Below are 235,490 nucleotides of genomic sequence, written 5' to 3' on the forward strand. Positions count from 1 at the left end.
AAAATTTCTCATTCCCACTGCCGTTTGATGCTGCTGGACCACTGCCTTGCGGGGGTAGGGGCTGCCAGCGAGCTAGTGTTTTCACCATGGTAACCGTCGCCTTCCCGTGCCCACAGATTACTGCTTCGGGTGCCAGGGCGCCATCCGGGCCTCTCCCGGAGCCGGGGTCGTGCCAGGTCATTGGGTCCAATCCCTTGCCTCCGTCCTCAGCAGGGACTCTCTTCACCCAATTTAGCCCCACAGGGGAGGGCCTCTCTAAAAATAGGGAGGGAGCGAAAGTCGCCCTCCATCTCCGCTTTTGTTTCTCCAGAGCCCTGGCACTGTAGTGTCTTATTCTGGGCTCGCCCCCTCCCTGAGTGGCAAGGGGAGTAGGGATTATCCCCGCCCCAATTTTGCAGAGAAGAAAATGGAGGCCCAGAGAGGGTAGGGGGCTTTCCAAGGACACGCAGTATGGCAGTAACACCAGCCCCCGCTGTCAGGGCTGCCAAACTCTGAGAATTATTTTTACTATAGTTCACTGTGATTCTGGTCAGCCATTCCCCTATGAACACCCCCCAAAAAACACAGATACACACTCCCCAGTGCTGGCTTTCCACCATTTTTGATCCATCAGAAACAGAGATTGAAAATCAGTTAGTTGGATCCTTACCGTTCGTAAAAATCATGCTCTGCAGTTGGCAACACTGCCAAATCTCCAGCTTCAACCAGAAAAGGGTGGGGCTGGGAGGCTGCAAGGCTGGTGGGGAGCAGGGGCTGTGGGGCTGGAAGGCCACAGGGCTGGCGGGCTGGGAGATAGTGGGGCTGAACCTCTTTCCAGCACCAGCTATGGCTCTTCTGGCCTGGGCAGCCCCGCCTTCCCTTCCTCCCTCCCCACAACTAACCACTCTTTCCTTTATATTTCCCAGATGTTAACACACTCCTAAGAACCTGAGACTGGTGGCTGGGAAGTTCCCAGTTTTCAGTACTGCCACCCACACCCCCAAAATCCAGTTTCCTTATTCCAAATATCCCCCCTCTAGACTGCCAGCTCATTATGGTTGTCTGGTAATTCCACTGTATTGTACTCTCCCAAGCGATTAGTACAGTGTTCTGCATATAGTAAGTACTCGATATATACCAGTAATTGATTGATCCAAACCGCAAGCTCCAGAATGCAGTGGGCACCTACCCTGAGTGTGGATTGAGCCCGCTCCAGGCAGCCATACTACAAGTCCTGGAATGCCATGGGTCTAAAGTATGGATTGAGCATCCTCCAGCACATGGAAATATGGATATTGAAGAGAATTGTACTGTGAGCCTACTGTGTGCAGAGTGCTGTACTGGACATTTGCTATGGCTGAGGTGGAAGCAAGACCTCCCCCCCGAATATGTTGTTGCTCATATTTCTGGGGGGGGAGGGGGAGTTCAAGGAGCAGGTTTTCCTTGATTAACTCTGTGAGTGAGCCCCTCCCTCAGTCCCGAATAATAATAATAATAATAATGATGATGGTGTTGGTATATGTTAAGTGCTTACAATGTGCCAAGCACTGTCTAAATGCCGGGGTAGATACAAAGTAATCAGGTTGTCCCACATGGAGCTCACAGTCTTAATCCCCATTTTACAGATGAGGTAACTGAGGCACAGAGAAGTTAAGTGACTTGCCCAGAGTAACACAGTTGATAAGTGGCGGAGCCGGGATTAGAACCCGTGACCTCTGACTCCCAAGCCCAAGCTCTTTCCATTAAGCCACGCTGCTGAAGTAGAGGCAGATGAGCGTGGAGCAGAATGAATAATTCAAGTTGTAGCCTCTGTATCCGTTTCATTCATAAATGTTTCAGGCGTTCATTGGAAACCGTGAACGGGGATGCTTGGCCCTGAGGCGGGGCCTTCTCGGGCCCAGCCTAGCAACTGTTGGGTGAAATGCTGCCTGCCCCAAAGTGCACCCACTCCAGGCCCTGAGTGTGAGAGGGGTAGCTGCAATGGAGAGCCCCCCGCCGCACCCCACCTCCTACCAAGGAGAACTAAAATAAACCTTACAGGGGCACAGCAAGCTGAACCCTTTGCAAAGAGCAGCATGCCCTAGAGGATAGAGTAATAATAATGTTGGTATTTGTTAAGCGCTTACTATGTGCAAAGCACTGTTCTAAGCGCTGGGGGTATACAAGGTGATCAGGTTGTCCCACATGGGGCTCACAGTCTTCATCCCCATTTTACAGATAAGGGAACCGAGGCCCAGAGAAGTGAAGTGACTTGCCCAAAGTCACACAGCTGACAAGCGGCGGAGACAGGATTAGAACCCATGACCTCTGACTTCCAAGCCCGTGCTCTTTCCACTGAGCCACGCTGCTTCTCTGACCAGACCTGTGATTCAGAAGGATCTGGAATCTAAACCCAGCTCTGTCACTTGTCTGCTGTGTGACCTTGGGCAAGTCACTTCACTTCTCTGGACTTCAGTTACCTCATCTGTAAAATGGGGATTGAGACTGTGAGACCCAAGCGGGACAGGGATTGGGTCCAACCCGATTTGCTTGTATCCACCCCTGCACTTAGTAAAATGCCTGGCACCTACTAAACACTTAACAAATACCGTAATTATTATTATTACTGGTGGCTGGGCAGGCTGGTGGGGCGGGGGGGGGGGGGTAGTAAAAAGACCTAGGCTTTGCTGAGGGATAATAGTGAATGGTACGTGTTAAGCACTTACTACAGGCCACACGCTGTTCTAAGCACTGAGGTAGACACAAGTTTATCATATTGGACCCAGTCCCTGTCCCCCATGGGACTCACATTCTTCATCCCCATTTTCCAGATGAGATATTCCAGCGAAGTGACTTGTCCAAGGTCACCCAGCAGACGTGTGACAAAGCCCGGACTAGTACCCTGGTCCTTCCGACTCCCGGGCCCGTGCTCTATCCCCCAGGCCACGCTACTTTCCTTCATCCAAGTGGGGCTTGGGCCATGCTGGAGAGCTGGCAGAGGGCCGGCCGGGGTCCAAACAGTGGTTAGGGAAGGGAATCCCCGAGCCCCCAAAGGCGGGCACCTGTGGGATGGAGATTGGGCTAGGTTGGGGAACCAGAAGGCTCATTGATCAATGATTGGTGGCGTCCCAGTCCCTGAATTACTGACATATGGCGGCACCTAGTGGCCAGAGTGTTTCAGTCCCGGCCGTCGGTCGGGGGATAGATAATTTAAGGCTGCTGGCGATGACCTGAAAAACAGCCCAGTTTCGGTCTTACGCTCAGACAGAACAGGGACTAAGGTGGGGAAAAGAGGTAGGAGAGAAACTAGTGGGAGGGAAGAAAGAATTCTGCTATAGGAAAAAGCAGGGGTTAAGGAGGAAGCCCCAGATCTGAGAAGCGGAGGGTTGCTGACAAATGTGCTAATAATAATAATAGTGTTTGGTAAGCACTTACTAAGGGCAAACCACTGTACTAAGGATTGGGGTTGATTCAACAGAGGCAGATCGGACACAGTCCCTGGCCCACAGGGGGCTCACAGTCTAAGAAGGACAGAATAGGTTTTGAATCCCCATTTTACAAACGAGGTAACTGAGGCACGGAGATGTGAAGTGACTTGCCCAAGGTCATACAGCGGTAAGTGGCAGAGTCAGGATTAGAGCTCAGACCCTCTGACTCCAGAGCTCTATCCACCAGGCAGCTGTGCTGCTTCCCTCGGGTGGGCTGACTCTGCCCTGAGTCCTCCCCTCTCCACTCTTCCCTCCCCCGGTCCATCTCGCGCCAGCTCTGCCCATCACGGCCTCACTCGTTGGTGGGAATCCAGTCCTGGGTCTACTTCTCCCCGCCCTGCCCTAACTCCATCTCAGCCGTGGCCAGCTTCACTCCCGCACCTCCCCACCAGCACCCACGTCCACGGCCCTCGGCCACCGCTCCGGGCCGCCAACTCTCTCCCAACGTCGCAGCCCCTCACGGTTGTCCTTACCCACGCTGACCAGTCCCAGGCCACCATGGCTAAAGGTGTCCAGTAGAGGGAGAGAAGTGGTCTGTGGTGGAGAAAAAACTTCCTCAAGTTGCACTGTTGGTCTCATTGATACACTGGGTGCCAGTCCTCTAGCCCCCGTACCCTCCTCCCCCTTGGCTTGCGAGAGGCCACACCTCTATCCTCAGAATCAAACTGCTCTTGCATGTTAACACTTGTTCACATTTGTACCACTCACCTTGATCACCCGTGTTTGAATGCTTACTGTCCGCAGGGCACTGTTCTAAATTCTTGGGAGAGTACCATACAACATAAAGGACATTCCCTGCCCACAACGAGCTTACAGTCTAGAGGGAGAGACATTAATAAAGACAAACAAATAACGGATATGGACATAAGGGTTGTGAGGCTGGGAGGGGAATGAATAAAAGGAGCAAATCAGGGTGATGCAGAGGGAGTGGAAGAAAAGGAAAAGAGGGCTTAGGGAAGGTCTCTTGGAGATGTGCCTTCAATAACGTTTTGAAGAGGGGAGCCTGGGGAAAGAGTAATTGTCTGCAGGTATGAAGAGGGAGGGTGTTCCGGGCCAGATTGAGGATGTGGGAGAGAGGACAGTGGTGAGATAAATAAAATCGAGATAGAGAAGGTTGGCATTGGAGGAGAGAAGTGTGTGGGCTGAGCTGTAGTAGGAGAGAGCGTGGCAAGGGAGGAGGGAGCAAGGTGATTAAGTGCTTTAAGGCCAATGGTCAGGAATTTCTGGTTAATGTGGAGGTGGATGGGCAACCCCTGCAGATGCTTGTGGGGGGGGGGGGGGGGCCACAAGAGGGTCTGAACAGTTTTTGTAGAAAGTGATCCAGGCAGCAAAGTATCAACTGAAGTGGGGAGAGTCAGGAGACATGGAGTCAGCAAGGAGGCTGACTAATCAAGGCAGGATACAGTAGATTAGACTAATCCCTGATTAAATTAACACAGGAGCAACTTGGATAGAGAGAAAAAAGGGTGGATTTTAGTTATGGTGTAAAGGTTGAGTAGAGAGGATTTAGCAATATATTGAATATGGGGGTTTATTCATTCAATTGTATTTATTCAGCACTTACTGTGTGCAGAGCACTGTACTAAGATCTTGGAAAGTACAATTCGGCACCAGATAGAAACAATCCCTACTCAAAAATGGGCTCTCAGTCTAGAAGGGGGAGACATAAAACAAAACAGGTAGACAGGCATTAGGTTTAAATGAGAGAACAGATTCAAGGTAAAGGGCTTTTGCGACAGGAAGATCATGGTGTCATCGATGATGATGGGAAAGTCATGGGGGGGGGGACAAGGTTGGGGTGGGAAGATAAGTTCTGTTTAAAACACGTTATGTTTGGGAGGACATTCAAGTAATGATGTCTTTGAAGGCAGAAGGAAATGCAAGACAGCAGAAAAGAAAGATGATAGGGCTAGAGCTGTAGCTTTGGGTATAATCTGCATAGAAGTGGTAGTTGAAGCTATGGGAGCAAATGAGTTCTCCAAAGGAGAGGGAGTAGATGGAGAATGGAAGGGGACCCAGAGAGGAAAATTAACTGGAGCTGTAAGGAATGTCTACTTTATTCCGCAAATAAAATCCAACATGCACAGTGCTCAGTCCATTGTAGTTACTGAGGGCACAGCCTCCGAGTTTCCCCACAGGTGGGTTAATAGAGCTGATGGTTGCCCTTCAGGAGTTTACCTGAAAGGGGCACCGGACAATGCCACTTTCTTGAGCACAGACTGTTTGCTTACCCCACCACCCAGATTTTAGGGTCTCACCACCCCCTACTCTGCTCCTCCAGGAGGGACCACAAGCTCTTTACACACAACCCCCAAGGCTGCCCTGCTCTTAACCCTGATCCTCCACCCAGCAGGTCCCCCCAATTCAGCTAAGAGGGGCTGGAACTCAAGGTCTGGGGAGAGGCAGGGGTCTCTGCAGGTCAGAGCATAGAAGGGTGCTTGGCCTGACTATAGAATTAAGGGCCCCAGGCCTTGCTCCCGTCATATGGTCTGATCAGCCAGAAGCAGAGACCCTGCTCACAGCCCCAGGCCCGAGTTCCAGGACCAGGCTCCTTGCTGAAAGAGAGGGGGCCCCCTCCACATATTTTTCTGCCACACCTCCCCACACACACACACTCTCTCTCTCTCTCTCCTGGAGGAGTTCCTTAGTTCCTGTCCAGCAACAATGTTTGGGGTCAGAGAAGGGGCATTGTCCGGGTAGGGTGTGGGCAGTGTGGTAGTGGGGCCCACCCTGAGAATGAGGCTGCCAGCCTCTTGGTCTTGGAGGGGGGAAGCAGTCAGCAAGCAATCAGGCTTCACGTCCCTTTCTCTTCAGGGGCTTCTGCTTCTCCTGTGATCCGGGCTGCAGCTTTCTCTGGAGCCTCCCAGGGGTCAGAAACACGGTGGACCCAAGGTGGTGGCTGCACCTTTCTGGCCGAATCTCCACAAGGTTACTCTGTCCCCATTGGCCTGAACCCAAGGTCCAGCTCCATCGGACTGTAGAGAGAGGGAAAGCATGGGAGGAAGTGGGGCTGACCGGAGTCCCTCCTCCTGGGCTCTCACCAACGTGGCAGAGCCAGAACCATCTGGGGATCGCTGCCACCCCGAGGACCAAGGCTGCCCCCATCCCAGGGGGGCAGCACTTACCGGTGCCTGCCGAAGCTCTGGGGAAGGGGCAGAGGAGAATCCAACATCTGTCCTCAGATGACATCTGGGGTGTGGACCTGGCCCCTCCCCCGCAAGATTTGGATGAGTGGCCCTGTGCCACCATCCAGGTCCCTGTCTAGGCCACACCTGCACTCACCACACCCTGATCGGGTTGTGGCCACCAGCAGGGGAGGCTAGGGTTGGTCCAGTTTCCTGCTCCCACTGCCCCTTGACCTGAGCGTGTGGTCATCAGCCCTTGAGACCCCTCCCCAGGGCTGACCAGAGCCCAAGCCTCCTGCAGGGCCACTCACCAGAGCACAGGGAGAGGAAGGGGAGAGGTGAAGCCCAGGTGCAGGAAGGATTGGGGAAAGCGGAGGCCAGCCACCACTCACCACCCCTGCAGGAGGCCTGGACCCGGGGCAGTTTTGTCATTGCATGGGCAGCCCAGGATTGGTCTAGGCTCGTGTAGCTAACTCCCACTTCCATCCCATGGTCCCACAGTTCTCCAGAGCGACTCACCTCCCAACGGGATTCTCACGGAACAGCCTGTCCTTGTGTCACGCTGGCACCTGGGTTCTGGCCTGGACCCAACCCCTGCAGAGGCCATTAAGAACTCCCCCCACCCCACCTTCCCCAACACACTCACCTTGAGCAGCTCGGAGCTGAGTTTACTTGTTGGCAGGATCCCTCAGTCCCTCCTCACACAGGTCCAAGGCTGAGGGTGTGGGGATGAAGCCTAAACCAGCACCCTGAGCTCTGTCACGGCTGCTCCGGATGCCTCAATGGGCAGCTCTGGTCCCTGTGACCGCACTGGCTCAGGAGCCTCGGCCCTGCCCTTGGGAATGTCAGTCTTCAGTGTGGCGGCAGGGGGACCAGGAGGCTCAAGGCTCACATCTGAGTTTGAACACATAAGCCAAGCTAATAGGGTGATTAGAGTAGAAAGGATCCATGCAGCAAGTGTTCATTGCTCACGGTCTCAGGAGGATGTTGGGGCAGGGTGGGCAAGGGCTCCCTTGCCCAGTTGCCCATGTGACCTGTGAGGGGGCAAGGCCTTGAGACATTAGTCAGAATCAGGAGGGGCCTGTATCCCCACCAATTGTTGGAAGTGAGGGGCAGCTCCAAGTGGCAAGGGCAAAAATCACACCCATGATAGACAGTGTTTGGCCCCAGCCTGGTGACTGCTAGACAAGCAGGGCATAGTGAGTTCATGATCAAATTTACTGGACTCAATAATCCATCACTCAAGCACACCCGATGCCAAGGGTGCCCGCTCAAACTCTGAGGGAGCACACTGTTTGACAGACACAGGCCGTGGCCGGGGTCAGGGAAGAGAGGGTGGGGCTCACACTCCCAGGCAAACAAATGGACAGGCCATTAGCCCTGGGGATCATACTGTCTGTGATGGATGAGGCATTAGCCCAGACCCTGGGGAGAGTTCACAATATTGGATACATGGCCTCAGCCTAAGCAGGTTCACATGGTCCAACAGACATGGCCCTGGCCCCAGGGGGCTCCCAGTGTCCAGACACCCATATACCGATGCGGCCCTGGCCTCGGCCCCAGGCGAAGGACTCACACTCAGAGACACATGGGTGTAGCCCTGATCCTGGGGGTGGCTCACACTATGGATCAAAAACATGGTCGTGGTCCTGGCCCCAGGAGCTCACCCTATCAGAGATAGAGCCCTGGGGGCTCACACTGTAGTACAGACACACAGATTTGGTGTTGGCCCTGGCCCCAGGGGCTCACAATGTTAGACACGCAGTTGCAGCCACAGTGGGCACTGTCCGGCTGACACAACGGATGGGATGTTGGCTCTAACCCCAGGGTACTCACACTCTCAAAGACAGTATTGGAGCCGGCACCGGGGGGGCGGGCACGCTATCCAACAGAAATTCGGCTGCGGGCCCTACGGGCTCACACACAATAATAATAACTGGTATTTGTTAAAAGTGCTTACTATGTGCCAGGCACCAAGTCCTGAGGTAGATACACAACAGTTGGGTTGGACACAGTCCCTGTCCCACATAGGGCTCACCATCTTAGTCCCCATTTTACTGATGAGGGAATTGAGGCCCAGAGAAGCAAAGTGACTTGCCCACGGTCACAAGAGCAGACAAACGGCAGAGCCAGGAGTAGAACCCATTACCTTCGGACTCCCAGGCCCCTGCTCTATCCAGTAGGCCATGTTGCTTCACTACACCATGAGGTAGGAGCAGGCAAGGTGACAGAACACTTTGAAGCCGGCAATCAAGGAGCTAGTTAAACACGGAGATGGGCCTAAAAGAACTCACTAACGGATAGACACAGACACGGTGCCAGCCCCGCGAAGACCACGCTGCCCGCCAGGCCCGCAGATGCAGCTACTTACGGGACTGACAGCTAGATGCACACTCGATTCCTCTGAGCAAGTGAAGACTAGTCAGTCAATCCTATTTACTGAGCGTTAACTGTATGCAGAGCACTGAACTAAGCACTTGGGAGAATACAGTATAATAATATAACAGACATGTTCCCTGCCCACAACGAGCTTACAGTATAGAGAGGGAGACACATTAAGACAAATAAATACCATAGGGACAGAAGCGCTGTGGGGTTGGGAGTGAAGGGGGGAAATGAATAAAGGAAGCCAGTCAGGGCAACACAGAAGGGAGCAGGAGACCAGGAAAAGAGGGCTTAGTCAAGCAAGTCAGTCAATTGTATTTATTGAGCATTTACTGGATGCCGAGGGTGGTACTAAAGGCTTGAGAGAGTACAACGATATGAGACAATCCCTGCCCACAAGGAGCTTACAATCTGGAGGAAGGCTTCTTGGAGATGTGCCTTCAACAAGTCTTTGAAGGGTCGGCGGGGGTTGGGGGGAGAGTAATTGTCTGTCGGATACGAGGAGGGAGGGACGTCCAGGCCAGAGGCCAAACTCTCAGTCTGCTCCTACTGCTCCCTCCTCCTCCTCACAGCCAGGCCGCCCCCGCAGCAGCCCCGCCCTGCCATCCCCAGCCTGGACCAGGCTCCAGAGGGGAGAAGGGGGGCAGACAGACGAGAGACCCCCACCCTCAGCGAACAAGCAACCCAGTCGTTTGAGCTAGGCCCGCCCCCCAGGGCTCCTGCTGCCGAGCCCCTCTGGGGAGGCGGGGGTCACACTTGGTAACATTAGCTGAAGCACACTCTAAGCACAGGTGAGGTTTCAGGGCAACGGAGGCGAGAGTCAACCGGATTTGAGCGATTACTGTGTTCATAGCACTGTAATAATACTAATCATCATGGTACTTGTTAAGCATATATTATGTGACCAACCCTGTTCTAAGCACTGAGGAAGATACAGGGAAGTCAGGTTGGATACAGTCCCTGTCCCACGTAGGGCTCACACTCTTAATTCTCATTTTACTGATGAGGTAACAGGCACAGAGAAGTGAAGTGATTTGCCCAACGTCATACAGCAGACCTGTGGCGGAGCCAGTATTAGAACCCACGAGCTTCTTACTCCCACAACTGTGCTTTACCAAATAAGCCACACTGTATTAAGCTTTTGGTAGACTACATTACACCTTCCCTGTCTGCAATGAGCTTACAGGTTATGGTATTTGTTAGGTGCTTACTATGTTCCAGTCACTGTTTTAAACACTGAGGTAAGTATAAGGTAGTTGAGTTGGACACAGTCCCTGCCCCAAATAGGGGTCACAGTGTTAATAGACATTTTACAGATGAGGGAACTGAGGCACAGAGAAGCAAAGTGACTTACCCAAGGTCACACGGCAGACCAGTGGCAGAGTCAGAATTAGAACCCACATCCTTGCTCTGTCCACTAGGCCACTAGAAGCTCCAAAGGCACAGGGAGCAAGAGCCCAGCTCAGACTCCTGGAGGGGTGGCGGGATCCGGGAGCTGCTGTGCTCCTCTGGGAGCCAGAAGGCAGAGGCAGCCCCGAGAGACTCCCGTATAAGACTCTGCTGGATGCTTCTGCGTGCACCTAGAGTGGACACAGTTACAGTTTGTAGCCATGCAACACATTTGGACCTGTGGGTCCAGCCTGCTAAGAAACACATTGGCAAAGGGGAGCAAGACAATAATAATGGCGATGGTATTTGGTAAGCACTTAGTATGTTTTGAGCACTGTTCTAGGCATTGAGGTAGATATAAGCTAAACAGCCCAAGCTCACGTGGGGCCAGAGCTGCCACCTGAGGCCTATCAGCATGGACTCCACAGTCCAGGGTGCTGGGACCCAGGGGCTACTTCGAGGCATCTGATTTTAAGAGGGACAGGCAACGTTAAGTGGTGTTAAGTGGTCACACGGGGGAGATTAGCAGTTTGAAGGCTTTACGTGGGGAGGGAGGAAGCGCCAGGCACAACGTGCATACTTGTGTACCCACGGAGAACGCGACTTCCCTCCCACTCTCCCTCCCCACCCCCTGCTGGGATCTCTGATTTCAGATCCAGCTATCACCTGTAAACCAATAATAGATAACAAAAATGATGCTAAGAGTTGGAGTAGATACAAGCTAATCGGGTTGGACACATGGATCTCACCGGTTTTTAATCCCTATTTTACAGATATCGGAACTCAGGTCCTCTGCCTTGCAGGTCTGTGCTCCAGCCACTGGACCATGCTGTTAGTGATATTCATTCATTCAGTAGTATTTATTGAGCGCTATGTGCAGAGCACTGTACTAAGCGCTTGGAAAGTACAGTTTGGCAACAGAGAGACAATCCCTGCCCAATGACGGGTTCACAGTCTAAAATCGATACAGCCAAGTTCATCCACCCCCACAGGCTCACCCGCTTTTTCTGCGGCCCCCTCCGCCCCCCTCGGAAGGCAGCCGGACAGTTCACATTCAATCGTATTGATTAAGAGCTTACTGTGTGCCGAGCGCTGTATTAAGCGCTTAAGAAAATACAATAATATAAAGTGACAATCCACAATGAGCTCACAGGCTCTGGAGCCCGGGCATTTAACGGGATCTACAGCCCCAGGAAACTCAACAGCGTCAACACCGTCACACACTTTGGCATCACAAGCCTCGCACCAACCTGCCTCGGGGCAGACCCCAAAACCTCACCCACAGTTAAGCCATCCGCCCCACCCAGCACAGCCCCAAATCCCAGACACCTCCACCACCACCACAGCCCCTCTTCCAAGGTCCAGTCACCCCGCTCCCCCACCCCGGCTTTGGGGCAGACTCACCCACTTCTAGCCCAGAGTCAAAAAGACAGCCCCGAGTCCTCCCCACACCCCTCAAGCAACCGCATTTCAGCACAACTAAAACGCCTCGGACTCGATGACAACACGGTCCACACCCCTAGCATCACCCCTGCGCCAACCTTACCCCCAAAGAAAAGAAACGGGGGGGCGGGGGGAAGGAGCCATAACAGAAGGCCGTAACCCCCCACCCCTTACTCACCAAGACCCCAGGGACCACGCTCCATCTCCTTCCAGGGGGTTGAGAAGTGGAAGATGGCTCCCACCCCTCTCAACAGCTTTATAAACCGGCAGTGCAGGGCGGGACTTAGGCTATTTAGCGGCACCTGGGGGAGAGCAGGGGTTTCCGGGGGAGGAGCTGCACCTGCCCCACAGGAAGGGGGATTGGGGAGACCAAACCCTAGCGCCTCCGCCCCGCCGTCTCTGAAAGTCCTCACACCCAAAACTCGCGACCCCTCACCTCACGGGCCCCTCTATCCCGCTTTTAGCGCTCACGAGTATACCGCCAGGCGCCTTCCCTTCAATCAATAGTATTTACTGAATGCTTTCTCTCAGCAGATCACTGTACTAAGCGCTTAGGAGAGTACTGTAAGAAAATTTAAGAGAAGCAGCATGACCTTGTGAGTCATGACGGGCTTGGGAGTCAGAGGTCGTGGGTTCTTAACCCGTCTCCTCCACTAATCTGTGGTGTGCCCTTGGGCAAATCATTTCACTTCTCTGGGTCTCAGTTCCCTCATTTGTAAAATGGGGATTGAGACTGTGAGCCCCATGAGGGACAGGGGCTGTGTCCAACTTGATTACCTTGCATCTATCCCAGCGCTTAGAACAGGGCTTGGCACATAGTAAGCGCTTAAATACCCTTATTACAGTACAACAGAATTAGCAAAGACGTTCCCTTCCCATAATGAGTTTACAGTCTAGAGGGGAAGAGTCTTAATATGAATAAATAATTTATAATATGTAATTTAACGATACATACATAAGTGCTGTGGGGTTGGGGTTGGTTTCAAGTGTCCAGAGGTCACAAATTGAAGTGTGTAGATGACCAAGAAGGGGGGGAGGGAGGGCTTAATGGGGAAGGCACCTTGGAGGAGATGTAACCTTAGAAATTCTTTGAGGGTGGAGAGAGTTCCAGGCTAGGGGAGGAAGTGGGAAAGGGGTCCCCAGCGAGATAAACGAGATTGGGGTACAGTGATTAAACTGGAGCCGTTGGCAGTGGGATTTGTTTCTGTCTCTCTCCTCGAAGCCTGCTGTTTGATCTCCTCCGGCTGTTTGCCCTCTGGGGCTGCTTCTTAGGCTCAACTGTTTTCACCTGCTTGCGGGGATGGAGAAGGCCCCACCGGACCCAGCTCGGAGAGGTCACGGTTCCCCGCTCGTTAGCCCTGCCCCGGGGGCCAGAGGGAGGGAGGGTCTCCAGGTCTCTTCCTCAGGGCTCAGTCCGGCCTCCCCCGCGGCGCCGTTACTCCGCGGGCAGGGGCATAATAATTATGGTATTTGTTAAGCGCTTACTATGTGTCAATCACTGTTCTGAGCGCTGGAGTAGATACAAAGAAATCAGATGTCCCACGTGGGGCTCACAGTCTTAATCCCCACTTTACAGATGAGGGAACAGAGGCACAGAGAAGTTAAGTGACTTGCCCAAAGTCACACAGCAGACAAGTAGAGGAGCCGGAATTAGAACCCATGACCTCTGACTCCCAAGACCGTGGCGGAGTGGGGATTAGAACCCACATCCACTGACGCCCAGAGGCGCCAGCAGCCGGACCAGGACACCAGTGGCCTCAGCTTGCAAGGCGTGGAGCTCCCAGACTGGGCCAGACTGGGCCGGACTGGACTGGGCTGGGTCGAGTGGCTCATTCCCGCATGGGGCAGGGTCAGTGTCTGAAGTGATTACATTCTATCTACTCCGACCCTTCGCACAGTGTTCGGCACATCATTAGTATTTAAAAAATACCACAGCTAAAAATGATGGTATATGTTAAGCGGTTACTATGTGCCAGGCACTGCACTAAACGCTGGGCACTCTACTAAGCACTCACCTATTGTTATTAGTAATAATAATAATAATGGTATTTGTTAAGCACTGACTATGGGCCAGGCACTCTACTAGACCCTTGAATAATAACTACTCCGGTGCCATTGGAAGCCGGTTGGGCCTGCAGCCTTCGGCCCATACCCCGCCAAACCAGCCCCCACAGATCGTGGCTGCTCTCCGGCTCCTCCTTCGGTTCCTGTCCCCGGGGGCCTTGGGCTGGGCTTGATATAGTAACACCTATGGTATTTGTTAAGCGCTGTTTACCAATCACCGTTCTTCATCCTGCCTTCAGCTTCTCTCAAGATCCAGAATTTATTTTACTGGGTTTTTAAAAAATGTTTTTTAAGTACTTACATGTTCCAGACACTGTACTAAGCGCTGGGGTAGAGACAAGATCATCAGGTTAGATACAGAACCTGTCCCACATAAGGCTCATAATTTTAATCCCAATTTTACAGAGGAGGGAACTGAGGCCCGGAGAAGTTAAGTGACTGGCCCAAGGTAACACAGCAGACAAGTGGCAGAACCAGGCTAGAACCCAGATCCTTCTGACTCCCAGACCCGTGCTCTCTTCACTGTCTTCTCCCCTCTAGACCTTAAGCTCCCGGTGGGCAGGGAACGTGTCTACCAACTCTGACGTACTCTCCCAAGCCCTTACTACAGTGCTCTCTGCACCCAGTAAGCATTCAATAAATACCACTGATCGACTGGGGGCTGACTTCGGGGGTGGGGGGAAGGGGGTGCAACTCTCTCCTCTCTTAGGCTTGCTGGGAATGGGCAGGACTCCTGGACCCCAGCTCTCTGGCCCCCCCGCTGCCACACACAGAACCAGGCTGGAGTTCACATTTTTTAATAACATGGCACAATGTACATTACACAAGTCTTCGCTGGGGCGCATGCTGAAGGTTCAGTCATTTCACTTTTCTTTTTACAGAGGGCCTAGAAAGGACTTTATTACATACATGACGAACAGCAAAAAGGGGGAGGATGGAAGGGGGATGTAGAACAGCCTCTTTACAATACTGACAGCTACCACTACGCTCCTGTGAACGTCTTCTCCGGATAATTTCCTTTTCTTAGTCTTAAAAAAAATCACTGCACAACACCTGGAGTTCACAAAGTCTGAAGCTCACAACTAAACCTTCAGTTTACTACTAAAATAGATCTCTCTGCTCATTAGAAACGACGGCTTGGGGATTGGACTTTTTTTTTCAAAAACAGGTTAACCACTTCAGATAGCACTTCAATACACTCAGAAGAACAATGGAACTAATTTATTTCGAACGTACACTTCCAGTCCAGGAGGCGCGAGAGGGTGATTTCTCGGCTAGTAAAGTCATAGTCTCTCCAGGTACGCGGACGAGAAGATTCGGGGCTGTAAAACACAGGGGTGAAGAGACAAGAGACCGATGCAAACTTTAACGTAACTATTTTTTTTTTTGGTTGGGGGGGCTGCATTTTGAGGGGCACAACCTTTCACGGTGGCTCAGGTCAGCCGGGAGACCGGTGCCGACCGAGTCGCCCAGGCGATACCAGGCATCCCTGGAGGGCATCGCGTGCCCATTCCGCCCAACCCCCGAACTGGAAGACCACTAGCGGGTGGTGCTGACTGATTTGCGGAGCCTGCTAGGTGGTGGCGCTGATTGATTTTGGGGGGAAACCGCTAGGGCGTGTTGCTGAGTGGCTGGATGACCGCTACGGAGCGGCGTTGATTGGCTGGGTTACCTCTAGAGTACTGAGAGGCCACCAGGGAAAAGGCCGATGAGCCCCCGGGGGCTCGACCGGTCCTGCGCGCCGCGATGCCCGTCCGTGGCCCGGGAGAGGCGACGGCTCCAAACTAAGCAAGGAAAAAGGTGTCGCGTGGCGCAAGGGCGGGCGACGGAACCGGCTCAGGGAAAACGTGATCTTCCGGGTTTGGAAATGGGTTGGAAAAGGCTCCTTTGATCCAGGCTTCGGCGTAAGGCCCGGCATTCATTGCATAGTTGAAGGGGGCTAGCTGCCCGCCACTGGGTGGGGACGCGGGGTTCCCGGAGTGGGAGGGGGATGCAGAGCTCGGTCGCTGTTGGAGAAGTAGCACTGTATGTAGTCTGTAATGTCATTTCCCTTATTTACAGTTGTACAAAGTAAAGCTTTCATGTTGCCCTTTTTGCATATTTGAACCGTTAACCCAGGGAGCAAACCTTTATACACAGCTATGTACACGGCCCCCGGCAGCTCGCCCGCTGGCTGCCCCCTCCCGGGCCGGCTCGAGGCATTGGTCGCTGGACTGCGGGGCCCGGCCAAGAACTGGGACGTACAAAACGCTTGGAAGTCACGGCCCTCGCGGGCTGTACATTTTTACACGGGGGCCGGGGCGGGTCCGGTCGACCCCCACCCCCAACTGCCCAGAGACCGAGGCCTGCCGGGGGCCGGGCCCCCCGCCCCTCACCGAGCTTCAATGTCCTTGAGAGCGTGAGAGGGCGGCCGCTCGCGCACGTCTGTGGCCAGGGGCGTAGTCCTGCGTGGGGAGAGGGCACGTGCCCCCAGGGCAGGGACGAGAGGCGGGGGTGCACTGAGAGCCGTGGACGGGGGCGCCTTGTGGAGGAGGCTGTTGGCGTGCGCGGCCGTGGGGCTGACCCGGGGGTAGTGCAGGCCGGCCAGTCCCGGTGCCAGGAGTCCTGGGTGGGCCAGGTGCCCGTCCAGGGCAGCGGTGGCCGCGTGGTGCAGGATGTGCAGACGCCCCCCGTGCTCCAAGTCCTCACGCAGCAGCCGCTCCCGCTCGTCTAGGGAGCCCGGCCCGGCACGCTCTGGGTCCCGCCGGGGGTCCCCGGGCAGCGGCGGGTGGTGCGGTGGCGGATGTGGATGTGGCAGGGGGACGTGGTGGCTGTAGTCGTGTGGCTCGCGGTCGCGGAACGAGCGCTCGGCCTCGTAGAGCCGCGGCGCCGCCAGCCGCTGCAGGAAATCCAGGCCCAGGGGGTCGGCCCGACCCAGGGGTTCGGCCCGGCGGTGCGCGTCCAGCTCCCGGAATGGATCGCGGACAGGGTCCCAGGAGAGGGGTGGGTAAGGGAACCGCTCGGCCCCCGGGATGGGGCTGATCCCCACAAAAGGGGGGACCATGCGCGTCCGGTCCAGCCCACCAAGGCCACCCACCGCGTGGAGGCCCGCCACGCCCATGGCCAGGGGCATGGCCCCCAGGGGGCCCGAGGCTACGCCCGCCGCAGACAAGGGTGGTGGTGGCGGCGGGGCTTCGGCCGTCCGTTGGGCCGGGCCACCGGGCTCACCCGGACCTTCGTTCTCCTCCTTGCGCTCCTCCTTGACCCGGATCTCGGGGCCTTTCTTGGGGTGTTCGGGGCCCAGCTCTCCCTTGCACTCGGGCCGGCCGTAGGGCGATGGGATCCGCACCGCCTGCTTGGCCTCGTCGGACCCCTCGGCCTCCTTCCCCTTGGGGTCGCCTGCGTCTTTACGGGGCTCCGGCGGCTCCCGCGCTCGGTCCTTCTCGCGCAGTTCGGCACCCAGATGGCTTCTCAGCGGATCGGCCGAGCCGCGGCCAGGACCCAGGGCGGCGCCCAGGGTGGGTGCGGGTACCGGCGACTTGTGGCCAGGGTGGCGCTTCTCCAGCCCCTCCCTGCAAGAGAAGGAAGTGGGGAGGGGGTGAGCCGAGGGGCGGAGGGAGCACGGGACCCGCATGGAAGGGAGGCGGGAGAGGGGGTGGGGCGTAGGGTGAACCTGGGCCGGAGCTTGTATTTGAGTGTGTGGGGTTGTGCCCCTGTATGTGAGGAGCTATGTGAAGCCTCATTATCTTGGGGGGCATCCACATGGACAGAAGCATCGGTGGATGCGTGAAACCATGGGTATATGTACCGTGTGCAAGAGGATGCATTTGTGCGCAGGTGCTCACCAGGGCTATATCAATTCCCCGAACCACCCCCCCACCCCTCCCCCAATCTTACTCTCGTGCCCAATTCTCCCCCTGCCCCAGTGGGAGAGAGGTCCAGGCTGGGAGTAGGAGGGGGGAGAAGGGGAGAGCTGGTTCACTGAGACTCCGGGAGGTGGGGGCCGGGTCCCACAGATGAGAGTCCCAGGGCGACGCAGACCCCGAGTCGGTCACCCACTTAGCGATAAGTTGAGGCAACATTATAGAGACCTTCTTCGCTTCCCTCCAGCTTCTCCCCTGGAAGATAGGAAGACAAGGTCCCGGGCTCCAGCCCCTCCCTGCCGGGCCCAGGCTGGGGCCCCAATGACACCACCTGGTAGCAGCAGTGACCAGTCAGCTGGGATGGCAAGCTTTGGGGAAGGGGCTGGGAGCGGGCGATGCCCCAGGAGCAACTGCCAGGCTGAGGGGCAGCTGTGGACAGGGCAGGCAGGGTCAGCAGGGAGGTGAGGAAAGTTGGGCGAGCATTCAACCTTCTTTGGGGAAGAGCATACCCCAGTGGAAAGAACACGGGCCTGAGTTTTAATCCCGGTTCCACCACTTGCCTGCTGTGACTTGGGCAAGTCACTTGACTTCTCGTTGCCTCAGTTTCCTCATCTGTAAAATGGGGATGACATTTCAGCTTTTTCTGTCCCCTTGAGAATGCATATCCATTATGGGTCCAGGACTGTGTTAGCCCTGTTAGTTTTTTATTGCTGAATTGTACTTTCCAAGCACTTAGTACAGTGCCCTACACATAGTAAATGCTCAATAAATATGATCGATTAATTGATTTGTCTTCCCCATCTACCCCTACTCCTTTGGAGAACTCATTTGCTCCCATAGCTTCAACTACCATTTATAAGTGGACGATTCCCATATCTACAAGTCCAGCCCTGGGTCTCTCTCCTCCTCTGCAATCTCACACTTCCTTCCATCTCTAGGTCAATGGGACACCAATTTAACATGTGCAAAACAAAACTCCTTATCTTCCCACCCAAAACCCCGTCCCTCCCCGACTTTCCCAACACTGTAGACGACACCACCGTCGTTCCCGTCTCTAGCCCGTAACCTTGGCGTTATCCTTGACTCTCCTCTCTCATTCAACCCACATATTCAAACCATCACTAAATCCTGTCGGTTCTACCTTCGCAACATGGCCAAAATCAGGCCTTTCCTTTCCATCCAAACTGCTACCACAAGCGTGGCTCAGTGGAAAAAGCACAGGCTTGGGAGTCAGAGGTCATGGGTCCGAATCCCGGCTCTGCCACTTGTCAGCTGTGTGACTGTGGGCAAGTCACTTAACTTCTCTGTGCCTCAGTTACCTCATCTGGAATATGGGGATTAAGACTGAGCCTCACGTGGGACAACCTGATGACCCTGTATCTACCCCAGCACTTAGAACAGTACTCTGCACATAGTAAGCGCTTAACAGATACCAACATTATTATTATTGTTAATCCGAGGTCTTATCCTGTCCTGCCTGGATTATCCCGGCTCTGCCACTTGTCAGCTGTGTGACTGTGGGCAAGTCACTTCACTTCTCTGTGCCTCTGTTCCCTCATCTGTAAAATGGGGATGAAGACTGTGAGCCTCACGTGGGACAACCTCATTCCCCTGTATGTACCCCAGCGCTTAGAACATTGCTCTGCACAAAGTAAGCGCTTAACAAATACCAACATTATTATTATTATTACTGCATCAGCCTCCTTGCTGACCTCCCTGCCTCCTGTCTCTCCCTACTCCGGTCCATACTGCATTCTACTGCCCAGATCATTTTTCTACAAAAATGTTCAGGCCATGTTTCCCCACTCTTCAAGAACCTCCAGTGATTGCCCATCCACCTCTGCAACAAACAGAAACTCTTCACCATCGACCTCAAAGCACTCGATCACCTTGTCCCCTCCTACCTCACCTCCCTGATTTCCTAATACAACCCAGCCCACACGCTTAACTCTTCTAATGCCAACCTATTCACTGTGCCTCAATCTCATCTTTCGCACCGCTGACCTCTCGCCCATATCCTCCCTCTGGCCTGGAACACCCTCCCCATTTAAATTTCGACAGGCCACCACTCTCGCCTCCTTTCAAAGCTTTACTCAAGGCACATCTCCTCCAAGAGGCCTTCCCAGACTAGGCCCTCATTTCCTTTTCTCCTTCTCTCCTTAGTTGTCACCCTGGCACTTGGATTTGTACCCTTTATTCACCCCCCTCCCTCGGCCCCACAGCATTCAAGTACCTCAAGTATATCCGTAATTTATTTAGATTAATGGCTGTAACTCCTTCTAGACTGTAAGCTCATTGTGGGCAGGGTATAGGTCTACCAACTCTGTTACACTGTACTCTCCCGAACACTTACTATAGTGGTCTGGACACAGTAAGCCCTCAATAAATACCACTGATAGATTGTATGGACCTCAGTGCTTAGTAGGGTACTGACACATGGAAAATGCATAACAAATACCACCATTATTACTTTGTAAGTGGAGGTAAGGAGTTGCAGGGTTGGAAAACCTGGAGTAGGAGCTTAGCCCTAAGGAGGCTCCGCCTCCCAGCAGGGAAAGGAGGCTATCCGCTCTCAACAGGAATGGGAATTAGGGACTCCACTTGCCACAAGGCATGTCCTGGCACTTGTTGCCTCCCTGTGGGTCCTGAGGAGGGTCTCCCCTTTAGGCTGCTCTATTTGTAACTGGTGGAGGGAGAGGGGAGGCATCCCCGCTCCTATGTCTCCTTGGTCCCTAGTGGGTTTAACCCGGGTTAAACCTGGGGGGGTTGGGTGGTCCCGCTCCCTTGACCCCCAATCCTCGGCCTCTTGCAGACTCCCAGCACGAGACTTGGAAAACTTGGATGCTGCCAACGTTGCCGCTGTCGGGCCTTGGTCCGGGCGACCTTTGACCCAGCCCTTCTCTCTTCCAGGTTGGAACACATGGGAGGGGAACCCCGGGTGGGTCTCACCCATGGCCCGATGGAGATCCGGGCCCGCTGGTAGCCACTGGAGGCTGGGACACAGAGACCCAGACACACACCTACACAAAGGCAAGGGACCCTGGTCCACCAATGCCCCTTTCAGACCTAAATGAACCAGTGAGCGACAGCCTCAGGATGAGTTAATGAAACGGGGAGGGAGATGGGGTGTCTGTTCCATGCTGTGGAGCTGTTTATGCGTGTCCGTGGATATGAGTTTACATTTGCGGTGCGGCCCTGGCTCCGAGCTCCCGGACGCAGGGTGGGGTCCAGGAGGGAGAGGTGAGCTGGGCCATGAGGGCAGGGGGATAGGCTGGCGGGGGGCAGGGGAGGGGGAGGGGGCGAGGGGGCATCTGGTAGTCCCTCTGTCTGCACGCCGTCTCTGCCCGGGGTGGCTTTGCGTACCTTTCTTTGTCCCCTTTACTAAGGGAGGAAGAGGAGGAGGAGGAGGTGGAGGTGGAAGTGGAGGTGGAGGTGGAGGAGTCTTGCTTATCTACATCTCTATCTCTGCCGAGGGCGGCCCCGGCGGGCCACGGGGGCGGGGTCGGGAACGACGGAGGCGTGCGGTGCAGGCGGCTGCAGGGCTCGGGAGAGCGGCTAAAGCTGAGGAGCGCGGCGGGGCCGGAGCCGGGGCCGAGGCCAGGGCCACCGGGGCCTCCGGGGCCGGAGCCGGGGCCGGGGCCGGGGCCGTCCTTGGGCCCGAACGTGGCGGGGCTGGGTGCTGGAATGGCGAAGTGGAGAACAGAGAAGCGTTGTTCAGAGGGGCTGCGGCCGGCCGCTGGCCCGGGGAGGTACTTACCGCGCCCCTGCCCAGCGCTCCCACAGTTAAAATGAATACATATTATTGGGAGCTGGAAAAGGAAAGCAGACAGACGGACGGGCCGGTTAGAGGGCCGGGGGCGCGTGCCGGGCCGGCCCGGGCCGAACCCCCCCTCCCACCCTCCGGCCCACCGCTCGCTCCCGACCCTTCGCCGGTCCCAGGGATTGGCAGGGTCCATGGAGGTAGATGACCCCCGCCCCCCAGGTCCCCAGCAGGGAGAGAAGTTTCACCCATGGGCAAGAGGGTGTAGGGCTCGGTTCTCCGGGCCTGATCCTCAGTCAAGGGGTCTCGGGTTCGGGGGGCTGGGTGCGGTGGAGGGGTGGATCTAGGGAGGGGTCTCGGCTCTCTGCCGCCTAACTATGGCTCACTTTGGATGGAAAGGTATGCTCAACTTCACCACCCTCCCCAGTTCGGCCCACAGGGCTCAACTTGCTAGGGAGGGCAGTGGAAACAGTCCTGAGCTTGGAGTAGGAGCGAGTACTCGGGAACCCACCCCCTGCACAGGACACCTTGGGTTTTTCTGACACCCTCCCCACCCCCTCCGCTCTCCTGCTCCCGTGGACATCTTCCTGAAACGCCAGCTGGGCCAAAAGGCTTCCCAGAGCGTTGCTCATCTCCATCTCTGCGGATAGTTTGATCCAGCAGATGTGGAGGTTCCTGCCTCTGTCCTCCTGCTTGCTCTGGCCACCTGTACTTCTCTGCGCCTGCCTGTTTTCCCCACTAGCGGCGAGAGCAGGCAAAGGCCGGGGCCTCACCTCTCACCTCCTCTCCCGGGCACCCACAGCGATGCTCTGTGCACCGTAGGGACTGCCTAGCTCTGACTCGGGCCCCGCTAGGGGTGGGGCACCTGGCCAAAGCCTCAGCCCCCGGGAGGCAAGGGGAGGGCCCGGGACCCACAGAGGAGAGGCTATTACTCACTGACTGTCGGGTTGCCGAGTCCCCCGAAGGCATTGCCGCCGACGGCCGCAAGACCGGAGAACGTTGTTGGCCTGCTGAAGGGCTCTGGGGACAGACCCGGGGGAAACAGTTACTGGGACCTTGGGCTCCCACACAGCCCGTCACCCCGGGGACCCACCCGCCTCGGATGGTGGCAAAGACCCGAAGGCTACCTCCCCTGCCAGCCCCCAGGATCTGACACCACATCAGACCCACCCCCTGTTCCCCCTCCCTGTGTACCTCCCCACCACCCTGTCTGTTCACATCTGTCCCCGTCCCACTCTGTCACTCCAGCCCTGTCCCTGTCCCCTAATCTCCGTCCCCTAACTCCCAGCAAGGCAGCTGGGGTCTCTTACCCAGGTGGGCTGCAGGGTTGAGGAAGTTGCTGTGATGCGGCGGGGGTCCGAATGGGGTCCCAGCTGGGTGGGCGGCACCTGCCAAGCCCCACAGACTGTGAGATTCCCAGGCTCGGACCCATGGCCTCCAATCATGCCCACTGGTCCCCTTGCCTCGACCCCAGGCCAGAAAGGGGGTGCGGGGCATTGGATGGGGCGGGGGGCCACAGTGGGCCATTGGCTGGGGGTACAAGACTGCCCCCCCTCCCCGGGCCGAATCAGGCTGCACCAGCCTGGTCCGGCATCTCTGTCCACCCCCTGTGAATCTCCATGCTGAGGGGCTGGGAGGTGGGTGCCGAGGCTAGCTACCATGGGGACCTAGCTGCCAAGGCCCGACAGTCTACAGGACAACCTCCAGGACTCCAGCTGGCCTGGGATGGCCTCCAGCGGAGAAGGAATGGGTGACACCCACAGTCTCACAGATGTGCTTGTAGCTGGGTGATAAATAATTATGGAGGGAGAGCCATCGCTGATAGTGTCTGTGCTGGGTCACTTATTGGGGAAGGGTCAGGGTGATGAGGGGAGTTGGGTGGTTGGTGGTCATCACTGGAGGATCAAGGGTGGCAGATGGTCTTCGCTGGGTCACTCAGGGAGAGTCAGGGGTGTTTTGGTGGCCTATGATGGGTCACTGGGGGAAAGTCAGGGATGTTGGGAGGTGTGCGCTGGGTCACTGGGGGAGAGTCAGAGATAGAGACGGGAGGGTCAGGGACGGAGGTGGCAGGAGTCAGGGAGGTGGCAGGAGTCAGGGATGTGGGGTGCATGCTGGGTTACAGAGGGAGAGTTGGGGGCGGAGAGGGGGAGAGTCAGTTGTGTCGGAAGGTCCATCCTGGGGGGAGTCAGGGGTGTGGGGTGGTCTGTGCTGGGTCACTAGGGGTGAGATAGGGATAGAAAAGGGAGAATCAGGGGTGTGGAATGGTTCGGGCTGGGTCACTGGGGGAGAGTCAGGAGTGGAGGGGGGTCCATGTTCGGTCACCGAGAGAGTGGGATGACCCATTACTGACCACGAGGGCGGGGATGATAAGGTGGACAAGAACCCCAAGGTTCCTGAGGAGACCAAGCCCTACACTGCACAGGCACACAGAGAATTGCTCATGGCTTTTACCGCCATCCACACGTACCACTGCTGGGAAGGACAACCTCCCAGTTCGTATTGCCTTTCCTCAGGCCCTCCAAAGCCAGGGAGCGTGTCTGCGTGACGTCACTCAGGGCTCTTCCTGGCCCAGCGGCTAACGTGGCCACATCTGTATAAACAGTAACGACTTCTCACCATCTTCTCCCCTCCCTCTGGTAACTGTCTTCCCCCAACTTTTCGACCCACTTGCGGGTCCTTCCCCATCTCCCACATTGCCGGTAACCGGTCCTTCACCCCCATGCAGTCCCGCAGCTGTCCGGGCCGGGGCAACAGCTTGAGCGGCTGGCTGTGTCGGCACCCCCAGGGGGCTTGGGCCAGGATGATGGGACGGTGTCTCCCCGGGGTCGGTCGGGCATGCAGCAGGTGGGTTTGTCCTGGGGCTCACCAGCGGCAGAAAAGAGGGTGGAGGGTCGAGCGAGGTCGTGGGGGTGATGGATAGCGCCAAAGAGACTGGGTCCTGGTGGACGGCTCAGGAACTCTGGCTTCAGACCAAAGTCCAGCTTGTGCGGATCCGACTGCAGCTGCTTCTGCAATGGGAAGGTTGGTGGGGCAGGGGGAGGGGGATCAGTAAATGGGGCATTTGAGGGCTGTGACCCCCTCCCTCCCTCTGTGCCCCATCACAAATCCTCCAGATCCCTGCTCTCCCCACCTTCATAACCCTCTGAGATTTCCACCCCCCTGCCCCAAATACTGTTAACATCCCCAAGTCCCACCTCCCGACTCCTCCTTGGTTCTCCCTGGCTCACGGCCCCCCTGGGGGCACTTGGGCACTCAGCAGTAGTCGGGCTCTAAATGGCCTCCAGTATCCATCTCTCTGGTTTCTGCCCTCCTATTGACTGACTATTCTTTGTGCATCTTCTTTGCCAGACCACAAGCTCACTTGTGGAGGGCAGGGAAGCGGTCTTCCCCTTCTATTCTACTCTTCTAGCACTCTGCGGCCGGAGATGCCCACTCCAATGCCCACTCCGATCCTCGATTCCCAGACAACCTTCTGTACAGTGCTCTACACACAGCCAGTGCCCATTCCGGTGCCATGCCCACAGCCAGAGCCTGGCATGACATCTGGCCTGCAGAAGGCCCCCACTAGGCCTACAGGGATGGAACTGAGGCTGGGAACTAACCTTGACCTTTTGTTGGTGGTGGTAGATCTGCCAGGCGATGTGGACGTGCATTGCGCACCACTTGCCTGGTTTCTGGAGGAGAAGAGGGATGGACGAGACAGACAGATGGACAAACAGCCTGAGCTCACAGGGCAGGTCTGCTGGAAAGCCCAGTTCCCACCTGCCTGGGGGGTGAGGGAACTGACTGCACTTCTGCCTTCTTCCTTTGGTAGCCAGCAATGCCAATCATCGTGTGTGTGTGTGTGTGTGTGTGTGTGTGTGCTGTGAGCCTTGAGTCACCCAGCAGGCCAGGGCAGAGCTGGGGCAGCACCAGGTCTCTTCACTCTAGGCAACACAGCCATCCCAGTTGGCCTCGATCATGGAGGGGCGGGGTGAGTGGAAACAGGCCCGGTGATGGAAGGGCCACTGGTCCAAATAGGTTCTCTGCTAGCCCTGGAGGGGGTGGGGTCACCCCGAAGCTCCCAGACCTTTTTTGAACCTCTTCTACCAGTCGGTCTCCCTGAGCCAGGGCAAAGGGTGGTGAGATGGTGGAGGGTTTGGTCCATCGAGGGTACGGGCTGGGCACCCTTGCTGAAGCCAGTCAAGAGGGAGGGTCTCGCCCAAGACGTCCGGCCCCTGGTGCTGTGGGTGCTGAGGGCCTGAATGGAGATGGGTTCTCAGCCCTGGCACCATGCCCGCCCCCGGGGCCCCGGCCTGGATCCATTGGGAATCTGCCTCATCCCCCGCCCCCTTCCCCACCCCTACCCTCGGCCGACCCCAGTCCCAGGGCTGGGGCTGGGATAAGCATGTTCCCTTACCCTCAGGAGTGGCCGGAACGGGTCTGTCAGCTGCAAAGAGAAGACAAGCTTGGTGACCGCCCGCCACTCAGACCAGCCGATCATTAATGCGATCGTGCTGCTTCGTCAGGGGAGACGGAAACGTTAGAATCCAACTTAACCATGAGAACCCAGCTTCCCAGCAGCGGCTCTCTCTCCATCACCCCAATGAGTCTGGAATCCCCGCGGCAGTTTCCCCATCCAACATCCCACAAAGTCACCAGACCCCTACTCTCTCCATCTCTGAAGCCTCCTGAAATCCCACCTCCTCCAGGAGGCCTTCCCCGATTCATTCCCGACAACCCGGTCCCAGGAGCCGAGAGCCTCCCCGGCATCCCGTCTTCCCAGCCAACTTCAGCGCCGAGGTACTACTACTAATAATGATGATGGTACTAATGTATACTCCGTCGGACTATCAATCACGTTCTCTGCTGGCCCACCCTGACCTGACACCATGTCATTGATCACCGTCCTACTTCCACAGTTTCTAAACAACCTGGGTTTGCCTGTCTCCTATCTTAGAGTGTAACCCCTATGTGAGCAGGGAACCAGGTGTCTTTATTCTGTTCTCTCCCAAACACTTGGCACAGTGCCCCACACACAGTAGGCATCCAGGAAATGCCAGTGATTGACTGACTTGACCGATCAATTAGTAGATTGATTTGGTTGAGTGACTGAACCTCTGACCAACTGACTTCTTACCAGAGTGCTTGACTGACTGACAGATGGCACATCAACACCGGCATGTGGTACAGGCGCCGTGGCTTCGCCAGGGTCCGGTGCCGCTTGGCCTGGGGACGGGGCCGACGCTCCTTCCTGGCCTCTGACACCCCTCCCATCAGGGGGTCGTGGTCACCCTTCTGCTCCCACAGTTTGTAACCAACTGCCCTCCCCAACGGAGTGGTGGGAGGCAATGACTCTCCCCCACTTCAAAGCCTTATTGAAGGCACATCTTCTCCAAGAGGCCTTTCCTGACTAAGCCCTCCTTTCTTCTTCTCCCTCTCCCTTCTGTGTCACTGTGACTCACTCCCTTTATTCAATAGTATTTATTCAATAGTATTTATTGAGCGCTTACTATGTGCAGAGCACTGTACTAAGCGCTTGGGATGAACAAGTCGGCAACAGATAGAGACAGTCCCTGCCGTTTGACGGGCTTACAGTATTCATTCCCCCTCCCAGCCCCACAGCACTTATGTTCACATCCCCAATTTATTTATATTAATGTCTGTCTCCTCCTCTAAATTGAAGCTCAGTGTGGGCAAGGAATGCGTCTGTTAATCGTTCTATTGAACTCTCCCAAGCGCTTAGTACAGTGCTCTGCACACAGTAAGCACTCAATAAATATGATTGAATGAATGAGTAGGGATCCAGTGAGAGGGTTCATTGGGTCCACCTCCTCCCCCCGGAATAGCTGCCGTGAACAAAATTCAGATTTGGAATCCAGCAATTCCTTGTTCACCTTCATCCACACCCTTCTGGATTCTCTAAGCTTGCAGACTCCCAACCCTATCTCCCTATCCTTGGCCAGAAGCTCTGTCCATCGGTCTATCTGTCCTTCCCTTCCTCCCTTCGGGCCATTCCGGTTGTCCTGCTACATCTTTCCTCAAATGCAACCCGCTGCATCCATGGATGTCTGTTATCTCTCTACTGGCATTAGGGCAGGTCCCCAGAGCCAGGGAAGCCACCCTTTTCTTCTCCTGCCTGTCTGCCTCTCAAGTCACTACCCCCATGCTCTGCACATAGAGGGCTCCCAGCACAGCACTGTCCAGTTAATGCCATGAAGAATGGTGGCAGGGAGCTAGGACTTACCCTTGGGTCCTTCTGCAGGAGGGTGTGTGGGACAGTGCCAGGCCGGGCAGCCACGTCAATGGGGCTGGACGTCTGAAAAGAAGGCAGGACTGGCCATGAGACTTGTCCAGAGGGACCCTCACCCAACCTGCCCCTCCTCACTGCCCACCTATGCCCCCTCCTCCCACCTGATTGACCAGACACCCAGCCAGCGCTGGGAGCGACCCCTTAGTTGTCCTGGTCAGGAGCCACCCAGGGCCATGGTCCTGCCGTAGCAGAGGAGACCAGGCTCTCGAAGTGATTTGGCTGCCAACCCCAGTGGGGGGACTGAGGCACCTCCTGGGGCCTCAGGGGTGGTAACTCTCAGAGGACCCTCTACCAGCCAAATTCTGGGGAAATTGGAGCAATCCTGGTCAGTCTGGAGACCAGCAGGACAGGCAGGTGGGACTCCAGCTGCCCCAGAGGCAGGGGGCTGTACCGGGTGACCACTTGAGGTTTCTCCGGGCCCTAGGATTTGAGGAGGATTCACTTGACCCTTCCAGGGTTCTGACCCTGGTAACGTTAGGTCACTCAATTACTTCTTCAGCTATTTTGCCCCACCATCTGTCTCTAGATCCTGTGATGGCAGGGGCCGGCAACCTTTGACGCAGGAGAGTCAATCAAAATGAAACTTCCAACAGTTGGTGTGCAAACTGACCCAAGCATCAAGGCGGTCTTCCCCATCTCCCTGCAGAGTTACCGCCACTCCGTGTGGGAGTGAATCTCTGTCAGCAGCCGTGGACAAGGCGATAAGCTCATGTGGACTGGCTCTGGGGACAGCTTCTGCCCTCGGAACCCACAGGAGCAGGTGGTTTCCTCTCTGGCCAGCTCGGCATTGCTGCTCGGCGAGAAGGCAAGAGCCACCCTGCCGCCCAGTGAGGGTGGGGGATGGGAGGAAACCGCTGCCTCCCTGTCCAGCCTTCAGAGGGCAGGAGTGGAGCTGCCATCTTAGCTCCTGCTCGGCCCTCTTCAGGTTCAAAGAAAGAAGACCTGCTGGGCCAACTACTTATTTCCTGACTCCAAAGGCTGGGCCGAACCACCTCCTTTTTACCCCCCCCCCCCGAGAAGCAGGACAAGTCAGCTACTTTCTGCCCCCAAAAAGCAGGGTGGGCAAGCTCCTCCCCAAACTTAAGGGGAGGGGTGGGCTGGGCCAGATACTTCCTCCTGCCCAGAAAGCTCTCAGGGGAAAGTTCTCACCTTACTGGTCTGACTGACCAGGGCCCATTGCTCCTGTGCCTGGGGACCACAACTGGCATTTAGAACAGGCGAATGCAGCTGGCCAGCTATGGGTTCCCGGCCCCTGAGCTGAGACCTGGCCTTTTCTCCTGCTCCTCTCTGTCAACAGTTCAGTCTGCCTGCCTTACTCCTTCTCCCCATTAGCTTGTAAGCTTCCTGAAGGCGGGGGACGGGTGTCATGTTTCCAGTATACTCTCCCACAGCCGATGCGCAGCACAGCACTCTGCCCACAGTGGGCAGCTGGCACAGCTCCCTTCACATAATAGGCACCCAGGACAGTGGTCTGCCCATACCAGTGCCAGAGACAGGGTTCCATCTACAACAGGTGGCCAGTACAGTGCTCTGGTCACAACCAATCCCTAACGTAGCACCCAACCCAGAGCCAGCGACTGGTACAGTGCTCTGCACACAGCCAATGCCCACTACAAGAGCCCAGTCCGGGGCTCTGCAAATACTACAGCCTAACCCCCCGCACACCGACTGTCTATCAGATTGACCGCATGCAAAGTCACGGTGGCCAGGGAAGTCTCCATCCCCATGGTGGGAGGGGGGAGGGCAGGGAGGAGAACCCATTTCGGAGGCTGTGCCAGCCTGTCTCGGCGCAGACCCATCCCGCCAGAAAACATCCGAAATCAGCTGCAGAATGGGGAACAATTAAGCTGCAGAGTTGTTAACAGCCTGATTAGCATATACATATGAAGAACGCCACTAATGAGCCGCAATCTGCATTTCAATCAAGCGGCTGGCCAGGAAGGGCTATTTCAGGACCCCAGACACGGGGGTTGGCTGGGAGCAGGCGAGGGCGGGGTGGTGGGGGCTGCGGAAAACCGGCGGGGGAGGGGAGTGCTGGGGCCATCAGCACTGGGTAATGGCCAGAGCAGGGACACTGACGGTAAAAATCAAAGCAAGCGATTAAAAAAGGAGTGACAAATAGACTCAGACTATGTGAGGATGCATTCCTCATAGTCAATGCGTCACCAACAAGGAGCTCACGCTGAATTGACTTCTCGGGCACTTTTCACGTTTCTATCTGCCCCCTATTCCTCTTCCCCTCGGACAGCAGATGGTCCAGGATGTTGCTAGGCACCCAGGCGATGCTCAGGAATAATAATAATGATGATGATGATGATAATCGCTGTGGTATTCGTTTAGCACTATGTGCCACGCACTGTGCTAAACCCCGGGGTAGAAACAAGATAATCAGGTTGCACACAGTCCCACCTGGGGCTTTCAATCTAGAAGGGAAGCTAAACCGGGATCGAATCCCCACCTTATAGGTGGAAAAACTGAGGCCCAGAAAAGTGAGGTGACTTTCCCATGGTCACAAGTTGCAGGCCAAGTGGCAGGGACAGGATGAGAACCCAGATCCCCCGGTCCGGGTTCCTTCTCCTGGGCCACTGCTCTGTACAGAGACGGCACCCAGGAGGGGATCTACATACAAGAGGTGCTTAATGGTAAATACCATTGATTGGTTCATTTCTCCATTGGGGCAGAGCTCCACATCTCAATCTTAACTCCTCCCCAGATGCCCAGCCTCCTGCTCCAGGTGTTCTGTTCATGTCACTCCAGAGCCAGTCAAGGTGCCCGAGGGCCGCCGGTCATCCCCCCCCAGCCAGCAGCCCCCAACCTGAGGGCAGGTTGGTCCGGAGAAGATTAGACCCCGAGGCAGACTGGTCCGGGCAACCTGACCCTTGGCGTCTTCACTCCACCGTATGTGGGGCTGTGAGCATGCCCAGGCCCGTGCGTGTGCATGCCCAGGTCCGTACACATGCATGACTATGCCCTCACCTTGGGTTGAAAAGCTCCTTGCAGCGAGCCGAAGGGTCCGGTGGGTGGAACCATTGGGCCCATCCCCGACACAGCTGGAGGGTAGCAGTGGAACAGCTGTTACCAACAAAGACAGAGGCAATACTTGAGCGCCATTCCCAGAATCCCCCGCTCCCGCCGCCGGTCTGGATAGTGAAGCCTGAAAGCCTCCTCCTGGGCTCCCTGGTTCTCCTGCTCCTGGACTGGCATCCTCACAGTGGTCCACTCTGGAAGTTCAGGGAAGCTTAGGGACCCGCGGGAGATGACCATAGTAAGCGCTCGGTAAATTCGATGGAATGAATGAATGAGCAGCACTCCACAGGGCCTCGGCCGACCCTCGGTCGACTGGAGAGAGGTCCACTGCTCAAGGGCTTCAGTGCACAGAGGGGTGGGAGTTCTTTAGCCAGAGCTCTTGCTTTCAGCCCAGGAAAACTAACTTATCCGAGGCGACCTTCAGTTGCCGCAGTACCAGAGTGTTAACAGGGTCACAATTCTTGACTTTGCCAGATTTCTCCGGGGGAGGATCTACAGAGAGGCTAGACCTCCTGTTGTGGAGAGAGAACCCCACACTGTGACTGGCACTGGCCCTGGCAGGAGGCTCCCACGAGGGGCAAATCTCCCGACTGGTCCTGTTGGACCAGCTGGGAAGGGTTGGGGGGGGGTGGGGGCAGGGGCAGAGGGGAGCTGGTCTCTTGGGGCAGGACCAGGCTGCGCCATTGTTCCTGAGCAACCTCGAAACTGGCCATTGAAGACTGAGGAACAGAAGACCTCTTGTTTCCACCTCTCCTGTGGGCCAGTGTGTGTGGCAGTGGGGAGAGGGTGGGAGAAGAGGGTCTCTTCCCCCTCTTGTTATCCGGCCCCTGAGGGCACGACTGGAAGGTTCCTGCGGGAAGGAGCCATGTCTTCTACCTAATGATGCTAATTTTGGCACTTTTTAAGTGCTTACTCTATGCCAAACATTTTACTGAGCACTGGGAAAGATACAGGATAATCAGACCCCAAGTGAGGCTCACAGCATAAGTTAGAAAGGAAAACAGGTACCTCTACTAAACTCTCCCAAAAGCCTGGCACAACACTCAGCACACCCCTAGCAGCCAGTCCAGCTCTCTGCACACAACAGGCTCCCAGTAAAGCACTCTGCACACAGCTGGCAGCCAGCACAGTGCTCTGCACTAGCTGGTGCCCAGTATGGCTTTTACATATTGTGGTGGGCAGGCTAGGGCTATGGTGTGGATTCTGTGAGGTCCCCCAACCTGTGCTCCAGGACTAGGGCGCATGCCTGACTGATGGACTAGGTGCCAAGCTTCTCCTTCCCCCACCGAGTCTCTCCTCTGAGGACCCCCATCCCTGTTCCTGCCAGCTCCTCCCTCCTGAGGCCTCAGACCCCTCCGGCCCCTCCCCCAAGAGCTGTACACTCTACCGGCCCCTCCCCGCAAAATCGTGAGCCCCGCACTCAACCCAGCACGACACTCACGCTGTGGCTGTGCCGATAGAAGGGATCGACTTTCGTTGGGTATTTATCAAACTGTCAAAAGACCAAAGCAAAATCAGTTACTTGGTGTTGCTGTGTCTGAGCTCACCGCCCCCATCCTCTCCTCCTAGACCCCCTCCCTACCTGCACGCTCACACACAGCCTCTTCCCCCCTACCCAGAGGCAAGACATAGGCCAGCAGGCCTACACCTTTGGCCTGTTTGCTGGGCCCCACAGGCCCCAGCCCCAGACCACGCTGGAAGGGCCAACCAGATGGCAGGAGCAACGGGGCTTCCTCGGTTCCTCTTCAAGTCCAGGCACGGGCTAACTGGCGTCATCCCCCTCTAGCCTCGAGACCTGGGTCTCCACAGTCAGCGGGCAGGGGGCATGACTGTGGGCTGGAGGCCGGGAGGGGTGCAGGGGATGCCTTGGCCTTGTACCCTGGCACGGACTGACCCTCACCTGATCCCACACCACTCGGTCTGAGCTCAGACTAGGAACCCTCAGGACCATCGCTCCTGAGAGTGCCAGAACCTGGTTGGCTCCAGTTCACCCCTGCCCACTTCAGTCACCCTCTAAGTCAGCCCGAGACAGCCCCCGGTCCACCCTGCTGGCGGGCCCGATTTCATCCTCCTGCCCGGCTCTGGTCCACTGTGACCAATCCTCCAGCCGGCCCCAGTCTCCGCCAGTCCAACTGCCCGGCTGGCCTCAATCACCCCACATCTAGCCCCGGTCAGCCCCCAGCCCACCCCCCGGCTGGCCTCAGGTCATCTTGTTTGCCGGTTTGAGTCCACCATGACCCAGCCCCAGTCAGCCCCCAGACCACCCAACCTGATCCATCCCTGGCCAGCCTCAGTTACCCCCTGGCTGGTTCCGGTCAGCCCCCAGTCCCTCCCATTCTCAGCCAGCCTCAGTTACCCCCAGCCGGCCCCAGTCAGTCCCAGTCCACCTCCCCGACCAGCCTCAGTCACGCTCTCGGCTCCAACCCTGGCCAGCCTTAATTACCCCATCTGGCCCCAGTCCCCCGATCTAGCCCTGGCTGGCTCGGCGACAACTCGGGGCAAACCAGTGAGTGATGGAGGGGAGTGGATCTTTGGTGGGTGGGGGTGTGGTTTCCCCACATTTCACACGAGAGTGGAGCTGGATGAAGGTCAGAGCTGTGAGCTCCTCCTGGACCGGCCCAGCCCCGACTCCCAGCCGGGGGCCGGGGTGATGCCCACATGCCAGTCACGCGGAGGAACACATTCCTCCTGGTCCCCACCTCCAGAATCCAAGATCAAACCTGAACCAGCAGGCTGGAGAGGGGTTTTGAGCCACATACAAAGGGGTGAATTAGGGTCACGAGAAGGCAACTGGGGTTTGGGGTTGAAGGCTGGGTTGGCATTGGAGGTTGGGTTAGAGTAGGGTTAAGGTTTAGAGGTTGGAAGATGGAGTGAGGATTGGAAATTGGGGTCAGGATTAGGATTTGGAGCCGGGTTAAAGTTTAGGGATCGGAGGTTGGGACTCTAGGGGTTGGTGGTTGGAGTTGAGATTGGAAGGTGGAGTTGGGATACGGTTAAGATTAAGGTGTTGGAGGTTGGGGGCGGATTAGTTTTGGTATTTGGGGTTTAAGGGTTGGAGGCTGGGGTTAGGAGTGGAGGTTGGGTTAGGGTTAAGAGTTGGAGCTGGGTTTAGTTTAAGGTTGGGCCGTAGCCTCATCTCCCACGATCTGCACCCCGGGGACCGTCAGGCCCAGGACTCTGATGGGGCAAGGCTGCTGACCGCTCCCCCCGCCCCCCCCTCCCCGCCCCGCACCCCCCCCCCCAATTGAGGCCAGTTTGCCAGATTCTGCCCCCAGTGGCTCCATCTGCTGCCTCTGGTGGGAGCTGGATAGATGAGCAGGGGAGGGGGAGCATGGGGTGGTGCCCGCAGATGGGCAGAGTACAATTCCCGGGTTCGGCCTCCGCAAGCCGCCGGGCGGTGGTTCAGGGCAGCAGAAAGGGCCCCGGGGAGACAGGCTGGGCGAGGGGACAGCGGGTCGGGGGGGAGCACAGAGCGCCCCGCTCCCGCCAAGCCCCGTCCCTCGGCCCTCCCGCCCGGAGGGGCCCCGGGCTCAGTGCCACCCGGCCCCGCCCGGCCCACGGGAACGCACGTTCCGGGCCCGGGTACGCACCGTGGGCGGTGCCGGCGCGGGCAGGAGGGCGGAGGGCGGGATGGCGTGGGGGAAGGGGGTGAAGGTGTGCTGGTGGGTGTGCTGGTGCTGGTGCTGGTGGGTGTGCTGGTGCTGGTGCTGGTGCTGGTGCTGGTGGAACTCCGTCCGCAGGTAGGGCGGGGGCCCCAGGGAGGCCCCGCGGTCCGTGCTCTGGGATGCCAGGAAGCGAGTGTTCAGCTCCTGGCGCAAGAGGTCTTGCTCTGGAGGAAAGCGGAAACGGAGGCGGTCGGGGCTGGGTGGGGCTGGTGGGGCAGGAGGAGGGCTGGGACCCGACCGCCGGACCTCTCACGCGGGGGTCCTTCTCTCTCCTGGGGGCGGGGGAGTCCAGTGCCGCCGCCCCACTTCACGGGTGGGGAAACTGAGCCACACCACCCCATCTCTGCTGTCTCTGGGGCTCCAAAAGTGGGCCTTTCATCCCTCCCTCCCTCTCTTGCTGACTCTCTCTCCGTCCCTCAGCTGTCTGTCCACTTGTCCGTCTGTCTGCCCCGTCCCCCCCCCTTCTCGCGGCCAGCCTCCCACCCGCCGGCCCTCACCTGAATAGGAGGCTCCCGCAGGGTGCCCGGCGACCTGCAGGGGCCCGGAGGTGAGCGGGGGCGGCGGGGGCAGGGCGGTGGACGGGGCAAACATGGTGGGGTGGTGGGTGGGAGGCTGGAGGGCGGGGGCCAGGCTGTGCAGGGCGAGGGGGAAGGGGGAGGCGGGCGCGTGGTGAGCGAGGTGTGGCGGCGGCTGGGCCTTGGCCGGGGGGCTGTTTCTGCTCCGGCTGCTGCTGCTGCTACACAGCGGGGACCAAGAGAAACGCGGGTTGTCACACGGCCACCCGCCCCGGTCCCCCTCCCTCTATCCAGGCCCAGTGCGGACCGGTTCGGATCAGACCAGACCAGGCCAGAGGTGACGAGAGAGGAATAAGAACAAGATCAGGAGGAGGGGGAAGCAAGGGACATGCAAGAGGAGAAACCTTGGCCTCCCTCTCCCTCCCTCCCTCTCTCTGTCCCCTTCCCTCCCTTCGATCAGCCCTTCCTCCTGCAGCCTCTCGAAATTCCACCCCCAGCTTCGCCCCAACTCCCACAATGGAGAGTTGCTGCCCTGTCTGTGCCTGTCCTGCCCTTTTGAGACTGTAAGCTCTTCAGGACAGGGAACCTGCCTCATTTCTTCCTTTGGACTCTCCCAAGTACCTAATACAATGCCCTGTAGACAATAGGCAGCTAGCACAGCGATCTGCATATAACAGGCCCCCAGCAAAGCACTGCTCACAGTAGACACCCAGTACAGAATGCTGCTCGTGGGAGGGGCCCAATTCATTCATTAATTTGATGGTATTTGTTGAGCGCTTTCTGTGTGCAGAACACTGTACTAAGCGCTTGGGAGAGAACAATATACTACTAAACAGACACATTCCCTGCCCACAATGTCCCGTGACTAACGGTGCGGATGGAGATTGTGCCTTGTCCCCGACCCGTGAGGGTCTCCCCCAGCAACACATTAGTTTCAGCTGCCACGTCCTACGCCTGCCCCACTCCCGTCCGTGTGCCTTTCTGTGTATTTGTGTGCTCCTATATGCAAGGGGATTCACATGTGTATACATGCTTGAGCATGAGTGCAGACACTTGAGCATAAGTGCCAATACGTGCATATGAGGGGCACGTGACTATGTGTGGCACATGTACAGTGCTCTGCACATAGTAAGCGCTCAATAAACACTACTGAATGAATATGTGTATGTGTGCGTGCAGACACCTCTCTCTCTTTCCCTCCCAGGAATCCCAATCCGGCCCAGGGGGAGCCAATCCCACAGGAATGAGGCCGACTCTCTAGACCTCACCCGCCCCAGCAGCCCCTGGGTGGGAGGACCGGGGCCTCGGCTTCCTCCCTGCCTCCGGCCCCGAGCCAGTGATCCGGACGGATGGACAGATGGATGGACGGACTCACTCACCTTAAGCTGCTGAGGCTGCTGCTGTTGTAGGCCGTCAGTGGCTGGGGGAGGGCTTGGGGGGCTGGGGGCGGTGGGGGGGCCGGGGGCAGGCTCGGGGGGCCTGCCTGGATGAGGGGAGGCTGAGGCTGGGGCCTCGGGGGCTGCGGTTCCAGGAGGGGGCTCTGGGGCACTGCTGGAGGGGCCTCTAGGCGCAGCGGTACCGGAACGGGGCTGGGGGCAGGGGTCTCGGGCGGGGGCTGGGGCAGCGGGGGAGGTGCGGCGGGGGGGCGGGGGTCTCGGGGGGCAGCGGGCTCCAAGATCAGCTCCTGGTCCTGACTTTTTTCCTGGCTCCTGGCTAGGCCCGACACCTTCGGGACTCCCGCCCCCCTGACGTCCAGGCGCTCATTGCCGGAGGGCGGGCCGGGGCCAGGCTCTCGATCTGTAGGGGGAGAGGAGATGTGAGAGGACAGTAGTGTGGGGAAGGGGTGCGGGGGCGCCCCGCCCCGGAGTTGGCAGCGCTGCCCAGGGGCACGGTGGCTGCTGACCCATCGCCAACACCCCAATCTGCCCCCGGAAATCGCTGCGGTCCAGCCGGGTCCCCTCCAGACTAGGAGGTTCTTGAGGGCAGGGGCTCGGGTTCGGGATCACTCTCAGGTACCCAGAACAGGGAGAGGGAGGCCAACAGGCAACCGCTGCCTGCCGCCCCTGCGGAGTCCCGCTCCCCAAAGGCCCCGCGGGTGCTCGCCCGTGAGGATGCTGCAGCTCACTCTCCCCATGGGGTTTCAGAACTTCAGGAATCTTTGGCTGGCACTGGGCTCTCACTGGCTGGGACGGCGGAGTTCTGAAGCCCGTCGTGTCCCCCTTTTGCCACAGGTCTGGTTGGACTCTGAGCGTCTGTACTGTTTTGCACTTGCAATATTTCACCTTTCAGAAGCAGCGTGACCTAGTGGAATAAACCCGGGCCCGGAATCTCCCCACTCCTCAAAAATCTCCCTTTGAGCACAAACTTCTCACCACCGGCTTAAAGGCTCCTCAATCAGCCCTCTCCTTCCTTCCCATCCTCACTCCTCTCCCACCACACCCCAGCTCGCACCCTTCGCTCCTCTAACACCAATGCATTCACTGTGCCTAACTCTCATCTGTCTCGCCATTGACCCCTTGTTCACTCGTCCCCTTCCTCAGATGTCCAGTCCCTGCTCTCCCCATCTTTGAATCCCTCCTTCTCTGGGAGGCTAAGAACTGGGATTCACGTTTCATCTCCCCATGTGGTACCCGCCCAACCCACCTCAGCACATCCACCCCCACGACCTCCCCGCCACACTTTCGTACCATACTGATTTCCACAGCCTTCACTCTTCTTCCTCCTGATGCTGAGTGTGAAAGTATGTGTGTTTGTGCATGTCTTCCCTTTGGAAGACAGGCAGGGTGTGTGTTTTCTCTCTCTGCTCCCAAGTGCTGAGTAGGTGCTCAATCAATTCCGATTAATTGATTGAGACAAACTCCTGGCAAAAAATGCATTTCTTTGATGGGGCTCGGCAGGGAGAGAATTCTCAGGTAGACAGGGAGACAGACACGGTGGCTTCACTGCTGCCCTTGCTCTGCTGCGTGTCTGCGTGTATGTGTGTGGGTGTCTGCATGTATGAGCGTGAGCTCCACTGCCAAAATACAATAAATCGAATCAGCTCACACACATGACACACGCTCTTCCCTAACTCATACTAATTGCCTGGCTAATTGATGTTTGTTGAACTTTCTCCATTTCGTTGAATGATTAGTACAAAGCTAACAGTTGACATCTGTGGGTGCTTAACTGGCATCTGTAATTACTGTTAATGTTAAATAATCGTCAGTTAATTGGAGTGGTGACTGGCTGCGTGGAATCCCGATCGGGAGCCAGAGAGCACCCGCCACGGGCAGGGTGTGATGCCCGAGGGCCGGGCACCGGCTCCCATCGGGCAAACGGTCCTGTCCCCGTGGCCCACCAGTGGGGTCTCCTTTCTCCCTTTCTCCCAAGCCTCGGAGGGTGGGGGAAACAGTCGGCTGGACTTTCGGAGGACCCAGCTGGGGGTCCGGTGGTTTGGCCGGGGTGCCTCCGTCCCTGTTATATTCATTCCAACGTATTTATTGAGCGCTTACTGTTTGCAGATCACTGAATTAAGCGCTTGGAAAGTACAATTGAGTAACATCTCCTTGGGTGGGGAAATTAAGGCTCAGAGACTTTGCTCCCTTCCCCGGGCTGGTCCGGGGCCCCCGGCCCGACTCAGCCCCATGTGGGTCCGGATAGTTGTCCAGCTGCCAGCAGGCAGGGCCGTCATCTGTGCCTGCCGAGGCCCGGGGGCAGGGAGGGGGGTGGAAGTATATCATAAATAAACGACACATCTCTGACCACAAAGAGCTTACACTTGAAACTCCTCATCACCAGCTTTGAGGCCCTCAATCAGATCTCTCCCCCGCCGTTCCCATCTTCACTACGTTTCCACAACCAAACCCTTACACCTCACCCCTCTAACGCCAACCAGATCCCTGTAGTTCACTCTTGTCTCTCACTGGCGGCCCTTGGTTCACATCTTCCTTCCTACCTGGAACTCCCTCCCCTTTCACATCCAACAGACCATCTCACTCCCCACCCCCATCTTTGAAGTGTGGTGTAGTAGGAAGAGCATGGGCCTGGGAGTTGGAAGACTTGGGTTTTAATCCTGACTCCACCACTTGTCTGTTGCATGACTTTGGACAAGTCAGTTTCTTCTTTTAATGGTATGTGTTCAACACTGTATACCATACATTGTACCTAGTGGTGGGGTAGACACAAGATTATCAGGTTGGACACGGTCCCTGACCTACATGAGGCTCACAGTCTGAATCCCCAATATACAGATGGGGTGACTGAGGTATGAAGATGTTCAGTGGACTTACCCTAGATCACAAGAAGAAGTGGAGCCACTTAGCTTCTCTGAGCCTCAGTTACCTCATCTGTAAAATGGGGATTCAATACCTGTCCTCCCTCCTATGTAGACTGTGACCCCTGTATGGGACAGGGACTGTATCTGACCTGACTATGCTGTACTTTCTCTAGCACTGCTTGATACGTAGTAAGCACTTAACAAATACCACAATTACTATTATTATTATCTTCAAAGTTGCATTAAAATCACAACTCCTCCAGGGAGTCTCCCCCGATTAATCTCCCACATCCACATCGTATCTCCCCGACCTGCCACTTCGGGTACTGAGAACTTGGGTAACAGTAATAATAATTATGGTATTTGTTAAGCACTTACTGGTTCCAAGCACTGATCTAAACACTGTGGTAAATACAAGGTAAACAGGTTGTCCCATGTGGGGCTCACAGTTTTAAACCCCATTTTACAGATGAGGTAGCTGAGGCCCAGAGAAGTGAAGTGGCTTGCCCAAGGTGACACAGCTGACAGGTGGCGGAGCCGGGATTAGAACCCACGACTTCTGACTCCCCAGCTCTTGCTCTTTCCACTAAGCCAAGCTGTTTCTCTAGATGATGGCATTTGTTAAGTGCTTACTATGTGCCAAGCACTGTTCTAAGCACTGGGCCAGATGCAAGGTAATCAGGTTGTCCCACGTACCACCTCTTACATCCCTGTAGCACTTTGTAGCTGTATCTTTAAACATCATTTCTCTTACCTGAAATTTTTTAATGACTGCCTTCCCCGCTAGGTCGGGAGCCTCCAGAGGGCAGGGATCATGTCTGTCGACTCCACTGAACTGTCCCCAGTGCTCAGCTTGCCCAGAGTAGGTACCCACTACATTCCCAACGGGCCGACCATTCTGCGTGATGCCCACAGCCATCACCGTCTCCCCACGCGTTCACGGTCGCAGCCGCTGGAAGACGGCCTCGGGCATTCTGAGACTAGTTTTTGCCACCGTTCAGAGCAGAGGTGGACGGCCAGCAAGAACCCCCAAATGTTGGCATTTAAATTCACATCCCCGCCCTCTGGGGATCCCGCCAGCCGTGCAGGTTTGACCTAGTCTTCTGACTGGCCCGGGCCCGAGCCAACGGCCGGGCCGGCCGTCCGGGCCCTTCCCCGGCTCCTCAGGGTGGGCGGCCGGCCGGGCCCGAGGGGGCGGCTGAACTTGAGCGGAGTGATCGAGCCCTACCTTTGCTTATGGCGGTGCTGAACAGCCTCTCGGAGCCAGCATCCGATGCCTGCAAGACAAGGGAAGGGAGCAGAGGTTACTGTGCAGTCCCATGCCCCGTCCAGCCCCGCAACTGTCCAAGCAACTGCCGTCTCGGCCCAGGAAGCCGCAGTACCTCCCGCCGCCACCAGAGGGGGCCTCCGCAATCCGGGAGGCTGCAGCGCCCGAGGCCGCCACCAGACGGCGCCACCATGCCCCATAATGATAATAATGACGGTATTCGTTAAGCGCTTACTATGCGCCAAGCATTGTTCTAAGCGCTGGGGGGGGGGATGTAATCAGGTTGTCCCACGTGGGGCTCACGGTCTCCATCCCCATTTTACAGATGAGGGAACTGTGACACAGAGAAGTGAAGTGACTCGCCCAAAGTCACATGGTTGATAAGTGGCGGGGGGCCAGGATTAATAATAATGTTAGTATTTGTTACGCGCTTACTACGTGCAGAGCACTGTTCTAAGCGCTGGGGGAGATACAGGGTCATCAGGTTGTCCCACGTGAGGCTCACAGTTAATCCCCATTTTACAGATGAGGCAACTGAGGCACAGAGAAGTGAAGTGACTTGCCCACTGTCACACAGCTGACAAGTGGCAGAGCCAGGAGTCGAACCCATGACCTAGAACCCACGACCTTTTGATTCCCAAGCCCGTGCTCTTTCCACTAAGCAGCTGATTCTCCCACGCACGGGTGGGCTCGAGTCCACCCAAGGACGGGGCCTGCTGTGCCCACAGCCGCCACCAGGTACCCACCACCAGCACCACATCTAATCCGCCCCCTCCGAGCCCTCAGTACCCTTGACCCAGGGACCTGCGGAGCCCACCTCAGAAGCTTATATTCATTCACCCAGTCATTCACTCATATTTATGGAGCGCTTACGGTGTGCAGAGCACTGTACTGAGCGCTTGGGAGAGTATAATACAACAGACACGTTCCCCAAAATGTCTGGGGCTACTATGAGGAGACACCGCTGAGTTCCAGCCAAAGCCCACCTCCCCCCTCTATAATACCCAAGCTTGTGTTGTGGGTAGGGAATGTGTCTGTCATATTGTTTGCTCCCAAGCTCTTAGTACAGTGCTCTGCACACAGTATGTGCTCAATAAATCCGATTGACTGATGGGTAATAATAATAACGATGTTGGTATTTGTTAAACACTTGCTATGTGCAAAGCAATGTTCTAAGGGCTGGGGGGGATACAAGGTGATCAGGTTGTCCCACGTGGGGCTCACAGTCTTCATCCCCATTTTACAGATGAAGTAACTGAGGTCCAGAAGTGAAGTGACTTATCCAAAATCACCCAGCTGACAAGCGGCAGAGCCGGGATTAGAACCCATGACCTCTGACTCCCAAGCCCGGACTCTTTCCACGGAGCCACGCTGCTTCTCTACCACCTTGACCCAGGATGATAATATTCGTGATGATTACTCATCATGTGTATATATATATATATATATCTATAATTCTATTGATCTATTTGATGGTATCGATGCCTGCCTACTTGTTTTGTTTTGCTGTCAGTCTCCCCCTTTTAGACTGTGAGCCCGTCATTGGGCAGGGATGGTCTCTTTCTGGTGCCGAATTGTACATTTCACGCGCTTAGTACAGTGCTCTGCACATAGGAGGCGCTCAATAAATACTATTGAATGAATGAATGAATGAATGAATGAATGAATGCCACAATGTGGCATCACCGCGTCCCAGAGGAGGGAGGCTGCAGTGCCCGGGGCCGCCATGAGGTGGCGCCACCTGATCACAGCTCTGGTCCCCGCCGACCAGCCTTTCCCCTCGAGGAGGAAATCCAGATTTTCATTCATTCAATGGTATTTATTGAGCGCTTACTACGTGCACAGCACTGGACTAAGCGCTTTTCCAAACAACAAATGATCCCCGCGTGCCCTTGGTCGACACGCTGTTGGTGCTAAATGCTCCGGGGCAAGCGTGCAACTGAGGGTGCAACCAAGATTGCGGTGGGGTGGGTAGGCCCTCCTTCCCAGACTGAGCCCCCCCTTTGCCTCTGCTCCTCCTCCCCTCTCCATTCCCCCTTCCCCTCCCCTCAGCACGGCGCGTATTTGTATAAATTATTTATTTTTCTAGTTATTTTGTTAATGATGTGTAGATCTGGGTTTAAATTCCTGCTTTGACACTTGTCAGCTGTGTGACTGTGGGCAAGTCACTTAACTTCTCTGTGCCACTGTTACCTCATCTATAAAATGGGGATTAAGACTGTGAGCCTCACGTGGGACAACCTGATTACCCTATAGAGAAGCAGCGTGGCTCAGTGGAAAGAGCACGGGCTTTGGAGTCAGAGGTCATGAGTTTGAATCCCAGCTCTGCCACTTGTCAGCTGTGTGACTGTGGGCAAGTCACTTAACTTCTCTGTGCCTCAGTTACCTCATCTGTAAAATGGGGATTAAGACTGTGAGCTCCACGTGGGACATCCTGATTCCCCTATGTCTACCCCAGCGCTTAGAACAGTGCTCAGCACATAGTAAGCGCTTAACAAATACCAACATTATTATTATTATATCTACCCCAGTGCTTAGAACAGGGCTCTGCACATAGCAAGCACTTGGCTTCAAGGCTCTACATCACCTTGCCCCTTCCTACCTCTCCTCCCTTCTCTCTTTCTACCGCCCACCCCGCACGCTCCGCTCCTCCGCCGCCCACCTCCTCACCATCCCTCGGTCTCGCCTATCCCGCCGTCGACCCCTGGGCCACGTCCTCCCGCGGTCCTGGAACGCCCTCCCTCCTCACCTCCGCCAAACTGATTCTCTTCCTCTCTTCAAAACCCTACTTAAAACTCACCTCCTCCAAGAGGCCTTCCCAGACTGAGCTCCTCTTCTCCCTCTACTCCCTCTACCAACCCCCCTTCACCTCTCCGCAGCTAAACCCTCTTTTCCCCCTTTCCCTCTGCTCCTCCCCCTCTCCCTTCCCATCCCCTCAGCACCGTACTCGTCCGCTCGACTGTATATATTTCCATTACCCTATTTATTTTGTTAATGAAATGTACATCGCCTCGATTCTATTTAGTTGCCATTGTTTTTACGAGATGTTCTTCCCCTCGACTCTATTTATCGCCATTATTCTCGTCTGTCCGTCTCCCCCGATTAGACCGTAAGCCCGTCAAACGGCAGGGACTGTCTCTATCTGTTGCCGACTTGTTCATTCCAAGCGCTTAGTACAGTGCTCTGCACATAGTAAGCGCTCAATAAATACTATTGAATGAATGAATGAATGAACAAATACCATCATTATATCTGTATGGTTCCATTTATCTTGTCGATGTTGTTTTGTTCTGTTTTGCTTTGCTGTCTCTCTCCTCCATTTAGACTGTGAGCCCGTTATTGGGCGGGGATTGTCTCTATCTGTTCCCCAATTGTACATTCCAAGCATTTAGTACAGTGCTCTGCACATAGTAAGCATTAAATAAATACTATTGAATGAATGAATGAAACCTCACCGAGTCTCCATCCTCTTTTCCAGCCAGGCCCTTGTCCACCCAAGCAACAGGAAGCCACCCCATCCCAGGCTGCTCCCTTCGGCCCTGCTAACATCCGGGGCCCAGATTCCTACCAACTTCTTCTCCTCCTCTTCCTTCTCCTCCTCCTCCTCCTACTTGAGTCCATGCAGCCCCCACTGGCTTCATCTTGGAGTAATTCCAGTGCGACACGTGGGGCCTCTACTCTACTTGGCCTACAGTGATGGACACCCCAGGAGGCTGGCCTTGCTCACTCCCTCTCCCACACACCCATATGGCTCACACCTAAATCCACGCACACACATACAGAGCCCTAACACACATACACACTCCAAACCCGAGGAAGCAGTGGATAAATGAGTGCTGAGCTCGGTGTGTGCTCGTGTGTACACCCGTATAATTGTGAGTGTGCCGTGAGCGTGCGTAAGACAGTGCGAGTGGCCACGCTACACACAGTAACCAATCAAGAGACAGCGGCAGCAACAGGACAAAGGAGCCACGGGTGGGGAAGGGGGGGAGGGTCTCCTGAAAGCTCTCTGCTGACCGCTCTGCATCCCTCCCCTTCACCAATGGCAGGGAAGCCTTCCCCGATCAATCCCTCAGCCGCATTCCCGCCTCCGGTCCCTTCTTCTGGCTCATGTGTCAGCCCTCACCCCTGCCCTCACACTCGTGCCCGCGGCCTGCTTGTCCCCAGGTAGACCCTCCTTCCCCTGGGAGATGGGGCCTGAGCAAAGCTGAGGACGGGAGCCCTGCAGCCCCCACATCCTCCTCCGCACCAGCGACTCTCCCGGCACTGGGTCCCTCAGAGACCCGCTGGTGCTCCCGAGGTTGGGGAGGTCGCCCTGGACCGCCAGAGCCATGGTCAGCCGCAGAGAGCCTGGAGCCGCCGAGGGGGCCGCCACTCGTGGAGCACCGTAGAGTCGCTGCGGGGCCTTGGGGCGCTACCATCCTCACCATCTTTGAGGAGGAAGGTGAGAAATCCAACAGTGGCAATTATTAAGGTGTCTCGCAGCACGGCCTAGAAAATAGAGCCCGGGCCTGAGAGTCAGAAGGACCTGGGTTCTAATGCCGGCTTCGCCATTTGTCGGCTGTGACCTTGGGTATGCCACCTCACTGTGCCTCAGTTCCCTGATCTGTAAATGGGGATTAAGACTGTGAGTCTCATGTGGGACAGTATTGTGTCCAATCTAATCTTGTATCTACCCAAGAGCTTAGTACAGTGCCTGACACATAGGAAGTGCTTAAATTCCAAAGCACTGCTACGTTACTCATCTCATTTTTGCCCTTGCGACAACCCTGTGAGGAAGGAAGGCAGGGTTTCCCTCCCATCCCCATTTTACGGACAAGGGAACCGAGGAATGGAGAGATGATGTGACTTGCCTGGCTGCCTGGTGGCAGAGCTTAGACTTGGCGGCTCGAGGCAAACTGAGCCAGGGCCCTTGGGGGAGCGGGAAGGGTCGGGAATCCAGAAATGCCACTCCCGACATCTCAAAACTCCCCAACACCTCCCCATCTCCCTCTGCCTCAGGAAGAACCTCTGGATGGCACCACAGCCACCCCTAAGACCTGAATCAGCTCTTTTCCCTCCCTACTCTCCCCTCCCACCACCCTCCAGCTCGGACTTTTATTCCTGTCAAGCCAACCTACTCCCTGTGCCTCGTACTCAACTCTTCTGCCACCGGGACACCGACGTCGGGCCCGTCTGCGGGCAGTGTGGCCTGGGAGACATTGCCCGGGCCTGGAAGACAGGAGACCCAAATCAAGTGGGAAAAGAGCACATGGTACTTACTGGGCACCTGCTGGGTGAAGAGCACTGTAGCCAATGCCCTGGAGAGACCACAGAGGCATGAGAAATGCTCCCGGTCCACTAGAAGCTTCCACTCTAACTATGGGGCCGTGGGGGGTGGGCGTCTGGGCAAAAAGAATAAGCAGGAGGGCTGATGATGGAGACAGCTCGGGACCTCTCTCTGGGCCTCCATTTCCACATTTGGGAAACGGGGAGAAGATCCCACCTGTCTATGGCCGGGGGTGCTGTGAGGATAAGTTAGGTGAAGGGCTGAGGTGGCCCTTTGGGAGAAGGGAGGTTTTCTTCATCTTGGTTTTGCCATTATCCTGTGGGGGTGCCCTTCAGCCCTCCCCCACCCCTTGCCTCCCCAGAAATGCCCCCTTTCCCAGCCTCTCATATGCCTTTAATGAGACTTCATGCCCGGTGGCTGAGTTGAGCACCGCCTCTCCTGGTTCCCGGTACGTGCTGCTATGGCTCAGTCGTGATGTCAGGCATGGACCAAGACCATCAGTCAGTCATTTTATTTGGCATTTATTGGATGCAGACCACTGTGCTAAGCATTTGGGATAGTACAATATCACAGATGCATTCCCTGTCTGCTCCGATCTTCCGATCTAGGGGCGGTGCCCATCTGTCTGACTGCCACTGTCCCTCTCGGGGCAGGGGGGATGGGGTGGGCCAGAGGGCCGTATGGGACCACGAAGGCGACGAGACAACTGAACATGGACTTCACTTTGGTGGCCACCGCCCCTGCCACAGCCCCCTCCCAGCCCCTCTGGCACCCCTGGCAGTCCACATGGGGCCCGGGCCCTGCAATTTGCTAGTAATAATATGCATTAAAGTTATATTAGTCAGAGTATGTTACATTGTCCTCTCCCGAGCACTTAGCATAGTGCTCTGCACCCAGTAAGTGCTCAATAATTACGATTGAATATTAAAAGCTTACTGAGTGCAGATCAGTGCACTAAGCATGAGGCAAGAATACCCTGGTGAAAAGACACAGTCCTGGGTCCTTGGGGATTCTCAAGGGCTGAGGTAAAGCCGCGTAATCCTGGCTCCACCACTTGTCCGCTGTGTGACCCTGGGCAAGCCACTTCACTCCTCTGTGCCTCGGTTCCCTCAACTGTAAAATGGGGATGAAGACTGTGAGCCCCACGTGGGACAACCTAATTACCGCATCTACCACGGTGCTTAGAACAGTGCTTGGCACATAGTAAGTGCTTAACAAATGTCATTCTTATTATTATGGCCTGGTGGAAAGAGCACAGACTGGGAGTCAGAAGGACCTGGGTTCTATTCCCGGCTCCACCACCTGTCTGCTGTGTGACCTTGGGAAAATCACTTCATTTCTAAGAGTCCTTAATTGCCCCATCTGTAAGCGATCAGAGCCCCATGCAGGTCAGGGGCAACCTGATAAATTTCTATCTACCCTACTGCTTAGTACAGTGCTTGGCACATAGTAAGCACTTTAACATTAAAAGAAAAAAAGCTGGATGGTCCATCAACATTACCTTCTGCTGGCCAATTTCCCAGAGGACACCCCGGTCCTCAATTTTATTTCCAACTTCCTTGTCTATAGGCACAGTGTTTGATTTTTTTTATGGTATTTGCTACAGTACTAAGGCACTGTACTTAATGACGAGGTAGACAAAAGATTGGACACAGTCCCATATCCCAAGTGGAGCTCACAGTCTTAATGCCCATTTTACGCATGAGGTAATTGAGGCAAAGTGAAGTGACTGACCCAAGGTCACACAATAGATAAGCCAGGTCCTTCTGACTCTCAGGCCTGTGTTCTATCCACTAGGCGACACTGCTTCTCTCTCGGATGTTGACCCGCCTAGGCAGCAGAATCCAGTGGCAGGTACCCTGGTGTGGGGTGGCACAAAGCCCTTCTTTCCTTCAGACCTTGGCACCGTTCTGATTGCTTCCAACAATTTGCATTTTTCTCTGTGGCTTCTTGAGGACATGCCTCCCCACAGCGGTCATCAACTTACAGCCATTACTAGGTGAGTGAGGGAAGGGAAAGGAACGTATCTTTTGTTTCTGTTGTACCTCTTTCAAGTGCACAGGACAGAATCCAGTACAGTGTCCTTTCCTCAATAGGCCAGTGCAATAATAATAAAAATAGTTGGGGAATTTGTTAAGTGATTACTATGTTTAAGTGCTATAATAATAATAATGTGGGTATTTGTTAAGCGCTTACTATGTGCAGAGCTCTGTTCTAAGTGCTGGGCTAGATACAAGGTAATCAGATTGCCCCACGTGAGGCTCACAGTCTTCGTCCCCATTTTACATATGAGGGAACTGAGGCCCAGAGAAGTTAAGTGACTTTCCCACAGCCACTCAGCTGACAAGTGGCAGAGCCTGGATTCAAACCCATGACCTCTGACTCCCAAGCCTGGTCTCTTTCCACTGAGCCACGCTGCTTAGCATTCAGGTGGATACAAGACCGTCAGACATGACACATTCCTTCTCCTACATGGGGCAACACAGCCTAAGTACAATGGCTAGTTAGGCACTCTAACTGGCTTGTTATTTATGTATTTATGCATGCATGTATGTATGTATTTATTTAAATGTCTGTCTCCCCCTCTAGACTGTAAGCTCGTGTGGGCAGGGAAGGTGTCTGTTATATTGTTGTATCAAACTCTCCCAAGGGCTTTAACAGGGCTCTGCTCACAGTAAGCATTCAATAAATACAACTGATTGACAGATTCTGTCCAAACTGGTACCCAGTACAGCACCTGCTCCACAGAGGGCACCCAGTACACTAGTCACACCACAGAAGGCATCCAGTACACCTCTCATATGGCAGCAGGCACCCAGACAGGAGCAGGACAATGCCCGGACCAGCATCCTTCCCAGAAGAGCGTACCCAATGAATAGTCTGTCATATCGCCACCCGTGGGGTCAGCAGCGAGGGGCAAGAGAGGTGACAGCTTCATTAGCCCATGTCTGGCCTGGCCCCAAATGGCTGCAGTGATAAGGTGTGATGGCAACGGGCGGGGAAGATGCAGGTCTCCCATAATTCGGCCCAAGACGCGCATGCTAATAACTGCTAATTAACTGCAGCAATCACAGCTCTCCTGAAAGCCCAGACCAATTCCTGGTGCCCCGAGACCAAAAGCCGCAGCGGCATCTCCACCCCCTGGACATCCCGGGCCTCAGGCCCAGGGGCACAAAGTGGCAGGAGCCCGTGGGGGAGTTTCGGCCCTGGAGAGCCATAATTAGCCCCTGGGGAGGGGGTCGCTGGTCCGGGTTGGAAGGCAGAGTGTGCTCGGTAGGCCAGCTGGGCTGAGGGGGTGGGGGCCCAGCATTGGTGCTGCCTGGAAAGTGGGAGCGGGCTGACCACCTGCTGAGGGTCCTCACCGTCCCGCTGACCCCTTCACACCTTGTAAACTGCGAGTTCTCGGCCCATTGGGACCACCTGCTGCCCATGTACCACAGCTCCCCCGGGGCACAGAGGCCACCCCGCTACTGCCCCTACCCTGGTATCCAATGACCGCGTGCTGCCTGTGTACCACATCTGCCCCAGGGCACTGGGATCTCTCATGTACCGCACCCTGTGTACCGCACCCGCCCCGGGGCACAGGGGGCGTGTGCTGCCTGTGTACGACAGCCACCCTGAGGGCCCAGGGATTGTGTACTGCATATGTGCCACACCCTGGGTACCACAGCCACCCCAAGCCACAGGGACTGCGAGATGCCCATGTACCACACTCACCCAGACCTGGGTGATCTCCTTTTCCCCGTGAACCAGCCCTGGGGGCACTCCCGGTCAGTCCGGCTCCATTCTCTGTCCCCAACAGGAGGTTGGAACCAGCGCCACAGCCCTCCTTGGCACCAAGAACTCTCCATGCCCTCCAGGCGGGGACCCACGGAGAACCTCCCGATACTCCTGGGCCAGACCTTCATCCCAACTCTGGGGGAGGTCACCCGAGTGATCGGAACCACAGCCGGTGGCAGAAAGCCTGGACCTATGGAGAACTCTGGTCCCAGAGGGGGCCTCTGGGGACCCCCACAAGAGTCCTCTCACACGCTCTCCCTCCACACCACAGGCAACGCACAAGACTCTGCTCTACAAAACCAACGAGAGGCCAGCAGGGCGGGTTTCTTCCAAATCTCCAGAATCTGTCACTTTCTGTCTACCCAATGGCTGCTGTACTGGTCCAAGAGCTTGTCATATCCCAAATCCATTACTGCATCAGCCTCCTCGCTGACCTCCCTGCCTCCAGCCTCTCCCCTCTGCGATCCATCTTTCCCCCAGCTGTCCAGCTCTCGAAAACCTCCAAAGGTTGCCCACCCACCTCTGCATCAAATAGAAGGTGCTCACCCTTGGATTCAAGGCACTTGGTCAGCACCCCACCTGTCCTCCTTCCTCTCCCGCTCCACCCCAGTTCGTGCTCTTCATTCCTCCCGAGCTCTCCAGCAACTTATGCCCCAGTGCCCTATCAGTTCTGATAGAGAAGCAGTATGACCTCATGGATACAGCATAGGCCTGGGAGTCAGAAGGACCTGGGTTCTAATTCCAGCTCCGCCATTTGTTTGTTGTGTGACCTTGGGCAAGTCACTTCACTTCTCTGTGTTTCAGTTCACTCGTCTGTAAAATGGGGATTAAGACTGTGAGCCCCACATGGGACAGAGACTGTGTCCAGCCTGACAAGCTCATATGTATCTCAGCACTTACTACAGTGCCTGGCACCTAGTAAAAGCTTAACAAATACCACAGTCATCATCATCAGCCCTGTGGGGAGACTGAGGCAGAGAGACTGGCGCCCCTTGGGCCTGGCATCAGAATGGATGCCCAGCGGGGTTGGGACTACCCTCCACACCAGCAGATGCTGCCACTGACTGATGTCGGCCCTGTGTGCAGAGGCGAGCACTCGCCGATGCCCCACCAGCCCCACCCTGGATCGACGGCAGAGGTTGGGCTCTTTCTTGCTCCCACAGAGGGCTTGAGGTCCAGGTAGGCGGCATCGATGACATGTGCCAGAGGGGCCAGGGGCGGCCTGCCTACTAGTGAACTGCACCGCCCTCTTATTGTGACGCCCAAGTCCTTGCCACTCTGGCACGTGGCAGGGATGGGTCCACACTCCCAAAAACTGCGGGAGGTCCATGAAGTGATTATAACAATAATAATAGTCATGGCACTTGTCGTTAAGTGCTATGTGCCAGGCACTGTTCTAAATGTTGGGATAGATACAAAATAATCGGTTGGACACAGTCCCTGTCCCATATAGGGCTCACGGTATTAATCCCCATTTTACAGAGAGGGAATTGAGGCACAGAGAAGTTAAGTGAGAAGTTAAGTAAGAGCACAGAGAAGCAGCGTGGCGCAGTGGAAAGAGCACGGGCTTTGGAGTCAGGGCTCATGAGTTCGAATCCCAGCTCTGCCACTTGTCAGCTGTGTGACTGTGGGCAAGTCACTTAACTTCTCTGTGCCTCAGTTCCCTCATCTGTAAAATGGGGATTAAGACTGTGAGCCCCACGTGGGACAACCTGATTCCCCTGTGTCTACCCCAGCGCTTAGAACAGTGCTCTGCACATAGTAAGCGCTTAACAAATACCAACATTATTATTATTATTATTATTGACTTGCCCAAGGTCACACAGCAGACAAGTGGTAGAGTCGGCATTAGAACACAGGTCCTTCTGACTCTCAGGCACTGGGTCTCCACACCAGCAAGTGTAGTGGAACCCAGCTCACCCAGTGGCCCCTCCAGAGCCCCAGGGTCATCCAGGGATTTGAGGGGTGGGAGTGGGACCCCGCAGGAACTCCCCAGCTGGACCAGCCCCACAGTGGGGTCCGCAGCAGTTCGGGGCCACCGACCCTGCCGTCCACCCGGAAAGACCCCGGCTGTGGTCTTAATGCTTAATGCTGGGCTCCCACTCCCATGGACACTCACCCGTGGAGGGCGGATGGGGAGGGGGCAGAAGATCTGAACAGGGCTGGCACTTGGGGCAAACAGGGCTTCCCTATTCAAATTCCCACTCCCGAGCACTAAGACACAGCGCTTTTCACACGGCAGGCGCCCAGGACAGCCCTGGCACACAGGAGGTGTCCAAATACTTTTGATTAACTGACAAACTTCATCTTAGTCAGGTTTTGATCCCAAAGCATCCAGGGCAGGAAGAAGCCCTGCAGCTTCCAAAACTGCCAACCCTTGGATTCTTCCCTCTCCAAACCGGATCATACCACACCCCTTACTCTCCCTTCTCCATCCGTGACCCTCCCTAATGACCCAGCATGGACCATCCTACACCCTGACTCTACCCCAGTGATCCAGCACAGCCCAGACCATGCGAAACCCCTCTCTCCTCTCCATCCCTAACTCTCCCCCAGTGACCCAGCACGGACCATCCCACATATGCTGACTCTCCCCTCTCCACCTTTGGCAGAAGGCCCCCAGCCCTGGTCCCACTTCCTGGGCGGGCCAGTATCTCCGCAGTCAGGGCTGGGCCGGGGCGGTTGTTCTCCGCGGGCCCCGGCGGCCCCTCCGTCACTGGGCTTGACGTTTTCATCACACCTCGGTGGGCGCCGGCGGCCGTCTGTCATCGGGCCGGGGGCAGCCGGGGGGCCGGTGGGCTGGGGGGGGCCAAGCGCACCGCCAGCTGAGTGGGAAAGAGATCCTGCTGCCCCACGGGGAGAGGGAGCCGCCGCCGCCCCTGGCCCGGATGCTTCATCCTCCTCATTAAAGCGCACGCCGACAAAAATCCATTTTCCTCTAAAGTCTCGGGAACAGATGGAGTCAAATTAATTGCGCCATCGAGTCCCGCCAGACAGCACCGGGGCGGCCTGCTCTCCTCCGTGCCGCGCGTTACAAAGTGCTCTCCGTAAAAGGCAATTACTGCAACATTTGCCATAAAATAAAGGTTGCTTTAATGGGCAATAAACACAGGCTTCACATTTTGTACCAAACGAGTCTCCGAAGGGCGCTGTTCCAGGCTGCTCCGAGGCTCAGCCGACTCTGAGGCTCAGAGTCCCGGCTCCCGCGCCGTGGCCGGTGGGAGGGAGGGAGGGGGGTGGGCGGTGGGCGGAGGGAGAACCACAGCTTGTGGGGAGAGGCAGGAACCTTCACCAGTAACAGACTGTTAGAAGCCAGAGAGCTTCGGTCAGCTCCGACCGCCAGCTCCTTGAGGGCCGGCATCCTGTCTACTAATTCTATTGCCTTCTTCCGAGAGCTTAGCCCAGGGCTCTACACACAATAGACTGTCAGCTCCTTGAGTATGGGGATCGACTGACTAACTCTGTTGTCCTCTCCTGAATGCTCAGTACAGTGCTCTGCCCACAGTAGACTGTCAGCTCCTGGAGGGCCAGGATCGTATCTGTTAACTCTACAGTTCTCTCCCAAGAACTCTTCTTTTTTTCTTTATGGTATCTGTTAAGTGCTTACCTTATGCTAGACACTGTACTGAGTGCTGGGGTAATAATAATAATAATGTTGGTATTTGTTAAGCGCTTACTATGTGCAGAGCACTGTCCTAAGCGCTGGGGTAGATACAGGGTGATCAGATTGTCCCACGTGGGGCTCACAGTTTTAATCCCCCTTTTACAGATGAGGGAACTGAGGCTCAGAGAAGTTAAGTGACTTGCCCACAGTCACACAGCTGACAAGTGGAGGAGCCGGGATTTGAACCCCTGACCTCTGACTTCCAAGCCCGGGCTCTTTCCACTGAGCCACGCTGCTTCTCCGATACAAGACACTTCGACTGGACACAATCCACGTCCCACATGGGCTCACACTCTTCATGTTCTTTTTACAGACGAGGTAACTGAGGCACAGAGAAGAGAAGCGACTTGCCCAAGGTCCAAAAGCAGACAACTGGCTGAGCCAAGATTAGAACACAGGTCCTTTGGACTCCCAGGCCTGTGCTCTATCCACTAGGCCACACTGTTTGCCAGTGCTCTGCACGCAAGTGCTCAAGCAGTATGGCTGATAGATCACTGATAGATCGGAGAAGCAGCGTGGCTCAGTGGAAAGAGCCCGGGCTTGGAAGTCAGAGGTCAGGGGTTCGAATCCCAGCTCCGCCACTTGTCAGCTGTGTGACTGTGGGCAAGTCACTTAACTTCTCTGAGCCTCAGTTCCCTCATCTGTAAAATGGGGATTAAAACTGTGAGCCTCACATGGGACAATCTGATCACCCTGTATCTACTCCAGTGCTTAGAACAGTGCTTTGCAGATAGTAAGCGCTTAACAAATACCAACATTATTATTATTATTATCACTTGATGGGGGAAGGGGACGGGGCTCAGGGAGCCTTCCTTTCCTTAACTCATCCCCAGAAGCTCATTCAACCCACATATTCAGTTTATCACCAAATCCTGTTGGTTCTTCCTTCAAAACATTGCTAAAATCCACCCTTTCCGCTCCATCCCAACACTTAGCCTATCCCACCTTGACTACTGCATCTGCTGACTCAGTGACCTCTCTGCCTCTCCTCACTCCAGTCCAGTCCTCAGCTGCCTGGATCATTTTTCTACAAAAATGCTCAGTCCACGTTTCCCCATTCCTCAAGAATCTCCAGCGGTTGCCCGTCTACCTCCGCATCAAACAGAAACCCCTCACCGTTGGCTTTGAAGCACTCCATCATCTCGCCCCCACCCCACATCGACTTCCTACGACAACCCAGCACACTCCCTTCGCTCCTCTAATGCCAACCTTCTCACTGTACCTCCATTTCGTCTATCTCACTGCCGACCCTTCGCCCATGTCCCAACTCTGGCCTCGAACACCCTCCTCACTCATGTCTGACAGACCACCACTCTCTCCACCTTCAAAGCTTTATTAAAATCACAACTCCTCCAAGAAGCTTCCCCAAATAAGACCTCATTCCCCCTACTCCCTCTCCCTTCTATGACACCGCTGCGTTTGGATATTTATCCTTCATTCATCTGACCCTCAGCCCCACAGCATTTATGTCCATATCCATAATTTATTTTAATGTCCGTCTCCCCTCTAGACCGTAAGTTTGTTGGGAGCAGGGACTGTATCTGTTATATTGTTGTATTGCATGCTCCCAAGCATTTAGTATAGTGCTCTGCACAAAGTAAGCGCTCAATAAATACATCGTCTGCCCCTGTAGTAACCCCTGAGAAACAATTTCCCCTCCAAGCGTGACCCACATTTAATAAAGCTGGCCAAAATTTGGAATTGGAACCTCAGGGTCCTGCACCATGATCTGTGAACTGGCAACATGGCGGGGCATGGGGAGGAAGAAGAGAGGGGCCTGAGAGGTGGGGGGGGAAGAGACCCCCTTGGTCTCTGCACACCAGTCAGCTTGGTTTGTCCTCACTTGTTTTGTGAGCTCCTTCCAGGCAGACTCCATGCTCTTAATTAATCAATCAATCGTATTTATCAAGCATTTACTGTGTGCAGAGCACTACTGTAAAGAGCACAGGCTTGGGAGTCAGAGGACATGGGTTCTAATACTGGCTCTGTCACTTGTCTGCTGCGTAACCTTGGACAAGTCACTTAACTTTTCTGTGTCTCAGTTACCTCATCTGTAAATGGGGATTAAGACTAGGAGCCCTTCCTGGGACAACCTGAGCTTTGGGAGGGACCACAGTGAAAGAAAGACTCTGCACCTTGGAGGTCCCAGCACCCTGGCACAGAGAAGCGGTGTGGCCCTGTGGATAAAGTATGGGCCTGGGTTCTAATCCCTGCTCTGCCACTTGTCTGCTGTGTGACCTTGGTCAAGTCACTTTATTTCTCTGGGCCTCGGTTACCGTACGTGTAAAAATGGGGATTAAGACTGTGAGCCCCATGTGGGACAGCGACTGCGTCTAACCTGATTAGCTTTTATCTACCCCAGCACATAGCACAGTGCCTAGCACACTGTAAATGCTTGATACTATTAAAAAAAACAAACACCGAAAGAAGCCAAACACATGGCATGGCACAAGCCCACAGCTCTCCTGTCGGGACAAAGATCATTCTGAAAACATCTCTGGCCTCCGGGGCCTCGCCCTGACATGCCAACAAATAATAAAGAAAAGCCTTGACTCTCTTCAGTTCTCCACAGCCTGTGGAAGGTCAGGCCTCTGTCTTATCCTGACCGACTGATGACCCTTCCACTCGTGTGTGGATTTGGCATTAGTCAATCAGTCAGTAGTATTTATTGAGTGCTTACCGTGTGCAGAGCACTGTCCTAAGAGCTTGGGAGAGTACGGTACAAAAGAATTAGCAGATATGCTATCTGCCCATAATAAGCTTACAGTCTAGAGGGGAGACAGACATACAACCAAAGGTCATAGATCCATGTGATCCAGATCATTAGAGGATGAAGGGCACGTCTACCTCACCCTAAACCCACAAACACAAGGGCTCCCATGCCATTTCCTGGAATGGAGGTCTGAGCCTGCAGAGTAATTTCTTCCAAAGACAGAGTAGGGGTGGGGAGGAAGAAGAGGGAGAAATCCTATTTTGAGAAGAACTCTAAGGAGAGGCAAATGGGGGGTGGTGCAGAGGAAGGTGCAGAGTTGGGGAAGGCAGGAGGTAGAGGAGCAGGAAAGAAGGAAGGAGGAAGAGGGAAAGGGTCAGATGGTCTTTGCTAGGTCATTGGGGGAAGAGTAAGGGACGGAAAGGAGAGAGTCAGGGATGTGGGATGTTCCATGCTGGGTAGCTGGGGGAGAGTCGGGGGGTGGGATGGTCTGTGCTGGGTCACTGGGGGAGAGTCAGGGATGGAGAGAGGAAGAGTCAGGGGTGTTGGAAGGTCTCTACTGGGTCACTGGAAGAGAATCAGGGGTGTTGGATGGTCCATGCTGGGACACGGGGGAGAGTCAAGGGTGATTGTGCCTGGTCCATGTGCTGAAAGTTGCTTGTGGACTGAGACTATGTCTACTTACTGTACTGTACTCTCTAACCCCTTAGTCCAAGGCTCTGCCATTTATGATGCTAGGTCTGAGCAGCAGCCAAAGTCCCCCACTGCCTCGGGTGAACTACTCGGCCTCCCCGGGGCAATCCCCAGCCCGCAGGGGGCTTGCAGAGGTCTGCACCCGGATCACATTAAACTCCCAGAGACACCATGGTGATGGGATCCCCACAGCCCCGGCTTCATCCCCGTAAAGCCTCCCCAACCCCCTCCAGCTCCACCCCTTCCCATTCCCTTGCCCTCCAAGCTCCACCCCTGCCCGCTGCCCCTCCTTCCCCGGTTCCACCCCTTATTCATTCTCCCCTTTCAGCCCCACAGCACTTATGTCCACATCTGTCATTTATTTCTTTATATTAAAGTCTGTCTCCCCCTGTAAGCTTGTTGTGGGCAGAGAATGTGTTTTATTGTTATACTGTACTCTCCCAAGCACTTAGTACAGCTCTGCACAAAGTAAGCACCCAATAAATACAACTGAATGAATGCCAGTCACCCCTCCCCGCCGGCTCTGCCCCTGGAAGTCCCCCCACCCAGCCTTCCAACACAGCCAAGACTGACAGCCATAACGGCCGTGCCTGTGCCCACCCCACCCGAGGCCCCATCAGCTAAGGCGGCCGCCCGGCTCAGCTGCGGTCCAGATTACTTTTTATGATAATGCGCCAGAGCGAAGAGAAGTGTCTGCGACGTCTCCTGCATACGATGAAGAGCCGGCGCAGACCCATGCCTCTTCCGACCCCACCTCTCCCTTCCCGGCCCCCCCCCCGGGCAGAGGCACGAGGCTGAGGAGGCTCAGGAGAGATGGAGAGAGGCCCGCCCTTCCCATAAAGTACTCAAGGGCCACCTGCCCTGGGCTCCAGGACTGTCTCTGTTCAAGGTCATTTCTGGGGGCTCTCACTCTGACCCCCCAGCTCCTACCCCAATGTTTTAGCTCCCAGCCCAAGGATTCGCCCAGCCTATGCCCACATCCCACGGCAACCAGACTAGGCATTGGGTGACTTTGACTTTGCTGCCGTGAGACTTCGGGCAAGCTACACAAACTCCCTGGGCCTTCACATGCCAACTGTACAATGGGAAGGAGATCTCTGCCTCTGTCTATCCCACGGCATGTTATGACGGGACAGTGACAGCACACTGAGGCAGACAGCGTGCCTGGCACTGTCAACGGGGACCAGCAGAGGTGGGGGGGATTCCATCTCCACCAGAAGGCATTATTATTGTCATTCTTCTTCTTCTTCTTGTCATTATCGTACTTAAGTGCTTACTTGCCTGCACTGTGACCTAGTGGATAGAACATGGGCCTGGGAGTCAGAAGGTCATGGGTTCCCTCTTGTCCCCCTGGGTGAGGGTCCCCACAATGGAGATGGAGGGTGTAGGGTCAGATCAAATAGCAGGAAGCGCTTCTTCCCCCCAGCAGGGGTGGGCAGGAGATGCGTCTCCCCATGGAGCTGTGCAGCTGGGAACACTGGCAGGGCCGGAGGGATTCGGATAGAGCGTCCATACTGAGTCACCGGGGGAGAGTTAGGGGTGTGGATGGTGCGTGCTGGGTCACTGGGGAGAATCGGGGGTGGAGAGGGGAGAGTTAAAGGTGTGGAGTGGCCTGTGGAGGTCACCAGGGGGACAGTAAGGGATGGAGAGGGGAGAGTCGCGGGTGTTGGATAGCGTGTGCTGAGTCACTGGGGGAGAGTCAAGGATAAAGAGAAGAGTCTGTAAACTCTAGCTTCTGGACTGTAAGCTCCTCTGGGGGAGAGAACATGTTTACTAACTTGTGTTCTCTCAACCACTTGGTACAGTGCTCTGCACAGAGTAAGTGCTCAAATACCATTGTCTGATTGTTGGATGGTCTGTACTGGGTCACTGGGGGGAGAGGGGGAATCAGGGGACTTGGAGGGGGAAGCAGTGTGGCCTAACAGAAAGAGCAGGAGCCTGGGAGTCAGAGGACCTGGGTTCTAATCCCACTCTGCCATTTGTCTCCTATGTGACCTTGGGCAAGTCACTTAACTTCTCTGTGCTTCAGTTCCCTCAATTGTAAAATGGGGATTCAATACTTGTTCTCCTTTCTACTCAGACTGTGAGCCCTACATGGGACAGGAACCGTGTCCAACCTAATTAACTGGGGTCTACCCCAGCACACAGAACAGTGCTTGACACATAGTAAGCACTTAAATAGCATAATAATTAGATGAAGAATAACAAGAATGAAAAAAATAAGAATAATCCCTAACCAGCCCCCGGTTCCTGCCAGGATTGTGGGGCCCCTGTCAGAGACCAATCCTGGGCTGGCCCTGGGGAATGTCATTCAGGGGTTGGTGTTCATTATAATTGTAGAGAATAAAGACCTTTTGGCGCTCTCAAATGAGAAATCATCAATACCAATTATTCCGCAAATTAACTCAGGTTCCTGGATCTGAAACTGCTCTGCTCGGCCCACTTCCGTCACTCCCAGGAGAGGGCCCTCTCTAAAGTCACTAATGACCACCTCATATCGCAGGCTGATGGGCTCTACTCTGTCCTAGTTCTCCTTGACCTCTCTGCTGCCTTCCATCCCACGGACCACTCTCTCCTCCTGGGAACATTATCCAACCTTGGTTTCTCCGTCATGAAGCCGTCCTGGTTCTCCTCCTTCTCCTCCGCCTCTCACTGCTCCCACCCCCTGGAATCTGCCTGGGCCTGTAAGCTGGACTCTAGAACATGAGCTTATTGCAGGCAAGGAATGTGCCTGTTTATTGCCATACTGTATTCTCTCAAGCACTTAGTACAGGGCTCCACATGTAGCAAGCACTCAATGAATACGATTGAATGAACTGAATGAATGAATTCTCACCCTACACACCCTCTCTTGGAGAGCTCACCTGCTCCCTTGGCTTCAGCTATCACCCCGAGGTTCCCAGAACTACCTTCCCAGCCCTGATCTCTTGCTCCATTTCTACCAAATTCTGTTACACTGTACTCTCCCAAGTGCTTAGTTCTATGCTCTACAGAGAGTGAGCGCTCAATAAATACAATCAACTGAGTTGTTTTTTTTAATGGTATTTGTTAAGCACCTACAATGTGCAAGGCACTCTACTAAACCCTGGAGTAGATACAAGCTAATTAGGTTGGACAAAGTCCATGTCCCACACAGGGCTCACAGCCTTAATGCCCATTTTATAGCTGAAAAAACTGAGGCACAGAGAAGTGAAGTGACTTGCCAAGGTCACACAGCAGACAAGCAGCAGAGCTGAAATTAGAACTCAGGTCTTCTGACTCCCAGGCCTGGGCTCTCTCCACTAAGCCACGTGGCTTCCTGAGTTTACAACTTGTACTCGGGACATCTGCAATTGGACATCCTGCTGGTGCCTCAGACTCAACAGGACTAAAGCCGGACTCCTCGACACCCCACCAACCTTCCCAGCTCGACTGACGCCACCACCATCCATCCCGTCCCAGAAGCGCACAACTCTCCTGTCTTCCTCAACTCCCTGCATTCAATCCACTGCTTGGCTCTGCTGGTTCTTCCTCCTCCACATTCTCTGGGTAGGACCCCCCTCCTCTCCACTCAAGAAGGCCCAGTCCTGGGACAAGTTCTGGTCATCGCGAGGCTAAAATGTTGATTCAGCCTTTTCTCTGGTCTCCCTGCCTCTAGCCTCTCCCTACTTCAGTCCATGAATCAATGGTATTTATTGAGCAATTACCACCACCGCAGAGCACCGTACAATAGAGCCGGTAGACCTGCCCCGATTGCCTACCAGAAGCAGGGCTTGAAGGTCACCGGTCCGCTAACCAAAAACCCCCTTTAGTTCTCCATTTCTCTCCGCATCGAGCAGAAACTTCTCTCCGCCGGTGCTCCGCACCTCACTCTCCGCTCCCCTTCTCACTAACCCTCCCTTCTCGACTCTCTTGCCTCTGACCTCTTGCTCACGCTCTTCCCCGCCAGCTGGGAACTCCATCCTCGAATTCTGCCAGACCACAGTCTCCTCCTCTCCACAGCCTCCTAAACACCACCCCCCTGCCTGCTGCCTCTGCCAGGAAGTCTTTCTTGATTCATTCTCAACACTCCAAGCCACATCTACCCTACCTACAGCCTCCTTTAGCACTGAAGTATTTCATTTCTTTCCTCAGGATGGTGTAAGTGCTGAGGTCAATAGGGAGCTCCCAGGTTCTCTTTTCCCAAACATGGGCAAACCGGCAGGATAGACTGAGTGCTATACTGGGCATCCAGCCTGAACCATGAGGGGAAATGGACAGTAGTCCCAAGAGCTAGGATTTCTTCCTTGAGGAACTTTCAGTGTAAAGGAGGAAATGGTGGACCCAGATCACACTGGTAGGGAAAAACTGTATGTACTGAACGTCCTCTGGGTGCAATGCACTGTACTACAGATTTCATTTATTCATTCAATCATATTTGAGCATTTACTGTGTGCAGAGCACTGTCCTAAGCACTCAAGAGAGTACGATACAACAATAAACAGATGAGTCCGTGTGGGAAATACTCAACCAGCAAGTGACATATTCCCTGCCCACAAGGGGGTTGCACTCTGGTGGGGAAAATAGATGTGAAAGCATTTACAAAGGGCAAACAAAAGAAATAACTGAATTAACTACTGAAAAGATGTATAGACCTAAGTGCTCAGGATGTATGTAGGGACATATATGGCTGAGATGGATGGTGGGCGATCATTTGGGATGTTGGGAATGAAAGCGGGAAGGAGTTGAGCTTTCTGGAGAGATCTCAATGTGGGGAGAGCTCTGACCTGTCTGACGTGGAGGGAGGGAGGGAAGGAAGGAGTTTCAAGCTGGGCGAGGGAATGGAAGCAGGAGAATGGAAAGCCAGGTACAGACAGAAGATCTCTCATTCATTCATTCATTCATTCATTCATTCATTCATTCAATAGTATTTATTGAGCGCTTACTATGTTCAGAGCACTGTACTAAGCGCTTGGAATGAACAAGTCGGCAACAGATAGAGACAGTCCCTGCCGTTTGACGGGCTTACAGTCTAATCGAGGTAGGGACTGTGTCTATAGCTATTTTATTCTCGCAAGTGCTCAGAACAGGACTCTGCAGAAAGTAGGCAATCAATAAATACTACTATTAGAGGCAGGATGGTCTTTTGGAGAGTTCTCGGACCTGGGAGTTGGGAGACCCCAGTTCCCGGTCCAGTTCTGCCACCGGCCAGCGGTGTCACCTCGACGAATTACTGAACCCCTCTGAGCCTCGGCTCCTCTGTAAAATGGGGATCATACCGCCGGCTTCTCCTTGCCTGCCAGGAATGGGGTGAGGACAAAATGAAATCATTGATGGGGAAGCCCTTTGGAAAAGTAAAAGCACTAGGCAGAAACAAGGTTTTGCACTGACTGATCGGGGCAAGGAATACATATATATTACACCCAAAATGAAGGGAGCTTATCGGGGACCCATTAGGGGTTGATGAAGCGCCCTGCCCAGAGAAGGAGGGCTAGGCAGCGGAGTGGGCTTTCTTGGAGCCTTCGGCAGGTGAAGGAGGGAGGTGAGGTCTTGGACCACGGGAGCGGGGCCCAAGGGATTCGGAGGGGAGCCCTCTCCACTCAGCCCGAGCCCCCACACCTGCACCGGGAAAGTGTTTCCCTGCCCACTGGGCTGGGGACAGGGCAGACTCGCACTCCAACCCGCTACCCGCTCTCCGGGGGAGCCCACGGGGGTCGGTGCCCCAACCCGGCCAGGCTTGCGGCTAATCCGGCCGGACGCTGACGAGCCCTGGCGCTGGAGGCTTCTGAGGGATTCATTCATTCATTCAATAGTACTTATTGAGCGCAGAGCACTGTACTAAGCGCTTGGAACGTACAATTCGGCAACAGATAGCGACAGTCCCTGCGATCTGAACCCAAACCCAGACTCCCCGACTTTGGGGGTGTCGGGGGGGGTCTTCCTGGCCGGATCGGCGGCGAAGAGCTCCTCTTGAGGACCCCGACCCCCTCCCCCTCGGCTCTGGTCCCCCCCCCAGATCCCCCGGCTCCCCTCTTCCAGGATGGGCTCGCTCGCCCCCACCCCCGGGCCGGAGAAGCCCCCCAACTCCGATTCGCCCCCCAACACGCCGCCGCCCCCCGGGGACGGCGCTGCGACCGCCGAGCGAGGACCAGGACGGGCCCGCTCGCCGCACCGACACAAAGATGCCGCCCACCGCCCGGCCCGAAGAAGGCCCCGCTGCCCAGCCCGCTGGCTCCGGGGGGGACGCGGAGGACAGGGTCGCCACGACCCGCGACGTCTCCGCCAACACAAAGATGCGCCGCCGCCCCGCACACTCTCAACCCGAAGGATACACCGGGACCCCGGACCGGCCAGGACCGGACCCCCTGCAGCTCCACCGACCGGCCGACCCGCGGGCGCCAGGCGGGACAATGGGGCCGGGGGCGGCCCCGGGGGGGCTGAAGACCCTCCCCCCGGCCCGGGGACCCCCCCCCTCCCCCAACCGGGGCTGGAGGCGGGGCTGACGGACACTCACCCTTCGGGGCGGCGGCGGGGGCCGGGCGGACTTCCAGGCCGGACGGACGAGGGTCCCGGACGCGGGTCCGGACGCCCCGGGGGCTCCGGCCACCGCCCCCCGAAACGAAGCCGCCCGCTCCTGGGCTCCGGCTCTCAGGCCGCCCGCCGGTCCTCCCGCAAGCCCGGTCCCGCGGGAGCCGCACACCGAGGGGCGCGGGGAGGTGCGGGGCGCGGTGCGGTGGACGGATCCCCGCCGCCAACCGACCGACAAACTCGAGCCGCGCCTCCCCCTCCCCGTTCCCGGCTCCGGCCCCGCCCCCTCCCTTCCCCTCCGCTCCCCTCCCCTCCCCCGGCTCTAGCTGGGCTCGCCTCCCCCCGCACGGCTTCCCCCGGCCGAGGCCGGACCGGTCCAGCCCCGGGCCGTCGGGGCGTCGGGCCACCGGGCCCCGGATCCCTCCCGCCGGGAGCCCCGCCCGTGCCCGTGGCCGGTGGGAGGGAGGGGGGAGGGGCGGGGCCCCGCACGGCTGCGGCGGGGGGAGGGGGCGGGGCGCCACGCGCCACGTGTCCCCTCGCGGGGCCGCCAACCCGAAGCCCGGATCGCGGGGGCGCGCGGGGCGCCCGCCCGCTCCACCCCGCCACAAGGGGGCGCCCGCCCCATCCACAAGGGGGCGCGCCGGGCGCCCGCCCGCTCCACCCCGCCACAAGGGGACGCGCCGGGCGTCCGCCCGCACAACCCCGCCACAAGGGGGCGCCCGCCCCCTCCACCCCGCCACAAGGTGGCGCAGTGGCCCGGCCCTGGCCCCGACTCCCGCGATCCTCCCGGGACAACGGCACAGCTCCTCAGCCATCGATCAGTCAATAATAATAATAATGATAATGTTGGTATTTGTTAAGCGCTTACTATGTGCAGAGCACTGTTCTAAGCGCTGGGCGAGATTCACAGGGTCATCAGGTTGCCCCACGTGAGGCTCAGAGTTAATCCCCATTTGACAGATGAGGTAACTGAGGCACAGAGAAGTGAAGTGACTCGCCCACAGTCACACTGTTGACAAGTGGCAGAGCTGGGATTCGAACCCATGACCTCTGACTCCCAAGCCCGGGCTCTTTCCACTGAGCCACGCTGTTTCTCTAATCAATCCATAGCATTTATGGAGCACTTGCTAGGTGCTCAGCACTGTACTACACACTTGAGAGGGCACGACAGAGTTGGTAGATGCGATCCCTGCCCACACTGACCTTACCGTCTTGAGGGGGAGGGCAGACATTAATATAAGTCATTTATAACAAGTAATTTAGAGAAGCAGCATGGCTTAGTGGAAAGAGCAAGGCTTGGAAGTCAGAGGTCATGGGTTCTAATCCCCCCTCTGCCACTTGTCAGCTGTGTGACTTTGGGCAAGTCACTTCACTTCTCGGGGCCTCAGTTACCTCGTCTGTAAAATGGGGATTAAGACTGTGAGCCCCACGTGGGACAACCTGATCACCTTGTATCCTCTCCAGCGCTTAAAACAGTGCTTTGCACTTAGTAAGCGCTTAACAAACACCATCATTATAATCATTAAAACCTAATTTATAACCTATAATTTTATAATCTAGACTGTAAAATCCCCCTAGACTTTAAGACCGTTGTGGGCAGGGGAGGTATCTGTTTATTTTGATATTGTACTCTTCCAAGCGCTTAGTACAGTGCTCTACACACAGTTCGGTAAGCGCTCAATACAACGATTCCAGTGGGGGCCCAGGGCCCACTTCTTGGAACTGTTCCATTCATTCATTCATTGAGTCATATTTACTGAGCACTTACCGTGTGCTGGACACTGTATTAAGTGCTTGGGAGAGTATGATATAACAATGAACAGACCCATTTCCTGCCCGAAACGAGCTTACAGTCTAGAGGGGGAGACAGACATTAATATAAATAAATAAATTAGAGATATGTACGTAACTGCTATGGGGCTGGGAGATGAATACAGGGAGCAAGTCAGGGTGATGCAGAAGGAAGTGGAAGAGAGGAGAGGAGGGCTTAGTCGGGGAAGGCCTCTTGGAGGAGATGTGCCTTCAACAAGGCTCTGAAGTGGGAGAGAGTAATGGCCTGTCGAATTTGAGGAGGGAGGGTGTTCCAAGCCAGAGACAGGTTGTGGGCGAGGGGTAGGCGGTGAGGCAATCGAGGTCGGTGAGGCATCAGAGGAGCGAAGTGTGCGGGCTGGGTTGCAGTAGGACTTAAAACTCACCTCCTCCAAGAGGGCTTCCCAGACTGAGCTCCTCTTCTCCCTCTACTCCCTCTACCACCCCCCCTTCACCTCTCCGCAGCTAAACCCTCTTTTCCCCCTTTCCCTCAGCTCCTCCCCCTCTCCCTTCCCATCCCCTCAGCACCGTACTCGTCCGCTCAACTGTATATATTTCCATTACCCTATTTATTTTGTTAATGAATTGTACATTGCCTCGATTCTACTTAGTTGCCATTGTTTTTACGAGATTTCTTCCCCTTGTCTCTATTTATTGCCATTGTTCTCGTCTGTCCGTCTCCCCCGATTAGACTGTAAGCCCGTCAAACGGCAGGGACTGTCTCTATCTGTTGCCGACTTGTTCATTCCAAGCGCTTAGTACAGTGCTCTGCACATAGTAAGCGCTCAATAAATACTATTGAATGAATGAATGAATGAATGAAAAGTAGGAGAGTAGGGAGGTGAGGTAGGAAGAGGCAAGGTGATTGAGTGATTTAAAGCCATCGGTGAAGATCGCACTGGAGCCAGCCGAGGTTGGACCGAGGTTAGGTGGGCCTGGCCCCGATGAGGGGCTCGGGAGACCTGGTGCTGACCGAGACAGTGGAGATGCTCCTGTCGGACCGCAAGGACAAGGTTACTTTCCCCCACCTTGCAATCAAAGAAAGGCAAAAGGCCATGCCAGCCTTGGGACGGTGCTGGTTGAGATTTGCATCAACGCCTAGCAGTTCCATGGCACTGCACAGGCTCATGCTGGGACCGATGGCCTTAGACCCAAAGCATTCTAGGATTTGTAGTCCATATCTGGAGCACGCTCAGTTTAGCACTACGGCTTGGTAATATAAAATAATTGTGGAAGATGTTAAGCACTTATGTGCCGAGCACTGTATTAAAAGCGGGGGTAAATATCAATCAGTGTTTTTTGTTGAGTACTTACTGTGTGCAGAGCGCTGTTCTAAGCACTTAGAAGACTACAACAGATTTGACAGACACTTTCCCTGCCCACAGGGAGTTTACAGTCTAGAGGGTAAGTACAAGGTAATCAGGTCCCGATTTGCTTGTATCCATCCCAGCGCTTAGTACGGTGCCTGGCCCATAGTAAGTGCTTAACAAATACCACAGTTATCATTATTATTATTATATCCCCCTTCTAATAAATACAATTGAATGAATGAATAATCATGCTGCCTAACTCTCTACGCACAGCTACATCGTGTCTCTCTCTCTCTGTGTCTCTCTCTCACACACACACAAACACCCACACATCTTGCAGTTTTTCTGCTGTTTTGACTAACTAGATTCAGGACCCTGTCTGGACATCCCTCTCTCTGCCCCTGTCCCTGTCCCTGCCCCAGTCCCCACCCCCACCCCCACCCTTCCACAATCATGCCTCCGGGACCCCAGTTTCTGGCTGTGGCCTCAGTGAGTCGCCAATGTCCAAATGGGGGCCCAGCTAGTGGGGCTCCAAGACCAAGCAGGAGACCAGGGGGAAACGAAAGGCTTCCCGGTCCCAGGCTTCGAGCCCGAGACCCTCCGGAGCCTCGCCCCCAGTGGGCGTCATCTCTGCCAGGGACGATTTCAATCCGGCGTGTGAAAGTCTTGGTGAAGCCCTCATTACCCAGTTCATCGAATCTCCACTAATCGAGTTAGCACACACAATTCCCTTACAGCGGCCACACAAAAAGCTCACTCTCCTCTCCTCCCCTGGTCACGGTGGGACCCGTGCAGTCACACTCACCCCACTCAGGTGGCCGGACGGCCCCAGGGGGTGTGGGGAGACCCTGGTCATGGTAGCGATACTCGGCCCCCCCGGCCTCCCCTGGCCCTCAGACCCTCCTGGGAGGAGATGCTGGACTCGATAACCGGCTGGGCTCTGCCCCTCTGGACCAGGCGCTTCAGGCCAGAGGTCCCAGGTGGATAGTGGGGGGCCGCAGACTGTGGGGACCCCAAGTAGACGGTGGGGGCTGCACACAGTGGCGGGGGCCCCAGGCCGACTGGTGAGGGCCGCGGATGTTGGGGGCCCCTTGGCAGATGGGGAGTGTCACGGACGGAATGGGAGCACAATGTGGCGCTGGGCCGGTGCTTCCCGGCTCCGCTGCTCTGCTGCTCGCAGTCCTGGGGTCTCGCTGACAGCCCCACCCGAGCTCCCACCTTCCTCTGGGGGCCTGGGTCCTCATGTGGGAGTGCCCTGACCTGCCTAGCTCCACGGGGCCCGTGTCTGAGGTGGGCAAAGCCTCCACCCCTCACTCTGTTCCCCTCCACACAGCCACACGGTAGGGAAATAACATAAAACTGCCCCTCTCTGCCCCACCCCCTCTCTGCCCCAGCACACCAACCGCCTCCCACTCCACCCTATGGCCTCCCCCTCCACCTTGTTGCCTCCCCCACCCCGCTGTTTACCAACAAATGGGGATAAAATTCCCATTCTCCCTCCCTCCCTCCTAGATGGAAGCCCTGTTGGAGGCAGAGACTGTTACTGATCTGACTAGCTTGTATCTACCCTGGCACCTATCACAGTGCTTGGCACATATGAGCTTAACTAATGCCATAGGGAGACAGACAGGGATGACAGACAGAGAAGCAGAGAAGCAGAAAGGGACTGAAAGAAGCCAGAGAACGGATATCCGGACGATTTAAAGCCGAAAGAGGCAGGCACGGTGAGCAGCAGGTATGGACAGTGGGAAGAGAGGCAGAGACCAGAAAGGGAGATACCAAACAGACAATGCAGACAGATAGCTGACAGACAGTGGACAGAGAGAGAGAGTTGAAACAAACGGACATAGGACAGAGACAGATGGCAGGTGGACAAAGAGACAAACAGTGGACAGATAGCAGATGGATAGAGCGATGGACAGAGAGACAGCAGACAGACAGCAGAGGGACTGCTAGCAGTGGACAGAGAGAGGCAGCGGACGGACAGAGAGACAGGTAACAGACAGTAGCCAGAGTCGTATAACAGATGGGTGGACAGTAGGCACCGAGGTTTCACCCGAGGCCGAGCCCAACGTGGTGAAGATGTGAGGCAGCTGGGCACTGGCACTGATTGATTGATTGACTGGACTCAACAGCTCTCAGAGCCCGGCCCCCTGACTGCCAGCAGAGTCCACTGGGGCCCAGCTTCTACACCACCACCACTACCATCTCCACCACCACCCTCTCCATCGTCATCATCCCAGCATCACTGCCACCCCCCCCTTTTCATCACCCCAGCACCACCACCAACTCTATCCTCACCCCCAGCACCACCACCGCCTCATCATCATCCCCAGCCCAGCCATTAGCGCCACGACCTCCTTCACCACCCCTAGCCCCACCATCATCACCGCCATCGTCGGCACCTCCATTCTCACCAACCAGCACCATCATCACCTCGGCCGCCGCCGTTACCACCACCACTTTCATCAGGCCCAGGTGAAACAGAAGTCTCCCAGGAGCGGCTCCAGCCGACACCCCAAATCCTAACAGAGATGAGTCCTTGCACCTCTGCACCAGGCCTCAGGCCCCAGGCCCTACAACCCCCGCCGGGAATGCTGCGATACTGGGGGCTCTGGGGCCGATGGATGGGGACGTTTCTCGGGATAGAGGTGTGCCCGGAGACCCTTTACATACCGGCCCCATTCCTCCCCTGTTGGAGCAGTGGAAGTCTTGGCCAGGAACCTCTCCTCCTGCCCGGCTGCCACAGAGGCACCTCTCCCGGACCACGACCCACGACCCAGCGGCTGCCGTCGGTGTCGTCTCTCGATGTTAAAGGCTGAGCTGGTGCGGGGGCCTTGGGCCGAAGCCAGGATAGAGCGGAAAGTCCCTACCCCATGGCCTCACCGCAGCTCAGGAAAAAAAGGACTGGAGCCCCAGAGAGGCCGGGGCGGGGAGCTTGCTGGTGGAGGCAGGGGCCTCCATCGCCCGCGACTGACTGGGATGGTTGAAACGGTGTTCCGTCACCCAGAGAGTGAGGGGGGCTGGGATGGTGAAGAAGGTTGGGGGGCGGGGGGCAGGGGTGCCCTAAAAAGCCCTGACCCCACACCAGCCCCAGAGGCAGGCAGAGGGGGTTGTTTCGCGTGGAGCTTTGGGGTGTTTCATCAGCGCTCTGCGGACACAGCGGGGAAGGCTGCCATGGGGAACGCAGGCGGGGCCGTCCCCGAAATTGCAGCGAGTCCGCGGTGACGGCCATTATGTCCCGGTGTTCTGCAGCCTGAAAGCGCAATCAGGGGAGCCGGCGGCGCTCGCAGCCGGGGGCGGCTGGGACAGGCCATTTAACTACGCCAAAACAGGGGATAATTGCAGCGAGATTTGTGTGCACAATGGGAGCGGGAAAGGCTTATTGCCAACGTGCTTCACATGGGGACAGGCTGCAGTGAGCTGGGGCAGCCGAGGGGGAATGACTGAATCCAGTGTGCTGGGGCTGCAGAGGGGGACCGATCCACCTGGCTTGCAGGAGTGGAGAAGGGGGTCAGCCAGCCCGGTGTGGAAGGGCAGCAGAGGGGACCGGTCCGGTCTAGAGTGCTGGGGTGGCGGAGGGGGTAACGTCTGCCCGGAGACACCCAGGAAATGGCTGGGGTGAAGACCCTGAGTGACGTCCTCCAAGTCAGCCCCCCAGCCCTCCCGGCCCAGGACTCTACTCTGACATGGGCACCAGTAAGCATGGGCTGGTTGCCCTCCTGACCACCCATATCTTCGACTCTTACCAACTGACCCAGCACAAACCATTCCACACCCCTGACCCTCCGCTCTCCATTCCTGAATCTCCCTTGGTGACCCACCGTGGACCGTCCAACACCTTTGACTCTCCCCCACTGACCCAGCACGGACCATCCCACACCCCTGAATCTCCCCTCTCCATCCCTGACTCCCTCCAGTGATGCAGCACAGACCAGCCTTGACTCTCCCCTTTCCATCCCTGACTCTCCCCCAGTGACCCATCACAAGGACTATTCTACACTTACTGTGAACAGAGCACTGGACTGGGCACCTCTAGTGTGCAGAGCACTGGACTAAGCATCCGAGAGCACAGAGCAGAAGTAAAAGGCTTAATCGGTGACCCCAAGGAGGCTCCGATCGATAATGGATGACGGATGGTTCTCAGTGATACTTTCTTCCCCTCCCCAACAGGCATCAGTGAATGGCCAACCCAGTCCACACCAGTTCAACCCAGCCCACCCACCCCAGCCTGGCCCGGTTCAGCTCAGAGGGTTAGTCTGTGACTGTCCCAGGCCCTTGCTGACCAGCCAGTGTGCCAGAATGGGAACGGGAGTGCAGGGGCTCTCCGTCGAAGGTTCGAGACCTCCTCCTCCGAAGCCCATCTGCCAAGTGTGGGAACAGGAGGGAGGGGTGGTGGCCAATCTCCCCCAGCCAACCCGCCACGTGCCAGAGCCCAGGACCCAACCCAGTCTCTCCCCCGCCGCGACCCCTCTCCCTCCCCACCAAGGGGTCCGGTGCCCCCTGCATCCTCTTTGGGTGTCTGGGTCTTGTGCTCGCCCGCGACACACATTTCTGTTTCTGTTCAATCAAGGCTCTGCCGCGAGAATCCCTTACATTCAATCATCCGAAAGGGCTATTAAAATGCTGATAAAAAATTCATAAAGTAACAGGCAGTAATGAATCAGGAAAATCCAGCAAAGTGGGGGCCGCAGGTTCTGAGCCGGGGCAGGGGAGGTGAGTGATCGTGGGGCCCAGCGGCGAGGAAGCCCTTTTAGAAGATGAATAATTCTGTTTAGGGCTGATAAGTTGAACTAATTTATAATGCTGTTTTAGGTCCACTGCTGAAATATTTCAAATCCCTCAACTTTAAAATGCATTGCCTGCCAGAACCTAGTCTCTTAACGGTTTCCTCTTAACATTTTTCAAAATGTAACCTAGACCAATTTGCATGATTTAATGCTTATTGTATTACACTGTGCATGATTTAAAATGGGAAATAAAAGAGAGGAAAAGAGGGAGGGGAGCCTGGTGGAAGGGAGAGAGGGAGAGGAGAGAATGAGATGGGGAGAGAAGAAAAAGAGGGAGAAGGAAAGGGATGGGGGAGGGGAGAAGGGGAGGAGAGGAGAGAAGGCAACAAGAGAAGCAGCACGGCCTAATGGCAAGAGCACTGGCCTGGGAGTCACAGGACCTAGGTTCTAACCCCGGCTCTGCCAAGTGCTTGCTGTGTGACCTTAGGCAAGTCACTTTAAGTCTCTGTATCTCAGTTTCCTCATCTGTAAAATGGGGATTATATATCTATTTTCTTTCCTACTTAGACTGTGCGCCTCACCGTGGGACAGGAACAGTGTCCGACCTAATGAAGTGGTACCTACCATAGCTCTTAGAACAGTGCGGGCAGTGGGGAGTGGCGGGAAGGAGGGCCTGTCTCTTAGCTGCCAGAGTCCAGCAGGGGCCCGGGCCCCAGTGGCTCAGTTTGCATTTCTGTGGGAGCTGAGGACCCCGTTGGACCCCGCTGGCCTCGGGCCTGGTCCGGGCTGGCCCTCACCCGCCCTGCAGTGCCCACTGAGGGCGGCCCCAAAATTCCACAATCTGTCCCGGGGTTTGCACGGCACAAAGCCACCCCGTGCCTGCTGTGAGAGGGTGCCGGCTCTGGAAGGAATGAAGAAGTGAGAGGGCATCGTTCCCTCGCTCTTATATCTCGCTCCCTCCCTCCCTCATGGCACGTGGGAAGGGGGAAAGGAAAGGCCCCTGGGGAGGGGAAGGGATGGGAGAGGAAGCTGCTGTTTGGAGGCTTTTGTCTTTAGGATGCTACCAGAGCCAAGGAGGGGTGCCTCCGTGACATCCGGCTCCTTCCACTAGACAGTGGACACCTCCTGCCCCCCAACCCTCTCCGTGTCCCCTGTGCACCCAGGATCCAGAATCCCGGCCAGGGCGCAGCCCCACACATACTCATATTCTCATACACAACCACAAACTCATGCTAGGCCTCAATTTCCCCAGCTGTACCCCAGGGATGGGACCCCTGCTCTCACTCGGACCCTACTGGATCTGGAACCTGGCCTGGAGGTTGGGGCTGTGTTCGATCTGATTTTCCTGGATCTGCCCCAGTGTTCAGCACAGTGTTCGGTGCAGTCAATACCAGAAAGGTTACAGTAATGTGGGCCTCCCCTTCCCCCACCCCTCAGGAACTCCTTCCCACAAGCACCGGGCTAAGCCCCAGAGCCTCCCAACCCTGACTCTCAAGTGGTCCATCCCACTGAACTCCACACTAAAACCCTCCAGAGTGGCAGGGGTTGGGTCTCCCTTTACCGTGCACCCCAAAAGACCAATAGTGATGCTGTTGGGGGGGGTGCCAGTGGAGATGCTGATGATTATAGTAATAATAGTAATGATAATAATATTATTCTTATTATTGAGAAGCAGAATGGCATAGTGGATAAAGGACGGGCCTGAGAGTCAGAAGGTCATGAGTTCTAATCACGGCTCTGCCACTTGTTTGTTGTGTGGCCTTGGGCAAGTCACTTCACTTCTCATTGCCTCAGTTACTTCATCTGGAAAATGGGGACTGAAACTGTGAGGCCCACGTGGGACAGGGATTGTGTCCAACCCGATTTGTGTGTACCCATCCCAGTGTTTAGTAGAGTTCTTGGCACACAGAATGTGCTTAACAAATACTATTATTTGTAACTAATACAGCTAATATTAATACTACTCTGGTGTTTATTAAATACTATGTCCCAAGCACTTTGCTAAGCACAGGGCATATCCAAGAAAATCAAATCGGACACAATCCCTGTCCCATTTGAGGGTCTCAGGCTAAACTGGAGGGAGATAAGGTACTGAATTCCCATTTGGTAATGAGGAGAATGAGGCACGGAGAAGATATGCGACTCTCCCAAAGTCATAGAGCAGGTAAGTGGTGGAGCCGGGATTAGAACTCAGTCCCTTGACACCCCGTCCTGAGGTCTGCCCAGGCTCGTCTTCTCTGGCTGCTGATGGCGGTGCCCATGGGTGATGACCTCATGTCCCTGGTGCCACCGAGGCCTTTCACCCTGGTGGCCCTGGCACCGCTTCACCCTCCCCAGCTGTGACTGGATCACGTGGGCCAAGACGACCTCCCCCTACCAACCCTCACGCCCCCAGCCCGCTGGACCTTAAGAAGCAGCCCGGGGAAGGGGGGGCAGGAATGAAAGGGATCATTTCATGAGAAGTAACGCGGTCCGGTGGATAGAGCACGGGCCTGAGAGTTAGAAGGACCTAGGTTCAAACGCCACCTCCACCACTTGTCCGTTGTGTGACGTTAAGCGAGTCACTTAAATTCTCTGCGCCTCAGTTCCCTCACTTGTAAAACGGGGGTTAAGACTGTGGCATGTGTCCAATCTGACTAGCTTGTATCTCACCCCATCGCTTAGAACAGTGCCTGGCACATAGTAAGCGAGTAACAAATACCATTAAAAAAGGGGGGAGAGGGAGGGACGGGACTCCACCGCCTTCCTGCTGTCCGTGGTCTGACAGGGAAGCGTTCTGTAATCGATCAACGGTACTCACTTGGCTTCTACGGTGCACAGAGCACTGTACAGGGCACCTGCTGCACGCAGACCCTTGTACTGTGTGCAGAGCACTGGACTGAGCACTTAATGTGTGCAGAGCGGCAAGCGGGCCGTTACCTTGGCAGCCGTGATTTACAAGTGCGTTTAGCTCAGCCTAATCAGAAGTGTGAACTCTCCCTCCTCCCCGCTCCCCCCCCCCCATCCCCGGTTATCTGGCTCCCGCCTTCGCTGTGCTAATTGTTCACACGTTCGTTCGGCAAGTTTCCCGTTGCCAGTGTCCCCGCTGGACTCCCGCTCCCCACGGATCAGTTAAATAAATGAGAGCGGCAAAACCCGACTCATTTTAGCATCAACTGGTCTCCAGGTGAGCCTGGCAGGACGCAGCCCGCTGGTAAAGGCCCCTGGCCGCTTCTCACCTCGGGAACAACCCCCTCAGGACCTCCCCAGCTCTCCTCTTCACCCCCTCCCATCCCTGTCCTTGCTCTCTCTGTTCCTCTTTTTCTCTTTCTGTCCATCTCCTTCCAGAGGCTTCAGTATTGCAATCTTTTCATGTTTCAAACACTGGCATTTATGGAATACCTCCTGTGCGCTGGGCCTGTGGCTGCTAGTTCTATTGCCGGTCTCCTAAGCGTTTAGCATATTCTGCACGTATTAGAATGCCCAGTGTAATACCAGGCACCGGAGGCACTCTCTTCAGTGCTCTGTTCACACTGGACACCCAGGACAGGGTCGGCATTCCGCACAAAGCAGCCGCCCAGTACGATAGACAGAAATGTGGGATGGTCTGTGCTGTGTCAACTGGGGAGGGTCAGGGTTGTGGAGTGATCAGTGCTGGGTCACTGGGGGAGAGTCAGGGGTGTGGGATGGTCCCTGCTGGGTCACTGGAGACAGTCAGGGAGGGAGAGGGGAGAGTGGGGGGTTGTGGGATGGTCCGTGCTGGGTGAGTGGGAGAGTCTGGGTTGGAGAGGGGAGAGTTGGGGGTGTGGGGAGGTCCATCCCTGACCATGAAGGTGGGTATCCCAGGAACAACCAGTACACTGTTCCTCCCAGCACCCTGGTGCCATCGAGAAGCCCGTGTCCTGGTCCCAAAAGACCATGTGACTGAGCAGTATGGCTTAGTGGCAAGAGCACAGGTTTGGGAGTCAGAGGATGTGGGTTTTAATCCCGGCTCCGCCACCTGTCTGCTGTGTGACCTTGGGCAAATCAATTCACTTCTCTGTGTCTCAGTTACCTCATCTGTAAAATAGAGAATAAGACTGTGAGCCCAACCGGATTACCCTGTATCTACCCAGTGCTTAGAACAGTGCTCGGCACATAGTAAGTGCTTAACAAATACCATCATTATTATTGTTATTATTATTATTATGGGGGGAGGATGTGTGTAATTCAGAGTCTCGTACTCTTAAAGGCACAGCCTGGACACTCCATTCATTTAACCAATCGTATTTATTGAGCACTTACTGTGTGAAAGCACTGTACTAAGTGCTTGGGAGAGGAAAATACAACACTCCCGGCCTAGTAAACAAATCAGGCTTTCCCCAGAAATCAAGGAACCTGGACCTGGAAAGGGCTTCAAAAAGTGGTCATCAGCTCCATTCCCTGCCTCTGGGCAGTGGACCACTCAGATTCTCTGTTGCAGAAGGCCAGGGTTCCTCTGCTCGGTCCCTTGGAACTGACATTCCGAGATCTGTGTCAACCCCGGGTTCTGGCACCCTCAGCTCAGCTCCGGTTTTCCTTCCAAGGCCCTCCAAGAACCCCGAGCCCTGTTCCCGTGCCTCCCTAACCCCCATCTACCAAACCTCACCCTTCACTGCCAATATCCTCCCCCATGTTCTTTGGCAGGAGTGGCAGGGGCAGGAGTGGCAGGGCAGGGTACAGCACTTGGAACCAGCACTTGGAACTTCCCTTCCCCTGGATCATGTATCTTGCGGCCCCTTCCCAACCCCCAGGAACCCCTGCCCCCTCTTCACCCAGTGCTCCCGGGCATCCGGCTTCCACAACGGTCCCCGGACCCTCCCAACGCCAAAGCTGAAGACCCGGCCTGCCCGAGCCGGGTCTGGTGCCGGGCGGCAGGGTATTGGTCAGTCCAGGGAGCAGGGAGAGAAACGGCCTCTCTTCTGGGCAGTAAAGGCCAGATTTACGAGCTGTTGGTGTAAAACCGGCCTGTGGCTTTCTGGGCGGGCGGGGGGTGGGCGGGGGGCGGGCGGGGGCCGGAGAGGAGACGTTTAATCAATGTCATAAAAATGCAACAGCCACCGCACTCTGGGATGGAATTAATAATCTGTGCAGCAGTGTCATTAGCAGATAAGTGACATCGCAGGCTGTGATTTGTAACTTGGAAGGGTCCAGCCTCTTTGCTCCCCCTCCCCCTCGCTCCCCCATCTCCGCAGCCTCCCCGCAGCCTCTCCAGGGCCCTCTGACCCAGCTCAGTGCACCCCCTCCCCATCTTGCCCCAGCCCTGCCCTCTTCCAGCCCCAGCTCCACTCCATCCCTAGTCCCTGGCTCCCCGGGGTTCTCCCTCACAGTTCAGCCTGCCCCTTCCTTCCCCCTACCAGCCCCCTCCTTGATCGACCACTCAAACAATAGTATGAACTAAGTGCCTGCTGTGTGAAGAGCACTGAACTAGGCGCCTATCATGTGCAGCAGGTTGAGCCGGTGCATGCTGTGTGCAGAGCACTATGCCGGGCACCTACTGCAATAATTATAGTATTTGTTAAGCACGTACTAGGTGCCAGGCACTGTATTAAGCGCTGGGATGGACACAAGCCAATTGGGTTGGACACAGTCCCTGTCCAGGTTGGGGCTCACAGTCTCAATGCCCATTTTACAGATGAGATAACTGAGGCACAGAGAAGTGAAATGACTTGCCCAAGGTCACTCAGCAGATACACGGCGGAGCCAGGATTAGAACCCATGACCTTCTGACTCCCAGACCCGAGCTCTCTCCGCTCTGCCATGCTGTGTGTGGAGCACTATGCTGAGAGCCCATCGCGTGCAGAATGATGGGGTGGGTGCTTGGGAGAGTACAAGAGCAGCTAGAGTCACACTGCCTTCCTGCAGGAGGCTCTTCTCACCTCCACGGTGGCTCCTGGGTCTGTGGTCACAGGGTCCCGCACCTGGGTCCCCGCACCTTCAGCCTGGCACGGTCTGAGCCCTTGACGCTCAGAGGTCAGGGGTCACACAACCACATGCCGTCTCACAAGCCCATAACCTTGGCGTTCTCCTTGACTCCTCTCTCTCATTCTACCCACATATTCAATCCATCACTAAATCCTGTCGGGCCCACCTTCCCAACATAGCTAAAATCCGCCCTTTCCTCTCCTTCCAAACTGCTACTATGTGAATACAATCACTCATCCTATCCCACCTGCATTACTGCATCAGACTTCTTGCTGACCTCCCAGCCTCCTATCTCTCGCCACTTCAGTCCAGACTTCACTCTGCTACCCGGATCATTTTTCTACAAAAATGCTCAGGACATATCACCCCACTCCTCAAAAAACTCCAGGGGTTGCCCATCCACCTCCACATCATACAAAAACTCCTCACGATTGGCTTTAAAGCGGTAGAGCACCTTGCCCCCTCCTACCTCACCCCGCTTCTCTCCTATAACCCAGCCTGCATATTTCACTCCTCTAGTGCTAACCTTCTCACTATGCCTCCATCTCACAGGTCTTGCCGATTCCTAACCCTCTCCTGCCTCTGGCCTGGGCCTCCCTCCCTCCTCAAATCCGACAGACAATTACTCTCCCCACCTTGAAAGACTTATTGAAGGTACATCTCCTCCAAGAGGCCTTCCCAGACTAAGCCCCACTTTTCCTCTTCCCCCACTCCCTTCTACATTGCCCTGACTTGCTCCTTTTGCTCTTCCCTCCAACCAGCCCCTCAGCACTTGTGTCCATATCTGCAATTTATCTATTTATATTAATGTCTGTCTCACCTCCTCTAGACTGTAAGCTCATTGTGGGCAGGGAATGTGACTGTTTATTGTTGTATTGTACTCTCCCAAGCGCTTAGTACAGTGCTCTACACACAGTAAGTGTTCAGTAAAAGCAATCGAATGAAAGAATGAATGAATGAGCAAACCACACCCTTGCCTGAGCATCCATGGGCTCCTACGCTCTCAAAAGACAGAAAGGGAAAGACAGGACATGGGGTGGGGGTCCCAGGGCAGGCGTGGCCCATCAAACTCTGGCCCTGCCCGTCCCCGCCCCAGCAGTCCCCACCCCCACCCAGGGCTCTACCTTCATAAATATCCTTGTGCCGAGATCTTATTAGGAAGCTCCTTTTCCCGAGAGCCCCAGGCCCCGTGCTCTAAATTCGACTTAATTTCCCCGGAGAGGTCTTGGCGCTTTGTGACAGCATGGGGTGGGGGGGCCCGGGGTGGGGGGGCCCAGGGTGGGGCGTGGCGGGAGGCTGGGACCACAGGGACGACCACTGCTTTGTCCCTAGATAATAAATCACCAGGGAGCGATCATGGAACAATCAAGGGCTTAGGAAACAGGTTTTAGGGGTTCTCAGGGCCAAGTGACCGGGCTTCCCTCAGGACCTTGTAGTCCTTCACTCCGAATGAGGGTGGCGGCAGGCCAGGACCCTGTCACATCGGCCCTCAGACCCCCAGCCTCTGTTCCGCTGGCCCTGACGAGCCCTCCCCCTCTTCCTGGCCTCGATGGATCCTACGGCCTTCCTGTGGCCCGGTGTCCAGCTCCACTTGACAGCATGGCCAGGAGCCTCTGGGCAGCAATGCTGGGCACCCACTGAGCCAGCAGTAATAATAATAATAATAATGTTGGTATTTGTTAAGCGCTTACTATGTGCAGAGCACTGTTCTAAGCGCTGGGGTAAACACAGGGGAATCAGGTTGTCCCACGTGGGGCTCACAGTCTTCATCCCCATTTTACAGATGAGGGAACTGAGGCACGGAGAAGTTAAGTGACTCGCCCACAGTCACACAGCTGACAAGTGGCAGAGCTGGGATTCAAACTCATGAGCCCTGACTCCAAAGCCCATGCTCTTTCCACTGCGCCACGCTGCAGTAGCTGTGGACAGTTTTGCCCTGCACCAGATGCCCTGTGCTGGACACCCTACCCTGGACACCCCACACCAGGCACCCACTGCAGCACATCCTGTGCCAAGTACTCTAACACAGCAGGGCTCGGTAGACATCTCTGGGGACTCAGCTCCTGCAGGGTGGGGGTGGGCCCTACCCCACAGTTCACCCAGGACCAGATGTGACGTTCCACCACCACCCCCATTTTTTTTTTAATGGCATTTGTTAAGCACTATGTGTCAAACACTGTTCTAAGCTCTGGGGTAGAGACAAGATCATCAGGTCTGACACAGTCCCTGTCCCACATGGGGCTCACAGTCCAAGTGGCATGGAGAACATGTATTGAATTCCCATTTTACAGTTGAGGAAACTGAAGCCCAGGAAGTTAAGTGACTTGTCCGAGGTCACACAGCACGCACGTGGCAGAGCCGGGATTAGAACCCAGGTCCTCTGATTCCCAGACTATGCTCAGTCCGCTAGGCCATGCTGTTTCCCTGACCTTCCCTGACCCCAACCTCATGCTAACCTTAATTTCACCCTAACCCCATCCCACCCATGACGGACCATAGGCCATAGTACAGACAGGATCCCAGAGCGACCACACGATGGAATAGAGACCGACCACAGGCGAGAGAGCAGAACCGAGGACAGACTGGAGCGTGGGACCGAGCACAGGTCAGAGAAGAGAACTGAGCGCAGGATGGAGCACCGAAGAAAATATAAAACTAAGCCCCAGTTAGAGAGCCAGACAGATCACGGCCTGAGCCCAGGCCAGAACACAGTTTGAGCCCAGGCCAGAATGCCAAACGGAGCACAGCATGGAGCAGAGCCCGGAGTACATGATTAAGCCCGACCGAGGACAGGATGGAGCACAGAACGGAGCATGGTACTGAGCACAGAACTGAGCACGTGATGGATTACAGACTGAACAAACAGGCCAGAATACAGACCAAGCATGGCTCAATATGCAGAACTGAGCACAAGACCGAGCCCAGGATGGAGTGCAGGATGAGGCGGGGAGGGGTCATGCCATCCTCGGTTTCAGAGGACACCGCTGCGGCCACCCCCAGAGGAGGATGGAGACGGGGTGCTCTCCCACGGCGTGGGCTGACAGCCGGGATAAATGACCGCAGTGAGCGGGAAAATAATTATGCTGTTAGGCTCTTACTATGTGCCAGGCACTATACTAAGTGCGGGGAAAATCACTGGGAAAATCGCCTCCACACTGTTGTCACCTCCCTCGAGGATGCCAGTGGGCAGTGTGAGTGTGGGGGCGGGGGGGGTGACGAGCAGACAGCAGGCGACGAGCTGACAGCGGGATGGACCATCTCACGCCGTCGGCCCCTTCCCTCCCCACCCGTGGCTGCTCGGCGAGGGCCCCGGACACGGCCTGGTGGTCCCGGGGCTGCGCAACAACAACATATGATACAAACTCCTCCAACACCAGGTTGTCCCCCCCAGAACATGAACCTTCTGGGGACTAGGTGCCCCTGCCCAACCTGCAAGGTCCCGGCCAGCTACCTGAGACAGGAGGAGCGGGTGGTCAGCCCAGTCAGGTCCACACGCTCACATCCAGCCAGTGCAAGGTATGTGCCCTCTTCTGCCTGTTTTCCACCCCCGCCCGCCCATCTCCATCCGTGCCCAGCTGAGAGGGGGGCAAAACCTCAGGCCACCATGTGCACTTGTGGGTGTGTACCTGGGTGTCTAGGGTGAACATATATAGTATGTAGGCGTGTGATTGTGTCTGTGTATATGGGCTGTGTGTGAAGGTGGATGTGCTGTGCCCAGCGTGGGTGTGGTGCGCTTGGCTGCGGTCTCACCTTCTCCTCCTGGTCGCTGTCGCTGTCGCACTGAAAGGGAAAGGAGAGGGAAAGTCAGCATGGGGTGGGGTGGGGGGAAAGGAGGACATGGGGGAACACGAGGAATATGGGGTAAGATGGGGGACGTGGGGAGATGGGAATGAAATGACGCTGCCAGGACAGTCCTTATTGTTATTATTATGGTAAGCATTTACTATGACAAGCGCTGTTCTAAGCCCAGGGGTAGATGCGAGGTAATTACGTTGGACACAGACCACGGCCCACGTGGTGCTCAAAGTCTTAAATCCCCATTTTACAGATCACATAAATGAAGCCCAGAGAAGTAAAGTGACTTGTCCAAGGTCTCGCAGCAGACAAGTGAGAAGCAGTTTGGCCTACTGGATAGAGCAAGGACCCACAGTCCCTACTGGGAGTCAGAGGGACCTGGGTTCTAATCCTGTCTCCACTTGTCTGTTGGGTGACCTTGGGCAAGTCGCTTCACTTCTCTGGGCCTCAGTTCCCACATCTGAAAATGGGGATGAAGGCTGTGAGCCTGATGTAGGACAGGCACTGTGTCCAACCTGACAACCTTGTATCTATCCCAGCGCGTGGTATGGTGCCTGGCACATAGTAAATGCTTAACAAATACGATTATTATCATTATTACTACCACTAATAATAATAATAAAAGATCAAATGGGAGCAGCTGTGAAAGGAGGCACGCTGGGAATACTGCAGGGTGGGGGCGGACTGTGCCGGGCCTGGGGGGTGGGGGCAGGGCTGGAGGAGGCAGGCTGAGAGGGGCAGGCTGAAGGGGACAGGGCTGGCGAGGCAGAGATGGGGAGGAAGGCCAGGAGGAGGCTCAGGCAGGGAGGGTGGCAAGACTGTGCCAGGGACCACCACGCGCGGGCTCCGGGCCCGGGAGCCGGCCGCCCGGCTTGGCAAGCTGCCGGCCGGCGGCGGTCGGGGGCGGAGCGGCCGACGATTGGGAGAGGCCATGGGCCATGCCGCAGAACAGCTTCCTGTGCCGGTGCCCGGGCTACCATCTGGCGCGGGGCAGACGGCCGCCCGCCTGGCGCGGGGAGGATTCCCATCAGGTGGGAGTGTGGGCGGGGGAGAAGCGGCGCTGGCTTTGGAAGCCTAATGACGTTTTAATCATTGGAAATGCGTTGGCAAATGAAGCCACGATTGCCACCGTGGAGGCCGTCTCCCCGGTGGCCCCGGTACGGCTGCCGCAATCCATTCTGCTGGGGTTTTGGGGGTCGGTCCTGACGGGGGCTCCAACGAGGGGGGTCGGCTCTGCAGGGAACCCCGGGAAGGGGGCCGGGGGGTTGGTCCTGTTGGGGGAGCCAGCCCTGCCAGGGGCTTGAGTGGGGTGATTGGTCTTGCCATGGGTTCAGAGGGGTCAGTCCTGCCCGGGTTGGGGGGTGGGGCGAGTCGGCCCTACCAAGAGTTCGGAGGATCGGCCCTGCCAGGGACTCAGAGGGGGTAGGTCCTGCCGGGGGGGCCGAGTGGGGGTCAGCCCTGTCAGGGGCTTGGGGGAGGTCCGTCCTGCTGGAACACGATGATGATGATGAGGATGATGATGGTATTCGTTAAGCGCTTACTATATGTCAAGCAGTGTTCTAAGCGCTAGGGTAGATAGAAGATAATCAGGCTGGACACAGTCCCTGTCCCCCATGGGGCTCACAGTCTTAATTCCTGTTTTGCAGGTGAGATAACTGAAGCCCAGAGAAGTGAAGTGACCTGCCCCAGATCACCCAGCCGCAGATAGATGAGTGGCGGAGCTGAGATTCGAACTCTGGTCTTTCTGATTCCCAGGCCCGGGCTCTATTCAGTAGGCCATGCTGCTGGAGAATAAGACCTGCTGCTGCTGCCAAGCTCCTACCTCACCAGAGCCAAGATGCTTCAACATACTGTGGAACAGCCTCAAATCTGTTTTCCAGTCCCACTGTGTGGACACAGCTCCCATTGCCACTCACCCTGCCCGCAGCAGGTGGCCGGTACAGTGTTCTGCATGTGGCAGACGCCCCATACTGCACTCTGCACATAGTACATGCCCAGGACAGTGCTCTGTACGCAGCAGGTATTCACTACAGCACTCTGCAATCAATCAACCAAAGGTATTTATTGAGCATTTACTATGTGCAGAGCACTGTCCCAAGTGCTTGGAAAAGAACAATACAGGAAAGTTAGTAGGCACAATTCCTGCCAGGAGAAATAGCGGATAGGTCCTGAGAGTCAGAAGGATCTGGGTTCTAAACCTGGCTCCACCACGTGTCTGCTCTGTGACCTTGGGCAAGCCATTTCACTTTCTTGGTGCCTCAGTTACCTCATCTGTAAAATGGGGATCGAGGTTGTAAGTCCCACATGGGACAGGGACTGTGTCCAACCCGATCGACTTGTATCTACCCCCGCGCCTGGTACAGTGCTTGGCACATAGTAAGTGCTTAACAGAGAGCCCCGTGATTATTGTCATTATTACTCTGCTATGCACATAGCAGGCATTTGACTGTAGCAGCTGCTCCACGTGAATGAACGAGGGAGTGAGTGGACGGCTGGGGAGGAACGGCAGTGGTGTTTGGCCGGACCCTCCCCGGGGGTCCCGTGCCGGGTCTGTGCTTAACACAGGGACGAGTCCCACCGTGGACCTCTCCCCCCCTAACCGGTCCAAGCCTCCCTAGGGTCAGTGGGGACGAGGGGTGAGGGGTGCAGCTACTTGGGGACAGCATGTCTTCTGAGGACGCCCTGACCTGGAGGCTGCGGCTCCTCCTGCTCACGCCCAGCACCGGGACCTAGGTGTGCCCCCGTCCTGAGCCCGGCTGGCAGGAGGACACGGGTGCACGCTAGAGCACGCCAGAGCTCTGGAGTGTGCAGAAGGCACATGTTCACACACATGCACACACATCTACATGTCCACACGTGCACTACAGACAGACTGTGGAGCCCCTGCAGAGAGCAAACGTGCTGCCCTACGGGATGGCACCACCGTCTAAGACGCACCCCCAGGACAGACCTCCCTGCTGTCCCAACCTGTCCTCTTCTCCACGGCCCAGATGGAACTGCTTCTGAGAAGGGGCACCCTCCGAACTGGGCAGGACTCTGGGCCCGCGGTGTCGGCGGCACGTTTTGGCGGATGGCTCTGAGGCCGACTAGGATCCCCGGAGACTGCCAGAGCTTGCTGGTCCTCTGCCCGCCAGCATGGCGGCTTGAAATCATGCAACTCCCAAACGCACCGGCTGCCCCCTCCCCAGGCGGACATCGGGACGCGCTCAACCCCCTCTACGGCCTGGAGATCATGCAGTGCCCCGGGCCTGGGGACTCTTGGGAAAATAAAAATCAAAAACCAGTGCCCAGCACCCAGACCCGTGCCCTGTACCCAGCTGGCCCCCAATGCCGCACCCTGAACCCAGGAGGTAGGTAGCTAATGCAGCGCTCTGTACCCAGCCGGTGCCCAGTCCAGAGCCCTGCACGTGCACAGCAGGTGAAGGGGATGGGAAGGAGGGGGAGGGGAAATTGGGGGTCGGTCGGCTGTCCTGCCCATTCCCCGGGTGGCAGCGTCTCCCCACTGTTAGGGACTGTGTGGCAGAACCCCCGGTGAGGCTGGGCCAGGGAGGGAGGGGGGTCCAGCGCTTAGTGCAGTGCCTGGCACATAGTAGGCACTTAACAAATACCATAATCACCATCTACCGGCGCCAGCCTACTCCCAGATGCTCAGTCTTGCGACAGAAGCCAGGCAGTGAGGGCAGAGGCAGATGGAGCCGGGTCGCTGGCTGTCCCCGGGCCCGCCAGGGGTCTGGAAAGATGGCAGGGAGGCGATTGGAGCCTGGGGAAGTGGGGGGGGGGGTGTGGGGGGGTGAGGGCGTGGTGGTGGTGGGGTCTTCCCAGAGGAGCAGGCGGAATCGATTGGTCACAGCGGCTCTGATCCGGGCTTTCGGCACAAAAGTTAATAGCGAAAGCCAATGAGGCGTCTTGGCCGGGGGGCTCTGGGGGCGGAGCAGGGAGGGAGGGAGAGGGGGAGCGGGAACGGTGGAGGAGGGGTAGAGGGAAGGGGAGGCGGTGGCGGCGGAGGAGACAGAGCAGCGCAGGGGGAGACAAAGAGGGAAAAGAAGAGAGAAGAGTCGCAGCGCTGACAACCTCACAACCTCACATCAGATTCCTCCTGCCGAGCTGGAGCTGGGCTTGGGTCAGGCCGGGCTGGGGGCCGGGGCTTCGGGGTTGGGAGGGAAGGTGAGGAGAAAAGGGGCAGCTGCTGCTGGTGTAGCTCAGCAGAAACCCTGACCCCTTGCCAAGTTCCCCGAACGCCAGAGACACAGGGCATCTGTGTGTGGCCAGGTTGGCAGCTCGATGCCTTGAACCAGGAAAATCCATCCCCCTCGCTCCGAGACAGGAACCCAGGCTCCCCAGTTCCCAACTCCCCCCCACTCCCCTTCCCGCCCCCGCTCGGCCGGGAAGGGAGCACATGCGCGTATAGGTGGGTGCACGGGGATGTACATGTGCACGCCACTGCTCACATCCATATGAACCCGTGTGCACATGCATTTGAGCCAGTGCTCACATGCATGCATGACTGTAGGTGTGTGTGTGTGTGCATGTGAGGGTGCTTGTACATATGTGTACATTGATGTACGTAGGCCTGTGAACTGTAGAGACCAACACCGACCGCCCAATGCCTGTGGTGCCACATGAATCTATTTTCACGGCTGACTCAGGCCAGCTCAGCGCCGGGGCTCCCGATGGACAGTGGAGAGATGGACCCCAGACTGTGGCAGCCGGAGGGACCGTGGGTGGGCACGGTCACCACAGTTGCGGAGGGAGGAGGGGTCTATCAGCCAGTCAATCAAAGGCATCTATTGAGTAATTATTGTGTGCAGAGCACTGTTCTAAGCTCTGGGAGAGTCCAGTACAGTGGAACACGTGATACTCAAGGACCTGACAGTCTACAGGGGAAGATAAACATTAAAATAAATCACACACAGGGGAAGCCGCAGAGTATAAGGTTATGAATCTAGCACAGTGAGCGTGCGGTGAATACTGACCTAGGCACCATCATGACTCTGCTGGGATGAGCTGAAGAAGGGGCTGAAGTCCCTTTAGACTGTGAGCTCCTGGGAGGCAGGGAACGTGTCCACCAACTCTGTGGTACTGGACTCTCCCAAACGCTTAGTATCATGTTCTATATACAGTAAGCGCTCAATAAATACCACGACTAATGGACGACTCGAGATCCAGGCGGCAGGAGTTTGTCAGCCGTACCCTGGTCCCCAGCGGGTTCAACTCGCATCCAGAGCTTGGGACGAACAATTCCTTTCCCGTTCTTTCCCACCTCCTCCCTCCCGCCGGTTGCCGCAACTCCTCCTGTGACCCGGGCGTCCCCCACTCTCTCGGAACCAGACCGATTCGGGGGTGGGCAGCGGGGGGCCGAGGAGGGGCGGGGGGCTTCAAGCTAGCAATTAAGCAGTCAGATGACAATTCCCACAACCCCCTTCCAAGAGAGGGGTACACTTTCAGGCGAATCTGCTCCGGCAATCAAAACATTGAAATTATTTCTTTCCACACTAAATATACTGGAACTGCTTGTTTGATTAAATGTAGAGCAGAGAGTGCAATTTGATAAATTACAAGTATTCTGAACATGTAAATAGAGTTTAATTACTGCAATTAAAGAAGATTACTGGAGATTGGCGGATGGGAGTGTAATGCTGTTTTAATTAGAGTTTTTAATGCACTGCAACATAAGCATGCTATTAACCCTTTCTCTTGGTGAGGGTCTGGCCTGGGAAGGAACAGGGTGGGAGAGGGCCCGGCTGGCTAGTGGCCGGGAGCTTCCCCGGACTCCCTGGCACTGGGCCGGATTCGGGGAGACCGGAGGGAGGACCTCCTCGGGCAGCAGCCCCAAACCCACCAGGCCCCCAAACGAGTTCTGCCTTGCAGCCTGCAGAGAGGGGCTGCCATTTGGAGAGGCATCCAATGTCATAATTTCTCGGTCATTGTGGTTTTGAAACCTGACTTGGGTCTGGATAGGCCTGTCGCTGGCCTCAATTTACCCAACAGGAAAATGACACCCCTCACCCTCACCTCTCTGCCCGGTAGGGGCAGGGGAGCGTGGGAGGTCGTGATGGCGGTGATTGTGACAGTGACTCTTCTGGTGACAGTGATGGGGAGTGTAGGTGTAACAGTGGTGCTGATAGGGAGGGCGAATGTGTTGGTGATGATGCGTGCGGGTGTGATGGTGGTGTTGAGGGTGACGGTGACCACGATGGTGAGTGTGCAGTGACGTGGGGCTGATGGTTATGGTGACCGAAATGGTGATGATGACAGTGACAGTGAGTTGTGGTGACTGGTGCTGATGGTTACGGTGACTGTGATGGTGACACAGTGACAAATGACTAAGATGATGAGTGTGGGAGTGATGGTTATGGTCAAAGTGACCATGTTGATGACCGCTACGATGAGTGTGTAGTGACGGTGACGGTCACTAGGATGGTGATGGTGACTGAAATGGTGACGGTGACCGTGATGGTGACTGCGACAGTGAGTGTGTGAGCGACGGGAGTGCTGACAGTTGGGGAAGATGATGGTGACAGTGACGGCGATGGTGCCTGCAATGGTGACAGTGATGGTGCTAATAGTGACTGTGATGGTGACAGCGATGGTGACTGACGGTGAGCGTGCGGGGACGGTGGTGGTGACGGTGACCGTGATGGTGACCGTGATAGTGCTGACAGTTCTGGCCGCAGCAACCTAGCCTCCACCCCAGGCCCGTCCCCATGACTGTGGGCCCTTAGTGGCCACCAGCATCAGCACCAGGTCTCCTGACATCCAGCAGAGGTGAAATCCGGTCCCATGAGCAATGGAAACTAACTGCCCCTGTCCTGCGAGGGTGACCTCCCCATCACCCAGGGTAAAGGCTCCCTAGCCCCCAACGCTGTGAGCACAAGAGTCCTGGGTCTCCTTTATCCGGGAGAAGTAGGGAGCAATGAGGGAGCCATCCTTGGGGGGGGGGGGTAGCGGTCCCTGGAGGGGGCAAGGGGTGGTCCCTCGGCTTATCTGAGGGCAGCAGGGCCTGCATCTGGGTGGCCTTGAGGAGGGGGGTGGGCAGAGGGCCATCCTTGAAGCAGCTATCACAGCAGCCAGAGAGAACTGCAGTCTCCGATCCTGTGGCTCAGAGCAGCCTGAGGCCACGGAAGAACTCCTGGGGAGGGGGCTGGGGAGGGGGGGTGGCTCAGAGAGGCAATCAGGACCCCGGGTGACTACAGAGATAAGAGTTGTATAATGAAGCAGGGAGCAATAAGAGATGGTTAAGGTGACAAACGATATATGGAGCTAGGGAGACAAAGGCAGAGAGGGATGGGTGGAGAGGTGTGAGACACCCACCACCCCTCGCAGGGAAAGAACGACAGAGAAGGGGGCGGAGTAAAGAGGAGGAAGGAGGGAGGAGGAGGAAGGAAAGAAAGGGAGGGCGGGAGGGGAGGAATAGAGAAGAGGAAGGAGGGAGGAGGCAGGAGGAAAGGGGGAAAAAGGAGGAGGAAGGGAAGAGGGAGAAGGAAGGAGAAAGGAAAAGGAGGGAGGAGTAAAAAGAAGGAGAGGGGAGGAAGGAGGAGAAAGGGAAGAGGGAGAAGGGAGGAGTAAAGAAGAGAAGGGAGGGAGGAGAGGGGAGGAGAAGTCCTCCGAATAGAGAGGAGGAAGGAGGGGGGAGAAGGGATGAAGGAGGAGGAAGGGAAGAGGGAGAAGAAAGGAAAAAGGAAAAGGAGGGAGGAGTAAAGAGGAGGAGAGGGGAGGAAGGAGAAGGAAGAGAGAGGAGGAAGAAAGGAGGAGGGGTGGAAGAAAAGGAGGAGGGGAGGGAGTTTCGAGGCAGCCGCCGGACACCGCTCAGAGAAAGCAACGGTTCAACCACCACGGCCACCCCGGTGAAAATCTGTTTTGACAGACAACCACCACTTGACAGGCAAATATCTCTCCTTCCTCCATCAACCTAATCTGTGCTGAGCCCGGAAAATCCCTGACAAGATCCCTTCTTGAAAAGCCCCGTTAATCCTAAAGCGCTGAGGGAGGGGTTGGGGGTGGGGGTAGGAGGTGGGGGGGGAGGCTGGCAGGTCAGGGTGCGGGGGTCGCGGGGAAAGGGGCAGCTCGTCTGACTGGCCGGCGGCCCAGGTTAGGGAGTCCTCCCGCTCGGCGACGGCCACCGAAACAGCTGGGGCTTCACCTGGTGACCAACATCCAGGTTAATCTGACCCTCTCTCGCTTCGCTTGGCAAAGCCCTGTCCAAGGCCCCCCCAAAATGATCAAGACCAGCCCAGGCTCTAAGCCCCGCCCAAATAATAATAATATTTATTATTATTATGGTATTTGTTAAGCGCTTAATTTGTGCCAGACACTGGACTAAGCGCTGGGGTGGATACGAGCAAATCGGGTTGGACACAGTCCCTGTCCCACGTGGGGCTCACAGCCTCAATCCCCATTTTCAGCTGAGGGAACTGAGGCACGGAGAAGTAGAGTGGCTTGATCAAGGTCACACAGCAGACAAGTAGCGGATCGGGGATTAGAAACCACGACCTTCTGACTTCCAGGTCCAGGCTGTATCCGCTACGCCATGCTACTTCTCTAAGATGACCATAGCCCCGCCCAGGCTCTAAGCCCCACCCTAAGATGACCAAGCCCAGCCCAGGCCCTGCTAAGCCCCACCCAAAGATGACCAGTCATCACTTGGCCTGGCTGTGCCGGGCCCAAAGATGCCCGAGCCCCTCGCAGGTCCCCCTCCCCAAGCCCACCTCTGCTGATAGCCCAGGCCCCGCCCTACCCAGGTCCTTGGTCAGGTCCCTGGTCAGGCACTGGTAACTGAGCCCCACAGCCGGCCACGAGTCTGGGTCCCGGAGTCCCCGAGGATGAGTCCAGTTGAATCCCCGGGGAGCTGCCGCTCCACAGAAGGCTGGGGCCGGAGGGGACCGGCAGACTCCCTCCCACCAGAGACCCCCGTCGCCACGTCCACGGTCCAAGCGCCAGGGGTGTCGGGCAGATGCCCATGCCCACCGTCGCTGCCAACGCCACCACCAGTTGCCCAACTTTGGGGCTTACAGCAAGAAGAGTACCGCACCCAGGCTAGGGCACTGGGCACCTACTGTGTGCACGGTGCTGCTCTGAGAGCCGACCGTGTGCAGAGCACTGTGCTGGAAGCATCCAAAAGACGAAAATACAGTCCCCGCCCTCACATCCCTTACATAATAATGATAATAATAATTGTGATTTTTTTTAAGCGCTTACTATGTGTCAGGCACTGTACCAGGTGCTGGGACAGACACAAGATAATCGGGTCGCACACTGTCCATGTCCCACACAGGGCTCCCGTTCTTCATCTCCATTTTACAGACGAGGAAACAGAGGACCACAGAAGTGAACTGACTTTTTATTTTTATTTTTTTAACTTTAGTATTTGTTAAGCACTTACCATATGCCAGGCACTGTACTCAGCACTGGGGTGGATACAAGCACATCAGGTTGGACACAGTCCCTGGCCCACAAACAGGCCCACAGTCTCAATCCCCATTTTACAGAAGAGGGAACTGAGGCCCAGAGAGAAGCGAAGTGACTTGCCCAAGGTCACATGGTTGCCAAGTGGCAGAGTCGGGATTAGAACCCATGACTTTCCTACTTCCAGGGCCGTGCTCTATCCAGTATGCCACGCTGATTTGCCCAAGGTAGCCTGTACCTACCCCAGACAAATGTAGAACCCAGGTCCTTCTGTCTCACAGGCCCATGGTCTTTCCACTAGGCCATGCTGTTTCTCTTAAAGTCAAATGGACATTCCTCTACCCTGAAACGGGTCAGCCAGTGGCATGAGGAGCAATGCTGGGGGGTAGGGGGCAGCTTTGAGGAGGGCAAGTTTAGGCCACCCTCAAGCCTCCGTGGAAAGAGTCCAGGCTTGGGAGTCAGAGGTCATGGGTTTGAATCCCGGCTCTGCCACTTGTCAGCTGCGTGACTGTGGGTAAGTCACTTCACTTCTCTGTGCTTCAGTTACCTCATCTGTAAAATGGGGATTAAGACTGTGAACCTCACGTGGGACAACCTGATGACCCTGTATCTACTCCAGCGTTTAGAACAGTGCTCTGCACATAGTAAGCGCTTAACAAATACCAAGATTATTATTATTAAGGCAGCCCCTGGAAGGCCAAGTCCCTCCGGTAGAGGGTCGGGGCTGGCCCCATTGTATGACCTGGGGCCAGTCCTTGAACCTCTCCGGGCCTCAGAGGCCTCATCTATACAATGGCAACGAGAACCGCCCAGGTAAGCAGCGTGGCCTAGTGGCTAGAGCACGGAAATGAGAGTCAGAAGGACCTGGGTTCTAAACCCGGCTCCTCCACTTGTCTGTTGGGTGGCCTTGGGCAAGTCACTTCAGTTCTCTGTGCCTCAGTTCCCTCATCTGCAAAACGGGGATTAAGGCTGTGAGCCCCATATGGAACTGATTAGCTCGTATCTACCCCAGCACTTAGAACAGTGCTTGACACATAGTAAGCGCTTAACAAATACCATTATTATTATTATCCCCGCCCTCCATTTTTTAGATCCAGAGGTCCTTGGGGAAATTATGCCTGCTCTGATTCTCCCAGCCCTCAGCACAGCATTTGGCCCATCATCATCACTGGATCATCTTCACCACTGGAAGCTTTCTTCCCGACATCCATCTCAACCCAGAACGCAACAGGTTCGCGGGGAAGGGTGAAGGAAGGTGGTGACGGATTGGGGGGGTGGGGGGAGCCCGTTTTCCGGGGGAGTGCTGGGGTGAGGGTGGGGGGCCCAGCTCCACCTCACTGGTGGGGGCCAAGCCCCTCCCTCCCTCCCGCTTCCTTCCCCCCAGCGCTGCCCGCTTGGTTCAAGGTGAAGAGAGTCAGAGGGCTCGCCAGGTCGCGTCCCTCACCCTATTCCACACACAGCTCACGTCCTCCACGCCCGCGAACACGGAATTACACCGGAGTCGGGGAGTCTAACTGCATTAATTTTCAACGGAAGATTAATTTAACAACGCACGGCAGATATCTGTTACAGACCGGTCGGGGGCAAGCGGCCGGAGCGATGTCACGGTCGCTCGGTGGCCCGCGGCCCCCTCCGGTCAATCAGCCCACTTGCACACAATCGCAGTCTAACAGACGGGCCAGGGCGGGGATCCTTCTGTCCAGGGCACTGGGGCAGGAACCCCCGCCCCCCTGTTGTTGAGACCACAACTCTACCTCCACCCCCCGGGGAACGCTGTGCTGAGCGCAGGGGTAGATACCCAACCACCAGGCCGGAAACAGTCCCTATTCCACGTGGGAGGGACCAGGGAGTATTGAATCCCCATTTTGCAGATGAGGAAACTGAGGCTCAGGGCAGTTAAATGACTTGCCTGAGGGCAAGTGGGGGGATGGGATTAGAAACCAGGTCTCCCGCCTCCCAGCCCTGCGCTCCATTTACCGAGCCAACACTGCTTCTGGAGTCTTTCCCGTGTCTCCCATTAGAGAGACAGCTCTCTGTGGGGCCAGAGTCCAAAGACTGTGGGTGGAGGAGGGCCGTGACGACGCCACTCTTCGGGGATCGGGCCATTCGGGTACCCCGGTCCCCTAGAGATGGGGCACAGGGTGACAGCTCTGGGCACCGGCTGCTTCCCCCCCTTCAAAAAAGAATTTTCACGGGGCAAGGTGCCCCAAAGGGAGAGCTGGTCAGCATGTGGCTGGATAATGGACCCGTGTACTCCGCGGTCACCACCGGCAGCCACAGGGACACGTCCACGTTTGAGCAGTGGGCGGGGGAGGGCCGCTCTTGACCGGCTGAGTGCCAACCCTGCCCTCTTGGAGCCTCCGGGGTGCGAGACAATGGCCAGCTCTCCCCTCCCGTCAACGGAGAACGAGGGCTTCCACTGACCCCATTAGAGGGTCTGTTGGGGGCCTCCATTCTGCAGAATGCACATAATGATACTCTCCTCAGAAGCGGCATGGCCAAACAGAAAGAGCAGGGGCCCGGGAGTCAGAGGACCTGGATTCTAATCCTGACTGTGCCAAATGCTTGCTGTGTGACCTTGGGCAAGTCACTTCACTTCTCCGTGCCTCAGTTTCCTCAACTGTAAAATGGGGATTAACTGTGAGCCTCACGTGGGACAACCCGATTACCCTGTATCTACCCCAGTGCTTAGAACAGTGCTCTGCACATAGTAAGTGCTTAACAAATACCATCATTATTATTATTAGAATAGGGATTCGATACCTGTTCTCCCTCCTACTTAAGACCGTGAGCCAATGTGTGACAGGGACTGTATCCAACCTAATTGACTTGTACCAACCCCAGCGCTTAGAACACTCTTTGGCACCATGTAAGCGCTCAACAAGTACCATAAAAAAACAAATATCAACAAATATCCCGGCTCCGCCACTTGTCTGATGTGTGACCTTCGGCAAGTCACTTCACTCCTCTGCGCCTCAATTACCCATCTGCAAAATGGGGATTAGGACCGTGAGCCCTACGTGGGACAGGGGCTGTGTCCGACACGATTACTTTATACCTACTGCAGCATTCAGTACAGTGTCTGGCACATAGTAGGTGCTTAACAAATACCCCAATTATTATTAGATAGAACCAACAGGATTTGGTGACTGAGTTGATATGCGGGGGGAAGGAGAGAGAGGAGTCAAGGATGATGCCAAGGTTGCGTGTTGTCAAGGTTGTGAGGCAGGGGACGATGCTGGTGTTGTCTACAGTGACGGCTGAGTCGTCGGGGGGTCGCTCTCCCACGTGACCCTTCCGGCAGGGGCAGGCTCAGCCGGGGTCAGGACGACCACCCCACACCCTCTGTTCTGACCTTGGGGGATTTCCTTCCCGCCGCCCCTTCAGATGGAAAACACCTTCAATCCATCTAAATGCAAAATTTGTTTCTGCTTTCACAAGTTGCTTGAAGAATGTAAAGCGCCGAGCAATAAACTTGCTCCGCTCTTCAGCCCGCTAATGCTTTGAGCTGCACATTCATTGCGCAGAAATGACCATTTTATGCCGCACCGAGGGATCGCTCCGTGAATAATATCTGAGATTATAATACGTCTGTGAGGGAAGAGATTCAGTTTATGTAAACTATTTAACCAGACGTGAAATTTTCTCTCGAGGATAAGAATCCTGGACTCATTTAAGTAGATTTTTAAGATGCCAAGATCCCGTTTGCAAATTTGCTCGGGGTTATGAGTCTGCTGTGTTGGTTGGTGTGGGGGGAACACTGGGAGGAGCACCAGCCATAGTAGTAAGAGGCATTTACTGAGCATCTAGTGGGCCCGGTGCCCTGTACTGAGTTTCTGGCGGGTGCGATGCACTACACTGAGCACCCGAGGATACAGCACACTATACTGAGCACCCAGCAGACGCAGCGTACTGCACTGAGTGCCCCAGTGTGCGCAGCACAGTGCAATGAGAATCTGGCAGGTGCTGTGCAGATACTGAGCGCCCAATGAATGTAGCACATTGTACTGAGTGTCCAGTGGGTGCAGCACACTATACAGAGCGCGCGGTGGGTGCAGTACACCATACTGAGCACCCAGTGGATGCAATGCGCTGTACTGAGCACCCAGCGTGTTCAATGCACCGTGCTGAGAGAGCTTGGGCCACTGAGGCGCACGTCTGGATCGGTCACAGGGTTGTGGACCCTCTGCCTTCTCACTCTGGTCACACCTGCTCCCATGGCTTAGTGGATGCAGCAGAGGCGTGGGAGTCAGAAGGTCATGGGTTCTAATCTCGCCTCCCGCTTGTCTACCGTGTGACCTTGGGGAAGTCACTTTGCCTCTCTGGGCCTCAGTTACCTCATCTGTAAAAGGGGGATTGGAACTGTGAGCCCCACGTGGAACACGGACTGTGTCCAAATCGATCTGCAGGATCCACCCCGGTGCTTAGCACAGGTCCTAGCACGTAATAATAATGATAATGGTATCTGTTAAGCGCTTACGATGCGCCAGGCACTGTACCAGCACACAGTAAGCACTTACCAAATAGCATCATCATCATCTCTCAATCGACCAGTGGCCTCTCGGAGGGCCAGCGGCCGGCCGCAGACAATGGCCGTCGACGGTGTGACTCCTTCGCTGGGCTCGGGAAGGCGGCGGTCGGGGGGCGAGCTGGAGACCCTTAATGTGTGAAATCCCCCCATGACACCTCCCCCTCTACCCTGCTCGGACACAGGCCGGCCAGCAAGAGGCGGGCAGTGGCCAGCCCGGGCAGCAAGGTAGGAGAGCTGGGTTCCGGGCCCGGCTCTGCCCCGGCCTGCTCCTGGGTGGCCCCTCTGGGCTTCACTTTCCTCATCTGGAGGCCGGGAGCCCCGTGAGGGGCAGGGGGCTGTGCCCGACCGCCCCGCCCGCGTCAACCCCAGCACTCAGCACGGGTCTTGGCGCAAGGTGCAGGCGGAATCAACGTCCCAACTACCGAGAGCCCCTGGACAATCCGTCTCCGAGGCTGAGCCCGCCGAGCCGGCACGTCAGATAGCATTAGGGGAGGGGGCGGCAAGGGGGCCGGGGCACACGAGGGCCAAGCCTCGCCTAACGGGGGCTGCGACGGAGCTGGGGGATGAATTTTTGACTCTTGTTTGGCATTTGGAGGGGGCGGGCTCCTCCCCCGCTCCCCGGCCGCCTGTGAGATGAGCAGCCCTGCCCGGCGCGGGGGGCGGCGGGCGGCGGGGCGGGGGGTCCGTTCCGGGTTTCTGGAAGGCAGGAGCTGCGCCGGGGGCCGCTCGCTTTGACTGCTGCTCTAATTTATGCAAAGTTGCAGACAGGGAGAGGGGCTTGAGCGAGGCCATCTGTGCGAGAGGGAAGGGGCCGGGGGCTTGGGGGCCTGGGGCCGGGGGTCCGGCAGCAAAGCTGAGCGGGGGGCGGCGGCCGGCCTTACATGGGGCGAATCCGGCTTTCGCCTCCTCATGGTTTAGCGGCGAGAGCCGGGCCTGGGAGTCAGAGGATGTGGGTTCTAATCCCGGCTCCGCCACTCATCTGCTCTGTGACTTTGGGCGAGTCACTTCATTTCTCTGTGTCTCAGTTCCCTCATCTGTAAAATGGGGATTAAGACTGTGAGCCCTATGTGAGACAACCTGATCACCTTGTATCCTCTCCAGCGCTTAGAACAGTGCTTTGCACGTAGTAAGCACTTAACAAATCCCATCATTATTATTATATCATAATTATTATTATTACAGTGCAAGCTCCTAGAGCAAAAGGACCATCACTCTCCATTTACTGAATGCTACCTACCGACCGGTGGAGCGCCCAGTGGAGCGCTGTGCATACAGTAAACACACCCCGCTCTCTGGGCCTGCAAGGGGAGAGGTGGCCGGGACTGTGTCCCAGGGTGGCATTCATTTGATGGTATTTACTGAGCGCTTACTAGTTGCAGAGCACTGTACTAAGCGCTTGGGAGAGTAAAAGTGCTTGGCAGAGTGGATAGAACTCGGACCCGGGAATCAAAAGGTCACGGGTTCTAATCCCAACTCCACCACGTGTCTGCTGTGTGACCTTGGTCAAATCACTTCACTTCTCTGGGCCTCGGTTATCTCATCCGTAAAATGGGGGTGAAGAGCGTGAGCCCTATGTGGGACAGGGTCTGTGTCCATCCTGACTTCCTTGTACCTACCCCAGCGATTAGAACAGTGCGTGGCACATCATAAGCGCTGAACAAGAACCTTAATTATTATGATAGAAGTAGCGTGGTTTAGTGGAAAGAGCCCGGGCTTGGGAGTCAGAGGTCGTGGGTTCTAATCCCGGCTCCACCACTTGTGTGACTTTGAGTCACTTGACTTCTCTGGGCCTCAATTCTCTCATCTGTAAAATGGGGATGAAGACTGTGAGGCCTATGTGAGACAACCTGATGACCCTGCATCTACCCCAGCGCTTAGAACAGTGCTCAGGTGAGAAGCAGTGTGGCTCAGCAGAAAGAACCCGGGCTTGGGAGTCAGAGGTCGTGGGTTCTAATCCCGGCTCCGCCAACTTGTCTTTTGTGTGACCTTGGGCAAGTCACAACTTCTCTGTACTTCAGTGACCTCATCTGTAAAAATGGGGATTAAAAAAATGTGAGCCCCAGGTGGGACAATCCGATTACCCTGTAATAATAATAATAATGTTGGTATTTGTTAAGTGCTTACTATGTGCAGAGCACTGTTCTAAGCGCTGGGGTAGATACATAGTCATCAGGTTGTGTCACGTGGGCAAGTCACTTAACTTCTCTGGGCCTCAGTTACCTCATCTGTAAAATGGGGATTAAGACTGTGAGCCCCACATGGGGGGCTCCCCACATCATTATTATTATTAAGTGACTTGCCCACAGTCACACAACTGACAAGTGGAAGGGCCAGGATTCAAACCCATGACCTCTGACTCCCAAGCCTGGGCTCTTGAGCCACGCTATATCCACTCCAGTGCTTAGAACAGGGCTCTGCACATAGTGAGCGCTTAACAAATCCAATAATAATAATAATATTAATAAGTAAGCACTTAATAAATGCCATCATTATTAGTATTACAATATACCAATTTAAAAGAAGCAGGAGCGGGTGTCCACAGGGAGCCGAAGCGGCCACGGCCTGCTTGACTGGGTGGGGCGAGGGACTCCCCCTTCTCGTGGGGAGCGCCCCTTCGCGGCCAGAAAGTGGAAGGAGCCCGGGCTTGGGAGTCCGAGGTCGTGGGTTCGAATCCCACTCTGCCCCTTGTCAGCTGTGTGACTGTGGGCAAGTCACTTCACTGGGCCTCAGTGACCTCATCTGTAAAATGGGGATGAAAGACTGTGAGCCTCACGAGGGACCACCTGATGACCCTGGATCTCCCCCAGCGCTTAGAACAGTGCTCTGCACATAGTAAGCGCTTAACTCATACCAACATTATTATTAGAGACCGAGTCACCGCGCGATAGCGCCCCCTCGCGGCCAGACACCGAGTCACCGTGCGATAGCGCCCCCTCGTGGCCACCAGACGCGGCAACCGGGACAGCGCCCCCCCCGCGACCAGACCCGGAACCACCACGGCCGCCCCCCCTCAAACTTTCTCAACCAACGTGGGGAACCCAGCGAGGGGGGCGGTCTGCGGGTGTCATTAAAGCGGCGCATCTGCTCGGCGGCTGCACGGGCTAATTCTGCCCAAAGTTTTATCAGCTAATTTTAATTATTCACTCCAGTGGGTTGAATACAGGGCTCATCATGTTGAATTAATACGTTTGACGGGAATTTCACAAAGAGAGGGCGAAAGAGCCATCAACAAATTGAATTGTCATGCAATATGGATTAAATGGAGATGGTTTAATTAGGATAAGCCCGTGGTTTGGTATTTTGAAGGCATTAGAGAGCTTAGCGGTACAGCGGGAAAGCTTAAGGAAAATGCCATCCCATAGTGTACGCTAGACCCCAGCCGTGGCCGGGGTGGATGGAGGGCCCAGGGGCCCGACGAAGCCTCCGCTTAGCGCAGAGGCGAACGGTGTCGGCCTTCGGGGTTGCAGGGGGCTGGAGGAGCTGAAAAGACGAGGAGGAGGAAGAGGAGGAGCAGGAGTGGTGGACAGGAGGCAGGGGTTGTGTGGGAGGGTGGACAGAGGAAGGAGGGGGCTGAGGGGAGGTAGCAGGAGGGAGGGGACGAAGAGGAAGAGGAGGAGGGTGTGGGAAAGAGGACGGGGAGGAGGGTGGTCTCTAAGGCTGCTCACCAGGGCAAGGGGTGGGAGCCTGAGGTAGAGTGGGGGGTGGGCTGTGCACTGGGGGGGCGGCGTTGGGTGAGGGGAGGAGAAGAGATGTGAGGGCAAAGAAGAAGAGAAGGGGAGGAGGGAGGGAATGTCACCTCATCTGTCAAAGGGGGATTGTACAGTCCATGTATCCACCCCAGCGCTTAGTACAGTGCCCGGCCCTTAGCGCTTGACAAATACTACAGTTATTATTATTAGGGAGGGGAGAATGCTGATGATGCCTGTTTTCTTGTTTTGATGTCCGTCTCCTCTCTTCTAGACGGTGAGCACGTTGTGGGCAGGGACTGTCGCTCTTTGTTGCTGAATTGTACTTTTCAAGCGCTTAGTACAGTGCTCTGCACACAGCAAGCACTCAATAAATACGACCGAATGAATGAATGAATGAATGAATGAATGAATGAATGAAAGGGGGGAGAAGGAGAGGAGAGGTAGGGGGAAAGGAGAGGTGGAGGGAGAGAAGGGAGGGAGGAGGGGAGTCACATTTCTTTCTCCCCCAGGATATCTCTGCCTGGATGTCTCATGCAACAAGTCCAAAACTGAACTTATTAATTTTTACCTTAAAAGTCTAGTCCTTCCCCTCATTTTCCCATCACTGTAGACAGCATCACCACCCTCCCTGTTTCCCATGTCCACAACCTTAGCGTGATCCCCGACTCATCTCTCTCCTGCAACGGAGGCGCCTGTGTACAGGCTGGAAACAGACGGAGAACATCTCTCGGCCACTGTTGCATCCTCCAGGCCCTCTGACCCACTGATGGCCTGTCCTCCCCCTGCTTTCCACGAGTAGCTTGGTCACCCAGGCGGTCCGGTCACTGGTCAGACCGGCACCGGCGATCCAAACCTCAGAAGCTCCAGGTGCCGGGCGACTGGTGGCAGAGAGATCGGTACCCCAAAAGGGAGAAAGGAAGCTGGCGGCGGGCAGGGTGGGAGACAGAGGGCGGCTTACAGGCGGACAGAACCATCGGTCACATGCTGGCCCGGTGAGCCACACGTGTGTCCGGGGCAATCTGGCCATAGGCGGCCATGGCACCATTGGCACGTGATGGGGACAATGACGATGGCACCTGCATTCTTCCCTCTTCTCCCCCCAAACTCCTATCACCCCAGCCTCCACTCGGACACCCGGCCTGGGGCCTCTCCTGCTCATGCACCCAGTGGTCCCAAGCATCTGACCGGGACACATATGTGCTTCAATAGTAATAACAATAAGAATAATTTATAAAAATGGCAATAATAATTGTATTTGTTAAGTGCTTGCTATGTGCCAAACACGGAACTAAGCGTTGGGATGGATATAAACTCGGATTCATTTATTTATATCAATGTCTCTCGCCCCCCTCTAGAATGTAAGCTTGTTGTGGGCAGGGAAAGCATCTGTTGTTACATTGTACTCTCCCAAACGCTTAGTACCGTGCTCTGCACAGAACAAGTGCTTAATAAATGCGATTCAAAGAATGAATGAATTAGACACAGTCCATGTCCCATATGGGGCTCAAAGTCTCGGGTGGCAGGAGGGGAGAATGAGTATCAAATCCCTGTTTTACTGATGGGGAAACAGAGGCATTGATGAATTAGGTGACTTGCCCAAGGTCACACAGCAGGTACATGGCAGAGCCGGGATTAAAACCCAGATCCTTTGACCCCCATGGGTCTGGGCCACACTGTGTCTAAGGCCCCATCCGGCTGGAGGGGGTGGCTCTGTGGGCCTCCATTTCCTCCTCTGTAAAATGGGTGTGAGGTAGAGCGAGACTGTGTCTGATCACCTAACCTTGTAATGACCCCAGCGCTTAAGCTCAGAGCGAGCACTTTGTCACGGTCGTCATTATTATTAATTGGTCTAATCCAACATGCTGTTCTGGCTACTAGCTTCCTGGCAACTGGAGAGAAGCACTGGCCCAAGGCCCTAGTCATTCGTCCCTTGCTGCCCGGAGGTCCAGAGGGCAATCGGGCCCTGGCCTGGAGAGGTGGGGGCGGGACGGTCTCCCCGGTGCCCCCGGCCCCATCAGCTCCCGTCGGCTTTAATCGTTCCTGACGATTTGCCCGTCACCTTGTAGGCTCCTCTCCGGGAGGAGAGAAAGCTTCTGTGTGTTCTCGTGATGGCGGGGCTAATTGAGCGGAAAACTGATCTGTTGAAAAGGAATGAGAGGAAGAGACAGACTACTGGCTTCGCCCTGTTAAAAGTAATATAATGTGACGAACAGGATGACAAGGACAGGGCGGGAGAGGGTGGGACTGGGGGGTTGATTCAGGGGGATTTGGAGGGTTTTCTAGCCCCCCATAGGGGCTGTTCCAGCTCTCGATCTCTGCCTGCTGGTGATCCCAGGGGTTGGGCTGCGGAGAGCCTACCTTCTCCCCTGCCCATTTCTCATCCAGCTCTCTCACAAGGTCGGGGTCCTCCTGGGAGGAGGGGTGGAAGAGGGGTAGGGGAGGGAGGGGAGGAGACCTTCCCCCCACCCCCCTCACTGGCCGGGAGGGAAGGAAGAGGGTTCCACACTGTAATTTAACCTGACAAGAAGCATTAGCTTTGCTTGCACACTTTGTGAATTAAGTGATGATTTAATTAGCCTGAGAATCACCGGTCAAATAATGTCCTAATTAGAAGAAGGTTGCGATAAAGCACCAGTAGGTGGAGGGATTGACAGACTTGTGGTTCTTCCTCTGGAAGCCAGAAAGCCCAGCTCCTCGTGACCCCCACTCCCATCCCCGTGCCTCCGTCTTCCTGGATACAGTAGTTCTTCTATAGATGTCATAATTCAGGTGCATCTATCTGTCTGATCCCTTAGATAGTAAGCCCCTTCTGGGCTTCTTTTACTTCTCTTGTCCTCTCCCAAGCACCTAGCACAATGCTGTGCACACTGTAGGTGACTGGCATAACAGATGCCCACTACAAGGCTCTGCACAGCAGGTGTCTGGCACACAGATGCCCAGTACAGTACTCTGTACATAGTAGGTGCCATTTCCAGGCTCCAACACATAATAGGTGCCATTTCCAGGCTCCAACATGCTCGGTCCATGCACAGTTTAAGTTCTACACCACTCTGGGATATCCCAGCATGCGTGGGGGCCCCCATACTTGTCCGGCCCCCATGAGGGAAGAAGGTGCTGAAACTCAAACTCGCACGGGATGTCCCGCGCTCCTAGTTTTCAGCAGGTATCACTCCCTCAGCCTGTTCAGAGAGGGGCAGGGTGGGTCGGGCCAGTCCCACCCATGTGGCCAGCAGATGAGGCCAGAGCCCCACACCAGGAAGACAGTGAGTGACGGACAGGGCGGGCAGTTGAGGGGGGGAGGCCTGACAGGGACAGAGCTCTGGAGAACTCCTTTGGAGAAGCAGTGTGACTTAATGGACAAACCACTGGCCTAGGAGTAAGAGGACCTGGGTTCTAATCCCAGCTCCGCCATTTGTCTGCTGTGTGACTGTGGGCAAGTCACTTCACTTCTCTGGCCACAGGTACCTCATCTGTAAAATGTGGATTAAGACTGTGAGCCCTATGTGGGACAGGGACTGTGTCCAACCTGATTTGCTTGTATCCAACCCAGCGCTTAGTAAAGTGCCTGACACATAGTAAGCACTTAAATACTACAATTATTATCATTATCACTATTATTGTTACTGTTAGCAAAGAGCTGTGCTGGGAGTCAATGGTGAGCAGAGTGCTGTGCTGGGCACTGACTGTGTGCAGAGAGCAGTACAGAGGACTGAGGTGTCAGGCTGTGGGAGAGTTCTGCTTGATCCAGGCACACTTGGCAGAGCACATGCTGTGACGGGTACATGCTCACTTGCCCAAGCCCCAGCCCAGCCCATGTAGGCTGGTACATGTATCAGTCCAGTAAGTGCAGGCACAGAGAAGTGAAGTGACTTGCTCACCTGGGAAATGGGTATTAAGACCATGATACACATATGGGTCAGGGATTGTGTCCTTCTTGATTATCTTGCCCCTACCCCAGCGCTTAGAACAGTGCCTGGCACAAAGTAAGCACTTAACAAATACCATAAAAAACCCTCCGCCTGCTGTGTGTGTGTGTGTGCCAATGACCGTGTGTGTGCACATGCAGAACCAAGAGCCACGGTGAAAGTGATAGGAAGTAGAGGGAGCGACTCGATAGGCAGTGGGAAGGAAAGAGCTCAGTCCCGAAGGAAAGGAAGGCAGGACAGGAGGAGCAGACAGGGAAGCGGGGCCTTTCCCAGCACTGACCAAACCCCAAGCCTGCCTGTGTCCTCAGAGGTGGCCCTGCTGCCAGGGAGGGAGGGAGAGAGAACGCAGAAGGCAAAGGGCAAGAGAAGGGAGAGGGAAGGGACTGACGAGGGCAGGAGGGAGTGGGAAGGGGAAGGGAATGGAGGGCCAGTCCCTTAAATACTGCATCAGCATCAGCCTCCTCACTGACCTCCCTGTCTCTAGCCTCTTTCCTCTCCAGTCCAGAAGTCCCTCTGCTGCCCAGATATTTCTCCTAAAACACCATTCTGTGCCCATCTCCCCGCTCCTCATAAACCTCCAATGGTTGCCCATCTCTCTCCTCATCAAGGAGAAACTCCTCCCCGCCGGCACTCAGCCATCAGCCAGCTTCCCCCGGCGTAGACTCGCTCCTCTACCACCGCACCTCAATTCACATTTGGCTCCTCTAATGCCCACCTACTCACCGTGCCTCCCTGTCGTGTCTCTCGCTGCCGACCCCTTGGCTAGGTCCCCTCTCGGGCCCGGAACTCCCTCCCCCTTCACATCTGGCCCAACTCTTCCCACTTTCAAAACCCTCCAAGACCTCCCGGAGGCCTTCCCCAATTAATTTTCCTCCTCTCCGGTGTCACCCTACAGGCAGCTTCTGCCTGGTACTCGCCCTCTCACACCCACGGGTGACAGTCGTGCACATATATCAACAATCCTCCCACTTAAGCACTCCCTTGCCACCCATCCACCTTCTATGCTCCTCTTCCTTTTTTTATGATATTTGTTAAGCGCTTATCATTTGTCAAACACTGTTTAAAGCACCGGGGTAGATACGAGTCATATCAGGTTGGACACCGTCCCTGTCTTAGATGGGGCTCACAGTCTAAGGAGAAGGGAATAGGATTTTATCCCCATTTTACAGTGAGGGCAACTGAGGCCCAGAGAAGTTAAGTGACCTGCCCAAAGTCCCACTGCAAGCAATTGGCAGAGTGAGGATTAGAACCCAGGTCCTTTTTTTATGGTATTTGTTATGCGCTTACTACGTGCCAGATACTGTTCTAAGAGTTGGAGTAGATACAAGGTAATTGGATTCAGTCCCTGTCCCACATGGAGGGGGGTCACGGTCTTAATCCCCATTTTACTGATGAAGTGAGACACTCTGGAAGTGAAGCGACTTGCCCAAGATCACACAGTACACAACTGGCAGAGCCAGGATTAGAACCCAGGTCCTTCTGACTCCTAGGCCCATGTTCTTTCCTCCTATCAGTAATTCATTTCAGCATCACTCCCTGGCTAGATTGCTAGATGCTTGAGGGCAGGGGCCATGACTTCACCTCTGGAGGACAGATCTCCCCTCGACTCAAGATTATTGTTGGCTCTGAACCCAGTTCCACTGCAATGGGAAAGACAGAAATGGTGGCGGTCACGCTTGGGGGAGAAGCACGGCAAATGCCTCTCAAACTCAGTCAGTGGCCCGGATGGTGCAAGAACTGGTCCTTGGTGTAGTGAGTGTTGGTTGGTTGTAGAAGAGGGCCCTGGTCGCTCCTGCCCCTCTGAACATCGGGCCCCGGGGAGACTGAATCCAGGCTCAGGGAAGCTGTCCCACGACCACATGTAACGCTGTCAACCTCTTCTGAAGCATCTTGAAAGAGCAGAGTCTTCACTAATGATATTTTAATCCACTAATTACTGTAATCTTCTAACTGGTCTACACCCAAGCAGGGCGCACATCTCCTGAATCACATCTTATCCCCGTCTCCCTGCACACCTGCCTTCTGTGACTTTGGGCAGATCAAATTAAAAGCATGAGGAGAGGGGGAAGGAGGAGAGGGAGAAAGCAAGGAGAGGTGAAGGAAAGGAGTGAAGGAAGGGAGAGGGAAGTGGGGAGAGGGGAAATCTTGCCAAGGATATATTCACCTAATTCCCCAACTTCATTTCAGCCATGTAAAAGCCTGGGTTGATCCCTACTCCAATGTATGTGAGACACAGCCTGTCTGATCTAATTATCTTGTTTCCATCCTAGGGTTTAGTATAGTGCTGGGCACCTAGTGAGCCCTTAACGAATACCACAATAATTATTAGTATGATATGCCATCAGCTAGCAAGAAAACTATTCTGGGGGCGGTCATGAGAAACAGCCCCGGGAGTTGCTGGGGACTGGCCCAGGGATTGGTGGGAACAGAGCACATGAGAACTCGCTTAGCCTTGGAGGGGCAGAGCACAGGAAGTCACGGCAACCCTGCCCCAAGACAAGATGAGGTCAGGGGTCCTGTGCCAGGAAGGGGACAACTGTTCTCCACCTCGACTCTCCCCCACTGACCCAGCACAGACCATTCCACACCCCTGACTCTCCCCCATTGACCAGCACAGACCATCCACCATTCTGGACTCCCCGCAGTGACCCAGCACGGACTATCCCATTGACTTTGGTGTTTTCCCTTCAGCGGCAAGGACGAGAATTAATCCACCCTGCCGGGTTTATCATTTTTCCTCCTTGGAGAAACATGAAGGATTGTAGCTGACCCTCAGCACATCAGCTGCTTCACACTCCATTAGCATATGCGGGAACAACCGTTGCGGACACGATTCATCTCAGTGCTGGCTGCCGGCTGGGCCCGGATCCCACCACCCGCTTCCCTGGAGGCAGGAAATCGTCCTCCCCTCATTCCACAGGTTCCTGCGGCACTGCTCTCCAGGTCGGGTGTGGGCGGACTAGATCTTTCACGCATCTGCTACAGCGCTCACCCACAGGAAGCATCCGATCCGGAGTCCTGCACATGACATATGCTGTCTACTACACTGCTTTGAACACAGCAAGCATCTACTACAGCACTCTGCCCACAATTAAGCATCCAATATGGCACTCTGCACACAGAAAGCGTCCAGTGCGATGCTCTGCACCCAATAAGCAACCAGTCTGACCTCCGCCCACACTAAGGGCTCAACTCCTGCCACTCTGGATTGATGGTTAGCTGCTCCAAGGGAGAAGAGCTCCCACAGTGAAGACAGGCCCAACCCTCCAGTGCTCAAGTGGTCAACTTCTGGGATCCAGCTCCCCTTCACTCCAGCTTAGCTCCAGTGCCCCAGTCCAGCTCTAGCACCTCCCGGCTCAGCTCCTGTGCCCTCAACCCAGCTCCAGCTCCACCAGCTCAGCTCCAGCCCCCATGACCCCACTCTTGGGCTCCAGGAACCCTGCTATGGCTCTCAGAGCTCAGCTCCAGACTCCATGGCTTGGTTCTGGAGTCTATGACTCCATTCTCAGACTCCAGCATCGCCTCGCTCCAGCACCCCATCCTGGCTCCCAGGAGCCAGGCCCCCCCGCACCAGCCCAGCTCTTGCACCCGTGGGCTAACTCCAGAGCCTGTGGATAGCTCTTGGGCTCAGGGCGGTGGTGTATTCGGGTCCAGCATGAGGCAGGGAACCCTCCCCGCCCATTTCGGGCATCCTGGGAAGGCTTCCAGAGCACGACGGGCGAACCCGACACGCTAAGTCAGAGTGATCAATTCTCATTTATTAATGAGTAGCCATCGGGATGTTTCAGGGCCAGCCGGGAGCCGCTTAGGCACAACAAGAACGAAGCTGCGGAACTAATGCAATTTGCTGGGAGAAGCTGGCAGCCCCTGACAGAGACGAGGCGTGACACTGCCCCCGGGGTCTGGGCCCAGGGGGAGCCGGGCCCGGAGACAAGGGTCAGAGGTGCGGGGAGCAGAGAAAGAGTGCCCACGTCTGGGCCTCTGGGTGTTGATACCGAGGGAACACGGATAGGGATTGGGGCAGCTGCCTCTGGGCGCAGGAACTGGGGGTGTGGGCAGAAGACACTGAAGCTTGACAGCCAGTCAAATCGACCCAACTATCAAAGAGTTCCCGAGTGCCTTCCAAGGGCTGGACGCTGTGTTGAGTGCTGGACACGGCACTGTCGGGCACCATACTGAGTGCTGGACACTGTACAGAGTGTCAGGCATTGCACTGATCACTGGGCAGAATACTAAGCCCTGGGTGCTGTGCTGAGCACCGGGTACCATACTGATCGCTGGGCATCATGTTGAGAACCAGGAAATGTGCCGCTCGCTGGGGACTATACTAAAGTTTGGGCACCACACTGAGCGCCGGGAACCATGCTAAGCACCAGGCCCCATACCGAGAGCCGTTCGGAGCACTGGAAACCGTGCCGAGTGCTGGGAACTGTGCTGAGAGTCGGTCACCATACTGAGAGCCGGGCACTGAAACTTGTATTGGGAACTGAACTCATATCCAGGCACTGTGCTGATTACAGGGCTCCCTACTGAGTGCCGGGAGCTTTACTCTCCAAGCAGACTCAGAACACGTTTTGGAGTGAGCTCAGTAGGATGGATTCAGGGTAGGGAATGTCTGGGAGAGAGGACACTCAGCCCTGCCAGAGCGTGGGCCCAGGGGCCGGGAGGGGGCTGGGGAGTGGGGTGTCTGGCCCCTCCCTCACCCCAGAAACAGCCGCTCCCCTCGGCTGCCCGGAGAAACGCTGTGGCATCTGGCCACCCCAAACCAAGGAAGAAATGCAGTGCCCAGCCCTACCCAGCCCCTTAACGTCTCTCTGACAGGAAAAAGGGAAGAAAAGGTGAAAAACACCAAAAAAAAAAAACTTGTTTATAATAAAGACTACATTCTGCGGCAATTTCCCAGATTCCTGGGGTTAGAAATCTCGATTGCCAATGGATAAGTGAGCCTTAAAATCACATCCCCACTGACAAAAATTCATTTCTTATAACCGTCTCCATTTACGGGAACGCGGAATCTTTCCCACCGGGCAGGGACCAAATGAAAATGTTATTTCTCTGCTCATGAACTCATACCTTTCTGTCTGCTTTTCACTGCTGGCAATTTCATTCTCCTCCAAATTTGACTAAAGCCCATGGCCTGGGGGAAATAATGTCTATATAATAATCTCCTGAAACTCTAATTCTGAGTCATGTTTTTTTCGACGTCGCCGTGCAGTTTATGAAAATTGCACCGAGCTATGAAATGTAAGTGATGTGATGGGTCTGCCCGGGGAACACGCCGCAAATACTAATGAACGGGAGGCCCCCGCCTGGACGGGGAAGCCGCACCGAGGGGAGGCCTTGCCTTCCGGGGGTCCCCGCTGGGCTGTGGCGGTTGACCCGGGCCAGAGGGCATGGGGACGTCTGTCCAGTCCCCACCTGCTGTGTCCCCTTCGACCCCACGGGGAGAGATGAAGAGGGGGAGAGAGGACAGTCCTCGGTGTCACTCCGGAGTCCCACCATGTTTCTCACGGCATTCGGGTGGGTGACCTAGACTGGAAGCTCACTGAGGGCAGGGACTGGGCCTATTAACTCCGCTGCACTTCCCACATGCTCTGCACAGTGCTCTGCACCTCCAGTCAGTGCCTAGTCCAGCGTTACCGATGCTGGTAATCTGATGGGTCCGTGGGATCCGGAGAGGCAGCGTGGCCTATGGATAGAGCCCGGGCCTGGGAGTCAGAAGGACCTGACTCTGATCCTGGCCTGCTACTTGTCTGACTTTGGGCACTTCTCTGGCTCTCAGTTCCCTCATCTGTAAAATGGGGATTAAGACTGTTAGCCCCATGTGGAACAGGGACTGTGTCCAACCCAATTTGCTTGTATCTACTCCAGCGATTAGTACATTGCCTGATATGTACTAAGCACTTAGCAAATGCCACAACTATTACTATTATTTTTACGATTATTATCCAGACTGGGGAATAACACTTGTTTCCAACAAGAGTGTTGCCTGCCGGCCCACAAAACCAGATCTGGGCTGGTGGCTGGGAGCTGGCTGCGGGCAGAGAGGACAGGCAGAGGAAGGGCAGCAGTGTTTCCCTCGGGCAGGACATCCAGTCTTGACCAGCCTGGAAAATCCCAGGCAGCGTCCCCAAGGGGTAAGGGAGGCAGACGGACAGCAGGGAGGCACTTACACTGACAACCATGGAGAGGGAGCGACTCCCGCCGCGGGAGAAGGAGGGGGAAGGGGCTTTCATGCGGGTCGTCCCCACCCTCCTGGATCCATGGCCAAATCCCACTAAGGCCACGACTCTGCGTCCGGCTTCCAGGGTTTGGCCCAAGACCCTTGCACCCCCTTGGCATCGCTCCAGCTTGGAGACCCCGTGGGATCCTCCAGTCCACCGACAATCAATGCCGTTTTCTGGTGCCCAGCCCCACACGACAGTGCACATCCACCCCCAAACACGACGACACATCCACACACGTACACAGAACCACACATGCTCCCCACCTCTACACACAACCAGACACATCCACACACACAAACACTTCCCCACTTCCACATACGCAATCATGCACATCCGCACACACACAGAACCACACATCATCCCCCACTCACCCACAAAACCATGCACACTGACACGATCATACACCCTTCCTTCACAAACTATACATATGCTGTGAGAAGCAGCGTGGCCTGTGAGAAGCAGCGTGGCCTAGTGGAAAGAACATGGGCCTAGGAGTCAGAAGTTGTGGGTTCTGATCCTGGCTCTGCTGCTTGTCTGCTGTGTAATCTTGGGCAATTCACTTCATTTCTCTGTGCCTCAGTTACCTCATCTGTATAATGGGGATTAAGACTGTGAGCCCCGTGTGGAACACAGACTGTCTAGCCTGATTACTTTGCATCTGTCTCAGCACTTTGAACAATGCCTGCCACAGAGTAAGCACTTAACAGATACCATTTAAAAAATACACATGGCCTAGTGATTGAGCATGGGCCTGGGAGTCAGAAGGATTTGGGTTCTAATCCCACCTTTCAGTTGTACTTATTGAGCACTTACTGTGTGCACAGCACTGTACTAAGTGCTTGAAAACAGGAAAAATTTTTAAATTTCTTGAATTATCTTGAAAACAAGAAAATTAAAAAACAAGCACTCTTGTCTTCTGCATGACTTTTTGGGCAAGTCACTTAACTCTCAGTGCCTCAGTTCCCTCATCTGTAAAATGGGAATTAAACCTCTAAGTCCCATGTGGGTCATGGACTGTGTCCAACCTGATTCGCCTATAACTAATCTAGTGCTTAATACGGTGCCTGGCACATAGTAAGTGCAAAATAAACTTTTTTTAAAAAATACACACCCATACAGACCCATCTGCCCAAGACACTGAGCCACCCAACTGGGCATGGAGGCTTGTGGCCTCCTTCCCCTCAACCCGCCTCCCACCCAGCATTGCCTTTAGTGCCCCGGGGAACTGAGGCACATGGTCTGTTATGGTCTGATCTGGGGACTCGCTTCATCAGGAACCACGGTCAGCACTGGCCGTAAGGGTGTATGGATGGACGGACGGGGAAGAGCAGCCACGGGAGAGACGGGCGCGGGAGGATCCCAGGTCTCACCACTCGTGCTGGGTGGTGGATTTGGGGGGAAGCGGACAGACGGTGAGGGGGCAGAGGAGAGCAAGGGGTGAGGCTCCTTTGTCAGCAAATTTTCTTCTGCCAACATACCACTGACTAGGGGTGCCCCATATTTATTTTATTATGGCATTTGTTAAGCGCTTACTATGTGCCAAGCACTGTTCTAAGCACTGGGGTAGATACAAGGTCATCGGGTTGTCCCCCGTGGAGCTCACAGTCTCAATCCCTATTTTACAGATGAAGTAACTTAGGCACAGAGAAGTTAAGTGACTTGCCCAAGGTCACATAGCAGACAAGTGGCAGAACCGGGATCAGAACCCACCACCTCTGACTCCCACGCCCATGCTCTTTCCACTAAACCACGCTGCTTCCCCACAGCCCCTCCTCCTGGGAGAGCGAACGGGGGCGGGGAAAGGGGGCCGTCGGGGCCCTGAGACCCACTGACTGGCCGCTGCCCTGGCCTGCTGAACTGCCCCTGCCCTGCCCCACTACTACCCAGGCCTGCTGACCAGTCCCTGCCCAGCACCACTGACCGGCCACTGCTCTGACCCACTGTCCGGTCCCTGCCCTGGCCCACTGATCGGCTGATGCTCTGATCCACTTCCCGGAGCTGCCCTCCGCAGCCCTCACCTCCGCTGGGCCCACGCCTGTCTGGACAGCAGCCCCCCTTCCCACCTCCGATCTATACACCATCTCTGGCCCCACCACTAGCCCACAGAGTAGTCGCAGGCAAGTCACTGCCCTTCTTGGACTCCGAGAGGGAATAGGGTCAAGTTGGAGCCGTTGGGTCAGGCTGCCGGTCGTCCCAGAGGTATCGTTACCCAGCGCTCGTCTTGTCCACCCTCAGACGGAGCGGGTGCCCGGTGCAGCCCACCCCGTCATACCGCTCCCCTGTGCTTCCGGCGCCCAACACATGCACACCAGCTGCACTTCTCCTCAAGCGCATATACAAAACGCTACCTTGTCACACAAGTGAGACCGATGGGGAGACTGGGCTTTGGGGAAGAAAAGAGCAACACCGCCAGGCCAACCTCTCCCTCCTCTGAGCCGTGGTGGGTCGGGGGACAGGCGGCCAGGTGGGGAGGCGAAGCTCTGAGGGGGACAGAGTATGGATCCATAGCCCGGAAAGGTCCGTCCGGCGGCGGGGCAGATGTCGGGCCGGGTGGCCCGGCCCGGCCTAGTCCACCCCTAGCCCCGGCGGACCAGGACAGTGGCAGATGGAGCTGCTGCCTCTGGTCCCAGAGCTGGGAGCCGACAGCACCGCCCGTCCCCGCGGGCCCCCAAAGCTGGCAGCCCCCATCAGCCGCTCTCCTGCGGGGGCTTCCTTCCCCTGCACCCCCTCCTCCGGCCTCCTCCTCCCTGCCTCTGCCAGGAGGGCCGGGTCAGGTACAGACTCAGCGACCGTAGGATGACTGGGGTCGGCAGGGCCCCGGGACGGTGGAACCAAGGTGGCGAGAAGGGTCCTGGACAGGACCCCTCCCCAAGGAGCCCACCAACCCGCTGTGGGCTGACACGGGCAGGCCCGGGGCCGGGGATGTTCCCGAGCCTGGACCGGATGGGCCTCCGGGGAGCCTCATGTCCCCCTCCTTCCCAAAGCTGGGCCACAGGGGTGGGGCTGGGGTCGTGGTCCACTTACAAAGTAGCCAGTCCCCAGGCTGGAAGGTGCCGGGCTCTGAAATGAAGCACAAAGACAAAGAGGAGTTAGAGGCATGTGCCGCCCATTCCCGGCCTCTCCAGCCACCCCCTCCGCCCACCACCGGACGCCCCCCGCCCGCCCCTGGACCCCCAGTGCCCCCAGGTCATGTGTCGCCGCGGCGCACACACGAGGCTTAATTCTCAGTGGCATCTCCCCATGGCGCCGGGGTGCTAACGTGCTATTTACCCAACTCTGGGCTTCGGCGGTGGACATAATTGCCAATTTATTTGACAGGCAGCTGGGTAATGAATTAATGACACCTCCCCCGTGCAGAGCGGAGTAGAGTGGAGTGGAGCGGAGCAGGCAGCTCGCCCACCTGGCCGACATCCAGACCCCAGGGCGGGGAGAGGTGGGAGGGTGGTGGCCGTGGGGCCGGTGTGGTGCGGGACGGGGGCGGGTGCAGAATCTGCAGGACGAGGGGGTCCATGGAACCGAAAGAGTGCAGGGGTTCCGTGGGGTCATTGGGTACGGGGGTCCACGTGGCCAGTGAGCTGCAGAGGGGTCCACAGAGTCCACGGGGTGCAGGGGTGGGGGTCCGCGAGTCTGCAAGGGGGTCTGTGGGGCCAACGGGGTGTAAGGGATCCACGGAGCTGGCGACGTGCAGGGGGTCCACGGGGCCACCAGGATGAGGGGGTCCATGGGGAAGCCTGGGTGCGGGATGGTCTGCAGAGTTCGCAGGGTGCAGAGGGATCCAGGGGTCTGGTGGAGTTCAGGGGGACTCAGGGGGTCTGGGGATTCCACAGGGCCAGCAGGGCAGAGGTTGGGGGGGAGGCGATCTGTGGAGTCCACAAAGTTGGAGGAGAGCAGCGGGGCCCAGCCTTGGTGGGTGGGGGGAAAGGCACCATGCTATCTCAGTGATGATTCCGACCTCTGACCCGCTGTTCCCCACGATGCCCCGGCCCCGCCTCCGTCCCCAAAACCAGACATGACTAAACATCATTAGCTGCCTGGGACACGGGGTATGGGGGCAGTGGGGTAAGGGCAGAGGGGCCCAGGGATAGTGGAGCAAGGGGACAGAGGAGCACGGAGGCAGGGGACATGGGGGCAGTGGGGCACGGGGCAGTGGGACATGGGGGCAGTGGGGCACGGGGCAGTGAGGGGTGGGGGTAGTGGAGCACAGGGGCAGCAGGGCATGGGAGCAGTGCAGCATGGGAGCCCAAGCACAGGAGCAGCAGAGCACGAGCACAGGAGCAGCGATGAGGGCCTCGGCCCCACATCCCACATCTGAATCCCCCCTGGCCCAGCCCCAGAGCAGAGGGAGGGCTGGGGGTGGGAGGGAAGGGGCGGGGATCTCTCCCCCATTTCCCAGAGGAGGAGACGTAGACCAGAGGAGGTAGGCATCCTGCTAGAGTTCACACAGTTCCCGAGTCCAGCTTCTACAGGCCTACGGTCCCACCCTCCTTCCCTGGCCCGGGCTAGCTGTCAGTCACGGTCGGGTCCCAGAACACAAGAGGGAGGCAACCCTTGGAAAGTGACCTCTAGCACACATGGGGGTGGGGGCGGGGGCTGGGGCTGGACTTAGCTTGGTTCCCTCCTACCTTCTCCAGCTGATCTACCTCCTCCTCCTCCAACTCAGCCAGCACGTGACGATCCTCCAACCCCAACCTACTCACTGTCCCTCCATCTGGTCTCCCTCACCGCCGACCTCTCACCCACGTCCTGCCTTGGGCTTGGAACTCCCTCCCCCCTTTATATCCGACAGACCACCACTCTCCCCGGCTTCAAAGCCCTCCTAAAATCACATCCCGAAGGGGCCTTCCCAGACTAAGCCCTTCTGGACGGCTTACGTTCTTGGATTTACATCTCTCAAGCACTTAATTTTCACTTCAACCCGAGCTCCTCGGAACTAACGTCCACATCCTTAAACTCTGCCATTTCCCCTATCTGTATTTTAATGCCTAATTCTCCCTGCAGACTGTAAGCTCCTTGAGGGAAGGAATCATGTCTACAGACTCTACTGCACTGCACTCTGCCAAATGCTCATTATAGTGCTCTGCATATAGTAAATACTACTCTATGATTACTACTATACAAATGCTACTATACGATTAGGCAGTGTTTCCCAGTGGATAGAGCATGAGCCTGGGAGTCAGAGGACCCGATTAGCTTCTATCCGCCTCAGTGCTTAGAACGGTGCTTGACACGTAGTAAGCATTTAACAAATGCTATCGTTATTATTATTATTACTGTTTCTGATTGATCGGGCCGGGGGCTGCAAGCAGAAGCTGGGGGCGACGGTGGGCTCAGGGAGCTGCCGAGGAGAGGGCAAAACCACCATCTCCTTTTGTAGGTCTGAGGGAAGAAAGCAGGAGGACGGGTAGTGAGATGAGATGAAGGAAAAGGAAAGGAAGGTATGAGGAAGTGGAAGGGACTGGGGAAGGGAAGGAGAAGAAGGTGAAACGCGGAGAAGGGGGAAAGGGCGGGGGAAGAAAGAGAGGGTGGGAGAATGGAAGAGGAAAAGAGAGGGGTGGGAGAAAGGAAGAGGGGGAAAGAAAGGAGGAAGAAAGAGGGGAGGGAGAATGGAAGAGGGGGAGGAGAGAGAGGGAGAATGGAAGAGGGGGAAGAGGGGTGGGAGGAAGGAAGAAGGGGAAGAGAGAGGTGGGAGAATGGAGGAGGGGGAAGAGAGGGGTGGGAGAAAGGAGGAGCAAAGGAAGAAGGGAAGAGAGGGGTGGGAGGAGAGGAAGGAAAGGGAGGAGGGAGAAGAGAGGGGTGGGAGAAGGGAGGAGGCAGGTGGAAGGAGGGGGAAAGAAAGGAAGGAGGGACGAGAGGGGTGGGAGAAAGGAGGAAGGAGATGGGAAGAGGGAGGTGAGAGGAGGGGCAAGAAAGGGAGGAGGGAGGGATAAAAGGGGACGGGAGGTGAGAGGCGCGGGGAGGCGGGAGGGAACAGTGGGTATCATTTCAATTTCTGATGTCAACATCAAATTCCTTATTTAATTTCATGCCCGGCGAAGCGGTGCCCGGCCGGCCGGCCACACGCACCGTCATTTCACTTCATTTGTTCCGCCGCGTTTTCCCGGCGATTGGCTTCCCGGCCACCTGACAAGCCTGCCTCACGGTGCCCGGCTCCGAGGCCGCGGGCACCGGCACCGGCCCACGAGGGACCCCCTCCCCATCGCCCAAGCAGCCCCGCCGCGGCCGCACGCACGGGATGGAGTGAGGAGGCCGGGGGAGGGAGGAGGAAGAAAGGAAAGGAGGGAAAAGGGAGGAGAGGGAGGAGGAGGAGGGAGAAGAAAAGAGGGAAAAGGGAGGGGAGGGAGAAGGAGGAGGAAGAAGGAGGAAAGGAGGGGAAGGAGGTGGAAGGAGGTGAAAAGGGAGGAGAGGGAGGAGGAGGAGGGAGAAGGAAAGAGGTAAAGGGGAGGAGAGGGAGGAGGAGGGAAAAGGAAGAAAGGAGAGGAGGGAAGGAAAGAAGGGAGGGGAGGGAGGTGGAGGGAGAAGGAAGAAAGGAGAGGAGGGAAGGAAGGAGAAGGGAGGGAGGGAGGTGGAGGGAGAAGGAAGAAAGGAGGGGAGGGAGGTGCAGGGAGAAGGAATATGGGGGAGGAGGAGGAAAGGAAAAGGAGGGACGGAGGAGGGAGGAGGAGGAAAGGGGGAGTGGAGAAGAAAGGGAGGGGCTAAAGGAGGAGGGAAAACAGGGAAGAGGAGGGAGGAGGAAGGAGGGAAGGTATCCTCTAACCCCAGTCAGCTCAGGACTGCAGGTACAATGAGAGGCCTGAGATGTCCAATCGACACACAGACACACACACACACACACACACACACATGCATGTACACATACACATGCGAATGTTTGTACACAAGCACATGCTCTCTCTCTCTCTCTCCACCCTGTCACTCGGCCTTCACCTGGAGATTCACGCAAGTCCTCGATAGTGATATTTCAGTTCCCAAGTCTCCTCTGCAACGGGAGATTTGGAAACGGATGAGATCAGGAGGTCCCGTGCCTGGCCCCAAGGGCCACAGATGGTGCTCTCAGGCCTGGACCCAACCAGTTTGTACAGTGCTCCTACACTCAGCCCACACCCACCCAGTGCAGTGCTCCCAAGCCCGGCCCCGGGGGGCTTCGTGTGGCGCTCCCATGACTGCCCGGTCCCAAGCGCCTCGTTCAAGGCCCCAGTGTCCGGCCCCACTGGATTCTGACCCCAGTTCTGCAAGTGACGTTGGACAAGTCGCTTAACTTCTCGATTCCTCAGTTACCTCATCTGTAAAATGGGGATGAAGACTGTGGGCCCCATGTGCGACTGTGCCGCAGCTGATTAGCTTGTATCTACCCCAGCATTTAGAACAGTGCTTGGCACAAGGTAAGCAAATGACAAGTACCATAATAATAGCAATTATTATTATTATTATTAAGCGCTTCATACAGCGCTTCCATGCCTGGCTCCAAGATTTTGTACTCCCACCCCTAGCCCCGAGACCTTTCATGATGTTCCTGTGCCCAGGCCCAAGTGCTTCTCATGGTGAATCCTTGCCTGGCACCAGTTGCTTCGAACAGTGCTCCCTTACCCGGCCCCATATGGTTCGCATAGTAGCCCTGTGCCTGGCCCCAAGAACTTAGTAGAGTGCTCTCATGTGTGCCCAATTCTTTGTACAGTGGGCCCGTGCTCCCATGCCCGGTTCTATCACTTCAAATAGTACTCCCATACAGTACCGGCTGGTCCCCAGTACCCACTAGTGATTAATGGATAGATGGAGAGATGGGTAAAGGGACAGGTGGGTGGATGGAAGAATGGATAATAAGTGGATGGGCGGATGGACAGGTGGAGGGATGGTCGGGTGGGCGGATCTAGTCAGCCTTCCCAAGGCTCCAGCCCCAATTCACAGGGACGCTGAGGGCTAGGACACGACTTGGAAGCTGGGCACCCGGTGCCTCTGGACACTAAGAGAACCTGGGTTTTGGGGTGCCCGTCACCCCACAAGGTCAACTTGGACACAGCTGGAGCCCCCCGGGGGGTCTGCCCCCACTCCCAGCCCCCGAGGCCAGTCCGCGTGGCTTGCCCCCCGAGGGAGCGGTCCGCCCCCGGACTCACGTCATCGTCGTCGTCATCACCGCCGAGTCCTTCGCGGGAGCTGCTGCTGGGACTGAAGCCTCTGGAGTCCCCGCTGGCTCCACCGCTGTCGCTGTCACCCCGGCCGCGGCCGGACACCATGCCCGGCTGGACCTGGTGAGAGAAGAGTGGGAGGTGAAGCAGTGACATTGCTCCTCGTCCACCCCAGGACTACCCTGCCGGACCCGTCTGAGGAGGCTGCCGGACGGCCGGTTTCTGGCCCGAACCAAGCGCCTACAGATGGTGGAACCGGCGGGGTCTGGACATCAGGAGACCTGGCTTCTAGTCCTGGCTCTGCTCTGGCCTACTGTGTGATCGCACATGAGCTGCTGAACCTCTCTGGGCCCCAGTTTCCTCCTCTAAGGAAAATCACATCCAAATCTCCCAGAGTCCCAGGGACGTGGGGAAAACACATGACAAGCAGTGACTGACCGGCTGACCGACCGACTGGTGACTAACTGATGATATGCTGAATGCCTGACTGACCGATTGACGACTGTTTGATAGACAGATTGACTGACAGATGACTGATGGCTAGCAGACGACAGATACCATGACTGACAGGTGACAGGCAGAGGACTGACACCACGACTGACTGACAGGTGGCTGACAGGCGGCTGACGACTGAATGGCAGAGGAGTCACACCATGATTGACAGAAGATTGACTCCATGACTGACTGATGGAGGAGTGACAGATGACTGATGCCTGGCTAACAAGTGATTGACAGGTGACTGACTGATGACTGGGTGACAGATGACTGAAATGAAAGCACTTTGGGAAATGCAGTCCGGCACAAAGCGAGGGTAGACGATGTGTGTCTGTCAGATTGAAAGCTCAAGGGCAAGACCACAACTCCTATTTTTAATTTATGCTCTCTAGCACCTAGTACAGTACCATCATGTACTGCAGAAACCGAGAACAGTACTCTGCACACATTAGGTGGTCAGTACAGTCCTCTGCACCTTAGGTGCCCAGGAATTAGGACTGGCTGACATACTGAAGCAGCATGGCCTAGTGTGGGGAGCATGGGCCTGGGAGTCAGAAGACCTCGGTTCTGGTCTCGACTCTTGTCGTTTGCTATGTGATCTTGAGCAAGTGTCTTCACTTCTCTGGGCCTCAGTTTCCTCAACTAGAAAAATGGGGATTTGATACCGATTCTCCCTCCTACTTAGACCGGGTTCGTGTCAGACCCAATTAACTTGTATCTATCACGGCGCTCAGAAGAGTGCTTCCCCAAGAGTAAGTGCTTAACAAATACCATTAAAACAAAAAAATCAGTGGCCAGTGTTACTGCCAGTCCAGGTGGCCACGGTCTTGAAAGAAGCCCACTTCCAGCCGCACCTTCCTCCAGAGGCTATGGGGAAAGTGAGCCGCTCCGGTCCGAGTGGCCCATGTGGCCGGCAGTGGGACTGAATAGCGGTGTGGCCTAGTGGATAGAGCACAGGACTGGGAGTGGGGAGATCTGGGTTTTAACCCCAGCTCTGCCACTTGCCTGCTGTTTGACCTTGTGCAAGTCATTTAACTTCTCTGTGCCTCAGTTTCCTCAACTGGAAAATGAGGATTCGATACTTGTTCTCCCTCCTACTGAGACTGAGAGCCCCAGGTGGGAAAGGAACTGTGTCTGACATGATGATCTTGTACTTTTCTCAGCACTTGGTACAGTGCTTGGCACAGAGTTAGTGTTGAACAAATACCACAATGATGATGATGATGATTACTACTGGGCAAAGGGACCACTGGTGTGAATGGACGCTGTCCAGCGAGGGACTGGCCTTGTTCTCAGCGAGAGTTTCCCAGAGTGATTTTCCCCCAAATCCTTTCCCCTCCTCTTCTCTTCCCCATTCCCTCTCCCCAGTCCAGCCCAGCCTCTACAGGCCCCAAAGGCAAATGTTAGAAATCTTCCCAGATGTGTCTCCGTAGGCCGCGTCTGGTGCGTCTCCACAGGCCGATACACCGCACCGCCTGGCCTCAGCCAGCGGGAACTCACAGGCGGGGGGCACAGGGCCGGGGCAGTGGGGGGCATGGGAGGCAGGGTACCCGAAGACAAGGGTGGGGGGCAGGGTCGGTAGGCCGGAGGGTGGAGGCGGGGGAGCGGCGGCATTGAGGTGCTTAGGGGTCCCTCACCCCCTCCCCGCACCTTCCCCACATTCGTATCTGATCCAAGACTTAGAGAGAAAATAAATAACATTAAAAAGAAAACGAATTAATAACTATTTAAGCATTCTGTTTCACCACGCTAACAAACAGATGGTTTTAATATTCTAGAGGCTAATTTCTGAACAATTAAAAGCACAGCAAGACATTAACATCTAATGAAACATTTTAACTACCAGTGTATGCGTCTGCCATTAATTTCCACACAGTAAGGCCCTGGTTCTCTTCAATCTGTTCTTTATTAAGGAAAGTTTTTCCACTCTGAATTTAGTCAGGTAGACAGTTAGCAACTGTTTCCCATCAGCAGGACCTGTCGCCCAGATGCTCAGAGACCGTCCCTCGGCCCCATCCACCCACCCCACGAGAACAGACTGCGTCTTCCAATCAATCAATCAGTCGGTCGGTCCACAGTACTTACTGTCTTCTCTGTGCCGAGGGCTTGTGCTATTATACAACACGACAGAGTTAACAGAAACGATCTCTGCCCAAAAGGAAACTGCCAGTGGGCAGAGCACTGTACTGAGCCCTTGGGAGAGTATCATAGAGAGTTAGAAAACATGATCCCTGCCCTCGAGGAGCTTACAAGTTTACTGTGTGCACAGCACTGTGCTGGGCCCTTGGGAGAGTACAAAACAAGAGTTAGTAGACGTGATCTCTGCCCTCAATCAATCAATTGTACTTAGTGCTTACTGTGCGCAGGGCACTGTACTAAATGCTTGGGAGAGTACAATTCAAAAGAGTTGGTAGGCCCATTCCCTGCCCATAATGAGTTTACGATCTAGATGGGGAGACAGATATGAATATAAATATTCACAGATCTTAAAGTCTAGCCAGGGAGACGGGCATAAAAATTTACAGATGGGATGAAGAGAAAATAATGGTATTTATTTTGCAATTACTATGTGACAAGCACAAGCTGGGATAGATGCAGGATAATCCAATCAGACCAAGTCCTGGAACCACACGGGGCTGAGGCTGTTTAAGAAGATGAGCAGGGATCCTTGCCCCACTTTACAGACGAGGTAACTGAGACCCCGGGAGGCTAAGAGATTCACCCAAGGTCATCCCGCAGGGCAGAGGCAGAGCCGAGATTAAAAGCAGGGTCTCTCGACACCCAGTTCCAGACTCTTCCCAGGAGCCACATTGCCTGACATACCCATTTTGCAGATGAGGAAACTGAGGCTCCGAGAGGCTTGGTGACACCCACCTGGTCACCCAGCTGGCCAGGGGCCGGGCTGGGACCAGAATCTGGGACCTGTGGCTTCCAGCCTGTTTCCCGGGGTCTCGTACCGCTCCCCCACCTCAACGCCAAGCCCTAGAGAAGGGCAATCGCTGAGCGCCAACTGGACAGCCGTGGGGCCGAGCGCCAACGTGGGAGCCGGGAGGAGCGTGCAACGGAGAAGGTTCTCCGGAGCCGGTGACAGCAGACCCCTCATCCCTCACACCCTGCTTTTCCTGGACCACCCTCGGGACTGGGACTCGGATGGGTTCTGGGCCAGAGTGGCAGGAGGGGAGGAGGAGGAAAAGGAGGAAGGAGCAGGAAAAAGAGGAAGGAGAAGAGGAGGAGGAGAAAGAACCAGGGTGTTGGGGAGGCGTGGAGTAGGTGTCATGGTTGGAGCAAGTTGCACAGAATCCCTAGCCCCTTCCACCCCTCGGGCCAGGGGCACTGGTCCCCTCTCTGCCCCCCAGTGAGCAACAAACAGGCCGGGCACTGCCCACTGCCCACCGTCCGCCGGCCTGGGGAGCTGGGCAGCTCCTGAGGTTTAGGACAGTTCCCCAGGTCAGCCCCTCGCCTCCTGGATCCATCCATCAATCAATCGATCAATCAGTGAACCGCGGCCTCCCCCGGTCGGTCCTCTCTCCCTCCCCTCGGAGAGGGGGCCCCACCGGATGGGGACCTGCCCCTTGTCAACGACCTGTAACTGCCCCAGTGCTCGGCGAGCAGTCAGCACTGGATAAATCATACGTCGCTCACCCTACCTAGACCACTGTGGTGCTGGGGGTCGGGGGAACCTGGGCAAGTCACTTCACTGTAAGCCGATTAGACTGTAAGCCCGTCAAAGGGCAGGGACTGTCTCTATCTGTTACCGATTTGTACATTCCAAGGGCTTAGTACAGTGCTCTGCACATAGTAAGCGCTCAATAAATACTATTGAATGAACTTCACTGGGCCTCAGCTTCCTCATCTGCAAAATAGGGATTCAATCCCATTCTCTCTCCCTCTCACACAGAAATGCGGGCCAGGGACCGTGTATGACCCGACTGTCTTGGATCGACCTCAGTGCTTGGCGTGTAGTTAGCACTTAACCGATCCCTCGTTCAAAGAAGGGGCTTCGATAGCCCCCGGCCCCTCTTCGATAGCCCCCAGCCCCTCCTCGCCCGGTCTCCCCCGTCCCGCAGGGGCCGCGATGAGAGAGGATCTCTCATTTCCCTAAAAGCGCTTATAAATTTTTAATTTGCTTTAACAAGTAAATTAACAAGTCCCTCATTCAGGCAAGCTTTATGGCCCTCTGCCACTTGGGGGAAGCCATAAGAGTTTTATGGACAATCTTGTGCTTCCGAGGCCGGTCGGTCCTCGTAAATTGTCTGTTTCCTGTTATTCTACCGAGCGGCAGCATTCCCGTGGTGGGGATTTTTACAGTCTGGATTGACAAAGGCCCCCAGCCTCACGGTGCCCGCCGCCCCTGAGCTGTCTGCCCCTCCGCCCCGCGGGGCACGTTCGCCGAGACCGGGAGCCAAGGCCGCTGACCCGCACTCCTGCCGGGCGGCTCCGCCCCGCGGGGACCTCTGACGTTCACGACGGCTTCGAGGATCGTCGTGGGCAGGGAATGTGCTTACTTGTTATTATAATGCACTCTCCCAAGCGCTTTGTACAGAACTTGGCACACAGTAAGCGCTCCGTAAATACGATTGAACGAATGAATGAGGATGAAGCTGCGTGGCTCAGTGGAGTCAGAGAACATGACCACCTGTTTGCTGTGTGACCTTGGGGAATCCACTTAACTTTGCTGTGCCTCAGTTACCTCATCTGGAAAATGGGGATTAAGGCTGAGAGCCCCACATGGGACAACCTGATTACCCTGTATCTGTCCCTTTGCTTAGACTAGAGATTAGAACCCGAGCCCATGCTTTTTTCCACTGAGCCACGCTGGAAGACAGGGTGGCAGTCAGTCGTATCTATTGAAAGCTTACCGTGCGCAGAGCACTGTACTAAGCACTTGGGAGAGTACAATATAATGGACACATTCCCTGCCCACAACCAGCTTACAGTCTAGAGGGACTCACTGCGGCGGTGAGCGCCACAGCTCAGCGGGTCCCAGAACAACTGACCGCTGTTTGGCGGAAAGGGCCCGGGCCTGGGAGTCATAGGTCCTGAGTTCTAATAATAATAATTATGGTATTTGTTAAGTGTATACTAAGTGCCAGGCACTGTTCTAAGCGCTGGGGTGGATTCAAGGACGTCGGGTTGGACACAGTCGCTGTCCCACGTGAGGCTCTCGGTCTCAAGCCCCATTTTACAGATGAGGTGGCTGAGGCCCAGAGAAAGGAAGAGACTGGCCCAAGATCACGCAACAGACAAGTGGCAGACCTTGGATTAGAACCCATGACCTTCTGACTCTCAGGCCTGGGCTCTATTCCGGCTCCACCATTTGTCTGCTGCCTGACCATGGGCAAGTCACTTCACTTCTCTGCGTCTCACTTTCCTCATCTGTAAAATGGGGATTAAGACTAGGAGCCCCAGTGGGAAATGGAGTGTATCCACTCTGATTACTCTGTAGCTACCCAGGGCTTAGTCCAGTGACCTGGCACATAATAAGCACTTTACAAATACCACTAAAATAAACAAATGTACCCAAAAAAAAGCTTCTCCCCGGGGGCAGGAGTGCAGACCGAGGGGCAGAAGAGCCCAGCTCCCAGCTTGATTTCTCGGCCAGGGCCCCCTGACCCCAGCTGGGCTTGGGGGAACGTCCCCTCCCAGGGGGGTGCCCGGAACAGATGGCTGAAGACACTCCACGCTGGCACCGACCCCCCGGGGGCCCAACTCCGCGGGGATCTCTTCTGGGCAGCACCAAGCACAGACGGCCTGGTTCCGCTCAATCAATTTATTGGCTAGCAGGGTATTTACAGCAGAGCACTATACTGGTTATCTGTTGTGTGCACAGTGATATACTGGGTGCCCACTGGATGTCCAGTTGCTGCGTTCGGTGCTTATTCTGTGCCCAGAGTGCCGCGCCGGGTGTCTGCTCTGTACCTACGGTGCTGACCTGGAAGCCTGTTGTGGGTGCAGAGTGCTGTAGGGGTTGCCCACCGGGTGCCTAGAGTGCTGTGCCGGGCGCCTGCTGGGTGCGCAGGAGCACGCACGGGGCTCCTGCTGGGTGCACAGAGCGCTACACTGGACCAGACCGTTGGGTGCGCAGGGCACTGTGCCAGCTTCTCCTCCGCCGAGCTCACACGAAATTATAGGTTTCCCCCTGGAGGACGAGTGTGTGAACATATGCGTGTTCGTCCGCCTGTGTGCAGACAGTCCTTTGTCCCCATGCGGGAACGCCAAGGGTACGGCGCGCCGGGCCCAGCTGCCGCCGATCCTGCTAAACCGAGGGCCCGGAGCGGCGCTGGGCAGGGTCAGTGGGTGAGGGACCCCGGGCGAAACCGCCGGCCCGGCCTCTCCCCGCCGAGGACCTCCCGGGGAGACCGGGCACCCGCTCGGCCGTCCGTCCCGGGAGAGGCGACGGTGACGGACGGAGGCGGCGGGCCGGGGCCACGCGGAGACGGTCCCGCCCGGCTGAGCTCTCCCGACGCCCCCCTCCCCGTCCTGGCCGGGAACCCGTGACAAAGCAGAGAACGATGGCCTCGCCCGAAGGCCGGGGCCCTTGTCGCCGCTCACCCACAAGGCAAAGGGACACGCTGACCTCTCTTCGCTTATGGTTGTACTGTAGTTTCCCAAGCGCTTGGTGCAGCGCTCCGCCATAGACCACAAACAGACACATTCCCTGCCCACAAAGGGGTGCGATGATAATAATAATAGTGGTATTTAAGTGCTTCCTATGTGCCAGGCACTGTACTAAGCGCAGTGGGCGGCCTGGCAGACTAGGGGGTCGGGTCCTCCCGGGGCGGGGCGGGGCGGCTGCCCACGGAGGATGCCACGCGGGTGGAGGGGGGGTTGAGGGTAGGGGGGTCCGGCCCCGGTGGGCGAGGGGTCCGTCCTCGCCGGCCCAGGCCCGGCTCTTTGTGCTCGGCCTCCGCCAGGCGCCCCTCCGCGCGGCCGGCAGGTGGCGCTGCCGCCCCGCCGCCCGGCAGGCTGAGCGCCCCCCCCCGCCACTCTCCGCTTGGCCCGCAGGCGGCGCTGTTGCCCCCAACTCTCCCTGGGCCCCGCCCACTCTCCGCGCGGCCCGAAGGTGGCGCTGTTGCCCCGCCGAACGGCCACCTGAGCCTCCCCCGAGCGGCCCGCAGGTGGCGCTGCCGCGCTGCCGATCGGCCACCTGAGCAACTCCCCCCTCCCCTTCGCACCCTCCTCCTAATAACAACGATGATAATAATGTTGGTGTTTGTTAAGCGCTTCCTATGTGCACAGCACTGTCCTAAGCGCTGGGGGAGATACAAGGTCATCAGGTTGTCCCACGTGAGGCTCACAGTTCATCCCCATTTTACATATGAGGTAACTGAGGCACAGAAAAGTTGTCACTTGCCCACAGTCACACAGCTGACAAGTGGCAGAGCCGGTATTCGAACCCATGACCTCTGACTCCCAAGCCCGGGCTCTTTTCACTGAGCCACGGGCATTTGTTAAGCGCTTGGTATGTGCACAGCACTGTTCTAAGCAGTCTCCATCCCCATTTTACAGTTGAGGTCACTGAGGCCCAGAGAAGTGAAATGACTTGCCCACAGTCACACAGCTGTCAAGTGGCAGATCCGGGATTCGAACCCATGACCTCTGACTCCCAAGCCCGGGCTCCTTCCACTGAGCCACGCTGCTTCCCATAAGCACTTACTATGTGCCAAGCACTGTTCTAAGCGCTGGGGTGGATATAAGGTCATCAGGTCGTCCCACGTGGGGCTCACAGTCCTAGTCCCCATTTTACAGATGAGGTCATTGAGGCCCAGAGAAGTGAAGTGACTTGCCCAAAGTCACAAAGCTGACAAGCGGCTGAGCTGGGACTTGAACCCATGACCTCCGACTCCCAGGCCCGGGCTCTTTCCACTGAGCCACACTGCTTCTCTCGCTCCCGGAGGTGGGAGAGGGGCTGGGGGGTTTGAGGGAAACACCCTACGATGCCCCCCGCTCCACCCGTCGGCAGCTGACCGGTTGCAGCGGATCGCTCAGATCTCCCCCCAGCCTCCAGCCCGGGACACCCCGCTGCAGCCGCGACCCTTCCAACGGCCTGGGGTACGAGGTGCCCCATCCCACGTAGGCCTTCCTGCGGGGGGTCCTGCAGACTGGGGCTGCTGCCCGCATCGTCACCCGCCGCCCCATCCCCAGGGCTTTGGGACTGTAAGTCCCCCTCTAGACTGTAAGCCCGCTGTGGGCAGGGATCGTCTCTCTTTTTTGCTGTATTGTACTATCCAAGGGCTTAGTACAGTGCCCTGCACACAGTAAAGGCTCAATCAATATGATTGACTGAATGAATGGCCCCTAAAGGGCAGGCCCAGGGGGGGCGTCGGGGGCCGGGGGCGCCCCGAGTGTCCGGCCCCGCTCGCTCGGCCGGGCCCGTTCAGCCCGGTCACTTCGCCCGGTCAGTCAGCACCGTCGGTCCGCACGGTAGGTCCACACGGTCGGTCGTTCCGGGCAGTCAGCCCGGTCAGCCCTCACAGTCACTCCACAGGGTCAGCCGGTCCATCTGGTCAGTCAGCACGATCAGTCAGCACCGTCGGCCCGCGCGGTCGCTCAGTCCTTACGCTCGGTCCGCCTGGTCAGTCAGTCCGTACGGTCAGTCCTCACGGTCAGTCCACGCGGTCGGTCCCCTCCCAGCCCCATAGGACTTATGGGCTCTAATTTATTTCTATTAATGTCTGCCTCCCCCCTTAAACTGTAAGCTCAAGGTGGGCAGGGAATGTGTCTATTCTCCCTAGCACTTAGTATAATGCTCTGCACACATTTAGTGCTCAATAAATACGACTGAGGGACTGAGCGCCGCCCCTCCCCGCCCGTCCTCGGAGAAGATGGCAGCTGGCGGTGGGATGTGGGCTGCGAGCCTCGCTCGCTCCCCACCCCCCACACAGAAGCCGGGGGATTTTCTTCGATTAAATCCTAGGAGATTTACCAACCTTCAGCTTGGAATCCCAGGCGGGAGCGGGGGCGGCCAGCACAACGCAGGCTGAGAGAGACACCACCGCATCCTTCCCGACCGGATCCAGCGGCAGCATCCCCGCCGCACGTGCTTATACACGGCACACGCACACACACAGATGGAAGCGGACATTCATCCGTTCGACCGGATTCATCGAGTGCTTACTCTGTGCGGAGCACTGTACTAAGTGCTTGGGAAAGTACAGGACAACCATAAACAGGCACATTCCCTGCCCACAAGAGGTGCAATGATAATAATAATAATAATAGTGGTATTTGTTAAGTGCTTACTATGTGCCGAGCACTGTACTAAGTGCAGGGGTAGGAACAAGCTAATCCGGTTGGACACGGTCCCTGTCCCACATGGGGCTCACAGTCTCAATCCTCATTTTACAGATGACGTAACTGAGGCATAGAGAAGTGAAGTGACTTGCCCAAGGTCACACAGCAGGCAAGTGATGGAGTCGGGATGAGAAGCCGGGTCAGCTAGGCCACACTGCTCTTCAACTCAACATGTCCAAACCAGAACGCTCATCTTTCCCCCTGAATCCACTCCTCCCCACAACTTTTCCATCTCGATCGACTACTCCACCGTTCTCCCTGTCCCAGAAGTCCCTGCCCTCAGTGGCATCCTTTTCCGCTAGGTGATCTTGGGCAAGTCACTTCCCTTCTCTGTGCCTCAGTTCCTTATCTGTAAAATGGGGATTAAGACCGAGCCCCTTGTGGGACATGGACTGTGTCCAACCTGATTAGATTTTATCTACCTCAGCACTTAGTACAGTGCCTGGCACCCAGTGACAATATCATTAAAAAAAAGAAAAGAAAATCCTTGACTCTTTGCAATCCTACATCTGGTCTTCTGCCAAACGTTGCCAGTACCTCCTGGACAACGTCTCTCAGATCCGTCCCTTTCTCTCCACCCAAACGGCCCCCGGCCCGGTTTGCGCTCCAGCCTGGCCCTCCTCGCTGGCCTTCCGGACTCCGGCCTCACCCCCTCCAATCTGCATTCCAGGCACTGGGCACCTTCCCGAAATGCCCTCTGGTGACTTGCGTCTCTCCGCGTCAAACCAACTCCTCAGGGCCGGTAGGCTTCCAGGCTCTCTGGCCCCCATGACCTCCCAGCCGTCTCTTCCCGCCGCTCCCCAACTGCCTGTCTTTCCTCTTTCCCAGCCGACCTCCCAGCTGGGCCTCGCTCTCGAACTTCCCTCCTCCGGCCCCCGGCTCACGCCTTTCCCTCGACTCAGAACTCCCTCCCTACCACCCCACTTCGAGCAGACTCCAGCTCCTCCTAAAAAACCCACCTCAGGGACATCAGGTACCGCAACACCACCTCCTTCCACCCATTCCCCTCCCACAGACGCACACACATCACCACGAGCCAACAGCCTCGGCCTGCCCGCCGACCCCCAGTCGGACACCAACCCCCGTCCCCCCCCCGATCGGCTGCCGTGACCCAGAAAGCCGGTGGCCTGGCCCGGGGGGTGGCGGGGGAGGCTCCAGGAGGGTCGGTGGGCAGGTGGTCTGGCCTGGAGGGGCGGTGGGCGGGTGGGCTGCGGCCGACTTACCTTCCCCGCCGACCTGAACCTGACATAGAACCAACTGGACTTGATCATCATCCCCCGCCAGGTCCGGACGGATGGACGGACAGGCAGGTGGGCGGGGAGAGCCGGGCAGCGGGGGAGCCGGAGGGTGCCTGTCTGTGCAGCCGCTGCCCGCCTCCCTCTCCTCCTCTTCCTCCTCCGGCTCCCTGGTTCTCTGATGCTCCAGATCCTGAAAACTCCCACTCCTCCTCCCGGCTCTCTGCTGCTCTCAACTGTCCACCCATCTGTCCATCTATCCAAGCTCTCCCCCCGGCTCCACCCCCGACGACCTCCAACTGCGCCGCACATGTCCAAGCAGGCTGTGGGGACACACACACACACACACACACACACACACAGAGCCCTGCCCCCAGGATAAGCTCCGGAGGAGAAGAGATTAATGAATTGCCACAGAGCTGGATTAACCCCTGCCTGCCACTCTGACAAGGCCCCCTGTGGGGAGAGACCACAGCACTAAACCCTGGGCCCCCAAGGTGGGCAGGGAGCGGTCCACCCTCCCCCTGCAGAACATTATGTGGTTCAAAATAGCTCGGCACCCTGAGCGAGCGTGACCTGGAGCCCCCGCAGCAGAAATGCCAACTCCAACCCTGTGCCCGGCCCCCTGAAACCAGAGATGGACGACAACTGCTGGGCAGGGGCAGACCTCCGCCCCGGCCCCCGACTTCCCCGCGCACACACTTCCCCGGAGCCCCCAAGTCCCCTAAGGCCGGGAATGGGCTCCCAGCATCCTCACTTGGCAGCAAGAGATTCCCCACTCTCGCCCGCTGGGGGTGGGGGAGAAGCGGTCCATTTCCTCCGTGCCAATTTTGGCTGCCGACCCCTCCGTGTACCTGCTCGCCGGTGCCATCAGGACCCCTGGCTCCCCGTGTCAGGCAAAGGGCCAGGAGTCTTAAGCATACTCATTTCTCTGTGTGCACAAAGTAAGCCTGTACGTCTCAGACACCATCCAACCAACCTTCCAACCGGTGTGGCCTAGCGGATAGATCCCGGGCCTGGGAGTCAGAAGGACCTGGCTTCTAATCTCGGCTCTGCCACTTGTCTGCTGTGTGACCTTAGGCAAGTCACTTCACTTCTCTGGGCCTCAGTTACCTCATCTGTCAAATGGGGATTAAGACCGTGAGGTCCCACGTGGGACAGGAACTGTGTCCAACCCAATTTGCTTGTATCTACCCCAGCACTTAGCAGACTGCCTGGCAAATATTAAGTACTTAACAAATACTGCAATTATTATTATTATGACTTTTATCTCTAAACCAACCAACCATCTAACTGTAGAACCAATCATTCACCTCAAGAATCAAACACCCAACAATCCAACCGACTAAACCACCCAAACAACCAGCGATCTACTAATTAACCAATCAATCAACCATCCAGTCAGACTACCATCCATCTCACCAAACACCCATCCAACCACTAATTCACGAATAAACCATCCAACCGACCAACCAGTTACCCTACCGCACAACCAGCCGATCGATCACTCTGCCGGACGGCAGTCGACCAGCCAAGTAACCGTCCGTTCAATCACTCAACGCGCAAATCAAATATCCATCCAACCTAAGAACCACTTCATTCGATCGTATTTATCGAGCGCTTACTGTGTGCAGAGCACTGTACTAAGCGCTTGGAAGAGTACAACCATCCAACCAAGAAGCCAGGCAACCAAACGACCAGTTGACCACCAACCAATCAACCATCCAGTCACCCAACAACGAAAAGCCGTCCGACCACCAACTATCGGACCAATCACCCAGACACAACCACCCGTGGAATCTACAGGTGTGATTCCCACATTCGCAAGCAATCCTGACCAGAAAAACCAAATGATCTGTGGTCTGGTCTGGCTTGGGCCCAGCAGGGAGCGGGGGCTTGCATGTCCACCCTGGCACATCCCCGCAGATACACCCACATATGCACAAAAACACATGTGCCAACGGACACCCACGCAGCTATCCGGCTCGCCGTGTCCTCCACTAGTCCAGCCAGCTCTCTGTGAGCGGGTCTGCCCCGGGAACCACGGTCCAAACCCCAGGAGCTTTCCCTTTAAGAAGAGGTTCTCTCGGTAGGCACGAGTTTTCTCACGACACCCAGAGCACTGCTTGCCCGGAGGTGGAGAGGGTCTAACACAGGGACCAATGGGCGGCATGGTGGGAGCCGGGGCGTGCCCGGCGGCATGGCTCTGCCGCGATCGTCGGCTCTCCCACCACCCGAGACAGGGACCCCGGGCCCCTCCGGTCCCCAGGATCTGCGCCCCCAGTCACAGCCTTCTCAGAATCGGGGGGGGGAGGAGAGTTGGCCCTCGCCCACTTCACCCACCCAGGGCTATGCCAAAAACTGGACCGATGTGTCGTGTCTGCTTATTGTACTGTACTCTCCTGAGTGCTTAGTACAGTGCTCCGCATGTGGTAAGTGCCCAGTAAATACGATTAACCAACCGTGTCCCTGAATCACGAGGCCGGCTCCTGGAGACGGCCGCCGCGGTGTGGGCAGGCGGTGTCAGAGGCCTACAGAGCCGCTGGGGGCAGGAAGACAGGGCGGTGGACCGTCAACCCCCAAATCTACCCAGCAGAGCTGGAGAAGCGGCGTGGCCTAGTGGAAAGAGCCAGGGCCTGGGAGTTAAAGGACCTGAGTTCTAATCCCGGTTCTGCCAAACGTCTGCTGTGTGACCTTGGGCAAATCACCTCACTTCTCCAGGGCTCAGTTTCTTCATCTGTAAAATGAGGATTCAATCCTTAGACCGTGAGCACCATGTCGGGCAGGGACTGTGTCCAACCTGATTAACTTATATTTACTCCAGTGCTTAGAACAATGTTCGGCCTGTAGTAAGCACTTAACAAGTACATAATTATTACCCTCATCATGGGGCCCTCAAGCTGACAGCATGCAGAGCACTGGAATGGGCACCTCCTGCGATGGGTACGATGGGTACACGCTGACTAGCCCAAGCAACAGCACAGCTCATGTAGGCTAGTACATGTAGACTAGCCCACGTAGGCTAGTCCAGCAAGTGCAGGCCAGCACATGCAGAGGCCCAGCACCTGCAGGCCGGCACGCTCAGTGAAGCAGCGGAAAGAGCACGGGTTTTGGAGTCAGAGGATGTGGGTTCTAATCCCGGCTCCGCCACTTGTCAGCTGTGTGACTTTGGGCCCGTCACTTCACTTCTCTGGGCCTCAGTGACCTCATCTGCAAAATGGGGATGAAGACCGTGAGCCCCACGTGGGACAACCTGATTACCGTGCATCTCCCCCAGCGCTTAGAAGAGTGCTCGGCACATAGTAAGCGCTTAACAAATAGCATTATAACTATTACTCAGTGGCTCATCACACTCAGGCCAGCCCACGTAGAGGCCCGGCACCTGCCGGTCAGGACACACGGCAGCCTGGCCCAAGCGGCAGGTTGGCCCAGGTGACGGACCGGCAAGAAAGCAGTGTGCATTCTGGGATCTAATCTGCAGATGGAGCCAGAATCCCACAGAGCGGCAGAAGCGGGAGCCAAACGCGTGGAAAACCCAAGCCCTTCCACTCTCCATCACATGGGACGGAGCCCCGGCCCACAGCCCCAGACCCCAGCCTCGAGCCGGAAACTCTGGAAAAGCCCCGAGAGGGATCGTTAGCTGCAGCAAGAGCCGTCACGGCTCGCGAGCGATACTGAGCCGGTCCCCCCGCGGACTCTTCCCGAACGCTTGTCTCCTCTAATGCTAACCTTCTCGCTGTGCCTTCATCTCAGCCATCTCGTCACCGACACTCTGCCCATGTCCTGTCTCTGACTTAGAATGCTCTCCCTCCTAATATCCGACAGACAATGAACCTCCCTGCCTTCAAACCCTTATTGAAGGCCCATCTCCTCCAGGAGGCCTTCCCTCCTTTCCTCTTCTTCCACTTCCATCTACATCACCCTGACTTGCTCCCTTTTCTCATCACCCACCTCCCTCACCCCCCGTAGCACTTACGTACATGTCCATAATTCATTTATCTCTATTAATGTCAGACTCACCCTCTAGACTGTAAGTTCGTTGTGGGCGAGGAATGTGTCCGTTATACCGTTGTGCTGTGCTCTCTTAAAAGTTAAGAATCAGAGCAAAAAGATGGGCCTAGATTTGAATGTCGAGAAAACGAAGATCACGGCAACTGGAAGTTTTAACACATTTGTAGCGGATGGAGAGAAGATTGAAATAATTGACAATTATTCTCCCCCGGGATCGTTAGTCAGTAACAAAGGAACCAGTAGCGAAGTAGTATGCCGAAGATCAATTTTGGGAAGATTTGCTACGGAGAGCCTGGAAAAAGTCATGAAATGTGCTGATGTAACAACTGCCACAAAAATACAAATCGTCAACTCCACGGTGTTTCCGGTGACAACGTACGGATCCGAATGCTGGACAGGGAAAGAGCATGACAGAAAGAACATCGATGCTTTTGAAATGTGGTGTTTGAGAAGGGGCGCCCGGAAAAAACAAATGGATTTTGGAGCAAAGTAAGCCAAAGTAGTCTTTGGAAGTCCAAATAACTTGACTTATTTTAGCATATTTTGGACACAATCAGGAGGACTAATTCTCTGGAGGAGACACTAATGCTAGGAAAAGTCCAGGGACTATGAGGAAGAGGCAGACTGGCAGTTAGATGGACAGAGACCATAACAATGATTATGTAAGAACCATTAGAGAGGTTGTGGATTATGGCAGAGGACAAGACGTTCCGGAGAAAGTATATCCACGGAGTCGCTGTGAGTCGGAAACGACTCGATGGCACTTGATATTGACAAGTGTCGCTACTGCTTAGTACGGTGCCCTACCCACAATAAGCACTCAATAAATTCGATCGACTGATCGATACCAAGTAACATCCTATCGGGAATGGCCTCTGGACAACATCCTGGTGGGAATGGACCCCCGATAACATCCTGATGGGAACAGATCTTGGCCGACATTCCAGTGGGTACAGACTCCAGACCACAAACCTCAAACAACATCCTTGTAGAAATGGACACGTGATAACATCCCAGCAGGATCAAACCCCGGATCCTAGACAACATCTCAGCAGAAACAGACCCTGGATGAGTCCTAGCAAGAAGAGATCCCGGATCCCAGATCCCAATTGACATCCTGATGGGAAAAACCCCGGATGCTGACCAACATCCCAGGGGGAACAGACCCCAGATCACAATCAACACTCCAACAGGAAAGGACCGCGGACAACATCCGTTTCCTCATCTGTAAAGTGGGGATTAAGATTGTGAGCCTCACGTGGGACCACCTGATTACCCTGTATCTACCCCAGCGCTTAGAACGGTGCTCGGCACACAGTAAGCGCTTAACAAATACCAACATTATTATTATCCTGTGGAAATGGCCCGGTGGTGGGAAGGGACCCCAGCCAACACCCCATTGGGATGGACCCTGGATCATGAAAACATTTGGGGAAGCAGCATGGCTTACTGGAGAGAGCCTGGGCTTGGGTGCCAGAGGCTGTGGGTTCTAATCCCAGCTCTGCCACTTGTCGGCTGTGTGACTTTGGGCAAGTCATTTAATTTCTCGGTGCCTCAGTTACCTCATCTGTAAAATGGGGATTAAGACTGTGAGTCCCTTGTGGGACAACCTGATTACCTTGTACCTACCCCAGCACTTAGAATGGTGCTTGGCACATAGTAAGCACTTAAATACCATTAACAGTACTATTATTATCTGGCGTGAACAGGGCTTGCACCATAAGTAACTGTCCTGTTACTGGAGCCTGAGCAATATCCCATCAGAAATGATCCCTAGATCTTGGCCAGTGCCCTGGATGGAATGGACCCTAGATTCCAAGCAACATCCTAGTGGGAACAAATTCTGGATCCCAAGCAACAACCTTGTAGGAACAAATCCTGGATCCCAACCAAGATCCCTGTGAGAACGAACCCTATACTCCGGCCAACATCCCAGCAGGAACGGATGCCAGATCCCGGCAAATATCCCTGTGGGAATGGACCCAGGATTCCAACCGACATTCCGGTGGGATCGGCCAGGGATCACAGTCAACGTTCCTATAGGAATGGACCTGGATCCTCAACAACATCCCCAGTCCCCAGCAAACTTCCTCACGGGAATGGGCCTGGGACCCTGACCAACATGCCGGCAGGAATAGATCACAGAACCTGGACAACATCCTGGCAGGAGAAGACCCTGGATCCCAAGCAACATATTGGTGGGATGGGACCCCGGCCCCCAGCGAACATCCAGAGCAAGAACAGCCACGGAGCTTGGTCACATGATCACACCCTGACAAGAACAGATCTCGGATGACGACCCAGGAATCCCGGGTTCTGACTGACATTCCAATGGGAATGGACCCCGGACACCAACCATCCCCGCGAGAACATGGAGAAAGGCCTTGCCTGGACGCATACCAAGGCGATCGCAGCTCCTTCTGGGGACCCAACCACTAAGCAGAAACTCCAAGCAAACTCGTTCCAGAGGGAAGCACACGCTCCTGGAGACCGGCACAGCTGGCTTAAAGGCCGGGAGAGGGCCCAGCTTGGCCAGGAGCAGGACGACCGTTACCCGTGGATCAGACGCAAGCTCCGACTCGGAGCTCTGGGTCCAAAGGAAAAGAAGCAGACTCCCGGGTGTCGTCTCCTCCCCGTGCCAGGGAGAGACCCCACGGAAGGATCCGGGGCCCAGTGTCCAATGAGAATAGATGAGTCTGAGGGAGTCTGGCCAAGCCCACTGGCCAATGGGAGCCCAGGTACCTGAGGATATCTGGCCAAGTCCAACAGCCCAAGGGAGCCAGACTACCTGAAGTGTTCCAGCCAAGTCCAACGGCCGATGGGAGCCTGTGTATCTGGGGAATATCCAGCCAAGTCCAATGGCCGATGGGCGTCCGGGTACCTGAGGATGTCCGGCCAAGTCCAACAGCCAAAAAGAGCCTGTGTATCTCAGGATGTCTGGCCAAGTCCAACGGCCAACGGGAGCCTGCCATGTTTCAGGTCGTCGGGCCAAGCCCAACACCGATGGGAGCCGGTCTACCTGAAGATGTCCGGTCAAGTCCAGTGACCAATACGAACCTTGTGCATGTGAGGATATCTGGCCAAGTCCACCGGCCAAAGGGAGCCTGCGTGTCTAAGGATGTTGGGCCAAAATCCACCAGCCAATGCAAAAAGCCAGTGTATCTGATTATGTCCAGCCAAGGCCTATGGCCAATGGGAACCCATGATTCTGAGGCTATCTGGCCAAGGCCAGGAGCCAATGGGAGCCAGTCTACCTGAAGATGTCCAGTCATGTCCAACAGCCAATGACTGCCTGTATGTCTCAGGACGTGTGGCCAGGTCCAAGGGCCAATGGGAGCCCGTGTGTCTGAGAATGTTTGGCCAAGTCCACTGGCCAGTGAGAGCCTGCGTACCGGAGACTGATGGCCGGTTCACGTCTGCTCAGGCTCGGGCCCAGGTGTTCCCAGGGGAAGGTGAGACGGTCATGCGTCCGGCAGGCAGCACAAAGCACAGGGGCTCTCAGACTGCAGACCCGGTGCAGTCGGGCCGTTAGGAACCCGAGGGTTTGGGCTCGGCTGGCACCTGTGAAGGGTGCCTGCCACCCCGTATGGGGTTCAGGGCAGGTCGGCTGGGGCCAGGCTGGGGTCAGTCTGGGCAGGGCCAGGGGAGGCAGGGAGTACTTCCTGCAAGCTTAAAGCCGGCAGAAGAAGCCGGGTCCCGTGCTGTTCACTGTGCTCCTGGACGGCTGACCTTGACTGGTCGCCATCCACCCGGGCTCTCCTGGCTCCTCGGCAGGGGCGTCAGACACCTCAGGGACCCCGGGATAGGTGTGCCGACCACACCTGCAGCAGGGAGCCGACCACGGACACGGGACGGGGAAGGACGGCGATGCCAAGCCCAAAATTCCCCAAGTCTAGGCGGTGGCCACTCAACACCAGCCGGGGGACGTCCGGGGCCTGGGGCCGGCCAGCCACCACCCTCGCGCGTCCGTGCCTCCATCTCCGAAGGCTGGTCGGCAAGCAGCGCTCGCGGCATCTGGCGCCGGGGCGCCCAGCTAGCTCTTCCCCACCCCCGCCGTGACGGTCGAGCTGAGAGCTACCTCCCCAAGGCAATCACTAAGGGCCGGCTGCAGAGACCGGGGCCTCGGCCGAACTCTCTTTCCCCCACATCCCACCCCAGCCATCCCTTCTCGCTTCCCGGAGGTGCCAGCCTTCATTAGTGGAATCTCCTTGTCTCCGCGTCCCCATGGATGCAGGCCTGTACTTGGGCCAGGGGAGAGAGGGGGTACACCCCACTCCCACCTTGCTCCACCCCCAGAGACTCCCAGCCTGACCCCGCGGTCTCAGGTCTGTACACAGGCCTGGCCTTCACCCCCAAAGAGTGACCAGCCATCAGTGCCCCGTCTTGGTCAAAGGCAAGCCTCCCGACTCACCGGGCTTTGCTCTCCACTCTCTCGGCCCCTTGCCCGCATCCTCCCCGGACCTGGAACTCCCTCCCCCTTCACATAAGACAGACGAACACTATTCCCACCCTCCTCTAGACTGTCAGCTCCCTGTGGGGAGGGACAGTGTTTACCAACTCTGTTCTGTTGTACTCACCCAAGCACTCGGTACGGTGTTCTGCACACAGTAAGTGCTCAATAAATACCATTGATTGATTCAAAACACTCCTAAAATCACATCTCCTCCAGAAAGCCTTCCCTGACTACCCTCATCTCTCCTTCCTACTCTTCCTCCCTGCTCCGTCACCTCTGCACTTGGGTCTGTATCCCCTAAGCACGTTGTCACTCACCCTACCTCCATCCTCAGAGCATTTACTCACATCCTCACAGACGTGGCATGGCCTAGTGGCAAGAGCACGGGCTTGGGAGTCAGAGGACCTGAGTTCTAATCCCGGTTCTGCCACCTGTCTGCTGTGTGATCTCGGGCAAGTCGCTCAACTTCTCTGTGCCTCACTTACCCCATCTGAAAATCGGGGATTAAGACTGCGAGCCCCATGTGGGACAGGGTCTGTCTCCAACCTCATTACCCTGTATCTACCCAGTGCTTAGAAAAGTGCTTATCGTATAGTAAGTGCTTAACAAATACCATTATTATTATTATGTCCATATTCCTTAAATTCTGCTCATTCCCTTGATAATTTATTTGTACTGCCCGTCTCCCTTGATAAACCGCGAGTTCCATGGGGGCAGGGGTCTTGTCTACCAACTCTATTGTATTTTTCTCAAGTGCTTAGTACAGTGCTCTGCACCTAGTAAGCACTCGATAAATACCACTGATCGACCGACTGGGTACAGGGCTGCCAGACAAACACTCTACATGGTGGGGGCGAAAAGCAGGAGGGAGAGTAGGTGGGTAGGAGGTGGGGAGGAAGGAAGGAAGAGGGTAGGGGGAGAGAAGAGAGGGAGAGGGAGGGAAAATAGAGGCAGAATGCGGGGGAGTCCCATCCCAATCCCCCGGCCCAGGGGGCGCGCCCCCCCACCTGTCTCAGCCCCCTCGGGGGCCTCCTCCTTCTCCTCTTCCCAGGCCGCCGGCAGAGGCCACGGCTGTTCTCCCGGTCCGAGCCGCGGGGCCGCAGGGACTGCAGGGTCTTCCCCGGGTGATAGGCCGGCCCGATGCCGATGCTGACGCCGAGGGCCTGGGCCTCCCGCTTCTTCTTGGCCAGGGGATTCTGGGGCTTCTCCCCCGGCTCCCGAGGAGACTTTAGCGACGAGTCCCTCTGTAGGGGAGAAAGATAGGGAGTGGGGTCGAGGGAGAGAGACAGAGAGAGAGCTGTGGTCACATGGGTGCTAGGGTCACGGGGTCACGGGGGTGACGAGAGACGCCGAGGAGATCGAGGACTGACGGGTAGGAGAGGAAGAAGGGAGAAGGGGAAGACAATAGCAGGGAGGAGGTGGGTGGGAGACGATCTTTCTGTCTACGGGGCTTCGACACGATGGTCAGCGAGGCGGTGGTGAGCGTCTGTGGCCAGAGCGGACTATGGCTGAGGGATGATGACTCTCCTCTGGCCGCAGGGCCCGACCTGCCACTGGGAGCACGGGGATGGGGTTGGGGGGATAGGGGCTGGGGAGGGGGTATAGGGGACTGAGAGTGGGGAGGCTGTGAAGAGCCAGCAGTCCAGAGAACTGCATTTGGGTCTTTTCTGCACCAATAGGAAGTCCGCGGATCTACCCACTACTTGGTACAGTGCCTGGCAATTAGTAAGCGCTTAACAACTACCATAAAAAAAAAGACCTACAGGGCCTCATCCTCAGCCAGTACCCCTGGCCATGCAGCTACAGTATCCGGCCCTGACCGGACCAGATAGGGGTGTGGCCACTAACCCAACACCAGCTCCGATGACCGCCTCCTCCAAGGCCCCACTCTGCTCCATCTCGCCCAACCCCAACTGGAATCCCCCCGACACACACACACTACGCCACCCCCTGGATTCCTCCCCTCCCACTGCTCTCCCCTTCTCCCTCCACTCTCTCCCTCCCCTCTCCCCCTTCTCCCTTCCCTCTCTCCTCCCCCCAACTCCCTTCTCCTTCCCCTCTCTCATTCATTCGTTCAATCGTATTTATTTAGCTCTTACGGTGTGCAGGGCACTGTACTAAGCGTTTGGGAAAGTACAATACAAGAAACAGTGACATTCCCTACCCACAACAAGCTTACAATCTACAGGATAGAAGACGGACATCGATATAAGTAAATAGAATTACAGATATGTATATAAGTGCTTTGGGGCTGGGAGAGGGGAAAAGCAAAGGGACCAAGTCAGGGCGACGCCTAAGGGAGTGGGAGATGAGGAAAAGTGGGGCTCAGTCTGGGAAGGCCTCTTGGAAGGAGATGTGCCTTCAATAAGGCTTTGAAGCGGGCGGGAGAATAACTGTCTCTCGTATTTGAGAGGGAGGGCATTCCAGGCCAGAGACAGGACATGGGCCTGGGGTCGACAGTGAGACAGGCGAGATGGAAGCACCGTGAGAAGATTAGCACTAGAGGAGCAAAGTGTGCGGGCTGGGTTGTAGAAGGAAAGAACCGAGGTGAGGTAGGAGGGGGCAAAGTGAAGAAGTGCTTTCAAGCCAATGGTGAGGAGTTTTTGTTTGATACCCCTGTGGATGGGCAACGACTGGAGTGTTTTGAGGAGGGGGGTGACATGTTCTGAACTTTCTTGTAGAAAAATGATCCGGGTAGCAGAGTGAAGTATGGACTGGAGTGGGGAGAGACAACAGGCCGGGAGGTCAGTAAGGAGGCTGATGCAGTGATCCAGGTGGGATAGGATGAGTGACCGTATTCACGTAACAGCAGTTTGGATGGAGAGGAAAGGGTGGATGTAGCGATGTTGTGAAGGAGGGACTGACAGGATTTGGTGACAGAATGAATATGTGGGCTGAATGACAGAGAAGAGTCAAGGACAACACCAAGGTTATGGGCTTGTGAGACAGGAAGGATGGTGGTGCCATCTACAGTGATGGGAAAGTCAGGGGGAAGACTGGGTTTGGATGGGAAGATAAGGAGCTCTGTTTTGGACACGTAAAGTTTGAGGTGACAGGAAGACATCCAAGTGGGGATGTCTTGAAGGTAGGAGGAGATGCAAGACTGGAGAGAGAGAGAGAGAGAGAGGTCAGGGCTGGAGATGTAGATTTGGGTATCATCCGCATAGAGGTTGTAGTTGAAGCCATGGGAGCAAATGAGTTCTCCAAGGGAAAGAGTGTAGATGGAGAACAGAAGGAGATCGAGAACCGAACCTTGAGGGACCCCCACAGTTAAGGGATGGGAGGCAGAGGAGGAGCCCGCGAAGGAGATTGGGAATGAACGACCTCCCCTCTCTTCCCCTTCTCCCTTCCTTCGCCCCTCTCCCTCTCTTCCTGTCCCCTCCCTTTCAGTTGAGCTTGGGCACGCGCACACACAAACTCACACACATACACAGCGCTTTTTGTGAGGCAGCTTTATGCGCTCTTAGTCTTAGATTAATGAACGTAATTACCCCGCACTGTGGCCGTGAATGCTGCAAAAATGGTAATTTATAGAGTGCTGTAAAGTGCGAAGGAGGTTTTATGTCCGTAAACTGCTTAGCCGTAATCTAATGCGTTTGTACACAAGCAGCTGGCCGCACCGTGGTGTGGGGGGGGGGCTCCGCCGGCCCCAGCCCCCACGGACACAGATGATCCTCGTGTCTTCTACGTGACGCCTAATGACATTTAAAAATACTGAGATATTACACAACCACCCGGACTGTACCATGTAGAGCTGAATTATAGCTACACAAAACTCTATCTCCTGCACTTACAAAAACTGAGAGCCCAAAGCTGGCTCCGTAGGCGAGGCTGTTCATTTAAGTTATTGTCTTTTCTCGAGCGCTCAGTACAGTACTGTGTGCACAGTAAGCACTCAATAAATTGACTGACTGACATTGATTCAGCCAGGGCAGTTGTGTATGAATAAGGTGAAAGCTGACCACGCATGGCCTAGTGGATAGAGCACAGGCCTGGGAGTCAGAAGGACATGGATTCTAATCCCGACTCCTCCAGTTGTCTGCTGCGTAACCTTGGGCAAGTCACTTCACTTCTCTGTGCTTCAGCTACCTCACCTGTAAAATGGGGATTGAGACCGTGAGCCCCATGTGGGACAGGGACCGTATTCAACCTGATCAATTTATACCTACCCCTGTGTTTAGTACAGTGCCTGGCACACAGTAAGCGCTTAACAAACACCACAGTTATTATTATCATCATCATCATTATTATTATTAAGTCTCCATTTGCCTCTCTCCAGTCTCACCCCCCATTAGCCTCTGGAGGACCCAACTTGTGGTTGTGTCGTGGGGTCAAAAGTTTAAACATAAATATGAAGAGTTTTACCTCAAAGCCTTTATATTTATATTCATGTCTGTCTCCCCTTCTAGACCGACAGCTCATTGTGGGCAGGGAATGGTTCTTCTTATTCTGTACCTCGATTTTTTTCATGGTATTTGTTAAGCGCTTACAATGTGCCAGGACAACCTTCTTGCTGTACCTAGCTTTTTTATATGGTATTTGTTAAGCGCTTACCAGGCACCGAGCGCTGGGTCGATATAAGTTAATCAAGTTGGACACGGTCCCTGTCCCGCATAGGGCTAATGACATCAATCCCCACTTAACAGACGAGGCACCTGGGGCACAAAGGAAGGGAAATGACTTGCCCAAGGTCACAGGGCAGGTAATTGGCCAAGCCGAGGTTAGAACCTGGGTCCTTTTGACCCCCAGGACCATGCTCTATCAATTAGGCCACTCTGTTTCTCTCGATCTTGTCTATCTTGCCTCCGGCCCCTAGCCCACACCCTCCCTCTAGCCTGCAACTCCCTCCGCTTCGCACCCAAATGACCACCTCTCCTCACCTTCAAAGTCCACCAAAAATCACAGCTCCTCCAGGAAACTTTCCCTGACTAACCTCTCATCTCCCCACCCAACCTCCACCTCACAAAGCACCTACATTTTCACCTCCTCCTTTCTGTAATTGGCTTTTAGCCTCCGTATCCCCACGTAGACTGTAAGCTCCTTGAGGGCAGGGAAGCAGAGTGGTGTAGTGGATAGAGCACAAGCCTGGGAGTTTGAAGGACCTGGGTTCAAATCCTGGCACTAACATTCGTCTGCTGCGTGCCCTTAGGCAAATGAATGTCAATTCACTGGGTCTCAGTTACCTCATCTGCAAAATGGGGACAAAGACCGAGCGCTCCATGTGGGACGGACCACATCCGGCCCAATTACCTTGTATCTACCTCATCGCGTAGTACGGTGCCTGGCACACAGTAAGCGCTTAATAAATACCACAATTATCATCATCTTGTCCACCAACTCTATAGTACTGGACTCTCCTAAGTACTTGGTACAGAGCTCTGCCCACACGAGGCGCTCAGTCAGTACAACTGTCTGCCTGAGCACCAGACTGGCTTCCTCCAATCCAGGCAATGCTGAAGCTCCACGGTCAATAATCTCCCAATGACCTGGAAGGGAAGCAGCGTGGCTTGGTGGAAAGAGCCCGGGCTTGGGGGTCAGAGACGTGGGTTCTAATCCCGACTCCGCTACTTGTCTGCTGTGTGACCTTGGGCAAGCCACTTAACTTCTCTGGGCCTCAGTTGCCTCATTTGTAAAATGGGGATTAAGACTGGGAGCCCCACGTGGGGACACCCTGATGACCTTGCATTTACCCTAGCGCTTAGAACAGTGCCTGGCACCTAGTAAGCACTTAACAAAACCATTATTATTATTATATATAGATTTTTTTTTAATGGTATGTGGTAAGTGCTTACTATGTGCCCTAAGTACTGGGGTAGATATAGGATAATCAGGCTGGACAAAGTCCACGTACCACATGGGGCTCATAGTCTTAATCCCCATTCTCCAGATGAGGTAACTGAGGCCCTGAGAAGTATAGTGACTGGCCCTAGGTCACACTGAGTCCTGGGCAGGCTTCTCAGAGCCTTGCACTGTCTCTGAATGGCCTTCATTGTCCTTCTCCCCTCCCCCCCCCAACCGCCCCAGCCCTGCCCGGCCCAAGGGGAGGATGACGATGAAAGACAGAGGATGCGAGACAGTGCAGGATGCATCTGTCACTTATGTACATATCTGCAATTTATTGATTCATACTAATTATATTAATGCCTCTCTCCCCCTCTAAACTCTCAGTTCATTGTGGGCAGGGAACGTGTCTGTTTATTGCTACATTGTACTTTCCCAAGCAACTAGTATACTGCTTTGCACACAGTAAGTGCTCCATAAATACAAGAGACTGAATGAACGGTGGACAGAGTTCTGTTCCCACACCCGACCGATCGCCGTGACTGACAGTGGCCGTCGCCGAGGTCTCTCCTAAGCCTGCCGTGTGCCCTGCTCGGACTGGATTCTAACTCTTCCCCCAAACCCCAGACACCCGATCCGGGCCTCACATGTGCTCAGCCGGGGATCCCTAAGAACCACGACTGCTTCAGCTAGCCAAATATTATGCTTCTGCCTCGTAAATATTTCCATTTAAATGCAGATTTTGACCTTCTTTTCTCTGAAATATTAATGCGAGTATACATCTATCTGACTCATCCTTGCGGGGGTTGGAGATGGGGTGGGGGGAAGGGGACTCCCCGCAGGCCAGGGCAGCCCCCACGACCCCCACCCTGACCCTGGCAGACGCAATTCCACATCCCCCCTCTCCCTCTGGGTTGGGGAGGACCGCCGAGTGATCCAGCTCTGCCCTTTGCAGATGCTTCCCCAAGCCCCCACCTCTCAAGGGGCAACTGTTCCCCAAGCCCCTACTCCTTGAGAGCCAACTGCTCCCCAAATCCCCACCCCTCCAGGGCAACGCGTAGAGAAGCAGCGTGGCTCGGTGGAAAGAGCACGGGCTTGGGAGCCAGAGGTCATGGGTTCGAATCCCGGCTCTGCCACTTGTCAGCTGGGTGACTTTGGGCAACTCACCTCACTTCTCTGTGCCTCAGTTACCTGATCTGTAAAATGGGGATGAAGACTGTGAGCCTCAAGTGGGACAACCTAATTACCCTGTACCTACCCCAGCGCTTAGAACAGTGCTCTGCACATAGTAAGCGCTTAACAAATACCAACATCATCATCCCCGAGCCCCCATCCCTCTGGGGGCAACTGCTCTCCGAGCCCTGAAGGAGCTTTCAGTCAAATGGAGGAGACAGTAATTTTCAGATCAATCCCAGGAAGAAGTGCTCAAATAGTGTAGTATGTTAACTGATACGAACAAAAATGGGATGAGAGACAACTTAGCCTAGTGGACAGAGCACAGGCCTGGGAGTCAGAAGAACCTGCCTTCTCATCTCGGCTCTGCCACTCGTCTGCTATGTGACCTTGGGCAAGTCAATTCACTTCTCTGTGCCTCAGTCACCTCATCTGTAAATTGGGGTTTACAACTATTAGCCCCATGTGGAACAAAGACCGCATCTAACGTGCACTTTCCCCAGAGCTTAGAACAGAGCCTGGCACATAGTCAGCGCTTAACAAGTACCATCAAAATAAATGTTGTGAGTGCAAAAGTGCTGAGGTGAGAATAGGGTAGATGGGATGGGGAGAGAAATACTAATCAGGAAAGGCCTCACAGAGGAAGTTGGCTCTGAAAGTGGAGAGAGTGGTGGTCTGTTGTATGTGGAGCGGGAGGAAATTCCAGGGAGGACACGGGCAAGGGGTTGGCTGGGGGAGAGATTAGAGTAAGGCACGGAGAGTAGGCTGGCATTAGAGGAGCCAAGTGTGAGCTGGGGTGCAGTGGGAAAGGAGCAAGGATAGGTAGGAGGCTGGGGGGCGGCGGGGGAGCTGGATGAATGATGCAGACATGGACGGGCAGCCGTTGGAGGGTTTGAGAGCAGCGGGGAGACCGGCGCAGTCGGGACCCCAGAACACAATCGCTCTGCCTTTCAACCACCGCCACTGCTGCTAGAAGCCGCTTACTCCGGAAAGGAACACCACCGTCTCAGTGCACGCCCTTCAACCCAGCCCCCGTCCCGGCCTCCTGCCCCATCGACCGGTTCACAGACGACGAGAGACCCCGTTCTCCGGCCAGGTCCGCCCCGACTCCTCCGGGCTCGTCCCGAGCACTGAATTCGTCCATTAAACCCACGCAGACTTGCCGGGAGCAGAAGGGCCCGCCGTGCCACGCTGAGCTGCGGAGGAGAGGGAGCAGGGGCCAGAAATACCCTGTAATCAGAGAGGTCAGACACCGGCTGCTTGGGAGAGCTCCTGAGGCTGAGAGCCGGCAGCCCATCCCTCTGCAGCGGTCTGCCCGCCCCATCCTGGGCACAATAATAATAATAATAATTGTAGTATCTGTTAAGTGCTTACTATGTGCCAGGCATGGTTCTAAGCGCTGGGATAGACACAAACTAATCGGGTTGGACCCAGTCCCTCTTCAAATAAGCTCACAGTCTTAACCCCCACTTTACAGATGAGGGAACTGAGCCGAGAGAAGTGAAGTGACTTGCCCAACGTCACACAACAGGCAAGTGGCAGAGCAGGGATTAGAGCCCATGACCTTCTGACTCCCAGGCCCGTGCTCTAACCACTAGGCCATGCTGCTTCTCCATGTCGGCCCACCCCTCTCTCCGCCCCTGTCAACCCCATCCGTCTGTTTCTCTCTCCGCCCGTTTCTCTCTCCGCCCCATTTTCATCATCAGATTACCCGCCAGCCCAGAAATACACACAGAAGCTACTTAGAATTTGGAGCCAAATCCCCACTCACCCCCCAAGCCCAAACGAACAAGCCCAGTCCCAGGAGTGGAGACCCCAACCCGCAGCCCCCAGCCCCAGCCCCTCGCCATCAGCCCCACCCCCGGCATCGGCCCCGGCCCCAGCGGTCACGCGGCGGCAGCGTGCTTGGCCCCGAGAGCCGCTCCCCGCGGCCGAAAATACGAACCGGCTGCAAGAGCCGTCTGAGCCTGCAGCCGGAATCCCCGCTGGACGGTGAGATCACGTCCAGAGATCCGACTCGGGCCACGTGTCAGCTCACGATCGATCCCAGGCCGCGCGAACGGGCCAGCGAGAGAAAGCTCGACAGCAGCCAACGCTCCACCGGGGACCGGCCTCTCAGATCCACGGCCAGAGAGCTGCTACGGACACACTACTCCCCTCTGTCCTCCCACACCCCGACTCTCCCCTCTCCATCCCCAAGTCCTTTCCAGGGACCCAGCCTGGACCAGCCCACGCCCCTGACTCTTCCACTCTCCGTCCCTGACTCTCCCCCAGTGACCCAGCCTGGACCAGCCCAAACCCCTGACTTTCAGTCAGTCAGTCAATCATATTTATTGAGCACTTACTGTGCGCAGAGCACTGCACTAAATGCTGGGAAGAGTACAAGAGAACAATAAACAGACACATTCTCTGCCCTCAACTGCTGTCCCACAAGTGACCCAGCAAGGACCATTCCACGTCTCCGATTCTCCCTTCTCCATCCCTGACCCTCGTCCAGTGACCCAGCACAGGCCACGTCCCTGACTCTTCCCAATAACTGAGTATGGACCATCCCATACCCCCGGCTCCCCCCCCGGGAGTCAGAAGGACCTGGGTTCTATTCCCATCTCCGCCATTTGTCTGCTGTGTGACCTCAGGCAAGTCGCTTTATTTCTCTGGGCCTCAGTTGCCTCAAGTGGAAAACAGGGATTAAGACTGTCAGCCCCCTGTGGGACAGGGACTATGTCCATCCAGATTAGCCTCTATCTGCCCCAGTATTTAGAACGGTGCCTGACACATAGTAAGGGCTTACAAATGCCATTATTATTATTATATTATTACTATTAAAGGTGGTCCACTCAACTGTGGGATATGCTTCCTGGATGCTGTCCACATCAGAGCAGCCCAGAGGCTACCCATAACAACAAAGACAATGATGATGGTGTTTCTCCAGTGCTCTGGGCAGAAGCACTGTGCTAAATCCTGGGGTAGAGACAAGATCAAGGTTGGACACAGACCCTGGCCCACCCGGGGCTCACTGTCGAAGGGGGAAGAAGGGCAGCTATTGAATCCCCTTTTACAGAAAAGGAAACTGAGGCACCAAGAATTTAAGTGACCTGTCTAAGATCACACATCAGGCAGTGGCGGAGCCGGGGTTAGAACCCAGATCTCTGAACTCCCAAGCCAGTCTCTCTCAACTAGGTCACGCTGCTTCTCCAGAAGATTTAGAAACAGTATAAAAGAATGGGCAGAGGAAGAGATAGCATGGGGAAGGGAGGACAGAGGAGAAGAGAGCGTGGGGAACAGAGTTAGTCAGTCAATTGTATTTACTGAGCACTTACTACTTGCAGAGCACTTTACTAAGCGCTTGGGAGAGTACAATATAACAGACCCAATCCCTGCCCACAATGAGTTTACAGTATAAAAGGGGAGACAGATATTAATATAAATAAATTACAGCTATGGACATAAGTGCCGTGGGAATAGGAGAGGGGATGAGTCCAGGGAGCACGTCAGGGTGAAGCAGAAGTGAGTCGAAGAAAATGCAGAACGGAGGGCAGAGGAAGAGAGTGCGGAGAATCTCCCCAAAGCCTTGGATGCTTTCCCTCCCAGGCCCTGCGGCCCCCCAACAGCCATGCTCTTGAGCACCCAGAGAGAGAGAGAGAGAGAGAGAGAGAGAGAGAGAGTCACATCTAAGAGTAGGGAGGCTCAGCGGGGTCGCCCGGCCTCCTCCAGGCTCCCCGAGGGACGGAGTCTGACCTAGTCAGCTCCGTTACCAACGGTTCGGTTTTAATTAAGGCACCAAAATATGATGAACGGCTAAATTCGAGCGCCATGTAATTGATTTGCATTTACGTAACCTCTCCCTGAGGAACGCAAGGCGTTTTGCAAACTTTAAATTATCCAGTGGATATTAATCTTCACAAAATCCCCATGAGAAAGGCTTGCAATCTAAGGTGTAGAATCAATTAATAAGTCTCTCAAGTCGCCATCTACTGCATGAGCACCCGCGCTCACACTCGTATATATACGCATACACACACACGTGAGTTCGGATACACACGGGTCTGTGTACCCCTAGACTAAACGCACGAAGTCAGAAACGCTCCCTGTGCTGAGGCAATTCAAGAGAAGCCATCCAAACAGGGAAAATTCATTTCAGCTGGGATTCAAAGTCAGGAGCTGAGTTTGAATCCTGCCTTGCCAACTTTCTAGCTCTGAAGCGTGGGGACAAGGCCTCTTGCAGACCCTTTACCTCGCCTGATGCCTCTTCAAAATGGGAACACCGGCAACTTCTCAGGATCGCACAGGTCGGAGGAAGTCGGCCCCGGGGTGGGTCCGGTCCCCGGCTGAAACCGACCCGGCCCCACCAGCCTCTGGGTTGGCTGTTGAGTGTGGCTCAGTGGAAAGAGCCCGGGCTTGGGAGTCAGAAGTCATGAGTTCGAATCCCTGCTCTGCCACTTGTCAGCTGTGTGACTGTGGGTAAGTTCTCTGTGCCTCAGTTACCTCATCTGTAAAATGGGGATTAAGACAGTGAGCCTCACATGGGACAACCTGATTACCCTGTATCTACCCCAGCGCTTAGAACAGTGCTCTGCACATAATAAGCGCTTAACAAATACCAACTTTTATTTTTATTATCCCAAACCAGCTGAACGCCCGGCCCCACTCCATCGCCGAGCGCCATAGCTCAAACGCGGAGCTCGAGTTCCCGGTGACCGGAAGGGCGGGGTGGCAGTCCCAGAGCCCAGGGGAGGAGCCGGGCCAGACACCCTGCATCCCCCTGCGGGGGACTTGGAGAATAATAATAATAGTTGTATTTGTTAAGCGCTTACTATGTTCCAGGCACTGTACTAACAGCCAGGGTGGATACAAGCAAATTGGATTGGACGCAGCCCCCGTCCCATACGGGGCTCACAGTCTTAATCTCCATTTTTCACATGAGGGAACTGAGGCTCAGAGAAGTGCTTTGTTCCAGGTCACGCAGCAGACAAGTGGGGAAGCCAGGATTTGAACTCAGGTCCTGCCGACTCCCAGGTCCACGTTGTGAAGGCGTGATCCCTGAAAGCACCCCTGCGGTACCAGCCTGCTCTCCTCTTGCCGAGACCATGGCTGTGGCAGTCCTGACACCACCCTGCCCTGGGCTCGCTGCCCTGGGGCTGCTAAGAACACTAATCACAATAATTAAGCCCTTACTATGTGCCAAGTACTTCTCTGAGCAATGGGGTTAAACCAAGTTAATCTGGTTGGACACAGTCCCTGTCCCACATGGGGCTCACAGTCTTTATCCCCGTTTTATAGATGAGGTAACAGAGGCCCAGAGAAGTGAAGGGACTTGACCAAGGTCACATAGCAAACAAGAGGCAGAGTTGGGATTAGAACCCAGGTCCGGGCACTATCCACTAAGATACCCTGCTTTTTCCTGTCTGCTGCCCTGGACCCGCCAGCCCGAGCCCAAGGCCCGGGGTCGGCCTCCCTGGCCCTGCCAACCCCAACCCTGCCGCCCTGGGCCTTCCCCGAGCTGACGCTGAGCGCCAACCCTGTGATTTGCCTGATCTCACCAACCCTCCCTGAGAGCGGACCGGCTCCCCGCCGCCACAGACAGACTGAGCAAACTTGAAAACGCGGCCCTTCAACATTGTTACAATTAAGTCACTCTGAAATGTCATGAAAAGCAATCTAGCCCCATTAAAATCTTCACGCTCTCATTAAAGCAGCACTTACGGGCTCGAAAATGTCCCTAATACATTATTTAAAGACACAAGACGAGCAGTGACTCAAATCCTCGGATGGAGGGGGGGACATTGGAAGAGAGCGGCAGCTGATGATAAAAAAACATGTGCAAATGTGTGTTATAATTGGGTAATTGGCAAAGCCGCAGGGAGAGGCTGCCTGTAAAATCCCGCCCGGCAGTCGGGGGGACTGGAGCCGCTGCTGGGGGGCTCAAGCCCCCCAGCCGGGGGCCGCAGACGGCTCTTCGGGGTCTGCTCACGCCTCCCCCGGCTGACCTGGGATCAGAGGAGGGGGAGTGGACCAGGTCCTCGTGGTGGAGGAGGGTGACGGACGGACGCTGGGGGCAAGACCTCCCTCTCCAGAAAGATCGAAAAATAAACACGGTAACGGGGGTATCTATTAAGCACTTGCTACGTGCCAAGCACTGTGCTGAGCCCTGGGATGGGTTCAGGGAAATTGGGCCGGGCCTCAGACCTCTGAGAAACAGTGAGGTCTTCCCAGAGAGGTTCACTCAATCACTTCTATGCCTCCTACACCCTTGGGTCTTTTTTTTTTTTAAATAAATATGGTATTTGTTAAGCACTGTACTAAGCACGGGGGTAGATAATAATAATTGTGGCATTTGTTATACGCTTACGACGTGCCAGGGACTGTACTAAATGCCGGGGTGGATACAAGCTAATCAGGTCAGTCACAGTCCCTGTCCCACATAGGGCTCACGGTCTCAATTCCCATTTTAGGGCTGAGGGAACTGAGACGTAGAGAAGTGAACTGAATCGCCCAGGGTCACGCGGCAGACTGGTGGCGGAGCCAGGATTAAAACCCAGGTCCTTCTGACTCCCGTTAGGCCAAATAAGGTCAGACGCAGTCTCTGTCCCACATGGGGCTCAGAGTCTTAATCCCCGTTTCACAGATGAGGAAACTGAGGCACAGGGAAGTTAAGTGACTTACCCAAAATCACACAACAGGCAAGCGGAGGACCTGGGTCCTTCTGATTCCCAAGCCCGTGCTCTTTCCCCTAGGCCACGCTGCTTCCCAAGTCCTCACGCTTCTCGGAGCACTTCAGTCCTAAGATTTGGTCATACTCTGATACATCCTCCATGGCGCTTTTGACTTCTTTAAGGGGCTGTCTCCCCTGCTAGACTGCAGGCTCCCGGGGGGCAGGAAGTGTGTCTCGTAACTCTTTGGCTTTCTCCCAAGTGCTCCGCACACAGCTGACTGGAAGTTCCTCGAGGGTAGGGATTGCTTGTCTACTATCTCTACTGCCCTCTCCCAGGCCACGGGTACAATGCTCTGGACACAGCGGTCTGAGCCGCTCAAAGGTACGAACCACGTCTACTATCCCTCCTGTTCTCTCCTAACCATTCAGTACAGTGCTCTGCACACAGTAGACCGTCAGCTCCTCAAGGTCAGGGATCAGGGCCTATTTCTTTTTTAAGGTATCTGTTAAGTGCTTACCACGTGACAGGCACTGTACTAAGTGCTCAGGGAGGTACAAGGTAATTAGGTCGGACAAAGTACAGTGTCAGGTTGAACTTTCTATAGTGCTGTGCACACAGTAAGTGCTCAAGAAATACAACTGACTGACACAGTCCTTGTCCCCCACGGGGCTCACGGTCTTAATCCCCATTTTACAGATGATATAGCTGAGGCACAGAGAAGTTGAGTAACTTGCCCAAGGTCATACAGCAGACAAGTGGTGGAGTCGGGATTAGAACCCAGGTCCTTTTGACATCCAGGCCCGTGCCGTCTCTACTATTCTCTCCCAAGTGCTCAGTACAGAGCTCTGCCCATAGTAGACTGTCAGCTCCTAGAAGACAATAGATCGTGCCTACTTTCTTTACCGTCCTCTCCCGAGCACCCAGTACGACGTTCTGCAGACAATACGATGCCAGCTCCTCGAGGGCTAGGATGTCTTCTCATTCTACTGCCCTCTCCCAAATGCTCAGTATGGTGTCCTGCGTCCAGCAGGTGCTCAGTACATGCCACCGGCTGACCAACTGACTGAGGGGCGGGTGGCCATGAGCAGATCAGGACCGCGACAGAGGGCATGAGTGGCCAGGATAGCCAGGACTGGTCCAGTTTGCTCAAACCAAGCCCCCCGCGCCCCCCACCAGGACCACCCCCCGTCCCTCCAGGGAGAGAGTCCAGGACTCCAGGGGACTGGGCCAAACCCATACCCTCAGACTAAGGGAGCATCTGTGTCACTGTGGGCAGGGAACGGGTCTACCGACTGCTATATTGTCCTCTCCTAAGCGCTCAGTACAGTGCTCTGCGCACAGTAACCGCTCAATAAATACCATCGATTGACTGTGGGTGTTGGGGGCAGGCTGGGATACTTGGCGGGGACCCTGGGGATGGGGCTTGTTTTAGAAAACTAAAATCAAGGTGTCTTGGGGGTCTTCTTAGGGCATTTCTGCGGGCAAAGACAGAGTATCTGGTCACGATGCTTTCAGATGGAAATGGTTCCACGACTGCCTTCCCCTGAAGCCGCCTGTCCATCCATCCGACCATCTGCCTGCCCGTCCGCCCGGCCTGGAGGGCCGACCGGATGCGCCTACGCAGCGTGCTCCGCGTTCCAGCACATAAACTAGGTAAGTGCACTCTGGGTATGTGTTCTCACACTTGTCTATCATTTACCATACAATAAAGACGTGGACTATTATAGAACCTCAGAGTCCCGTCCCCAACACAAGCACGGTAAAGTCGTTTTGGATTTCCCGGTCTGAGGAAGAGATGGCTTGTTTCAAGGGAGCAGAGCGAGTCCGAGTCACTGACCGCCGCCAGATCAGGCCATTTCTCCGGACACTTTCTTCCACGCTGGTTCTGGGGGTCGTTCCCCGCTGGACCTCTCGCCAAGCCCGGGCTCCTCAGAAAGTGAGTGGGTGGAATTGGTCTTGGCATCCTTGAGGCAAGGCTTAAACCAAGTGCCCCTCTCCAGAGTAAAGAGTTACCAAGCCAGCGAGAGACAAGCAAGCAAGCCCCCGGGAGAAGCAGCGTGACCTAATAATCGTAATAATACCGAATAATTTGGGTATTTGTTAGGTCCTGACTCTGTGTCAGGCACTGTTCTAAGGGCTGGGGTAGAGACGAGATGATTGGGTTGGACACAGACCGTGCCCCACGTAGGACTCGAAGTCTTAAGCCCCATTTTACAGATGAGGCGACTGAGGCCCCCAAGAAGTGAAGTGACTTACCCAAGGTATCGCAGCAAATGGAAGAGCCAGGATCAGAACCCAGGTCCTTCTGAGTCCCAGGCCCGTGTTCTATCCGTTAGGCCATGCTGCTCTCACCTAGCAGAAAGCCTGAGAGTCCCAGATCTGGGTTCTAAACCTGGCTCCGCAGCTTATCTGCTGTGACCTTGGGCAGGTCATTTCACTTCTCGGGACCCCGGTTCCTTTGTCTGCAAAATGGAGATTCAATACCAGTTCTCCCTCCCTCATTGACCAGGAGGGTCAGGGACTGTGCCTGATCTGATCATCTTGTATCTATGCCAGTGATTACATGTAGCACGTGCTGCACGGATTTCACGATCGTTGTTATTACTCGTTCGACTGGGCTTTCTGAAGCGTGCGCTCTGCACCACTTCCGCCCTCAGGAGGCACTCAATAAGGACCATCAAGAGATTGGCACAGACCAACCCCTTCCAGGGCTGGGAATCCACTATATGCCAGGCACTGGACTAAGCGCTGGGGTGGCTACGAGTAAATCGAGTTGTTCCCGACCCACGTGGGGCTCACAGTTTCACTCTCCGTTTCACAGATAACTGAGGCCCAGTGAAGTGACTTTGCCAAGGTCACCCAGCAGACAGGTAGTGGAGCCAGGATTAGAACCCATGACCTTCTGACTCCCAGGCCTGCGCTCTATCCACTATGCCACGCTGCTTCTGACCGAGCAACGACTGCGTGTGCAGCACTGAACTGAGCACTTGGGAGAGTAGAGGGAGTCGACCCAGTCCCTGCACTCGAGGAGTTTACAATCTACTGTGTGCAGAGCTCTGTGCTGAGCATCTGGAAGAGTACCATAAAGTTAGTAGACACGGTCCCTGCCCTCCAGGAGCTTACTGACAACTGTGTGCTGACAGAAAAGTGCAGAAGCATTATTAGACACGATCTCTATCCTCAAAGAGCTTCCAGTCTAGCAGGAGAGCCAGTAAAATAATTCCCAGATTGGAAGAAGAAAATGGAAGGGTCGCTAAGTGGATGAGGAGACGCTTAAACAGAAAGTAAATCGATAAGTGCAGGTTCTCGTGAGCGTAAGCTCGTCTCTAGACGGTAAGCTCGCTGTGGGCAAGGAGCGTCTCTGCTAATTCTGTTATACTTTATTCTCCCAAGTGCTTAGTCCAGTGTTCTGCACAAAGTAAGCACTCAATAAATACCACTGATTGAGTGCCTCAGCGCAGAGGTGCCATAGAAGCGCTGCAGCGGCAGCTCGGGGAGAATCGGGGAAGACCTCCTGGAGGAGGTGTGAAGTGGGAGGGCTGTGATCGGGGGGGGGGGGGGAGGATTCGGAGGGGGAGGGAGTTCCAGGGAGCGGGGAGGCTGTGAGTAAGAGGCCGGCAGCGAGAGAGTTGAGGATGAGGCACAATGAGTGGGCTGGTTTGAGAGGAATGAAGAGTGCTAGTGGGAGTGGAGAGGAGATACGGAGGAAGGAGAGAAGAGCTGATCGAGTGCCTAAAAGCTGCAGTTAGGAGTCGCTACTTGATGCGGAGGTGAACGGGCAGCCGTTGGAGGCTTTGGGGGAGCTGGGAGATGCTCATATACCCGCGATTTACAGCAGTGATTCGGGCGGCAGAGAACAGGACGGACAGGATGGGGTGGAGGCTGGAGATGGGGAAGTCAGTGAAGAGGCTGAGGAAATACTTAACCAGAGATATGACTATTTTATTAATATGTATATATATATATCTATAGTTCTGTTTATTTATAATGATGCTACTGCTGCCTGTTTACTCATTTTGATGTCTGTCTCCCCCCTCTTTTAGACTGTGAGCCCGTTGTGGGCACGGATTGCCTCTGTTGCTGAATTGTACTTCCCAAGCGCTTAGTACAGTGGTCTGCACAGAGTAAGTGCTCAATAAATATGACTGGCTGACTGAGTGAATATGATGACAGTTTGGACCAGTATAGTGGTCATTTGGATCAAATGAAAGGGACCTTCTCTGGAAATGGGTGGAAGAAGTAGTGAGAGGATTTTGTGACAGATTGGAAGTGAGAGTTGAACGAGCACCAGGGGTAATGGGTAATGCCAAGGTTGTGGCCTTCAGAGGCGGGAGGATGGCGGCACGGTCAACTGTGCTTCGTACCTAGTACAGTGCTCTGCACGCAGTAAGCGCTCAATAAATACGAGTGAATGAATGAACTGTGACAGAAAGTTGGTGAAAGGGGGAATTCCGGAGGGGAGATGAGGAGGTCAGTATTGGACCCGCTGAGCAGAAAACGTGGGCAGTGGGGCGTGTCTGTGTCGGACTCCCTGGAGGCAGGAGGAGACGTGAGCTTGCGGAGGAAGAGGAAGGGTTGGGGGTGAGGGCCAAAAGGGGAAACGGGGAACTCCTCCACCGAGACTCCGGCCCCGCCAACAGCCAGCGACAGAACTGAGCTGCCAGAAGTCCCTCCGTGCCCCCGTGAGACCTGTCTACTCAAGCCCCTGCCTCTCTCCCAGGCCCAGCGTTCAGCCCTTCGCTCGGAACCTTTCCACTTCCGCTCCCTGACCCCTGAAATGCACTTGACCACATCTGCCCTTTTTGGCGAGACCCCACTACCGCTGAGCCCCCCAAGCCCCGGGCCCCAGAGCCAGGGAAGCCCCCAGGGCATGCCCCTGCTGTAGATCCCTGCCTGTCTCTGCCAGCAGGAATGGCCCAAGGAAGAGCCCCAGAACTGGGTTTATCTCTGGGCACTTCAAGGAGACCACGTTCCTTTTTCCGGCGAGGCTAGCGGCCCTCCCGCAAACAAGGCTCGAAGGTCACGGCTTTCCTGACTTCACCTTCTCCTGCACTTGTGTGATACACTGACCTAGTTATTGGCGAAACCAGCCCGGGCAGGCTTGAGACCCTCCAGATCAACCCCACCGTGGGGAGAGATTTGGGAGGGGAAAAGGAGGGAGAGGAAGGAGGAGGAAGTGAAGGAGAAAGAGGAGAAGGAGGAAGAAAAGGAGAAGAAGGAGAAAAAGGAGGAGGAGACGAAGAAGAAGAGGAGGGAGAGGAAGAGGAGGAAGAGGAGGAGGAGGCTCTTCTGTAGAAACGGAGCACATAAAAAGGTAAGAAATATTTCATGATCCAGTGAATGACTGAGCGTGAGTGGACATGGCTCCGGAATTAATGGCCACTTTGCCTTGAGCCCGGGGCACTGCCAGGCACTCCGGATGCTGACTGGGCTCTCCTCTCGGGGTCAGCCCGCTCCTGGCTAGCTGACGGGCCAAGGCTGTGAGGGTGGGGAGGATGGCGGTGCGGAAGGAAGCGGGGAAAGACTGTGTTGACGGTGAGCCCGTCACTGGGCAGGGATTGTCTCTCTCTGTGGCCAAATTGTACATTCCAAGCACGTAGTACAGTGCTCTGCACATAGTAAGCGCTCAATAAATACTATTGAACAAATGAAGGACGGCAGACGATGGCGGGGGCTGGCCTCACGACAGTCCAGCAGCCAATGGCCCTGATTTGAGGGGGGCGAAGGGCCTCTGAGGGGCTCCGGTGTGGACAGCAGGTTAAGTGAACATTCTGCTTCCATCACCCCATCCCCAGAGTGCCGGACTGGACACCCGCCACGCACAGACCACTGGCCTGGGCGCTCGGAGCACACTTGTGTCGACTGGCCCGATTTCTGCCCTCCATCCTGAGCGGAGCTGACAGCTCCTGTCCTCGCTGTGGGCATGGAATGAGGGACATGGACCGTGTCCATTCTGATTTGCTTAGATCTACCCCAGCGCTTAGTACAGTGCTTGGCACATAATTAGCGCTGAATAAATGCCATTAAAAAAATCACTACCGTGGGTCCACAGACTGACTGCGAATGCAATGCCAGTGCCCGGAAAACGAGCCCAGAAAGGTGAAGGACTTCCAACGGGTTAACACCAGTGACGGATACCCACTGACCTAGGGTCTACCCAGTGCACAAGGGGACATCGATTCCATCATCAACGTCTGGAGCCACGCAGGCTACCGGAGGTGCAGCGGGATGAAGGAAATCCACTCGGAGGAGAAGACTGGGATTCTGGAGTTCTCCCTGGCTTTGGGGAGATGACAGAGGGGGAGAGGGCACCTCCACCTTCTCCTCTCAGTACCCAAGTAGGCAGGACAAACAGAGCAAACTCTTTGCCCCATAGCTGCCACTCTATATGATTAGTGGTGACATCTCCCACAACCGATCTCCGACGGCCTCCTCAACCTCCATCATCACCGACCTCCATCGGCCTCCTCGATCAACTAAGGAGTCTCTCTGTCCCCCCCAGCAAGCGAAAAAGGAGACAGAGCTGATCCACAGATAGCTCAGCAGTGACTCAGTACAGAACAGACCTCTTTGTCTTTGTTTTTGATAAATATCTTTCCTTCCCTAAGGTTAAAGAGGGAAGGCTCCATTGTTGTGACACATTTCACCAGCTCATCCCAGCAGCAGAGACAACGCTCATTTGCTTGTTACAGTCACAACTGCCAAAGTCGGTAATGTCTCAGCCTCTTTTCAGAGCGCCCCAGAGAAGATTTTCCTCGGAGAAGACGCGGCCCAGGGTCTCACCCGCAGAGAAACCAGGACCGTCGAGGCACCGGAAAGCAGTGATTTTAAGAGACGGCAGCAAAACGAACCGAATTCCCCCTCACTGAAACGGTCACTTCTTTGTCTTCGAAGAGGATGCCACTGACGGTGAATTCTGCCGACGAACGGGTGGATGGCCCACTGTGGGACCGACGGTCCGCCCCCACTGGGCACACAAAAAAGTTGTCCCTTGTATTGCTGTGCTTTGTGTTTGTAGTGCCTGGTGCTGTTTTCTTTTTTGCCTCCTTGTCTCTCTTTCCTTACGAGGCTCTGCTAAGGGAGAGCGAATCCCTTCAGGAAGGCAGTCCCATCGTTGTAGGTTTAAGAAAAAGTGGAAATCCAGGGCCCACTGGCCTTCTCCTGGAGGTGATCTGCCTTCTCCTCCAATTAATCGATATTTTTGAATCAACCTTCAATTGTACCCCAGACCTGGTTTCTCTGACACACAAAACCGAACGCAGATTCGTTCAATATTACGCACAACGGGGCGGGGACGGTAAAGAATCTGAACAATGCTGACTTCATAACAAAGAGGACGTAAGCTCCTTGAGGGCAGGGATCGTATCTACCACCTCTATTGTACTCTCCCAAGCGCTCAGTGCAGTGCCTTGCACAGAGTAGACTAAGCTCCCTGAGGGCACAGATCTTGTCTACTAACTCAACGGGACTACCTTATGTGCTCAGTAGAATGCTCTGCACCCAGCAGACTGCAAGCTCCCTGAGGGCGGAGACTGTCTAAATTAACTCTATTGTACTCTCAAGCTTTCGCTCTGTACAGTGCCCTGCACACAGCAGACTGTAAAATCCCTGAGGGCAGAGATCTTGCATACTGATTTTATTGGCCTACCCTATGTACTCAGCAGTGTGCTCGGCGCCCATAAGACTGTAAGCTCCTTGAGGACGGGGATTGTGTTAATTAACTTTATTGTACACTGAAGAGCTCAGCTCCCGGTGCTCTGCAGCTTCCTGAGGGCAGGGATTGTGTCCATTACCTCTACTGTACCTGTCGAGGCCCAGAGAGGAGAGCTGGAAATGAGAGCGACCTGCTCTACCCCGTGCTGGGCCAGATGAATGGCAGCTTGGAAGAGGACCCGGGTCTCAGGAATGCGGGTGCCCAGCCACGGAGAGGGAAGGCCTGCCCAGAAAGACTTTAATCGGGAGCCAAGGCACAACCCGAGCCGCGGGAAGCGGAGCCGTCGGCAAGAATGGCCTTGGCGGACATGGGGTGTCCTGTCATCGGCCACCGGGGAGAGGCCAGTGGCTCGAGGTATTTATGGCCGGGCAGAACCAACCCTTCTGATCTGTTCCAAGTAACCTGAGGCTGTGGGGAATCCGAGGTAATAATGTTGGTATTTGTTAAGCGCTTACTATGTGCCGAGCACTGTTCTAAGCGCTGGGGTAGACATAGGGGAATCAGGCTGTCCCACGTGGGGCTCACAGTCTTAATCCCCATTTTACAGATGAGGGAACTGAGGCACAGAGAAGTTAAGTGACTCGCCCACAGTCACACAGCCGACAAGTGGCAGAGCTGGGATTCGAACTCATGAGCCCTGACTCCAAAGCCCGTGCTCTTTCCACTGAGCCACGCTGCTTCTCAGGTAGTTCCCTGGCCCCTCAACCTCCTCCCCAAACCATCCAAGGGGACCTGGGCAACACGGGGGCAAGCCCGGGGAAGGGACCGGCGGGGGAGGCCTGGGGTGGTGGGGTCCTGGGGTCGGGGTCGCTGGAGAGGAGAGGGGTGAGTCGGTCCAGAGCTGGGGGACCGTCTACCAGCCTCCACAGCCGTGGCTCCGAGAGGGGCAGGGCGGCCCCCCGCAGTTGGTCCCGAGACCCCAGACCACAGCCGAGAAGCAGAGGGAGCACTTATCGCTGTGGGATTTGTTCAACGCTTACCATGTGAATGGCACTTTGCTAAGTGCTGGGGTAGATATATGATCATCAGGTCGGACAGTCTTTCATCCCCGTTTTACAGATGAGGAAACTGAACCCCAGAAAAATCGTGACCCCAGCCCCACCCCTTGGTCACACAACAGCAAATGATGAAGCTGGGATCAGAACCCGGGTCTCCTGACTCCCCGGCCCATGCGCTCACCCTTGGGCCAAACGGCTTCTTTCGAACGCTACGGCGTGGCTGACGTATTCGGGAGTTGACGGTGGAACAGACTTGGGGAGAAGCCTAGTTTTGGTTTAACCCAGGGCACATATCCCTTCCCTTAAGAGAAGCAGCGAGGTCTAGTGGACGGAGCACAGACCTGGGAGTCAGAAGGACCTGGGTTCTAGTCCACCTCTTGTCTGCCGCGTGACCTTGGGCAAGTCATCTCACTTCTCTGTGGCTCAGTTACCTCATCTGCAAAATGGGGATTAAGACTGTGAGCTCCATGTGGGACAGGCACTGTATCCATCCTGACTACCTTGCATCTATCCCAGCACTTACAGCAGTGCCTGGCACATAGTTAGTGATTGAAAAAAATCCATAAACAAACAATCCCATTTAATGCCAACTGATTGATTATTTGATCACACCTCAAAGAATACACTCCCTGAGGATAGGGCCCTTCCGAGCAGTCAGTCCCACAGTACAATAATGACGGCTTTAAGTGCTCACCCTGAGACCGACAGGAGGTTATGAGATTAGACACAGGGCCCTCAGCCTAACAGCAGGGACCCCGGCCCCATTTTAGAGATGGAGAAACGGAGGCTCAGAGAGGTGACTTTCCCACAGGCTGGGGGACCGAACCGGGACTCGAACCGAGGTCTCCCAACTCCCAGCCCCGCACTGCAAACCAAGGAACAGCCAAAGTGGAGAAACGAAGCACCTCTCCCCTCCCCGGCCCCCCGCCTCTGGGTACATGTCACGGACGTGATCTCTGCGGTTACAGATGAATTCTACTTGGCCACCAATGCGGTGGAAGACTAGTGACCAGCTGACGGCTGGACTAGACTGTAAGCTCACTGTGGGCAGGGAATGTGTCTGCTATATTGTTGCACTGTACTCTCCCAAGCGCTCAGTACAGCATTCTGCACAGGGTAAGCACTGAATAAATACGACTGACTGACTGAAGTTAGGTTGGTGAACTGTCGAACGCAGCACGACACCCACGTTACAGACATCCACGGCACAGGCTGGGCGTTCAACAGGCGCTCTGAGGCCGCCCTCCCCAGTTGGCTCCATCTCAAGGTCAGCCGGCAGGCAAACGTCCTTGGGCAAGTCAAATAATGATAATATTAATAATAGTGGTATTTGCTAATCGCTTACTATGTGCCAGGCACTGTACTAAGTGCTGGGGTAGATACAAGCAAATTGGGTTGGACACAGTCCCTGTCCCACAGGGGGCTCACGGTTTTAATCCCCATTTTACAGATGAGGTAACTGAGGCCTAGAGAAGTGAAGCACCTTGCCCACGTTAATGTTGCAGACAAGCGGCGGATCCAGGATTAGAACCCAGGTCCTTCTGAATTCAAAGCCTGTGCTCTATCCACTAGACCATGCTGCGTCTCTGTGTCTGCTCTGGTTACTTTGTATTCATTCATTCATTCATTTATTCAATCGTATTTATTGAGTGCTTACTGTGTGCAGAGCACTGTACTAAGCACTTGGGAGAGTTCAACACGACAGTAAACAGACACATTACCTCCCCACAACAAGCTTACAGTCTAGAGCAGGGGAGAGAGACATCAATACAAATGAATAAATTACAGATACACAGGTGCTGTGGGGCTGGAGGGGGAGAAGAGCAAAGAGAGCAAATCAGGGTGACAAAGAAGGGCGTGGGAGATAAGGAAAGATTAGTCTGGGAAGGTCTCCTGGAAGAGATGTGCTTTCAACAAGGTTTTGAAGGTAGGGAGAGGAATTGTCAGATTTGAGGAGGGAGGGTCTTCCAGGCCAGAGGCAGGAGGAAGGCTAGGGGGTCAACACAGGGGAATAGGATCTACAGCGCAAGGGATCAGTACAGTGCTTGGCACCTAATAAGCGTTTATCAAATACTATTATTAGGAAGGTTAGAACCACTGGGCTTGAGGGAGCTTCAGAAGCCCCTTGCTGGCACCCTCCCTCCCTTCCCAAACTCCAGCTTGGTGCCCCCCTCCAGGGCTCAGCCCCGCCAGGAGAGGAGGTCCCCGTGTCTCCCGCATCGGCAGGGACAGTGGCTTCCACCTCTGCTTGGGACCCTCCAAGAGGCTCGGGGAGTGAGCGCGCCAGCCGTGCCTAAGGCTAACCTGGGGACCGGGCTAATTCTCCCCCTCGGTGGACCTTGGCTCCGGCCCCCAGTACAAGGTCGCATACACTTGAGGCTCTCTATCAAGAACCACCACCATCACCACTAGCTAAAGGAGAGGGTGACATCGCACCTTCCGGCACGTTTCCTGACAGTCGGAAGGCCTGGTGCCCGTGTCCTGAGCTTGCCTCAAGTTGCCACTGCCCCCATCCCCAGCCTCCAGGGAAGACCTTCTTCAGCATGCTGCCCGGGATCCCAAGCCGCCACTTGGCCTCTCCCAGCTCACGACACCCCCGCTTTCATCTCTGAATCAACCAGTGAACACCCCCATGCCCACCGTGCCGTGCCAGGCCCCAACCTGCTGGAGCTCACCGCAGGCAGAGATTGTCCATCTTTACATCTGACAGAGCCCTCTGTGCACCAAATCCAGCCCTGGCCCAGGGCACCCACACTGGCTTCCTGCCAGCCGTCACTACTCACGATGGTGCCCATATGCTGGCGGCTCGCAGCCCAGTGCCCGGCCTGATGTCCAGCCTGGTGCCTTGCGCGCGGCCGGTATGCAAACACTGCTATTCCTGACGACGAATGATGCCAAGCACAGAGAATGACATCCCTGGCCTCTGGTGGCATCGCGATTCCCGGGCTGGAGAAGGACCGTGGGAGGTCAACAAGAGCCGAGCTCCACGAGTGAGGGACCGCCTCCTGTGGGCGGCCTCGTCCGGATTGCCTCCGATCCCGGCACAGAGATGATTCCACTCGTAAGCAGGGGTCCCGCGCACGGGTCCAACGACCGTCCTCCAACCGGTGCCGCTGCCCGCGTTCTGGGACGCGGCTGATGCCCTGCTCACCCCGACCCCCAGTGCTGTTAACTTTCTGGGGCATGGCCAGAAACTGGGCCCAACAATCAATCAATGCTGTTGACTGTACTAAGTGTCTGGGAGAGTATAACAGAGTTGGTAGACATGATCCCTACCCACGAAGAGCTTACAGCCTATCGGGGGAAATGGGCATTGAAATAAATTATAGATAGGGGAAACAGTAGAGCATAAGGCATAGTGTGGGCAGGGACTGTGTCTAACATTTCTGTCCTATCGTACTCTCCCAAGAGCTTCGTAACGTTCTCTGCACACAGTAGGCGCTCAACAAATAGGATGGATTAATTGATATGGTTACATAAGCGTTGTGGAGCTGGGGTAAGTAGCAAAGTGCTTATGGCCTGGCGGGTAGAGCACGGGCCTGGGAGTCAGAAGGACCTAGATTCTAATCCCAGCTCCGCCACTTGTTTGCTGTGCGATCTGGGTCAAGTCACTTAACTCGTCCGGGCCTCGGTTACCTCCTCTGTAAAATGGGGATTAAGGCTGTGAGCCCTCTGTGGACACATGGGACTGCGTCCAACCTGATTGCCTTATATCTACCCCAGCATTTAGTACAGTGCGTGGCACAAAGTAAGGGCTTAATGAATACCATCATCATCATCATCATCATTATCGGCACAATCCTGCTAATGATGCAAGCCCCAAGCCCTGCTAGGGAGGAGGGTGGGACCTGGCTGGGTTCCAGGCAGCCGTCTCCAAGGGGAAATTCATCGGGGTCTTCCCGTTGGCACCCGCCTGCCTACACCCCGGCAGGCCCCAGCGGCCCGGTGCCCAGGTAGATCCCGTCCGCATCCTCGGCTGACTTCTGAGTTAATGCCACCCAACGTGAGTGGCCGGGCTCACGGAAACTTCCGTCTCTTTGGTCGAGGGCTACCCGCATGCCTCCGGGATAAACAACTGTTAGAGACGATCCGCTCCGGCCCAGCAATGGATGGGTGATCCGCCCCAGCTGACGCGTTCCGGGAAGCGAGGTCTCCAAGTCGCTCTGTCAATCGTATTTATTTGAGCGCTGACTGTGTTCAGAGGATTGGACTAAGCGCTTGGGAGATTCCAATGTCACAATAAACAGACACATTCCCTACCCACAGTGAGCTCACAGTCTAGATGGGGAGACAGACATGAATAAAAATAAATAAATGACAGCTATGGACATGTGTTGTGGGGCTGGGAGGGGGCGATGAAGAAAGGGAGCAAGTCAGGGTGACGCGGAAGGGAGTGGGAAAAGAGAAAAGGAAGGCTTAGTCAGGAGAGGTGCCTTCAATAAGGCCTTGAAGCAGGGGAGAGTCACTGTCTGCCGGTTATAAAGAGGGAAGACCTTCCAGGCCAGAGGCAGGACGTGAGTGAGGGGTCGGTGGCGACATTAGAGGAGCCAAATGTGCAAGCTGGGTTGTAGTAAGAGAGTAGCGAAGTGAGGTAAGAGGAGGGGAGGTGATTGACCGCTTTAAAGCCAATGGTGAGGAGTTTCGGCTTGATGTGAGGAGCGGGGTCCAGCCCCCTGCCCACCTACCGGACCCCTGATCCGGAGAGCATCCTGGGTTCTGGAAGCGAGTGCGTAACGTACATGTCCACGCTGGGTGGTGCACAGCCCTCTGAAGCGCAAGCTACTCACCATAGTGGTGCCTCAAACACCACACGTCCTTTGGGACGGACACACTGTTTTGGGTCCAAACTAGTTTCCCAAGACCCCCCCAGCCCCTGGACCTCACAAGGGCCCTGCCCTGCCCGCCTTCCAACCTGACAATTTACTTCATCTCAGGGACGTGGGGAGCTCAGGCGGGACGGGCGGCGGGGGCCCTGACATACCGACGCCATCCACCCGGGGTCCACCGGGCTGCTGCCCGAGCCACTCCCTCCGTCTGGAACTCCCTCCTGCTCCCCACACCCCCAGCTTCAGAATCCCCTCCATGAAGCCCTCCATCCCCACAGGCACCCCGACTTCCTATCGGACACTGACCCGGATGCCCCAATTATTTCTCTCTCCATTCTTTTACAGCTGGTTTTCCTCCTGCTTCCACTGAAGGGGTGCAGTTTGCGTCTGCCTCGCTCTCCTATTAGTCTGCCAACTGAGGGCAGCTATGGTGTCTGCTACTTTTTTCATGCTCTCCCACTCACCCGGTCCAATGCTCTCGGCAAGAGGTCGGCCGTCGACAGATACTCACTGAACGATCTTCTTGGGGTGGCCCCCGGGGACCACAGGCCAGCAAGCCTCCGCCCTGTGGGCTCCACCCTCGGCTGGCGTATCTTCTCCCCGTGGACCCGGAGACGACCCGGCCACGGGGGGGGGGGGGGGGGGGGCCCAGGAGCCCTAGGGGCTGGAAGGATAGTGTCGGTCACCTGTCCCCTCCCCAGTGAGGAGGCTGGAGGTCACCACGCTTCATCTCGCCACGTCTAGAGCCCAGCGTCATCCAGTCACTGCGCTGGTGACGTCACCCACACCCCTAGACTGTAAGTCCACCTCTAACTGCCAGCTCGTTGTGGGCACGGAATGTGTCTATTATTGCACTGTCCTCTCCCAAGCGTTTAGTACAGTGCTCTGTATACAGTAAGCGCTCAATGAATACGATCGAACGACTGAGTGAACCCCGGGTGGCTCGGGTAACGAGGGGCAACATTAACGAGGATCAGAACCAAAGTCTGGACGTGGGAACCAAGCGCTGGGTACGTCGGGCCCTCGGAGACGTTTACAGGAGGGCAGAACGCACACAGCAGACCAGTCTCTACTATTACTCGGCCCACGGTCCTCTTTCCTTGGGGCAACGTTGCCTCCGAAGGGAGTCGGGTTCTTCGGCTTACCTGTCCGTTCCACTATTCGGGAGCAATTTCCCTCCAAAGAGGGGTGGGTTCTTTTTCTTATCCAGCTGTACCATTACTCCGAGGTCCTCCTTACTCGGGCAACGTCCCCTCTGAAGGGAGTTGGGTTCTTTTGCTTATCCGTCGGTACCGTTACTCAGTTACTCTGTAGTCTTCTTTACCGGGGCGATGACATACTCCAAGGAAGTTGGGTTCTTTTGCTTATCCTGTCTGTACCGCTATTCAGCCGTCTTCTTTATTCGGGTAATCTACCTCCAAAGTGAGCTGGATTCTTTCGCTTACCCAACTGTACCATAACTCAGTGTTCCCCTTTATTAGGGCAATGGGTTCCTCCAAGGGAGTTGGATTATTTGGCTGATCCATCTGCGCCATTACTCAGTGACTTCTTTACCTAGGGCAATGCCTCCTCCGAAGGGAGATTCGTTCTTTCGTTTACCCATCCGTACCATTACCCGACCGTTCCCTTCACTTGGTCTGGACTTTTCCAGCCTCGACTCTCCATACAGACTCCAGCAACCTGGAGTCGCAGTTCTCGGCCTCAGTGGGCCAAAGGGTCCAAAAGCACAGCACTAAAACCGCTGTTTGCATTGGTTGCATTGTGTAATGCAATATGCCCTACGGCCAATTAGGAGCGTCTTGTCCCGGAGATAAAGGAAACATTCCCAGAAAAAGAAAACAAACCCAAAAACACACCTCATAAATCAAGAGAAACCCGACAGGCCCCAAATCAGCCACCCACTTACTCCTCACCAGTTAAAGGGTTTCTGTCACATCTCCCACCGCCAACTGTTTTTCCCAAGATGAGGACGGAGAACACGAGTGACGGACCCCCTGAAATGGAGCACGGGGCTCGATTTCTGGACTCCAATAGCCCCACCGCAGAACTAAACAGAGTCCGAAGCCCCCGCCCCACCTCGTGACCATCCGATAAGACCCACCCGCTGCCTCCCTCCAGCCATATTCTCCGGAGGCTGGCCGACCCGCCAGGGCTCGCTGGATGGTCTGAGCACGGACTGATTTCTGCACGGTGTTTTGGACACGTGCACTTGGGTTCCGGCCAGCACGCACGTGCGCTTGGGTTCCGGCACCTGCGCGCTCACACACACACCCCCCGAAGCCCGTCGAGCGCTTCACACTCCTCGGGCATCAGACGCCAAGCTTCCAAATCACATGGATCATGGGTCGTCCCCCAGAGCCCCACGTCCCAGACCTCCCGGACCGAGGTGGTCCGTTCCCAAATGGGGGAGAGGCCCGGGTCAGAGCGGCAGCCCCCCTCCCACCCCCGACGCATCCCATCTCCACCAGGGAGGTCGGCGGCCCGGGAATTGGTTGTTCCGGCCAGTCGGGACCTCGGAGAAGTTCCCAGCAAGAGCCGAACTGGAAGTGCGGTGATGGGAGCTCAGTTTGAACTTGACCTTCCAGGGGTTCGTCACTTGCTGCCAGTCCCCCGTCCTCCCTCCCCCCAACGAACAATGCCGCCGGGAAAGCCCTAGCAGTCTGCCTGTCACTTCTCAAGCATCCAACCGTCCCAGACCCTACAGCCACCCCCTCGCCTCCCTGGTGACCCTCGCCATCGAAGTGGTGCTAGCGACGCACTATGAGAATCTGCCCGGCCTCCAGTTATCGCCAGGACCGACCCCCTGCTCCCCCGCCCCCCACCCCACAAAGTCCGGATGCGGCTGGGTGGAAGGATGAGAGGAGCCACTCTTTCATTGCCTATTTCCAACCAACTCGTGCGGCCAAGAGATGGAGGGAGGGGGTTGGAAGAGACCGAAGAAAAGGGAAGTCGTCACAGGATGCTCTTGCCGCCCCCAGCTCCTGCCACCCGCCACTTACCAGCGGACCGGAGCCCCGGTCCACACAGACCCCCTGTCCCTCGACAAGCGAGGATGCCCCTCAGCATCTTGAGAAGCCCTGGTAGTCCAATGGCGGGGCAGGGAGTGGGGGGATTTGGACGCGGTTCTGGGGAGTTGAAATCACCAGCATCGGATTTTATTTTTTTCTCCCCACGGACGCCAGTTACAGCAGAAAAGACTACAACTTCGGGCAGCACACCTCCCTGGTGTCTCTATTTCAACCCTTCCTCTCTCCCAGGAACACCCTGGACACCCCCCGCCCACACCCCTCAAGGACAGGGGGTGACTCTGACATTAACAAAGGTGGGCACCGGGGCATCTAACACACACGTGTGCATGGACGTGCGCAAATCCACCACAAACAAGAAAGCACAGAGCCACAAAGGAGGGAGGGAAAAGTTTCCTTTGCATCACCAAAACATCGCATCATACAACAAAATGCAACTAGTAACCCTCGCCAGGAAGTCGCCTATTGGAAAGTGTACCAGGGGACAGTGGGTAGAGAGGGGGAGTCTCTCTCTCTCTCTCTCGGACCAAATGAAGGGTGAAGAGAGGAATGGGGAACCCCCTTCTCCAGGGCCCTCCGCAGCTCCCACCCGGAGTCGGGGCCAAAAGGATTTTCCCAAGCGTCCAGCCCCACCTCCCAGAAGAGGCCGAAGGGGCCGGGCCGGCTGGAAAAGTGCCTTTGGAAAAGCATCACTGCAGGTGCTCAAGGAATAAAGAAAAGGGCACAGACAGACACAGACGCACACCCACTCACGCACGCGTGCACAATACTTGGAGAAAGAAAGAAGGAAAGAAAAAGGAGGCATCTAATTGGGTGAGGAGCCCATCAAATGTCAGGAAGGGATTTTTAGGCCTGTTTTCTTTTCTCTCTCTCTCTCCCTCCCGTCCCGTCTCTCTGGCCACTGAGTCCAGTAGCAGAGGGAGCTCGGGGTGGAAGAAAGAAGGCCAGGGCGGGGGGCCTCGGGGCCGGGCAAGGCCGCCCCCTCCCCACCAGCCCCCCGGGAAGGAGCGAGGGAAGGCGGCGCGACCCCCGCAAGGCCGCAGCGGGCCGGGGGTGGCCCGGAGCGACGGCGGAGACCCCCACCCGGCCACGGCCCCCCAAAACCACCACCCCGGGGCGTGGGGGGTAGAAAGCACTGTTTTGACACCCCGAGCCCAGCTGGGGGGGGGGGGGGGGGAATTAAATCAATAGCATTTTCCCTTTTAGACCGTGAGCCCGTTATTGGGCAGGGACGGTCTCTATCAGCTGCCGAACTGTCCACTCCAAACGCTCAGTCCAGTGCTCTGCCCGTAGTAAGCGCTCAATAAATACTACTGAATGAACGAATTCCATCCTGTTTCCCGAGCGCTTACTAGGCGCAGGGCACCGCACTGAGCGCTCGGACCGGACGATTCGGCAGCAGACGGAGACGATCCGGATCCCGGGGGGGGGGGGGGGAGGGGGGCTCGGCATCGGATCGGGGGGTCGAGGGGCGGCCGTCCGCGGGCAGGGGATGCGTCCGGGGGTCTGCCCGCCCCGACCGCTCGGTAAATGGGATGGAGGGGGAGAGAGAGGGGAGGGGTGTCCGGGTTCCTCGCCCCGCCCCAACAATAAGCCCCCGGGCCGGGCGGTGGGGGAGGGGTCCGGGGGGGGGGGGTGTCCGGGGAGCCCCCCTTACCTCCAGGGCTTCCAGAGTGACGAATGCGGCCATGGCGAAGCCGTCAATGATGTCCTCTTCGGGCGAGGTGGAGTCCCGCCGCTTCCTGCGAGGGGGTCGGGGCCGGGGGCGGCCCGGGGCCTGCCCATTGTCCGCCCGCTCCGGGGACGGGGACGACGACGACGACGAGGGAGAGGAGCACGGGGAGGAGGAGGAGGAGGAGGAGGAAGAGGAGGAGGAGGAGGAGACGGGGGTGAGGAGGGCCCCCGCGGCCCCCTTGGCCGGCCCGCCCCGGGATCGCCGCTGCCGGTCCCGCTGCGACCGGGACCGCCGCTTCCTGCGGAGCCCCGGGCAGCGGCCCGCGCCGTCCATGGCGTCCACACACACACACACACACACAGACACACACACACACACACAGACACCCCCCCCCGGGGGGGCAGACACACCACCTCCCCCCACCCCCACCCCCCAGCCCCCTCCGCCCGCCCGGGCGGGAGCCGGGGAGCCGAGGAGCGGGAGGGCGACGACGACGACGACGGACGGAAGAACAGAGGAGAAGAAAGGGGGAAGGGAGGGAGGGAGGGAGGGAAGAAGGAGGGAAGGAGAAGGAGGGAAGGAGGGGGGAGGGGAGACACGGGGTGGGGGTCGGGGAGGGGGAGTGAACGGGATCCCACCCACAGCCCCCGATCCCACAGATCCCAGCAATGGCTGAACGCAGGCAGGTTAGAGGAGAGGAGGAAAAAAAAAAACCCTCCCCGAAGCCGGCAATAAATCAGACTAGCGGAATGCTTTGATCGAGAGCCTGAGATTTCCCACCACGCCCCCTACCCCCCCCCCAAATTCCTTCCTTATGGATTTATTAAAAAAAAAAAAACACTCAACGGGGATATAGTCTTAAAAAAGAAAAAAGAGCGTGTGGGCCGCTAAAAAGAAATAACTTCCCCCCACTCACACCTCGCCCCTTGCGAGAGGGGAGGGCGGCGTCCGTCCCCCCCCCCCCCCCAGGCCCGCCTGCACCTTAGAGGGAAATCCCGCCCTCCCAAATGTCGGGGAAACACGGCGTGTCCGGGGGCGAGGGGACGGGGGAGACGCCCCCCGGGCGGGGGGACGTAGTGAGCGGCCCCATTGCGATCGATGGACGGAGGAGAGGGGGAAGCGGCGGCCCCGGTAAAAGAGCGGCACCCTGAACAACTCCCCACCCGAGAAAAATAAGAAGAATAAAGAGGATGGAGGAGGCCGGGGGGGTCGGTGCACACGCGTGGCCCCTCCCCCACCGGCCCGGCCCCCACTAGGGTCCGGGGAGGTCCTGGGGGGGGGCGGGCTGGGGGCCGAGGCCACGCTCTGCCCCACCCCCACCCACCGCCAGGGGCGCTGAGAGCCGGGCCGCGCCCCACCCCCACCCAGTCACGTGGGAGCCGGGGCTCCCCCGGTTGTAGAGGGGACGGCGGGGGGGGGGGGGAGGCACGCGCGGCGCCTGCGCGGCGGCTCGGCGGCGCCTGCGCAGTGAGAAGGGAGCCGAGCGCGCGCGCGGGGGGGTCCGCACGCGGCCCCCCGCCGGGGCACGAGCACGCGCGCGCAGGCCCGCGGGGCCGGAGGAAGGGACGGAGCCGCCCGCAGGGTCGCCCCAAGCCCCGCTCCGCCTCGCAGTCGCAGCCTCCCGCACCCCTACGGCCCCGCACGCGCCACTGGCTCGCTGTCACGCCCGCACCCTCCCCTGCATCGCCTCACACCTCTCCCCCGGCCCCTCCCCCACGGCCTCCTCCAAACGGCTTCCCCGATTGTCCCCGGAGGGAAGGAGGGCGGGGTCTGGGGCGGAGGCGGGACGTGTGAGGGCGGGGCTCATTAGCGAGGGACCTGCGCGGCAGGTGGGCGGGGCTAGGGGAGAGGGGCGGGGGGCCTAGCTAGATGAGGGCGGGGCTGAGGAAAATGAGTGGGCGGGGCTTGGGGGCGGGGCCTAGTTAGGTGAGGGCGGGGCCGAGGAGATACGATGGGGTGGGCGGGGCTAATTAGAGAGGGATCCGCCCTGTGTGGGCGGGGCTTGGAGAGATGGGCGGGGTCTAGGTAGGTGGTGGAGTGGGCGGGGCCGTGATGTGTGAGGGCGTGCCTAATCTGCACGGGGCGGGGCTTGAGAGAGAAGGGCGGGGCCTATGCGGGTGAGGGCGGGGCCGAGGAGCGCGAGAGAGGAGTGGGCGGGGCTAGAGGCGGAGCCGGGACAGGCATGGGCGGGGCTCATTAGCGAGGGACCTGCGCAGTAGGTGGGCAGGGCTTGGGGGGGGAAGGGCGGGGTCTAGGTAGGTGAGGACGGGGGGGTTGGGCGGGGGCTTGGGGCGGAGCCGTGACGCGTGGGGGCGGGGCTAATCGGCGAGGCGCGTGACGCGCGAGGGCGGGGCCCGATTGAGGAGGGCGGGGCTATGCAGATGAGGGCGGGGCTGAGGACGGGAGGGAAGAGTGGGCGGGGCTTGGGCGGAGGCGGGCCGTGTGAGGGCGGGGCTTATTAGCGAGAGACCTGAGGCCAGTGTGGGCGGGGCTTGTGTGAGAGGGGCGGGGCCTATGCAGATGAGGGCGGGATTGAGGATTGTGGGGGGAGTGGGCGGGGCTTGGGGCGGGTCAGGCGTGGGCGGGGCTCATTGACGAAGGGGTGGGCGGGGTGGGGGCGGGGCTAATGAGCAAGGGACTTTAGCGGGGGTGGGCCAGATAATAGTCATTCATTCATTCATTCATTCATTCATTCATTCATTCGATAGTATTTAAAATGGTGGCATTTGTTAAGCGCTTACTCTGTGCAAAGCACTGTTCTAAGCGCTGGGGGATACAAGGTGATCAGGTTGTCCCACGTGGGGCTCACAGTTTGAATCCCCATTTTACAGATGAGGGAACTGAGGCCCAGAGAAGTTAAGTGACTTGCCCAAAGTCACACAGCTGGCAGGCGGTGGAGCCGGGATTCGAACCCATGAACTCTGACTCCCAAGCTCGGGCTCTTTCCACTGGGCCACGCTCCATTTATTGAGCGCTTACTATGTGCAGAGCACTGGACTAAGCGCTTGGAATGGACAATTCGACAACAGATAGAGACCATCCCCGCCCAACGATGGGCTCGCAGTCTAATCCTGACTCTATTTATTGCCATCGTTCTCGTCTGTCCGTCTCCCCCGATTAGACCGTAAGCCCGTCAAACGGCAGGGACCGTCTCTATCTGTTGCCCACTTGTTCGTTCCAAGCGCTTAGTACAGTGCTCTGCACATAGTAAGCGCTCAATAAATACTATTGAATGAATACTATTGAATGAATGGGGGGAGACGGACGGCAGAGCAGAACCGAACGAAACAAAAGCAAGACAACATTATTATTATAATAATGTTGGTATCTGTTAAGCCCTTACTATGTGCCAAGCTCTGTTCTACGCGCTGGGGCGGAGACAAGGTCATCAGGTGGTCCCAGGTGGGCCTCACGGTCTTTATCCCCATTCGACGGGTGAGGTCACCGAGGCAAGGAGAAGTTAAGTGACTGGCCCAAGGTCACACCGCCGATTAGAACTCACGACCTGTGACTCCCAAGCCCGGGTTCTTACCGCTGAGCCACGCTGCTCAGATGAGAGCGGGGCTGAGGAGCGAGGGATTTGGGCGGGAGTGGGCGGGGCTGGGACAGATAATAATAATCATGATGATGATGATGGCATCTGCTAGGCCCTTCCTCTGTGCCCACCACTGTTCTAAGCGCTGAGGTAGATGCAAGGTCATCAGGTTGTCCCACGTGGGCCTCCCAGTCTTCATCCCCATTTTGCGGATGAGGCCACCGAGAAGTTAAGTGACTTGTCCAAGGTCACACAGCTGAGGGCGCGGTTGAGGAACGAGGGTTGGGTGGGGGTGGCTGGAGGACGCGGGGGGACTGCTGAGGGGCGAGGGGTTTGGGCACGTGTACAGCACGTGGTTTAGCGGAGAGAGCACGGTCTTGGGAGTCAGAGGTGGTGGGTTCTAATCCCCGCTCCGCCACTTATCAGCTGTGTGACTTTGGGCAAGTGACTTCACTTCTCTGGGCCTCAGTTCCCTCCTCTGTAAAATGGGGATGAAGACTGTGAGCCCCACGTGGGACGACCTGAATACCCTGTATCCTCCCCAGTGCTTAGAACAGTGCTTGGCTTATAGTAAGCGCTTAACCAATACCATCATTATTATAGAGAAGCAGCGTGGCTCAGGGGAAAGAGCCCTGGCTTGGGAGTCAGGGGTCATGGGTTCGAATTCTGGCTCTGCCGCTTGTCAGCTGTGTGACTGTGGGCAAGTCACTTCACTTCTCTGCGCCTCAGTTACCTCATCTGTAAAATGGGGATGAACTGTGAGCCTCACATGGGACAACCTGATGACCCTGTATCTACTCCAGCGTTTAGAACAGTGCTCGGCACATAGTAAGCGCTTAACAAACACCAACTTTTTTGGGGGGGCTGGGAGTGGTTGTGGTCAGTTGATATGGACAGGGCCAGTGGGTAAGGGGCGGGGACTACAAGGGACTCATGCATCGGGTGGACGGGGCTGGGGGGCTGTTGGCAGGGCCCGAGATGGGGGGGACACAACACTGGTTTTGATATATCCCCCCACAGATACCTCACCCCTTTTTATAGATAACCTTGTATCTACCCCAGCGCTTAGAACAGTGCTTGGCACATAGTAAGCACTCAAAGAATACCCTCACTATTATTATTATTATTGCAAGCAAAGGAGGTGGTGCACCGCCCACGTCCCGTGGACGAAGGGGAGACAGACACGAATATAAAGAAATAAATTAGGGATATTCGTTCAATAGTATTTATTGAGCACTTACTATGTGCAGAGCACTGTACTAAGCGCTTGTATGTACATGTACAGAAGGGCTATGTACAGAATACGTACGTAAAAGGATAGGTACAGAAGGGCTGTGGGGCGGAGGGAAGGGCCAATAAAGGGTGCAAATTTATTCATTCAGTAGTATTTATTGAGCGCTGACTAGGTGCAAGAGCACTGTACTAAGCGATTGGAATGTACAGTTCGGCAACAGATAGAGACAATCCCTGCCCAGTGAAGGGGAAACCGAGGTCAAGGGCGACACAGAAGGGCGTGGGAGAAGAGGAAATGAGAGCTCAGTCGGGAAGGCCTCTCGGAGGAGATGTGATTTTAATAAGGCTTATTAATAAGGAAGAGTCATGTCAAGACTGAGAAGTGGGTCAAAGGCCGATACGGTGCTTGGGGAGGCTTCAGGATTCTCGCCTCCCGCAAGAATCATTTCTCAATGCATTTTGGGATCCTGTGAGTTTTATTTATTTATATAATGTATTTATTTTACAGGGATGCTGCATAGAAGTAGCATGACCTAATGGATGGAGACCACAAGAACTGTACATTCCAAGTGCTTAGTACAGTGCTCTGCACACAGCAAGCGCTCAATAAATACTACTGAATGAATGAATGGAGACCACACCTACCAGTCAGAAGGATCTGGGTTCTAATCCGTGCTCTGCCACCTGTCTGCTGGGTGACCTTGGGCAAGTCACTTTGCTTCTCTATGCCTCAGTTACCTCATCTGAAAAATGGGGAATAAGATTGCGAGTTCCATGTGGGACAGAGACTATGTCCAACCTAATAAATTTGTATCTATCCGGGCACTTAGGACCATGCCTGGCACGTAGTAAGCGCTAGAACAGCGTTTGGCACATAGTAAGCGCCTAACAAATACCATCATTATTATTAACATCTCTGTGCCTCAGTTACCTCATCTGTAAAATGGGGATTTAGACAGTGAGCCTCACGTGGGACAATCTGATTAACCCGTATGTACCCCAGTGCTTAGAACAGTGCTCTGCACATAGTAAGCACTTAACAAATACCATTTTAAAAAAATTATCACTAGAGTTGAAAAGAGTCCTCTGGACCACAGTTTGGTTCATGGCTTCCCTCCATCAGAAATACGTGATTGTTGGCGTGTTTCATTCTTCCTGGCCGTTTTGATTATCGACCTCTGCTCTGAGGATTCCAGGATGGGGGGTCTATTTGAGGAAGCATTATTTCCTACAGAGGTAAATTCACCAAGGAATGAAAATGTAACCGGGGGAACGATTCCGGCTCTCTCATTCCAAGCACTCAGTACAGTGCTCTGCACGTAGTAAGCGCTCAATAAATACTATGGAACGAATATGAGTAAAAACATAGAGCGCCACCGAGGCAGTTTTGACTCTGAATGGGCTGTACTTGATAAGGGAGAGAAGGGCAGGTCGTCAAGCCTTCTTCCATAAAGCGGTGCTCCGCCACTTGTCTGCTGTGTGACCTTGGGCAAGTCGCTTAGTTTCTCCGGGCCTCAGTTCCCTCAGGTGCAAAACGGGGATTCATTTCCTGTTCTCCTTCCTACTTCGACTGTGAGCCCTAAGTGGGACCTGATGATCTCGTAACTACCCCAGCACTTAGTACAGTGCTTGCTGCAAAGCAAGTGCCTAACAAATACCACGATTGTTATCACTGTAATTATTATTCCCTCTGCAGGAGTCGAATCTATTACATTTGTCGATCAGTATTTCATTCCAAAAATAAAGCTGAAATGAGGCCATTAATGGAGTTACCTCTTGCAGCTTTGGGCAGAGAAAAGAACTCCAACAGTTCTAGAAGAATAAGCCCACCGGGGCTCCGGGGAAATGTTAGGCGCAGAGGGCTTCTCCTTTGAAATCACCATCGCCATCTTCGTCAAAGCTATTGGGTGCCTACTGAGGGCGGGGTGCTGTATTGGACGCCTATTGTATGTCGAGCACGGTCCTGAACACCAACCGTGTGCAGAATGCGTATTGAGTGCCTACTGTGGGCGGGGCTGCCGAGAGTCTAATGGATGCTACTGTATGCAGAATACCAAAAGCGCTTAGGAGAGATATATAAGCAGCTTTAAATTATTTATATGAATATCTATTAATATCTGTCTCCTCCTCTAGAATGTAAACTCACTGTGGGCAGAGAACCCGTCTGCCAACTCTAGTATACTGTAGTCTCCCAAGCACTTAGTACAGTGCTCTGCACATAGGAAGGACTCAGTAAACATCATTGATGATAAGCGGACAGAGGAAGTAGAAGATGTGGTCCTTGCCCTCAAAGAGTTTCCAGTCTAATGGAATCGGCCATGAATCCTCAGAAAACCTGTCGTCTGCTGGGATTTCCCTCCGTCTAGACTTCGGGCCCTCCAAGGACGGCCCAGGTGTTCACCCTTAGAGAACGGCTCTCTCCCTTTATGTCCTGCACTTCATGCCAGCCTGGCCTTTATTCAAACATCTTTCTTGATATTACAGGGGATTATGTGAGATTTGAATTTAATTTATTAGGAAAATTGATTTTTAACTTGAGGCAGCGAAGGTTTATGTTTTTGCCGTTTATAATGTTCAGTTTTCGGTGTCAGCCCCAAGGTGCGATCAGGGCAGGGGTGCATCAGGGGAGTTTCCCCAAGCAGCCATGTGTTTACACATGTGGGCATGTAATAATGATAATAATGATAACAATAATTACAGAGGCAACATGGCCTAGTGGATAGAGAACGGGCTTGGGAGTCAGAAGGACTTGGGTTATTACTATTATTAATAATAATAATGACGATGGTACTTGTTTAGCACTTACTATGTGCCTAGCACTGGGTAGATACAAGTTAATCAGGTTGGACACGGTCCCTGTCCCACGTTGGTCTCACACCCTTAATCCCCATTTTTTACAGATGAGGTAAATGAGGTTCAGAGAAGTGAACTGACTTAGCCACGGTCGCACAGCAGACAAATGGTGGAGCTGGGATTAGAACCCATGACATTCTGACTCCCAGGTCCGTGCTCTATCCACTACATCATGTTCGATTAGACCGTAAGCCCGTCAAACGGCAGGGACCGTCTCTATCTGTTGCCGACTTGTTCATTCCAAGCGCTTAGTACAGTGCTCTGCACATAGTAAGCGCTCAATAAATACTACTGAATGAATGGTTCCCAGATCTGCACTTTTCTGTTCGTGTGGTTTTCAATCAGCCGTATTCATTGGGCATTTACTATATGCGGAGTACTGTACTAAGTGCTTGGGAGGGTACAAAATAACAATATAACAGACCCATTTTCTGCCCACAATGAGTTTACAGTTTCGAGGGGAAGACAGACATTAATATAAAAAGATTACGGATATGTACATAAGTGCTGTGGGACTGGGACGGGGTTAAATAAGGAGAGCAAGTCGGGGCGAATCAGAAAGGCAGAAGGGAGTCACTTCACTTCTCTGGACCTCGGTGATGTCATCTCTAAAATGGGAATTAAGACTGTGAGACCCACATGGGACATGGACTGTGTCCAACCTGATTACCTTGTATCTACCCCAGTGCTTAGAACAACGCCTGGAACATAGTAAACACTTAAACACCATTAAAAAATCGGGGTACTAAGTGGTTATTATGCGCCGAGCATAAGTTTTGGAGTAGATACAATATAGTCAGATCAGACACCATCACTGTCTCACACTGGGCTTCCGTCTAAATAGGAGGAATCACTCGCTTAATCCCCATTTTACAGATGAAGCAATTGAGGTCAAGAGAGTCAAGTGACTTACCCAAAGTCACCCAGCATACAAGTGGTGGAGCCGGGATTAGAAGCCAGGTCCTCCAACTCCCAAGCCTGTGTTCGTCTGTCCACTAGGCCAGGCTGCTTCCCGTGACGTCTTTGGTCGTTACCCGCGGCTCCTCCCGGTGGGGTCCCCACGGAGGTCGGTGGTGCGAGGGGTTCTGAGGGTTCGGCAATGCTGGGGTCAGTCGTACTCAAGAGGAAGGATGTCGACATCCGACGGCAGCCCTGGGTGGGTGGCAGGGAGAGGGGAGAGGAGGGGAATAGATGGAACACGGGTAGGTTTTCCTAACCCAAACCGGCCATAGGTCCACATGCAGCTCTCCACCAGGAGAGCCAGCCTTCCGTTGGGTGGGCTGGGCTGGTGCCGGGGGAAGGAGGAGGGGGCAGGGCTCAGAGGAGATGACAGGTCACAGACACGCCTGGGTCCGGCTCAGAAGTTCCGGCGTCTGGTCAGAGACGGGGGGAGCCAGGCTGCAGGCCAATCCAGACTGCTCGGGGGGACAGTGCCATCGCATCAGCAGCTGGAAACCGGGGACACCAGCTCCATCCCTCTCACAGCCAGAACCCGGGGTCACCGGCCCCGTCGCCCCCAAGGCCGGGACTCGGGGATCTGGGTCCGCTGTCCTCACAGCCGGAACCCGGGGTCCGCGGCCCCGTCACCCCCACAGCGGGAACTCGTTGTGGGCAGGGAATGTGTCCGTTTATTGTCGTACTGTATTCTGTACCAGTGTACTGTACCAGTGCTTAATACAGCGCTCTGCACACAATAAGCGCTCAGTAAATACAAATGGATGAACGAACCAGCCCCATCATCCCCAGACAGTACCCGGGGACACCGGCCCCATCACCCCCACAGCCGGGGACACCGGCCCCATTTCCCATAGCTGGAAACTGGGGCACACCGGCCCCGTCGACCCCACGGAGGACACAAGCTCCCACTGCCCACACAGAGTTGGCGCATGTGCTGTGCAATTACATTCAGTCTGGAGGAGGGGCCGACGGGAGAGTTCTGGGGAGAACTTTAAAGCCCCGTGTTTAATTATTAAGGACGCTGTCTCTGAACTGCATTTACTGTAGATTGGAGCGCTGGCGATCAGCTGTTCCAGTTAATGTGATTTCACCTGCTATTGCCTGTCATATTTCTTAAGAGGCCTTTTCCTTTAAATTGATCTGAAGAGTAACAGGATCGATCCAGCGTCTCACAAGAGTAGTTGAAGATACAGATAAGGCAGTGCCCTCTTTGGAGGATTCTACATTAATAGTGAGTTATTCAGCTGAGTCCTTCCCACAATCCTGTTCGCCAGGCCCGTTATTACTCAGAAATTTCCAATTGTTGATTTATGAGGTCCTTTTGTCGTTTCTATTGCCTTAGGCCGGCCCGGTTTGTCATCATTGAATCAGGGGGCAGAGGCAGGCAGGAAGCTTCTGGGAAAAGATGCTTCCCCATCCCCCCCTCGCCACAACCCAGCTCGAAAGAAATGGCTCTCGCCAAGGTTGGGGGGCCACAGTCCTGCCTCAGAGAGTGCCCCCACACACACATACACACCCGGGGGGACTACTGGGCTCCCCCGCCTCGCCCCCCGGGGTCCTCCCGGCCACTTCCCGTGGTAGATGGAACTTTCTTCCCAGACTACCTGGGTCCACTGCCGTGCCGCAAATGGTAGCTTCCCTTGGAGACGCTTGGAAAACACACAAATCCTCAACATCCCTACTAGGAATAGGACACTTCTTTTTTTTACGCGCTTACTAGGAGCCAGGCTACTGTACTAAGCAATGGGGGAGATAGAGGCTAATCTGGTTAAACACAGTCCCCGGTCCCACGTGGGGCTCACAGGCTTAATCCCCATTTTACAGATGAGATAACTGAGGCCCAGAGAAGTGAAGCGACTCGCCCGAGGTCACAGAGCAGGCACGTGGCCAAGCTGGGATTATTCATTCATTCAATAGTATTTATTGAGCGCTTACTATGTGCAGAGCACTGTATTGAGCGCTTGGAATGTACAATTCAGCAACAGAAAGAGAAAATCCCTGCCCATTGACGGGCTCACAGTCTAATCGCTAATGGATTGGAACCCACGACCTTCTGACTCCCAGGGTCGCGCTCTATCCGCTATTCATTCATTCACTCACTCGCTGATTCACTGAGCCACGCTGCTCCTCCTGTGAGGAGAGTGCTGTACTGTACCCCCCGACGGACGTGCAGAAGGAAAACCAAATATAGTCCCTGCCTTGAAGATGTTTGCCGCCTAAGCAGAAACAACTTCTGAAGAGCCCGAAGTGCTCGGTTACCACCACTGACTGACAGGCAGGCAGCCGGCCCAGAAAACGGCAACCTGGATGTGGTAAAGCAGGCTCGGGCACTGCACGTTTCCACAGGAGTCTGCTGGGACCTTGGGCAAGTCACTTTGCTTCTCTGGGCCTCAGTTATCTCATCTGTAAAACGGGGACTAAAACTGGGAGCCCCACGTGGGACAGGGACTGTGTCCAATCTAACTCGTATCTACCCCGGAGTTTAGAACACTGCCTGGCACGCAGTAAGTGCTTACCAAATACCATTCAAAAAAAAAGTAGCAATGAAGCAATAGATTGATAGAGGGCATGCAAAAATCCTGTCAAAAAGGGAATTAGCAAGTTGGGGGCCAGGGTGACTGTGGGGAGACCGATCCCAGTCCCGGATGGTGTTGCCAAAAATCACGCCATCGCCAAACTCAGCTCCCAGACAGTGATTCCCAGGGAACAGTCTGAGACTGTGAGCTCGTCGTGGGCAGGGAATGTGTCTGTTTATTGTTAATAGCGTCCTCTCCCAAGCGCTCAGTACAGTGCCTTGCACACAGTAAGTGCTCAATAAATAAGATTGAATGAATGAACACTAGTTTGTCCTGGGTCTGGGAATCATCCATGCTTTCACAGACACGGCCCACAGTCGATCAGCCAGTCAGTCAGTTGCATTTATTGAGCACTTACTGTGTTCAGAGCACTGTACTAAGCACTTGGGAGAGTACCATTCAACAATAAAAGACTCATTCCCTGCCCACAATGAGCTTACAGTCAAGAAAGGGAGACGGATATTAATATAAATTACATATACGTACATAAGTGCTGTTGGGCTGGGAGGGGGGATGAATAAAGGGTGCAAGTCAGGGTGACACAGAGGGTGTGGGAGAAGAGGAAAGGAGGGCTTAGTCGGGGAAGGCATCTTAGAGGAGATGGGCCTTCGATAAGACTTTGAAAGGGGGGAGAGTTGTTTTCTGTCTTATATGAGGAGGGAGGGCGTTCCAGGCCAGAGGCAGGACATGGGCGAGAGGTCGGCAGTGAGGTAGACGAGATCGAGGTACAGTGAGAAGATTGACATTAGAGGAGAGAAGCGTGCGGGCCGGGTTGGAGTGGGAGAGTAACGAGGTGAGGTAGAAGGGGGGCAGGGTGATTGGGCACTTTAAAGCCGACGGAGAGGAGTTTCCGTTTGATGCGGAGGTGGATGGGCACCCACTGTGGAAATGACAGCCTTGTATTAACTCCACATTCACCGCTTGAACAAATGAAGTTGTCCACAGCCTGCGGCCCTGCAGGCACTCAATAAATAAGGTCGGTTGATCGATTGATTGATTGACTGGCTTCCCTAAATCAGATGATGCGCGGCAGTTCGGGGACACTGGGACCGAGAAGGAGTCGTGCCCGGAGAATTGCTAGGTCTTCCGAAACTGTGTCCGACCTGATTAGCTTGGATCGACCCCGCTGCTCGGTACAGTGCCCGGCACAAAGTGAGCACTTAATAAGTCCCACAGTCACCATGAATATTATTATCGTGATTAAAATGTACAGAAGGCTGTTCAAGTCGTCAAAGTTTCTAAGCAAAGCCGGTAATTCATTCATTCAGTTGTGCTTGGTACATAGTGAGCGCTTAAATACCATCATTATTATTATTATTTATTGTGCGCTTACTATGTGCAAAGCACCGAACTAAGCGCTTGGGAGAGTACAATATAACAATAAGATGGGAAGCAGCGTCGCCTACTGGTTAGAGTCCGGGCCTAGGAGTCAGAAGGACCTGGATACTCATCCCGGCTCCGCCACTTGCCTGCTGGATGACCCTGGGCAAGTCACTTCACTTCTCCGTGCCTCAGTTACCTTGCTGTAAAATGGGGATTAAGACTGTTAGCCCCATGCGGGACGGGGACTCTGTCCAACTTGATTTGCTTGTACCCACCCCAGCGCTTAGTACAGTGCCTGGCACATAGTAAGCGCTTAACAAGTACCCCTATTATTATTATCATTATGGGCAAAGAGGGGTTAATCAGGGAAGGCCTCTTCCTTCAGAGACATAAATCAATCAGTGATATCATCATCATCATCAGTGGTATTTACTGAGCCCTTAGGAGAGTCCAGTACAACGGAATTGGGAGAAACATTCCCCATCCTCGAGGAGTAAATCTCTCCTCTCGGCGGGGTGTTGTTCCGTCACGTATCTACGTGCTTGTGAAGTCAGGTGAGTGTGTGTGCACATATGTGCTTGTATGTGCATGTGTGCGGCCTTTCCTCCTGTCCCTCTCTGGCCCCATCTGATTTGTCCTTCTTAAGTGAGCCCCTGCCGATGCCAATTTCCCATTGAAATCCTAATCGTCCCTCTTCCCTTTCCCATCTCCTCCGCTGTCCCCATCCGCTTTTCTCTCCATTACCTCAATCGTCAAGCCACCTCTCCTTGTTTCTCTAAACATCCGTCTTGTATCTCATCCCCCAAATCGTCGTTCCCTGCCCCGTTCCCTCAGCGGGAGCCGGCTCTCCAGATGTGTCCGCTTCCCCCCGGCGGGCAGGAGCCCAAAAGCACACACTCTTGTCTGTATCTGGCGCATCCTGGCTTCGTTGTCTGCCTTCCCCCGTCTCGTGTCCCGGGCCGGGCCGCCGGCACCGCGACCTCCCCCGCTGGGCCCTCAAGACTACCCGGACCCCCTCGGCCAGCCCGCTCGGCCAGTCCCCTTTGGCCAGTCCCCTGAGCCCGCCCCTCCAGCCGAGGCCCTCCCACCGTCCAAACACGTTGACCGCACATCAGCCTCTGGCCCACCCGGGCCCTTTCCCCAGCCCACACTGCTGACCGCCGGTGGGCAGAGAGCCCTGCTGGCCCCGGAGAGTGTCAGCGAGTGAGGTCAGACCAAATAAGGCTATTTCCTGAATGTCAGCGGGGTGCAGCCCCTCTGCTAAGCACCTGGGGGACCTTCCCCAGGAGCCAAGAACCCTATGGCTGCCCTCACGGGGCTCCAGTCCAGCCACAAAGCAGCCTCGAGGCTGAGCGTCTGAACCCCGGCCAGCCCCGACGGCAGCCCCGGGGACTCGGCCAACAGATAGGTGAGCACTTGCACCCCAAGGGTGGGACGGGCCCGGAAAGGATCCCGATTGGCTTCCGGAGGAGACCGCGTGGTAGACTTTTTCCAGCACGATTTAGGGGCATTGCGTGGCCCTCCGACTCTGGGTGAACCTTTCCTGCTCCTCGATCCCCCACCTCGACACGGCGCAGGGGACTACCCGCTCTGGAGTAGGAGGGCCGAGGGTCCAGCGAAACGGGAGATATTTAAAGTTAAATGCCAAAACACCCATGTAGTAGAGAGAGGAGACTCAAGTCACTCAACTTCTCTGTGCCTCGGTTTCCTCATCTGTAAAATGGGGATTAACTATTTGCTTTACCTCCCCCTTAGACTGGGAGCCCCAGCCTGTAGGGGAGGGAGAGCAGGGATTGAATCTCCATTTTGTAGATGAGGAAACTGAGGAACAGAGGGTACTTGACCAAGGTTGCCTAGGGGGGCCTGTGAGTTCTGTCGGTAAACTCTTCCGTCTCCCGTGGCTCTGTACAACCGGGCCTTTGCTCACTGAGGCCCAGCCCCGGCCGCTCCTTCGGGGTCTCTCCAGCCCGGGGTTCCCCCAAGACTTCCCAGAACGGTAGTGCTCAGATTTCCTAGACTTTGTTACAGCTTTTTGTTCTCGCGGCTTTTCTGTGGTTGCCACGGGGACTTTCCAGAAGCGCTTTCTTTCATCCACTGGAAAGGAAGATGTTCGACAACTGCGTTAGTCTTTGCTCCTGATGGCCGGAAAATCCGACTGCCATTTCGGGGTGGGGAGAGAGAAGTGGGAGTCTTCTCCCTCACCCAGAAGGGGTGGGGGGGTGGTCCATGTGTTTCCTGAATGAATCGGCCCCCAGGGCCTCACCACACATCCCCAAGACTTTGTCCAGTCAATCCCACAGCCCACCGGGCTCCCCCCGTTTTTCTCCCTCCGGCACAGACGATAAAACCAATAAGCCGGTGACCTTTATGTTTTTTCAGATGCTCACAGGGGGATGGATTTGGGAATTCCAGAGCCTTAAGGACAGGATAAAGAGAGAGCTGGAGGCAGAGGAACTGAAGAAATTGGGGGATGTGATCCTCAGACCCCTTCAGACCCCCGGGGGCGGGGAGATCGGGGTTGCCAAGCTCCAGTGGCCACATGGTCGTGTTCTGTCTGGAGCAGAGTGGCCCGATGAAAAGAGCCCGGGTCCGGGAGTCAGAAGACCTGGTTTCCAATCCCGGCCCTGACGCTTGCCTCCTGTGTCACCTCGGCCAAGTCGCTTCACTTCTCTGGGCCTCAGTTTCCTCATATATTTAATGGAATTCAAAACCCGTGTTCCTTCCCCCTTAAACTGTGAGCCCCATGTGAGACAGGGACTGTGTCCCACCTGATTATCTTGTATCTCTTCTGGTGCGTATTAAAGGCCAAATACTATTATTATTATTATTATTATTATTATTATCATTAGCATCAGGCAGGCCAAGGCAGAGCTATTGATCTAATCTCTGGGTCTGAGCCAGCCATCGCTTGGCAGGGAAAACAAACCAAAGTGCAACGATAACATGATATTAGGGGCGAAGAGTTGAATGTCAAACACGGCTGGATAATTCTGACTCCAAAGCGCGTCCTGCAGATTCAGTTATTAGTCTGACCTTGTGTCTGTTTCAGTGGATTTACCCAACCATTTCCTCCTTGACTTCAGCCTGTCCCAACACAATGGAGCCACACAGCGTTGTTGCATTGCACGCATTTACATGGTGATTGTAGCTATCGCAGGAAGAGCCTGGGGACTCTGATGCACAGTTTCAATCAATCAGTGCTTACTGTGTGCAGAGCACTGTACTAGGCACTTGGGAGAGCACAGTATAGCAGAATTGGTAGACTCGTTCCCTGCCCGAGTTTCCTCGGGCCTCACAATCCACCGGGGAGACAATATCCCTGTCTGGTTAAATGCCTCACACCATCCACCAAGTCCTAAAATGTTCCATGTCAATTTCATGCTTCAAAGATAAACCTTCCACCCTGAAATGCCATTTCAAAGTTCTCCCACCACACACTCAGTCTCACAGAGGCAGTTCTGGTTCTTAAAAGCACCACTACCAGTGAGGTTGGATAATCCCCTTCCTCTTCCTTTACTGAGCACTAGGCACTGTACCGAGCGCTTGGGAAACTACACCAGTCAATCATTAGAATGAACTAAGAGCCCTCCATGTACACAGCTCGAGAGAGGAAAGTAGAGATAGTAGACAGGATCTTTGCTTTCGAGAAGCTGACCGTCTACCGTATGCAGAATGTTGTACTGAGCTCTTGGGAGAGGACAATGTCATGATTCCTGCCCTCAAGAAGCTGACGGTCTACTGTGTGCAAACCGCTGTGCTGAGCGTTTGAGAGAGGACAAAAGATTTTAATGGACAAAATCCCAGTCCTCAAGGGTCTTACGATCTACTGCGCTATACGGGGCAGTTCATTCACTCACTCGTATTTCTTGAGCACTTCCTGTGTGCAGAGCACTGTACTAAGCGCTTGGAAAGTACAATTCAGCAACGAATAGAGACAATCCCTGCCCACGACAGGCTCACGGTCTAGAAGGGGGGAGAAAGGCAGTTGGGAGAGTGCAATCGGTAGTAGATATGATCCTTGCCCTCAAGAATCTTGCATCCTAGCAGTTGTAAACAGCCCGACCTAGAGGAAAGAGCACGGGCCTGGGAGTCAGAGGACCTGCCTTCTAATCTCGGCTCTGCCAGCTGCTTTCGTATGAACACGGGCAAGTCACTTCACTGTGCTTCTGCTTCCTCAGTGGCAATGGGGATTGGGGAAAGGGGAATGGGGGAATGGGGAATGGAAATGGCAAAATGGGGATTAAACACCTGTTCTTCCTCCTCCTTAGACTGAGAGCCCCATGTGGGGCAGGGACTCTGTCCAACCTGGTTAACTTTTACCTACCCTAGCACTTAGAACGGTGCTAGACCCATAATGAGCGCTCAACAAATGTAACGATGATGACGACAGCAATGAGATAGACCGACAGCATAGATGGGAGGAAGAAAGAAAAAGGAGATATGAACACGACTGAGTGCTTAAGTAAAAGGGTGGATAAGTCAATGTGTAGATCAGCGCATTGGGAGGTTGTGAGCTCACAGAAACAGCTCACAGTGGCAAAGAAGTGCTGGTGAGAAAGTTGGGGGCGTATAGGGTTTGGAGATGAGAGATGATCTGGGAAGATCTCTAGAAAGAAATGGGATTTCAGGAGGACTCTGAAGATTGGGAGGATGGTGGTCTGCTGAATGGGACGGGGAGGGAGTCCCAGGCGGGAGGGAGAGGGGGAGCATGGGGTTGGTAGTGGGAGAGATGAGAACGAAGCCCAAGCACAAATGAGAAAGAAGGAGCGTGGCCTGGTGGAAAGAGCCCGGGCTTCAGACGATCTGGGTCCTGATTTTGGCTCTGAAACCCTTTTTCTAATGGTATTTGTTAAGCGCTTACTGTGTGTCAAGCAATGTACTACGAGCTGGGGTAGATACAAACTAATGAAGTTGGACGTGGTCCCTGTCCCACAGAGGGCTCACAGTGGGCCCTATGAGGAAACTGAGGCACAGAGAGGTTAAGTGACTTGCCCGAGGTCACTCAGCAGACAAATGGCCAAGCCGGGAATCGAGCCCAGGTCCTTCTCCCTCCTCGTGTGGGACAGAGACTGTTTCCGATCTCAACAACCTGTATCTACCCCAGTGCTTAGTACAGTGTTAGCACACAGTTAACAAGTACCTCAGTTATTATTATTATAAGGGAATAATTGCCTTAGGGAATGAAGGACAGCAGGGTCCCCAGCCCCTGCCCCTCAAGAGCTTCACCCTAATATGAGCAGTTTTTTCGGTCCCTTCTTCGATGGAGAGTCTGCTACTGACTCGTCGGTCCATCGATTGATCAGTCGCAGCATTAACCAAGAGCAGAATATCGTGCAAAGCTTCGGGGAGGAGCTGGCGGCTACTTTAGGCCCGGGCCCGGGTCCAAGGGTCCGGCCAACAAGGTGGAAGAAGCGTCAGTCGTACTGCTTCTCCAGAGTTGGTTCTGGGAGGGCAAAATTCCTGGCAGATTTTTTCTGCCGAAGATGAGCCCGTCTTTCTTTATCTCTTTCTTTATCTCTCGCCTCTTGGAATTTTCTCTTGTCAGTCTTTTAGGTAGAACTCACATTTTTACCCTAATTAGACAATTACCCATTATGATGTACTAATTTGTTTCCCTATGTTCACAAATCATTTAATTACCCCAGCAGTCTTTGATGTGCCGCTATATTATTCGGGCTCCGGCAGTAAACAATTGGACGAAGGCAGGCCCAACTTGGAAGGAGGAATTCATTCTCTTAGGAGAGACGCCGCGATTGTGGCCAGAGATATTTGAAGGCATATTTTCCATAATAGACATTAAAGTCCCAGTCCTCGGCCTCAAAAGGGCTTAGAGGCTAAAGGGGGAGTTGGGTTGCACAGAGAGTCAACCTGGAGGGGACACGTGAAGGAAAGTCTAGCTGAAACTGGCAAGAAGGAAAGCCCAAAATGCATCAGCAGAACCAATAGACACCCGTATCTGGCCACACCCAGCCTCACCCACCGGTCCAGAGGGAGGCCAGCACTCCTCGGGAAGGCTTCCTGGAGGAGATGGGCTGTGGTGACGGCTTTGAAGATGGAGAGAGAAGAGGGGGGGCTGGGGGTGAAAGAGAGGGTCCAGGAGAAGGTTGTGGGAAGAAGACATTTTCCCTGTCCACATTATCTTCGTGAAGGAATGCGAGCCCCCACTAACCCCCTTTACCCCTCCACGACACACACACGCACACACACATACATATCCCAGAAACATGGGGCAGTGCACGCCAGGATAGCCCAGGGAAATGATTTCGTGGTGGAAGGTGGAGGCCTCACAGTGGCCGGACACATGTGTATACCTGAATGCTTGTGTGTGTGTGTGTGTGTGTGTGTGTGTGTGTGTGTGTAGAGGCAGTCCAGTCCAGTGAATAGAGCCCCAGCCCAAGAGTCAGGAGACGTGGGTTCTGATCCCTATTCTGTCCCTGGCCTTCTGGGTGACCCTAGGCCAGCCACTGAACCTCTCTGGGCCTGTTTTCGCCTCTGTAAAATGAGGAGCAACACCCCTGCTCTCCCAGGGACTGGGCACGAACAGATTGAGTGAGGACTGCCCCGTGAAAACGCTTTCACGTCCGTACACATGCACACAGGCCCACGTATGTCCACCGGAACAAGTCTCCGCCACCCCCTGCCCCCGCCCCAGTGCTCCAAGGCCCTCTAGTCTGGGTTCCCCCTGCTGCTCCGTCACCGTCACCGCCCCACACTGTCCCGGCCCGCTGCCGTTGCCTAGGTGACACTGGTGGGTGGTTGTCAAGGCAACGCCTGCAGTTGGGGGGGTAAGGGGAGAAGGGAGGCTCCCAAGCAGAGACCCCGCTCTGCCTGTTCTGCTATGCCCCGGGAAGGGGCCTTGGGGACCGATGCAGAGACTGACGTTGGGGAGCCTGTCAGGGTTGATGGGGGACGGTGACGGGTGGCTGCAGAACCACCCGAGGAGGGCACAGCGGGCAGAGGGGCAGGGAAACGGCCCCTCCGCTCTCTCCACCACCACCCATCGTCTTCCGCCGGGGCCCTTCCCGGGCCCAGCCCGGCTCTTCCTGGGCAGGAGAAGCAGCCAGGATGGGGGAAGGGAAGGGAGAAGAAGAGGGGAGGAGGAAGGAGATGGAAGGGGAGGGAGGGGAAAGGAAGGAGTGGGAAGCGGGGAAAGAGGAGAGGAACAGAGGAGAAGGTGGAAGATGGAGGGAGAAGGAGGGAGAAGGAAGGGTAGGGAAAGGGAATGAAGAGGAAGAGAGGAGGAGGGAGGAGAGGAGATGGGAATGAGGGGAAGGAGAGGAAAGACAGGAGGAAGCAGGGAGGGGAAAAAGAGGGGGGAAAGAGATGGAGGGAGAGCAAGGGAGGGGAAGAGGAGAGGAGGAGGGACGTAGTAGGAGTGGGAAACGAGGAGGGGGGGGAAGAAGAGAGAAGGGGGTGGAGGGAAAGGAGGGGAATAGAGAGGAAGAGACGATGGAGGGAGGAGAGGAGGTGGGAAGAGAGAAGGAAGAGAGGAAGGAAGGAGGAGAAAGGAGATGGAGGGAAGGGAAGAAGGGAGGAAGTGGGAGGTAGAAGGAGTGGAAAGGGAGGAGAGGAGAGGAAGGGAAGGGAGGCAAACGGAGAAGATGAGAGGAGGAGGTGGAGGGAGAGGGAAGGGAGGAGAATAGGGAGGAAGAGAGGATGGACGGAGGGGAGAAGGTGGGAAGGAAGGGAAGGGGGGGAGAGGAAGAGAGGAAGAAGAGGGAGAGCAAGAGTGGAGGGAGGGGAGGTGGCAGAAGAAGGAAAGGGGAAGACAAAGAAGGAAGAGGAGGAAGGGGAAGGGAGGAGGCCTGCCAGGCAGTAGGGAAGGACATTGGGAGGGGAGAGAAGAGATGATTCTATTTATCTTGATGATGTCTGTTGTTTTGTTCTGTTTTGCTTTGCTGTCAGTCTCCCCCGTTTAGACTCTGAGCCCGTCGTTGGGCAGGGATGGTCTCTGTTGCCGAATTGTCCATTCCAAGCGCTTAGACCAGTGCTCTGCACATAGTAAGCGCTCAATAAATACTATTGAACGAACTAAAGAAGGAAGGAGGGGAGGGTTCCTGGAGGAGCTGGGCTGTGCCTCCGGCTGGCTGCAGCCCCTGCCCTCTGGCTCGGGGCTTGTCCCAGCCGCCAGCCCCGGTCGGTCAGTCACCCCCGTCGTGCGCCTGGTTAATAATAATAATAATGTTGGTATTTGTTAAGCGCTTGCTATGTGCAGAGCACTGTTCTAAGCGCTGGGGTAGATACAGGGGAATCAGGACGTCCCACATGAGACTCACGGTTAATGCCCATTTTCCAGATGAGGGAACTGAGGCCCAGAGAAGTGAAGTGACTTGCCCACAATCACACAGCCGACAAGCGACAGAGCCGGGATTCGAACCTATGACCTCTGACTCCCAAGCCCGGGCTCCTTCCACTGAGCCACGCTGCTTCTCTGTGCTTCAGTTCCCTCATCTGGAAAATGGGGATGGAGACTGCGAGCCTCACGTGGGACAACCCGTTGACCCCGGATCTCCCCCAGCGCTTAGAACAGTGCTCTGCACATAGGAAGCGCTTAACAGGAAGCGCTTGAGAAGCAGCGTGGCGCAGTGGAAAGGGCACGGGCTTTGGAGTCAGGGCTCATGAGTTCGAATCCCAGCTCTGCCACTTGTCAGCTGTGTGACTGTGGGCAAGTCACTTAACTTCTCTGTGCCTCAGTTCCCTCATCTGTAAAATGGGGATGAAGACTGTGAGCCCCACGTGGGACAACCTGATTCCCCTGGATCTCCCCCAGCGCTTAGAACAGTGCTCTGCACATAGTAAGCGCTTAACAAATACCAACATTATTATTAACAAATAGCGACATTCTTCTGATCCCCGGGCCGCAGGAGCGGAGGAGGGGCAGTGGTGCCCTCTGGTGGGGAGCGCCGGAACTCGGCTCCTCTGCCTGTCAGGCCCGGGCTCTTCCCAGGAGGTCGTGGACAGATAATAATTAGGATTATAATAATCATGGCATCGATTAAGCGCCGACTGTGTCATGTAACGTTGACACAGAGCACTGTTCTCAGCGCTGGGGTAGATCCAGGGTCGTCAGGTGGTCCCACGTGAGGCTCTCCGTCTTCATCCCCATCTTCCAGGTGAGGGAACTGAGGCCCAGAGAAGTGGAGTGACGGGCCCAAGGTCACACAGCTGACAAGTGGCACTGCCAGGCACCGTACTAAGTTCTGGGAGGGATACGAGCAAATCGGGTTAGACGCGGTCCCCGTCCCACGTGGGGCTCTCGGTCTCGGGTCCCATTTTACAGAGGAGGGAGGTGAGGCACGGAGAAGTGAGGAGGCTTGTCCGAGGTCACGCAACAGACAGGTGGCAGAGCCGGGATTAAAACCCATGACGCTTCTGACACCCCCCCCCCCCAGGCCCGTGCTCTATCATCATCACCGTCATCATCGCAGTATTTACTAGATGCCGACCGCATGCCGAGCGCTGAACTCGGCAGTCGGTAGCACAGCAGATGCTAAAGATGGGTTCCCTGGCCACAAAAATAAAATGTCGGTATTTGTTCAGCGCTTACTATGTGCAGAGCACTATTCTAAGCGCTGGAGTAGATACGGGGTCATCAGGTTGCCCCACATGAGGCTCACAGTCTTAATCCCCATTTTACTGATGAGGGAACTGGGGCCCAGAGCAGTGAAGTGACTTGCCCACAGTCATCCAGCTGACAAGTGGCAGAACCAGGATTCGAACCCATGACATCTGACTCCCAAGCCCGGGCTCTTTCCACTGAGCCACATTGCTTTTCTAAACGTAGCTGGCCTAAACAGAGATCGAACCCACGACCTTGGCGCTAGTAGCACCACGTTCTAACCAACTGAGCTAACCGGTCGGCTTCCACTTCATTATCAGACTTTCCTTCCTACCCGTCGAGTTCCGGCCTCTTTTCCTGCCACCTCGCTCCAGGGCAGCAGGAGCAGAGCGAGTTCGGGAGAAAGCTCCTCTCCTGGCACTGGGATTGGGAGGTATCCAGCCAAGGGCGGAGCAGGGATTAGAACCCAGGTCCTTCTGACCCCCCAGGCCCTTGCTCTCACCACTAGGCCACCCCTACTCTCTGCTGTCCCCTCTAGTCTGTAAGCTTGTCGTGAGCAGGGAATGTGTCTATCAAATCTGGTATATTGTCCTCCCCCAGCTGCTTAGTACAGTGCTCTGCACGCAGTCAGTGCTCAATAAGTGATCGATTGACCATCTTGTCTCCAACCTCGACATAAAGCCGGACCTCAGTTCCCTCATCTGTAAAATGGGGATTGAGACTGTGAGCCCCACGTGGGACGGGGACTGTGTCCAACCCGATTTGCTTGTCTCCACCCCAACGCTTAGTACAGTACCGAAGACAGAGTTGTCTCCAGCAGTCTTCCAGGTCGGGAGGGGAAGGTTTGTCTAATAAAAATCGAGTCTAATAAAAATCCCGTGTGACTCAAAGGGCCGCATATCCAGACCCCCACTCCGCCCTGCTCCCGACCGAATCCGTCCTCCCCGAAGCTGCCGACCCAAGGCCTGCCTGTGCCGGGGGAAAGACCAGTGTGGGGGACTCCATGGAAGGCGAAGCAGCATAGTCTAGTGGTTAGAGCACGGGCCTGGGAGTCAGAAGGACCTGGGTTCTAATCCGGCTCTGCCAGTTGTCTGCTGTGTGACCTTGAGCAAGTCACTTCACTTTTCTGTGTCTCGGTGACCTCACCTGTAAAATGGGGATTAAGGCTGTGAGCCCCAGGTGGGACGGGAACTGCGTCCAACCTGACGAGCTTGTATCTGCCCCAGCGTTTAGAACAGTGCTTGACACATATAAGAACTTAACAAATATCATCATCATTAAGGTGGGAGCCTTGAGAGGTTGTCAGGGGCCAGACCGCCCTCTCGGCTCAGAACGAGATGGACTGTTCTGCAACTACCTCGGAGAAAGACTCTCGATCCCTTAATTATCTGTATTTTCTTCTGTGTTCTACAAGAGCTTGAATAATTTCCCTGCAGTAGAATGCAGCGAAATCAAAACGATAAACTAAATGCTCTACCAAGTCACTGGAGCACAAAATTTAAATCCTTGTTTGCTAACAATATTTCAGTTTCTGGGCAAATCTAGCAGGGAGAGAGTGTGAGTAATTACATTTCCGTCTCGACGCCGAATGGATTCTGTTTGTCCCGGGGAATCGAAAGAGAATCTGAAGTACCAAGCTGCGATATTCCTGACCGTGTACTTATCGGGTGACTTTTTCCAATGATTCTCTTTGAGGACGGCGAACTCTATGGCCTGGGCATCTAGGCCATAAATCTGATGGCCAACGCTGAGCTAGTACTTGCGATTCAGAACGTGAATAGCAAGTCTGTTATCACCGCTTAGTACAGTGCTCTGCACACAGTAAGTACTCAATAAATACCAATGAATGATTGATCCAGCGCTTAGAACAGTGCTCGGCACATAGTAAGCGCTTAACAAATACCAACATTATTATTGAAAAAAATAGTCATGACAGAGACAAGAGGATGCTGACCTTCGGGGAACCAGAGAAGCTCATGGCCTAGTGGAAAGAGCCTGGGTCTGGGAGTCGGAGGATCTGGGTTCTAATCCCAGCTCCGCCACTTGCCTTCTGTGTGATCTTGAACAAGTCACTAAATTTCTCTGTGCCTCTGTAAAATAGGAATTCAACGCTAATAATAATAATGTTGGATTTGTTAAGCACCTACTATGTGCAGAGCATTATTCTAAGCGCTGGGGTAGTAGATACAGGGTAATCAGATTGTCCCAAGTGAGGCACACAGTCTTAATCCCCATTTTATAGATAAGGTCACTGAGGCTTAGAGAAGTTAAGTGACTTGCCCACAGTCACACAGATGACAAGTTGCAGATCTGGGATTCACACCCGTGACATCTGACTCCCAAGCCCGGGCTCTTTCCACTGAGCCATGCTGCTTCTCTACCTCTCTTCCTCCTTATATTGTGAACCTCATGTGGTACAAGGACAGCTCTCATATGATAAACCTGTATCTCCCCCAGCCCTTAGAACAGGGCTTGATACCAAGTACGTGCTTAACAATCAATCGATCATTACTGAGTTCTTACTACGTGCAGAGAAGAGTACTAAGTTCTTGGGAGAGTACGATAATCCATAAATCAGTGGTATTTATTGAGCGCTTACTGTGTGCAGAGCACCATACTGAACACTTGAGAGTACAATACCAGAGAATTAGCAGTAACAAATACTATTAAAAACACTATTTAGAAAACCTCAGCCCTTCTGGGAACCGCATTTGTCCTCACTAGAGGGGCTGTCTCTGGGAGCCAGTGTCAGCTAAGGGCAGTTGGCGATGCCGATGCCGACGACGATGGCGGTGATGGAGTTGGTGGCGGCGGCCACGGAGGGAGTGGAGGGGGTGATACAGAGGCAGAGATGATGGGACGGTGACAATAATGGGACAGGGACGACGGAGGAAGTGATGTAGTGGTGCTGCCGATGTCAAGAAGGGGGACAGCGATGATTGCTTAGTGGAAAGGGCCCGGGCTTGGGAGTCAGAGGTCGTGGGTTCTAATCTGGGTCTGTTGAGAAGCAGCGTGGCTCAGTGGAAAGAGCATGGGCTTTGGAGTCAGGGCTCATGAGTTCGAATCCCAGCTCTGCCACTTGTCGGCTGTGTGACTGTGGGCAAGTCACTTAACTTCTCTGGGCCTCAGTTCCCTCATCTGTAAAATGGGGATTAAGACTGTGAGCCCCACGTGGGACAACCTGATTCCCCTATGTCTACCCCAGCGCTTAGAACAGTGCTCGGCACATAGTAAGCGCTTAACAAATACCACCATTATTATCATTATTATTATTAATCCTGGCTCCGCCACTTGTCAGCTGGGTGACTTTGGGCAAGTCACTTCACTTCTCAGGGCCTCAGTGACCTCATCTTTAAAATGGGGGTGAAGACTGGGAGCCCCATCTGGGACAACCTGATAACCTTGTATCTCCCCCAGCATTTAGAACAGTGCTCAGCACATAGTAAGTGCTTAACAGATACCATCATTATTATCGTTATTATTATTATAGAGGAGATGGAGGTGATGGTGACTCTGATGATGGTGGGATGACAAAGCTGGCAGGGAGAAGAAAATTATGGGGATGGCAATGATGATCATGAAGAATGTTTAGAACTCATTCATCCCTTTTTTATGGCATTTGTTAAGTGCTTACTGTGTGCCAGGCACTGTGCTAAGCACTGGAGTAGATTCAAGCTTATCCTGTTGGACACGGTCTCTGTCCCACACGGGGCTCACAATCTTAATCCCTATTTTACAGACGAGGTAACCGAGCCCCAGAGAAGTGAAGTGACTTGCCCAAAGTCACACAGCAGATAAGTAGAGGAGTAGGGATGAAAGCCAGGTCCTTCTGAATTGTAGGCCCATTCATTCATTCAGTCAGTCAGTCAGTCTATGAATTAGCACTGTACTAAGCGCTTGGAAAGTCCAGTTTGGCAACACATAGAGACAATCCCTACCCCACAACGGGCTCACAGTCTAGAAGGGGGAGATTAGGCCACACTGTCTCTCTATGATCACAAGCTGCTTTTCAAAGAATTCCACAACTCGGGGAGAGGCTGTAGCCCAGAGAAATCAAAGGCCAACCGGCCCATGATTCTGATGTAGTCTGACATCACTGACGCTCTCCCATTCTGAAGAACAATCCTCTAGACTATAAATTCCTGAAAGGTGAGAATACTCTCCTAAGTGCTCAACATAGTGCTCTGCACAGGACTGTAGGCTCCTTGAGAGCGGGGATCCTATCTTCTAAACCTATTGTACTCTCCCAAGTGCTCAATACAGTGCTCTGAACACAGTAGGTGCTCGGTAACCATCACCTAGAAAAGGTCTGGTTAAAGGGCTCCGACCAGCCAGGAACTGAACCACAGACCCAAGCAGTCCCCAGCTGGAATAGAGGGCCAGGAGTGCAGCTGTTAGTTTGGGATGAGGTTGCCGTGGCTATCCCCAGGTGTCACTGGAGATGGAGTTTGGATGACAGTGTGACCTAGTGGAAAGAGTCAGGGACTGAAAGGCCCTGCTCCACCACCTGCCTGCTCTGTGACCTTGACTCAACCTCTCAGGCCTCATTTTTCTCCTCTTTAAAACAGGGAGAAGATCCCTGTTCTCCCTCCATCTTAGACTGTGAGCCCCGTGCGGGACAGGGACCGGGACCTATCTCTTTGCCACATACCTACCTAGCCCAGCGCATGACTGAGAGTAAGCACTCATTGAACACTAACACGATGAGTGAAGGAAGGGCCTGACTGCCGGGAAGACCATCCCCGGTCTGGGCCTCACAGTCTATTCTGCCTTTTTCCAAGATCCACCCTCAGCTCCAGGCTGCCCTGCTCCTCGGTGGGGTATCTGGAGGCGGGATGGGACCCCCGCGCCTCGGGGAGAGTGAATGGGTGGACTGTGGCAGGCCCCGGGCACGGGGAGGACGGGCCACCCCATTTCGCACTGGCCGCGCCAGGGGTAAACAAAACAGTCCTCGCCGGTTTTCTTAAGAGAAGACGGTAATGGGTTTTCCTCGTAAACGGCAATTATTTTTAAATAGCGCTAATGAATAATTTAAAGACCCACTGGGGTAGTCAAATCAACTCTAAATGCGGATTAATTGCTTTCTTTAAAATATTCCAGATCCCGTTTAGGTGAAACACAGACAGATCGTTCATCTGTTTCAACATGATTTCACATTTTCTGAAATTCCTCTGACAAGCGAGAAGCTGAACTTGTATTGTGGCGGGGAGACTCGCACGTCACGTCGCGCCTCGTTCTGGCTGCGGAGACCTCTGGCATCGGAGTGGGATTCCCGGAGGATTCTGGGGGATGTTGTCATGTGCTTTCATTCATTTGTTCATACATTCATTCAACAGTATTGGCTGGGCACTGTACTGAACGCCAATGACTTGTGATCGTCCCAGGACAGACCCGCACTGGATGACTTCACGTGGCTAACCGTCCCCCCGGCCACCACTCATTGCTGGTGGCCCCCAAGTCCCAGTGTTGACTCCCAAGGCAGGTTGTCTCCGCCTGCAGAGCAGAAGGCCAGCTGCAAGGGCACTTTTGGGACAGGAGAGGCAGCGGTGTGGGATGGTCTGTGCGGTGTCACTGGGGGAGAGCCGGAGATGGAGAGGACAGAGTCAGGGGTGCGGGTGATCTATGCTAGGTGAGAATCAGGGATAGAGAGGGGAGAGTCAGAGGTGTGGGGTGGTCCGTGCTGGGTCACTGGGGGAGAGCCAGGGATGGAGAGGGGAGAGTCAGCCGTCAATGGGCAGGGATTTTCTCTATCTGTGGCCAAATTGTCCATTCCAAGCCCTTAGTACAGTGCTCTGCACATAGTAAGCGCTCAATAAAAACTATTGAACAAATGAGTGAATGGGATCATCCATGTGGGTCACTGGAGAAGAGTCAGGGGTGGGGGATGCTCTGCCCTGGATCACCGGAGAGGCAGGGGTGGAGAGCGGAGAGTTGGGGGTCTGGGATTTTCTATGTTGGGTGGATGGGGGAGGGCCAGGAAAGGAGAGGGGAGAGTAAGGGATGTGGGGTGGTCAGTACCGGGTTACTGGGGGAGAGTGCGGAAGAGAAAAACAGAAACTCCTTAACATTGGTTTTAAAGCACTCAATGAGCTCACCCCCTTCTACCTTACCTCATTGATCTCCCGCACACTTCGCCCCTCTGGTGCCAGCTTACTCACTGTGCCCCGATCTCATCCATCTCGCCGCCAACCCTTTCCCACAGACACATTCCCTGCCCACAGTGAGCTTATAGTCTAGAGGGGGACTGAGTCTAGTCCAGTTCTCCTACATCTGTCCTAGCGCGTGCACACACACAAACGAATGAGTGCTCTGTATGCAGAGAGGGGCAGGACCTGAATTTCAGAGCTTACTCTCGGGAAGAGGCTGCTGTTAACTTCTCTTACTCTATTTTTTTCTTTATCTCCTTCTCAGACGTGGCCACTCTCAGTCTTGGGAAAGAACCTCGGTCTTCTCTGGGCTCTTCGCGAACACAGGGCCAAGCTGGCACCGAGAAACGGTCGAGAACTGAGGAAGAGCATGGCTTAGTAGCAAGAGGGTGGACCTTGGAGCCAGAGGACGTGGGTTCTAATCCCAGCTCTGCCATTTGTCTGCTAGGTGAACTTGGCCAAGTAATTTCACTCCTCTGTGACTTAGTTGCCTCATCTGTAAAATGGGAATTAGGACTCTGAGTACCACGTGGGACAGGGACTGTGTCCAACCTGATTATCTTTTATCTACCCCAATGCTTGGAACTGTGCTTGGCATATAGTAAGTGCTTAACAAATACCATAATCATTATTATTATTATTTTCTGAGGGGACATGTCTCCAGGGCCACCCTTTCGGCAGTGGGCCATACTCCCCTCCCCCAGAGGCCATCTCCCCAACGATGTCTGAAGACTCTTGGAGTATTTTGAGGGGAAAGGTTCCCCAGGAGCAGGGATCAGTAGGATCAAAATCTGGATTCTGCAGAACCAACGCCCCGGGGCCAAAGGAAATGAATTCTTGCAGCGCCGGATGCCTGGGAACTACCTTTCCCGGAATTTCCTGGGAAGGAGAGCCAATCGGAAAGAGGAAAAGAGACTTTACCTTCAGGAGAGGGTATGCATGGTCTCTCCCTTCGCTGCTGAGCCACCTGCCCAGGGCCTTGCTGGAAGTCCAATTCCTGACGACAATACTTATAATGGTACTTGCTTAGCGCTTACTATGTGCCAAGCACTATTCTGAGCTCTGGGGAAAATACAAGGTAATCAGATTGGACACAGGCCCTGCCCCACATGGGGCTCAGTCTTAATCCCCATTTGACAGATGAGGCAACTAAAGCCCAGAGAAGCTAAATGACTTGCCCAAGGTCACAAAGCAGACAAATGGAGGAGCTGGGATTAGAACCCAGATCCCTCTGACTCCCAGGCCTGTACTCTCTCCACTAGGCCACATTGCTTCTGATGATGACTTGGGAGCCCTGAGCTCAGAACCCTGGAGCTCTGAGGAGGCTTGATGTGTGGATCCCAGCCAGGATAACTTTCAAAATAATAACCATCATCGTCATCATCATCGTCATAATAAGGTACTTGTTCAGTGCTTCCTATGTCCCAAGCATTGTTCTAAGCGCTGGAGTAGATACAAGTTAATCAGGTTGGACAGAGTCCCTGTCCCACAGGGGCTCATAGTCTTAATCCCCATTTGACAAATGAGGTAACTGAGGCACAGAAAAGTGAAGTGACTTACCCAAGTCACCCAGCAGATAAGCAGCTGGAAGCAAATCACCCAGACAATGAGTGACAGTAACAGTATTTTTAATTCATTCAGTAGTATTTATTGAGCGCTTACTATGTGCAGAGCCCTGTACTAAACGCTTAGCACTGAATTTTTGAGGCTATTTGGTGTCTCCACCCTGAAGCAGCTCAAACTCCACCCAATCCACTGGGGCTATTTAGAGTGTAGAACAGTGTACTAAGCGCGGATCAAGACGCAAGCACACAAATCCCAACGGGAGCTTACACTGTGACAGGGGACACAGACACAGAAACATTATTCAGCTGTGGAATCAGAGGAAAAAGTTGACTGAACAATTGCACACACGCCCACCCCCACACACGCACATGTGCACACACGTGTACACACGTGTCCCCTGGGTCGAGTTTCCGAGCTGGGCCCCGAGCAGAGCCGGGGAAACGGAAAGTAAAATTGGGCAGTCTGTGTGACGCTTCCACGGCTCTTGGATAGCGTTTCATGATGCTTCCATGACTTGCACAATGCTTGCATGGCATTGCGTGGCCCTTGAATGTAGTTTGCGTAGCACAGGCATGACGCTAGCATGAGGAGCCAGAGGTCAGCTGCCTCTACCCTCACGCTTCTGTGAAGGTGCCCATTGGTTATTTAGAAGATGGACGCGTAATTATTGTAAACCATCGGTAATTACCGGTAATCGGAGCAAGCGTTAGGAAAAGTGAGATCTAGCGAATTCAGGTTGGAGTCGTTAGGGAGCTCATAATTACATTTAAATTGCAAAACGAGAATTGTGCAGTTTATCTTTCCAGTAACACATCAACAGGCTGCGGCTGTGACGGGCCAAGGTGCTTGGGGAGTCGAGGGGCGCGGGCGGGGCCCCCGAAAACCAAGCCGCCATCTTCTCTCCAGTGACCCAGCACCGACCGCTCTCTGACTCTCCCTTCTCCATCCCTGACTCTCCCCCAGTGACCCATCGTGGATCTTCCCACACCCCTGATTCCCCTCGCCATCCTCGCCTCTCCCGCGCCGACCCATCACAGCTCTCTGCACACAGCAGATGCTCCTCTTCGTGGACAGACTGATTGGGTTCGGATGCCATGGAACAGTCGCAGCTGGGAGCCTGGGGGCCGAGCACTGGTGAAGCAGAGGTCATGAGTTCGAATCCCAGCTCTGCCACTTGTCAGCTGTGTGACTGTGGGCAGGTCACTTAACTTCTCTGTGCCTGTTACCTCATCTGTAAAATGGGGATTAAGACTGTGAGCCTCATGTGGGACAACCTGATGACCCTGTATCTACCCCAGTGCTTAGAACATTGTTCTGCACATAGTAAGCGCTTAACAAATACCAACATTCTCTGCCACAGGAGCACTGCTCGCAAGGCCCTTCCAGAGCCTCCCAAGAGTCAGAGGGTGACTGGGGCCATCCTCCCTGTCCACCAGAGAGGGTCCATAGGACCCCAGCGCCTCACTGACAGCAAAAGCTGTCCACCTAGACCCTTGCTCGCTGTGGGCAGGGAATGTGACTGTTCTACTGTATTCAGTACAGTGCTCTGCACACAGTAAGTGTGTGATAAATACCACTGATTGATTGATTGCCCTGGGCTGAGGGGGAGAAGCAGTGTAGCCTAGTGGAAGGATCCTGGGCCTGGGAGTCAGAAAGACCAGGGTTTTAGTCCAGGCTCCACCATCTGTCTGTTGTGTGACCCTGGGTGACCACTTCACTTTTCTGTGCCTCAGCTACTTCATCTGTAAAATAGAGATTAAGACTGTGAGCACCAAGTGGGAGGTGAACTGTGTTCAAACTGATTATCTTGTATCTACCCCAGCGTTTAGTTCAGGGCCTGGCACACAGTACGTGTTTCACAAGTACCATTAAGAAATAAAAGAAAAGAGCAAATCCCCCTCAGTGTGATCCGAAAGAGGGCAGACTGAGACTCTCAGAGCATAACTCAGGGCAGCATAGCCTAGTGGAGAGAGCACAGGACTGGGAACCAGGAGTCCTGGGTTCTAAACCTAACCTTGTCAACTTTCTACCTTGTGACCTCGGAGCAAATCACTTAGCTTGTCTGTGTCTCAGTTTCTTCATCTGTAAAGTGGAGATGAAAAGCTGTCCTCCCTTCTCCTTAGCCTGTAAGCCTAATGTGGGCCAGGGATTGCTTCTGGTCTGGTTGTCTCCTATCTACCCCGGTGCTCAGCACAGTAATCGACACATAATAAGTGCTTAACAATTACCAGAATTACGACTATCATTAGCTTAGTCCCGACAGGGGAGGGGGAGATCGGGCCCTCACACACCCTTCACTCTTACCTAGGCCTGTGGCCAGAGGGCCGGTCAGAGCAAGAAAAGTCTGACAAACAAGCAAGGTCCTGGGAAGTTCAGCAGGGTGGGGTGAGGGGTGGGGGATGGCTGGGGGAGCAAGGCCCTTGGAGCAGCCCAGGTTGCTTTGGGCCCTGGCAGATGCCAGCACCTCCCTCAGCTGAGTCAGCCCGCATGTCGGGCCCACCTGCCCATCTGAATCAACTTCCTTCCCCAACCAGGCTCCTGCCCCCTTTCTCCCCTCCTCCCCTCACCCCCTCTCCCTCTGTCCTCACCACCCCCCCTTCCCCTCCTTCTCCCCTCACCCCCTCTCCCTCTGCCCTTCCCCCCTCACCCCTCTCTCCCTCCTCCTCCTCTTCCCCCCCATCTCTCCTCCCCTTGCCCCCTCTCCGGGATGATTTGCCTAATGGAGGCTGACAGCGGAGCTCGAGTCTGACTGTCAGATTTCAGGAGGTTCCTCAAGGGGAAGAGAGGCAGGCAGACATTTGAAGAGTAAAAATAGCAGACGTAATGAGAGCCTTTATATAGCTGAGCCGCTTCTCTTAATGACTAACTTTCCCCTCTCCTCCCCGCCCCCACCCCTGCTTTCTGTACACTCTCTGTCTCCTCTTTGTTTCTCCCAGTATCTCCCTAGCCTGCCTGGTTCGCTGGGGGACGGCCAGGGATGAAGAAGGGAAAGTCAGGCGTGTCGGTTGGTCCGTGCTGGGTCACTGAGGAGAGTCGGAGATGGAGAGGGGAGGGCTAGGATTAGCGGGTTGGGACAAGTTCTTGGGTCAGTGTAATAACAGTTTGGACAGACGAAAAAAAGGGATTTTAGTGATGTCACAAAGTTAGAACTAACACGATTTGGTGACGGACCGAATATGTGGTTTGAATGAGAAGTGGCGTGTCTAGTGGAAAGAGCCCAGGCCTTGGAATCAGGAGGACCTGGGTTCTATCCCGGCTCCGCCACTTGTCTTCTGTGTGGCCTTGGGCAAATCACTTAACTTCTCTGTGACTCAGTTACCTCATCTGTAAAACCGGGATGAAGATAGCGAGCCCCATGTGGGGCATGGACTAGGTCCAACCTGATTAGTTTTGCACCTCCTCCAGCGCTTAAAACGGTGTGAGGTACATAGTAAGCACTTAACAAATAGCAAAACAAACAAAAAAATGAGAGTCGCCATCCTCTGTTGCCGCCCTGGCCCGGACTCAGCCTGCCAGGGCTGCCCTTGACCTCTCAGAGAGGGGGAAAAGAGGGAGAAACCAGCCTCCCCAAGCACCCCCATCCCATCCCCATCCCGCTTCAGGAAAAAGTGAGGCTTTCCCATGTAGGGATGGGGGAGTGGAGTCAACCCTTCCACAAGTGGCTTTCTTGGAGCCCCCGCAAGATGGACCCCAACCCCTTCCTCTATGGGCAGGAACACAGCCCGGCCCAGAACCCCAGACTCCTGAACAAGACGTGTCCACCTTGGGGGTAGCAGACAGGTGAATGTGAGGGCACAGTAGGGTGGCCGCAAGTTAAGAGAAGCAGCATGGATCAGTAGATAGAGCCGGGGGCCCGGAGTCGGAAGGACCTGGGTTCTAATTTCAACTCTGACACATGTCTGCTATTTCACCTTGGGCAAGTCACTTCATTTCTCCGGGCCTCAGTTCCCTCATCTGCAAAATGGGGATTAAGACTGTGAGACAGGGACGGGGTCCAACCCGGTTACCTTGTATCAACCCTAGTGCCTAGAACAGTGCTTGGCACACAGTAAGTGCTTAACAAGTACTGTTATTATTATTATTATTGTTATTACTATTTTCGGATCCAGTGGGACTCCAACCCGGGGGTGGTCCTCGCTGCCACCAGCCCCACCTTTCCCTAGAAACTCCCCACTCTCATCCCGCCTATGTGGACGCTGGAGGGTGTAGCCGGGTGCTAGAGGGCACTGGGAGGGAGCTGGGGTAGGGGGAGGCACCGGAGACGGCAATCCTCGGCGCTGTACACAAGTTGCAAATTTCATTCATAAGCAGCCGGGCGAGTTGTCAATTCCATCTCCACTAATGAATGTGAGCCAATTAGGGGATTAAGTGGAAGTAATTTATGGCTGTGTCAAAGGGAAAATGAAAAATGAGATTTGCGTTGGCACGCTGTGGATTGAAATGCCATATCCTCTCCCCGGGGGCAGGAAGGGTAGACGCCGGGGGCCCGAATGTGGGTGTAAGACAGAGGACGTCCGCCGGCTGATCGGGTCCTTTCCCACACACGTGGCACCCAAAAAAACCTGGCCCTCTTCATAGGTTACTGCCTGCACACAGCTCACACAGCCTGGTAGAATGAGTGTCTGTGTGCACGTGTCTATATAGGTACATATCTTTGAGTGTACATGTTTATGGCTGTCTTCCTGTCTATGTGTAGGGCTATGTGTGTGTGCAGATGTGTGCCTAAAGTGGTTCAGCGTAGATTTTAACTCTGCTGGGTCACTGGGGGAGAGTAGAGGATGGAGAGGGGAATGTCAGGGGTGTGGGATGGTCTGCGCTGGGTCACTGGGTGAAGACTGGAGAGTCAGGGATGTTGGATGGTCGGTGATGGGCCATTAAGGAATAGTTAGAGGTGTCGATGATGGATGTGAACACATAAGTGGGGCAGTCGCTGTTTAATTGCTCTGATATGAGGTGTCGAGATTTCATCAAGGAGGGCTTCGTGGTGGAGGTGAGCTTTCAGGAGTACTGTGAAGGGAGAACACACCTCCGAGTGCACATTTGGGATGTGCATTAGCCCAAGTCTTCCAAATGAGCAGCCCACAGTGATTTCACACCTGAGAGAAACCCAGAGGTCTCACTGTGCTCATTAGATAAGACAATGGGTTAAATATTTGCTTTACGCCTTATGGATTTGGAACATGATGTAATTAAATGGCTTATCAGAAGGACCCATTCGTGGTCAGAGGGGATGGACGGCCGGGCGGAGAGGGTCTCTGTGTCAGGGGGCCTAATGAACTCTCCCAAGTGCTTAGTACAGTGCTCTGTGCCCAGTAAACCCTCAATAAATGCGATAGACTGACTGACAGGGCAGGGAAATGCATTAACCTTAATCTGCAGTGGAGAGGCAGGGAGACGGAGACCCAGTTTAAGACATAATAATGATACTTATGAGCTTTGTTAAGTATTTACTACATGCCAAGCGCTACAAAGTGCCTCGGTAGATGGGAGATTATCAGGTCTGACTTGGGGCTCGGTTTAAGTAAATCAGAGATCAGAGATTGAACCCCCATTGTAAAGAGACACTTCTCCATTTTGTGGACACAGAGTTCTCTCTCTCTCTGCTGAGTGGCCTCAGCCGGCCCAGACCATCGAACATCTTTGGGACAGAGAGTTGCCCACGGACATCTCTCTCTGCTATTCTGCCTCAACAGGTGCAGGTCATCAAACACCACCCAAGACAAATAGTTAATAATAATAAATGTGGTATTTGTGAAGCGCTTACTATGTGTCAAGCACTGTTATAAGCGCTGGGGTGGATACAGGGTAATCAGGTTGTTCCACGTGGGGCTCAAGCTTTTGATCCCCATTTTACAGATGAGGTAACTGAGGCCCAGAGAAGTTAAAGACTTCTCCAAGGTCACTCAACAGACAAGTGGCAGGGCTGGGATTAGAACCCACCGTCCTCTGACTCCCAAGCCCAAGACAAATAGTTGCCTGAGGACACTGAGATCTCTCCCTGCCGAGCTGCCTCAGCCGACCCAGGATATCTAACATCACCCAGGACAGAGAGCTGCCCGAGGACATTAAGATCTTTCCGTGCAGCTGCCTCAGCCGGCCCAGATCATCAAACATCGGAACCACTGCCTACCGTCCTGCGGTCAGGATACGTGGATTTCGCCCCCGAACTGCTGCGGCTGAGAAGAGACCTTTCCTTCATCTTCCCTCTCCCACAGCCCGGCCCAGATCCTCCGTGGAGAATGGGGAACAGGTGTGGCTGTCTGACACTCTGATGACGACGTCCCGGCTTCTTACGCATCAACGGCTGTCTGCCTTAACATCAACCCAGCCCTCTGTTTACTTGAAACATTTGCCTCTTCACTCCTAAGGACCCAAGGACCCTATTCAATTCAGCAATTAATCAAGCAACCACCAGAGTAAGCAGTTATTGCTGTTAACAACTTCACCTATAACCCTTAAACTTCTCAAATGCCCGCATCCCCTCAATCTCCTCCCTCCCGTCAGTCCATTCCCGTCCTCCCTTCCCAGCACCTCCCCTCACCCTCCTCCATCCAACTCGTCCCCAACCCTTGCACCGGCAGGTCAGCTCACTCCCATCCAACCCCTACCCCCGACCTCTCCAGTCGTCTCCACCCACACACACCCGCCCCCAGCCTCACTTAAGTGCGGCCTGTGGAACCCCAGCTCCGTCCCGGGGAAGTTTCCATTCATCCTTGACCTATTCCTGCTCGGATCACTGCTCCTCCTCTCCATCCCTGACAACTGGCTCACCCCAGATGGCAGAGTGTTCCCTTCTTCTCTCCCTAGAGGGGGCCTCATCTTCTCCCACTCCCGAAGACTCCCTGGGAAAGGGGGAGGAGTGGGCTTCCCTCTTGCTCCCCAAGGCCGCTTTCACACCATTCCACCTTCCTTAGCCCTTTCTTTCCTTTGAAGCCCATATCATCCCCTCTATCACCCATTCCAGAGCCTAGTCACGGTTATCTCTCGCTCAACCCCCAGCCCACACCTCCAACTTGTTGAAGCATTTCAATCCCTTTCTCACATTCCTTCTCTCTTTCATCTATCCCTACCTTGATCCTTGGGGACTTCAATATCCATGTGGATGTTTCCAATGACCCTTTCGCTGCCCGCTTTCTATCACTCCTCAACTCCGCTGACTTCCTGCTCCACAACACCTCACCCACTCGCCGACTTGGACACGCAGTCGATCACATCATCTCTAGTGACAGTACCATCTCTACACTCACCAACTCTGAAATCTATCTGACCAAATCTCCTCCCCCGTCTTCTCTCCCACACACCCTCTCCCCACAAATCTGTCTTCCCTGACAGACAACTCCAATCTTTTGACCGATCAAATTTTCTGAAGTCATCATGCCCCATTTAGTCTCCATACCCAAACTACCTTCTTATGACAACCAAACTGATGCCCTCAACACCAACCTCTCTACTAAACTCGACTCACCCTCTCTTATCCCTTTGCTGATCTACTCCCTATTCCCTCCCTCTGCTCCCCTACTCCCTCCCTCTGCTCTACCCCCTTCCCCTCCCCACAGCACTTGTATATATTTGTGCATATTTATTGTTCTATTTATTTTATTAATGATGTGCATTTATCTATGGTTCTGTTTATCTATTTTGATGGTAGTGATGCCTGTCTATTTGAATCTGTCTACTTATTTTGTTTTGTTGCCTGTATCCCCCTTCTAGACTGTAAGCCCCTGTTGGGTAGGGATTGTCTCTGTCACCAAATTGTACTTTCCAAGTGCTTATTGAAGTGCTCTGCACACAGTAAGCAGTCAATAAATACGACTGAATGAATGAATGATCTTGGATCACTAACCTATAGTCCTACGCCATCTTCATCATCATCCGCTCCCTTTGCTCCTGTGCGTTAGACACAGAGCACTGCTGGCAGAAAAACAGATATGAGGCTGACCTTGCCCTCCTCAAATTCTTCCTTACCTGCTTTAATTCTACCTCCTCCTCTGCCTGGCGACGTTATTTTTCCATCCTCACTGATTCCCATGGCCACTACCCTTGCCAGTTGTTTCAGGCATCTAACTCCCTCTTCAAATCCCCTGTCCCCCTTCGCCCCCTTCTCTTGCCCCTAATGACCTGGCCATATACTTTACTGAGAAAATGGAAATCAGCAGGCATGATCTCCCCAGAATCTCCCCTGCCCCTCCTCATTCTCTCCCTCCTCCCACCCCTTCTTCAACTCTCCCATCCTTCCCAGCAGTATCTCAAGACGAGATCTCCTGCCTCCTCTCAGAAAACACCTCCTCTACCTGCACCTCTGACTCCATTCCTTTGCACCTTATCAAAACCCTTGCCCCTTCCTTTATTCCCTCCCCTGCCTACCATCTTCAACTGTTCATTCAGTCATTCATTCCATCGTATTTATTGAGCGCTTACTGTGTGCACAGCACCGTACTAAGCACTTGGAAAGTACAATTCAGCAACAAGTAGAGACAATCCTTGCCCACAAAGGGCTCACAGTCTTGAAGGGGACGAGCTGCGGGGAGACCGGATTCATTTATTCATTCATTCAATCATATTTATTGAGCACTTACTGTGTGTAGCGCACTGGACAGAGCACTTGGGAGAGTACAATACAATAATAAACAGACACATTCCCCACCCACAGCGAGCTCACAGTCTAAGCGGAGGGGGAGACAGACATCGATACAAATAAATAAAAGTACAGATATGTACATAAGTGCTGTGGGGCTGGGAGGGGAGGACGAGCAAAGGAAACAAGTCAGGGTTACACAGAAGGGAGTAGGAGATGAGGAAGGTGGGGCTTTAGTCTGGAAAGGCCTCTTGGAGATGTGCCTTCAGTAAGGCTTTAAAGGGGAGGAGAGTAATTGTCTGTCGGATTAGCGGGAGGGGGAGGGGGGGCGTTCTGGGTCACAGGCAGGCATGGGCCAGGGGTCGGCAGTGAGATAGGCAAGATCGAGGCACAGTGAGAAGGTTAGCACTAGAAGAGTAAAGTGTGCGGGCTGGGTTATAGAAGGAGAGTAGCAAGGTGAGGTAGGTGGGGGCAAGGAGGTGAAGTGCTTTAAAGGCAATGGTGAGGAGTTTTTGTTTGATGCAGAGGTGGATAGGCAACGACTAGAGGTTTCTGAGGAGTGGGGTGATGTGAACTTTTTTGTATAAAAATGATCCGGGCAGCAGAGTGTCATATGGACTGGAGTGGGGAGAGACAGGAGGCTGGGAGGTCAGCAAGGAAGCTGGTACAGAGATCCAGGTGGGGTAGGATGAGAGATTGTATTCACGTAGTAGCAGTTTGGATAGAGAGGAAAGGGCAGATTTTAATCATGTTGTGAAGGTGGAACCGTCAGGATTTAGCGATGGATTGACTGTGTGGATTAAATGAGAGAGAGGAGTCAAGGATAGTGTCAAGTTTATAGGCTTGTGAGACAGGAAGGATGGTGGTGCCATCTACGGTGATGGGAAAGTCAAGGGAGGACAGGGTTTGGGAGGGAAGATAAGGAGCTCTGCTTCGGACACGTAAAGTTTGAGGCGACAGGAGGACATCCCAGTAGAGAAGTCTTGAAGGCAGAAGGAGATGCGAGGCTGGAGAGAGATCAGGGCTTGGAGATGTAGATTTGGGTATCGTCTGCATAGAGGTGGTAGTTGAAGCCACAGGAGCGAATGAGTTCTCCAAGGGAGTGGGTGTTGACGGAGAATAGAAGGGGACCCAGAAATGAACCTTGAGGGACCTTCACAGTTAGGGGCTAAAAGGCAGAGGAGGAGTCCAGGAAGGAGACTGAGAATGAGTGGCCAGAGAGATAAGAGGTCGTGGGTTCTAATCCCGGCTCCATCACTTGTTAGCTGTGTGTCCTTGGGCAAGTCACTTAACTTCTCTGTGCCTCAGTTACGTCATCTGTAAAATGGGGATGAAGACTGTGAGTCCCACATGCGACAACCCAATTACTTTGTATCTGCTCCAGTGCTTAGAACAGCGCTTGGCACATAGTAAGTGCTTAAATACCAACATTATTATTATTATTATTTAAGAGGAGAACCGGGAAAGGACAGAGTCAGTGAAGCCGAGGTCGAACAACATTTCCAGGAAAAGGGGGTGGTCCACAGTGTTGATGGCAGCTGGGAGGTCGAGGAGGATTAGGGTGGAGTAAAGGCTGTTGGATTTGGCAAAAAGGATATCACTGATGACCTTTGAGAGGGCTGTTTCTGTGGAGCGAAGGGGACAGAAGCCAGATCGGAGGGGGTCGAGTAGAGAATTGGAGGAGAGGAATTTGAGACGGCGGGTGTAGACAACTCGCTCAAGGAGTCTGGAGAGGAATGATAGGAGGGAGATGGGGTGATAACCGGAGGGAGCTGTGGGGTCAAGGAAGGGTTTTTTTTTAGGATGGGGAGACGTGGGCATGTTTGAAAGCAGTGGGGAAGAAGCCACTGGAGAGCGAACAGTTGAAGATGGCTGTTAGGGACGGAAGAAAGGAGAGGGTGAGAATTTTGATAACTCCACCCCCATACGCCCAGTTCTGAGAAGGTGATTGGGCTTGGGTCCTGGGTCCGTGGCGCCCGAGCCCCAGCTGCCATTTATCTTAATTTGGAAGCTAATTGTCTTGTGCCGCTGGCTAATTGAACGTTCGGAGACGTGATAGATGAGGCAGGTGAATCGTTACCGTCATCAGTCAGCCGAGCTGGAAGGCGTGACCCTGAACTCCCGGCCCACCCACCTGGGGTCAACACCCCTCCCCCCGTCAGAAGAGGGGGTGCCTAAGGGTGGGGGTGGCCTCCCTCCCCCAAGTCCATCCGAAGGGCAGACCAGAGAGGGGGAGACCCATGACTGTGGGGGTGGGGAGGACTAGCTAGGGCCCAGCCATGGGGACCACAGGTCCAGCCACAGGCCCAGATAGGCTTCGGCCACTGCCCCCCTAAAGCGAGGTGGACGGGGGGCCTATTTAGATTGTAGACGGTTTTCCCCCTGTGAACTATAAACTCACTGTGGGCGGGGAACACGTCTACTAACTAGGTTATATTGGAGTCTCCCAAGCACTTAGTATAGTCCTCTGCACATAGTAGATGCTGAATAAATACCACAGATTAATTGTTCAGATCATCCCTCTAGACTGTAAGCTCCTTGTAGGAAGGGAATGTGTCTACCCATTCGGTTATATTGGACTCTCCTAAGTGCTTGGTACAGTCTTCTGCACATAATAGGTGATGAATAAATGCCACTGATTCGCCGATTAGATGACCCCTCTAGACCGTGAACTCAGTGTGGGTCAGACATGTGTCCACCAATCTTTTCTAGCGGACTCTTCCAAGTGCTTAATATAATGCTCTGCGCCCAATAAGTGCTCCAAAAATAAGATCGATCGATTGATTAGATAGGTGGGAACGGCTCCTTCACGCAGCCTTCTGTTGGCTATGGATTTGGCTTCAGCCGGCACAAATCTTTTCCCGGCAGCTGCTTGAAGGACTCCGGGGTCAGGGGCCCGAGCTCGCGGGTGTCTCCGTTGGAACGGTATTTCATTCTCAAGCGTGATTCCGTTCCCCCCGTCACCTTCACGTTACTTATGCAAATAATGGCTCTGTGGCTCCATTAGCAGTGATTCATTCTCCCAACCTGCTGCCGGAGTGAAGGGATGTGTGGCTTTCGAGACTATCCAGTGCTTTTAATTGGATATGCAATGAAAAGGCCAAGTTCGGGGGAAATCGTTTGAACACGCAAATTAATTGATTAGCATAATTGTCTAATGCATCTGCCAGATTGAGGGAAGAGGACCCCTTCTAAATGCCCAACCCCTGCCCCCTTAGCAACCAATGACTTTAGAAACGGCTGTAAAACATTTTCCAAGGATTCACAGTCAACATGTGTTTGGATTGTTAGGGACGGGGAGGGGAGAGTCAGCGGTGTTGGATGGTCGGTGCTGGCTCGCTGGGCGAGGGTCGGAGATGGAGAGGGGAGAGTCCGGGACAGAGAAGGGAGAATCGGGGCGTTGGACGATCTAGGGAAGAGTCGGGGACAGAGATTGCTCTCTACAGCAAAGGTCCCCCGAGAGTGCTCTGCACACAGTGAATGTTCAGTAGAGTGCTCTGGACAAAGTAGGTGTCAATACAGTGCTCTGCCCACAGTAGGTACCCGGTACAGAGGTGTCCAGTAAAGCACTCTGCATACAGCAGTCGTACACTACAATGCTCTCTTCAGAGAAGGTGCCAGTATCGTGCTCTGCAAAGTAGATGCTGAGTGCAATGATCTCTCAGAGTAGCACAGTGCTCTGCACAGGGTATTCCCTATTCAATCGTATTTATCGACCGCTTACTGTGTGCAGAGCACCCTGAACAATGCTCTGTATACACCATGTGCCCAATACAGTGCTGTGCATGTACCGCATAGTACAGTGACCTGTGCCCAGTAGGCGCCCAGTGCGAAGCAAAGCCCATAGGACTCTGGGAACCGACTGGTGATAACGGATGACCAGCGGAGGACGTGTAAGTCGGCCCCTTTCATCCAGACTCTCCACGGCTCCCCTCCCCCCAGAGCCAAGACTGCCAATCCATTCCCACTCGGAAACATCGATCCTCCGGCACGATCGATATTGCTATTTATATTGTGACTAATTTGTTCCCAGAAAAAAAAATAATTAGCACAACATGTCTGGATATTATTACCAGCCTCGCTAATTACGCAGAGTTTCTTTAACTGCCAGCGGGATATCGCGTCGGTAACGAGGGCTAATTAATAAAAAAAAGTCGGGTGACCTCAAAATGGGTTCTGTTTGTCGGGAGGCGCTCGCGGCTGTGTCTGGGCCCCGGGGGAGGACGGGGGCCCAGTTCCAGGAAGAATTCTTTGGGAGAATTGGTCATGGGGCCCACAGCAAGCCCGTGTACAAGAGTTCAGGGGCTGCTGGTTGAGCAGCTCTGAAGTAGGAAACTTTTCATTGTACCAAGAGAGATCACCCGCCAAGCCCACCGCAGGAAATAACGATAACTGTGGTATCTGTTGAGCGCTTACTATGTGCCAGGCACTGAGTGCTGGGGTGTATAAAATCACTCATCCTATCCCTCCAGGATTACTGCATCAGCCTCCTTGCTTTCCTTCCAGCCTCCTGCCTCTCCCCACTCCAGTCCATACTTCACTCTGCTGTTCAGATCATTTTTCTACAAAAATGCTCAGGATACGTTTCCCCACTCCTCAAGAAACTCCAGTAGATGCCCATCCACCTCTGCAACAAACAAAAACTCCTCACCATTGGTTTTTAAGCACTCAGTCATCTTGCCCGCCCCCCACAACCTCACCTTGCTATTCTCCTACTACAGCCCAGCCCGCTTACTTCACTCGTCTAACGCCAACCTTCTCGCTGTGCCTCGATCTTGTCTATCTCGCCGCCGACCCTTCACCTACGCCCTGCCTCTGGCCTGGAACGCCCTCCCTCCTCAAATCCGCCAGACAATTATTCTCCCCTCCTCCAAAGCCTTATCAAGGGCATATCTCCTCCAAGAAGCCTTCCCTGTCTAAGACCCCATTCCTCTTCTCCCACTCCCTTCTCTATTGCCCTGACCCGCTTCCGTTGTTCATCCCCCGCTCCCAGCCCCACGGCACTTACGTACATAACTGTAATGTAATTCATTTGTTTACATTAATGTCTGTCTCTCCCTCTCTAGACTGTAAGCTCGTTGTGGGCAGGGAATGTGTCCATTTATTGTTGTACTTCACTGTCCCAAGTGCTTAGTACAGTGCTCTGCACACAGTAAGCACTCAAAAAATACAACTGAATGAATGAATGGACAAGCAAATTGAGTTGGACACCGTCCCTGTCCCTCATGGAGTTCACAGTCTCAATCCCCACTTTACAGATGAGGTCACTGAGGCCCAGATAAGTGAAGTGACTTGCCCAAGGTCACACAGCAGACTAGTGGCAGAGCTGGGATTAGAACGCTTAGCTCCACCTCCTGTCAGCTGTGTGACTTTGGGCAAGTCACTCATCTTCTCGGTGCCTCAGTGACCTCATCTGTAAAATGGGGATGAAGACTGTGAGCCTCACATGGCACACCCTGATTACCCTGTATCTACCCCAGCGCTTAGAACAGTGCTCGGCACATAGTAGGCACTCAATAAATACTATTGAATTAACAAATACCAGCATTATTATTATTATCCTTCTGACTTCCAGGTCTGTGCTCTACCCACCATGCCACGGTTGCAAGGGGAGCACCAGGGAGCATGGCCACGAGGACCAATGTGGCCCAACAGAAAGAGGCCAGGCTTTGGGAGTCAGAAGACCTGGGTTCTAACCCTGGCTTCATCACTTGAATGCTAAGAGACCTGGGGGAGTCACTTCAGTCTCTAAGCCTCGGTTCCATCATTTTTTAAAAAATGGTATTTAAGTGCTTACAATAAGTCATGCTCTGTTCTACGCCCTGAGGTAGATACAGCACTTAGAACAGTGCTTGGCATATAGTAAGTGCTTAACAAATACCATAATAATAATACAGAGTAATCAGGTTGGAACCAGTCCCTGCCCTACATGGGACTCACAGTCCTAATCCCCATTTAGCAGATGAGGGAACTGAGGCCCAGAAAAATGAAGTGACTTGCTCAAGGTCACACAGCAGATACATCAAACAAGTGGCATCTGAGAAATGGGGATTCAATACCTGTCTCCCTCCTACTTCGACTGTGAGCCCCACTTGGGACAGGGACTATATTCGACCTGATTATCTTCTCTCTTCCCCAGGCTCAGTATAGTGATTGGTACAAATCAAGGGCTTAACCAACACCACAGTGATTGTAACCACGTCCTATCCACCAGGCCTAGAAGGCCCGGGGCCCCTAATAATAACGATAATTGTGATATTTGTTAAGTGCTTGCTATGTGACAGGCACTGTACTTAGCACTGCAGTAGATACAGGATAAATGAGTTGGACACAGTCTCCGTCCCACATAAGGCTCTCATTCTTAATCCCTATTTCATAGATGAGGTAACTGAGGCACAGAGAAGTTGGGTGACTTGCCCAAAGCCACACATCTGAGAAGAGGCGGAGCCGGGATTAGAACTCACGAAGTCTGACTCCCAAGCCCGGGCTCTTTCCACTAAGCCACTCTGCTTCTCATTGCTTCTCTTCGCTGCTTCTTAATAATAATAATGTCACGGTGAGCATTGACTACACGTGCCCTATGCCCTTAGTCCTGCATAGAGACAGAGAGCCCACATCCCCTTGAGCCCAAAACTCTTTCTGGGGTCATCTCAGTTAACCCCCAGTCTGGGCCGGTGCCTAAAGCATTCCTGGGTGTTGAGGTCCTTAGGAGCCGGAGGTCGGTGAACAAGCGTGCATATGGGGAGAGGTATTATGGGGTCCATAAGTGCTGGGGGGTGGGGGGTGTAAGCCTGTGACTATGGGGTGGGCCATATAGGGCTATAGGGTCAGCGGGTAGGGTTGAGGGTGCGCACGCTGAGGACGGCCGTTGGCCTCCCCGGTCTCTTTATCTCTGGAGACGGCCCGGCTCTCTCCAAGCAGAAACAGATCCCAGCGCCGACGGTCCCAGCCCCATTACCTTGGGCTCCCTCCGACTGATGAATATAAATGATCTAAAAATGAAAAAGCTCTTAGGCTATTACAAATAGCTCCCGCCGACTGTCCCTAGATCAATTATTTCCATGCGTAGGAAAACCAAGTGGAAAGACCGCGAAGGGTAGCAGAGGCCAGCGGAGAAGTCAATAGCTGGAGATAATGGTCAATTTCTCTGCTATAATTGTCTAATTAAGCCGTTCTGCCTTAGCCGGAATTACAGTTAACTAAGCGGCACCAGTAGATTTTAAACGAATGAGTCAAAATCTATTAGTTTGGAGGTTAGAGAAGGAATTAGTCACCCCAGATAGTGGCGGACCGATATGGGGTCTCGTCGTGGGCAGGGAGTGTGTCTGTTTGTTGTTCTATTGTACTCTCTCAAGCGATAAGTACAGTGCTCTACACACAGTAAGCGCTCGATAAATACGAATGACTGACTGACTGAGCAGGGAATGTGTATGATATATTGTTAAATAGGCCAGACTTCTAGGAGTTCTCGAGAAGGGCGTCACGATGGAGCCAGCGGCTGCCCTCAACCGGACTCGGAGGCTGTGGCCAGGAGAAAAAGCCATTCCTGGACTCCTCCTCCTCCTCCTCCTCCCTGACCTCCCTGGGTCCTCAGCCACCGTTCTGCCTCCTCCTCGTCCTCCTCTGCCCCCAAGACCAGCTCAAAGAACCTCGAGGCTCCTTCGGGAGCCTGCTGCTGGTCATCCTGCTGAAGGTGGGTTCGGGTAACATCCGATTGCAGCGGTCATTGTCGACAGTCTCGGTTCAGCGTTCAGGATGTGCCAAGCACTGTGCTAAGCGTCAGGGGAGAGGCAAGGGTCGCCGCTCGACGGCGAGCCAGGCCCTCCCCCGGAGCCGCCCAGGGAGCCGGATGCCGTGCCCGTGTGGGGATCCCGATGTCATGGGCACAGAGGAGGTCTGCCGACTCAGCCGTGCCTCAGGACACAGCCAAGCCGCGGGCGAATGGGGAACCAAAACCGGGAAGCCGAAAGCAAGGAAGACCAGGAAAAGCATTTCCAAGAAGCCAGAGACCCAATCCTTAGCCCGGGCAGCTCCCCAGATGAAAACTGGGGGTAATTGTTCAGAGCCCAAGACCTGGGTGCTGGAAACCTGGGTTCTAGTCCAACTCCGCCACTTGCCTGCTGTGTGACCCTGGGTGAGTCACTAAACTGCTCAGTGCCTCAGTTTCTTCATCTTTAGGTGGGGATAAGAATCCTGCCCTCCCTCCCAGGCTGTAAGCTCGATGTGGTCAGGGAATGTGCCAGTTATATTGTTCTACTGTACTCTCCCAAGTGCTTAGTACAGTGCTCTGCACACAGTAAGTGCTCAATAAATACAATCAGCTGACTGACCACGAGCCCCATGAGGGATGAGGACTGTGTCCGATCTGATGATCGTGAGTCTGCTGTCCCTGCGTTCATCCCAGTGCTTGGCACACAGTGAGTGCTTGATAAATGCTGTCATTAATAAATACCCCTGGGGAGATAGGTAAGGTTCATGAGATGAGAAGGCTGAAGAAAAAACAGGGTCATCCCTTGGGAACAGCAAAAGTGGGTGTACTTCAAAAGGAAGCCGCCCAGCTAAGTCCGCCAGAGGTCGATGGGGCTATGGGTCCTACCGAGGCCTAGCCAGCCCCAGACGCTCCCACCGGAACCTGTCATACTCAATGCCATCTCCAGATAGGGCACAGCCAACATTCTGCCCTTGGGAGGCCCTCAAACAATTGTGGTATTTGTTATGTGTCTACTATATGCCAAGTGATGGGGTCAATATAGGATAATCAAGTCAGACACAGTCCCTGTCCCACACGGGGCTCACAGTCTAAGGGAGAGGGAGAACTCTTTGTGAATCCCCATTTTATTACCTCTATTACTACAAATAATAAAAAGAACAATAAAAATAAGTATTTGTGCTTTGTTTTTTGGTATTCGTTATGTGCTTACTATGTGTCAGACGCTGCACTAAGCTCTGGGGTAGAATCAAGCTAATCGATTCGGACACCGACCATATCCCACATGGGGTTCAAGGTCTTGTTCTCCATTTTACAGATGAGGTAACTGAGTTACAGAAATGGAAATGACTCACTCAAGGTCACACAGCAGACAAGTAGCGGAGCTAGGATTAGAACCCAGGTCCTTCTGACTCCCAGACCTGTGCGTGCTCTATTAGGCCATGCTGCCATTAAGTGCTTACTATATGCCAAGCCCTGGACTAAGTGCTGGGGTAGATGCAAGATAATTAAGTCTTACCTGGGGCTCACAGTTTAAGTAGGAGGGAGGAGAGACTCCTCATTTTACAGATGAGGGAACTGAGGCACAGAGACGTTAAGTGGCTTGCCCAGGGACCCACAGCAGGTAAGAGGCAGAACTGGGTGTAGAACCCAGGTCTTCTGGGTCCCAAGCCCATGCTCTCTCCTCTGCGGTTGTCGAGCGACTGATTGCTGGGACAGATCACCGGGGAGAGCTCGACTGCCCTCGAGAAGCTCCCGGCGGTGTGGGAAGACTGATAGATGCCAGTAGCGTCCATTAGCTGAGGTAGACAGTGACCACTTGACCCCTCTCGGCCACAGGGCAACGCCAACTGAGACCCTCGGCCCCGCATCCCCGTCGTCGTGGCCTCCGGAGGAGGGATGGCAGTCACCAGTCCCGAGAGGGATTGGTTTGGAGAGATCCAAGAGGCAGCTCTGCACACGGATCGTCACGTACATGGATCCTCGTGCGCAAGGATCGTCGCGGGGCGGACGCAGATGGCGGAGAAGTCATTTTCCCGACAGTTAAATAAGCCCCTTGGGGGGTGTCGCCTTCGATCACTTTGATCGGTGTTAAAAACAATTTCAGATGTGCTGCTAAATGCCGTGTCTTCCCGAGGGTGGGTTGAGACCCCCGGGACGGGGGCGGTAGGAGTTCAGTCTGGTGGGGAGAGCCGCACTGAGGGTCTGAAAATGGGTCCAGGGGTGGGCCTGGGGATGGGGGGCGAGGGGCGGGCCGGAGTGAGCGTGTTGGGGTTTTAGACCTGCTTCCTCCATCAGAGTGCAAGCTTCCTGTGGACAGGGAACAAGTCGTAGTGAATAGAGCATGGCCCTGGAAGTCAGAAGGCCATGAGTTCTAATCCCGGATCTCTCACTTGTCTGCTGTGTGGTCTTGGGCAAGTCACTTAACTTCTCTGTGCCTCATCTGAAAAAAATGGGGATTAAGACTGTGGGCCCCACGTGGGACAGGGACTGCATCCACCCCAATTTGCTTGTATCCATCCTATCGCTTAGTACATTGCCTGGCCCAGAGTAAACACTTAAATATCACGATTATTATTATATTTTCAAGTCTTAGATTTGGAGGGGTTTTTGGTATCTGTTAAATGCTTACTATATGCCAGGCACTGTACTAAGCACTGGTTGTTCTTTCCCGAGTGTTCAGTGGGGATGGTCTCTGACCAAAACACCTCCTAGAACTAGTGATATAGTAGTAGTAGGAGGAGGAGGAGTAATAGAGTAATAGAAATAATTTATGTCCCATCTCTCCCTCTAGACTGTAAGCTTGCTGTGGGCAAGAAACGTGTCTACCAGCTCTGTTATATTGTTTTCACCCAAGCACTTAGTACAGTGTTCTGCACCCAGTAAGCACTCAAAATGTACTATTGATGGGCTCTGTTACTTGCCTGCTGCATGACCTTGGGAAAGTCACCGAACTTCTCTGTGCCTCAATTCCCTTATCTGTAAAATGGGCATGAAATGCCTGTTGTCCCTACCCCTGAGATTGCTGGACAGAGACTGGAGCCACCCCGATCATCTCGTAGCTTTCCCAGAGTGTAGCGCGGTGCTTGGTGTATAGTAAGCGCTTAAGTCCTCTAGACTGTAAACTCATCTTGAGCGGGGAACTTGTCTACCAACTCTGTTACTTAGTACTCTTCCAGTGCTTAGTACAGGGCCTGGCATATAGTAAGTGCTTAAAAAAAAATGGTGTTTAGTACAGTGCTCTGCCCACAGTAAGCACTCAATACCATATTGATGAATAAATACCACAGTTAGTATTTTTATTATTAATAACAACAGGTGCTCTAGAGAGGTGGCTGAGGGGAGAGGGCATGTCCAGGAAGGTGTGAGTGTTGGGGAGGGCTTCCTGGAGGAGGGGGCTTTTCAGAGGGCTTTGAGGATGGGAAGAGCAGATTGGAGGAGGCGGCGGTGGGTGGGAGGCCGGAGGGGAGAAGAGAGGAGATCGGGGACGATGCCATGACTTACACGGGGCACATGCAGGGAATTCTGAGAGGCAGCTCCAGTCGCCTTCCTGACCCTGACACCTCGGTACCATCATCGGACCAAACAGGGAATTGCGCTTTGCTTCCATAATAATCATGATGGTATTTGGTAAGCGCTTACTATGTGCCAAGCACTGTTCTAAGTGCTCTTCCCCCCCAACTTTGCTCGCTTCTTTCCGGGGGACCCTGTTGGAGGCCTTGAGGAACCAATCAATCAATACTGGGCACTTGCTCCGTGCAGAATACTGTACTGAGCGCTTGGGAGAGTAGAGACACAATCGCTACCCTCCAGGAGTTTACAGTTTGCTCTGTGCAGAGCACCGCAATAATAATAATTTTGGTATTTCTTCAGCGCTTACTATGTGCCGAGCACTCTTCTAAGCGCTGGGGCAGATACAGGGTAATCAGGTTGACCCACATGGGGCTCATAGTCTTAATCCCCATTTTACGGATGAGGTAACTGAGGCACCGAGAAGTGAAGTGACTTGCCCGAAGTCACACAGCTAACAAGTGGCGGAGCGGGGATTAGAACCCACAACCTCTGAGTCCTAAGCCCATGCTCTTTCCACTAAGCCACGCTGCTTTTACTGTAGCAATGTCCTGAGCACTTGGGAGAGTGCAGTGTCGTTATCATCATCAATGGTATTTATTGAGAATACTGGGAGAGAACAATTTAAGGGAGTTGGCAGACACATTCCCTGCAATAGAGTTAGTAGATGCAATCCGTGCCCTCAAGGAGCACACGGTCTAGCAGGGGGTGACAGGTGAGAGCCTGAGTTCTTAGCGGGTAGGAATTAATGTGCACAGGGGACGCAGAAGGGATGAAGATTAGGGTAGGGAGATGCGAGGTAAGTCACAGAAGTCTTCCTGGAGGAGATGTGATTTTAGGAGAGATTTGAAGATGGGGAGAGCGGTGGTCTGTCAGAGAGGGAAGGGAAGAGGATAATAATAATAAAATAATATTTTTGTGGCATTTGTTAAGCGCTTACTATGTGCCAGGGACTGCACTAAGCCCTGGGATTGATACAAGCAAATCAGGTTGGACACAGTCCCTGTCCCACTTGGGGCTCAGAGTCTCAATCCCCATTTTCCAGATGAGGTCACTGAAGCACAGAAAAGTAAAAGGGAAGGAGGGAAGGAGGGAGGGAAGGAGGGAAGGAGGGAAGGAGGGAAGGAGGGAAGGAGGGAAGGAGGGGAAGGAGGGAAGGAGGGAAGGAGGGAAGGAGGGAAGGAGGGAAGGAAGGAAGGAAGGAAGGAAGGAAGGAAGGAAGGAAGGAAGGAAGGAAGGAAGGAAGGAAGGAAGGAAGGAAGAAGGAAGGAAGGAAGGAAGGAAGGAAGGAAGGAAGGAAGGAAGGAGGAGGAAGGGAGGAGGGAGGAGGGAGGGAGGGAGGGAGGGAGGGAGGAGGGAGGGAGGGAGGAGGGAGGGAGGGAAGGAAAGGGAGGGAGGGAGGGGGAGGGAGGGAGGGAGGGAGGGAAGGGAGGGAGGGAGAAGGAAGGAAGGGAGGGAGGAAGGAAGGAAGGAAGGAAGGAAGGGAGGAAGGGAGGAAGGGAGGAAGGGAGGAAGGGAGGAAGGGAGGGAGGGAGGGAGGGAGGAGGGAGGGAGGGAGGGAGGGAGGAAGGAAGTCGTGGAGGTAGAACCGATAGGATTCAGTAACAGATTGCATTTCATTCAGTAGTATTTATTGAGCACTTACTATGTGCAGAGCACCGTACTAAGCTTTTGGAGTGTACAATTCGGCAACAGAGAGAGACCATCCCGGCCCAATAACGGGCTCACAGTCTAAAAGGGGGAGACAGCAAAGCATTTGCGCTTTGAAGGAAAAAGAAGAGTCGAGGATAAAGACTGTAAGTTGTAAGCTCACTGTGGGCCGGAAATGTGTCTACTAGCTCTGTTAGATTGTTATATCGTCCTCTCCCAAGCGCTTAATACAGTGCTCTGCACACAGCAGGCGCTCAGTAAATACGATTGCTGGAGAAAGCCAAGGCTGCGATGAGACTGTGAGCCCGTCATTGGTCAGGGACTGTCTCTATCTGTTGTCGAATTGTCCATTCCAAGCGCTTAGTACAGTGCTCTGCACATAGGAAGCGCTCAAGAAATACTATTGAGGTGGAGCGGCCGGTCTCATCCGTGGGGCCCGGGCGCCACCTGGTGGCAGATTTGGGTGTCTCAGCAGCCTCCTGACCAACTCGGAGATAAAATAAATGATGGCATTTGTAAAGCGCTTACTATGTGCAAAGCACTGTTCTAAGCGCTGGAGAGGATACAAGGTGATCAGGTTGTCCCACGTGGGGCTCACAGTCTTCATCCCCATTTTACAGATGAGGTCACTGAGGCACAGAGAAGTGAAGTGACTTGCCCACAGTCACACAGCTGACAAGCGGCAGAGCCGGGATCTGAACCCATGACCTCAGACTCCCAAGCCCGGGCTCTTTCCACTGAGCCACGCTGAGATGGGAGGAGCATCTATTCACTCGGTCAATCGTATTTATTGAACGCTTACTGGGTGCAGAGCACTGAACTGTGCGCTTGGAAGAGTCCAATTCAACAATAAACAGACACATTCCTTGCCCACAACGAGCTTAACGGTCTGGGAAGGTGGAGGGGGTGGGGGTGGTGAGACAGACATTAATAGAAAAATTAAGAAGTACATAAGTACTGTGGGGCTGGGAGGGGAGAAGAACAGAGGGAGCAAGTCAGGGCAACGCAGAAGGGAGCGGGAGGAAAGGGGGACTAAATCAGGGAAGGCCTCTTGGAGGAGATGTGCCTTCAATAAGGCTTTGGAGGTGGGGAGACTTATTTTCTGTCAGATTTGAGGAGAGAGGGCTTTCCAGGCCAGAGGCAGGATGTGAGCGAGGGGTCACGGGGAGAGAGACGAGATTGAGGCACAGTGAGAAGGTTGGCATTAAAGGAGTGAAGGAAGCGGGCTGGACTAGGAGAGTAGCAAAGTGAGGCAGGAGGGAGCAAGGTGATTGACTACTTCAAAGTCCTGGGTGAGAAGTTTTTATTTGATGCGGAGGTGGATGGGAAACCACTGGACTGAAAGTTTTCGTAGAAAAATGATCCGGCAGCAGAGTGACGTATGGGCTGGAGTGAGGAGAGGCAGGAGACGGGAGCTCAACAAGAAGGCTGATACAGTAATCGAGGTGGGATAGGATAAGTGATTGTATTAACGGGGTAACAGTAAGGTTGGAGAGGAAAGGGCGGATTTTAGCGGTGTTGTGAAGGTGGAACCGACAGGATTTAGTGATGGAACGAATATATGGGTTGAATGAGAGAAAGGAGTCAAGGAGAACGCCGAGGTCATGGGATTGTGAGGCAGAAAGGATGGTGGTGCTGTCTACAGTGATGGGAAAGTCCAAGGGAAGACAGGGTTCGAGAGGGAAGAGAAGGAGCTCTGTTTTGGACACGTTAAGTTCGAGGTGACGGGAGGACATCCAAGTAGAGCTGTCTCGAAGGCAAGAGAAAATGCGAGGCTGGAGAAAGGGAGAGAGATCAGGGCTGGAGTTGTAGATTTATTGACCTCCTACTTTTTTAAAAATGGTGTTTGTTAAGCACTTACTATGTGCCAAGCACCATACTAAGTACCGGAGTAGATAAAAGATAGGTTGGACACACTCTTTGTTCCACATGGGGATGACAGTCGAAGTAGATAGGAGCAGCATGGCCTAGTGGGACAGGGTACAATCTGGGAGTTAGAAGGACCTGGGTTCTAATGCCAACTCTGCCATTTGACTGCTTTGTGACCTTAGGCAAGTCACAATTTCTCTGGGCCTCAGTTACTTCATCTGTAAAATGGCGATTAAGCCTGAGCCCAATGTGGGCCACGGACCGTTTCCAACCTGATTAATTTGTATCTACCCCAGGGCTTAGTACAGCACCTGGCATATAGAAAGAGCTTAAATACCATTAAAAAAATGGATGGGGGAAGGATATTTTACAAAATTGAAAAACTGGCCGCAGCTGCTAATTTATCATCAATAGAGAAGCAACATGACCTAGTAGAAAGAGCAGCAGCCTTTTTTAAGCATTCACTATGTGCCAGGACTCTACTAAGAGCTGAGATAGGTACAAGTTAATCAGGATGGACACAGTTCATGACCCACATGGAGCTCTCAGTCTTAGTTCCCATTTTACAGATGAGGCAGTAACTGAAGCCCAGAGAAGTGAAGTAACTGGCCCAAGGTCACACAGCAGACAAGTGGCAGAACTGGAATTAGAACACAGATCCTTTAACTTCCAGATCTGTGCTCTTACCATTAGACCACCCTCCTTCCTACTTGGCTCAGTACACTGTAGTAGATGCTTGAAAAGTTCAGAATAAAAGGGGCACTTTCCCTGTCCACAAAGAGTTCCATTCTATCAGGGGAGACAGACATAGAAATAGTTAATAGCATGTACAAAATAAATAATTGAATATGTATTTCCTCCTTCCTTCAGGACATCTCTACTTGCATGTCCCATCAATACCTCAAACTAAACATGCCCAAAACAGAATTCCTGATATCCCCTTTTTCCTTACTCCCTCTCCCTTCTATGTCACATATATATTTAGGTCTGTTCCCTTTAAGCACTTGATATTCATCACACCCTCAGCACTTGCATCCATTAGCCGTAATTTATTTATATTCGTAACCGCAGATGAGGTAATTGAGGCCCAGAGAAGTGAAGTGACTTGCGCGTCCCTCTCTAAACTATAAGCTTCTTGCGGGTAGGGAAAGTGTTGCGGGTAGGGAACGTGTCTACCAACTCTGTTGCATCGTAGTCTCCCTACGGTACTCAGCGCACAGTAAACACTCAATAAATACCATTGATTAATTGAATATACATCTATTGTTGAGAGCTAGGGAGTGTATAAGTAGTCCTAGAGTTGTCTAGAGAGATGATACTGGTCAGAGTGCAGGGAAATTAATGGGAAAAACCTCTTAGAGGAGGTGGGATTTTAGGAGGGATTTGAATGTGGGAAGAGCTGCTGTGGGGAGGGAGGGAATCATTCATTCGTTCATTCAATAGTATTTATTGAGCGCTTACTATGTGCAGAGCACTGTACTAAGCGCTTGGAATGTAGATATCGGCAACAGATAGAGACGATTCCTGCCCAATGACAGGCTCACATGAGCAAGGAGACAGTGGAGAGAGAGTAAAAAGCCAAGGATAGCAAGAAGGTGCCCCCCCGCCCAGAGGCCAGGGACCCCAGCCAGGGGTCAGGGGAGGGAGGAGGCAACCACATGGTCCATGTCCTCGAGACTTCATCACCATGGCTGACATTGACAGAGGGTGGAAGAGTAGTTATCACATGGCCTGGTGCTGGGCACTAACTAGGGGCTGGAGCTCTGTGCTGGATGCTGCCTAGGGGCAAGAGCACTGTGCTGGGGCACCACCTAGGGGCAGGAGCACTGTGATGGACGCCACCTAGGGACATAGCATAGTATCGGGTGCCTACAGCATACACAGCCCTATACCAGGGACCTACTTTGTACTCCCCACAATATAGAATATATATATATATATTAGTTAAGCATTTACTATGTGGAAACCACCATGCTAAGTGCTAGAATAGATATAATACCATCAAAGCAGACATGGTCCCTATCCCAAATGGGACTTACAGTCTAAAAGGGAGGAAGAGCCAGTATCAAATTCCCATTCTAAAGATGTGGAAACTGAGGCCCAGCGAGGGTAAGTAGCTTCCCTAAGGTCCCTTGGGAGAACAGGATCAGGGCTGGGATAAGAAGCCGGGTCTCGGGACTTCCAGTGGCCACCCCGCTTCTCTCTAAGCACGGATAGCAGTCAAGAGGGATAAATCAGTCTGTGACCAATAAGAACCTAGATCAATCCATCCGTCCATCTGTTGCAGAGGCAGGTGGGGGGAAAACCTGGCCAGGTGGGGTCAACCAGGGAGGGCCTACTGGAGGAGGGGCTCTCTGTTTGTTTGTTTGTTGTTTGTTTTGGTATTTGTTAAGCACTTACTATGTGCCGAGCACTGTTCTAAGCGCTGGGGTAGACACAGGGGAATCAGGTTGTCCCACGTGGGGCTCACAGTCTTAATCCCCATTTTACAGATGAGGTAACTGAGGCACAGAGAAGTTAAGTGACTTGCCCAAAGTCACACAGCTGACAAGTGGCAGAGCCGGGATTCGAACCCATGACCTCTGACTCCAAAGCCCATGCTCTTTCCTCTGAGCCACGCTGCTTCTCATGTCAGAGTGGTTGGGGACACCTGGGAGGTATCTGCCAGCGGGCCAGAAGTTGCAGGCCTCTAGGAGCTAGGGGTGGTCCGCACAGGGACCCTGAGTCCTGAGCTGGGGATTGCACCGATGTTCATCAGGTTGGGGCCCGGCTCCTTGACCCTTTCTCTGACCTGAAGAGAGCTGCTCCTGCCCCAGCCGCCTCCTCTCCTGTTCTTCAATCATTTACGCCCACCTCACCCCTGACTCCCATCAAGCAGAGAGACCCAGGAGCAAATATTTACCCAGCACAGGATCAGCAGGGGCCTGAGGGCCCAGCTGGACCAGGGACAATGCCGGCCAGCTCTTTCTGCTGAGTGGCAGCGACTGACATAGATAATAATAGTAAGTGTTTAATTATTATAGTATTTAACAAATCGCTTATTATGTGCCAAGCACTGTCCTAAGCTCTAGGGTAGATACAAATTAATCAGGTTGGACACAGCCCCTGTCCCACACAGGGGTCTGCAGTCTAAGTAGGCAGGAGTAGAATTGAATTCCCATTTTATAGCTGAGCTAAACTAAAGCACAAAGAAGCGAAGTGACTTGCCCAAGCTCACATGGCAGAGCTTGAATTAGAATCCAGGTCTTCTGACTCCCAGGCCCGTGCTCTTTCCACCAAGCAATACTGCTTTTCCGATGGCTAAGGCAGAAGCTGTGGTAGAGAGGGACAGTGTCAGAGGCAGAGACAGAAGCCGTGACAGAGACAGGGAGAGATGGGGAATGATGGAGGCTGTGACAGAAAAGCCCGGGCTTGGGAGTCAGAGGTTACGGGTTCTAATCCCAGCTCTGCCATTTGTCAGCTCTGTGACCTTGGATAAGTCCCTTCACTTCTCTATGCCTCAGCTACCTCATCTTTAAAATGGGGATCGAGACTGTGAGCCCCATGTGGGACTCAGATTGGTTCCAACCTGATTGGGTTGGATCTACCCCAGGACTTAGAAAAGTGCTTGGCACATAGTAGGCACTTAACGAACCCCATAATAATAAGAAATTAGAGACATGAAATGATGGGGGCTGTAACAGAGACAGGGCCAGACAGAAACAAAGAAAGCAGATGGTGACCAGGGCACCACCCCCCCCCCCCCCCCCCCCCCGCCACACACACACAACACGCCGTAGGATCGCTGTATTGAGAAGGGCCACTGAGCCATCCGGCCCCTCGCCCTCTAGGATGACCCTGGAAGGAAGGGTCGCCCTCCACACCTGCGAGGTTGAGGACTGAGCAGAGGGGAGGGTCCTCCCTCTACCCTTCCCTCCCCACCCAGAAGCAAGAGACCCCGGCCCCCTCGCCCACCCCCGCACCATGCACCGGTGGCCTAGGACTGCCTCGGGGGAGGGGACCCCGACCCCCTCATCCGTGCCCTGCAGACCTGGGACTGTCCAAAAAAGGAGTCACCAATCGCCCGCCCCCTCCCCACACCGGGACCCCGACCACTCACTCACCCAGGACTTACCTGTCACGCCTTAATAGCGCTGCTGGCCCTGTTCCCTCTGGACCGACGGATGGACAGGACGGACGCTCTAATGAGTCGCTAATCGCAGCTCGGCCCTTGTGGATTCCCCCTTCCCCAACTGGGATCCGCTGGGTCTCCCCTGCTCGAGGAACCTGCGTGGGCCACTGGGTCTACAGATTAACTACTACAGCTGAGAACTTTATTATTATTAATATTATAATAAAGCTTCTCGCACCCCAGTGCCGCTTTTTTTTTTTTTAACCATCCCACCTCCACCTTCCCTTTCTTTCCCTTTCTTTGATGCCCATATCATCCACCTCTACGACCCACTCCAGATACACTCCGCTCACTGTCGTCTGCTGCCCTCCACCCCCACCTACATCCCGGCCAATTTTCTGAACTATTTGGATCCCTTTCACACATTCCTTCTCAGCAACGTGGCTTAGAATGACCTCCGGCTCCACACACCTCACACCCTCACCAACATGGGCACACACTTGATCTTAACTCTAGTCCCTGTATTATCTCTAATCAGTTCTTCCATCACTCGATCAAATGTATTTATTGAGCGCTTACTGTGTGCAAAAAGCATGTTACTAAGCGCTTGGCAGAGTACATCAGACATATTCCCGGCATACAGTGAGCTCACAGCAGACCGCAATCTCCTCACCTGTTTTCTCACACCCAGCACCCCCCTGCCGTATCTGTCCTGTTTTCCCCCTACCAAGACCCTTGATCTTTTGACCCCTCCAATATTCAGTACTTCCTAGATTGTGAGCCCCATGTCAGACCTGATTATCTTTTATCTTCCCCACATCTTGGCACACGGTAAGTGTTTAACAAATACTGTATTATTATAGTATTCTACAGCCAACTTGCCCCCATTTGATCTCGGCACTCGAACTATCTTCTCTTGCCGCACAAATCAATGTTGTCAAAACCAGCCTCTCCACTGAACTCAATCCCGTTGTCCCCCTAACGGGTCTAGACATCTCTCTGACCTTGTCCACCTTTTAAATTCACTCGTACCTACTTCAATTCGGCCCTTTTCTCTGCCCAGTGAGACTTCCCCTTTCTGATTCACTCCCATACTCACAGCCCCCACCAGCTGTTCCAGATATTTAACTCCCTTCTCAAGTCTCCTCCCTGCCCCCCAGCCCCCACCATCTCTTTCCCCTAATGACCTGGCCACGTACTTCAACAAAATGAAAACCAATAGGCATGATCTCCCTAAAATCTGTTCAATTCCCCCACCCTCTTTGACTCTTCCTATATTTCCTGCAGTATCTAAAGAAGAGATCACCCGACTCCTCTACAAGTCTACCCCCTCCACCTGTGCTTCTGACCCATTCCTTCATACTTTATTAAAATACTCACCCCCTTCCTACTTCCCTTCTTGACTGCATCTTCAACTATTCTTCCCCCCTGCTTTCAAACATGCTTGTTACCCCATCCTAAAAAAATCCTCCCTGGATGTCACATCTCCTTCCTACCATTCATTCCTCTCCTAAGTCCTTGAGTTGTTTACACCTGGTGTCTTCATTTCCTCTCTTCCAATTCTCTCCTTGATCCCCTTCAATCTGGCTTCCACCCCCTTTACTCCACGGAAAGAGCCCTAAGGTCACCAGTGACCTTCTTCTGGCCAAAGCTGATGGCCTCCACTCCGCGCTAATCCTCCTCAACCTCACAGCTGCCTTCAACACCGTGGACCACCCCCTTTTCCTCCAATCAGTGTCAAACCTCGTGGCTCAGTGGCAAGAGCCCGGGCTTGGAAGTCATAGGTCATGGGTTCAAATCCCTGCTCTGTCACTTGTCAGCTGTGTGACTGTGGGCAAGTCACTTAACTTCTCTGTGCCTCAGTGACCTCATCTGTAAAATGGGGATTAAGACTGTGAGCCTCCCGTGGGACAATCTGATTACCCTGTATCTACCCCAGCGTTTAGAACAGTGCTCTGCACAAAGTAAGCACTTAACAAATACCAACATTATGATTAAACCTCAGCCTGACTGACACTATCCCCTTCTGGTTCTCTTTTTATCTCTTTTGGCTACTCATTCTCAGTTTCTCTTGCTGGCTCCTCCTCTGCCTCCCACCCTTTGGCAGTGGGAGACCCTCAAGGCTCAGTTCTGGGGCCTCTTCTATTTTCCATCTACACTCACTAGCTCCCATGGCTTCAACTCCCATTTCTATGCAGATGAGTCCCCAATCTCCTTCTCCAGCCCTGACCTCTCTCCTCCCCTGCAGTCTCACATTTCCTCCTGCCTTCAAGACATCTCTATTTGGATGTCCTCCTGTCACCTCAAATTTAACGCAGCGTGGCTTAGTGGCTTAGCACGGGCTTGGGAGTCCGAGGTCATGGGTTCTGATCCCGGCTCCGCCTCTTGTCTGCTGTGTGACCTTGGGCAAGTCACTTAACTTCTCTGTGCCTCAGTTACTTCATCTGTAAAAATGGGGATTAAAAAATGTGAGCCCCACGTGGGACAATCTGATCACCCTTTGTCTAACCCAGAGCCTAGAACAGTGCTCTGCACGTAGTAAGCGCTTAACAAATACCATAATAATTATTAACATGTCCATAACAGAGCTCCTTATCTTCCCACCCAAATCCCATCCTCCCCGTCTTTCCCACCAGTGAAAAACATACCACTATCCTCCCTATCTCATAGCCCTTAATCTTGGCATTGTCCTCGACTCCTCTCATTCATTCAATAGTATTTCTTGAGCACTTGCTATGTGCAGAGCACTGTCCTAAGCGCTTGAAGTGTACAATTCGGCAACAGATAGAGACCATCCCTGCCCAATAACGGGCTCACAGTCTAAACGGGAGAGACAGACGGCAAAGCAAAACAGAACAAAACAACAGACATCATCAAGATAAATAGAATCACAGAGATATACACATCATTAACAAAATAAGTAGAGCAATAAATAATATATACAAATATGCGCAGTGCTGAGGAGAGGGGAAGGGGGGAATGGGGAGGGGAGGAGGAGGGAGGGAAAGGGGGGGCTCAGTCTGGGAAGACCTCCTGGAGGAGGTGAGCTCTCATTCGATCCACATATTCAATGTCACCAAATCCTGTCCCTTCAGTCTTCACAATATCATTAAAATCCGCCCTTTCCTCACCATCCAAACCGCAACCAGCTGACCCAAGCACTCATCCTATTCCTCTAGACTGTAAACGGACAGGCAACGTGTCTACCAACTCTCCCAAGCACTTAGGACAGTGCTGTGCACATAGTAAGCGCTCATTAAATACTACTGAATGAATGTTCTGCCCACAGTAAACTCTCAATAAGTATGACTGATTGAACGAGGCCGCCTTGATACTGCTTCTGCCTCCTGGCTGACCTCTCCACCTCCTGTCTCTCCCCACCCCAGTCCAAGGTTCACTCTGCTGCCCCGGGTCATTTTTTCTTAAAAAAATGTTCAGTCCACGTCTCAAGAACCTCCAGCGGTTGCGCATCCATCTGTCCGTCGAACAGAAATTCCGTGCCATCGCCTTTAAAGCACCTGATCGGCTCAACTCACTGATCTCCTACCGCGGCCCAGCCCGCACACTGTGCTTCCAGCCGGGGCAGAGCCAAAGGCAGCACCAGGGGACTCTCAGGCAATCAGGGCTATTTACTGGACTCCCCCTGTGTGCAGAGCACTGTATCTGGCCCCTGCTGTGCGCCGAGCACTGTAATAGGGCCCGGGAGGAAAGGGTTGACCCCTGCGCTAGGTACTGTTCTTGTCTGTCCGTCTCCCCCGATTAGACCGTAAGCCTGTCAAAGGGCAGGGACCGTCTCTATCTGTTACCGATTTGTCCATTCCAAGCGCTTAGTCCAGTGCTCTGCACATAGGAAGCGCTCAATAAATACTATTGAATGAATGAATGAACTTCCAGTGGGCCAGAGAGCTGGATGGACGGAACCATAGTATTTACTGAGCGCTTCCTGTGTTCAGAGCGCTGGACTGAGCGCTTGGAGGGGGGATAGAAGCAGCGTGGCTCATGCAAAGGGTGCGGGCTTGGGGGGCAGAGGTCACGGGTTCGAATCCCGACCTGCCGCTTGTCAGCTGGGTGACTGTGGGCAAGTTCCCTTCACTGGGCCTCAGTGACCTCATCTGGAAAATGGGGATGAAGACTGTGAGCCTCACGTGGGATAACCTGATGACCCTGGATCTACCCCAGCGCTTAGCACAGTGCTCTGCACATAGGAAGCGCTTAACAAATAGCAACATTAGAATGATTATGATAGTACGAGAGTTGGTAGCGAGCAGCGGCCGTAACCGAAGGAGGGGGGGAGGGGCCGTGAGTCAGCAGGGCTCGAGGGGCGGGGCCGGGGGCGGGGCCGAGCTTTCCTATTGGCAGGAGGAGGAGGGGGCGGGGCCTAGCTCCACGAGCCGAGCTCCTCGATTGGCAGGGAGAAGAGGGGGCGGGGCCGAGCTCCTCGACCTCCCCGTTTAGACTGAGTCCGTCAGTGGGCAGGGATCGCCTCTAACTGCTGCCGAATTGTCCATTCCGAGCGCTTAGTACGGTGCCCTGCACATCGTAAGCGCTCAATAAATGCTATTGAATGAATGAGCCATGGGGGAGGGGGTGAAGGGGGCGAAGCCGAGCTCCTTGATTGGCAGGGAGAAGAGGGGGCGGGGCCGAGCTCTTCTATTGGCAGGGAGAGGAGGGGGCGGGGCCGAACTCCTCGATTGGCAGGTAGAAGAGGGGCGGGGCCGAACTCCTCGATTGACAGGGGAGAGGGGCGGGGCAGAGCTCTTCGATTGGCAGACAGAATAGGGGGCGGGGCCGGGATCCTCGATTGACAGGGGAAGTGGGCGGGGCCGATATCTTCGATTGGCAGGGAGACGAGGGGGCGGGGCCGAGCTCCTCGATTGACAGGGGAGAGGGGCGGGGCCGAGCTCCTCGATTGGCAGGCAGAAGAGGGGGCGGGGCCGAGATCCTCGATTGACAGGGGGAGGGGCGGGGCCGAGCTCCTCGATTGACGGGGAGAGGGGCGGGGCCGAGCTCCTCGATTGGCAGACAGAAGAGGGGGCGTGGCCGAGATCCTCGATTGACAGGGGAATGGGCGGGGCCGAGCTCTTCGATTGGCAGGTGGAGGGGGGGCGGTGCCCTGAGGCCCCCTGGTCCCCTTCCCCCCCTCCCCCATTGTTACTAACCCCGTATCTACCCCAGCGCTCAGTACAGCGCCTGACACATAGTGAGCGCTTAACAAATACCATTATAAAAAATTCAATTTCAATTAATTTCAAAAAACCCCCACAAAACCTAACCCCCGATGGACGGAGCGGGCTGTGCGAGCCAGCGGCCTGGATCCGGGGGACCCCGATTCGTTCATTCGATCGGATTGATTGAGCGCTTACCGGGTGCAGAGCACTGGACTAAGCGCTTGGGACGGGGCGATACGGTAATAAAGAGAGACAATCCCTGCCCACAACGAGTTCACAGTCTGGGGGCTGCGGGGGAGACAGACAGCAATACAAGTAAATATATACATCAATATAAATAAATAAAATGACAGGTAAATAAATAAATAAATAAATAAATAAATAAATAAATAAATAAATAGTGGAAAGAGCCCGGGCTTGGGAGTCAGAGGTCATGAGTTCGAATCCCGGATCCGCCACTTGTCAGCGGTGGGACTGTGGGCAAGTCACTTTACTTCTCTGGGCCTCAGTGACCTCATCTGTCAAATGGGGATGAAGACGGTGAGCCTCCCGTGGGACCACCTGATGACCCTGGATCTCCCCCAGCGCTTAGAACAGTGCTCTGCACATAGCAAGCGCTTAACAAATACCAACATTATTATAGATACCTAAGTGCTGTGGGGCGGGGACAGGGGAAGAGGAAAGGGAGTGAGTCAGGGTGACGTGGAAGGGAGGGGGAGATGAGGAAAAGTGGGGTTTAGTCCCCGCCAGGGCTGCGCTGATTATCCGTGCCGGGTCACTGGCGGAGAGTCAGGGTTAATCATCATCATCATCATCATCATCATCATCATGGTATTTAAGTGCTTACTACATGGTAAGCACTGTACTAAGCGCCGGGGTGGAGACAAGCAAATCGGGTTGGGCACAGTTCCTCCTAGGCCCGTCATTTTCAATCCCCATTTTCCAGAGGAGGTAACTGAAGCCCGGAGAAATGAAGTGACCTGCCCAAGGTCACACAGCGGACAAGTGGAGGAGGCGGAATTAGAACCCATGACCTTCTGTTGTGGGCTGGTCCTTGATGGCTCACTGGGGGAGAAGCAGGGATGGAGAGGGGAGGACCAGGGCCGCGTGGCGGGCGGCGGGCTGGGCCCATGGTGCCCCCTTCCATATGTCTCCTCCCTGGCCGCTCATTTGTTCCCGTCCGTTCATTTGTCTATATTTTTATTACCCTATTTATTTCGTTAATGAGATGTACATCCCCTTGATTCTATTTATTGCTATTGTTTTTGTCTCTGTCTCCCCCGTCAAAGGGCAGGGACCGTCTTGATCTGTTACCGATTTGTCCATTCCAAGCTCTTAGTACAGTGCTCTGCGCATAGTAAGTGCTCAATAAATACTACTGATTGAATGAATGAATGCTCTGCACATAGGAAGCGCTCAATAAATACTATTGGATGAATGAATGAATGTCCGGCAGCCAGCTGCCCAGTGGCCGCGCCGCCCCACGTCTGCAGGGAGAGCGCCAGCTTGCCAGCAGCCTCCGGGGAGCCAGGTGTCGGCCTGACCCGTCCGGGCCCCCGGACGGAGCAGCCGCCAGCCCGGCCGGGGGTGTCGGGGGGAGGTCCCAGGGCAGAGGGGACGAGGGGGGCTGCCCCGGGGGCAGGGCCTCTCGCCGGGCCCCGGACTCTCATCCCACAAGGGTCAGTAGTGCCCGGTGCTGACCTTGCCTGCTCTCCTGGGGTCTCAGTTGATGGCCCAAAGCCATTTGTAATAACCTGTGTGTAATAATAATAATAATGCTCTTTAAGCAGTTGATATTCACCGCACCCTCACACAGACCTGAGTCAGAGGGCCCTGGGTTTTACTTCCACCTCCGCCACTTCCCTGCTGTGTGACCTTGGAAAAGTCGCTTGATTTCTCTGTGCCTCAGTGGCCTTGTCTTTCCCCAGTCTGGGCTGGGGCGAGGGGGGGGGGGGGGCTGACAAGGTTCTTCAAGGGCCAGCAGCACCTTAGGGGTCCTGAAGCTGGAGGAAGAGGAAGGGGAGGATTGCCCGTTGTGGGCAGGGATCGTCTCTACTGTACTTTCCAAGCAAGCACTTAGCACAGTGCTCTGCGCACAGTAAGGGCTCAATAAATACGATTGAATGAATGAAAGGAGGAGGAGGAGGCATTCCATTCCCCCTTAGCCCCTGGATCGCCATCCACGGCAGTGTTCACCGAACCTCCGCTGGAGGTAGAGGACGGTACTGGGCACCCCCTTTAGGAGCAGTGTGGCCTAAGGGAAAGAGCACAGGTCTGGGAGATGGGACCTGAGCTCTAATCCTAGCTCTGCCATTTGCCTGCTGAGCGACCTTGGGCAAGTCGTTTCACATCTCTGGACTTCGGTTTCCTCGTCTGTTAAATGACCATTCGATAACCATTCTCCCTCTCCCTTCAGCTGGAGACTCCCTTAATCTGGGACAGGGACTCTTTGTGCCTTAATGATCTTCTATCTACCCTAGTGTGTAGCACGGTGCTTGGTACATAGTAAACATTTAACCAGAAACACAAATACCGCTACTGGGTCCAGGGTTCTGTACTAGGTGACAAGTGAGTGGAGAGGATTTGCCCTCAGGAATTTACAGTCTTGGGGTTCCTCGCTTGGAATTGGGGCAGGGGGGTGGCGGGGATGGACAGTTACCGCTGACCTTCCTCTTCCCTCCTGGAAGTCTGTGCTCTTTGAGAAGATCTCCCTTTTTCCGTTCAGTTCTGCTGTGTGTCCATGCGGGTCTTGAATCTTGGGGGCGAGCGTGGGGGTGTGGGTGAACGTGAGTGTGTCTTATAAGTGCGCTTGCACGTGCGGGGGCACCCAGACCCCTCCCCCAACTCTAGCTCAATCCGTGCTGGCCACATATTCCCTCTCCCACCCCTGCCTCCCTCCCCGCCCCGAGAGTGGTCACCCAACGGGCAGGGCCAGCCCAGACAGGGCAGGCCTTGTTTGCACTAATCCCCCTCAGCTGAAGCTCAGAGGAGGGTAATCCCTTCCGGGTCAGGGACGGTTCAGGCGATGGCTTTCCTGCCGAGGCAGTGGAGGTGTTCAGGGCCGAGCGGAGCAGTCCATGCCTCCCGTTTCCGGACTGGACAGGCCAGACCGGACCGGTCCTCCCCTTTGGCCCCGCCACGGGAATTTTCTGACTTTTAGGTGACCTCGTGGCAACTCAGGGAGGAGCCTCCAAGTGTCAGTTACCCAGGTGTCTGGACCGTCCGCCGTCCACCCCGCACCCCAGCTTCCTTCCTTCTTCCTGGGGCTCAGCTTGCGACTGTTCCTCGGCGGCTCCTCCGCGGTCCGGGGCCGAGGGAAGCCCATTAGCCTGAGACCTCCTGGACCGCAGGGACCACTGCTTGGCTTCTGTTTTCTCTCCCAGTCCTTTAATGCAGTGCTCACTACAAAGGAGCCCGGTACAGTGCTCTGCACACAGTAGGTACCCTGTACAGTGCTCTGCACACTATAGGTACCCTGTACAGGGCTCTGAGCACAGTAACTGTCCAGTACAACATTTTGCACACCTTAGGTGCCCATTATAACGCTCTGCATTCAGTGGGTGCCCAGGACAATGTTCTGCAATTCATTCATTCATTCAATCATATTTAATGAGCGCTTACTATACTAAGTGCTTGGGAAAGTACAAAATAGCAATAAAGAATGACAATCGCTGCCCACAGTGAGCTCACAGTCTAGAGTGGGGGAGCACTAGGTGCTCAGTACAGTGTTTTGCACACAGTAGGTACCCTGTACAGTGATCTGCACAGAGCAGGTGACAAGTATAGTGCTCTGTTCACGGTAGGTGTCCAATACAGCACCCTGAACACAGTAGGCACCCTGTACAATTCTCTACGCACAATAAGCACTCAGAACAGTGTTCTGCATATCATAGGTGCCCAGTACCCCCAAACAGCACACTCGGTGCCCACTGCAGATGCCCAGCCCAGCAGTCTGGATGTAGAAGGGCCCCAGTCCGGGGACCTGCTCAGAGCAGAAGCAGTATGGCCTGGTGGACAGAGCACGGGCCGGGAGTCAGAAGGACCTGAGTTCTAATTCCGGCTCTACCACGTATCTGCTGGGTGACCTTGGGCAAGTCACCTCACTTTTTTGGCCTCAGTTACCTCATCCGTAAAATGGGGATTAAGACCTTGAGCCCCATATGGGCCAGGGACAGTGTCCAACCTGACGAGCTTGTATCTACCCCGGTGTTTAGAACAGCGCTTGACACATGGTCGGCGCTTAACAAACACCTTCATTATTATTACCAGAAGTAGTAACAGATGCCCAGCACAGTGCTGTGGACAAGCAAGTGCTCAACTATATTTCTGATCGATTAATTGATTGGGAAATGGTAGGAGCTCAGGTTAGGGTCCAGGACAACAGTCCAGCTCTAACCTTGGGGTCCGGGAACAGAGTCGGTGGGCGGCAGGTGGACGGAGAGGGTGAGGTTAGCCAGGGCTCCCGGCCCTCTCCCCTCGGGCGTAGTGGAATATGGAACGAGTCTCCTTCCCCAAATCCGACAGAAATCGAAGCCCTCCTGAAACCCCACCTCCTCCAGGAAGCCTGCCCCAATTAGCTCCCGGACCCTCCAAGACGAACAAGCCAGCCGGCTCGCTGTGGGCAGGAACGTGTCTAGCGACTCTGTTATATGGGACGCTCCCAAGCGCTTAGTACATGCGGAGCTTGCACGTAGTAAGCAAGCGCTCAATAAATACCTTTGATCGTCAAGTCCATCGGCCACCTCGAGCGCTTAATTATACCCATCCTGAGCGTTTTTGTCTAGATGTGTTCGATTGGATTTCTCCCTTTGCAAATATTTGTCTGTAGCCCCCACCAAAGAGGAAGCTCCTCGTGGTCAGGGAACGAGTCTCGGGTCCCGGCAGACGTTCTCAAGCGTTCAGCACGATGCTCGGCAACCAGGAGACCTCGCTCTGCCCCGTCAGCGGAGGCTTGGGTGTTGGCCTCCCTTCCCGGTCCACCAATATGTACTGAGCAACATCTCAGAAACGCGAGAGCACATACATGGGTTCCCTGCCCTCAGGGGACGGACCCTCTAACCGATCCACTAATGCTACGTACCGAGCCATTTCCCCCGCTCGAGTGCACGGCTCTGTGTCGAGCACCCAGGAAGGTACCACACCAGCAAAACACAAACAGTCGTTCCCTGTCGGCAAGGAGCTTCCATTCTAATGGGGAGGTGAGGCGGAAGAAGTGG

The 235,490-nt window shown here is 54.8% G+C and overlaps 1 protein-coding gene and 1 long non-coding RNA gene across 2 annotated transcripts; both read right to left on the bottom strand.

Moving 5' to 3' along the window:
- Positions 1 to 5,485: 5,485 nt before the first annotated feature.
- On the bottom strand, positions 5,486 to 7,599 carry LOC114817962. Its single transcript, XR_003765791.2, has 3 exons — positions 7,218 to 7,599; positions 6,572 to 6,648; positions 5,486 to 6,421 (listed from the first exon to the last, which is right to left on the bottom strand). It is a non-coding gene; the product is annotated as an uncharacterized LOC114817962 (long non-coding RNA).
- A 7,034-nt stretch (positions 7,600 to 14,633) lies between these two features.
- On the bottom strand, positions 14,634 to 168,236 carry AUTS2 (activator of transcription and developmental regulator AUTS2). The gene is made up of 23 exons (XM_029082460.1): positions 167,858 to 168,236; positions 137,037 to 137,273; positions 134,634 to 134,759; positions 134,319 to 134,457; positions 127,554 to 127,888; positions 116,530 to 116,661; positions 111,446 to 111,481; positions 80,602 to 80,631; positions 40,440 to 40,488; positions 36,333 to 36,750; positions 34,936 to 35,174; positions 34,364 to 34,602; positions 32,215 to 32,265; positions 30,723 to 30,818; positions 27,681 to 27,752; positions 25,854 to 25,883; positions 25,057 to 25,128; positions 24,321 to 24,462; positions 23,922 to 24,044; positions 22,765 to 22,842; positions 22,391 to 22,474; positions 21,058 to 21,373; positions 14,634 to 17,403 (listed from the first exon to the last, which is right to left on the bottom strand). Exons 1-23 carry the CDS (start codon positions 168,206 to 168,208, stop codon positions 16,224 to 16,226), a joined length of 4,575 nt encoding a protein of 1,524 aa, XP_028938293.1. The 5' UTR covers positions 168,209 to 168,236; the 3' UTR covers positions 14,634 to 16,223.
- Between the last annotated feature and the right edge of the window lie 67,254 nt (positions 168,237 to 235,490).

This window comes from Ornithorhynchus anatinus, chromosome 17, assembly GCF_004115215.2.
Source record: "Ornithorhynchus anatinus isolate Pmale09 chromosome 17, mOrnAna1.pri.v4, whole genome shotgun sequence".
Classification (NCBI taxonomy): domain Eukaryota; kingdom Metazoa; phylum Chordata; class Mammalia; order Monotremata; family Ornithorhynchidae; genus Ornithorhynchus; species Ornithorhynchus anatinus.

Coding starts and splice junctions, on each gene's coding strand:
- AUTS2 (XM_029082460.1), bottom strand. CDS start 168,208: ATGGACGGCGCGGGCCGCTGCCCGGGGCTCCGCAGGAAGCGGCGGTCC. Junction 40,489..80,601: donor ACAGCGACCAGGAGGAGAAG/GTGAGACCGCAG, acceptor CTTGTCTTGCAG/GCATCGGATGCTGGCTCCGA. Junction 35,175..36,332: donor AGCAGCCTCAGCAGCTTAAG/GTGAGTGAGTCC, acceptor CCCGCTGTGTAG/CAGCAGCAGCAGCCGGAGCA.